The 241,105-nt window shown below is 41.3% G+C and overlaps 3 protein-coding genes across 4 annotated transcripts; 1 reads left to right on the top strand and 2 right to left on the bottom strand.

The window, feature by feature from the left end:
• Positions 1–10,049: 10,049 nt before the first annotated feature.
• Positions 10,050–69,763, bottom strand: LOC132834198 (protein FAM81A-like). Its single transcript, XM_060852864.1, has 9 exons — positions 69,445–69,763; positions 60,952–61,017; positions 47,710–47,936; positions 40,025–40,143; positions 33,658–33,787; positions 23,238–23,344; positions 17,991–18,159; positions 12,966–13,161; positions 10,050–10,192 (listed from the first exon to the last, which is right to left on the bottom strand). Exons 3-9 carry the CDS (start codon positions 47,860–47,862, stop codon positions 10,050–10,052), a joined length of 1,017 nt encoding a protein of 338 aa, XP_060708847.1. The 5' UTR covers positions 47,863–47,936; positions 60,952–61,017; positions 69,445–69,763.
• A 3,751-nt stretch (positions 69,764–73,514) lies between these two features.
• On the top strand, positions 73,515–226,866 carry myo1ea (myosin IEa). 2 transcript variants are annotated; one of them, XM_060852773.1, is made up of 29 exons: positions 73,515–73,929; positions 115,747–115,890; positions 128,746–128,835; positions 133,686–133,780; positions 140,517–140,604; positions 141,248–141,337; positions 157,910–158,041; positions 159,599–159,733; positions 160,228–160,360; positions 167,099–167,295; positions 168,823–168,903; positions 171,066–171,152; positions 173,152–173,238; positions 177,806–177,973; positions 182,651–182,736; positions 182,846–182,927; positions 184,427–184,533; positions 187,484–187,582; positions 195,585–195,729; positions 201,306–201,420; positions 203,172–203,341; positions 211,421–211,566; positions 212,291–212,437; positions 213,592–213,749; positions 215,074–215,166; positions 217,619–217,826; positions 218,895–218,930; positions 220,735–220,904; positions 225,586–226,866. In XM_060852773.1, the coding sequence occupies exons 1-29, from the start codon at positions 73,927–73,929 to the stop codon at positions 225,660–225,662; spliced, it is 3,369 nt and encodes a 1,122-aa protein (XP_060708756.1). In that variant the 5' UTR covers positions 73,515–73,926; the 3' UTR covers positions 225,663–226,866. The 2 variants fall into 2 exon arrangements, with proteins under 2 accessions (XP_060708756.1, XP_060708757.1); XM_060852774.1 differs by lacking the exon at positions 218,895–218,930.
• A 3,285-nt stretch (positions 226,867–230,151) lies between these two features.
• On the bottom strand, positions 230,152–240,698 carry ccnb2 (cyclin B2). The gene is made up of 9 exons (XM_060853301.1): positions 240,499–240,698; positions 237,978–238,094; positions 237,741–237,896; positions 237,460–237,648; positions 235,561–235,719; positions 233,144–233,377; positions 232,867–233,007; positions 231,734–231,844; positions 230,152–231,650 (listed from the first exon to the last, which is right to left on the bottom strand). The coding sequence occupies exons 1-9, from the start codon at positions 240,520–240,522 to the stop codon at positions 231,549–231,551; spliced, it is 1,233 nt and encodes a 410-aa protein (XP_060709284.1). The 5' UTR covers positions 240,523–240,698; the 3' UTR covers positions 230,152–231,548.
• Positions 240,699–241,105: the final 407 nt, after the last annotated feature.

Raw genomic sequence — 241,105 nt, forward strand, 5'->3', positions numbered from 1 at the left:
TTAATTGGCTGAAATGGCATTTTCACCCCTCACTCATGTGGAGGATGAGGCCCTACTGCTGGAAAGGTGCCAGCTGATTTGCTTAGCTGGGAACTCAGTATCCCACCCCCCCCCCCCCCCCCCCCCCTCCCATTTATCTCTCAGCCCACAGACCTACAAGCCTCATTCCTGATAATGGGCTTATGTCCGAAACGTCGATTCTTCTGTTCCTCTGATGCCGCCTGACTTGCTGAGCTTTTCCAGCACCACACTCTTGACTCAGTAATTCACTGGTCAGGACGGGGACTACAAACATTCCCCAAAAACTATGGTCCAGCATCTAGAACTGATTAAGTGCAGTGATCTCATGGGGAGTCAAGGCTCAAGGATTTTGGGATTTTATTGAGTCTATATGTGGGTTTAAGACATTGTAGGGAGTGCAACCTTATCAAAACGTACAAGAATCTTAGCAGATTTGAAGGGGTACGTATTAAGAGGTTGTTTATCTACATGGGAATGTTTAGGACCAGAAAACACAATGTCAGAGTAAGGGGTTGCCGATTTACTATAGAGATGAGAAGAAATTTTAGGGTAATGAATCTGTTGAATTCTTTTAGGCAGAGGGCTGTAGAGGTTGGGTTGTTAAGTATATTCAAGAGACTGATTGATTGATTTTTAAGCAGTCATGGAATTAAGGCTTAATGGGGCAATGGCAGGAAAATGGAGTTGAGGATTTTCTAATGAACTATAATCTCATTGAATGTTGGAGTAGATTCTGTAGCCTGAATGGTCTGCTTCTGCACCTACATCTTATGGTCCCATGGGAACATTGAGCAGAAGTGTTCCACTGTGACACCCTCACCTCCTTTTTCCACCAAGAATTACGTAAGGTGACTCGTTGGGCTTTGTTCCATGTTCCTGGACTCCTGCCAACCAGGAAATTAAGATTGGATGGGAAATAATCTTTTCAAGTAATCATTGTCCACTTCCTGGCCCAACTAAGGCCCATAAAAGATCAGCCCAAAATTTGTCCATCCCACTGCAGACTTGCAGACAGGTGGTGGGATGACTATCTGGAGCATTTTTTGAAGCCTGTGTCCCACAGAGCCACTTAGGACAGCATAAAATGCAATCCTTAATATTTCTGAAATTGGATACCGCATAGTTGTTGCCCCTTCAATTTGCTTCAAGGTCTATTTGTTCTTCTAATTTGTTTAATTTGGTTCTGTAATAGTGTTTTAAACAGAGCAAGGGATTTTTAAATACTTTTTAAATTTGTTTCTATTATAAAACTACTTAAGCAGGTAAGCTCTTTGTGCAACTAGTTTGGGTTTACAAATTTACTTCCTGTTTTTAGGTGCAAAACTGACCTGTATGCTCTTTGCAAGACTTTTACTTCCACAAATCCTTTCAAAATCTACTACTCAAGGACAGATTACTTTGTTTTGTTAATTGCCGTCCCTTATTTACCATGCTAATTAGGTTAACAACTTTGTGGAAGGGTCTTTGTTTTCTATGATCCCTTTAGAGACTGCTAACTTGTCAAAAGAGATGCATTATCATGAGACTGGCAGTCATCAAAGGACGTTAATGTCTGTAAAGTCCTGAATGTAATATCAAATAGAAAAACACTAGATAGCTGTATTCGTTTTTTTGTGTTAATGTGAATCCTAACCTTTTCACTGCAAAACTAACTTTCGTAACAAAAGTATCACAAAATGCCTTCATGTTCCAAACTTGCAGATATATAGCATTACAAGATCATTTCTTTTGTAGCTCCCAGTTCTTCCATAGGTTTGCTATTTACATACAATACGATTTGAGGATTTGACACAGTAAAAATAACAGTATTCCATCTATCCCAGCAGTATCCTTTACAACATTCAAACACCAAAGAGAATTACTTTCTCCATCACATATGTTTGACTTAACTGTTACTTACATTATTTACGGTCTTGACAGTTTGGTTGGTATTTTCCTTGAGTACTGACACAATCGAGCTTAGATTTTCTCAGCTTTCAATGACCCCTTCAGGTTTCAAACAAAACATTTCTGGTTAGAACTTTCAAACTAAAACCTATATGCTGGAACCTATTTTCTAACTTATCTGAACTAATTTGTTTCTCTTTCACACAACAAAAGTTTAACTTAGTCTCTGGCAAACTGAACCCAAAACTTTACAAATTCTGCATTTTTCTTCTAAGCAACAATGAATCCCTGATCTTTCTGACTGAAAGCAAGTAATGCGCTTCCATGTTTACTTTGGCCACAAGTAAAACCGTCCCAATGCAGTCAAATTCCTATTAGCATTCATACTGTTTTTTTTTAAAAAACATCTCCAGCAATATTGATATCATTAAACAACCTCATACAACAACGTTCAAAGACCACCAAGCACTAGCTCAAAATCGTAACTCTAAAATAGATGTTATTAAAACACATTTAATTCGCACTTTGTATCACAAGTGCAAGAACAAATCATGGTCCAATGCACTGATTAGAAATTTAAGCAGGAATATAGCCTCCACAATGACATGGATTGCATTCATTGGCATGCTTGAGTATGAACACAAAGTATAATGATAATTAATAAAACACTTTCAAATGGAGTAACATCAGACATGATCAATCCATAGTCAATACATCCTTGCCTGGAAAAACAGTTTTTAATACTGAAAACCCTCAAATCATGCGATTGGATGAGTACAGAATCTCAACATTTGATGTTGATACAGTACAATACATCCTGCATTACGTGCGTGTAGCTTGTTTCATAGAAAAATAAGAGTGTAAGTTATAAAATTTTAATAGCTGAACACTTGGAAAGCAGTGACAGGATTGGACAGAGTCAGCATGGATTTACAAAATGGAAAATCAAGCTTGACAAATCTACCAGAATATTTTTTAAGAGATTGCAACTAGTAGACTTAGAGTATACAGCATGGAAACTGACCCTTCAGTCCAACTAGTTCATGCCAACCATGTTCCCGAACTAAAATAGACCCACTTGCCTGCATTTGGCCTATATTCCTTCAAGCCTTTCCTATTCATTTACTTATCCAAATATCTTTTAAATGTTGTAACTGTAAACTTCATCCACCACTTCCTCTGGAAGTTCATTCCACACACAAATTAACCTCTGTGTAAAGAAAAAAAAGTTGCCCCTCACATTCTTCTTTTTTAAATCTTTCTCCTCATACCTTAAAAATATGCTCCATAGTTTTGGACTCCCACACCCTAGGAGAAAGACCTTATTCATCCTATCTATGCTCTTCATGATTTTATAAATCTATAAGGTCACTCCTCAACCTCTTAAACTCCAGTGAAAAGAAGCCCCAACTCCTCTCTGTAACTCAAACCCTCTATTCCTGGCAACATCCCAGTAAATCTTTTCTGAACCCTCTTCAATAATATCCTTCTATAATGGGCAACCAGAACTGCACACAGTACTCCAAAAGAGGCCTCACCAACATGCTGTACAACCTTACAATGTCCCAATTCCTATACTCAAAGGTCTGAGCAACGAAGGCTAGAGTGCTAAACACCTTCTTAACCACTCTGTGATGCAAATTTTGAAAAAAATTATCTTCCTAAACCCCCTAGGTCTGTCTGTTCTACGACACTATCCAGGGCCTACCATTAATTGTATAAAGTCCTGTCCTTTTTTATTTTACCAAAATGCAATGCCTCATTTATTCAAATTCAATTCCATCTGCCACTCCTCAGTCCATTGACTCAATTGATCAAGATCACTTTGTCATTTCAATAATCTTCACTGTCCACTATATCTCAATTTTGGTGTCATCTGCAAACTTACTAATCATGCTCTCTATATTCTCATCTACAACGTTTATATAAATCTCAAACAAAAATGGGCCCAGTACTGATCCCTGTGGAACACTGCTGGTCACAAGCCTTAAGTCTGAAAAGCAACTTTGCACCACCACTGTCGATCTACTACCATCAAGCCAATCTTGTATCCGATTGGCAAGCTCACCCTGAATCCCATGTGATCTAATTTTATTAATTAGTCTACCACACAGAACATCATCAAAGGAAACTCCATCTAAACAATATCTACCACTTTGCCCTTACCAACCTCTTTGGTTACTTCCTCAAAAAGTTCAATCAAGTTTGACAGACATAATTGCCCTTGCACAAAGCCATGCTGATTACCCCTAATCAGTCCTTGCGACTCCAAATACATGTAAATCCTATCTTTTAGAATCACCTCCAACAACTTACTCACCACCAAAGTCAGGCTCACAGGAATATAGTTTCCAGGCTTCTCCTTACAACCTTTCTTAAATATAGGCATAATAGTAACCACTGTCTAGTCAAAGAGTCATACAGCATAGAAACAGTAGTCCTCAGACACGTCACCTATGGTTATAGATGATACAACAATTTCTGCCAGGGCTCTGTAATGTCTTGGAGAAAGTGAGCACTGCAGATGCTGGAAATCAAAGTTGAAGTGTGTGGTGCTGGTAAACCACAGCAGGTCAGGCAACGTCTAAGGAGCAGGAGAGTTGACACTTTGGGCATAAGCTCTTGATCAAAATGCCAACTCTTCAGCTCTTTGGATACTGCCTGACCAGCTGTTTTTTTCCAGCACCACACTCTTCAACCCTGCAATTTCTTCCCTGACTTCCCACAATGTTCTGGCAGATTCTTGATCCGATCCCGAAGAGCTATCCACCATTGTTTTCTAAGACCTCCAGCACTTCCTCTTCTGTAGTGTGAACTGTTTTATTAACATTAATATTAATTTCCCCGAGTTCTCTAGCCTTCATTTCTTTTTCCAGTAAAAACAATGCAAAATATTCATTCAGTATCTTCTCCATCTCCTGAGGTCAACATGTTGTAAAACCTGTTGATCTTTAAGGGGCCCTATTCTTTCTCTCATTGCTCTTTTGCTCCCATTGTACTTGTAGAATCACTTGGATTATCCTTAACCTTCTCTGTCAAAGCTATCTCACATCCCTTTTTGCCTTCCTGATTTATTTCCCTCTTTTTATACTCTTCAAGAGATTCATTTGATCCTCATTGTCTTTCTTATTTTTGACTACAATATCAATATCTTTATTCATTCATTGTTTTCAACGTTTACCAACCTCACCCTTCACTCTAACCGTACAGCAGCTGAACTCTTGTTATCATGCTCTTGAAAACCTCCCACTTGTCAGTCGTCCCTTTCTCTGAAGTTGAAAGAAGCCAATAGATGTGATTTACTTGGACTTTCAGAAGGCTTTCTGAGATTAGCATGTAAAATTAATGGATGAGATTGGGTGTAGTGCACCGATGTGGTTAGAGAATTGGTTTGCAAACAGGAAACAAAGAGTAGGAATAAACAGATCTTTTCCTGAGTGGCAGGCAGTAACGAGTGTTACACCACAGGGATCAATGCTTAGATCCTAGCTTTGCACAGTATGTTATTAGTGATATATTATTTCCAAGTTTGCAGATGGGTGGGAGGATGAACTGAGGAGGCTACAGTGATGCTTCAGTGTGACTGGGACAAGTTGAGCGAGTGGGTCAATGCATGGCAGATAAAGTATAATATGGATAAATGTATGGTTATGGTAGCAAAATCAGGCAGATTATTATCTGAATGGTAATAGATTGGGGAAGACTAGATGCAATGAGGCATGGGTGTCCTTTACATTAATTCTCTAAAGTAAGCATGCTGATGCAGCAGGTGGTGAAGAAGGCAAATGGTTTGTAAAACATTGTGGTCTTGATCAAGAGTTTATGCCTAAAACGTCGATCTCCTGCTCCTCGGATGCTGCCTGACCGTCTGTGCTTTTTCAGCACCACACTCTTGACTCTGACGTCCAACATCTGTGGTCGTCACTTTCTCCTTGTTGACCTTTGTAGTGATGACATTAAAATGAGAAATTTCTTCACCCAGAGTGTGATGAACCTGAAGAATTCTCTGCACAGAAAGTGTTTGAGGCCAAAATATTGGATATTTTCAAGAAAGAGTTCGATGTAGTTCTTGGACCTGCATAGATTAAAAGGTATGGGGAGAATGTGGGAACAGGATACAAATGGGGATGGGGAGAGGGAAGGATAATTGTCTTAGGATATGTGGTAGGCCATTTCAAACAATCAGTAAAAATTGCTCCAAGTCACTGAATATATTTAAAAAGATAACAGATTTGTAGAAGCTAAAAGTGTTGCATAGTACGGAGAGTGAGTCAGAATATGTGATTGAGATGGTGGATCAGCCATGATCACATTGAATGGTGAACCAGGCTTAATGTGCCAGTTGACCTATTCTTGTTGTTTTCTACGTTTTCCATATGCCTACGTCATGATGTAGAGGTGGGGAGTCCTCTGGCCAGCCTGAACCATATGGTAGCTAAGGCACAACAACCTCTCCATATTAAAGAACTCCACATGCAAGGAGCAAATGTAATTCTTGTTCTGAGGGACTACTATCATTGTCGCCGTCATGGCTATCCCTTGAGGTCAAGGCTGATGGTCTTCGTTCCAATGATCTATTTATAGGCTCTCATGTGGCTTATGAGTCCAATCTTGGCTTTGAATGAGGAACTACCAAATATCCTATGAAGGCAAAAGCTCTTCAACTGCTAATGATTACATTCTCCAGGGATAAATACAAGGCTTACATATATGACCAGAAAATAGTCAATATTGATTAGCTTCTGTTGGAATTAATTGTTCTTGAGGCACTAAACAATTCACTGGATTGAAAGAAGTAGAGTGGCAAATGTGTCCAATTTAGCAATTCAAAAGTCCGTTTACAACAACTGAAAGGTAACTGGCACTAAACAGAGACATATTACGGAGTCCTCATGATAACCTTAAAATACTTTTAAGTTCGAGATTTATTTAATTTGCATGTACCTCAGGTAGCAATAGATCTTTGTTCAAATTTATCAATCAGTATCCACATATTTGTCCAATGAGTTTCAGACCCTTGCCCACATTCTGGTAAAAAAAATAGGGTTGCCTTAACTTTCCTCTTCTACTTCTGATTAATTTTAATATATTCCATGTGATTATTAACATATTCAATTAGAGATATTGGCCCCATTCATTTTATCTCATTCTCTCATAATTTTATGCACTTTAATTTAAAAATCCCTTTGAAATAACTCCACAGAGGCCAGTATTCCATCACCAAGTCACCCTTTATTTACATGTGGTGAGTCTTTGACACTTTGATCCAGCTCCTTCAAAGCCAACTGTCAGAGTGAACAAAGATGTCTGACACTCCTTTTGTTATCTGTCAGCCAGGGCTTGCTGACCAGATTAATAATCAGGGAAGTCATATTCTCTGAGGTCCACCTGGCTGACCTTGATACAATCACTACATCCTTCAGCTTTTTTGTCACAAAAAAGTCTATCTGAATGTCACTAATCACTAAAATTTTCCCTTCTGGACAACATCCTTGTAAATCTCTTTTGTATTCTTCCTAGTATGATCATATTGGTCTAGTAATGCAATTACTAGAATTGTAAAGAATTCTGTAGCTGTGGCCTAATGTGTTTTGTACAGCTATAGCATAACCATCCTACACTTATAGCCTATACCGCAGATGATAAAGGAAACTCTATTGTCTTTTTAATCATCTTTTATCACCTGTTCTGCAGATCTTCAAGGAACCTATGGGTGATCATTGACAAATGTTTTATCAGGTAATGTTTAGCTCCTAAAAATAAGGACAATAAGTAATCTCTACCCATGAAGTGGTGAATTTTCATTAGAAATTGTTTGGAAACTAATCAAAAATAAAATGTGCTCTTTTTTAAACAATGAAATGGTACAATGGACTTTATCCACAAGCTGTAGCTTATTATATTTGGTTCATTGTACCCTTGTGTTCACTTTATCATGTATCTAATGATTGATTATCTTAGATCCTTGGCTAATTAGCATATTGTAAATCTGCATGAATTGCCTACCGCAGAATCCAAGGAATATTACCAGGACCCACATAACATTTTTTTCCTCTGATTTCCTTTTTCTCATTTTTTAAAAAATTGTACATTAAGTTAAAAATGTTAATTTGTTTTCAAACTGAGATGATGGTGCAGATTTTTAAAAATATTCAATCCTATTTAAACTGGCAAAAAACAACATTATAAAGCAATCTTTCACTACCCCAGAAAATTTCAGATGCCACTGAATACAATTTTCTGTCTGTGAATTTTAATCCATCTTTGCTGGAAGAAAGTACAAATGAAAAAACTTCCAAGCAAACCTGAATTACCGTAGGTGGATTATAAAGGTTGTGGGTAAGGAAGAGAGTGGGTGGAAAATGGGGGAGTTGAAGTGGGAAAGATAAAATGGCATTGGCCTGGGAAACCTAGAGCTCTGATCACAATCCATAAATCCATGACATTTAAATATGGATCAGCTTTGGCTGTCACATTCCCTTATAGCCTAGTCAGTATTATGATCTTAATTGATGTTCTTATTGGATAAGTCAGATCCCATGTGGTAAACCAGCTTGATAGATCAAATTGTAATTTGTTTTGATTTTAGCATAGTGTTTCTTGCTGAAACAGACACACTGCTATAGATTTTGTTTTAATAAAACAAAATGTTATTAAAAGAAATTAAGATAAAATAGAATAAACTATCTACATGCAATTCAATTTTTTTAAAAAACACAGTAAGGTATAATTCCATTAATCCCAAACACTCCTTCATAAATTGAAACAAAATGGATTCTCTATTGCACCCAAAACACCCCTCATACAAACTCACTTAACAGTCCCCGTGTCTAATGCCTTAAACCAAACACTGTGACTTAACTTTTAGATTGAACCACAGATCAATTCTTCCAGGCGCTATCATAAACCTCAGTTTTGATTTCCTCAGCTTTAAGTATCCTCTTAACAGTTTCTAGGTCTAACAAATCCTCATTCTAAGGTAATCTAGTTAACTGTATGTCCTTCTGTTCTCAGGAGCATGGGTCTATACAGCTATCTTATTCCAAGGGCTTCACAGGACTGCTCCACTCAAAGTAAAAAAAAAACTAAAATCCAAAGTCTCCATCCCTAGGGGAACGTTAAAAGTCTTCCCTTATGCTTACAAAATAAATTCCAGAAGTCTTTAACAAACATTGAAATTTCATTATTTACCTGACTGGGCCACAAAACAATCAAAGATAAATAAAAGTCCACTCGTGGTACACATAAACCCACTTACTTTAAAGCCAACTCCCAAAAACTGTTTTAAAATAAGTCACTGTAGCTACAGAAATACTTAGAAAATAATTAACTTCAAGCACACAGAAAATCCACAGGTTAATAACACAAAACTCCAGCTGCTTGTGGTTACATTGCTGTAATTTCTCTCAAAATGTACTGTTCCACTAAAAACTGAGAATGTGATTTCTTCAAAAGCTATTCAGTTCCCCTTCCCAAACCCTGTTCCTGCTGCTTAGAGAAACTTTAAGGTACAATGGAGTCCAAGGCAGAGCTGGGGCTACCCTCTTGGTTACATTATATTCAGGAAAAGAGGGAGTGTACAAATTTTGCATGCTATCCAACTCATTCCCAACAGGTTGCAAATCACAACTCCTCACACCCGAACGTAAGCCAAATGTATTTCTAGCCCCAGTGTTGTTGGAAGTTGCTAAAATTACTTCAAGTACAATTTTCACAATTTGTGTAGTTTTTGGGATGTATAAATGGCTTCTGGGATTAAGTCATAAATATTGTAATTCCATATTATGGCATATAGGAGAAAGGCATGAATGACCCTGTTCGCTATATGACTCTGCTGCTATGGTCTGATTTGAAAAACTCAATCCATCTAATCCCATTAAACACCTTATGCACCAGAAATTTTACAGATAAGACATACAAGTTATTTTATTGAGATAAAGGTGCACACTGATATACAATGCTCAAAGGAATCTAGTTTGTTGACGTACTTGATTAACTTCACACGTGGATATCAGCGTTTACTGATGTCTTCTCAGGTTACATGAAATACCTTTAAGCATCTACCAATAAAAAGTTAAATGTGGTTTCTGATTTTTATTGGGCAATGTCTAGAATGATGTATACTATGGACAGGAATTATGTTATGAACTCTGCTTCAGAGGAATGGGATCCATCATTTGCTTAATCTGTTGAATCTGTTTCAGCAACTTGTCTTTATCCTGCTTCATTTTTGCTTCGAGTATGTGTTTTAAGGATCCAATGCTATCATAAATAGCTGAAAAGCCTTAATAACAAAAAACAAACCATTAGAAGTGTGAAAAAAACCAAATCAACTGCTGTGGATGCAAACCGTATTTGAAAACTTTCTAATATATACATTTGATTTAACAGCATTAAAATTATGTGTGAAATGTAAACATATGATACTTGAAGTACTGGGGAGAGAGAAACAGTCAATATTTCATGATAAATGTTTCTGACCTGAAATACCAACTCTGTTTCTCTTTCCATAAATGCTGAGTTGAGAGAGTGGTGCTGGAAAAGCACAGCAGGTTAGGCAGCATCCGAGGAGCAGGAAAATCAACGTTTCAGGGAAAAGCCATTCATTATGATTCCTGATGAAGGGCTTTTACCCGAAACTTTGATTTTCCTGCTCCTCGGATGCTGCCTGACCTGCTGTGCTTTTCCAGCACCACTCTCTTGACTTTAATCTCCAGCATCTGCAGTCCTCACTTTCGCCTTTTTCTATAAATGCTGCCAAGCCTACTGAGTTTTCAATTTATATTTGTGAGTTGATGCTAATAAACAAAATAACAATAATCTGATTCAGTTATTGTGATGGCAGTTAATATTCTTGTCACAAGACAGATCAGTTTTAATCTGAATAATCTATTCAAAGGCCGAGAGGATTAAGGTATGCCTTATCCTATTGACGTATTCACACTTAGTGATCCCAAATTTGATCCCTTAGGTAGAGCTGTGATTTGGAGATGCCGGTGTTGGACTGGGGTGTACAAAGTTAAAAATCACACAACACCAGGTTATAGTCCAACAGGTTTAATTGGAAGCACACTAGCTTTCGGAGCAACGCTCCTTCATCAGGTGATTGTGGAGGGCTCGATCGTAACACAGAGTTTATAGCAAAAATTTGCAGTGTGATGTAACTGAAATTATACATTGAAAAACTGATTGTCTGTTAAACCTTTCATCTGTTAGAACACAGTGACAGTTTCACTTCTTTCATGTGTAAATCACAAAACCCTTCATTTTAAAGTTGCATTCTTGGGTTAGCTGTTAACAATGATGATAGCTGGACAATATGTTGAAGGTTTTAGCCCCCTGTGTTCTCTGTCTATGACCTGATGTTTAGATTGATTCTAATCTAATAAGTGAGATAACAGTGTTTTACATAAATTCCTGCAGTTTTTGAGCTCAGAGTTCTACATGAATATATGCAGTTTTTGAGCAAAGTGCAATGTAACTCTGCAATACAAATTCACCACACAAAATATATGTGTGAATCTGGGTCTTTGTCTATCTGTGTGTGTGTGTCTGTCTGGGGTGGGGGTTGTGAGTGTGAGAAAGTATTTGTGTGTTTGTGTGTGTGTGTAGTGGGTGCAAGGTGTCTTAAGTCTGCGAGGGGTTGCATATGTGAGCGTGGGAGTGTGTATGTCTATACGGGTGTGTGTGGGTATCTGTTGATTGCTACGACAACGGATGAATGCGCACCGCACAACAATCAACAGACAGGAGGGTTCCCTCCCAGTTGGGGAACACTTCAGTGGTCCAGGACATTCAGCCTCAGACTTTTGGGTGACCATCCTCCAAGGTGGACTTCGGGACACAGCAGAGGAAAGTGGCCGAGCAGAGGCTGATAGCTAAGTTCGGTACCCATAGTGAGGGGCTCAACCGGGACCTTGGGTTCATGTCACATTACAGGTGATCACCATTGCACTACACACACACACACACACACACACACAGACGCGCACACAGACACCCACCCACACACACCCGTACAGACACACACACTCCCACGCTCACACATGCACCCCCTCGCAGACTGAAGACACTCTGCACCCACTACACACACACACTTTCTCACTCACAACCCCCACCACAGACAGGCACACACAGACAGACAAAGACCCATATGCACACATATATTTTGTGGGGTGAATTTGTATTGCAGAGTTACATTGCACTTTGCTCAAAAACTGCATACATTCATGTAGAACTCTGAGCTCAAAAACTGCAGGAATTTATGTAAAACACTGTTATCTCACTTATTAGATTAGAATCAATCTAAACATCAGGTCATAGACAGAGAACACAGGGGGCTAAAACCTTCAACATATTGTCTAGCTATCACCATTGTTAGCAGCTAACCCGAGAATGCAACTTTAAAAAGAAGGGTTTTGTGATTTACACATGAAAGAAGTGAAACTATCACTGTATTCTAACAGATGAAAGGCTTAACAGACAATTAGTTTTTCAATGTATAATTTCAGTTACATCACACTGCAAATTTTTGCTACAAATTCTGTGTTACGATCGAGCCCTCCACAATCACCTGATGAAGGAGTGTCGCTCCAAAAGCTAGTGTGCTTCCAATTAAACCTCTTGGACTGTAACCTGGTGTTGTGTGGTTTTTAACTAGGTTGAGCTGAGTCGTGATCTCCACAGATCACAATTGATATATTATAAATGGCCTTTGTATCTTTGACTAAGGACTGAAAAAAATCACTAATATTTCTCACTCCTCAATATTATTCAGGAGTGTCCCTGCTGGAAGGCATCAGTATATAGATATTTAAGGGCAAGGCTGGTTTCATCTGTGATCAAGACGTTTTTTTACAGCCTTTCAATTGGGTTCACGTGATGAACAAAGTATTAGAAAGGTTGCTAGTGCCTTCAGAAATGTAACCTGATCGTTTCATAACATAAGACTGGAGATAGATGAAGAGAACTTACAATTTTGAAATAAATCCTTATACTGAATGAGAAGTTAAATTGTGTAAATGATGGAACCATTGCAAAAACTGATATTATCTCACCGATCTTAGTTGCAGCTTCAACATCATCTATTTCTTTCCACATTTTCTCTTCTATGCTTAATATGATCATACTCAGTTTCCTCTCAACATGTTTTATGCTGTAATTCTCTGAGTTCATTTTTTGAATTGCCTCTATTCTGTCAAGTTTCACAGATAGCTGGTTAAGCCTCTCTTCTATTGACTTTTCACTGCGTTCCTAGCACAAAGTTACATATCCATTATAGCAAGCAAATTGACAGTCAGTCATGAGAATACATCCACTATTTGAAGGTTTGCTGTACAAGATAGCAACATGTTACATTAACTTATGAACATCAGCCTTTAAGCTAATGGGTAGATTCCTTCATTCAATTAGAAAAGATACAATGGTAGACCTATTGTTAATTAACAAACTTGTTAAACCTAATTCTGAGCTGAAAATGTGTTGCTGGTTAAAGCACAGCAGGTTAGGCAGCATCCAAGGAACAGGAAATTCGACGTTTCGGGCCAGAGCCCTTCATCAGAAAGGGCTCTGGCCCGAAACGTTGAATTTCCTGTTCCTTGGATGCTGCCTAACCTGCTGTGCTTTAACCAGCAACACATTTTCAGCTCTGATCTCCAGCATCTGCAGACCTCACTTTTTACTCAAACCTAATTCTGAGGTAATCCAAATCAGTGCATTGGAAATACAGGTCATGATTTGGAGATGTCGGTGTTGGACTGGGGTATACAAAGTTAAAAATCGCACAACAACAGATTATAGTCCAACAGGTTTAATTGGAAGCACACTAGCCTTCTGAGCGTCGCTCCTTCATCAGGTGAGAGTGGAGGGCTCAATCCTAACACAGAATTTATAGCAAAAATTTACAGTGTGATGGAACTGAAATGATACATTGAAAAATTGATTGTCTGTTAAGTCTTTCATGTGTAAATCACAAAACTTTTTTTTAAAAAAAATTTTATTCTCAGGTTAGCTGTTAACAATGTGTTAGCTAGACAATATGTTGAAGGTGTTAGCCCGCTGTGTTCTCTGTCTATGCCATGATGTTTAGGTTGATTCTAATCTAAAAAGTGAGATAACGGGAGTTTTACATTAATGCATGCAGTTTTTGAGCAAAGTACAATGTAACTCTGCAAGTACAAATTCACCCCACAAAATATGTGTACATGTGGGTCTTTGTCTGTCTGTGTGTGTGTGTCTGGGTTGGGGGTTGTGAGTGTGAGAAAGTGTATGTGTGTGTGTGGTGTGTAGTGTGTCTTAAGTCTGTGAGGGGGTGCGTGTGGGAGTGTGTGTGTCTGTGTGCACGTCTGTGTACATGTGTATCCGTGTGTATAGGAGTGTCTGTGTGTGTGTATAGTGCAATGGTGGTCACCTGTAATGTGACATGGACCCAAGGACCTGGTTGAGGCCCTCCCTATGGGTACCGAACTTAGCTATCAGCCTCTGCTCAGCCACTTTTCGCTGCTGCCTATCCCGAAGTTCCGCCTTGAGGATGGTCACCCGAAGGTCCGAGGTTGAATGTCCTGGACCACTGAAGTGTTCCCCAACTGGGAGGGAACACTCCTGTCTGTTGATTGTTGTGTGGTGCCCATTCATCCGTTGTCGTAGCCTTTACTTGATTTCCCCAATGTACCATGCCTCCGGGCATCCTTGCCTGCAACGTATAAGATAGACAAAGTTGGCTGAGTCACATGAGTACCTGCCATGTACAAGGTGGGAGGTGTCCCCAGGCATAATGGTGGTATCTATGTCCACACTCTGACACGTCTTGCAGCACCCACCGTGACAGGGTTGTATGGAGTTGTCCTGAGAACCGGGCAGTTTGCTACAAACAATGATCTGTTTGAAGTTTGGCGGTTGTTTAAAGGCAACTAGTGGAGGTGTGGGGAAGGTCTTGGTGAGGTGCTCATCCTCATTGATAATGTGTTGCAGGTCACGAAGAACATGGCATAGGTTTTCAGCTCCTGGAAAATATTGAACAACAAAGGGTACCTTGTCGGTTGCAGAACTTGCCTGTCTCCTGAGGAGGTCATTATGGTTCCTTGCTGTGGCACGTCCGAACTGGCGGTCAATGAGTTGGGCATCGTACCCCGTTCTTGTGAGGGCATTCCAGAGTACTTCCAGGTGTCCGTCACGTTCCTCCTCATCCAAGCAGATCCGCTTTATGCGTAGGGCTTGTCCAAAGGGGATGGCTGTTTTCATGTTTTGGATGGAAGCTGGAGAAGTGTAGCATTGTGAGGTTGTCTGTGGGTTTGCGGTAGAGTGTGGTGCTGAGGTGTCCATCCTTGAAGGAGATGCATGTGTCCAAGAATGAGACAGATAGCCAAGAGTAGTCCATGGTGAGTTTGATGGTAGGATGAAACTTGTTGATGTCACTGTGTAGTTTTATCAGTGACTCCTTGCCATGGATCCAGAGGAAGAAAATGTCGTCAATGTGCCTGGTTTATAATGTTGGTTGGAGATCCTGCATAGAGAAGAAGTCTTGTTCGAACCTGTGCATAAAAATGTTGGCATATTGGGGTGCAAATTTGGTCCCCATGGCTGTTCCGTGTGTCTGGATGAAGAACTGGTTGTCAAAGATGAAGACATTATGATCGAGGATAAAGTGGATGAGTTGTAGGATGGTGTTTGGAGATTGGCAGTGGTTGGTGTTGAGTACTGAGGCTGTTGCCGCGATGCCATCATTGTGGGGGATGCTGGTGTAGAGTGTGGAAATGTCCATTGTGACGAGGAATGTTCCCGATTCGACTCGTCCGTGGGTGCTGAGTTTCTGTACAAAATCCTTGGTGCCGCGACAGAAGCTGGGGATCCCCTGTACAATAGGTTTCAAGATGCCTTCAACATAGCCAGAGAGATTCTCACATAGGGTCCCATTGCCCGACACGATGGGTGTGTTGGCTTTGTATACCTTTAGAAGGCAGTAAAAGTTGCCAACACGAGAAGTACGTGGGATGAGGGCGCGTAGGGAACTCTGAAGAACTCTGTCATGGCATAGACAGAGAACACAGGGCTAACACCTTCAACATATTGTCTAGCTATCACCATCGTTAATAGCTAACCTTAGAATGCAACCTTTTAAAAAAAAAAGGTTTTGTGATTTACACATGAAAGAAGTGAAACTATCATGGTATTCAAACAGATGAAAGACTTAACAGACAATCAATTTTTCAATGTATAATTTCATTACATCACACTGTAAATGTTTGCTATAAATTCTGTGTTAGGATTGAGCCCTCCACTATCACCTGATGAAGGAGTGATGCTCCGAAAGCTAGTGTGCTTCCAATTAAACCTGTTGGACTATTACCTGGTGTTGTGTGATTTTTAAACGAGATACAAGTCATTCTGCTATAATGTTGTTTCCTCAACGTGAGTTCGCTGTAACGCAATTGACGAATTGGGGGCACTGTTTATACAGCATGAACTTTTAAAATGTGTGTTGCTTATAACCCAATTACATCACCAACACTTTAAGCACTGTTTCTAATAGATGATTTTTCTATAATGAGGGGTTGCATAAGAACCACAACTATCATGTTATTGAAGAATCGATTGTATAAGATAATCACTAATAAATCCAATAAGGACAACATGGTGGGCCGATTCCTGTGCTGTACTGTCCTATGTTCCATAAAAGACAGAACAAACTTTATTCAGAGATTGGCTAGAATCTGTGTGCATAGCTTGTTTTACCATTGTAGTGATTATGTTCTTGATCAGGGTCATAGAGAATATTAGACAATAGACTGTAGATAAATTTACCTTTGATTAAACATTCTTTTAACTATTTACAAAATAAGGCTTAGCATGAGGTTGAACATAGAACCATCTATCTGTGTAATTGAGTCTGCTATGATGTATTTTGTTACCTCACTGATGAAGTAGACAAAGTATATACATACTTAGTATATTTTCAGCTACCATAGAGATTACCTGCAGCAGACAGACTGGATGCATTTAGGAGTAAGCTGGATAAATAGATAAGGAAGAAAAGGAATGGAAGATCATCCATTTAGGGGCTGAGTTCTTTGTTTAATGTATTGCATACTCTGTGTGATGCTGTCTAATGCACACAGACAGCTACCTTAAGAAAATGAGGACTGCAGATGTTGGAGATCAGAGTCAAAAAGTGTGGTGCTGGAAAAGGCAGGCAGGCAGCATCTGAAGAGCAGGGGAGTCGATGTTTTGGGCATAAGTCCTTCATCAGAAATGTTGAGGGAGAGCCTAAGGTGACTGAGAGATAACTGGGAGGGAGTGGGCTTGGGGCAAGTAGCTTGAAAGGCAATACGTAGATGAAGGTGGTTGATGGTGTTAGGTCGGAGCAGAGGGTGGAGCGGATAGGTGGGAAGGAAGATGGACAGATAGGACAGTTCAAGAGGGTGGTGCTGAGTTGGTGGGTTGGTTCTGGGATAAGGTCGAGTGAGAGGAGATGAGGAAACTGGTGAAATCAACATTGATGCCGTGTGGTTTGGGGTCCCAAGGTGGAAGATGAGGCGTTCTTCCTCCAGTCATCGGGTGGTTTTAATTTGGCAGTGGAGGACGCCCAGGAATTGCATGTCCTTGGCGGAGTGGGAGAGGAAGTTGACAATTTCAAATGTATGATCTCTGGCCCATTTTAACATAATCTCATGATCTTCCTAAATTGTATATAAACTAATAGTTGTTCAGCATCGTCATTGCTAACATAATATACTTAAAAGCTCTGGTGTTATTCTTCATAATGGAAGTCACAAAGTGAATGTGTCTATGTGAATGGTGATTATGTATAACACCTATGATTAATCCTGATAAATCTCTCTCACATCCAGTGCTCTGGTGGAATGTGGTGCTTACTAACTTGACAACTTGGTTTTTATCTCTCCCAATATTCACTTTTTCTAAAATCTATATTTTCTATTACAACTCTTAACACACATTGTCACCACAAATATATCAAGCATGACTCTGGGAATAGTGTTAATATTCCATTGCAACATTATACAGCTCACTTTTGAAACAAATTGAAGCTGAATATCTACATTTTCTGTTCTCAGTGTAATATTTACAGTTTTATCTTTCACGGTTAGGGAGATCAGTTCTATTTGATGTAACAATTCCTGCTCCTTTCTAGCTAGTTTCTGTTCCAAATGGGAGCAAACAGACAAAGCCTGATCCTTAATATCTTCAGTTATGCTCTTCATCCTATCCAAGTTAACTTGTGACATGGTCTGGCCACTAGAAGAAAACAGAAAATAAAAAGGATCAGGTGACACTTTTTGATTGGATCTATTGAGGTTATGGTCAAAACGTATGGTGCTGGAAAAGCACAGCTGGTCAGGCAGCACCTGAGGAGCAGAAGAGTCAACGTTTCGAGCATAAGCTCTTCATCAGGAATGGCAAAAGTGCGGACTGCAGATGCTGGAGATTAGAGTTGAGAGTGTGGTGCTGGAAAAGCACAGCAGGTCAGGCAGCATCCAAGGAGCAGGAGAATTGACATTTCGGACAAAAGCCCTTCATCAGGAACAGTCTTTTGTCTCTAACCTCCAGTAGCTGCAGTCCTCACTTTGTAATTCCTGATGAAGAGCTTATGCTCAAAACATAGACTCTCATGCTCCTCGAATGCTGCCTGACCCACTGTGCTTTTCCAGCACTACACTTTTTGACTCTGATCTGCAGCATTTGCAGTCCTCACTTTCTTGCCTATTGAGGTTATGTCTTAATCGTTCTCACCAATTTACTAGAGGTCATCTAGAGAAGTGCAAGCTAGAGATTGGACTAAAAATCCAGAGAACATAAGTTCAAATCCTGTCATAGCAGATTGAGAATTTAAATGTAGTTTATAAGAATAAGTAAAAAGCCAATATCTGTGAAATCAACCGCAAAGCTGTTGGATCATTGAGAAAACCTAATAGCTCCACCTTTTGCTGCCACAGACACAGTAAATCGAAATAGCTGTATGGTAACGGGTTAATTATATTTTTATTCCAAGAAAAGTTACAGTGCATCTGTTAAAAGGGCTCTGTTATATCAACATCAGACCACATGAAACTGGAGCCTGGGTCTGTAAGGTTTCAACAGGATGTATCTCTTACCATGCCTTTTAAGTAGTTATGTTTAATAAAGCCTTTTAACATTCACTCATAAGACCATAGGCATCACTTTGCTACAAGGTTGCAATGGTGACCAGACCCACAACGCCAGAGACAATTACCTGAAATATATCCTAATCATTCTATAGTGTCATGGGTAAATCATGAGACCAGTTCAGTGATCTGACCTCAGAAGTTGAGGCGATACCTGAAGAGAAGCTCAGAGATGACAGGAAGAACTGAATGATGGATTTCACAGCTCACCTAGGCGCTGAATTGGAGAGCAAAAACAGATGCAAAAGCTGGAAAAGTGCAGGAGAAAGCCCACATCAGTGAATGCAGTAAGCATCAAGTAAAAGTCATTTGGCCACAGTGAATAAACACTACCTTAAATTAGAGGCACATGGAGATGGGAAAATGCACTCTGAAAACTTACTAATGGCAAGTGCATAAAGCAAAAGGGCACAGTCAATGTTATTAAGGCATCCCAACTCAAACCAGCCAGTTTTATAGTGATTGCGAGTGACATAAGAAAGATAATGACACAGATGCAGCAGCCGCACAGAAAATTAAACACAGACCATGTAAGCCTGCTGGTGTATGGGCAGAATGAACTCTATTCTTAGAGTATTATCAGGATCATTGCTGGATTTCCATAGGTGAATTCTGATATGCAGATATATTGGTTAACAGTAAAGAAACTGGTTTTAAATTGGACATGGGGAGGATCTATTGATTCTTTCATAGGCTACACAATATTAATGCCAGAAATTCTCAACATCCACCATTTAATTTAATATTAAAATCAGAATGAATGAGCAAGTGCATGCTATTGCTTGTGACAATGGAACAGATTGTAAAAGTTCTTTATGTCAATCCTAAGCCTTATATCTCTTCTTTACTGCATGTGCAGCTTTAAACATTCTTTGGTTAGCAGAAACTAGAGACACTGAAGTCCATTCAACTTCCAACCACTCTGTTAGAGGACATAAACTTCGCATGAGCTGAATTCTTGTTTCTTGGGAGGGTGAGTGCACGGTTGCAATGAGATGGCAGATTATCTGCAGGCAAGAACACTTCTGAAACTCCTTTAGAAAATAAAAGCACATCAATATTTATAAGGAAATATAGTTGTGGAATATCTCTCTGCTACAGGCACTCCAGATACTTTGTTGACAAAATAGGAATACAGGCTCTTCATTTCTCTGAAAAGAGAAGTTTCAAATGGCCAAACAAAAGGGTGCAGAAGGTTCAGTTGATCAGCCACCAGAGGCAATATTGCAGCTTGATTTGCTCTTTAGGATGCAATAACCGGGAAGGAGCCTACCATTCATGCTGTCCATTTCGTAAGATGTTTCTCTTACCATGCCTTGTAAGTAGTTATGTTGAATAAAGCCTTTTAACATTAACTTATAAGGACGTAGACATCACTTTACTCTTTGATTTGGGTGTCACTATCCCTGGAGTTCCTGCAGAGTCTTTTGTGAAGAGTCATCCTTTTATCGAAGAAGGTAAAACAAGAGGAAAAGTTGTCGAATAATTTCATTGAACCTACTAAGGAGATGTACCAACTGCAAATGTCGTTAGATCAAGAAATTCCTTCCTGTGTAGAAAGCCAAGCAAATTCAGAGAAGCAGAAACAAAACCTCATACCACTTCAATCATTAATGGAAGCAAGTGAAGCTTATAGTAATTTAATGGTTACTACGTCTTATGTATCCTGGTTTATAGAGTTAGTGAAAGATCTTTAACCAATGCAAGAAAGAGGTCTTGAACTCCAAAATAGATTCAGGGATATTGATAGCAGGCTGGTTGGAGAATGTCCACTTGCATGAGTGAAGCTGAAAATGTGTTGCTGGAAAAGCACAGCAGGTCAGGCAGCATCCAAGGAGCAGGAGAGTCGACGTTTCAGGCATGAGCCCTTCTTCAGGAATGAGGAAAGTGTGTCCAGCAGGCTAAGGTAAAAGGTAGGGAGGAGGGACTTGGAGGAGGGGCGTTGGAAATGCGATGGGTCGAAGGAGGTCAAGGTGAGGGTGATAGGCCGGAGTGGGGGCGGAGAGGTCAGGAAGAAGATTGCAGATGAGGAAGGCGGTGCTGAGTTCAAGGGATTTGACTGAGACAAGGTGGGGGGAGGGGAAATGAGGAAACTGGAGAAATCTGAGTTCATCCCTTGTGGTTGGAGGGTTCCTAGGCGGAAGATGAGGCGCTCTTCCTACAGCCGTCATGTTGCTATAATCTGGTGATGGACCAACCAACCCAACCACCCCGTGACTCAACACATCAACTCCCTCTCCCACTCCACCAAGGACATGCAAGGGATGAACTCAGATTTCTCCAGTTTCCTTATTTCCTGTCACCCCACCTTGTGTCAGTCAAATCCCTCGAACTCAGCACCACCTTCCTAACCTGCAATCTTCTTCCTGACCTCTCCACCCCCACCTCCACTCTGGCCTATCAACCTCACCTTGACCTCCTTCGACCTATCGCATTTCCAACGCCCTTCCCCCAAGTCCCTCCTCCCTACTTTTTATCTTAGCCTGCTGGACACACTTGCCTCATTCCTGAAGAAGGGCTCATGCCCGAAACGTCAACCCTCCTGCTCCTTGGATGCTGCCTGACCTGCTGTGCTTTTCCAGCGAAACATTTTCAGCTCTGATCTCCAGCATCTGCAGTCCTCACTTTCTCCTTGCATGAGTAGAAGCCAATTACGTGTAACACAGCTCTGTAACAATGTCCAGAAAACACCAACTTAGACACTTAGAAAAAAAAATCAATCATCAGAAATGCCCATAAAGAGGATGTTTGCTATCTCCAAGCAACAAATAAAAAACTGCCCAGGGAAAAGGATATGCTTAAATTAAAATTTGATTTTACCAACAATTAACTTTCAGAAATGATTGAGCTGAATAGTTGGCAGCTGAAATGTATGAAGCTATCTCATGAATATCAAGCATGACTCTGCAATTAAAAGTGATGATCTGAAATTTAAAAAGACACTCTTGAGAGAGGGTACGAAAATATTCTTTTAAGTGAACAGAATGGAGAAGCAAACACTTGTTAAGCAGGGGGATCACTTGCAAAATTATGATTTGGAGATGCCGGTGTTGGACTGAGGTGGACAAAGTTAAAAATCACACAACACCAGGTTATAGTCCAACAGGTTTTTTTGGAAGCACTAGCTCAGATGGTTGATGAAGAAGCAGTGCTTCGAAAGCTAGTGCTTCCAAATAAATCTGTTGGACTATAACCTGGTGTTGTGTGATTTTTAACTTTGTAAAATATCCTTTGACAAATGAAAATCCTAGAAACACATGAAAAAGCAGCCATCCAACTTGCAGACCACAATGCTGTTCAGGAACTTCTCATCGATGACAGTTCTCAAGTATATTTCCTTACTGACGATGATGCTCTTCTACTTTCTAGTGGAGTTCCAGAAATGTTCTTGTCTGCAGATAATCTGCCATTCCACTGCAACCTTGCACTCACCCTTCCAGAAAACAAGACGTCAGCTCAAGCATCCTATCCACCCTCAAAGAGAACTATTGGAAATTAATGTTTTAAGCCAGAGACTTATTTGGGGTGGGGAGTGGGGAAGGAAAGTGGGAATAAAAGTTTAAAGTTCAAGGTTAAACACTAATTATTGAATAGGGCATCATAAAAAAAGGACTACAAGAAAGATATAAAGTAAAAAGGGTAATTATTATCTCTATTGTAAAAGCAGCTATTGAGTATGTGCAAAACAAGTGATATTATAGTGGTTTAAGATCACGAAGCAGGGACCTGATTGTGTAAGGATCCAGCTCTCTCCATGCCTTCTGAAGAAATACATATAGTAAAGTCTGTTCACTTATAAGAGTGCAGATATTACATTGTTACAATGGTGTCCTTCTGTACTGAATTAATCTCTAATAAAGAAATTCTGTACTCATTTTGTTCTAAACTCAGAAAATGATTCTCGTTTCTGAAACTGGTGGACTGTGCAGCAAGATCTACTGATGCTAGAACAATTAGCTCTGAGAAAAGTGAGAGGGGGCAAGGACAGACCAAATCCTTGAAAGGAATCAAGATTCTTAGGGGTTTTCATGGCAACAGGGGAGATGTAAAAGGTTGCTGTTGAAAGGGGACTCAAGGTGTTTCCTTGTTACCATGTGGCCAAGTGCTTGTAAATCATCCCTGGCTTTTCATAGAAGATGCATTATATTTAAGCATGAGTTGTACACTCACCCAATATCCAGCAGGTGGGGATGTTCACTTTTCTGTCCCCCAGTAAACTTGATCTTTCTTTCTTGCTCTCTAATAGATTCCTCAACTCTCTGTAAAAGTTCTGAAATCTGTTGGAAGATCAATATAATATAAAATAAACATAATGGGGTAGAAAATGTACCATGCTCATTTGTAGGTGTCGATCAAATAGTGGATCTACAGCCTGAGTAGGAATGTGCTATAAAATAGAGAAATTGGTCACTGTGCCTCAGTAACATTGTACATGTGATATGCCAGTTTTACTTGATCACTGGCAACTCACGTAATAAGGACTATAACAATATTTTATTTAAAGGCAACCTTGAACCTCTTAAAGGGACAGTAATATAGGCCGGTGAGTCTTACCTCTGTTGTGGGCAAAGTCTTAGAGAGAATTGTAAGGGATAGGATTTATGAACATCTGGATAGGAATAATGTAATCGAGGATAGTCAGCATGGTTTTGTGAAGGGCAGGACGTGCCTCACAAACCTTATTGAATTCTTTGAGAAGGTGACTAAGGAGGTGGACCAGGGTAAAGTGGTAGATGTGGTGTATATGGATTTTAGTAAGGCATTTGATAAGGTTCCCCATGATAGGCTACTGCAAAAAATACGGAGGTATGGCATTGAGGGTGAGTTGGAGGTTTGGATTAGGAATTGGCTGTCTGGAAGAAGACAGAGGGTAGTAGTTGATGGTAAAGGTTCATCTTGGAGTGCAGTTGCGAGCAGTGTTCTGCAAGGATCTGTTTTGGGACCATTGCTGTTTGTCATTTTTATAAATGACCTGGAGGAGGGGCTAGAAGGTTGGGTGAGCAAGTTTGCGGATGATATGAAAGTTGGTGGAGTTGTTGACAGTGAGGAAGGATGTGGCAGGTTATAGCGGGATATAGATAAGCTGCAGAGCTGGGCAGAAAGGTGGCAAATGGAGTTCAATGTAGCTAAGTGTGACATGATTCACTTTGGTAAGAGTAACAAGAAGATGGAGTACTGGGCTAATGGTCGGATACTTGGTCGAGTGGATGAGTTGAGGGATCTTGGTGTCCATGTACATAGATCTCTGAAAGTTGCCACCCAGGTAAATAGTGCTGTGAAGAAGGCATATGGCGTACTGGCTTTTATTGGTAGAGAAATTGAGTTCCGGAGTCCTGAGGTCATGTTGTAGCTGTATAAGACTCTGGTGCGGCTGCATCTGGAGTATTGTGTGCAGTTTTGGTCGCCATACTATAAGAAGGATGTGGAGGCACTGGAACGGGAGCAAAGGAGGTTTACCAGGATGTTGCCTGGTATGGTATGAAGATCGTATGTGGAAAGGCTGAGGCACTTGGGGCTGTTTTCATTGGAGAAAAGAAGGTTTAGGGGTGACTTGATAGAGGTGTACAAGATGATTAGGGGTTTAGATAGGGTTGACCATGAGAACCTTTTTCCACGTATGGAGTCAGATATTATGAGGGAGCATAGCTTTAAATTAAGGGGTGGTAGGTATAGGACTGATATTAGGAGTAGATTCTTTACTCAGCGAGTCGTGAGTTCATGGAATGCCCTGCCAGTAACAGTGGTGGACTCTCCCTCTATAGGTATTTAAATGGGCATTGGATAGGCATATGGAGGAAAGTGGGCTAGTGTAGGTTAGGTGGGCTTGGATTGGCGCAACATCAAGGGCCGAAGGGCCTGTACTGCGCTGTATTTTTCTATGTTCTATGTTTCTATGTTCTAACTGATAGCTGTACAATGGAATCTGCCACAGACACTGCTCACATGCCTGAAATAGAATAGTGGGCCTGATACCATAGAGGAGTGGATTGTTATTCCATTGTGAGTTACTGAAGAGGGTCTGACAAGTAGCGAGTCAAGAGTTGGCACTTCAGAAGGTTGATGTATACTCGATGGGCTGAATGGCTCTTTCTGCACTGTCGGGAATTTATGACTAACTGGATAAAATCATCTCTGCTGCTCCTTATTGATTGCAATTTTCACTTTCTCATGGCTCTACCGTTATTCCCACTATTCACTTTGATATGTCTACCATCTCATTAGGATACCAGCAACGCATTCCCTTCCATCTTGGAAGACAAATTGGCAACAAAAAAACTGTTGGGCACAGGAGGAGAGTGACCCTACATCCATATCCTATGCCCACTTGAGGAGGACATCCTATATATCATAGGCGGGTGTTGAATTATGATAATGGCCACTTGTGAGATTGTAGGATGGGTCCTACAGATACTTTGTGTGGCTTACACTTTTGCTTCCCTTTCCACTCCCTATCGCAACACATTCAGCATGACCAATGGCAGCAGCTTTTGCCTCTCTCTCTGTCTCTATGTTCATGCTAAGCGTTCCAGCTCTTCCAATTTTAGATTAGAAACTGTTCATGGCCCTCAGAAATCATAGGACGAGAGTAGAATTATGAAAGAGGCCTCAGTTGGTATTTCTTTGGAAAGACCAGAACATACTTATTAGCAGGAGAAAGTGAGGTCTGTAGATGCTGGAGATCAGAGCTGAAAATGTGTGGCTGGAAAAGCTCAGCAGGTCAGGCAGCATCCAAGGAACAGGAGATTCGACGTTTCGGGCATAAGCCCTTCTTCAGGAATGAGGAAAGTGTGTCCAGCAGGCTAAGATAAAAGGTAGGGAGGAGGGACTTGGGAGAGGGGCGATGGAGATGTGATAGGTGGAAGGAGGTCAAGGTGAGGGTGATAGGCCGGAGTGGGGTGGGGGCGGAGAGGTCAGGAAGAAGATTGCAGGTTAGGAAGGCGGTGCTGAGTTTGAGGGATTTGACTGAGACAAGGTGGGGGGAGGGGAAATGAGGAAACTGGAGAAATCTGAGTTCATCCCTTGTGGTTGGAGGGTTCCTAGGCAGAAGATGAGGCGCTCTTCCTCCAACCATCGCGTTGTTATGGTCTGGCAATGGAGGAGTCCAAGTACCTGCATGTCCTTGGTGGAGTGGGAGGGGGAGTTGAAGTGTTGAGCCACGGGGTGGTTGGGTTGGTTGGTCCGGGTGTCCCAGAGGTGTTCTCTGAAACGTTCCGCAAGTAGGCGGCCTGTCTCCCCAATATAGAGGAGGCCACATCGGGTGCAGCGGATGCAATAGATGATGTGTGTGGAGGTGTAGGTGAATTTGTGGCGGATATGGAAGGATCCTTTGGGGCCTTGGAGAGAAGTAAGGGAGGAGGTATGGGCGCAAGTTTTGCATTTCTTGTGATTGCAGGGGAAGGTGCCGGGAGTGGAGGTTGGGTTGGGGGGGGGGTGTGGACCTGACGAGGGAGTCACGGAGGGAGTGGTCTTTTCAGAACGCTGATAGGGGAGGGGAGGGAAATATATCCCTGGTGGTGGGGTCCGTTTGAAGGTGGCGGAAATAACGGCGGATGATAGGCTGTATAAGGAGGTTGGTGAGGTGGTAGGTGAGAACCAGTGGGGTTCTGTGGTAGGTGAGAACCAGTGGGGTAGGTGAGAACTCATAGCTAATGAGTCTGTGTTATACTGAAGGAATACCACACTGTCTTTCAGCTGAGATGATGAGATTGAGGTCCATCTCCTCTCTCAGATGGATGAAAAGATTCAGAGCATTTTTTTCAAATACAGTTCTTTCCAGTATCCGCCCGCCAACATTAGGGCAATTAGATTTTCTGGGCGTTATCATAATTGCTGTTTATGAGAATTTACTATGTGCACATTAACGTTTACTTTATTGGCTGCTTTGTAAAAAATGGTAAATGTGGTTTTTCTTTCTCTTTCCTGTTGAGTTTTCAAAAGACAATCAGGAGAATCCCACTAGAATCACCAGTGGTGCTGTCAGATCCTGACACTTCTCCACAGTCAGTGATTGGGCACTGCCAAGATTATGTCTTTTTGCAGAACCACACAGATCTGCAATTTGCACAGCCATATGTTTTGAAATAAGGACTCAATCTAAAGACTTCCTCTATGTTCACTAAATAAATAGTAATAATAATACATGCCCTTATGTCAAAACTTTTTACAAACAATAATGTAATAATTTCCTTGTGTTAAATATTTATGCAGAGTGGTTGAACAATGCACCATTCACAGGAATTGTAAACCTATACGAGTGTATTCAAAACTGTACACTGTACAAGGTTAAATGGTGCTAAAATTCTCAAAGGGTTAGCAATATGTCAATTGAATCAACTGAGGGCAAGATGAGGGAGACTTCAACACCTAAAAAAGAAGCAGGAAGTCAGTTCCAAGAAAAGCTGTCAAATTGGGTCTATTTTCAGCATATGATTGGAGGTTTTTTAAAAGTATAATTTCCATTGTGAGAAATATTTATGTGGTGACAATGTTTGGTTTTGTTTCAATATTTTGTGAACTATGCCATATTTATATTCATAGGGCATTTCAGAAAATTTATTGTCAATTTTGTTTAATGGCTGAAGCAAGGGTCAAAGTTGTTGCCTTCAGAAAAATGTCTTAAAATGTTAATTTTAAATATAATTCTTATGGGATTACATCACAATCATAAATTCCCTCTTCCATCTTCTTACCCTTGTTGAAGAATTCATCAAAATGTAAACACTTTTCAAGCCATCTACTTAAATCATATCTAGGACTGAATTATGTCTCATTGCACGAAACAGAAATTATTTGTTTACATTTCATGAAGGGAAGTCCAGTTGGAAAGATAGAGATATAGCACACCTCCCATTCCTAGAACTCCTTCACAGTGACTGAATTATTTTGAATTGCAATCACTGTAGTAACATAAGCAGCCATTTTGCATGCAGCAAGTCAACAATAAACAACAATGAAATAAATGGCCAGTTAATCTTTTAGTAGTAAGGGATGGCAAATAACTATTTAACCAGGGCATCGAGAATCACTTCCACGGTCTCCTTCACATATTCCCATGAGAGCTTTTTTAATGGGCACCCAAATTAAAGTACTCACCAGAATGAGGAAAATATTGAAAATCCTGCCCAATAACAGGGTATTATTTGTTTTTTTTTATTGAGACAGATCTGGAATTGATTATGAAATTTGAGTTCAATAAACTCCAGAATTAAAATTGTCTTAATAGCACTCATGTAACAATTGTCATAAAACTTATCTGGTTCACTGGTGTGCTTTAAGGAAGGAAATCTGTTTGGTCTGGGCTACATTTGATTCCAGAATCAGCTTTGCTACCACTCAATTCAAGGGCTTTAGATATTGGCCTAGTCAGCAATGTCCTGCGAACTCATAAAAAAAGATCTAATCTTCAGGGATGTGGGGTAGTTTGGCAGTGATTTAAACTTATCAATACTTCATAAGTTAATGACACCGAAATAGCGAAACATTACCATCTTTTGGTAGCATTAGTGTGAATGTATCATGTAACTTGCCACAGTTCCAAATATTTCAGTGCTAAGTAACTTGGTGAAACATTGGTGTGGTTAAATCTCTGGAGGAAAAGGATAACTCTGATAACAATGCCCCTACTCCCATGTTTATCTAAGTATCTGTGATCTCTAAATGTTACTGTCCAACTTACACTTTGCCAACGTTGAATACAGATTACCTTATCATTCCTTTTGTTGTAAACTCTGGTCCAATGTCTACACAAGAATGTGTTGCATCTCCCTTAAACTAAAGGTTGATACCACACCAATATAAATTTAATGTGCTGTTTTATGAACATGTCGTAAAAGTTATTTGTTCACTTAGGTGCTCATGATTTCAGTTGCCAAAGCAAAAGTCTTGCATTGCCAATGGCAATCCAAATGGCATCTACTTGATTTAATATAGTCAGGCGACTTCAATTTGTAGCCATCATTTTCACTCTAAAGAGAGGACTCTTGTGGTGCAGTGGTAGTGTTTCCTACCTCTGAGGCAGATGGCCCAGTTCAAGTCTCACCAGCTTCAAAGGTGTGTAATAGCATTGTATCTCTGAAAAGGTTGATTCGAAATATCTTCACTCAAAGGGGGACCTTCTTGTGGCACAGTGGTAGAGTCCCTACCTCTGGACTGGGAGGGCCGGGTTCTAGCCCGAACTTGTCGTGCGGAGTGTAATCATATCTCTGAGTAGGCTGATTGGAAAAATGATTAACGCTGGTCCGTTAGCTCAGATGATTAAGGCACTTTGCTACTAATGCCAAGATCATGGTTTCAATCCCCTTTCTGATTAAATCTGCTGGTTTTCAATAGAGACCTTAATGATTCATATTTTCATGGCAGCTCTTGTGGTGCAGTGGTACAACCCATACCCCTGGACCGGGAGTCCCAGGTTCATGTTCCATCTGCTATAGAGGTGTATAATAACATCCCTGAAGAGATTGGTTTAACAAAATCATTCTAAAGAGAAAGGCTTTTGTGGCATAGTGGTAGTGTCCCTGTCCCTGGACCAAGAGGCCCTTCATGTCTGACCTGCTCCATAGGTGTGTAATGGCATGTCTGAACAAGATAATTTGAAAATTTCTTCTCTCTAAAGAGAGGGGGCGTAGAGGCAGCATAGTGGTAATGGCACTGGACTAGCAATTCAGATTCTTCGATTAATATTCTGAGGTTTTAGGATTGTCATAGTGATGTCCATACCTCTAGGCCAGAAGACATGAATTCACGTCTCACATGCTTCACAAGTATATAATAACGTGCCTGGACAGGTTGATTTGCAAAAGTGAGTTTGCATTTGTTGTCACTCCACTGCCCCTGACAAGTTTTGCTTGTAAACAGGAAATCAATTCTGAAACCTGGGTGCTTTAGTGGTGGAGGAGAAAGGAAACAAGTAAGAAAGGTGATTTGGTGATTGAAAAAAAGTTCACTCTAAAGACTGGCACACTAGCAGTGTCCCTACCTCAAGTTCCACTTGCCCAGAGCTGAATACGGTGAAAATACCTATAACTCAGTTCCAACATGACTGTCTGATCTGTTTTGCTTATGTTTGGAATATATAACCATCCCAAAATCGCCTCCACCCCATCCCCCAAATTTCTTATAATACTCTTCTGTGCTGGAGCTGCTACATAAGACAATCTGTGTGGAGTTTGCGCATTCTCCCCGTGTCTGTGTAGGTTTCTTCTGGGTGCTCCAGTTTCCTCCCATAATCCAAAGATGTGCAGGTTTGTGAATTGGCCCTGCTAAATTTCCCATAGTGTTCACGGATGTGTAGGTAAGGTGCATTAGTCAGGGGTAAATAGAGGGTTGGAGGAAATGGGTCTGGGTGGGTTACACTTCAGAGAGTCGGTGTGGACTTGTTGGACCCAATGGCCTGTTTCCACACGGTAGGGATTCTATACATATAGATAAGACAGTATTTGGAAAGGAAGTTATTGTCGCACAATGATAATGTCCCTACTTCTGAGCCAGGAAATCTAGTTCAAGTCCCACCTGCTTCAGATGTGAGCCACAACATGTCGAAGCAGGCATATAGCCTTCTCATCGAATTTTAAAATTGATAAAAGAACAAACAATTGAATTGCAATTCCTCCCACAATCCAAAGATGTGTAGGTCAGGTGAATTGGCCATGCTAAATTGCCCATAATGTTAGGTGCATTAGTCAGGGGTAAATATAGGGTGGCAGAATGGCTCTGGATGGGTTACTCTTCTGAGGGTTGGTGTGGAGTTGTTGGGGCGAAGGGCCTGTTTCCACACTGTAGGGAATCTAATCTAAAATACTTACTGTTACAGTTCCTTCCATCCATTAGTGCAGGTCTTTCCAAGTGTGGGGATTTGGACTGTGGGAGGAAACTCAGACACAGGGAGAATGGGAAAACTCTACCCAGACAATTGCCTGAGGGTGGAATTGATCCCAGGTACCTGGCACTGTGAGGTAGCAGTGCTAACCACTGAGGCACTGTGCCACCCAACTGTGCTTCCCTTTCAATAGTCCCCTAGTATTCATTCCCTCTTCCTGTGCTTTCAGTTCTCACTGAGAGGCCATGACAATTGTTATGCTTCAAAATTGGGACACAGTGGAAAAAGCTGAAAATGTGTTGCTGGAAAAGTGCAGCAGGTCAGGCAGCATCCAAGGAACAGGAAATTCAACGTTTCGAGCATAAGCCCTTCATCAGGATGTGCTTTTCCAGCAACACATTTTCAGCTCTGATCTCCAGCATCTGCAGACCTCACTTTCTCCACACAGTGGAAAAAGGTTTGATAAGCACTGCTACAGATTATGCATGTATATAAGCAGGAGTTTCTTATCAACCCGTGCAGAGATATTATTACACACCCCTAGAAAAGGTGAGACTTGAACCCAGGCTTCCTCAATTGTTTGTTCGTTTATCAACTTTGAATCTAGGCTTCCTTGACTAGTATTGCACCACAATAGTCCCAGCAATACTTCCACTGCCAATAATCATTCCATTTATTATTCCCTGCTTTCCTGAGGATCTGACTTCTGCTGGCAATGGGTTTCAGGATATTCTCTAATCAGTCTTTATCACACACCCCTGGAGTAGGTGGGACTTGAGCCCATGTTTCCTGGTTCTGAGATAAGTACACGACAACTGGGATAGATATTTTTATAATCAAACTTTTCAGAAATGCTCTTACGCACTGGTGAGGCACCTCCTGGTCCAGAGGTAGGGACACTACCATTGTGTCACAAAAGCCTCTAGAACACAACCCCTGCCTTCATCAATTAATAGCCACCACCTGTTTCTTCTCAACCGTAAAGATACTATAAACATAACAATCTGATTAAACAGATTTAACAATAAAGAGCTTGATGTTCGAAAGATTAACTTAACTGTCTCCGAAAAGATCCTGCCTAATGGCCAAGTGCATCCAGCTATTATTTTGTTACAGACTTCCAGCAGCTGTCATAATTTTAGTTCAAAGAAACTAAAGATATTACAAAAAACAAGAATGATGGAACAGCTAGGATCTTGTGAGAAACCCAACAAAGATAAAATGATGAGTTTGAGTTGAACATGAATATAAAAGTATGAAAATGTAACCATAGTGTCTGGTGTGCTTAAAATATGTAGCCTGACCTTAACTAAGTAACATTTAGCATTTATGGTGCAGCAAGTCTAGCTAAGTACCGATTTTAAACTTGAATGTGCAAATTAATTTCCATTCACTAATTAATTAATTAATTCACGAATGAATATGGTGTTTCAGGTTATGTCCCTCTTGAGCTTAACTTATTTTAGATTGCAGATTTGAAACTTGACTGTTTAATACCAACAGCTGATTTTCTTTGAATGCTTCACATGCGTTCCATTTATTTATCATTACTGAATGAGTCAAACGCCAGCTGGTCTGGTTTTTTTATGCTGATTTCATTATTGTGCATATCCACAGTGTCTCATGAATTCCACAGGAACAACTGTCCCATGATCTTTGAGAAAAAGAGGGTAAAGGCCAATGGCTGAGGTTTTACTTTCATGGGTGCCAATGAAAAATAGTTTGCAGGGTGTGTCTTATCTTCAGAGTGTGCTGTGCAGACTGAATTAAGTTCATCTTTTGTCATTGTCAATACGCCAAGAGTGATATTTTCTAATCAGTGAAATGACATTGCTTGTAAATTTAATAAATGGAGAATATACTTGGGAATCAACCTTGTTTTACATTGTAATTACAGTGTTGATTTAAAGCTGTTTCATTTTCCTCTGATAAGTACTTTTAGTACAAGTCCTAAATCAGAGTCAATTCTGGAACAAAGGCGAATTAGATTCGGGGGGTGGGGTGGGGATGGAATCTCTGCCTACTTCACCCTGAGTCTACTTAGACCTTGACTGCAGATTTGTTGATAAAACATTGTCAGTCTCCAGTTTGGATCCTTGGGCCTTATTAAAGAAATTGGGAGCTCTCCCAGGGTTGAAACTTCGCAGGCAACTCAAGCATTTGAAGAAATTAATGTCAGGCTGTTCCCTTGATGGCTTTTTGCATCCATTTTCAACCAGTCCATTCTAGGTCTAATCTCTGTTTCTACCCTATACGCTACAACATTTTAGCATCTGTGCAGACTGCATACCAATGTTGATTGAAACGAGACTTCAAGTATCATATATCAAAATAAGCTACTGTTTTTAAAATTCAGAATGCATTGAGTTTCAGTCTTGATTAATGGTATTTAGCAGATTAGACCAGTAGTTTTTGGAAACAAAATTACTCCAATGGACTTCACATAGAGTGTGATTGCCTAATTTAATAAATCTTTAGATCATTTATTGAAAGGTCTACAGGAACTTTTACCATTTGTGTAAGATTTTGGAAAAATACATCACAATTGCACAATAAGTGTTAAGGAATATTTCTGCAAGCCAAAAATAAATTAACAGAAACAATTCAAATGACCAAGTACACACATTATCCATTTGCAGCTACTTTGCAAAAAATTATCCTGCCATCGATTATTTTATACATTTAGAAAAATATTATTAAGTAACCTTTGACTTAGTGGTGCTTTTCAACTTAGCATATGTTGTACATAAATTTAGGAACTATAGTTTTTTTAACCTGCCCTTCAATATCCTTTATTTTGGCTTCCAAGGTCAGTTTTGCTCTTTGTTGCTCTTGGCTCAGCTTCTGAATTCCTTCATATACTGATATCATGTCAGCTGTCAATTTGGCAATGCTTGCATCACACCTATGGGAGGAAGCAGGCAGAGTCACATGATATCCTTCATTATCTGTTAGACCTTTAAAACAATATCTATAGGGAAATAGTTACTGTACTGTCGAGATCATTTTTCAAGAGTGAGATGGTGGCTGTTTGTAGCTTCATCTGTCTCTAGTGCTCCAGTGATTTTCCAAAACATGCAAAGCACAGGCACAATTCTTCCAGCACATTCAGTATTGGCAGCATCCTGCACTTTCACCTTAGTGCTGAGTCCAAGATGAAAGTTTCCATTCTCAGCTTGATATTAAGCTAAAGTGAGTAGAACAAGCACTAACTAGTTTAGTGTCATTTCCCATCAACAAATGAACCACAGCATAAATATGTCTATAATCATTACTGTCATAACAATAATTTAATGCAAAAGCAATGATATAAATGAAATAATACTCAACTCTTTCGTTACTAAATTTTAAGCATAATTTTTAAATTTTCGAAAGGTCTGAGCATATTTTCTAGGTGGCATGTTGGCTCAGTGTTAGCATTGCTGCCTCAAAATGCCAGGGACCCAGATTCGATTCCAGCCTTAAGTGACTGTTTGTGTGGAGTTTGCATGTTCTCCCAATATATGCAAGGGTTTCCACCAAATGGTTCGGTTTCTTCCTACAGTCCAAAGATGTGCAAGTTGTGGATTGGCTGTATTACCCCATAGTGTCCAAGGACATGCAGGCTAAGTGGGTTAGCTGTAGTAAAAATGGGGTTACAGGGATAGGGTCTGGGTGGGTTGCTCTTTGGAGGGTTAGTGTGGACTTGATGGGTCAAATGGCCTCTTTCCACCCTGTAGGGATTCTATGGTTCTACATTAAGTCAGTAATTAAAAATGTTAACAGCATCCTTTGCTCTATGAAACATCATGGCTACAGAGCAAACTGACCATTTTAGCTGGGGTGTCTTCAGACTGGACCCCTTTGCTAATGCCTTAAGAAGCCGATCCTTGAGATCAAGGTTAAACCCTAATGCCACACATGAAGATACACAATGTCATTGAGGGTTGTTGTTTTCAACATTGTCAAGTTGCTGCAGCTGCTGGTCATTGTGGTGTACATGCCAACCCACCTGAAGTTTGTATTTTCTCTGTCATCAGTTAATGTCTCTCAGGTGCAATAACATACTTATGACATACTTATAAGTCTTTTTGAAGAGGAGCATCCCTCTGGACATCTGGCTCTAGCTACCTTGTCATAAAGAAATTGGGTCACCTTCATGTTATTCCACTCACATTTCTTAAATTGGCTAAAGATGGTAGCTCTGTTTCTGTCAATTCTGCATCAATGGATAAATTATGTACCACCATAGAGCCAAGGTAGCTGAATGTGGTAAACACCAAAGGTGCTTGAAGTGTGATCAAGGGTAGAGATTCAATATCTTGTCCCATGCCCACATGGTTTTCTTGATGCTTGTATTCAGGAAGAACAAGTTATAAATATGAGGGAAAAAACTGTTGAGTTTTTGTATCTGAATTTCCATGAGAGTGACTAACAGTATAATCAGTGTAGAGTTTGTAGAAGCATAGAATTCTCTGAAGTTCTCTAAAATGCATTGTATTTTGTCTTCACTTTCAGTCTTGATAGAGTGTAGGGATTGCTGTCCATCTAATGTAGAAGTAGACTCCCATATGTATAAAGGTCAGGTGCATGGAGAAGAAGATGCTAAACAGAGTGGGGAACGGGATACAGCTCAGCTTCACCCTATTCTTCAATCTGAAACTGTTGGGAATGGAGTCTGAAAGTGTACAGTGCATTGTCTTGTCTTCGAAGGAGCAGTTAAAACTGAGGACTGGTTAATTGTAAGGAGCTTTAATGATAAAGCATTTTTTTCCTAAAATCTTTTCAAAATTGTGATTGAAAATTATATCATGGAATCACAGAATTATGACAGTGCAGAAGGAGACCACTCAGCCCAGCTTTCTTCATAAATTGTAGCATGCTAACATGTTCAACTCTTAATATATTTGGTCCTTGGAGTCTGCTCTGTTATTCAATAATATCATGTCTGATCTATGTGTGGTTTCAACTCCACTTTCTGGTTTGTCCCCTAAAAGCCTGGAAATCTTTGTCTATCAAAGATCTATCAAACTTAGCCTTGTGTAAATTTAATGAGCTAAATCTTACTGGAAATCAGCTGTTTCTTTTTCACAAGTTCCATGGAGGGTTTCTTTCTGCAAGACCTAGTGAGTTTTCTTGCACTATCATCCCAAATCTGCCTCATTAACTATACACCAATACATCACATCCCAGGATCACCGGTGGTGTCACCATCTTTGCACCCCAGCCATGCATCTGGTCAAGTATTGTCAGTCTGGAGTTGCCCTTCACAATGCAAATAGTCCAACAGCCACAAAACCAATGCTTCTCAGGGCACATCAGTGACATGGTTGACACTTAATTGCACATTCAACCGCACAATCCAACATACAGCAATGTCTAAGCACCAAGCTACACTGCTTACCCGTCCTTAGCCACATCCCATCTCAGAGTCTTGTTTAAATCACAGTTACTCTTTCCTCAATGCCCAGTGTAGCCAAGCATCTTATCATCGTTCAATGGGGAAATCATCACAAACAGGAAAGCATTCTTGAACTGACTAATCCAAGCAACTGACCCTCATCTTCAGGAATCTTATAATCTGTTCCAACATGCTGTAGTCAAAGAGTGGGCTCTGTTGTATCTTTGTTCAGCCTCTGTCAAGGGGTTGCATGATAGAATTATCATCCATGTTTGCACAGAGTATCCCTTGACCCTCTGTAGCCATCCATGCAAGATGAGCATGAGAGTTCTCAAGGACCTAGGCATCTTAGTAGCTCCCAGTGAATCTGTGCAGATGTCTGAGATGTGTACGGATGATCACAGATGACTTGCACATTAATGGAATGGAATCCTTTTCTACTGATGAACTCAGCTGTTTAATGATACAGCAATCTCAATTCAATGTGTGTACACCCTGCCCTTTGGTGGAAGACAGCTATGTTGATAAAACCTCCTGTTCGGGCTGTAACACTGATCTTGTGGGGAAACAAGATGAAGTAATGTGAACTGACACAAATTGCATTGGTAATGACCTTGAGAGGTCCCACACAGGTCTCAGTAGGTAACTGGAAGAAGCCAACTGCACAAAAGTTGAACACAGATGTCACCTTGACAGCCATTGATTTAGGATGGCCACCCACTCTCATTATTGATTCACTGACTGGACCAGCATTACTTGCCCGTCCCCAATTGCCCAGAGGACAGTTAAAGATCAACTACATTGCAATGGGTCTTGAGTCACATATGGGTTAGACCAGGTAGGGATAGCAGCTTTCCTTCCCTAAAGGACATGAGTGAACCAAATTAATTTTTGACAATTGGCAACGTTTTCATGGTCATCATTAAACTCTGGCATGGCGGGATTTGAACCTTAGCTCCTAGAGCATTACCTGGGTTAATACTCTAGTGATAATTCCACTACATTCTGTCCAAAGACCCAGCCTTCATTGCTTTCATGGGAGGAGTATATTAGACACAAACAACCCTCCGAGAGAAAGAAATTCTCTTATTATGCTTTTTGCATTTCGAGTTCTAGTTCTGGGCTGGTCCAGGTATTGGAATCACTAAGCAGAAGTCAGACACTTTTGTTTGAGGGAGAATCCAAGGTCCAAAAGGTCTGATGCACTGTGGATATTGGAAATCTAAAATAACAATAAAACAAAATGCTGGTAATACTCAGCATTTGTGGAGAGAGAGAAACAGAGTTAAAATTTCCATTCATAGTGATCTCTCATCACATTAGCTCCATTCAAATGTCTCTACCAATGCTACCTGACCTGCTAAGTATTTCTAGCATATTTTTGCCATCTGTAAAGACCGTATTTTCTTATTTTTCTTTATGTTTGACTGTGGTGGCTCAGTGGTTAGCACTGCTGCCTCGTAGTATCAGGGTCCCAGGTTCGATTCCAGCCTCGAGCAACTGTCTGTGTAGAGTTTGCACATTCTCCCCATGTCTGTGTGGGTTTCCTCTGGGTGCTCCAGTTTCCTCCCACAGTCCAAAGATGTGCAGGTCAGGTGAATTGGCCATGTTAAATTGCCCATAGTGTTAGGTGCATTATTCAGAGGGAAACCATTCCGCCCACCACTGCTACTTTGTTCAATCAGATGGGCTGGCACCAGGACAGGTGTACAAAGTGAGATTTGGCCTGCAATAAGTAACTGATTGGTTTGTGGAATTGTGACCAACTATTGATAACAAAGCTCATCTGCCTGACAACAGCTATATGGGTAGCTAAACAGATTAGGATGTGAATGCTACTGACAGAAGCATTCAGAGTAGGGGAAATGGTGTGACTTTCTGCAATAAGAAAAATCCGTAAAATCTGAAGAAAGCCAGTTTATTTTCCCTCATCAGTTGTTGTAAACTTTTGACTTTCAAGTAGTAACTAAAAGTTGTTGTAGTTAGTGTACCCATTATCTGTGCCTTCTGTGAAAAGTGAGAGAAGAGTGATTTCAGAACAGCAAGTCCTGCCAAGCAAAAGAATCATCTCAGTGTACCCTGTGGACAGGGGCCATTGAACTGCCTTCCCAGATTTCTTTACCTCCACCCATTACATCATTTTGTTTTGTCTGTCAGTGTGTGTGGCTATGTGTGTGTGTATGGGAGTTTTAGAAGGGCTTCAGAGGTATAACTAGTAGATTTATGTGTCGACAGTTCTTAGTTGCTTACCTATGGTTAGAATCTATTTACTTGTAATAAATAATAATTTCTGTTAAGTATAGAAGTCTGGTCCATGTTTTCTGTGGTAGGCAGAAGTGAGGACTGCAGATGCTGGACACCAGAGTTTAGATCAGAGTAGTGCTGGAAAAGCACAGCAGGTCAGGCAGCATCCGAGGAGCAGGAAAATTGATGTTTCGAGCAAAAGCCCTTCATCAAGAATAGAGGCAGGAAGCCTCCAGAGTGGAGAGATACATGGGGGGGGGGGTGGGGGGGGGGTTGCTGGGGAGAAGGTAGCAAAGAGTGCAATAGGTGGATGGGGTTGGGGATGAAGGTGATAGATCAGAGGGGAGGGTGGAGCTGATAGGTGGGAAGGGAGATTGGCAGGCAGGACAGGTCATGAGGACAGTGCTGAGCTGGAAGGTTGGCACTGAGTAAGGTGGGAGGAGGGGAAATGAGGAAACTGGTGAAGTCCACATTGATGCCCTGGGGTTGAAGGGACCGAGGCGGAAGATGAGGTGTTCTTCCTCCAGGTGTCGGGTGGTGAGGGAGCAGTGATGAAGGAGGCCCAGGACCTGCATGTCCTCAGCAGAGTGGGAGGGGGAGTTGAAATGTTGGGCCACGGGGTGGTGTGGTTGATTGGTGCGGGTGTCCCGGAGGTGTTCCCTGAAGCGCTCTGCAAGGAGGTGTCCAATCTCCCCAATGTAGAGGAGACTGCACCAGGAGCAACGGATACAATAAATGACATTAGTGGATGTGTAGGTGAAACTTTGATGGATGTGGAAGGCTCCTTTGGGGCCTTGGATGGTGGTGAGGGAGGAGGTGTGGTCACAGGTTTTGCAATTACTATGGTGACTGGGGAGGGTGCCAGGACGGGAGTACTTTAATCAAATGATACTGCAGGGGTAACAGGGTTTGATTTCCAGTGTGCTACCAAATGGAGCTTGACAGTATTAGAGCAAGTCGTTTCTTTCATGCATTAATCAATGGACTTCAGCAACAAGCATCAAAAGCTAAGAGTGGTTACCTGCTTAAACCTTCATTCCCATACTGAGTCAGTGACATTGAGTTGGGATTGGGTAATTACCTGCCGACTACAGAGAGTCACAACAGTCAGTGGGCCACTAACTGGGCATGTCCTCTTGGATGGAGGAGGAAAATCACAAAGGGATTAGAAAATGTGAGTGATACTGAACATTAACTCGATGCTCTGTACATCTCTTACACTTTGTTTTCAGACTGTATTGAAAAATCAGTGTTCAGCAGTCAAATTTGGAAGTGAGATTTTTGAGCCAGAAGTAATTTCTGGTCAAAATGTCTGCAGTACTGAGCCTCAGTTTATCATTTGTGATATTTGGTAGTGTTTCTAAAAAAAAGGAATGTAAAACATTTCACAGATCCACCCAGCAAATTTCTCTTCACAAAAGACAGAGCACTACCTGATTCATTCCCCACTTATCTGCACACGGTTGGCTGAAAGCAGTCAGACATGTTAAGTCAAGGAACCTGTTTTTCTAGTCTTACCTTGCCACCCTGCCTTGAAGCTCCCCAATGCCATTCGGATGATGCAGTTCAAGACTTTTCATCACTGTATTGCTTCTAGAGATTGCATAATCTTGTGTCCTAATTTGATCTTGCAGCACCTAATGTATATCCAAGGTAATTGTTTAAGTCTGATTATGATGGAGAACAAGCATATTCAAACTGATGTGGGTGAGGGTACATTCTGAGAAATACTGCATGCGGTGTGAATTTTAAAATAGTTGTCTAGATTCCAATGTGAAATGTAATACAGTGGTTCATATTCACCTCTGAACTGTCTATGTTCAAACCTAACTCCAGGATTTAAGAACACAATTTAAGTAATCATCTACTTACTTTAGTGTAGTATTACAGGATTGCTACATTATTGGAGGTACCACCTTATGGCCCATATTTTAAAGCGAGTAGCCTGAGGTGGATATAATAAGTGATATGGGGCATGAGATTGATCTTCACAGTGGGCGATGCACAGCTGCTACTTCATTTTACAACAACCTAATGATCCATGGATATGTAAACTAAACCATGGTGTAAAGCAGCAGGCTGATTCACTTTTCCCATGTCATGGCAAACACCAAGAATAATTTCATCCAACCTTCTGATGAAAAGAGCAAGGAGTTAGTAGTTTGGCCAACATTCGTCCCTTAACCAATATTACAGTAACGCATTTATTTCCAATTCATCTCATTGTATTTTAATAGAATTGTGTTGTGTGAATTGTATATTAGTTCTGCTGATCAAACAATGATTTAAAAAGAATTTGGTGCTTTGAAACACCTTGGAATGTTCAGAGGACATGAAAGAGTGATAAAAATCAAAGTTTCTTAATTCCACCAATTGTCTCTTTTATATTTTGGGGGTTCTAAACTGGTACTGCGAGCAAGCTAATCATGATGCACCAGAGATAGAGGAATGGATATTGCACGCTGATCTCTAACAATAATGCATACCCATGCATTTTGATGGTTCATGCAGAACTTGGTGCGTGCAACAACTCTCACTATAAACATGAGTTAGATTTATCATAATCTCATAATTGCCAGATGAATAACAGCATAAATGAGCCCAACTCATTTCCCAGGTTGGACTCTGACAAACTAGTATTGCTAGTTTCTGTGTGGAAAACATTTAAAGATACACACTGTAGATAGTTTCAATTTCTTTTAGCCTGTGCTTCAAGTGAATCTGTGGAATATTTTACAGGTATTGATTTGGTATCTTAGTAACTTATGTATGTACTGGGCTGATAGGTGGCAAGTAATATTTGTGCCACACAAGTGTCAGGTGACGACCATCTCTAACAGATAAATTACCCACCATTCCTTGAAATTCAATAGCTGAATGATCTTGGGGTTATAATTTACCAAAAAACTTAATTAGACTAACTATATAAATACTATGGTGACAAGAACAAGAGAAATGGGAATTCTATGGCAAGAAACTCACATGGTGATTCTCCAAAGCCGAGCATTTAGAAGGCTCAAGCTAGGACCGAATGGCCGAATGGGCCAAATGGCCTTACTCGATGGGCCGAATGGCCTTACTTCCACTCCTATGTCTTATGGTCTTATGGTCTAAGGACAATTGACAATGTTAGCAGCATGTACCATATACAACATGCATCATAGCAAGCCTCCTTTGACAACAACTTTCAAACCCATTACCTCTACTAGCCTAGAAGGGCAATGGCAGCTAGTGAGTGCAAAAAGCAACACCTGTGTGTTCTCCCCTAAGCAACACTTGGAATTCCCATCACTGTTCCTCTATTATTGCTGGGTCAAAATTCCTGACTATAATGTACCTCCACAATATGAACTGCAGCAGTTCAAGAAAATGGCTCAGCTCCAGCTGGCCAAGGACAATTAGGGATAGGCAACAAATGTTGTCCTTGACAGTGACACCACATGATGTGAAAGAATAAATAAATAAATTGACCGTGAAGCTCTCTCTGACAATACCACTGTTTTTCAAGGAAGAAAAAGAGCAGTAAAAACAGGTGTGGTTCCACTGGAGATGAATGTTGCACACCCATTATCTTCAAGACTAAAATACACCAGGGAGACAGTGATAAGAGTTGTGTCACACTGTGGAATCTGACCATGAACCAAACTCCACCATAATAACAGTACAGACAGTAGCTGTCAAGGTCACTTCTGCTTTAAGACTTTATGCCCCAGGCTCACTCCAGGCTGTTCTTTCATTAAGTACAAGGAATATCAAAACCAATCTATGATTATCAACAATGCTCATGCAGGTTAATGCTTTCTTCCCAAGCAGCCATCATGATATTTTTATTGTAAACCAATCTACCGTGACCTGATTAACTATCCAACAAAGAAATCTCAAAGTGTGGTTGTTTGGGGATTATATCTCTCCCTTCAGTCATAGCTAACACCAGCTCTCTGGGAACTAATTTCACTGACTGTTGGGGGTTGTGTTGGCAAGGCGGACACTGTGGATGTTGGAAATCTAAAATAAAAACAAAAAAAAACCTGAAAATATACAGCAGGTCTGCCAGCATCTACAGAGTTAAAATTTCCATTCAAGGTGACCTTTCGCCATGTCAGCTATATTCACATTTCTCCACAGATGCTACTTGACTGGATAAGAATAAGAAATATTTTTGTCTTTACTGTAAAGATTGTATCTTCTTACTTTTTTATATGTTTGATTGTGGCAGAAGATACTGTTGTTAAACATATTGGGAGAGGATGGTGTCATCACGTATGGAGATTCATTATAGTTCAGGACACAATGGTGGTGGGCACGGATATGAAACCAAACAATATTCTGTGTTGCAGTCATTTTGAGGTCACTGCAGAAAGGAAAAGGATTGAGCACAGGCCTTGCTGGTGCTTCACTGAGGTAAATGTACTAAGGCACAAAATACTGGACGTAAAACCATTAACAGTGGCCAGGCCAGCTAGCATTGTGATGCACAATTAACCAGCAATCCTCCACAGCAATGCGAACAGCAGGCTAAACTTGTGCTGTGTGTTTGTTGCATCAAGCGAGTGCAAGCTGCACTGTTGATTGGATAGACTTATCAGAGTGCCACTCAAGGCTAGCCTGCTCCTCTTAAAGTGATTGATTGATTTATTGTTGTCGCATGTGCGGAGATACAATAAAACGTTTCGTGTGTTATACAAATCATACTGTACAAAGTGCATCAGGTAGCTGAACAGAGTGCAGAATACAGTGTTGCAGCCACAGAGAAGGTGCAGAGAGAAGGATCAGAATTAACATTTGAGAGATCAGTTCAAAAAGTCTGCTAACAGCAAGCAAGAAGCCTGTTCTTGAATCTGTTCGTACATGTATTCAAAGTTTTATATCTTCTGCCTGAAGAAGAGGGTGGAAGTGGGTATAACCAGGGTGCAACGGGTCTTTGACTATGTTACTTGCTTTTCCGAGGCAGCGGCAAGTATAGGTGGAGTCAATGGATGGGAGGCTGGGTTGCGTGATGTACTAGGCTACTTTCACGACTTTCTGCAGCTTCTCACGGTCTTGGGAAGAGCATTTGCTATACCATGCTGTAATGTATCCAGACAGAATGCTTTCTACGATGCACTTATAAAAATTGTTGAGAGTCAAATATACATGCTGAATTTCCTTAGCCTCCTGAGGAGGTACAGACATTGCTGTGCTTTCTTGACTGTCGCGTTGATCTAGGTTGACCAGAACAGATTGTTGATGATCATCACTCCTAGGAACATATCTCTGTCAACCATCTCCACCTCAGTACCATTGATACAGATAGGATGTGCCCTTTAAGCCACTTCCTGAGGTGCATTGATGCTACAAGAGGTGCTGGTAGCCATGCTGCAAGTGAATCTGACTTGGGAAGAATGTACTGCACAATGGCACATTACTGAATGTGCTCCAGCATGTGCATGCTGCACTTGCTGGAGGGAAACAGGTTGCAGGAAACAGATCAGTAGAAACAATCATTGTTTATTCTTGCTGAAGAGACACAGAGTGCAAACTATGGTGCCATCAACCATGTCCAAAGTTCTGTCACATTAATCTGACAATGACCATGAGAAACTAACTGCATTGACTTTGATTCAACAGGGATGGTAGAACTATTGCAATTACTGCCCAAATATTTACAGTTCAGCAGCACTGTTAGTTCAGCACTGCACATGGCCACCACACTTCTTCACTTCATCTCATTTGAGGCACGCAGGGCTTCACTCTTCTGGGAAAGAAGGTTACAAAGAACAAACACTACAATCTTCCTTGCAATGACCTCAAACAGCAGCTTCTCTGTTTCTCCAGCCACTAAAAAGGACTTCATTGCTGCATTGCTTATCCCAAGCCTTTTCCTCTCCACACTTCTATCATACCTACTTTTGCCATTAAAAGGGTAAACCGTCATTTTGGATTTTTAGAGTCTTTGTATTGGCTGACAAAAGCTTTCTTCCCACATGTCGTCATTTACCTCTATGTTTTCTATTTCTTCATTGGTACATGTTGCTAGCAAGAACAGTATCCATTGGCTGTCCCCAGTTGCCCTTGAAAAGGTCTGGAATGGTATTTGCCTGAACCATGGCAGTCCATATGATTTGGATCCACTATAAGGTTAGGGAGGGAGTAACAGGTTTTGCGCCAGTGACAATGAAAGGTGAAATGTTTCCAGTTAGGATGGCATGAAAATTGTGGGGACCTTCCAGGTCGTGTATTCCCGTGACCCTGCTTCTCTTCCAGCTGGTCGAGGTTGCAGGTTTTGAAAAGACTTGAATCTGAAGTTTGCCTCTTCAATCTTCTCAGTGATCCTGCTCAGTAATTTTTTTTTAACAACATGCGATTTCCATAGGTTCTTTGGTGAGTTTTCAGCACCAGACCCTATATGAGATAGGATTTTGTGGTAACTATGCAAGGGAGATAGCACCCATTGGTTCTGGCGAGGTCTGTCTCTAACCTCTTCTCCACCAAGCTTCACCATGTCTGTGTTGTGCTTGTACCTGGCAATAGTCACAAAATTTTGCAAATATGCAAGTTCCTTTTTTAACAAATCAAACTGGATTTACTGAACAAAATATTTTGTAAATGACATTTGACTACTCAGACCCCTTGGCATCATGGTAGCCCACAAACCCACCAACACACTAAAACAGCAGCTAATGAACTTAAAAGACCCTCTACAGCCAACAAGCAAAACTAATGGCATTTACAAAATATCTTACAAGCATTGTAACAAACACTACATTGGACAAACAGGTAGAAAGCTAGCCACCAGGATACATGAACATCAACTAGCCACAAAACAACATGATCATCTCTCACTAGTAACATTACATACAGATAAGGAAGGACACCACTTCTTCTGGGATAACACATCCATCCTAGGACTAGCCAAACAAAGACACGCACGAAAATTCCTAGAAGCACGGCATTCCAACCAGAACTCTATCAACAAACACATCGAGTTAGACCCCATCTACCACCCCTTGAGAAAAAGAACAGGAAATGACATCACCAACCCAAAGAAACCCAAACATATAAATAGAAAGCAGGAATCTGTACAGTGCTTTGTCCTGAGGCCCACAGAAGATGTTACTAGTAGGGTGGCGAAACGTCTGGAAGTGAACCATCCAGCTCAGTGAGCAAAGCTACGTCCTAATTTCTTGGAATCCACTGGAAGTTGTTTGTATTGACCAGTGTCTTCACAAACCAAGCAAGATACAATCCCATGCACCTGTGATATTATCAATTGCAGATTACACTTTAATGAAGTGGCCAAATACATCTCATTGATTTTTCTTTTGCTTTATCCCTTAACTATACCTGTTTGTTTGTCTGTCTTGGTGTGAATAGGGTGAGAATCAAAGAAGACAGGGTTTAAATCATAGACATTAACTTAAACTCTCTCTCTGCTGATTGTGAAGAGCCTTCTTGTTGAACAATTAGCACAATCCACAGGCATCAACTGCATGCACCCCCTTAACCACAGGCACTGGGATCCAGCATTTACCAAACCTTCGTGGTCACCATAGCACCTTTCCAATCCACTTGCAGGCTGCTGAGGAAGCACTCATTTACGTTGCAGGGAACACCAGCAACCAGCGCTAAAAGGCTGCAGCAGGGACACTATGCACAGGGATGGCCACCAACTGGATCAGTCTGCATCTTGAAACTACCCCTTCAAAAGCAAGTTAGGATGGGATATCAATACTGACAAGCCAACAATGTTCATTTCCCTCGAATGAATAAAAAGAGAGAGTTCCTGTAGTTCAAAGAGAAGGCTAATTATCTTAGTCATAGAGTCATTGAGATGTACGCATAGAAACAGACCCTTCGGTCCAACTCATCCATGCTGATCAGATATCCGAACCAAATCTAGTCCCATTTGCCAGCACTTGGCCCATATCCCTCTAAACCCTCCTATTCATATATCCATCCAGATGCCTTTTAAATGCTGCATTTGTACCAGCCTCCACCACTTCCTGTCATAGATAGAAGAAATAGACAAAGTCTTTTCCCTGGGGTGGGGGAGTCCAGAATTAGAGGGCATAGGTTTAGAATGAGAGGGGAAATATACAAACGGGATCTAAGGGGCAACGTTTTCATGCAGAGGGTGGTGTTCTAGAAAACATTTTTAAAGATACATAAGGGATATTTTAAATGTGTAACATACAACTTGTATGTTCACCTAAAACTATATGAATTTGTTCCTGGATTTTTTTTTGAAATATCATTAATGTATTCCTTACACAAAGAAGCACTTAATTGTATTCTTGCTGACAAATGATTAACAGAGTTTCATAATTGCAACATAATAGAGAACTTCCATCACAGGAGTCCATTTGAATAATATGAGGAGTGAAACTGGGACCAAAATAAACTGAAGGAAAAAACAAGGAAATCTAAACTGGGAGAGAGGAACTGACAAATAAAGAACTCTAAAGTATAGCAGAACAGGATTAAAAGGAATAAACTGCACATTAACCACTATTTTACATACTTGTCTGAGGTTTAGTTGAAGGGCTGTTTGCACCAGGCTGTCTATTTGGTTACCTGGAGCTAGCATAATTGGATCATTATATTAAACACATACTATTCTATGATTCTAGAATATAATCTAGAAATCCAAATTGGTTTGTGGTTCTCTGCTAATTAAAGAATGCTAGACTATGTGTCTGTAAACTAACTGCAGTCTACACAAAATTATTTTCTCAGTTTATTACATCTGGCATCTGTTAACCTCATGTTCTGTCTTTATGGATTGGTGCAAAATTAAATAAATGCTAAATACTATACTACAGCTAAGAACAAGATATTGATTTTGCACTGAGAAGTAACTAATTAATATTAAAGCTCATTTATTGGGGAGGAGATATAAGTGACACATTCTCTACTAACAGGAGGAAGCTTTCAGTTAATTGTTCATTGCTTCCTCATACAGTTCCATTAACATTGTTTACAGAAATGACTGGGCCCTGCTTATTTGATGGGGTTGCCAACAACATCAAGAGTGGTGAAGCAAGCCTGGAAGGTAATGCAAATAGCAAACATTTAAATTTAATTCAGACAAAGAATAAAGCATGTGACTTTCCTGCTGTGTTAGTCCCACAGTAGGGAAAGTTAAGTGATCCATCAAGATAGCCCAGCTGCCAAATGTGAAGCCATTTATATTTTAACATGTCAAAACATGGGTTCAACCTTACCTCTATTTCATTGCTTAATTGTTTCACAACAGTTGTGATGTATTTTATATGTCCTTCCAAAAGTTGCCGAGCATAAGTCTCTCCTTCAGCTTTGTTTTGCACAGGCTGTATTTCTGAATCAATGTCATCCTTGATATTCCAGCCTTGATCCATGATAGTTTTGTCATGAAATGGGATGATCTTCTAATTGGCCCCCTCGCTTGATAAGTGTATCGGGAAAATCTGGTCTTTAAATTCATCATAAACAGAAAAGAAAATAAAACATTACTAGCAACCAAAAACACGCATCTGAATAAATGTGACTGATGTGGTCGCAATCTATGTTTGAACACATCATTTGGTATTTGGATCAGTTGAGAGTGTTCTAGCCAATGAGCTCTACAATCTAATGAATATCAGAAAAAAAATTAAGAAGATACTGACCCTAATAATATTTTCTTCTTTTATATTATAATTAGCTTTATTTATAAATATCTTGATGTAAATTCTTTGAATAATTGGATTGCACAGTAGTCATCTTGAAATGAAGAATTTTGGAAGGAGTTGCCAGGCCAAAGGAACTAGAAGTTAGGAATGGCAGAACAGAAAGGGGATTTTTAAAAAAATGAGAATTTCAAATTGGAAGCATTGGGAGCTGGAAGTCAGAGGTAGTCAGCAAGAACATGAATAATTAGTTGGTAAGGAATACAACACAGGTAGAAGGGTTTTGATGAGGCAAGATTTACAGGACATGGAGAAGGGGCAGCAATTTATTCAATGGGATGGCCAAGCCCAGAAGTGACAAAGGCATGCATGAAAGTTTCAGCAGAGTGTGGGCTGAAGAAAAGACGGAGGTGATGCCCCACAGGAAACAGTGTGCACTCTTTGGAATGGACAAACTTTGGAGTAGGAAGCTCAGTTTAACATTCAATAGGATGCAGAAGTTGTTAACAGATGGTTCAGCCAGAGAAAGTGGCTGAAGAGACAGATGAAACCTATGCTAAGAATTAGTAGCAGATGCTGAAGACAGTAGCTTTAATCTTCTCAACATTCTTGAAATTGTAATTTCACCAAGAATGGATGTTGGACAAACAGACTGGCAGAAGCCAAATATGTGGGTATGGAGGAAGCCAAGAAGCAACAGAGATAGCCAAATGTTGATTTAAATATTTGGAACAAAGAAATACATATGCTCCTCATATTTGCTGCAGTGAAGGAGGAGAATTTAAAAGGAATAATCATGAAGGAAAAATGCTTGCGATTAGCTTTGTTCTCTAAGATAATCCTAGAATAGGGGGTGGACCAGCCAGATGTGATAATATACAGCAGTAAACCAGATCTGCAAAGATCTGTACCCCTTTAATCTAGGTGAATAAACGTGAGGACCATAACATGGAGAACAAAAAAGTTGAAACTGAGAATGCTAGGGTTGGGCGCAGTTTGCAGACATTAAAAGTGGAAATAAGGGATTGGCTGAGCAGGTAGGATGCACTGGAAGTGTTGCAATGGATGTCAGGTCAAAAACTAGGAAGCTGGCAGCTTGGAAGAGTGGTTGTAATTGAATTGGAAAAGAGTTTTTTTCAGTACAGCTGCAGAAAGAGGTCAATGGTGCATGGGAATATGGATGAAAAGAGAAAGTTCAGTAAATGAGAAAAACAATCAATGCAATTGGTAAAAAAAAATGCCTCTGAAAAGTGTAGAGAGAAAGAAAATCTGAAACTTTTCACTTGACGCTGTTCCTATATATATGTGATTTGGAGATGCCGGTGTTGGACTGGGGTGTACAAAGTTAAAAATCACACAACACCAGGTTATAGTCCAACAGGTTTAACTGGAAGCACACTAGCTTTCGGAGCGACGCTCCTTCATCAGGTGATTGGGGAGGGCTTGATCGTAACAGAATTTATAGCAAAAATTTGCAGTGTGATGTAACTGAAATTATACATTGAAAAACTGATTGTCTGTTAAGCCTTTCATCTGTTAGAATACAGTGATAGTTTCACTTCTTTCATGTGTAAATCACAAAATCCTTTTTTTTTAAAAAGTTGCATCCTCGGGTTAGCAGTTAACAATGGTGATAGCTAGACAATATGTTGAAGGTGTTAGCCCCCTGTGTTCTCTGTCTATGACCTGATGTTTAGATTGATTCTAATCTAAAAAGTGAGATAACAGAGTTTTACATAAATTCATGCAGTTTTTGAGCTCAGAGTTCTACATGAATGTATGCAGTTTTTGAGCAAAGTGCAATGTAACTCTGCAAGTACACATTCACCCCACACAAAATATATGTGTGCATGTGGGTCTTTGTCTGTGTGTGTGTCTGTCTGTCTGTCTGGGGTGGGGGTTGTGAGTGTGAGAAAGTGTGTGTGTGTGTTTGTGTGTATGTGTGTAGTGAGTGCAGAGTGTCTTAAGTCTGTGAGGGGGTGCATGTGTGAGTGTGGGAGTGTGTGTGTCTATAAGGGTGTGTGTGGGTGTCTGTGTGCGCATCTGTGTGTACCTGTGTCCGTGTGTATATGAGAGTGTGTGTGTGTGTAGGAATATGTGTGTGTGTGTGTGTGTGTGTGTGTAGTGCAATGGTGATCACCTGTAATGTGACATGAACTCAAGGTCCCGGTTGAGGCTCTCCCTATGGGTACCGAACTTAGCTATCAGCCTCTGCTCGGCCTGGTACATTGAGGCATGGTACATTGGGGAAACCGAGCAAAGGCTATGACAACGGATGAATGCGCACCGCACAACAATCAACAGACAGGAGGGTTTCCTCCCAGTTGGGGAACACTTCAGTGGTCTAGGACATTCAGCCTCGGACCTTCGGGTGACCATCCTCCAAGGTGGACTTCGGGACAGGCAGCAGAGGAAAGTGGCCGAGCAGAGGCTGATAGCTAAGTCTGGTACCCATAGGGAGGGCCTCAACCGGGACCTTGGGTTCATGTCACATTACAGGTGATCACCATTGCATTACACACACACACACACACACACACACACACACACACACACACACACACACACACACACACACACACACACTCACATACACACGGACACAGATACACAAAGACGCGCTCACAGACACCCACACACACCCTTATAGACACACACACTCCCGCACTCACAGATGTACCCCCTCACAGACTTAAGACACTCTGCACTCACTATACACACACACTTTCTCACACTCACAACCACCACCCCAGACAGACAGACAGACACACACACAGACTGACAAAGACCCACATGCACACATATTTTGTGTGGGGTGAATGTGTACTTGCAGAGTTACATTGCACTTTGCTCAAAAACTGCATACATTCATGTAGAACTCTGAGCTCAAAAACTGCATGAATTTATGTAAAACTCTGTTATCTCACTTTTTAGATTAGAATCAATCTAAACATCAGGTCATAGACAGAGAACACAGGGGGCTAACACCTTCAACATATTGTCTAGCTATCACCATTGTTAACAGCTAACCCGAGAATGCAACTTTTTTAAAAAAAAGGTTTTGTGATTTACACATGGAAGAAGTGAAACTATCACTGTATTCTAACAGATGAAAGGCTTAACAGACAATCAATTTTTCAATGTATAATTTCAGTTACATCACACTGCAAATTTTTGCTATAAATTCTGTTACGATCAAGCCCTCCCCAATCACCTGATGAAGGAGCGTCGCTCCGAAAGCTAGTGTGCTTCCAATTAAACCTGTTGGACTATAACCTGGTGTTGTGTGATTTTTAATCTATATATAAAAATTGTCAAAATCAGAGAGTAATTTTCAAACCCCTTCGCAAAGATACTTTTGCATAGAGTTTCTGCAAAGGTGAAATACTGTCAAAACATGACTTGCATTGGTTAATGAGTGGAAATTATTTGCTCTATCAAGTGTCCACATAAACCAGCCAGACTAATTCCACTTTCCTTTCAATGCCCAGTACTCTTTGAAAATCTTTATATGTAACTTTTTAATTCCCTTTTGGAAGAATTATGGACTTTGCTTTGACAATGGTTTCCAACAGATTATTGCAAACTCTTTATTTCAAGACCTTTTTTTTAATGTCCCCATTAATTATTTTCATCATCAGCTTCAATCTGTGCTCTTTGATTACAAGCACCTATCGACTTTATTTCAAACTCAAAAGCTATATTGGGTCACCTCTTGGCTGCAGTGAAAAGATGCAATTTGCTTCATCTTTCCGATCATATCAATCCCGGTAACATCCCTGTGAACCTAGGCTGAATCTTTACAACTGATGGCCTTCTCCAGCCCACTGCAGTCTTCACTTTCTCTCTTCTGCAATAGGTTATCTACAAGTGAAAGATATGCAAGGGCAGTCCAGAATGGATTGAATCATGCTGTGGTTCTCCATCCCCATGCAAATAAGGAACCTGACCTTCCATTTCCATTAGTAACTAATCTCATCATGTAGGAGAATTCAAAACCTTTGTGGAACAAGTAAATTGAACCATGTCCAACTAAACTCTAGTGCTCCAAAATGGAAAGGCATTACAATGTATTATTAACAATTGTATTCATTAATAATGAACCCATTGTAATTATGATATAGTTTTAAATTAAATTATGTATTTCCTTGATATATTTACACAACAAAGAATAGTTAATAGTTGCACATTGGAACAATATGCAGAACCAAAACTGATAGGATTGGTTTCAGTACAAGAATAAGTAAGCACCAATAATTAATTATTAACTAAGAATATCTATCAAAAGCTATAGTAACTAAAGCAAAAGCTTACTATTTTTCCAAAAAACCTGAATGCAAACTATTTCACAAGTCTAATTTTTTTTTGTCTGTCTTAAGCAAGAAAGGAGAAACTGAGGACTGCAGATGCTGGAGATCAGAGCTTAAAAATGTGTTGCTGGAAAAGTGCAGCAGGTCAGGCAGCATCAAAGGAGCAGGAGAATCGACGTTTCGGGCATAAGCCCTTCTTCAGGAATGAAGAGGATGTGCCAAGCAGGCTAAGATAAAAGGTAGGGAGGAGGGACTTGGGGGAGGGGCGCTGGGAATACGATTGGTGGAAGGAGGTGAAGGTGAGGGTGATAGGCTGGAGAGGGGGTGGGGGCGGAGAGGTCGGGAAGAAGATTGCAGGTCAAGAAGGCGGTGCTGAGTCTGAGGGTTGGGACTGAGAAAAGGTGGGGGGAGGGGAAATGAGAAAGTGGAGAAATTTGCATTCATCCCTTGTGGTTGGAGGGTTCCCAGGCGGAAGATGAAGTTCTCTTTCTCCAGGCGTCGTGTTGCCATGGTCTGGCGATGGAGGAGGCCAAGGACCTGCGTGTCCTTGGTGGAGTGGGAGGGGGAGTTAAAGTGTTCAGCCACGGGCAGTTGGGTTGGTTGGTGCAGGTGTCCCCTTAGTCCAAGAACTCCCCACCTACGTTCGGCACACCACCCCACGCCCTCCATGATTTTCGCTTCCCTAGCCCCCAACGCCTTATCTTCACCATGGACATCCAGTCCCTGTACACCTCCATCCCCCATCACGAAGGACTCAAAGCCCTCCGATTCTTTCTTTCCTGTCGAACCAACCAGTACCCTTCCACTCACACCCTTCTTCGACTGATTGAACTGGTCCTCACTCTGAACAACTTCTCTTTCCAATCCTCCCACTTCTTCCAAACCAAAGGAGTAGACATGGGCACCCACATGGGCCTAAGCTATGCCTGCCTCTTCGTAGGATATGTGGAACAGTCCACCTTCCACAGCTACACTGGCACCACCCCCCACTTTTTCCTCCGCTACATCGATGCTGTATCGGTGCTGCCTTGTGCTCCCACGAGGAGGTTGAGCAGTTCATCCACTTTACTAACACCTTCCACCCCGACCTCAAATTTACCTGGACCGTCTCAGACTCCTCCCTCCCCTTCCTAGACCTCTCCATTTCTATCTCGGACGACCGACTCAACACGGACATTTACTATAAACCGACTGACTCCCACAGCTACCTAGATTACACCTCCTCCCACCCTGCCCCCTATAAAAACGCCCAATTTCTTCGCCTTCGCTGCATCTGCTCCCAGGTGGACCAATTCCAATACCAAACAACCCAGATGGCCTCCTTCTTCAAAGACCGCAATTTCCCCCCAGACGTGATCGATGATGCTCTCCACCGCATCTCCTCCACTTCCCGCTCCTCCGCCCTTGAACCCCGCCTCTCCAATCACCACCAGGACAGAACCCCACTGGTCCTCACCTACCACCCCACCAACCTCCAGATACATCGTATCATCCTTCGTCATTTCCGCCACCTCCAAACAGACCCCACCACCAAGGATATATTTCCCTCCCCAACCCTATCAGCATCCCGAAAAGACCACTCCCTCGTCAGATTCACACCCCCCCACCAACCCAATCTCCACTCCCGACACCTTCCCGTGCAACTGCAAGAGATGCAAAACTTGTGCCCACACCTCCCCCTCACTTCTCTCCAAGGGATCCTTCCATATCCATCACAAATTCACCTGCACCTCCGCACACATCATTTACTGCATCCGCTGCATTCGATGTGGCCTCCTATACATTGGGGAGACAGACCGCCTACTTGCAGAACGTTTCAGAGAACACCTCTGGGACACCTGCACCAACCAACCCAACTGCCCCGTGGCTGAACACTTTAACTGCCCCTGCCACTCTAGTAAGGACATGCAGGTCCTTGGCCTCCTCCATCGCCAGACCATGGCAACACCATGCCTGGAGGAAGAGCACCTCATCTTCCGCCTAGGAACCCTCCAACTACAAGGGATGAATGCAGATTTCTCCAGTTTCTCAATTCCCTTCCCCCCACCTTTTCTCAGTCCCAACCCTCAGACTCAGCACCACCTTCTTGACCTGCAATCTTCTTCCCGACCTCTCCGCCTCCACCCCCTCTCCTGCCTATCACCCTCACCTTAACCTCCTTCCACCTATTGTATTCTCAGTGCCCCTTCCCCAAGTCCCTCCTCCCTATCTTTTATCTTAGCCTGCTTGGCACATCCTCCTCATTCCTGAAGAAGGGCTTATGCCCGAAACGTCGATTCTCCTGTTTTTTTGATGCTGCCTGACCTGCTGCGCTTTTCCAGCAACACATTTTTAAGCTTAAGCAAGAAATGCAACATTTATTGTATAATTTATCTTGCTTCTTCAAAATTCCAAATTCTATATTGTATGCAAGCCTCTCACAACATAGTTAAAAATCACACAACACCAGGTTATAGTCCAACAGGTTTAATTGGAAGCACTAGCTTTCAGAGCGCTGCTCCATCAGGTGGTTGTGGAGGACACAATTATAAGACACAGAATTTATAGCAAAAGTTTACAGTGTGATGTAACTGAAATTATACATTGAAAAATACCTTGATTATCTGTTGATTCTTTCATCTGCTCCAATGCCATGATAATTTCACTTCTTTCATTAGTAACTTGCAGAGTTTCATTGTACTTTGCATGAATTATCTCACTTTTTAGATTAGAATCAACCTAAACATCATGGCACAGACAGAGAACACAGGGAGCTAACACCTTCAACATATTGTCTAGCTATCACCATTGTTACAGTTAACCTGAGAATACAACTTTTAAAAAAAAGTTTTGTGATTTAACATGAAAGAAGTGAAACTATCATGGTATTGGAACAGATGAAAGACTCAACAGACAATCAAGGTATTTTTCAATGTATAATTTTAGTTACATCACACTGTAAACTTTCGCTATAAATTCTGTGCCTTACAATTGTGTCCTCCACAGTCACCTGATGAAGTGGCGCTCTGAAAGCTAGTGCTTCCAAATAAACCTGTTGGACTATAACCTGGTGTTGTGTGATTTTTAACTTTGTACACCCCAGTCCAACATTGGCATCTCCAAATCAATTCTAACAGCATAGTTAGGTACAAAGACTGCTTAAAATAACTGAATGCGGTTGTTCTTTTTCTCTCAGTTTATAGGATGTGAAGCCAAGTATCAATGAAATCACTAAGGAGTGCATAAAGTTTTTCTCGATTGGTCGATTTAGAGTTCCTGTTGCTGGGTATTACAAAATAGTTTCAGATGAGTTAGTGGATGTGTGAGAATGGTGCAAGACAGATAAACAGTAGAGACCATCTCAGCATCTCAGCTAATCTGTAACAGATTGGGGGCGGGTGGTGTTTCCTGGATGAGGGTTGTGAGAATCAGACATGTGGAAAGCAACATTTCAAACCAAAATAATTGTCTTGGTGAGCCTTGTTTTTGGATTGACAGTGTGTAGTGGCAAACAAAGGCCTCTATTTGTGTTTTCTCACCTAAACTGTAAAAGTGCATGAGATCTGGTCATTTATCCATCCACAAGTGAATACACAAAATGCATTCTACTTGGGAAACGTAACTATACAACCCCCAAAGATCTCTGGTTTTTATTGAGTTGGCTGATCCCAACCAGGTCATCAGATGGTGGTTTGCTAGTGACAAAATGTTACCATATAAGGCAGAAGAAAAGTATCCAACAGGTTACATTTCTCAATCATAAACCAGTGATAGATGTTGGAAACAACAAATGTGGTGGGATTAGATCATCACAAAAAACAAACTTGGGTGCTCTGTACAATAGAAAATCCTGTCAATGCTCAGTGTTCAATATCACAAGTAAAGACTGCAAAAGATATGGAAGAATTGTCAGGACATTTGAGAGAACAGACAGCAACAAATAGTCAGCTGTTTCTGGAGAGAAGCAGTTCAAGACGTTCAACAGAATTTCCTTACCAAACTACAAATATAGTAAATGTATCCCATTGATGTATTTCAACTCTAGTAACATTAAATAAATATTTCTCAAGCAAGGAACAAAGATGCAATTCATAATATGTGGTAACAACAGGAAAAAGACTTTGTCCATATCCTCTGTAAGGTTAATGGAAAGAAGTACAAATCGAAACCCACTATATTTAAATAACAGAATGAAACAGAGCCAGTTAAAAATAATTCACAGATGTTATACTCCTCACACATTTCAGAACATGGATCTCAACAACTCTGCCACATGTTATTGAAGTAAGATATAATACTCTATACCTTTCTGACAAAGGATTAGACAGTTCTAGCTCCTTCTTTCCATCTACAGTCTTAGGCTTGCTATATATTTGCTAGTCATAATGCAACAAGGAATCTCCTATAATCAATATTTAATTGAGCTTACTGAGATAGAAGACCCGATGGAAGTTACCACTTTGGCTTCTGCACTGAATCAAACCTCTTTGAAAGTACTGCTTGCATTCAGAATTGTTGGTTAGAACATGGAACTTGTTACTACAAGAAGTACCGGTAGTTGAGGCAAATAGTATGGAAGCTTTTAAACACAAGTTGGATAAATGCTAGGTAGAGAAAGGAATTGAAAGTTTTTCTGATAGGGTTAGATGAAGAAGGGGAGGTGTATGGAGCATAAACACTGGCATGAGCCTGTTGGCAGAATGGTCTGTTACCATGGTGTAAAGTTCCATGAAATTTTATATAATTTTTACTGCAAACAGTTAGCACCCAAAAAAAAGAGGTACACCTAAACAATCAGCAAGAGATGAAAGTGCTGATGATTAAATCTTCTTTTAAATGTCTGAAAATATATTGCCACAATTGTTAATATTGTGACTCATTATCAATCTTGAATAGAAATATTTTGGTACATCTTTCTCTCTAAGCAACTTTTGTCACCTTCAATGTATTCATATAAAGAGTCAAGTTGAATGAGTGTACTTTCATGGCATTAGATGAGTAGCAACTATTAACAACTGAGCAGCTACAGGGTAAACTTGTAACAATGCAAATCACTATTTAAATGGGCACACCTGAGTAATGCACAATTTAGAAATCCATTTAACTCACAATTGTATCTTGCTCTCTGATTTTAATTCAGGAAGGTGATTTAGATCCTGGATCTTACTCTCAATCACCATAGGAAAATTCCTCTCGCACATTAATGGGAACAGCCAATCAGCACTGGAAGCAAACATTGGGTGGCAAGGAGACTTGATCTGCATTGAAGACAAGGTTCTCAGCTTTGGGTTACCTTGCAGAACAATGTTCAGGAGGGCCTCACAGTCAGGGCACCGGGGATATCTGAGGCAGGAGACTGAATCTTTCTAAAGTCATTATTAAATGAATTCATAAACCAAGGTGCTGAAGGTGTCTTTGGATCTTTGCAAAAATCCTCTCAGAATTCTACCTTCTCTATGCTTGCTTCTTCTTTATATAAAGTTGGAAATGGGTAAAAAGTAATTTTCAAGGGGGAAACATAGTTCAAGCATCAGGTACGTCAACCTTTGGCCTTTTAGTTCTCCTGTTGGGCAATTTAAAAGTTGAAAATTGAATATAAAACTGAATGCACTGCCTGTGAAACTTCCTTTGGTGCATTACAGTTAGATATCATATAATTTGTACCTCTTAAGAACTGAGAGTATTTGTCAGAGTGATCCTTCAATCCAACATCTATTTGTTTGCTTGCTGAAATAGACACAAATTTCACAAAGATCATTAAGTCTGAGGTCTGCAGATCACGGCCATAAGTTGACACAGCAAAAGAACAACACCACTTTTCCCCCAAACTCATATTTCTTGTACTCACATACTCAGCATATAAGTAAACTTCCCTTATCAGTTACAGCATAGTAGTCAACCTCAATTTTTCACCCTACAAATGCACACTTTTCTTCTTGGTATCTTACAACTGGGTACAAGAGATCCAGCTGTACTGGAAAGGTGCACAAGAGTTTAAGATATGTGCACAAAGCAGGACCCATATGGCAAACAGCAAACAAGGTGACCAGCCGTACCTACGATTCACTTTTATGCTCAGTGTATGAGTCAACCTCAGTTTTCAGAGGGATCTTTCAAAGCACCGAAGCTGGTTTTGACAGTCACCTCTGATGCCATATTTAACTGTACTAATATGTCGTTTGAAAGTTCACCATATCATTGAGATAGGATATTTTGTTTTTGACTTTTATGTCAACAATGGCAGATGGATATTTAATATTCATATGATAACTGATGTTGGAAAATTCACTTCAAAGTTCAACCAGTTTAATTTTTAACGTTAAAAACAGTCTAGATAGAAAACTCTTCCACCTCAGTTGCCTCCATACCAAAACTAGGCAAAAGTGAGGACTGCAGCTGCATACCAAAACTAAACTAACCATCATAAATATGAATGTTCCACAGTTTGTGGATGACACAGCAGCATTATTGCCTACTCTGCAGCAGATTTTCAAGCTATTCTTGACATTTTGCAACAAGAAGCTTGGCTCATCCTGCATCACTGCCAGATCAAAACTAATGTTTGAACCCTAAATGGTCAGCCAAGTATTCCACACATCATCTATACTGAAGGAGAAGCTCTGGAATATTTAAACCACTCCCCAAATCTTGGTAACTGTCTCTCTCAAAAAGCCTCCTTTGATAAGGAGATCAAAGACTTGATTAGGCATGCCAGCACCTCCTTTTCAAACTACCACAGTGAGTGCCTCATAGCCAAAGACCTCCACGGTCAATGCAAGTATAAGTGTACAGAGCCACTGTCACCATTGCTCCCAGTACTGCAGTAAGATATGTACAGTAGTTTGGCTATAATGTATATCACTGATGTTATCATCTAAAGGAATATCTGAGACCTAATGGAATGAGGAAACAGGTGATGGACAAAGGATATTTTCTAATCAACTTTTTGTTGATGTTATTACACAATCTGGTGCAGGAAAAATTTGAACCCTGCCTCCTGGCTTAGAAGTATGGATCACGACCAGTATGCCACAAGAGCCCCAGGTGATGTATATATTACTTAGAGTTAATTGGGTTTCAATTAGTCGTACAAATATGGGGAGAAAGATATCAGTGGGGTTATGGAGTGTGGTTAACTAAAAAAAAGCTCTCACATTAAGAGTCTGGACTTAAAAAATCTGTTTACATTAAGGTATCTTTTGAAGTATAACAGCTAATACATAACAGAGCTAAAGAACTTATATCAGCAATGCTTCCGGTCCCTCAGGTTTCAATGGGAGAAGTGGTGAATTGACACTAGTGTCTTTTTTGATACCAGCTCCACAAACATTCAGGAAAAACTCCTGCTAAATCAACTTTGATAGACTAGATGCTTGATGATTGAAAAGCATTTTCCCGCCAGTTTTCTTCGCTCTCAAACAACCGATGTTCCAGGGAAGTTCTGGGCAGGGAGGTCCATGGTTAAAATTTTCCCTGAAGTGCAGCAGCATTAAAATTAATGGCTGCAAAGAACTTGCTACCAATTGTTCAGAATGATGACAACTTGTTCATCAAGTTGCTTTGAGTCACAAAGATGACATATTGCCTGGCAGTGGAGGAAAAATATATATAAGCAAATCTTGCACTCTGGATGCCACCATCTTTTTGGATATCCTGGTTCACGTACCAAAAGATCTGAGTCAGCCCATTCAATGTCTTAAAAACCCATGGATGAAACTCCTGACTTTGAATTGCTGTCATCTTCAAAAGAAGGACCAGCAATCCAGCACAGCAGTTGAAAGGACCTAAATAAAATTGGTATGTAAATTACAGGACAAAAATATGCTATATTATACCAATAATTTAGCATATCTCATATCAATTTTGCCTCCTCTTGATTTTGCTGTTTAGAATTCTGTAAATAATTGACAAAAATTATCTCATTTTAATGATATCATAGTATGTAGATTTATACCTTAACAGCAAGCAATACTGAGGACTAAATGGACTCTTTGTTCCTTCCAAAAAGCTTCATGTTATACTGCCCAAAAAAGAAATACCACATGTATGTGTGTAACTACATTTGGGAATTGAGATTAGTGTTTTTCTATGCTATTATAATAGATTGCATATATACTATATCAATGTTATTATATATATATATATATATACACACACACACAAATTAGAAGAACATTGAAAAGCATGATATATTTTCTTATTTTTAATTTTTCCTCAATTGGTTGCTTATAATAAATAATGTTCTGCTTTATTTTTTAGCTTCTATCCACATTTGACTACATAACCTTTTTAATGACCAAGATTGACCAAGGTGTTCTTGGTTCCTATTCAAATAATTTCAATCAAAATTGCACTTTAATTTAGCATAAACCTCACTATGAGATCTCATTACCGTAATTATCCAATTCCCACACTTTTCAAACTTACCAGTTTATCAGCATCCTCAAATTAGCAGTTAATTATAGTTAAGTAAAGATTACACATTTACCAGGTTCCTTAAGAAATGTTTGTTGACAGTAGGTTCTGTTACCTGTTCAATTACTCAGTAGAATTACGCAAAGAAATGGAAGTTTCGATAATGTTGAAAACAGGCAACCTGAAACACAAAAGCAGCTCTTATATTGTGTTATATTTTTATATAATGGTTCTGATAAAAGTTCATCTCAACCTGAAATGCTAGGCAGGATATTTTACCCTTGCTATTGGCAAGCTTGGACAGAGGAAGGGCAGATTATTTGCTGGAGTGGTATTGTGCCCTGAATTCTACCGTCTTGTTGCCTCCACCACAATTAAGTTCTGGGCAGGGAGGTCCATGGTTAAACTTCCTGACCACCCCCACAAATTTAGGCCCTTAAGTGGTCAATTAAAGACAACTTAAGTGTCTCATCCCGTTGCTACTCAAATTAACCAAGCTGTAAGCAATCCTGTCACCATGTAGCAGATACAACTGGTCAAAATGCTGTGGCTTCACGTCATCTCAGTTTTTGGTAGCAGCTTGATCAAAGGCATTAGTACCTCCTCGAGGGATTGAACATGAGAAAGCAAGACAGTCCACTCCTCCCTTTGCTTCCAATCTCATTGCTTTCTTCTCCTTATGAAACCCACCATGTGAATCACCCACTTTCTCACCACTTTACCCACTTACGGCCTGAGACCCTGTCAATTCATGGACTCTAGTGGGTGATGGGAGCTTGTTTTGTTATGGTGGCAACTTCAACCTCCTTAGTATTTATTATTGCTAAGCATAATCAGCTTGGTGGGACTTCCAGATTTGAAGTTTTGATCCCAGCAGTGACCTTGCTACTGCTTAGTTGGCATGTGATTCGGTGGTCTTCCTAAAGAGGTACCATGAATCTCTCGTCAGCCTTCCAGGTGGTGGGTGAGACACCACAACAAGATTCTTGCTGTAAACTCTGTTCCTCTCCAAAGATGCTGCCTGGCTTGGTGAGCAATCCCAGAATATTTTCTTTGAATTTCAGATTTTTAGTACCTGCAGTATTTTATGTTTACATGTGTCCTATTCCAGCCCCAAATAAAACTCATTTTGCTGGTTCAAACATTTAAAGAAGTCAAAGGGAAGGGCAAGAATGGTAATTTAATATTGGAAGAGATATGATCTTCAGGCAGGACAGGGAATGGGTGTAAAAGAGACAGGTGGTATTTACGTTATTAATTAAGGACTCAGTTACTGCAGAAAGGAGGGCTGGGAATTTGGAAAGGTGCTCAAATGAGGCTTTGTGGGTAGAGTTTAGGAATAAAAATGGGGTTATCACACTGCTTGGAAATTATTGTAGACCTTGTAAAAGTCAGCAGGTTAGGCCATAGATAGAGTACTGTGTGCAGTTCTGGAATTCACATTATCAAACAAAGTCACCATAGTCTTACCAGGCCATAGGGTTACTCGCCTGGCCATAGGGTTACCCTACTCTCCCATAAGGTTACACCACGGGGGTTTATTCTTGTTGCGGTCGGAGGGGTGTGGTTCAAGGACAGAGGTGCGGGAAGTGGAGGAGATGCAATGTAGGGCATTGTTGATCACGTGGAGGGAAAATTGCGGCCCTTGAAATAGGAGGCCATCTGAGATGTCCTGGAGTGGAATTGCTCCTCCTAGGAGCAGATACAGCAGAGACAGCAGAATTAAGAATAAGGGATAGCATTTTTACAGGAGGTAAAGTGAGAGGAGGTGTGAGTTGAAAAATGTGGTGCTGGAAAAACACAGCAGGCCAGGCATTTTCTTTGCAGGTCTGGGAGAGTGTTATCCTGAGCTGGGGTAGGGCTGACTGCAGGGAGTGTAGGTGGCGGCGCATGGCTTGAAGCGTGGAGCGGAGGATCCAGAGGGAGGTCTGTTGTTGGAGGCTTTGGATTTGTTGCAGGTACAGGTTGTCCTGGTTGGGTCCAAATTGTGTTGGTTTGAATGTAGTCCAGATTCCATGCAGGCTCAGTCAGTTCCGTAGGTGGGTGCTGAGGAAAGAGATGTGGCTGTAGTAGCGAGTTTGCCTCAGGACGTGGCTGAAGAGTTTGAGGGCAGAGGAGATGACCTGGGGGATGCAGTGAGAGAGGGACTCACTGAGATCCTTGTAGAGGGAGGAGGAGAGCTTCTTCAAGGAAGGCATCCTTGCAAGAGGATTCGCAATAGTTAAGATCAACTAGGAGAAAGTGAGGATTGCAGATGCTGGAGTACCAGATTTGAAAAATGTGGTGCTGGAAAAACACAGCAGGCCAGGCAAGGAGGTGTGCTCCAGGAATTGGTGGATTTGAAGTAGATGTCCGTGTTGAGTCGGTCACCAGAGTTGGAGACGGAGAGGTCCAGGAAGGGGAGGGAGGTGCCTGAGATAGTCCAGGTAAACTTGAGGTCAAGGTGGAAGGTGTTCATGAAGTTGATGAACTGTTAACCTCCTCGTGGGAACACAAGGTGATGGTAATACAGTAATCAATGTAGAGGAGGAAAAGGTGGGGGATGGTGCCAGTGTAACTGCGGAAGATTGACTGTTTCAAGTATCCAATGAAGAGGCAGACATAGCTGGGGTCCATGCAGGTGCCCATGGCAACCCCTTTTGTGGAAGGATTCAAAGGAGAAGTTGTTGAGGGTAAGGACCAGTTCCGCCAAACGAATGAGTGTGCCAGTGGAGTGATATTGTTTGAAACAGAGGGTTTAGATGCCTTCATCATGGCAGATGGACATGTACAGGGACTGGATGTTCATGGTGAAAATGAGGCATTGGAAGCCGGGGAAATGAAAGTCATATAAGAGGTGGAAGTTGTGGGTGCTGTCCCGAACGTATGTGCTGAGTTCCTGGACCAAAGGGGACAAAACAGTGTCAAGACACGAGGAGATAAGTTTGGTGGGGCAGGAGCAGCAGAGACGATGGGTCAACCAGGGCCATCAGGTTTGTGAATTTTAGGTAGGGGGTGGAACTGGACGGTGTAGGGTTCCAGGACTGAGATTGCAGGCTGTGGATGGGAGATCCCCTGAGGCAGTGAGATTGTGGATGGTCTGGAAGATGATTGTTTGGTGATGGGAGGTGAGGTTGTGGTTGAGAGGGCATTAGGAGGAGGTGTCCATGAGTTGGCACCTAGCTTCAGCAGTGTAGAGGTCATGCGCCAAACCTCTGTGCCTTCCCCCCTTGTCTGCTGGTTTGATGGTGAGGTTGGGGTTGGAGCAGAGGGAGTGGAGCTCTGTGCTTTATGACAGTGAGAGGTTGGATTGGGTGAGAGGCATGGACAGGTTGAGGCAATGTCACGGCGACAGTTGGAGTTAAAGAGGTCAAGGGTGGGTAACAGACCAGCATGAGGTGTCCAGGTGGATGGAGAATGTTGCAGGTGGGAGAAGGAGTACTCGGAGTGTGGGTGGGGGTCCCGATGGAGAAAGTAAGCATGGAGGCAGTGGAAGAAAAGTTTGACGTCACAATGCTTCTGAATTTGTTGACCCGGAAGCATAGCGGGATGAAGGTGAGACCATTACTGAGAACTGACTGTTCATCCTCAGTGAGGGGATGTCCGGGGGGATGGTGTAAACTCAGCAATGCTTGGTGGGGGGGGGGGGGACTAGGACCTGGTGTAAAGCTGCAGTTGGGAGTCTCTTGAGTGGATGTGGTCTAGGTCACCAAAGGAAGCTCCCTAAACTGTGGTGGGTCAGGGGGAGCAGAAGCGATATGGTCCACCCAAAATGACAAAGACTCCAAGCTCTCTGTTTCTTCCTCTCATACCAACCCAACCAGTACCCCACTACCGACACTCATTCGATTGGTGGAACTGGTCCTCATCTGGAAATTATCCTTCAAATCTTCCCACCTCCTTCAGACAAAGGAGGTTGTCATGGGCACCTGTATGGGTCCCCAGCTATGCCAGCCTCTTCATCAGATACTTGGAACAGAGGTAAAAACAATAACTGCAGCTCCTTGGATGCTGCCTGAACTGCTGTGCTCTTCCAGCACCACTAATCCAGGATACTTAGAACAGTCCATCTTCTGCAATTACACTGGCACCATCCCCCACCTTTTCCTCCACTAAATTGATGACTGTATTAGTGCCACCTGGTGCTCCCACGAGGAGGTTGAACAGTTCCTCAACTTTAGGAACATCTTCCACCCTGACCTCAAGTTCACCTGAAAATTTGTTGCTGGTTAAAGCACAGCAGGTTAGGCAGCATCCAAGGAATAGGAAATTCAACGTTTCGGGCATAAGCCCTTCATCAGGAAACCAGCTTTAACCAGCAACGCATTTTCAGCTGTGATCTCCAGCATCTGCAGACCTCATTTTTTACCCTCAAGTTCACCTGGACAGTCTCAGACACCTCCCTCCCCTTCCTGGACCTCTCTGTGTCCATGTCCAGTGACTGACTCAACATGGCCATCTGTTTCAAATCCATCGACTCCCACAGCTACCTGGACTACACCTAGTACATGGAACATTACAGCGCAGTACAGGTTCTTCATCCCTCAATGATGCGCCAACCTGTGAAACCAATCTGAAGCCCATCTAACCTACAATATTCCATTATCATCCATATGTTTATCCAATGACCATTTAAACGCCCTTAAAATTGGCGAATCTACTACTGTTGCAGGCAGGACATTCCACACCCTTACTACTTTAAGTAAAGAACCTACCTCGGACATCTGTCCTTTATCTATCACCCCTCAATTTAAAGCTATGTCCCCTCATGCTAGCCATCACCATCCAGGGAAAAAGGCTCTCACTGTCCACCCTACCTAATCCTCTGATCATCTTGTAGGTTAGATTCCCTACAGTGTGGACACAGGACATTTGGTCCAACAAGTCCACACCAAGTCTTCCTTCTGAATAGTAACCCACCCCCTTACATTTACCCTGAACGAATGCACCTAACACTATAGGCAATTTAGCATGGCCAATTTACCTGACCTGCACATCTTTGGATTGTGGGAGGAGACCCTAGCATCCAGAGAAAACCCATACAGACAAGGGGAGAATGTGTAAACTCCACAAAAACAGTCACCAGAGGTGGGAATCAAACCCAGGTCCCTGATGCTGTGAGGCAGCAGTGCTAACCACTGAGCTACCATGCCGCCCCAATGTCTCTTGTATGTCTCTATAAAGTCACCTCTCAACCTTCTTCTCTCTGAGCTCACTAAGTTTACAGGAAGATAGCTGTTTCTTTACTCATTGAAAGCTAGGGCTTGTCTATGAGACTATTTCCAAGGCTGGCCCATTTTTAGGAGTTATTGCAAAGGTGCCCCTCCACCCTCCCTCCTGTACAAATGCTATCCCTTAGTCCGAATTCCTCCACCTCTACAGTATCTGCTCCCAGGAGGAGCAGTTCTATTCCAGGGCATCCCAGATGGCCTCCTATTTCAAGGACCACAATTTCCCCTCACACATGATCAACAATGCCCTAAAGTGCATCTCCTCCACTTCTCACAACTCTGTCCTGGAACCCCACCTCCCCAACCACAACAAGAATAAAACCCCCGGTCCTCACCTTCCACCCCACTAATCTTCAAATGCAGCGCATTATCCTTTGCCATTTCCACCACCTACATTCAGACTCCACCAACAGAGATATAGTTCCCTCACTAACCCTATCTGCGTTCCGCATAGACCATTCCCTCCAAGGTCCAAGTACCCCCCAAATCCACCCTCCAATCCCGGCACCTTCACTTGCCACTGCAAGAGGTTAAAACCTGCACCCACACCTCCCCCCCTCAGCTCCATCCAAGGCCCCAAAGATCCTTCCACATCCAGCAGAGATTTTCCTGCACATCCAAACACCTCATCTACTGTGTCTGTTTCTCTCGATATGGTCTCCTCTACATTGGGGAGACAGGACAACAACTTAAGGAACATTTCAGGGAACATCTCTGGAACACAAGCACCAAACAACCTCACCACCTGTGGCCGACCACTTCAACTCCCCCTCCACCAAGGACATGAAAGTCCTGGGTCTCCTCCACCGCCAACTTCAAGCCTGGAGGAAGAACACGTCATCTTCCACCTTGTGACCCTCCAGCTACACAGCATCGATGTTGAATTCACAAGATTCCTCATCTCCTCTCCCCCCATCTCATCCCAGATCCAACCATCCAATTTGGCACTGACCTCTTGAACTGTCCCACTTGTCCATCTTCCTTCCCACCTATCCGCTCCTCCCTCCTTTCCGGCCTATCACCATCAACCCCCCCACCCCTCACCCCTAACCACACCCCCACCCTTTTATTTATCCCTCAACTCCCCCCCTCCCCGCCTCCAAATTCCTGAAGAAGGGCTTATGCCCAAAATGTTGATTCTCCTGCTCCTCGGATGATGCCTGACCTACTGTGCTTTTCCAGAGCCACACTTTTCAATTCTAATCTCCAGCATCTGCAGTCCTCACTTTATCCACATGGATTACAAGAACAGGGAAGTTACATTGAAACAGTAAAAAACGTTGGTTAGGCCACAGCTGGAATACTGTATGAGGTTGTGGTCGCCATACTATAGGAAGGATGTATTTACAATGGAGGGTGCAAAGAAGATTCATGAAAATGTTACTGGGATGGAGCAGTTTATTTATGAAGAAAAATCAGATGAGCTCTGGTTGTTTTTTTTGAACAGAGAAGGTTGAGAGGGTACCTGATTGAGCTGTCCAAGATCATGAAAGGCATGACAAAGTGGATAGGAAGCATCCCTTCCTCTAAATTGAAGGGGACATAACTTTAAGGTGTGAAGCAAGAGCTTTGAAGGGGATTTGAGGAAAAACATTTCATCCGGAGGAAGGTGACAATCTGGAATGGAATGCTCAGTAGAATTGTTGAGGTGGGAAATCTCACAACTTTTAAAAATTATTTGGATGAGCACTTGTAAAGTTGTTCTATTCAAGACTATGTGCTGGAAAGTGAGACTAATGTACATTTAGAGTAGTATTATCGGTGCAGACTCAATAGGCTGGAGGGCCTTTTCGGCATTGTATAATTCTATGATTCTGTGAAATGAGAGCTGGCTAGGATATAATTACTTACAATCAATTGGAAAATCTTTAGGTACTATGTAACATCTATAATTGTACAAAGTTGCACTGTTCACATTTAATTTATAATTTTTAAATGTCTGAGAAGAATAATTAAAAGTTTTAGGTTACATACAACATTAGTAAGGCCCCAGTAAAACGACTGACAACTCTTTCACTGTCAAACTAGGTTCCTTTTATAGCAATTATATTGTCAAGAATTTGTTTTCATACCATCATTTTCAGAGTGGTGTGGGTGCACAGTGTGGGGTTCTACAGTCTCGTCTCATTAATCTACAAAGAGAAAATTGAGGTTTAATTACCAATGAAATGTTTCAAATTATAAAATAGATAATTTGGAATATAGCCACAAGGTGTAGGTTGAGGCATATAGAATGGGCAAGTATTTATGAACAAGTTAGACAAAAACAAGTGGGGCGGGGTGGGGCGGTGGTGGTCTGGAATATTTAGATGGCTAGAGTGTGGTGCAGAATATTGCCAACAGTGTGCTTTCAATTCTGCCTTATGTACTTCTTGAGCCCTGCCTCTTAGCCTTGCCCAACAGTGATATCATAACATGAACCATGATTAGCAAACTTTGGACATCATGAAAGGTATGTGGAAAGAGAATTCCCTTTCCCAAGAAGTCATTGAATGTATTCAGGGCAGAGTTTTTAATAGCATAAGGCCGTTATGGGGGTGGCAGGAAAGAAAGTGGGGTTGACACCACTACCAAATCAATCATAAATTTAATAAATTGTAGAGCAGGCTTGGAGAGTCAAATACCCTATTTCTGCTTCCAAATCCTATTTTTCTGTCAGAACACAAGAGAAAGAAATGTGTTGAAATTAGATGAACTAAGATCCAACTTAAGGGTGGATTTCTCATGTGAAATGCTATATTTCTGAAAATATTGATAAAAAATAAAATTGATGACAATATAGTAACTATGAGAAAAAAACAACTTGAAGTTGAGACACACAATGTAGTTTTGTCATCCCTTGTCTTAACACAAAAACTGACCTTAGTAGTGGTTTAAAATTCAGCTGGGAGGAATTTATTACATGAGCAAAAAGGCAGTCCGGAATGCTACATCACAATACAACTTCAAGTTTTCTTCCTGTAGATTTAATCAAATTATGCTGCACCTTGTGCTCGTTTTGTCAAGTTCCATCTGCTAGTGATTGATAATCGTTTTGTACTTGGCCTAACTTGCCTTGCTGCTGAAAATTAAGAGGTTCCACTTACTTAAAGGGGACGATTCTACCTCAATCTTTTGAGAATTTCAATTGCTACCATTTTCCTTCAAACATCTGTTCAGCACTGAAAACGTGGAAGGTTCAAGTGAGACCATTTCTTAACTAAATCAGTGGTTTTCTTGAGTAGTCTCACTGACATCTACTTCACGTGCCTGAGGTCTGCAAAACCGGTTTCTGAGTTGCACAATATTAATGTGTCAATTTAAGCAGTGGGGTCACACTAAGTACATACAGTATTCGTATTTCCAGTTGCAGAAATGGGTGATGACCACTTTTAAGATATAGGTCAGACAGTCCTTACCAGTAAACTGGGATAAACATTGACACAAAGGAGCTCCTTCCTGCAGCAGCCGAGGATGCCAGGCGCCTGATATTAGTCTTCATATGTTTAGGCGGCACCTTAATCCGCCCTTAAATTGAGTTTTGTTTTTCTTTCTCTTTCACCGAAGATGCACCGTGCCCGTTGCCGAGATGAGGGGGTGCAGTCTGATCGCTGCTGCAGGGCTTTGTCTCTGCGAGGACGCTGTTGCCACAGCAACCAGGAATTGTGGCGTTTTTCACCGGCCCCTGGTCTGAGCGGGAAGGTAGTTTCTTGGCTTCCAGCACCTTCACAGCTCTCCACCCCCCACCTCACCAGGAAGGAGCTCGCATGACAGTATGATCCTGGGATGGGGAAAACCAGTCTCTAACAAGAGGGCTCGCTCATGAGGGAGGAAGCAGTGACCAACAGCAAAAGCATGGAAGTCATAGAGAATATTGGAGTCAATGGGGTAGCACGCTCCCTTGAGAGCTCAGCAGGGAATTCGGTGGTTCTTTCTGTCTTTTGTGAATTGCCTGAGGCCCACAGATGAGGATCTCATGAACAGAATTAGGAACCAATGGTAGAACCAGCAAATTTCAGGTCGATGATGATGGAAAAGTTGGAACCTCAGTTAGGTCATATCTGCTTATAGGTAGAGGATCCGTTAGGAAGAGGACGTGAGAAGCTTTCTTTTCTCCCTAGTCTTTTTTTTTGGATGAGTTAGGAAGCTTCTTGATTATTAAGGGATTCAAGATTATTGGTGGTAGTCAGGAAAGTAGAAGTGAGTCCACAATCAGATTGGCCATCATCTTAGCAATAGCAACGCAGGTTCAAGGAGATGAATGTTCTACTCCTGATTCCAACTAATCTTAGTATATTACTCAATGAAAATGGGAGGCTTTTACAAGCAAATGAAGAGAAAAAAGAGGGTTGTGATGCATGAAGAAATGAACAAAGGACAGCCCAAGCTTTTAGTATGTATCCTTTATTGGTCAGAATATTGAGTAAAAGAATTGAGAGGTAATGTTGTGGCTGATCGGGACGTTGGTTCGGTCACTTTTGGAATATTGCGTGCAGTTCTGGTCTCCTTCCTGTTGGAAGGATGCTGTGAAACTTGAAAAGGTTCAGAAAAGATTTACAAGGATGTTGCCAGGGTTGGAGGATTTGAGCTATAGGGAGAGGCTGAATAGGCTGGAGCTGTTTTCACTGGAGCATCAGACGCTGAGGGGTGACTTTACAGAAGTTTATAAAATCATGAACGGCATGGATAGGGTGAAGAGACAAGGCCTTTTCCCTAGGGTTGGGGGAGTCTAGATCTAGAGGGCATAGGTTTAGGGTGAGAGGGGAAAGATATAAAAGGGATCTAAGGGGCAACTTTTTCACACAGAGGGTGGTGCATGTGGAATGAACTGCCAGAGTAAGTGGTGGAGGCTGGTACAATGATAGCATTTAAAAGGCATCTGGATAGGTATTATGAATAGGAAAGGTTTAGAGGGATATGGGGCAAGTGCTGGCAAATGGGACTAAATTAGGTTAGGATATCTGGATGAGTTGGATCAAAGGATCTGTTTCCATGCTGTACATCTCTATGACTTATGTCACCCCACTACAGAGAAAACCAAAAAGCCCAAACCAATTTAGTGTGATTTTGAGGGAAACTTGGGTCTGGGAAAACACACACACACAAAGTGATGAAAAGTTAAATGGACAATACTGGAAATACTCTGTTAATCTGACAGTATGTGCAGAGAGAGAAACACAGAATTGTTTCAGGTGGGAGCCTTTCATCAGATAATTGTAGGTTGATGTTGAAGAGAGAAGAACCATTGTGAATTCTTCAAACCTTGAAGTATTAATACTAATGCAATGCCTAAGTGTGAAAGAGGACACAAGAGAGCATCAAATGGGTTTGATTTACAAAGGATTAAATTTTAAAAAGCTGTTTAGACCCGGATACATTCAACCTGAAATGTTGGCTCAGTTTCTCACTCCACAGATGCTACTAGACCAGTTGAGTATTTCCAGCATATTCTGTTTTTATTTCAGATTTCCATCATCTATAGTATTTTGCTTTTGTAAAAATAAAACAGTTCTGAGGATAAAACATTTGTACAGAATTCAGAACTGAAGGATATATTTGAACCATGCCCTTCTTGGTAGAGGAGAAACTGGGAAAATGTTACCATACCTCAAGTACTTTTAAAATTCCTATTTGATCAAGAATTCAGTAAAATGTAAGCACACATTTATAATCCAACCTCTCCACTCCCCACCATCAAACTCACAGACACACATAAGGTCATCTGTTGTCAATTGTTATTGTGTAGTAAGTAATAAACTGCTGGGAAAATGAGAAAGCTGGAAAGAGAGAAGGCAGATCACATTCCCAGTGTAAACCCATCTCACAATTTCCATTCCCCACACAACAACTAATTAACCCTGGTGAAGAAATGAGTCAAATTCTCTGTTTTATTACCACAGGGATTGCAATGCTCAATTTTGTTTGTTTATAATTAAACCTAATGTCTCTTACCATGATTTGTGCATGGGAACCTAATGTAATATTTCCAAGTTCATTGGTGACAGAAAACTGTGGGAATGTGAATCATGAGAAGAATGCAAAGAGGCTTCAAGGACATTTAGATATGTGGAGTAGTTGAGCAAGAATCTGGCAGATCAATTATAAAATTGGTATTGTGAAGTTATCCACTTTGGTTGGGAAAATGGAAATGGGTGTTTTTTTTATTAGATAGTGACAGATTGCAAGTATTGGTTTCCAGACATGTTCTTGTTGATGAATCGCTGAAAGGTAACATGAGGTTCAATAAGCAACTAAGAAGGCAAATGTCCTTACACTTTTACTCCCGGAGGATTTGAAGACACGAGTAAAGATGCCTTGCCGTAACTACATTGAACTTTGTGTGACTGCACCTGAAGTATTATATAAAATTTTGGTTTCCTTATCCAAGAAAGGATATGTTTGCCACAGAAGGTGTGCAACAAAGGTTCATCAGACCGATTCCCAAGGTGGCAAGACTGTCCTATGAGGCAAGATTGAGGAAACCAGGTCTGTATTCTTTAGAATTTAGAAGAATGAGAGGTGATTTTCTTGAAACAAAGCAAGTTCTTGTATGTCTCAACAGGACAGATGCAGGAAGGATGTTTCCTTTGGTTGGGGTAAGGGTATGGAACCAAGGGATACAGTCTCAGAGTACAGATGAGAACTGTCTTCACTTAAAGCATGGTACACCTTCACCTATAACTCTGTAGATGCTCTGTCACCAGTGTGTTCGAGTAGAGATCAATAAACATTCAGATATTAGACACATTGAGGAATATTGTTTTACCCCACGTAAATGGTGTTGAGGTAAATGATCAGTATAATAAGCTTCAGGATCCGAACGACATCTTCCTGCTCCTATTTCCTCTATCTGTCCAAATCAGCTCCCAGTACTTTCGTGCGATTAGATGATTTTCCGAAGAGATGGGCGGAGTTACAACTATTTTGGGGACTTGCGCTGCGATCCCGCCTAGTGTTACCTCTTGAAAATGGCAGAGGATCGATCATCCCCATTGCAGATGCTGCCCTGATGTCATTCAGACTTGTTTACGTTTATTTTAAGTTCGAGCAGTTCTTTACATATTGTCCAAAGTATACAGTAGCCACGAGGGCTCTTGGGGTGGAATGGTAGCATCCCTGCCTCTGATCCCGGCGGTCTGGTGTGTAATATTACACTAGGTGTGTAATATTGACACTGAATGGGCTGTTTAAAAATATCTACAGCAGCTGTGCCAGTGTCTGCGCCCGAGGCGCCCCGTGGAGATAATAATGAAGATACATCAGCTTCACAACAATTAAGCATAACATCCAATTAAAGTGAAATAAACTGACGGTACAGCGTATAGGTACACTCTGCCTCTTGGCAGTTGGCTTACAGACAGCAGCTTTGTGTGTGTGTTTTGAATGGCATCTTATCAGGGGCAGGGCTGAGGACATTGCTGCCTGTTGCCGCCTGAGACTGGCTCCACCTCGCTCCCTCTCCCTCTCCGCATTCCCAATGGTGTGACGAGCTGCACTGACAAGCCGATTGGTTGCAGCACTCGGCTACATTTCTCCATTTATGGACTGATTGGCAGAATTACCGCATTCACCGGGACGACCATTCACCAGTTCTCCCTCCACTCTCTGCCTGCACAGCGTTTCAGAGACACTCTGGAGCTACAAGGACTGATTCATCCAAAGGAAAACCTGATTATTCCTTTCTGTTTCTCCCCCTCCACCCTCTCTCTCTCTCTCTCTCTTGGAAACATGGATCCAACCTGGATCTCCCTTCATCGTGGGCTCCTGCATCGACAGTAGATGGAGTTCAACTTTGTCTCAGAGGCAGGGGATCGCCGGTGAAGAGCACATCGTAGGGTGGCACCGTTTCGTCTGAGGCAGCAAACTCTTCCCGGAGCCGGTATATATTCCAAGGAAGCGCAATGGTAAGTCTGAGCATTCTAACAGTTGCCTTTAGAAAAGGGCTAAAGGATATCTTCCCCGCTACCCTCCACCCCCCGCCCATTGGGACAGTTGTGCAGAACCACATATCCTCGGTTCGGCAGCACCCACATCAGTTCCAATGCCTCCCTTTAGAACAAAAAGACTGTTTCCAAAACTGACTTTAAAATCTGTAGTAGTCCGGCCTTCTGATTGCGGTGGAAGTGACCGATAGGGAGCGCTCCTTGGACACCGCGGAATATCAACAGCTTGGGGGAAATGCTTCAATGCCGAACCAGTCCAGAGTTCAGTAAATAGAACGCATCAGGAATAAACATTCAAACTCCCAAGGTGCGTTATTTCTCTCTGTACCTCATTTTAAGTGTTTTGAAAACTTGGAACAACGAGGCAGGGAAGTGGCATTCCTAATTTCATCAATCCAAGTGGAGAGTAATCCTAATAAATTTTTTAAAGGATCGCACTAATAGAAAATGAAATGGAACTTGTTCCGATATTGTCTCCAAACTGCAGTGACCACACGTCACGGAAATGTATTACTCCATGTAATTGAATATTGTTGAAAACGGAGACAGTGAGAACTGCAGATGCTGTAGATTAGCGTCAAAAAGTGTGGTGCTGGAAAGGCAGGGCAAGTCAGGCAGCATCTGAAGAGCAGGAGAGACGACGTTTCTTCCTGATGTAGGGCTGATGCCCGAAACGTCGATTCTCCTGCTGCTCGGATGCTGCCTGACCTGCTGAGGTTTTCCAGCACCACTGTCTCGGCTCTATTGCTGAAAAATGCAGACTGTCCAGGCCGTGTGTTTTACTAATCCAGTATTTGGTTTGGGTTGGTAAACCATTGTTTATAGTTGCTACTTCCATTGTAGCAAAAGTAAACTATCGGTCATGAGGATGAACAGTTCATGAATATTAAAGATTCCTGATTTGTCTTTCTCTGCAGACTCTTTTGTAACTGGCAGCAAAGTTTCAATTTGCATTATCTTAATTAGATTTTGGGCTGTTATTAAAAATACAAAGATGAAACTAATGCTTACGTGACGGTGAGTTATTTCTGAAAGAATAAATGAGTTCTGCTCGAAAGCGTCGAAATATGTATTTTTACATATTATTCAAGGAGCATCGTCAAACTTGAGACCGAAGTTGACCAACCCGTCGAATACATATGGTAGATTATCCCTACAATTGTGTCGAATATTATTTAATTTATGCTAGTGTGTAAAACTAGTCAAATACTGGTGTGCAGCTATTGAGTTGGGTATGACTCCCTGATCATTGTTTATGTTCATCAGTGACTGTTGTCTTTGCGATTATCACGTATACGAACAACAATCAATCTATTCATCCAGGCTGTTTCTGGCAGTCATCTGTATAGTAATCTTAGAACAGTTCATCAGTTTTTTTCTTCTCAGTCTCGCTTTAGTATAAGAGTATAAGAGCTTTACAATTTTCTAAGTCTGTCATTAGCTTTACCAGTATTATTTATTTCTGTGTTTCCCATCCAGCACCATGCATATTCAAAGTTTGTGAGAAGATTTGTAGCTCAGGTGTTCGTTGTTGTGGTTCTGTTCCCCGAGCTGGGAATTTGTGTTGCAGACGTTTCGTCCTCTGTCTAGGTGACATCCTCAGTGCTTGGGAGCCTCCTGTGACGCGCTTCTGTGATCTTTCCTCCGGCATTTATAGTGATTTGTATCTGCCGCTTCCAGTTGTCAGTTCCAGCTGTCCGCTGCAGTGGCCAGTATATTGGGTCCAGGTCGATGTGTTTATTGATTGAATCTGTGGATGAATACCATGCCTGTAGGAATTCCCTGGCTGTTCTCTGTTTGGCTTGCCCTATAATAGTAGTGCTGTCCCAGTCAAACACCTGTTGCCTGTCATCTGAGTGTGTGGCTACTAAGGATAGCTGGTTGTGTCGTTTCATGGTATATTTCACCAAAAACATATACCCCCGCAATTTCATCAACAATTGCCTAAGGTAAAGACACCGGAATGAGGACATGCTAGAACCCAAAGGACTAGCCACACTACCATACATCAAAAAACATTTCTGAACTGACAGCCAGACTACTGTGACCACTAGGACTCATAACAGCACACAAACCAACAGCCACTCTCACAACAACTTACCAGGACAAAGGACCCAATAACCAGCATGAGCAAAACCAATGTAGTGTACAAAATCCCATGCAAGGACTGCACAAAACACTACATAGGACAAACAGGAAGACAGCTAACAATCCGCATCCATGAACACCAACTAGCCACAAAACAACATGACCAGCTATCCTTAGTAGCCACACGCTCAGATGACAAGCAACATGAGTTTGACTGGGACAACACTACTATTATAGGACAAGCCAAACAGAGAACAGCCAGGGAATTCCTGGAGGCATGGCATTCATCCACAGATTCTATCAATAAGCAGATCGACCTGGACCCAATATACCGGCCACTGCAGCAGACAGCTGGAACTGACAACCGGAAGTGGCAGGTACAAATCACTATAAATGCCGGAGGAAACATCACAGAAGCACTTCACAGGAGGCTCCCAAGCACTGAGAATGTCACCCAGACAGGGGACGAAACGTCTGCAACACAAATTCCCAGCTCAGCGAACAGAACCACAACAACTATGCATATTTCCTATCTTCAACAATGCAAAAATTTTGAGTGGATAGGTAATGAATTGCACCTGTGTGGAGGCAATGAAATGGACAGCAATGTGCCCTTCCCCAAGTGTGCCTGTGACCCAAATGACAGTGCTTAGGCAATGCTTTGACCTCTTAGTTGTCTGTAAGAGGAGACAGATAGGTACACAAGAGAGAAAGAAATGCAGACATGTTGATTAGATGAAATAGGCAGGCAGGAGACTTGTGTCGAGGGACTCTAGCATGGGCCAGTTGGGCAAAATGGCCTGTTCACATGCTGTAAATTCAATGCAAGTCTTGTGTTTCAGAATGAGAACAACTCATTGTATTTAAACACCTTTAAATTTTGTCTTCAGGAAAACTTTTTAATTTCATTTTTATTGAAATGTTCATGAAGACAAGTGCTTACAATTACATTTAATAATGAACTGACAGACTGCCAGAAAAGCATTATCTGTGATTCAAGTCCATGTATCGACTGCTAATAGTGATTGTTTTGGAGTCTAATTCAACAAGACATAGAAAGTGATCCAGTGAGCCAAGTATAAAACAAAACCTTGTGCCTGTTAATTTATTTTGAAATGAAGCTCTGAAACTCTTGTAGAATTAGTTGTGTACAATACATGTGGTGTCATGGTTAGCTAGAAGCCAAATGACTATGATAATACAGAGCTTTACTGTTGTGTCATGCAGTACCACAGAGCAGCTAGACATGAATGTACAAATAACATAAGAACTAGGAGCAGGAATAAGCAATTCGGCTCTGTCATTTATACAACCATGGCTGATCTCATCTCAGCCTCAACTCCACTTTCCTGCTTGTTTCCCAAAACCCTTTAACCCATTATTAATTTTAAAATCTGTTTATTTTCCCCTTAAATTTATTCAGTGTCCCAGTGTCCACTGCACACTTGGGAAATGAATTCTATGGATTCAGGATCATGTGAGAGATGTAATTCCTCCTCATCTCTGTTTTAAGTCTGCCACCCTTCACTTTAAATTGACTTCTCGTTTTAGATTTCCCCACAAGACAAAACATCCACTCCTTGTCTACTTGCTCAATTGTCTTTAGCATCTTATGTACATCAATTGGATCTTCTCTCATCCTTCTAACTTCTAGTGAATATAATCCTAAACTGCACATTGTCACCTCATAAAGCAAGTCTTTCATTTCCAGAATAAATATAGTGAACCTTCTCTGAACTGCCTCCAATTCAATTACATTCTTCCTTTAATGCATGGTGACCAAAACTATGTGCAGTACTCCAGATATGGACTCATCAATGTCGTGTATAATTGCATCCATAATCTGTACTTTTATATTTCATTCCTTTAGCAATAAATATTAAAACTCAAATGACCTCCTTACTACCTACTGTACCTGCACATTGGGCCTCTGCAACTCATGCCCAAGGATACCAGGATCCCTCGACACTGAAGTTTCTCTCCATTTAGACAATGAGTTGTCTTTTTTATATTCTTCTGGCCAAAATAGGTAACGTCACACTGTATGTCTCGAATCTGTGAATTCCTGACATCAGCTTTTCAACCAGAAAGCACTTTCTTCCAGTAAGGAAAGGAAGTCATACTGTGGAGGAGTCAGTCAAAAGATTTAAATCCATGCTGATAGCTGCAGCATCTGAGAACTGGAAGAAGTGGCCGACCTAGTCTCATTTCCAGGGAATGGTATAAGATGTAGTGTAATCTATGCAATAAAAAAAATGCAGAAAAAATTTGTTTGATGATTTGCTGAACAATACAGATAGGCAAGATTTTGGATACCCATATTTGATCTCCATTTTTTCTGGTGTGCAGGAAGCAGTGCTGCAGGGTGATTTTTGTTCCTTGCTGTGGTAAAGTGACATTGCTAGATGTGGATGTATGAATGTTGGGTGACATCGCTGGAAATGGATGTATGAACGCTGAGTGATGATAGAGTCTGTGACAAATGACAAATAAGTTCCTACAGCTTGCTATTGTTCGTTATAAAGACTTGTATTTGAATAATCGTACAGTACTTGGTTGAGGTACTGGTGAACCTGGTGGCTGTGGAATTATGCCTAAGCAAAAAAAACCGGTTGCTTTCTAATAGCAATGGGAAGAAATGTGACCTCAGTTATGATAATTTTTTTAATGTAACGTAAAACAAATGTGCACTCTTAGACATCTCATCATTTAATCCCTCATGTTTCCTCATAGTCCATAATCTTGTTTTTAAAATTTGAATGGTATTGAAATATAATTCTTGATTATTTCTGCTCTGTCCAACTTTATAATCAGTTTAATGTGGGAGTGATACCTACCTGGTATAATTTGTGGCAGTGAAGATTGTTGGAGTCAGTATCTGATTGTGATTAATCTTAGTCTTTCAGGGATATTACTGTTTATACAGTATATTGCGTGCCTAGTGACAGGGTCCACATGTCTTTATTTCTTCACATTTAAAAATCTGCAAATTTTTTTACCTCACAAACCAATATTTGAAACAAGTGAAATAATAAAGAATAGACAACCTCTAACTAGGTGATGTTTATTACATTTAAAAAAAAATGTTGTCATAGGGCAGCAACAAACTATGCTGTAATTGAAAAACAGATTTAAAGTAACCAATTGCAGTGTTTAACAGATTTCTGTGAATAAATTTCAAAGTTAGTTTCACCAGTTAATCATCACACTTTGCTGTACACAAAAATGCTTTTGCTTTCACCTACATAAAGAACTATCTAGGGCTTTGAGAGGTCTCAGGACATTTCAGATCATTTCATATGTTGTGAAGTAGTTATAAAGATTAGTCACCAAGACAGAGAGACATTACAGCAGAATCATTAACAATGATGAGTGTCCTCCACAGTAATTAATTGTATGTGAACCACTTCAGGACAATTCAGTGATTTACAAGGGAATATAAGTCAGGTTCTCTCACTCTTTTCTGTCTTTTCTGCTTCCTTATATCAGCTGAAATAAAGGAAAGGTTATACTTGCATTTATTTATCATGTCTCATTAAAATTTCTCAAAGCACTTTACAAGGTTTTGAAGTTTACTGACTGTTTTGGTTACAAATGAAGCTACCATTCTTCACCAGCAAGATCCCTGATATGAATGACCTGTTTATATTTTTAATAGTCTTGGATGAAGTAGCAAAATCAGCTAAAACACTGGGCCCAACCCCCAGTTATTCTTCAAGTGTGTTCATGTCAATCTGTATTCAGTGGAGAAGCTTAACAGCTCTTCTGAGAAATCACATCTTTGACAATGTAACAAAGACAGAAATTGCTAGAGAAACTCAGCAGTTATTGCAGCATCTTTAGGAAGAAAGCAGAGCTAACATTTCGAATCCAGTGACTTTTCATCAGACAATATGACACTGCCTCGGTGCTGCACCTGAATTATTTATTTATTTATCGCGAAAATATCCTTTCTTCATATAAATAAATCTTTATGTACATGTACAGTTAATGAAGCCATTCAAATCTATACCGTCTTTACCTACAGAGAACAAATTAAGTCTTGACATACACCATTCTCTACATTTACAATCCACCTCTTGGCATTTAGCTAAGGCATCAGCACAGCCCAATTTCTGAGTGGACCCCCATTATTCTTTAGCAGCAGGACCTTACATGGTGGTCTTTCACTCCTGCACCTTGGTGGTGGCTGCCCCAAACTTTAGCATGTCCCTCAGCACATATTCCTGGACCTTGGAATGTGCCAGTCCGCAACAGTCAGTCAGGGTCAACTCCTTCAACTGGAAGACCAGCAAGTGTCGGGCAGACCAAAGAGCGTCTTTCACCGAGTTGATGGTCCTCCAGGAACAGTTGATATTTGTCTTGGTGTGCTTCCAAGGGAACAGGCCGTAGAGCACGTAGCCCCATGCCACAGAGCTGCTTGGGACAAACCTTGAGAAACACCACTGCATTCGTCTCCAGACTTCCTTTGCAGAGGCACATTCCAGAAGGAGGTGTATGACAGTCTCATACCCTCCACAGCCACTTCAAAGGCAACATGCAGTGGCACAGAGAGTTTGGGCATGCATAAAGAATTTCCCAGGCAGGTCCCTTCTCACCACCAGCCAAGCCATGTCCTGGTGCTTGTTTGAAAGTTCTGGTGATGATGCATTCTGCCAAATGACTTCAGCAGTCTGACCAGGGAACTACTCAACAGGATCTTCCCTCTCTTTTTTCTGAAGGGTCTCAAGGAAACTATGCGCTGACTACTTCCTGATGGACTTGTACTCAAAGGTGTTTTCCTTCACAAATTTCTCTACAAAGGACAGGTGATTCAGAACGGTCCAACTACTTGGAGTGTTCAGCGGCAGAGAGATCAGGCCCATCCTTTGCAAAGCTGGGAACAGGTAGAACTTCAGTATGTACTGAGGGTCTATACTCAGCTTGGTGTAACCACACACAAAGGTGGCCATCAAGGTGAGGGTAGTGTTGGGTGTGGAGTGTCAGCATAGATTATTAGCTCAAGCTCTGATGCGCAATGTTGACTGGCCACCTTCTGACCCAGGGTGATTGAACTATCGGCTAGGTTAAAGTGACACAAATTAATTTAAATTTAAACTCATACTTTTTTGTTCCCCCCAACAACATCAGCCACCAGCACTGAAAATTTAGCTAAATTGATGCTGTTTTTCACTGTCTGGAAATACAGACAATGGGATCAGTCATAGGCTCCATCCAGCAGATCCAAAGTAGTAGGTCAGTACACAAGCATCTGTTTCTCATTAGAACCAGGCCTCTCCAAGGTGCCTGGGAGACAGTCTCACAGTGGAAGAGTGTGCGCCTTATTTTCAGTCTGTGATGTAGGTAGATTGTTGAGGATGAAAATATCAGTTGAAGTAGCAAACTGTAAAATTGTACACTAAGAACAGAGTGGTTTTCTCTGAAGTACCTCAGCAACAGTTAATACAGATGTTTTGTTTGAACTGCTGATTACAGCATTTTGACTGGTTATTCCTGCATATTTGGTTAGGACAGCAATCGGCCTGTGAGCAGAAATACTGTTGAAATACTACATAATGCAGTATTCACTTGAGAATAATTGAACAGGCTGCATCCAGTTTTTGCTATTTTTGAGAATAATGCACTCAAGTAAATGTTAGGTGTGAATATTCAGTATTTTAACTGAAAGTCTGTCTTTTGTTATATTGCCATTATTGTTAACTCTACACTATGTTACTACAATGTTAGTTACGCAAAACTAATACCATTTTGACTTCTGACATTGTAGAAAGCATTTTTTTGGTGCTAACTGAAATTTAAATTGTTTGCTTTTGTTACAAACATACAGTTAAAAAGTGCACCAATGTGTCATCTGGATATTTCAGTTCATTAATTAATAGACACTTACAACTTGGAGGCCAATCAGCCCATTATGTCCATGCCTGTCAACAAATATCTGACTGCACTAATTTTTAAGCTTTTGGTCCATGGTCCTGGAGTTACTTTGGTAACTCAATTCATTATCTGAGCGTTTCGGACAGGGTGTTCCAGACTCATACCATCCTCTGAGTGAAAATTTTCTCCTCAGTCCTCCTCTTTGCCTTCTACCTCTTAATATGAATCTATGCCTCCTGCTTATTGACCCCTCTGCTAATGGAAAATGTGTCATCCTCACTACCCTTTCTATGCCCCATATAATCTTATATGCCTCTATCATGTTCCCTCTCAACATTCGCTGCTTCAAGGTAAACAACTCCAATCTTTCCTCATTTCCCAGACCTTCCAACCCAGCCAGCACCTTGCCAAATCTCCTCTGCACCCATGAAATCACATCTTTCCTGTAATGCGGTGACCAGAACTCTGTGCATTATTCCTGTTGAGGCCTACCCAGTATTCTATACAGTTCCACCATAAGCTCCTTGCTCTTCTATTCTATTTCTCAGCTGAAAAAGGGAAGGATCCATTTCCTTCTTAACCACCTTGTCTACCTGCTCTGCCAAATAGGGTCTATGGATATGCAAAGCTGATAGCACAGGCAATTTTTTTTCATATTTTAGATCTATTTTCTGGGTCACAGAAGAAACTGGAGTGGTAATCTAGAAGGAAATGTTAGGCTCCTGTGGCATGATATGCCCCCTGTATCCCTGATTGCAAGTTCAGTGCCAGGGGCTACCCTTTGATCTCTGGCAGTAGCCTCCTGCCTGCCACCTGACTTTATGTTTCCACTTCCTGCATGTTTTTGGTAGGACACAGATGCTGTACAGATGAGATCCAGGAATTGACATCACCTGAGCCTCACAGTGCCGTAGTTGAACTGGTTTGATGCTTGCTTTGGTGCCCATCCCAATGGTTCCCAAGTTAAAATAGAATCTAGTTTCTTAAAGGACTACACTACACTTTGTACATTTTCATTACTCTGAAATAATGCATAACACAGCTAACATTCCTTATCCTTGTGATTTTATTTAGACTTTTTAAAATCCTGTTTCTAATCATCATGTAAATCTATTTGTAAATATATTAACAAAATTAGCTCCCATTTTAAGCTTATTGCATATGTTACTCACTTTGAATTATACAGTGTGCAGGAATTAAATGTTAGGTTATAAAAGGGATGAATTTTGCAGGTGCCACTGAACAACTTGTTTTATTGATCGTTGCTAGCATTATGTATTACCCAATAATACACAGAGTCTTGTATTTTACAGCAGGACAGAGTTTTGTTCAGCAGGCCCAGCTGCTTGCACAGCATCACCAGAGCAAACACTGTGGATTTCTCCATTAATAGGTAGCCTTTTTTGTATAAGATTTTTATTTATAGCCATTTTCAGTGAGAATTTCCCTTGCTTTGCTTCACACAGGAAAAGAATACAAGCAATAGGAATATAGTTTGGAGAAATACCTAAATGCATCATCAATGAGAGATTTTTAATAGACTTCTAGCAGATATGAATAGAAGTAGCAAAGCAGTGATTTGGGGAGAGAGTTTTAAAGCAGGGTTGAGACTGGTGAAATAGAGACTGGGCTCTGTCAAGTGGTCAGCATGAGAAACAGAAGTAATCCTAGAATAAATGACTAAAGACATACAACTGAAATATGATATCTGAACATAATTCATAGTCAAATTCATACATTTAGTAAACTTTATAATATTGTCTTATTATCAATACATCATTCTAGACTTGGCTTAGTGGGTACACATACATACACAGAATATTTTTTATGTCCTGGTCCAATGTATTCATCACAAAATCTAGACTGACACTCCAATATTCAGGGAGTACTGCATGATTGACAATAGACAATAGGTGCAGGAGTAGGCCATTCTGTCCTTCGAGCCAGCACCACTATTCATTATGATCATGGCTGATCATCCTCAATCAGTATCCTGTTCCTGCCTTATCCCCATAACCCTTGATTCCACTGTCCTTAAGAGCTCTATCCAACTCTTTCTTGAAAGTATCCAGAGACTTGGCCTCCAAAGCCTTCTGGGGCAGAGCATTCCATACACCTACCACTCTCTGGATGAAGAAGTTTCTCCTCAACTCTGTTCTAAGTGGCCCACCCCTTATTTTTAAACTGTGTCCTCTGGTTCAGGACTCGCCCATCAGCAGAAACATGCTTCCTGCCGCCAGAGTGTCCAATCCATTAATAATCTTATACGTCTCAATCAGATCCCCTCTCAGCCTTCTAAACTCAAGCGTATACAAGCCCAGTCACTCCAATCTTTCAGCGAAAGATAGTCCTGCCATTCCAGGAATTAACCTCATGAACCTACGCTGCATTCCCTAAATAGCCAGAATGTCTTTCCTCAAATTTGGAGACTAAAACTGCGCACAATATTCCAGGTGCGGTCTCACCATGGCCCTGTACAGCTGCAGAAGGACCTCTTTGCTTCTATATTCAAATCCTTGGGAGCACATATGACATTAAACTGAGTGCCTAGCTGCCCTATCAATTGGATGTAAAACATCCACTTGCACAATTTGAAGAAAAGCAGGAGGGGCTCCTTTGGTCTATGCTTTGTATTCATCTAACATCGCTAGAACAGGTTATCTTGTCATTATCACATTGCGCACAACGTTTCACAAACAACTGCTGAAGATCATATTTCATGTATTACACCAGTGTCTCTGCTTGAGAAAGTAATTGCTTGGTTGTCAAGTGCTTTGGGACCTCCCACATTTGTAAAAGGAACTATATGTATGCAAATATTTACTTTATTTTCTTTTTTAGTGTCATAGAGATGTATAGCACAGAAACAGACCCTATGGTCCGATTCGTCCATGTCAACCAGATATCCTAAACTAATCTAATTCTATTTGCTAACGCTTGCCCCATATCCCTTTAAACTCTTCCTATTCATTTTCCATCCAGATGTATTTTAAATTGTACCAGCCTCCACCACTTTCTCTGGCGTTCGTTCCATACATGCACCACCCTCTGCGTTGCTTAGGTCTCTTTTAAATTGTTCCCCTCTCTAACCCAAACCTATGCTCTCTAGTTCTGGACTCCCCACTCCAGGGAAAAGACCTTGTCTGTTTACCCTGTTCAGGTCCCTCATGATTTTATAAGGTCACCCCTCAGCCTTCGACACTCCGGTGAAAACAGTACCAGCCTATTCAGTCTCTCCCTGTCGCTCAAATCCTCTAACCCTGGCAACATCCTTGTAAATCTTTTCTCAATCCTTTCACAATATCCTTCTGATAAGAGGGAGATCAGAATTTCACACAATATTCCAAAAGTGGCCTAACCAATGTCCTGTACAGCCGCAACATGACCTCCCAACTCCTATACTCAATACTCTGACCAATAAAGGAAAACATACCAAATGCCTTCTTCACTATCCTATCTACCTGTGACTCCATTTCGAAGGAGCTATGAACCTGCACTTCTTTCTTAAACTATTTGATTATCATATAAGACAAACGTATAAATTTGAGTTCTTACAACTATTAATCTAAGTTGTGATTAGTGAATTTTGCAAATACAGGTACATGTATTAAGATTCTCGCTGAATCTGATGCAGTATATGAGAGAAGCAAAAATTTTAATTTTGTATGTCGATCTTGAGGAATGGAATTTTGTCGAGAGTGTGGTGCTGGAAAACCACAGCAGGTCAGGCAGCATGGGAGGAGCAGGAGAATCGACATTTTAGGCATTAAACCCTTCATCACGAATGTTTGTGCCCGACACATCGATTCTCCAGCTCCTCGGATGCTGCCTGACCTGCTGTGCTTTTCCAGCACCACACTGTCGGCTCTGATCTCCAGCATCTGCAGTCCACACTTTCTCCGAATTGAATTTTGTCTACATTTTGGGCCAAATGTCTGCATCAGATGTTTCAGATAGGAGAAAATCACTGGATGCAAAGTATTGAGTACATTTAACTTACCCAATATGAAGGATTTTATTGTCTGCAAGTATAAGTTTCAGACTTTGTTCAACTTTAGGACAATTTCTTCTTCAGATAGTTGTATGTTCAAACTGATTCAGAAGTCCTGAGCATAATAATTTAGGAAAACACTTTTATTAAATCATGAAGAAATGTTGCACCAACAACTCAGTCATCTTTTAGTTGAAGCAATAAACTATCTTCTCTTTTGAATGAATGCACAAGATTTCATAATCCTATTTGAAACATGTCAGGAGTGCACTTTCTAGAGATGTGGTCAATAATTTCTCCTCCATCCACATTATTACAACAAATTAGCTGGTCATTATAAGTTGCACACAATTGGATTCTGCGTTCTCCATATCACAATATTGACAACATTTTGAAAAGTATTTACTTTGGTGGTTAAATATTTGTGATAGTGTAAGATGCTATGTAAATGTTTCTTGAATTCTTTTTTGAAATTCATGATTTAAATACGAGGTGTCATGTGATTTAGACAGCACCCACTCGAATCAGATAAAGTATCCCAATGCTGGAAGCACTTCTAGGTAGCAGAGAATGTTCTTATCCTACCTTATGGTCTGTATTTAAGCCCTGGGCTCTGAGCTGAGGGTATAGTGCTGTACTTTCCTACATTTCAGTCGCACAAAAATTAGATTTTAATCATTACTTTTGAGACCTGCAAGCTTTAATGAAATACATGGCATGTTGCAAAGTGCACATTTATGTCTGTACTTAATCTCCACTATGCTGCACCAGACTGCATTTCTTTGGGGGGGGAGAAGAGCTGAAATTGCTATTTATGCTCCAGTAATTAGCCACTCACGGTAAGTCATAATTGAAATGTCTCTTTGTGGCTGTTATCTGCTCGATTTAGTGACTCTGCTTGACAGAGATTATAGCCAATATAAAACAAATGTATTTATGGAGGATGTAGAGAAAACATTACAATCAACAGTCGAAATATAGGACGGAACATCTTTGCAAACTTTAGCATTTATATGTCTGGCGCATTGAAAAAAAATCAGTAATTGAAAAGCTGTGATTTAGAAAAACGTGAAGGAATGTGGATAGGTATTTAATAAAATGTTTGACATTTAGGAAAAAAAAGTGCAAGGCATTCGGCCCTTTGAGTGCAGCATTGAGGAATTACTACACTGTTGGAGTGCTATACTTTGGATGCTTAACTGTTCATAAATTCTTCCTCTCTTCTTCACGAACCTTCAATAAAAGAAATCTTTCACAACTCATGACATCCCAAGTTGCTTCACAATCAATTAATTATCAGTCAGGGAAATAAAGGCAAATACTACAGTCTATTTGCACGTGGCAAGGTCCACCAAGTAGTAAGGAGCTCAAAGTTAAATAAATGGATTGCCAGTCTTGATGCCATTAGTAGAAGGGTAGATGTTGACCAATTACTGGAAACATATCTCTGCTTTACTTTGAACAACATCTGCAATGCTCAGCTGAGCATTCATAAAGGGTGCCTGTTAATGTTGCCAACCCATTCATTTGTTTACATGCAGGGTGCGTCTAATCAGGTGTGAAGATCCAGGGTGAGGACTCCTCCCACCTTCCTGCCCGTGCCAGTTTAAATCTCGGGCAGAAAGGCTCACATGGACACTAATTGAAGGCCTTAAAATGGTTAATTGATGCTCATGTAGCAGCAGACAGGGATTTACCATACAGGAAGATTAATGTAGACTTTATTGAGTTCCATTTTGGGAGGAGATCGTTCAAAGCCATTTCCTGTCTGTTTGAGGGATCCAGCATTGGAATGGAGAGCCTGCTGAAAACCAACTCACTCCCCCCTGCCCTTGTCTCCAATCCTGCCTATTCTGTGAGTTCCCCACACTGCAAAACCAACTCTTAGACCTATCTCAAACGTATGACCTGGAGTCCCCTGGTGAACCTGAACTTCTAGTTGGTGCATTGCCAGCAATTTGCCAATGCCCAGAATGATGCTGACAGCAGTGGAAATCTGCTGGCCTGTAATTGGCTGTCAGTTCTTTGAAGATTAGATGTCATCCAAAGAGTTTACACCCATAGGATAGGGTCTTTGATCTAGCAAAGCATCTGCTACTGGCCATTTAACAAGTGATTCTTTACCAAAAGTGGCATTGCATGGCTCCTAATTGTTCTTCAGCCAACAGGCAAGATCTCTATCATAAATATTAATTTCTGTCTAATATTTCATTTGATGAAAAATGCAAGAAGCCCTTCATTCAAATCTCTGTCAGTATGGAGTTAGATACCTCAACCAGTGCAGTAGTAAAATATTACTAAATGTTAAGGAGAAAATATGTAGCCAGGCTTTGCAGTACGTATGGTTATCCAGTGATATTCTTCACGAGAAAAATGTGCTTGCACAGGTTTTGAATGTGGACAGCTTTGGACCTGGGTATAACTCTCCTTTGGTCTTCTGCCCCATAATCAATAGCCATGAACAAAATCTGAACAAGATACAAGTACATTGATGCTGATATGATAAAAATATATAATATAATACTATTTTGGGAATTTAAGATTGTAAAGTAGAGGTAGAATAGGCATGCAGTTTTAGTTCATGATGAGTTTCTTTAAAGTAGTCAGAGAGTCATTTGGATCAGTGAACTCATGACAAAATTTCCAAGAAAGCAGATAAGTGCTTAGCAGGATGCCTAACACCTCTGCTGATCATTGAGGAAGTGTTTACGATTTTGAACTTTTACAACACACAGAGAAACCAGATCCGTGACCAGTAGTCAGGGAAAAAAAATCGCAGTTGGAGGGTTTTTAGTATGTGAAGTCTCCAAACTGTGTGACATTGTGGAGAATTTTTCAGCTGTCGGAATTGAAAATAACTTCTACTCATCAAAACAAGAACGAATCAGTTAAGTGGGGAGTTAAAGAGTTATGATCAGAAGCACACTTCACTGGCATTATGCAAAATATATTGCTGGAAAATTGGTTGAAATTTGCTTTGCTGTTTGTGTTCAGATCTTTCTAAACTGTCAGATCCATGGTGTTTGTTTTTTTTTAAAAGAACTTGCGTTCTTTGTTGAAGAACAGTGGTAACCTCATGACAATAGACAATAGAAAATAGGTGCAGGAGTAGGCCATTCTGCCCTTCAAGCCGGCACCAATATTCAATATGATCATGGCTGATCATCCTTAATCAGTATCCTGTTCCTGCCTTATCTCCATAACCCTTGATTCCACAATCCTTGAGAGCTCCATCCAACTCTTTCTTAAATGAATCCAGAGACTGGGCCTCCATTGCCCTCTGGGGCAGAGCATTCCACACAGCCACCATTCTCTGGGTGAAGAAGTTTCTCCTCATTTCTGACCTAAATGGTCTATCCCTTATTTTAAGATGTGTTCACCGGCTCCAGTAGCTACTTTAGTAGTCAACTGCAAAGGTTAATCTTATGCTGGATTAAGTGACCTGGCATGGTGGCTCAGTGGTTAGCGTTACTGCCTCACAGTGCCAGAGACCTGTGTTCAGTTCCTGCCTCAGGTAATTGTCTACATGGAGTTTGCATATTTTCCCCATGTCTGTGTGGGTTTCCTCAGGGTGCTGTGTTTTCCTCCCATAGTCCAAAGGTGTGCAGGTTAGATGGATTGGCCATTGGAACTGCAGGGATAGGGTCGGGGGCAGGAGAGGTGCGGGTGAGTCTGGGTGGGATGCTCCTCAGAGAGTTGGTGTGGACTTGTTGGGGCAAATAGCCTGTTTCCACACTTTATGGATTCTACAGAATTCAGGAATCTGACCTGTCCAGCATTACAGTCAGCTGTGAATGTAACACTAATCCTGAATGACCTATACTTTTGCGAGGAGTCAACACCTTTTCAAATTAAAAGAGAGGAGAAATTGGCAAAAATAAATATGAATTAAAGGGAGTAAGCAAAAACTGTAAAGTTATTCCCAAAAGCAGATGATTCATAAGTCACTACTTAAGCACATTGTTAACAGACATCAGTGAACATTGTTTCAAACTGTTTTCATTTGTAAAGTATGTATTGAGCAAGGCTTTTTTTTTGCTTCAGTTGCCTGATTATTTTGATAAAACCAATGAGATCATTGCGTTCTGGATGGTGGTGACTGTGCTGTATGAGTAACTGTCTCTGGGAAATACTGTAATTTCTGTCTTTTCTTTTTAACCAATTGGAGTGGGAGGGATTTGGGGTAAACTCACATTGTCAGCAATCCTGAGGGATTGCATGCACTTTATCTTTCATCAACAATGAGGCAGTTCTGACATGTCTACATTGTTTTCTGAAATGTGGTCCTCATATATCCATTTCTAAGTGGTTATTCATGCTGCTTTTGGTCTGGCTGAAAGCATATTGTGCTAACTTGAAGAGCATACGTTATAGATTTAACACCTAACATTTTATAGATGGTCACTGGACAGTGATCAAGAATAGGACTTTTTGATATATCATATATTGGGGACAACTATATCTAGTTGCACTTAATGCAGACTAAAAATTGAACATGACCAGGTTAGTTCTGGGATAATGCATGTTTCAGCAGTACGATTTGGCTAAAACATCGCTGAAGAATTAGGAAATGGTATTTTGGACAATGCTTATCTCTGCTCGCAAGAGCACAACTCCAGCTGGGATCAGTTCGGGCATGTCGTTCTGTGCACGTGCCGATGCCTGTGCTGAAATCTCCGCGCAGTTCTGTGCACGGGTCCATGTTTGTGCTGAAATCTCCGCGCAGTTCTGTGCATGTGCCGATGCCTGTGCTGAAATCTCCGTGCAGCTCTGTGCATGTGCCGATGCCTGTGCTGAAACCTCCGCGCAGTTCTGTGCACGGGCCCATGTCTGTGCTGAAATCTCCGCGCAGTTCTGTGCATGTGCCGATGCCTGTGCTGAAATCTCCGTGCAGTTCTGTGCATGTGCCGATGCCTGTGCTGAAATCTCCGCGCAGTTCTGTGCACGGGCCCATGTCTGTGCTGAAATCTCCGCGCAGTTCTGTGCATGGGCCCAGGTCTGTGCTGAAATCTCCGCGCAGTTCTGTGCATGGGCCCATGTCTGTGCTGAAATCTCCGCGCAGTTCTGTGCATGTGCCCATGCCCGTGCTGAAATCTCCGCGCAGTTCTGTGCATGTGCCGATGCCTGTGCTGAAATCTCCGCGCAGTTCTGTGCACGGGCCCATGTCTGTGCTGAAATCTCCGCGCAGTTCTGTGCATGTGCCAATGCCTGTGCTGAAATCTCCGTGCAGTTCTGTGCATGTGCCGATGCCTGTGCTGAAATCTCCGCGCAGTTCTGTGCACGGGCCCATGTCTGTGCTGAAATCTCCGCGCAGTTCTGTGCATGGGCCCATGTCTGTGCTGAAATCTCCGCGCAGTTCTGTGCATGGGCCCATGTCTGTGCTGAAGTCTGTGCACTGTTCTGCACATGCACCAAAGTCTGAGCCAGTCTTTATGTCATATTGCGCATGTGCTGATGTCAGCTACCAACAGAGCAGCTCTCTGTGAGAGGTACTATAACAGAGAGCAGTTTTCTTGCATTTTTTTTAATGTACTGTGTTAAATATACTTTTGTTTCATTAAAAAGTATGATTTCAACCTTCATTCAGGCTGTGATACACTTTGTGTTAGACTTTTGGGTGATTGTTGAGCGATCATGAGTGATATCTTTTGCTGGTCTGCTCCAACCGCACTTTTCCCATAGATCAATTATTTATATTAAGTAATTTTCTATTAAGTGAGGTTTCACTGGAATGTAACTATGGAATTACAGGAAAATTACCTGTATTGCTTAATGCTACACCACATGGTATCTTTACCCACTAGATCACGAGAGTAGCTGGACTTTCTCTGCCTTTAGTTGACACTGATCAGGATTTCAAAAACTTATTTATAAGCCATTTGGTCATTTCCTTTGAAAATCTTATTAAATGCTTATATCATTAGTTTTTCAAAAAATGCAATATAGTCACAATGTGAAGTTACTGAAAAAATCCCACTTCACATTTTAGCCACCTAAAGAAAGTGATTTACTAATTGGGCCTTGCAGTAAATAATAACAAGTACAAAGACTAAAACATAATCTGGTTGATTCATTGAAAAACATTTAAACTTCTTTATTTTTAAGCTTAATTACAAGGAAAGGGTTCTCTGTACTGTTGTATCTAGCATTTGGACATCTATGAGTAGGGCTTTTCATGTGTATACCTTTGCAAACAAGCAGTTGAAAAACTATATGTGAAACACAAGCATGGAGCGTTATTCATTTAATTAACTAGCAATAAGAAGGTAGCAGCATAACTCAAGTCTTCTAGCCCTTGCAAGCAGAAGCAGTACCAGCAATATAGCAGCACCAATGGACAGTAATTGATGCAGTGTAGCAGCACCAATGAACAGTAATTGATGATCATTTTCTTGCTATCAGAAAAGGAATAATGATGCTGGTGGAATTTCAAAATGTCACTCTGTTTTATGCAGTGGTTGTTATATTATTGAAATTGAATGCAGCAGGCCTGACCAGCTTGTGAATTCAAAGATCAACAAAAAGACTTTGGTTTGGTGTGTAGTTGAATAGCGCATCAGGATCCTAAATTCAGATAAAATACGAAAAGTTGGTGTGGAAAAGTATGGAAGTAGTTGAACCCAAGGCCTTCCAATGCAAAGCTTTGATATATGTATTATCGATCTAGATTAAATAGAGTTTTGTAACGCGTGAATAAAACAAAGCCAATGCAGCAACTTTATAACGACGCAATTTCATTTGTTGTCATCCAGAAAACCATTATAAATTTGAGCTAATATGAACACTTTCTATCATTATAAGAACTGAACAAATCTGTTTTGGAAATATGATTTGGAGACGCCGGTGTTGGACTGGGGTATACAAAGTAAAAAATCACACAACACCAGATTGGCAATACAATTTCTACTGCATGCGTGTCCTTTCACTTCACCATGCCAATCTTCCATGCTGACTGTAAGAGGTTTTCACTTCATAAAGTAGGTAAGAATAGCTGTAATAAGTTTGAAAAGGCAAACTTTCTATGTGGTATGGGAGATGCAAAAGGAATTCTTTTTAGTCTGTTTCATGGCTTCATGTTCTGTGGTTTTCACTGTTTTCAGCCCGTTTGAAAATACAAATGAAATCCTTAAGTAATAGGATTAGGTAAGAGATGAACCAAATGTGTACCTAAACTCAATAGCTGATATTCTTTCTTGGGACCAGAGTATGGTCTGAATGTTTAAAACAGCATGAATTTCAGCTTCCTGCAGTAACTAGCCAAATAAGGAATTGGTTCCATTACTTTAAGTGAAAAAGTGCACTGAGGGGCTAGTCATATTCCTCTGAGGTGAAACAAGTCTGTCTTTCATTATTAGACCGTATGTCCAACATTGTGAGCACTCTTGTGGCTGTATATGTGCTTCGCAAAGCCTTACAAGGAAGAGCTTATTAATTTTTTAGTCATTCAGCAGAGAAGTTCAAGAGAAAGAACAGAACTGCAATGTTTTGTCTAAGTTGTGGAATAAAATCTCTTATTTCCAATAATATAAGCATCCACTACTACGTGTGATCATTTATTCAAAGGGGAGTTTGAAAATACATTTTATAAAATGTAATGAACCTTGCACCAGTCACTGCAAAAGCATAAAGAGAAACCATTCGTTGGAAAAATCACAAATTCTTTAAAAGTACAAAGGAACATTTTCTTGTGTCTGTGCCTGAGGATGTTGAATCACCTGGATGCAATAAATTTGAGGTGCACAGGATTCCTTGTCCTTAGCTAGTTAGACCAATTTTACCCCCGCTTTGGCCCCATTTCTAGTCTCTGTGCCAAGCCAATCCAATTTACCTTGGTACAGATGGAGGAAAATTCGTCCCTTTCGGCTTTAGTGCTTTTCATTTCCACTTGACATTGTTAGATTTCCCACTGTGAATGCTGTACATTTTCTGTCATTTCTCCCAATCCCCGCTCTGTGTGCATTTCCCTTCACATTTTATGCAACACGTGGGAATTTTGCACAAATATTGTTGGATCTAACTCTACTACCAAAGTGGTGAGCACAGGACTTGGGGATAACCCTGACCATTGTCCATTGCCTTCTCCCTCCCAGCTTCAAAATCCAAACCATTTGCAATGCTGGCTATCTAAATTCACAAGGGCAAAGTATGGGGAGGCTGTTTAGTTTGCAGCAATGAAACTACCCTGTGTAAAAGCCAGGAAAGCACTGGAAAATTTGGGAAAGGATGGTATTATAGTTTTTCCATGTATTTTTTAAAATACTTGCATTTATATAGTGGATTCCATGACTGCAGGATGCCCCAAAAGCATTTTACCGCAAATGAAGTACTTTTGAAGTATAGTCACCATTTGTTTTATTCATGTGGATGTCACTGACTAAGCCAGCATTTATTGCACAGATGGCAGTTAAAAGTTGATCACATTGCTGTAGGGTCTGGAGTCACATGTAGGCCAGACCAGTTAAGCAAGCTATCTTTCCTTTGCTAATGACATTAGCTGCAGTTGGTGGTTACATGATTACCATTAGACTTATGGGTACAGACTTTGAATTATTTCCAGTAATCTAATGAAACTTCTATTGCATGCACTATTGTGTTATGAAGTGAACTTGATACTTCAAAAGTAATTTTCTATCAGTAAATCTAACAGTGAACATCAACTTTGTTTTCCCTTTAATTGATAACCGCTACAGTGCTGGTCATTCTTGCAGTGTCCGAGATTAAGGAAGAGCAATATTTGAAACTGCTTCCTAAAGCATGAGCAGCAAACAGCTTTGCTCAGTTCTCTCTGGAATAAAATAAGAAATTAGGTTTTTGTATTTTCATAGTTTATTTCCTAAAATAGCAGATGATACAATAAAAGAGAGTGCTATAGATTTTTGGCATGTTTGGAAAAGAAATGAATCTGCTATTCAAAGAAACATACAGAGACATTGGCCAACTCTGATTGCAGAAAGCTGATGATTTTAGGAAGGACATGTCCTGTGGTATGCCTAGGGCAATGATCTGAAATGTTGGTAAAGTACAAGTAAGAGAGTTCTTCTGCGTCAGTGTATTTAACTCTTGAGTTTGAAGCCCCAGCTGCTCCAAAAATGTATAATAACATCTCTGAGCAGATAGAGTTTTATTGTCAGGGCATATCAAGAAACACACTGACTCAGGAAGGTGAAGTCAGGAGATATGCACCTGTAATATTTCACTATATGAATAAATTTATTCCAAGTAAAGGCTGGATCTGATTTTTAGCTTCATCAATTGACTATCTGGTATGTAGTACCTTGCACATAATCTGCTTTCTGTCCCAGAAAATAATTGATTATTGTCAGACTTCCAGTCAGTCTGTGTTTAGGTCAATACTGCAAGTTTACCTTGTTTCAATGTTAGCAGTGTGGAAGGAGTTCGATCAGATTACTTACAGTGTGGAAACAGGCCCAACAAGTCCACATCGACCCGCAACCCTCCCAGACCCGTTCCCCCACATTTAGCCCTTCACCTAACACTACGGGCAATTTAGCATGGGCAATGCACCTAACCTGCACGTTTTTGGACTGTGGGAGGAAACCGGAGCACCCAGAGGAAACCCACAGGGAGAATGTGCAAACTCCACACAGCCAGTCGCCTGAGGTGGGAATTGAACCCAGATCTCTGGCACTGTGAAGCAGCAATGTTAACCACTGTGCCACCCACAGAGTTGGTAATGGTAAAAGAGAAATAGTACAGAAATAAGCTACCAAATTTTGAAAATCAACCAAAACAAAATCAAATTTTTATTTTCCATTAAATCATTATCCAGTGACCTCAACCTTTTAGAACAACAAAGAACAATACAGCACAGGAACAGGTTTTTTTGGCCCTCCAAGCCTGAACTGACACATTTTGCCCTTCCACAGTAAAACTGTCTTCACATATAGGATCTGTATCCCTCTGTTCCCTTCCTATTCAGGTGCTTCTTGAATACAGCTATTGTGTCTGCTTCCACCCCCTCCTCTGGCAGTGTGTTCCAGGCACTGACCACTCTTTATGTGAAAAACCTGTCTTGCGCATCTCTTTTAAACCTCCCCCACCCCAACATCTTGAACCTGCGTCCCCTGGTAAATGACCCCTTCATCCTGGGAAAAAGGCTTATACTTTCGATTCTGTCCATGCCATTCACAATCTTGTAAACTTCTATCAGGTTTCCCATCAATCTTCTGATTCCATTGAAATCAAACCCAGTCTATTTAACTTTCTTCATAGCTGAAATCCCCCAAGCCAGACAACAGCCTGATAAGCCTTTTCTGTACGCTCTCCAAAGCATCCACATCCTTCTGGTCGTGAGGTGATCAAAATTCCAAAGTTCTATAAAGCTGCAACATAACTTGTCTATCCTTAAACACAATGTTGGGTAACTGCCCTATGCAGGTACTGAGTACTCACTGCTGAAAATGTGTTGCTGGTATAAGCACAGCAGGTCAGGCAGCATCCAAGGAACAGGAAATTCGACGTTTCGGGCCAGAGCCCTTCGTCAGGAAGGCTGATGAAGGGCTCTGGCCCGAAACGTCGAATTTCCTGTTCCTTGGATGCTGCCTGACCTGCTGTGTTTATACCAGCAACACATTTTCAGCTCTGATCTCCAGCATCTGCAGACCTCACTTTTTACACTGAGTACTCACTGACCACTTATTGTGTAAATCATAGAAACCAAATATTTTCTTGAATCATAGTTGACTTTTTTATCATTATGGTACAATTTTAAATTTAAAACACTGTTAAATCCTGACAGAACTGAACAGATATTGTGACTTTTTTTTAACACAGTTGCTATACAGAGACACAGTCACTCAAATGATAAATTCATCATGGAAGGTGTGTCTTCAGGCACAAGGAAATAACAATCAAAGATTCAATAGATTAAAAAAAACTCCATTATAAACTTGTAAATGTGGTTCATATTCATTTGTTTTGGCTGTAGTATATACTAAGGTGTCCTACAGCATTCTTATCAAATCCACAAGTTACGGAAAGGGATGTTAGGGTAGATGACCAAAAGGTTTGTCAAAGTGGAAGGTTTTAAGGATTGAATAAAGGAGGAAAGTAATGGAGAAGTGGAAAGATTTGAGATATCGTTCCAGGGCATGAAACCTAATGTTGATTGATTAAAATCTGTGTTTCCTAAGAGGCTAGAATTGGAGGAGTGCACATTTCTTGGGTGTTGTAGGAGTCTGGAGGAAATGGGAAAATACAAGGATATAGAGGAATTTTAAAGACAGGAAAACATTTAAAAATTGAAGCATAGCATAATTGGGAGCTAAATGAGGTCAGCAAAAAGCACGATTTTGAAAGAATGTTGTACGTCAATACTTGACTGTACCACTTTTGAATGGAGATCCTAACTGGGAGTGTAGTATGATTGAATTTTCCTTGTAATCCAATGATTTGTGATTGTAGTTACATTCTACTTGAACAGTTCTATCAAATATCCTCCTATCTTATGTAAGGAGAAAAAAAATTCCTGCATCTTTCCATGTAATTCCTTGTCCTTCCTAACAAAATGTATAATTCTGCACTTCTCTGTATTAACTCTTATCCTCGCATGTCCACAGATCCCACCAGTCTCTCTATAATTCCTTGGGTGAAGAAAGATGTAAATTAAGCTTTGACTTTAGTTTTAAGGGAACAATCTTCAACCCCTGAAGCTAACACAAGTTGGTAGTAGTTGTAATCTACCGAGATTTTGCAAATAATGAGAATTTTCCTAAAGTGCGGAGGTCAAAAGGTATTATGTCAATAATGGCTCAATTGGTAGTACTTATGAGTCAGGCCGCTGTTGATTCAAGCCACACACCTGAGGTTTGAGTACGTGATCCTAGATGACATTCCATGCAGTTTTGAGGAGTGCTTTGCTTTCAGATTAAGTGTTAAACCACTGCCCTCTTGCCCCCTAAGGTGGGCACAAAGATTCCATAACACTGTTTTGGAGATGTGCTATTGAGTTTCACTTTGTGTCTTAGCTAATATTTTACTGCAATCAACGTCTTTAAAACAGAATATCTGATTGTTATCACATTGCTATTTGTGGGAACTTGTAGTGTGCAAATTGGTTGCACTTTTGCCACACTAATGAGACATTCTGAAGATATGAAAGGTGTTTTATAATGCGAGTTCTTTCTTAATGGCTTGGTAGTATAGAATTTCAATATGGTTAAAAAGAAACACAAAATCAAAAATGTTCATCTTGCGTTCATTAGAACTAGGATGCAAAAAATCAAACTTGGAAAAAGGAACACCAATTTATCTATGTTGCTCATTTTAACAATGTTCACATTTTTAGTTTGTTCTTTAACACAGCTTGTATCTTCTATTAGTATTTGTAAATGCAGAAATGTAATGTATTTCTAATAATGTATAGACAAACATCTGGGAAGTCCATTGCTGTGAATGGTTACTGTATACATTATTGTTTCTCATGCATTTAGGGGACCAGCAACATTCCACCTCAGGATGTTTCTTGATGTGCATTATGCAAGACTTGATTGAAGTATGGTAGTTGTATCGTCAGAATTAGCAATGTACCATTTTGTTTGTACAGTTTGTTGTTGAGCTGAAAATAGAAGATGATGTTGGCAATCCATTTCAAGTAAATGCCTGGGTGGAGTTGGGGTGACACCCAATTATTGCACACTAGCTCTTTAGTTTAATCTATCTGGGTAAAGGCTGAATCAAACAAGCCACTGTTTGACTAGTAGATGAGTTAAAACCCCACTGCTTTTGTATATTAAATCTTTCTACATATTACTTGACTAAAAAAATGCGGTAACCATTCAAAGTGTTAACTCCTTCACTGTAATTTCCTTGTTTAATATTCTCTGCTTTCCCACAGTTTAAATTGTCAACAGCTGGCTGAATTTATGCAGTGGATGTCTTTTTTTGTTTCACAAGCAACATTTTGATATCCACTTCCCTCTGTTTTCTGTTGAACTGTCTGGCAGGTGTTGACTCCTGCTGAAATGCAAATGACAGCAGTTGTCTGGTACGTCACACTGTTGGTTGATTTGATGCACTACTGCAGATTCCAGTGTATCTGCTGTGGAAAGTGACAGAGTCATACAGTCATAGAGATGTACAGCATGGATTCAGACCCTTCGGTCCAACTCGTCCATGCTGACCAGATATCCCAACCTCATCTAGTCCCATTTGCCAGCACTTGGCCCATATCCCTCCAAACCCTTCCTATTCATATACCCAACCAAATGCCTTTTAAATGTTGCAATTGTACCAGCCTCCACCACTTCCTCTGACAGCTCATTCCATACCTGCAGCACCCTCTGCATGAAAAAAGTTGCCCCCTTTAGGTCTCTTTTATATCTTTCCCCTCTCACCCTAAGCGTATGTCCTCTAGTTCTGGACTCCCACACCCCAGGGAAAAGACTTCGTCTATTTATCCTATCCATGCCCCTCACAATTTTATACATCTCTATGAGCTCACCTCTCAGCCTTCGACGGTCCAGGGAAAACAGCCCCAGTCTATTCAACTTCTCCCTATAGCTCAAATCCTCCAACCCTTCTATCCATCGAAAAGACACAGTTGTTGCCCTGGGATACATTCTGATATATTTACGAGGATGTTGTCAAAAGGGGTCTTGCTGACTGCCAGTTTTGGCAAATCTGGCATTTTTGCTCTGATAGATTCTGACTTCAAGAGGCAGATGTGCTAAATTAACATAGCACAGTTACTAACCTGGTTTGTTATTGATGATTACATGATGTTTTGTAATCATCTTATTCTCCTCATTTCACATTTCTATTGCATCTTCCGCATCCTCGAGTTCTCAAGGGACGTTTCCAGACAATTTAAAAAAAAATTCTGAAGTGTTCTTCCTATTTCTATGCAAGCAAATGGGGCAACCAATCTGACCACAGTACCCACGACCAGTTATAAGATGAATGATCCCTTTGTGTTGATTGAGGGATGGCCAGTACACATTGGGAGAGCTATGTTTTTTTAGATTAGATTACTTACAGTGTGGAAACAGACCCTCTGGCCCCACAAGTCCACGCTGAACCTCCGAAGAGTAACCCACCCAGACCCATTCCCCTACATTTACCCCTTCACCTTACACTACGGGCAATTTAGCGTGGCCAATTCACCTAACCTGCACATCTTTTTGGACTGTGGGAGGAAACCGGAACACCCGGAGGAAACCCACGCAGACACGGGGAGAATGTGCAAACTCCACAGACAATTGAACCCGGGTCTCTGGCGCTGTGAGGCAGCAGTGCTAACCACTGTGCCATCGTGGAATGAAATCTTTTGAGTCCACTTGAACAGGCAGATGGTGTCTTGCCATTCAAAGGACATCATCTGTGGCAATGCAGTACTCCAAAGCTTTCCACAATCTTCAGTGACTGAGCCAAGATGACCGTGTGTCATTTGGAATGAGCATCTTGTAGCATTAATTAAGCAGATGTCTAATGGTTGTTGGACGCAGTGAAGATAGTGGCCAGAGGTTTGCAATGGTACCAGATAGGGCTGGAAATGGGGTGTTGTGAAGTGGGCAGGAGAGCTGAGCCCTACACCACGTCAATGCAGATAAAATAATGTTAATCATCACAGGGCCAGTGCTAGAAGAGAAAACCTAGAGAGGAAGTGATTTAGGCTGTGGACACTACCATCCTTGCATGTGGTCCTCTCTTTGTTGCTTAATCGGCTGCTGCAGGAAGATCCTTGCCACTTAGTTGACAAGCTGTAATAGGTATTTTAAACTGGTCCCTAATTGGGACACTGAAAATGTAAAGCAGCTGACAACCCCTTTGGGGTGGACAGCCTGCAATCCCCCTTCCCCCACCAAGGGCTTGTCTTTTTCTAACTTATTCCATCTTGTGAAATGGATTTTGCTCATCCCTCATCCCAAATGAACTTGAAGGGCCATTTGAGAGGACAGTTGAGAGTCAACCACGTTACTGTCCTTCTGGTGTCATGTGTTGACCAGATCAGGTAAAGATGGCTGATCTTCTTCCCTTGAGAGACAACCAGATAGGTTTATATAACAATTGATACATTTCATGGTCACCAAGGTGCTCCAGTTTCTACTCACAGCCCGAAGATGCGCAAGTTAGGTGGATTTACAGGAAAAAAGTGGAAGAATGGGGTTGAGAAACTTAACAGCCATGATTGAATGGTGGAACAGACTCACTGGGCTGAATGGCCTAATCTCTGCTCCTATGTCTTATGGTCCTATGATTGGCCATGGGAAATGCAGGGATACAGGGTGGGTGGGTCTGCTCATTGGAGGGTCGGTGTGGACTCGATGGGCCAAATAGCCTCTTTTATGGACTGTAGGTATTCTTTTGATTATTGAGACTAATTTTTAATTCTTGAATTATTAATTGAATTCAAATACCACCAGTTGCCCCTTATTCCTAGATTACTAGTCTACTAACATTAACTAATTGGTGAGCTTGCCTTCAACAGTATTTAACCATTGCCTGTATTACCATAAGGAAGCAGATGTGGATGTAATAGTATGAAAGGCATGTTGACTCATTTTTTCTTGTGAGGTTGGGAACTTCTGCTATTGCCCTTACCGTCAAGCAGCCTGCCTCTTGTGCAAAGGGACAGTGACTTGCTGCATTCCAAAGATCAATTGAATCAGCCACCAGAAGACTTGGGACTGCGGTTTGATGATGACCCTGAATTATGGGAAAGCACAATGTTTCATAACATTAGCACTGCTATAATCGAGAATCTCTTTGAAGGGAGAGTTGGTATCTCCCTGCTTTGTTACAGTGTGTACTGATATGCTGCTCTAGCCTGACTATCAACTACAGTCTGGTTAAACAATTGTGGTTTTTAATCGGCTGGATCAATAAGTAACATTTCTGGAAAGAATTTTGTCACGCTATCACCAGATGAACAAAGTACTTTTGTGAAGTATCCCTAACCACACTGGGACCTTACAATGAATGTACAACTTTATTTGTAACTTATTGCCATTGCTTTACTTTGTTGCTGAATTAATACAATTCTATCTACTTATCCTTCTTCAGAACACTTTGTCTGAGAGTGCAGACTACTCTGAGTTCCAAGTTCAGTCAATTCTGGCAGCGCTGTGCAATATTAGGGTCCCTCCTTAAACACTGCATTCTAATGTCTCAAAAAAGGCTGTGGTAAAACAATGGCTTCACTGTGCTTCACTCTTGCAAGGCCTCCAATGTCACGTTTATAATTTTATTTTTCTCTTTTTGAGGTACAGTTGCAAATGCCTCAATTTTCCTCAGCTAGACCCATCCAAGTGGATTTTATTCCATGCCATCTTCGTCAAGCCTTGGTGCTTTGTGGTCAGGGTCAAATTAAGCAAGTCACATGTACTCTGCATCCCACAATGCCGTAAAGCTCCCACCAAAGTCAACTCTTGCACCTTGAGCAGGAGTTACTGGATGATGGCTGATAACAAAACCTGAGGCATCAGTACTGATTGTGACACTTGTATTGTGTGTATATAGTGGCATGTTAATAATATCATTGGGCTAGTAATCCAGACTTAGGTTCTTGAGACCCAGTTCAAATCTCATCATGGAGACTGGTGGGAATTTAAATTTAATTAACAAAGCTGGAATTGAAATAAGGTTACATTGTTTTCAGCGTGGGGGCAAGTATGTTAGGTGACAATCAATTTGCCTTTCCCACTATTGAGAAAACACATTGTTACAAAACAATCAGGCCATTAAGAGCTGGACGGTGACATTCAGTGAATTCATCAACGATTCACTGGCTTCCAATTGACATCACTGGTCATTAGAAGCTAGCATCTGGATTAGTGGTGCTGGAAGAGCACAACAGTTCAGGCAGCATCTGAGGAGCAGTAAAATCGACATTTCGGGCCCGAAATGTCAATTTTACTGCTCCTCGGATGCTGCCTGAACTGCTGTGCTCTTCCAGCACTACTAATCCAGAACCTGGTTTCCAGCATCTGCAGTCATTTTTTTACCTATTAGAAGCTAGCAACCAATTAGAGGTGAGTAATATTATGACACGGGTAAACCCTCCTGTTTAATTAAAGCCAGCAATCTAGAAAAGATTTATCCCATGCAGTAATTTGTGAAATCTGAAAGGCCAAGAACTATTTAAAGTAAAAATTAACAAATTTATTTCTTGAAGTATAACATAGAATAATTAACTAACAACTATTTACAACTCCTTCGTCCAACCTACCTATTACTTTCCCTTCTATAATACTAGTCTGATAAACCCCTGATTAAGATTTACTGAAAAATTTCAATTTCAAAACCAGCCAGCTATCGAATCCTCTCTTTGCAGATTTGCTCTCCAGGTCGGTGTCGATTTCTTTCTCTGTGCAAACTGCTTCTCTAGATAGGTACGTCTTAGATACTTCTGACTAGTACCTACATCTGTTGGTCTTGTGGCAGTTCTTTTCCAACTGTTCAATTTTCCCTGGTCTTGTACCCCAAAGCATCGGATTGTTTCATTGGTTTTTAATATTGTCAATATACTAAATTCAAACTTGATTGGAGGTTGGTATTTTGGGGTATAATTTAAACTGATTGGCCGAATTTGAATTTGTTTTTGTTTCTAGGCAACCACCTACACTAACTGCTGGACCAAAGGTTACATTATATCTTGTTCTGAATACTTGGTGCTGTCAGGTAGTTCTGCTAGATTTTAACTTTCTGAAAGGGATATAGACCCACATCTTCATAACAGTAGTCTCTGGGTCCAAAGTATCACTGGCAGAGTCTAGTCCTTGTGGAGGAGATAGGGTTCAGAGGTGAACAAATAAGTTGCTCATATATGCTGTACCCATGGGGTAGGTTTTGCTGAGAGAGATGATGTTAAGGTAATTGGATAAAGGTCTACAAATGGCTTTCAAAAGCCTAACCCTTGCCTGCAGCCTCCACCCACCACCCCTTATTCCCTCCAGTTTCCCCCAGTTTTGAAGATTTGAAAACTCAACAGGAACATCATCCTGATTCTACAATCAGGAAACGAGTGAACTTGCTCATTTGCTGGGAAGGCCAATGATCAGGGAATTACTGAGTTAAGGCCTTAAGTGGCCATCGATGAACCATATGGTTTTAACTGCTGATGGGTTGAGTCATGGACTCAATTAACTAGTGAGATGACAATAAGGGGATGAGTTCCTCCAAGGTCAGAACGCCTCATTATTTCACCTTTTTGCACACCTATTTCTCTACCCCTAGACTCCGTAATGGTGACCATGATTATCATGAATACCTATTTAGTTTACTAATGTTGTTTAAGGAAGGAAATCTGCCATCTACACGTTACTGCAGACTCATAGCAACGAAGTTGATTTGAAAAAGCTATTCAGTAGGACTAAGCTGCTACTAAAAGACCAGATTGGACTGCAGTGATTCAGGAACAGCTCAACAGCAGCTTTTGAAAGCTGTCAGGGATGGGCAGCAAGTGCTGACCTAACCAGCAACATCCACATCCCGCAAAAGAATTAAACAAACACTGCCCTGCCTGAGAACAGTTACTTCAGCCAAGAGCTAGGACAACATTTGGGACAGTCCTAGTCCATATATAGTATTCAGCTAAATGTAGGATAAAATTAATTAACAATGTAATTAGAAACTCTGTAAGTTTGGATCCCTACAGTTTGTAGATTAAGCTGTTAAACAAATCTTAAATGCTGCAATTTTCAGAATTCAATCACAGTTTTGGTAATGAGTTAAATCTGTTGTTTTGTGTTCTCTTGTTCTGAGTCCGCAGTTTTGCACTGTGAATGAGTCATTTAGCACCGTTTACTTTGTGACTGCTGAGTCCAATCTATTTACTCAAGTGGGAATGTATGCTTTTCCAGTAGGGAAGTTTGGGATTGGCACACGCAGCTTTTGCTTTGATCACCATCTATTCCAATCTGATGAACACATCATGTTTCAGAAGCAAATCAAAAGACAGCAGCAGTGTCTCATTCAGCTGAACCCACACACACCCTTTCCTAATCCCATTAGCCGTTCACTTTTGTAATGTTTTCGGTTGATTTCCATGCATTAAGTGCAGTTTTTTCTATTCTTTCGTGTGTGTATGTCACTAGCAAGGACGGCATTCATTATGCATCTCTAATTGTTCTTGAGCTGAACAGACTCTTGGCAATTAGGAGTTGACCACACCTCTGTGGGTCTGGGGTCTGGAGTCACATACTGGATGTTGGATAAGATTGGCACCTTCTTAAACTATTCCTTAGGGGATGTGTGCTTTATTGGTCGAGTAATCATCTGGTACCCATCCCTAGTTACCCTTGAGAAGGAGACAGTGAACTGTCTTCTTGACCTGCTGAAGTCTATTTGGTGTGGGTGCAGGCTCAATGCTATTGAGAAGGAGTCCCAGGATTTTGACACTGGCATCACTGAACAAACAGCAATATAATTACAAGTCAGGATGTTGAATGGATTTGGTAGTAACTTGTAGGTGGCGGTGGTGTTCCTGTGTATCTGCTGTCCTTGTCTTTCTAGATGGCCGTGGTTGTGGGTTTGGATGGTGCTGCTAAGGAGCCTTGGTGAACTTCTGCAGAGCATCTTGTAAATGGTACACACTGCTACTATTGAACATCAGTGATGGAGGGAGTGAATGTTTGTGAATGTGATGTCAGTAAAACAGGCTGCTTTGTCTTCGATGGTGTCAAGCTTTTTGACTGTTGATGGAGCTGTACTTATCTGAGGCAAGGAGGGAATATTCCATTACATTTCTGATTTTTTGCTTTGTAGATGGTAGACAGGCTTTCGGGAGTCAGGAGATGAGTTACCCACCACAGTGTTTACGTGGCAAGTCCAGTTCAGTTTCTGGTCAGTGTAACCCCAGGATATTGATGGTTGGGATTCGGTGATGGTGACGTCATTGAATGCTAAGGGGTGATCGTTAAATGTTTTCTTGTTGGGGGATAATCATCGCCTGGCATTTGTGTGGCCTATTACTTGCCACTTTTCAGCTCAAGCCTGGAGAATGCCCAAGTCTTGCTGCATTGGACATGGACTGCTTCTGTATCTGAGGATTTGAGATGATTGACCTCCAATAACCATAACCATCTTTGTTTATGTTAGCTGTGACGCCAACCCAGCAGAGAGCTTTGCCCTTGATTCCTATTTACTTTAATTTTGCTGGGACTCCCTGATGCGAGACTTAGTCAAATACATGTCAAGGGCTGTCATTCTCAGCTCAGCTCACTTCTAAACTTCAGTTCTTTTGTCCATGTTCAAACCAAGGCTTAATGAGGTCAGGAGATGAGTGGATGTGGTGGAACCCAAACTGAGTGTGAGTGAACACGTTGTTCCAGTATAAATGTTGCTTGTTAACACTGTTAAGACTAGGTGTTAATTGACTGCGCTACTATTTGTGTACAAGTCGTACGTGGGCAACTTTCCACATTGTTGGTAGATGCCAATGTCGTAACTATACTGACGTAGCTTGCCTGGGGCATGACAAATTTTGGAGCACCAGTCTTCAATGTTATTGCTGGAATGTTGACAGGGCCCATCACCTTTCAGTATTCAATGTCTTCAGACATTTCTTAGCATCACATGGAGTGAGTCAAATGGCAGAAATCAATGATGCTGGGTCCTCCAGAGGAAATGGTGATGGGATCATCCATTTGGCACTTCTGGCTGAAGATTGTTGCAAATGCTTCAGCCTTTTTTTGTCCTGATGTGCTGAGATCCCTCATTATTGAGGATGCAGATATTAGTGGACCTTCCACTGAGTTATTAAGTTGTACACCACTATTCATGACTGGATATGGCAAGACTACAGAATTTAGATCTGCAATGGTTGTGAAATTGCTTAGCCCTGTCTATCATTTGCCAAGACACTGTCACCATTTAAGGAGCTTTTAATTCTAGATTTATTCATTTATTTCAAATTTCACCTTCTGCCACGATGGGATTCAAGCCCATCTCACAGCGCATTAGTCTGGGCCACTGAATTAATAATAATCCAGTACCGCTACACGACCATTTGCCCTTGGTTAAGAAATAACTGTTAGCCTTGGACAGCTACCAGGAGAAGTCCCCTGCTCTTTAACACAATGTAACCGAGTTTTTGCATCCCCAAAGGGGGCAAATGGCAACTTTGGCATTGTGCCTGAAGAGAAACAAGTGCTCTTAGAACCTCTACAATGTGGACAGAGGCCATTCAGCCCATCAAGTTGCACTGACCCTCCACCCTCCAAAAAGCATCCCAACCACCCCCCCCCCATACTACTGTGTCTGTAACCCTGCATTTACCATGGCTAATCCACCTAACCTGCACATCTCTGCATACTACAGGGCAAGTTTAGCATGGCCAATCCATATAATGTGCATATTATTGGACTGTGGTAGGAAACCGGATCACCTGGTGGAAACCCATGCAAACCCACGGAGAACTTGCACACTGCACACAGATAGTCACCCAAGGTGAATCTAACCCGGGTCCCTGGTGCTGTGCTAAGCAATGAACCTAGTGTTGCTGCAACAAACTGGCAAATGTGACAAGCTGGACATTGTCCATGGCTTAACATTAAAACATGTGCCCTTTATCTCTGTCACTGATGGGTTTTTTATAGATTTCTCTGCTTTTCAGAAGACTTCCCCATCTTGGACAGTACTTTTGTTGCATTAAGCTCAACATCTGCTGCAGGCTGAACTGTCACAAAGGGCTTTTTCCTTTTAATAGTAGCTAAAATCTGTGGGTTAGGCATAAGTTTGTAAGATTAGTGACTGAAATGTTCAACCTGTATATTGTCACGAGGCACCCCATCTAGAACACAATGCAATGTTATGTTCAATACGTAGTTCATTTTTTTTGCCTCTGCTGTGAAAATTTGCCTTGCCACAGTGAGTGATGCCTCTCTCTTAGTCCCTTAGTATGGATGGCACGGTGGCACAGTGGTTAGCGCTGCTGCCTCACAGCGCTAGAGACCTGGGTTCAATTCCCGACTCAGGCGACTGACTGTGTGGAGTTTGCGCATTCTCCCCATGTCTGTGTGGGTTTCCTCCGGGTGCTCTGGTTTCCTCCCACAGTCCAAAGATGTGCGGGTCAGGTGAATTCGCCATGCTAAATTGCCCGTAGTGTTAGGTAAGGGGTAATGTAAGGGTATGGGTGGGTTGTGCTTCGGCGGGTCGGTGTGGACTTGTTGGGCCGAAGGGCCTGTTTCCACACTGTAAGTAATCTAATCTAATCTTAACTTTATTTCAGTAATGATGATTATTATATTTTTACAACATATGCACATTTTTTATAAGGAAGGCCTGAAGGATATCTTTTAACAAAGTGAACTCTTATGTGATTGAACAAAGGTGCCAGATTTTAATTAAGTTTTATTCTGTGGAGTTTTAAATGTGCCTTCTTCAATTAATTGATTAAGGGGGGATAAGGTCAGTTCATTTAAAGATACATTTTTTATTAGCTCTTAATGGGAGTATTGCTCATGACCTGCTTAGAATATTTGCAGTGCTTGTTGGAGGAATTTTTGTGCCCAGACATCTCTATTTTTTTGCATTGGTTAAAGGAGAAAATGCTAGCTCTGATTAAATCAAAACCATGACTATTTCCTTTGCCACAGCATTAGTTCTCTATTCTCCTTATATGGGAAAGGAATTTTCAAAAGCAGTGGACTGGCTGTGGATCTAAGGTTGTGCTTAAAATTCCTTGGGCTTTGCAAATTTATGGATTGAGAAAAGGGAGTGGAGGGGGGGGTGTTCCAGACAATAGCATTTGTCAGTAAACTGATGCATAAATTTTCAAAATAAGGGATATCTTGATTAAATACTGTAGGAGTATTTAAACTTATACTTTTGTATTTCTCAGGCCTGCATAATTGTTAAAAATAAAAATAAATAACTGTAATCAAATTTCATATGTTATTATAAGAAACTCATTATAATCGAATTCCTCTTTATGATTGTTGCCACATGTTTTTTGGCCTAGGTTTTTTGTAAAGACCTTGGCTGCCTTTGCTTTGAGCTGTTGCTGCTGTTCCGTCTTCAAAGATTTGTGATGTTTCTGGTCTGCTAATACAGTTCATTTGGTTAAGCTGGTGAAGTTCAAGGCTTTGACAGCATGCTACTGAATAAGATAATTTCCTACACTTGTTCATTTGGAAAGGACACAATGTGGAAATTTAGGCACTGACAGCAGCAAGTCGCACTAGGCATCAAGAAGCCATTGCAGTTACCGTATATACTCGAGTAACAATCACATTTTGTGGCTACTTTTTAAGGTTAAAATTATGGGGTCGACTATCACATGGATACTACTTTTGAATGGTTGAAATTCATTCCTGTCAAAATTCATACTGTATCATTAGCAGAAGCCCAATTGATCTCTAGAGTCATGGAAATGTACAGCATGGAAACAGACCCTTCAGTCCAACCCATCCATGCCGACCAGATATCCCAACCCAATCTAGTCACCCCTGTCAGCACCTGACCCATATCCCTCCAAACCCTTCCTATTCATATACCCATCCAAATGTTTCTTAAATGTTGCAATTGTACCAGCCTCCATCACTTCCTCTAGCAGCTCATTCCATACCCGTACCACCCTCTGTGTGAAAAAGGTGCCCCTTAGCTCTCTTTTATATCTTTCCCCTCTCATCCTAAACCTATGCCCTCTAGTTCTGGACTCCCTGACCCTAGGGAAAAGACTTTGTCTATTGATCCTATCCACGCACCTCATAGTTTTGTAAAACTCTACAAGGTCAACCCCTCAGCCTCTGACGCTCCAGGGAAAACAGCCCCAGCCTGTTCACCCTCTCCCTATAGCTCAAATCCTCCAACTCTGGCAACATCCTTGTAAATCTTTTCTGAACGCTTTCAAGTTTCACATCTTTCCGATGGGAAAGAGACCAGATATGCACACAATATTCCAACAGTGGCCTAACCAATGTCCTGTACAGCTGCAACATAATCTCCCAACTCCTGTACTCAATACTCTGACCAATAAAGGAAAGCATACCAAACGCCTACTTCACTATCCTATCCACCTGCAACTCCACTTTCAAGGAGCTATGAACTTGCACTCCAAGGTCTCTTTGTTCAGCAACACTCCCTAGGACCTTACCATTAAGTGTATAAGTCCTGCTAAGATTTGCTTTCCCAAAATGCAGCACCTTGCATTTAAAACAAAGAAAATAAAAAAAACAAATTATGGTAATTCTGAAAACCAAGAGTGGAACACAACAGCCAATGGACTGGAAGACTGGGAGGGGAGCCAAACAACTGGAAAGCTGGAGCAGGAGATGACGGCCGGCATACTGACTCGTAAACGTTGATCTGTGAAGAACGAGAGTCAACTTTAACAGGAGATAAGTGGAAAATTCCAAATCATTTGGCCAAAAATAGGGAGTTGACTTTTCACAAGATCGACTATTACTTGAGTATCTATGATATTCTATTGAGTAGATGTATCTAAATTAATAATACTTGCATTTAGAGAACATTTTATTACTATGCAATATCTCAAAGTGCTTTACATGACGAATTATTTCAAGTGCAGTGACCATTGTAAGAAAATCCTTTGACCTGCACACCAGTTTGATTATATTTGAATGGATAGATGAAAAGGGTCTCCTCCCCACCCAACTTCCTGAGGAATTCATTTAGTACAGGCAGCTCTCTGAGGGGAGGAAAGATGTTCATTGAGTGCATTCATGCAACTTTGTAGACACTAACCTGAGAAAATAAGAGCTATTGTCGATTGCCCTGTGAAATAATCAGGTGGACAAATAATTAAATTTTATAGAGGAAGCTGCACGAATGTCAATAGGAACCTGCAGGTGATTCCATTGAGGTTTTTGTTGGTTTTTGACTAGTTATGAAAAAAACTAACTTGCATTTATATTGTGCCTTTTATGATCTTGGGATGCCCCAGGTTATTTTACAGTGAATGAAGTATACCGAAAAGAGCTGTAATGTAAAAAATGTGGCATTCAATTAGCACACAGCCTGGTCCTACAAACAATAGTATAATAATGAACAGATAATCTTTTGATAGTTGACAGAAACGTATTGTCCTGGACAGCAGAAGAGCTCGAGGTAAAAACAATGACTGCAGATGCTGGAAACCAGATTCTAGATCAGTGGTGCTGGAAGAGCACAGCAGTTCAGGCAGCATCCAACGAGCAGCGAAATCAATCCCTGTTCTTCCATTAAATAGTGCCAGAGGCAATTCAGCTGAAAGCAAATGGGACCTTGATTTTACATCCCAATCAAAGTCAGAACCTCTCATTGTATAGCATCCCTTCAGTACTGCACTGGAGTGTCAGACTGGATTTTAGTCTCAAGGCTCTGCCACTTCAATTCACATCCTTCTAAATCAAAGATAAATAGCTACCACTAAATCAAGGCTGATAGACAAAGGAGTTGAGGATTATTGGGTTAGCCAGGCCACAATCAGATCAGCCACAATCTTATCAAATGGTGAAGTAGGCTTGAAAAGCCAGAAGGCTGACACCTCCTAATTCGTGTTTGTCAAGATTTCAAATTCACTTCAGGCTTCCATTGCAAAACATCAGTTTGCCAAACAGTTACAATTTGCATTTATATAGCACCAATTATCTGGTAAAATACCCCAATGTGTTTCACAATGGCAACATGAACAGAGGGCCGTAAGGGTTCAGGTACATAATTCTTTGAAGTTTGAGTCACAAATAGATAGGGTGTTTGAAAAGGCATTTCGCATGCTTGCCTTCATTGCTTAGACCTTTGAGTCTAGGAGTTGGGAAGTAGTGTTGAGGTTGTACAGGACATTGTTGAAGACTCTTCTGGAGTACTATGTCCAGTTCTGATCGCCCTGTTACAGGAAGGATATCATTAAGTTGGTGAGCATTCAGAAGAAGAAACTTACCATCATTTTGCCAGATCTGAAAGGTTTGAGTTATAGAGGAAGGCTGGATAGACTGGAACTTTATTCTTTGGAGCTGAGGAGGTTGAGGGGTGACATTATAAAGATTTATACAATCATGAAGAGTATAGATAGGTTTAATGGTTCCTTAGAATGGGGGCTTCTAGGACTAGGGAGCATAGTTTTAAAGTGGGAGGAGCGTGATTTTAAAAAAAGACATGGGGGCAATTATTTTACACAGAGGGTGATTCGCATGAGGAATGAACTGCCAGAGGAAGTGGTGAATGCAAGCATAGTTATTACATTTAAAAGACACATAAGTAAATGAGTAGGAAAGGTTTGGAGAAATACAGGCCAGGAGCAGGCAGGTGGGACTAGTTTAGTTTGGGATTATGCTTGGCATGGACTGGATGGAATGAAGTATCTGTTTCCCTGACTCATGAAACAATATTTGATGTTGAATGACATGAAGAGAGCTTCAAGCAGATGATCAAAAGTGTTAAGCAGAGTGTCTGTAAGGAAAAGTTCAGGAAGGCAGTTCTAGAGCTAGGGGGCAAGACACCACCACCACGTGATGAAGAGATTAAAATCAAGAATACAAGAGGCCAGAATTGGAGGAGTGCTGATCTTCAGGGGACTTTGGGTTGGAGGAGGTCATAGAGATGGGAGTGAGGCAATGGAAGGATTTCAAAACAGGATGAGAACAGGTGTAGGAATGTTGAAAAATATGCATGGGTATGTTTTCCATCAGATGTTATTCACATATAAGCATTTCATGTGATTTTGTTGCATTAAATGCTACCTTATTCTCTAGCTATTGTGAAGCATGCATCTGGACATCAGGAATATTTTTGAATGTCAATATTCTTATCAGGTTACTGATTTTGATTATGAGCATCGAAACACTTTTAAGGACAGTTATTGCATTAATGAAGCATTGCTCTGTTTATTTTGGATGGAATAAGATCTGTCTTAACAGCACGGTGGCACAGTGGTTAGCACTGCTGCCTCACAGCGCCTGTAGACCCGGGTTCAATTCCTGACTCAGGCGACTGACTGTGTGGAGTTTGCACGTTCTCCCCGTGTCTGCGTGGGTTTCCTCCGGGTGCTCCGGTTTCCTCCCACAGTCACAAAGATGTGCGGGTCAGGTGAATTGGCCAAGCTAAATTGCCCGTAGTGTTAGGTAAGGGGTAAATGTAGGGGTATGGGTGGGTTGCGCTTCGGCGGGTCGGTGTGGACTTGTTGGGCCGAAGGGCCTGTTTCCACACTGTAAGTCTAATCTAATCTAATCAAACAGAAAAGGTCACATTCTCATTCCTAGGGACAAAAACAGGAATTTCTGGAAACACTCAGCTGGTCTGGCCGCATCAATGAAGAGAAAGCAGAATTCTGAAGAAGCAGCACTTTCTGGGGTTTTTTTCTGATTTCCAGCATCCACAATTCTTTGGAATTTTGTTTATAATTGTGAGGTGTATTTAAATCAACAGCACTTAACATATATTCAGTGATGATCAGCCAAAAAAAAGGCCCACTCACCTCATTCATTTTATAATTTGTTACCATTTCTTAACACAGTATAAAGTGCGGCAACAGAACAACACCATCGACATTTCAGTTAAGCCAGATCTTTTGTGCATCATATGATTCTGAGTGAAAATATTTGAAGTTCAATTTACAATTCCTGAATGGCAGCTAAGTTTTTAACATGATATTTTCTAACCTTTATACTGTCTGTGAGAAAAGGTACATTTTATATAAATAAATTTGAACACATGGTATGGTATGGTTTGGCATAGTTATGGTATTTTTCACCTTCTTGGATACCTTATCTTCCACTGTTTGCAGTGTACAAAACTTTTAACATGTCCTTGGACACACTGGAGAAGATTGTTTTGCTGTATATTTTTAAACCATGTAAATGTCTAGAAACATAGCAGCATGAAATGTTAGACTGTTTCCTTACAGGAAACAAAAGGCCAGGAACCATGACGTTTCAAAACAAAACTCAGTCCTGACCTGGCATTGGTTGATTAGTTATAACGATGCTACAGTTGCTCTTGTGTGTCCCTTGTAGAGAGCAAGGGGCAGGGGTGCAGTGGAAATAAACCAGGGTTTGCACTCTTGACCACTAAGAAATGGAAATATGTCTGAGTGAGTGTTAACAGGCTGGTTAATTAGTATGGTGATGTCTGACTCAAAATCTGTTAATCATGTCTTTCGCCAGGAGTCACTGAATAGCATTGAAGGTTTAGAAGCCTGACTGACTTTCCTTCACCCTAAAAGGAACATTGAAACAAATTGTAAAACCCCTACCACAGCATGCCTGCCGTTTGGCTTACATAGCACAAAGCTAGGATCGAACCAAAGCCCTTCCTGGTCCACTCATGAGCTATTGCAATTGGGTTTGCGTATTATTATTGTGTTTTGTTTAATCCAAATAAGGTCAGTGCATAGTTGCCTCTATTGCAGCTTAGACTTCAAAGCCTTTTAACTCTACTCAGGGAAAAGCTCATTTTTTATGAGCCAGTAGCCTGGGCACCAATACATCTTGTGTTTGGACTTCTAGACTTGCATTACCGCAGGTCAATGGTTGGACTCTTCCGCTGTCTGAATTAAATCTGACCAACTCAACTCAACTCTTGGACTAAATCTCTCCAAACCTTGGGAAAGACTATGCTAACTTTCCATTTTATGCAGGTCCAATGCTAGCAAAATCATAGAAATGCAAATGTAAAATAACTTTTGTAAACAACAGTCATTTATCCTCAACATTATGTTAAAAAGTGATCCCGTACTAGAATAACTTAAGATCCTCTGTTATACTTGCCATTGTGAAATGCATACATATGCTGGACCCTGCTGAATTGAACTAAAGGATAAAGACAGACTTGTTGCATTTATTGCCTGATTCTGGCAACAGAGCTTCAGGCCTTATAAAAATTCTTTGGTTGCTTTTTAGAGTTAATGCTAACACAAGAGGGGGACATTTTGTGCAAAAGGATTTCATGAGAACTGTCACTCAGGAGTTGGAATGAAACTGCATTTCAAGGGTTAGGGTTGGTGATTGGTCATTTGCAAGAACCTCCAACATCTTAAACCAGAGAATCTTAATTCACTTTATATCTGGCCAGCTTTGAAAAATGAAGCTTGTTTTTAATAGTGACACTCTTAATATTAATGTATCGAAAGCGTTCGGCATTTGACAACCAGAAGTGGGTGCTTTTTAGGGCTATTAAAATCTGGTCATAAACAAAACGTACACCTTTTCACCCTAGTGTCATGTAACCTTTGGAAGAGCAGCAAAGATCATTTGACTAATGGCTATCACAGAAGTCGTATGTATATTTTGATAATGCTAGGGATGACTACACATCGCTAAAATATACATAAAGATTCCAGTGATATGAACCAAGATGTATCTTCCATTCCATTCCAGTCCCCCAAAGATAACTGAAGGCTGTATATTCATTGATATGATAGATGAAATTTTGTCTCCTTATGATATCCAGGTTCTATAGGAGACAAGTTTCTGCATTACCAGTCCAAGTTCTATCAGTGTTATGGAGCTCCCCACAAAAGTTATCTTTGTTTCAGGGCTGTTTGTTTTTAGCCTAACTCTCCTGGTGATACTGGTCTGAACTCAAATATCAGTGCCTATGTGGTATGTAAATGGTTTTACTTATTTAATGGAATTTGTGCCCATTGTGATGAGATTAATGGAATGGGGCACTTAATAGGGTGTGGTGCTGACTGGTGGGGACCTGTTGCCCTCTTGCCTCTGACCCATTAAGACTGGGGAGGAAGGTTCATGCACAGACTCTGATAAAAGCAAAATACTGTAGATGCTGGAGAAACTCAGCAGGTGTGGCAGCATCCCTGGAGAGAGGTAAAGAGTTAATGTTTCAAGACCAAAAGTGTCACAGTAACAATAAGTGCATCATTACTGCTGGAAAGTTAAGAGTTAATTACATTTCTGCTCCTTTTGCAGGGGAGTAAAGGTCACTACAGGTATCACTGGCAGAGTCACAATGTCAAACAGAGTGGAGTGGACGATATGGTGCTTCTCACAAAAATCACAGAGGATGGCATTGTCGACAACCTGAAGAAACGATACATGGATGACTATATTTTTGTATCCTTTCAATACTAAATATAAAAATCAAGCAGACAGCAAAGATAAGAAGGGGAACCTAACAGTTTTGGGTAGTCTTGATTGCTTTGCATTCTTGTGCATTCCAGATTTAATTAAAAATGACCCTGGGTATCTCCCAAGTGATTGTTGGCCATTGATGACTATTTGTTAGCTCCAATTATGCAGCACTCCCTTCCTGCCTGTGACTGGCCTCCAAATAAAATGGTTTATGATAATAATTGCATGAATCCAGTTCTTGCACAAATATTTGCCCTTAAATTTTTGCCTAGACTGAATATTTTGCTCAACAACTAAACCACAAGTTCAAAGCTGTAGGCAGGTAAAAGAGTAAGGAGCTTTTTGCAGTTCACTGAACGACTTTGATGTGATTGCCTTGAACCTATTGAATACTCACCTTCGTCCAAATAAAATGACTCTAGGATACAGGGCCGAGTGTCAACATGACAAAACTCTTGCCAAAATGTAATGCCATTCTTCAAAGCAACTCTGTTGTCAAATTGTTTTGGCTCCTGCAGAAATAAACTTTGATACAGAATTGCTCACTAGTTCACTTATCTAGTGGTTATGTTTTTAAAAATGTTGCCTTGATCTTACCAGTTCAGGCCAGTCTTAAAATGTATCCATGTTTCGCTCCAGTGAACAAATTCCACTTGGCGACTTATTTGGTCTTATTTCTCCTTCCCGCCCCATCAACTTTAATGCAGCTCTAATCCTGATTAAAAGACATTATTTCCAGTGTATGTATTGTAAAACGGGAGAAAGCAGTAATTATCTGGCTCATGTGTCTATCTGCTGACTAGCTAGCCTTTAGTTAATCTGCAAGGCTAGCCGTAAGTAAGCTGCATAGAGTCTAGCCTTAGGAGAAAGTGAGGACTGCAGATGCTGGAGATTAAAGTTGAAATGTGCGGTGCTGGAAAAGCACAGCAGGTCAAGCAGCATCCAAGGATTGGCTGATTAAGGACTTATGCCCGAAACATCGATTTTCCTGCTCCTCAGATGCTGCCTGATCTGCTGTGCTTTTCCAGCACTGCACTTTTCAACACAGAGCCTAACTTTCTCAGCGAGAACAGGAATGTTTCAAGTGGCTTCAGTGTGGAGGTGCCAGTGTTGAACTGGGATGGGCAAAGTTGGAAATCACACGACACCAGGTTAAAGGCCAACAATACAAGCTTTCAGAGTTCTGCTCCTTCATCAGGTAACTCCGAAAGCTTGTATTTTAAAATAAACCTGTTGGACTATAACATGGTGTCGTGTGATTTTTAACTCCAATGGCTACAACACTGCCAAATTAGGAGGAGGATATCCACCAGCGTTCCCTATTCCTTCCGATTACCCAGCAACCTGTGCTGGATCTATGTAAATAGAATCAGGTTTCACTGTGATACTCTTTGCGACAAATAGCTTAGTACTGCTGATTGTCCAGGCTGTGAGCACAGTTCCATGAGACATCTTTAGATACTCATTGTTTGAGGAATGGTACTTAAATACTCAGATTCAACATGTTCAACACTGGAAGTTCAAAAGAATCAGTGAGATAGGAAAGGGTATGATCTGTAGCAACTCATCATTCTGTAAGTGCGAGGTAGAGTCACTGTAGCCCCATAGGGCCATCAGAGAGAGATGAGTGTGGTGGTTTAACCTCAGGGTTACCATGTCACAGGTAAGGGGTAAGGTTGAGAAGTGGGAACTTTATAGTGACCTCAGTAGGTATGGGAATTGAACCTGTGCTGTTGGTGTCACTTTGTAATACAATCAGCCGTCCATCCTCCTGAGCTAATCAATTGCGTCTTCATTCTGTAAACCTTGTTGACTTAATGTTCCAGGATATAAATGCTACAGGAAGTACAAAAAGGGAGGCAAGAGAGGAGGGAGGGTGGTGTTTTTGATAAGGGATAGCATTACAGCTGTACTAAGGGAGGATATTCCTGGAAATACATCCAAGGAAGTTATTTGGGTGGAACTGAGAAATAAGAAAGGGATGATCACCTTATTGGAATTTTATTGTGGACCCCCCCCCCCTAATATTCAAATGGAAATTGAGAAACAAATTTGTAAGATCTCAGTTATCTGTAAGAATAATATGGTGGTTATGGTTGGGGATTTTAACTTTCCAAAAATAGACTGGGACTGCCATAGTGTAAAGGAGTTAGATGGAGAAGAATTTGTTAAGTGTGTGTAAAACAATTTCCTGATTCAGTATGTGGGATGTACCTACACAAGACTTGACCTACTCTTGGGAAATAAGGCAGGTCAGGTGACTGAGATTCAGTGGGGGAGCACTTTGGGGCCAGCGACCATAATTCAATTAAATTTAAAATAGTGATGGGAAAGGATAAACCAATCTAAAAGTTGAAGTTCTAAATTGGAGAAAGGCCAATTTTGATGGTATTAGGCAAGAACTTTCAAAAGCTGATTGGAGGCAGATGTTCACAGGGAAAGGGACGGCTGGAAAATGGGAAGCCTTCAGAAATGAGATAATGAGAGTCAGAGACAGTATCTTCCTGCTAGGGTGAAAGGCAAGACTGGTAGGTGTAGAGAATGCTGGATGATGAAAGAAATTGAGGGTTTGGTTAAGAAAAAGAAGGAAGCATATGTCAGATATAGACAGGATAGATCGAGTGAATCCTTAGAAGAGTATAAAGGCAGTAGGAGTGTACTTAAGAGGGAAATCAGGAGAGCAAAAAGGGGACATGAGATAGCTTTGACAAAAAGGGTTAAGGAGAGACCAAAGGGTTTTTACAAATACATAAAAGGCAAAAGGGAGAGAATAGTACCCCTCAAAGACCAGCAAGGCGGCCTTTGTGTGGAGCTGCAGGAGATGGGGGATATACTAACCGAGTATTTTACATCAATGTTTACTGTGGAGAAGGACATGAAATATAGAATGTAGGGAAATAGATGGTGACCTCTTGAAAAATGTCCATATTACACAGGACGAAGTGCTGGATGTCTTGAAACACATAAAAGTGGATAAAATCCCCAGGACCAGATCAGATGTACCTTAGAACTCTGTGGGAAGCTAGGGAAGTGATTGCTGGGCTCCTTGCTGAAATATTTGTATCATTGATAATCACATGTGAGGTGCCAGAAGACTGGAGGTTGGCTGAGGTGGTGCCACTGTTTAAGAAAGGTGATAAGGACAAGCCAGGGAACTATAGACCAGTGAGCCTGACGTTGGTTCTGGGCAAGTTGTTGGAGGGAATCCTGAGGGACAGGATGTACATGTATTTGGAAAGACAAGGACTGATTAGGGATAGTCAACATGGCATTGTGCGTAGGAAATCATGTCTCACAAACATGATTGAGTTTTTTGAAGAAGTAACAAAGAGGATTGATGAGGGCAAAGTGGTAGACTTCAGTCAGGCATTTGACAAGGTTCTCCATGTGTGACTGGTCAGCAAGGTTAGATCTTATGGAATACAGTGAGAACTAGCCATTTGGATACAGAACTGGCTCAAAGGTAGAAGTCAGTGGGTTGTGGTGGAGGGTTGTTTTTCAGACTGGAGACCTGTGACCAGTGGAGTGTGTGATGCTGGAAAAACACAGCAGGCCAGGCAGCATCTGAGGAGCAGGAGAATCGACATTTCGGGCATAAGCCCTTCTCGGGTTATGCCCGAAACATCGATTCTCCTGCTCCTCGGATGTTGCTTGGCCTGCAGTGTTTTTCCAGCATCACATTTTTCAACTCTGGTCTTCAGCATCTGCAGTCCTCACTTTCTCCTACCAGTGAAGTGTCACAAGGATAGGTGCTGAGTCCACTACATTTCATGATTTATATAAGTGATATGGATGTGCGTATAAGAGATATAGTTAGTAAGTTTGCAGATAACACCAAAATTGGAGGTGTAGTGGACAGCGAAGAAGGTTACTTCAGATTACAACAGGATCTTGATCAGATGGGCCAATGGGCTGAGAAGTGGCAGATGGAGTTTAATTTAGATAAATGCGAGGTGCTGCATTTTGGGAAAGCAAATCTTAGCAGGACTGATACACTTAGTGGTAAGGTCCTAGGGAGTGTTGCTGAACAAAGAGACCTTGGAGTGCAGGTTTATAGTTCTTTGAAAGTGGAGTCACGGGTAGATAGATTAGTGAAGAAGGCATTTGTTATGTATTGAGTATAGGAGTTGGGAGGTCATGTAGCAGCTGTACAGGACATTGGTTAGGCCACTGTTAGAATATTGCATGCAATTCTGGTCTCCTTCCTATTGGTAGGATGTTGTGAAACTTGAAAGAGTTCAGAAAAGATTTACAAGGATGTTGCTAGGGTTGGAGGATTTGAGCTATAGGGAGAGATTGAACAGGCTGGGACTGTTTTCCCTGGAGCGTCGGAGGTTGAGGGGTGACGTTATAGAGATTTATAAAATCATAAGGGGCATGGATAGGATAAATAAACAAAGTCTTTTCCCTGGGATGGGGAATCCAGAACTAGAGGGCAAAGGTTTAGGTTGAGAGGGGAAAGATATAAAAGAGACCTAAGGGACAACTTTCTCACACAGAGGGTGGTACATGTATGGAATGAGCTGCCAGAGGAAGTGGTGGAGGCTTTTACAATTGCAACGTTTAAAAGGCATCTGGATGGTTATATGAGTAGGAAGAGTTTGGAGGGATATGGGCCGGTTGCTGGCATGCGGAACTAAGTTGGGATATCTGTTTGGCATGGATGAGTTGGACCGAAGGGTACATTTTTATGACTCTGACCCTAAGTAGAAAATCAGCAATTGTACTTCATTGGCTTAAAGCCTGAAGGCTTGTGAAATGCATTATGTAAATGCAAGTCTTTTATTTGTGGGTATTGAATTACTCTGCCATTTTCCAGTCACTGGTCCACTGTGATCATGATGGCTGCCATTTTGAATTTATTTTGACTTCCCTTAATTTTAAGCCCTACATCACATGCCAATCCCAAGCTTATGTTAAGTTCAGAAAAGGTACAAGGCTTGAACATTTTTTTTTCTTGGCTGTTGTACTATTTCTGTGCAAGTATGCATTCCATTGCTAGAATTATATCTGAAGTTGGTGCAGGGACCCCACCCCCAGGCAAATCACAATGTACCTTCTATCCCATCAACCCCACATCTCCCCAAGGGGTTTCCGGCTTTTCCTTCAATTCTGTGAATGAAGGTCTCTGAGTCTCCCTGCTTTGCTGTGATGATCATCACCACCGTCTTTCTGCCTTAAAACTAAAGTGGGGTAAAAACAAAAGGCTGCATGGTTGTCATACTCACATATTCAGAGGTCACCCTCATCTCGGCTTCTGATTCTTTCCAGTGGCTGGTGGTCCCCGTGTAGGGAGCTGAAAATGTGTTGCTGGAAAAGCGCAGCAGGTCAGGCAGCATCCAAGGAACAGGAAATTCGACGTTTTGGGCATAAGCCCTTCATCAGGCTTATGCCCGAAACGTCGAATTTCCTGTTCCTTGGATGCTGCCTGACCTGCTGCGCTTTTCCAGCAACACATTTTCAGCTCTGATCTCCAGCATCTGCAGACCTCACTTTCTCCCCGTGTAGGGAGCCCCAAATTGCAGTGCCCAGAATAGTAGCCTGGATGTGGTCTATCCAGGGCACAATTCTGGTCACTGCTACCAACAATAAATGCATCATATTACACACATTCATACATAGGACCTGTTCTCTACCTCAAAACGGGATATGTCCAAGTCTTGCACCTTTTTGAATTATCCAGGAGCTTGGGGAGTCTGTGTTCCTCATTGCTTCCTGCATGGCAATGGTGTGGCCAATCAGAGTTGGATTGCAAACCAATCAACACCCTTTCCTGTTTTGGTATAAATTGTGATCATTTGTATTTTTTGGTATTCTTGCATTTATTTTGATGATCATGAGATTGAATATGTCAGCACCTTGTCAACAATATTCTGTGTTCATTTTTATCACTTCCAGCACTACTCATATAAGTTAAAGGTATTTAGGTTAGCTGATAAAAGGCCAATAACAGTTCCTCTTCTGATTAAAAGTTCCCATAATCTTTGGGGAGCACACTGCTGGTGGATAGAACAGGACAACATAAGCTTATGAAAAGATGCCAGTTTGAAAACATTTTGCAGATTGTGAAACTTAAAATGTTTCCATTCAGCAAAATTTAATTGTTCTAATTAGCTTAAAGATTTTAATCCTTTCAAAGACCCAGAGATTAATTAATAGTCATTATTTTGCTGAGTCAAGGTAATGTGCTTTGTCTGAGCTTGTTTCCTCCCTGTCTGTGTTAAATAGCCTCATATTTGATCAGTTTTAAAAAAGTTTTTGTGTGAGCATTCAAAGGATTGCACGTTGAATGGACTGGCAGACTGTGGGAACAAAGCCAAGGACACGTGCAGTGTTGCCAGGCCGTGTCTCTGTTGCCACCAATGACGGCATTGGGCTGTGGAAAGTACGCATTGTTTGTTGGATGGCTGGGGTCTTGCTGCACAAACCAAACACAGTCACATCTGAAAGAAATCGTCAAACTCTATAATCTTTGTTTCAAGACAGATTCTCAGTAAGCATTCTGAGAACTTCACTCAGCTGTCACGCAATTGTATTATTTTACATTACATCATTTCCTGTTCTTTAGGGGGACATTCTGCAACACTCATGTTTGTGTTGATTCTCGATACTCCTTTTCAGCTCATCCCCTCTCTTTTCCTGAAGGTGCTACCCACTTGGATAGTGGGGTCAGCCGTGGCTTAGTTAGTAGCAGACTCGCCTACGAGTTATAAAGTTCCATTTGAAGTCCCACTTCAGTATGTGAGTACAAAAATCAAGGCTGATGCTCCAGGGAAGCACAGAGAGGAGATGAGATGTGAAATCGTCACTCCACCTGCCCACTTAGAGTCTGTTGGAAAACTGGGGTGGGGGGGATGTTCTCCCTACTAATATCTATTGCTCAATCAAACAATAAATTGTCATTATCACAGTGCTGCTCTGCACAAACATGGCTGATGTGCTTCCCGCATTACAATAGTAATGATATTTCAAATGTAATTATTTGACTATAAAGTAGGTTGAGATGTACAGTAGTTGTGAAAGTTGCTTTATCAATGCTAGTCTGCTTCCTAGAAGAAAAGAATTGATGTTGAGCAGGAACAAGGACTTTCTTTCTTCCCCCTTCCCTCATCCAAGGTGTTGCCATAGTCTAAGGTGAACTAACTTATGAAGAACTAGGGTTACACCTGGGAATATTGTGCTTTTGTACCTTCATAGTCATCTGCGGTGCAACTGCACACTTAGCCCATCAAGGGATTTCTTCAATAGATTCTAAACCTTTCCTTTTTTCTGGTATGAATTGGTATTTGCTCCACTGTCTTTTACAGCTCCCACATTGACACAGGGAGAACGTGCAAACTCCACATAGACAATCGCCTGAGGCTGGAATTGAACCCGAGTCCCTGGTGCAGTGAGACAGCTGTGCTAACCATTGAGCCACCATGCTGCCCCAAAGTTAATAGATAATGCGACCCTAAGTTTCACTGAAAATATTTCTTTTAACTTTTCTTTTTACTTTCATCAGGACAATTTGCAAGAATACCAAATTAAAGAGAAAATGACATCTATGCTATATAAAGGGACAGTGTTGATTGGTTGACATGTGAACTTTGATGGTTAGAAGCATTGTTTTTGATATGTACCAGTTAATGATATGTACCAGGATGTTGCCTGGAATGGTAGGAAAATCTTATGAGGAAAGGCTGAGGCACTTGGTGCTGTTCTCATTGGAGAAGAGAAGGTTTAGGGGAGATCTGATAGAAGTGTATAAGATGATTAGGGGTTTAGATAGGGTAGATACTAAGAACCTTTTACCGCTAATGGAGTCAGGTGTTACTAGGGGACATAGCTTTAAATTAAGGGGTGGTAGGTATAGGACAGATGTTAGGGGTAGATTCTTCACACAGCGGGTTGTGAGTTCATGGAATGCCCTGCCCGTATCAGTGGTGAACTCTCCTTCTTTATGGTCATTTAAGCGGGCATTGGATAGGCATTTGCAAGTTATTGGGCTAGTATAGGCTAGGTAGGATTCGGTCGGCGCAACATCGAGGGCCGAAGGGCCTGTACTGCGCTGTATCCTTCTATGTTCTATGTTCTATGTTCTATGATGACTAACAGTTAACTCTCAAGCTTTGTTTAAATTTTAATTTAACAGGTCAAGGCATTGTTCTGAGAATGGCTATCATCTGAAACAAAAACAGAAATTGCTGGAGAAATATAGCAGCTCTGGCAGCATTTTGGAAAGAAAGCAGAGTAAATATCTTAGGTCCAGTAATCCTGCTTTAGAACTGATTGTAGATAGGAAAAGCTGGTATATTTGCTGAAGACAGGGGGTGGAGGGGCAAGGAGTAAACAATAAGCCGAAATGGAGCCCAGAGAGAGAAAACAATAGTTGGACAAAGGGATGATAATGCTGAGTCAAGGAGAAACAAAAGCTGCTATAAGAGTCCATTAGTGCATGAAAATGGATTGGCTGTGAGCCAATGTAATTACAAGCCTGGGGTGCGGGAGTGGGTGAAGGACATGGAAGAAGGTGCTCAGGCTCAATGATTGAACTAAGTATTGGTCCTGAAGGCTGCAGGGTCCCAGAGCAGAAAATGAAATGCTGTTCTTTGAGTTTACACTGACCCTCGCTGCCAGCTGTTTTCTTGCATTGAAACAGGTGCCGTGTGAGTAGATGTTTCCTCTGTCTGCAAAAAACAGGGTCCTGTGTATTAGTATAGTTAGCTTCCAGAGCGTGCAAGTGCAAGTGAACCCAACTGACAGTCCTGAACTGGTTGTCAGTGTAATGCTTTGCAAACTCAGGGTTATCTGGCAAATATTGTCCAATTATGAAATCACATCTGATGTTGTAAGTTTTGCAAACGCTGGTTAGGTATGGTCAGTAAGTTGTTTGTTGTGAACAACTGAAGAATGTTGTTATTTGATAGGATATACCAATTCTTGGGGCATATGACCTACATACATAGCATCACACAAGCACTGAAATTCATATGCCACATTCCTGATTAGTGTGATACACTGAACAACCTTTTGGCTTGATGGCAGCATGCTGTCAGTGATGTTCCCACTAAATTGAAACAGAATAAAACAGCTTTAAACTTCTGCTGCACACTTTGCGATACCTTATCTTGCCAGGGTAATCAAAGATAGTTTTGGCAAAACTTATTCATCAGCTATGGTTACCTGCTCATGATCACATTGTTCTTAATGGTAGCTGCTGTGTGCAAATTAGATGCCTATGTTTCCTATATTGCAACAAAAATTATGCTTCAAAAAGTATTCAAGTGCTGTAGAGGACTTTGGTTTGTCCTTAAGCTGGGAGAGGCCCTGTAAAAATGCAATTCTGTCTGGAGAACATGATGAAAAGGAAAAGCAGAAATCGCCAACCCAATGGGTCATTTCATGAGGCCAGGCTATTGGGTGTGAAGGAAGGTTAATGATGACCACATAACATCTCAAATTACACACCTTGTTAAAAATTCCAACAGCAAAACTTCACAGAAGGAGCCCTATGTTTCTTTCTCTTTCGAGATTAAAACTTAGCCAAGTACTTCATACTAATATTAGCAGTCTGATTTTCACATTGGTCATGCAGTTAGAATGTAGTTATTTAGAGGGGCAGTCAACTTTGGAAAAAATAACATGAAGCCAATTTGTATTGAATTTTTTCTGCTGATGAGTTTTGAAACTATTTATAAAAAGGATAATAAAGGCGGTGTCCTCTAAATTTCAATGCTGTAATTTCAGAGTGTTCTGGCCTGCAGAATGGTTACATTGGAATATGTCTCAACCAGTATTCTTTCACTGGTATAGAAACAAGAGTTTATCTTACTAAATGTGATTTTTAATATTGTTTGATTTCCGTGGTGATATGAATGTCTTTTTTGTCTAAGTGTTGGGCTATGTTTTGATGTCAATTCCCACATGTTTGAGGTCACTGTGAAGTCCTCGCCTGAGGTGTGCAGATTCTCAGGTTAAACTCACCATCAGTTATCTCTCTCTTGAATGAGAGAACAGTCTGTGGTCCATGGGGACTGTAGTAATTTTCATTTTCTGTAGGAGTTAGGGGCTCAATAATTCAGTGATGACTTTGAAGCTCCTCCTGGGTGTTGTACTGAAATTAATGGATAGAATTTAATGTAAGCTCTTGTCTGCCAAATTGACAGCCAGCAGTCAGGACCTGGGATAGCAAGGTACATTTGGGATGAATAACTGGGGTCTGTTCTATATGGGTTAAGGGCAGGGCAGGGGGCCTGGACCAGGTTCAGTGCTGAGGCTTGTGGCTTGCTCCACTGACAAAGCCATGTGTCGCCTCTTTTTCTGGAAAACCCATTGTATTAAATTCCAATCAAGCACCCCACAGGGCAGCAGTGGTGATTGTTCCCCAGGATCAAGAGGATGTGGGCGGGGGAGGGGAATTCCACCCACTGAGAGCATCTGGCTAACTAGAGACTGGCAGCTCATCATTGCTCAGCCAAGCCACTGATCAGTGGTGGTTGCTGTTGGTAATGCAACCACCATGGTCAGGGTTGGTGAGGTCACAGATGAATGATGCTTGGAGACGGATTATGGGGTGGACTTTGAGGAGATGTGGTATTGGCAGCAAGAGCCAGGGTTGTCCCTTACTGGCCCCAATTTCCTCAGTCCTTCTCAATGACAGGCTTCTCAATCAGACACTGAGCAACCGCAAAAAGGTTTACTTCTTGGGTTTCCCACACGACAAGCCCACTGCCCACTATTGTGTAAATCCCAGCAGCATTGAGATGAGGTCCCCAAGTGGGCCTTAGTTACCACTTAATTGCCCCAATTAACAAAGAAGGTCTTCTTGCTACAGACGTAATTGAGGTAAAGGCAGGAAAATATTGCCCCCCCACTTACATGATCAAATGCTCCCATCACCAAACTCAGCAAGGGAGTGGGCATTAAATTCTGCCCTCAACCAGTCAGCCTCATGAGGAGTCAGGAGCATATAACATATAATTTGGATACTGCATTATAACTATTATTGACTCTTGAAGAGGTTAGTTGTAGACTGTGTATAGTATCTGTGAGAACAGCGCAGATTAACAAGGACAGTGGTCTTTTTGGATTCATTCGACTGATGTGGATGTTGCTGTCTGGGCCAGCATTTATTGCCCATCCCAAATTGTTCCTTGAGCTACCTTTCTGAACCTCTGTGGTCCATTTGGTGTGGATGCACCAAAAATGTTTTTGGGGATGAAGTTTCAGGATGCTCTCCCAGCAAAACGGAAAGAATGCTGATATATTTCCATCAGGAGGGTGAGTGGCTTGGCGGGGATCTTGCAGGTTCCCATGTATCTGCCTCTCTCCTTCAGGATGGCAATGACTGTGGGGTTAGAAGGTGCTGTCTAAAGAGCCTTAGTAAATTTCTGCAGTGCATCTTTTACGTGGTGCTGCTGCTATGAGCATAAGATGTGGAGAGAGTGAATGTGGATATGGTGTTTGAAAATATTAAGGATTGGATTGAAATGGGTGGATGAAAGTGGTTGTGACTATTTTTTATTTATTATTGTGGTTTAAATGGTTCATTTGATCAATCAATAGACTCCTGTAGCATTGGCATGTCATCTATTGTCAAGCAACTTCTAACTGATTGATTGCCAAGTAACCTCAACCACATCATTCTTAACCAGGACGGAACCAGCCGATCATCGGTTACAAAGACTCAACTCAAAATGTTAACACTGTTTTTGTCTCCAATGATACAGGTAGACCAGCTGAGATTTTCTGGCAGTTTCTGTTTAGGTAATTAAAGAAATGAAAACACTTTGAGAGATGAAGAGAACTCTGGTTTCTGAAGTTTTGCTGGTTTTGAATTAGCCCCTTGCAATGTGAATATTTGCCTCCCACAACTGTGTCCCTGCCAAAACCAACACACCACCACCTTGCTACCCTCACCAACCCCATGACCTCCAGTCCCTCACTACCACCTACCACCATCACCAGCACAACCTCACCCCACCATCCCTAGGTTCCAACCACTACGTCCACCAACTTCTCACCATCAACTACCGACACAATGCCCACCCCTACCCCCACTACCATCCTTAGCCTCCACAAATCCCCCCACCCTCACCAACACCACCAGCACAATTCTTTAAGGTTTTTGTTTGATTTGTTCAGTGTCTTTAGTTGCTCAATAATCACAACCAGCCCTGGATGCAGGGCACTGGCACCAGTGTATCCTGCAGGGCAATTTAAATCGTTTTGAAAGTAATTGAATAATAATAATTTGGTTTAGGAATGGTATTAAGATCGTAGCAAAGCCTTGGGTTATTGTGCAGATCATAGAATCCCAACAGTGTGGAAATAGGCCACTTGGCCCAATAAGTCCACATCAACCTCCGAAGAGTATCTCACCCAGACCCATCCCCCCACCCTATTACTTTACCTTTCCCCTGACTAATGCACCTAACCTACACATCCCTGAACACTATGGGCAATTTAGAAAGCCAATTCACCTAACCTGCACATCTTTGGATTGTGGGAGGAAACCAATGTAGACAGGCAAAGAATATGCAAACTCCACACAGATAGTCTCTCTGAGGCTAGAATTGAACCTGACCCCCTGGCACTATGAGGAAGCAATGCTAACCACTGAACCACCGTACCAACCTTTATACTGCTTCATCTAATTCAACATATTAAAAATGTACATTTCACCATTTTAATGAGAAATGTTAAAGGAAGCCTGTTGTCCTTGCTGTGAGGCGATTCCTTTTATTACTGCTCTTGGAGGGAAAAGAAAATTTCTTTCTCCTCTACATTATTTCCATGGAGATTTTAATAAATTGTTTGATGCTAATGTGTGGAACCTTAACCAGGATTGTGCAGACATATATTGGGCCTGTGCTTATCTCTGTGAACCCATTCAAACAAATGCCCTACTTTGGAGAAAAGGAAATTGAAATGTATCAAGGAGCGGTGAGTATACTGCACTTGGTGAAAAGTTGGAGATTTTGGAAAAGAATGGAAATAACAGAGGCTGATCTCACCCAGGTACTTATGTGAAAGATATGCTACAAGTTCTGTGATGACCACACTGGCCAATAGGATCCCCAGATTAGGGGCTGGCCAGGACCATGCTACCCCCTTAGAATTGGCATTGGTTCCCCTAAGGCAGCAGAAGAGAGATAAGGCACAGTTCATGCTTCTACTCCTGATGCCTGTGGAGAGACCTGTGTTGAAAGTAGTTAGACATGGTCGTATATTGGGGAGATTTCTGCTGTTCATAGTAAAGATTTTTGCACATACTCTAAACACAGCTAAGACTTGTTCAAAATAATAGGAACTGTCCTGCCATCTGGCTGATGGGACAAAGTGCAAAAAGACAATGCAAGGCAGTCAGGGACGCTGTGAGCATGAAGGTGGGCTCAGAGTGAGTACATGTAATGACAGCAAGCGAAGAGCCTGGAGATGAAGCCTGATCCAGTCTACTATTATGGACCTGGCCAGACCCCCTCAAAATATTTTAAGAAGACAGCCTAGACCCTAACTTTTTCTTATTTTAAGGCAGGTCTGAAGTGAATATTCCAGGTGTGATGCAACTTATCAAACCACTCGATTTTATGCAAAACAGAATTTATTTGAACATTACAGTTGACACAGGAACAAAAGAAAGCAGAATTTAGAATAGCTTACCTATCGGAAAACTTAACCAACTCGATACAGCAACTAAACTAATTAACTATTCCAATACAGTAACATCCCAGAAACACACCCCTTGGCAAAAAGGTAAATTCAAACACAGCTTCTTACTGGCAGGAGGGAACAACATCCAGAAAAAGATTTCAGAAATAGTCAGAGGAATCCTTTACTGAAGTTTGTAACACTTCTTGGATTCAAAACATCTTGTGACTGCTGCAGCAAAAAAAAGACAAAAAACCTGAAATGGGAGAACTGGCCTTTCCCCTTCCATTGTTAAACTGTTTAACCCTAAACACATTGGCACCTCTGCCTTTACAACCTCTCTTCCAAAAATCCAAGGACAAATGAACCTTTTTAAGGTGACAGCATTGTCACACGACAAGCTGGGTGAATAATCCTGTGTGCAAAGTGTGCTTGTTGCAGCCTGACAATGATAGTTGCCTGTGCAGCAGTGAAGTGCAGAAGTCACATGAGGGTTCAGATGGCTCGCACACGTTAAATGCCAGTGTCTGTGGGTACAGGGTGTATGTGGTCAGTGCCCATGGAGTACATCCTGAGATGTTGGGACCCAATGTTGGAAGTTCTTCAGAGCACACGGTGAGGTGAAGCTGCCAAGTATCTGCTGTGGCTTCCATGTTGAGAATTCTTGATGTCCAGCTTGTTTGGCATCTTTGGTCAGATAGGAAGCAAAAATTAATGAGGTTATTTAGATGCTAGTAAAGCATTTAACAAGATATAATCTCCGTTAATTGGCAACTCACTGGGGCTAGTGAGAAACTTGCCTTGCTACTCGACAAATGCCTAAAAGGTGCAGATAGAGTCATAGAGATGTACAGCATGGAAACAGACTCTTCGGTCCAATTTGTCCATGCCGATCAGATATACCAACCTTTTCTAGCCCCATTTGCCAGTATTTGGCACATAACCCTCTAAACCCTTCCTATTCATGTACCCATTCAGATGCCTTTTAAATGTTGCAATTGTACCAGCTTCCACTTTCTCTGGCAGCTCATTCCATACACATACCATTCTCTGTGTGAAAAAGTTGCCCTTTAGGTCCCTTTTATATCTTTCTACTCTCACCCTAAATCTATGCCCTCTAGTTCTGGACTCCCCCAACCCAGGGAAAAGACTTTACTTATTCTGTCCATGCCCTTCATGATTTTATAAACTTCTATAAGGTCACCCCTCAGCCTCCAACGCTCCAGTGAAAACAGCTCCAGCCTATTCAGCCTCTCCTAATAGCTCAATCCCTCAAACCCTGGCAACATCCTTGTAACTCTTTTCTGAACTCTTTCAAGTTTCACAACATTCTTCCAATAGGAGGAAGACCAGAACTGCACGCAATATTTCAAAATGGCCTAACCAATGTCCTGTACACAACCTCCCAACTCCTATACACAATATTCTGACCAATAATGGAAAGCATACCAAATACTTTCTTCACTATCCTTTCTACCTGCAACTGTACTTTCAAGGAGCTATAAACTGCACTCCATGGTATCTTTGTACAGTAATATTCCCTAGAACCTTACCATTAAGTGGATAAGTCCTGCTTTGATTTGCATTTCCAAAATGTAGCACCTCACATTTATCTAAATTAAGCTCCATCTGCCACTCACAATGTTGAGATAGGCTTTGCCAAACTTCTCACCTGATTCTTCCATGAGTTTTACCATATCCCAACTTGCTTAGGTCTCTGTAAGATTCCACCCATGATATTGCCTTGAGTTTATAAGTAGCAGGTCAGTTTTAGTCACCTACATGTACAGTAATTTAAAAGGATCAACTTGTGGTGGCCTTGGAGGCTGCTACTTGGTTGTGCAGCTTCCAGAGATTATTATTGAGCTGTGTCTACCTTGTAATATTACTCTAGCTGCTTTAGGATCTGTTTTTCAAGTGATTATATATACACTATTTTCTTCAAACCTGATCAGGCCCTTTGTAGTTTCCGTCTTGGTGGAAGACTTTTTTAACTGTAATGTGTCATGTTACACTATGGGGTCATCGGAAAGCCTTTTGGGCTCTTCACAGCATAAAGTAAGATGTTGTTGTTTTGAGAATAGAGCCTACCTGACGGGGTAGTAAAGAAAGTGTCTAGCACACTTTCCTTTATTGTCCAGGCTTTTGAGTATAGAAGGTTGTATAGGATGTTGGTGTGGCTAAGTTTGGAGTGCTGTGTACAGTTCTGGTCACTCTGCTCTCGGAAGAATGTTATTAAGTTGGAGAAGATTCAGAATGGACTTACCAGGATGTTGCTGGGACTGGACGGTTTGAGTTATAAGGACAGGCTGAATCGGCTGGGACGTTTTTTACTGGAGCATAGGAGGTTGAGAGGTAACCTTATGGAGATTTATAAAATTATGAGGGGCATAAATGAGGTTAATAGCAAAGGTTTTTTCCCTAGGGTGGGGAGTTCAAAACTAGGAGGCATATTTTTAAGTTGAGAGGAGAAATATTTTAAAAGGAATCCGAGGGGCAACCTTTCACATGAAGGACAGTTCCTATGTGGAATGAACTGCTAGAGGAAGTGGTGGATGCAGATACATTTACAACATTTAAAAGACATTGGATGGATATGTGAATAGGAAGGTTTACAGGATATGGGCCAAGCGCAGGCAAGTGGGACCAGTTTAGTTTGGGAAGCCTGGTCAGCACGGACATGTTGGACCGAAGGGTCTGTCTCCATGCTGTATGACTCCATGACTCTATAACTGAACGTCCAATGTGACAGTATAGTTACTAACATTCTCTGTTTAGCCTCAGATATGAAAGCTCACTGGAGTGTGTAAGAGAGGGCTATTAATATTAATGAAATCATTTTCCAAATAAACGTGGGCAGAAGAAAAAGTAGAATTAATTGCAAAAAATATTTTAAATACTTTTGTGGAATGGGATAAAAGTTGTTCCACTCAAAATATAGTTTACCAATTTGTGACACAAATTGAGATGAGTTTGGTAATGAAAGAACACATCAAAATAAATATATGGGAAAGAAAAGACTTGTGAGTATGTGAGGAAAGAGCAAGGGAGCGGAACAAATTGGATAATTCTTTGAAAGGGATGGTACGGGCACAATGAGCATTTCCTCTGAAATTATCTCTACCCTTTGTGTTGATGATGCACCACTTTTCTAGTTTTACATTTGCATCACTTCCTCTAAATCTTAACCAATCCTACATTTTCATGATCGCATCATTATAACTTCATCATATGCTTAACTTTCCATATCTTCATTCATTCCCCTAACTCTGTCAATTGCTTATTGCTAAATAGTACAATTTCAACATGCTCAAACACTCTTTTTCTGTTTCTTGACATATTTTCCCATCATGCAGCACAAGCATAGACTACTTAAAATTCATTGCTTTAGTTGAATAGGTTGAAATGACTGGATTAATACTTCGTTGGTATAATGGAGACGGAAAGGTAAGTTGCCTTGTTACACTGTTTCAGTAGAGAGAAATTAACTGGTGATGGTTTAACCTGCAGGCCACCACACTTCAGGTGAGGGCAGAGATTGAGAAAGAGAGTCCTTCATGGTAACCTGAGCCAGTGCAGGAAATTGAACCCATGCTGATTGCATACTATGTATTATAAACCAACTGCCCAGCCAACTGAGCTATCCGACTCCCAGTGGAGAGGATATATTGAGAGATTAGGCCTTGATTTTCCACAGTGCGATTACAGGATCAGTGTTCTTGGCCTGGTGGATCTTTTGAAGTGAAGGTCCCCTTGGATTTGAGGCCCCCTCCCACATTAAATTTAGAGGCTGGGGCATATAATTGGATGGGGCTCCATGATCTAGTATCCCACATCTGATCGAGTCTGGAGCAGGCAGGCTTGTGGACAGCCTCTCTGGCAAGATGCTAATTGAGGCCAAATGTGGGTGATTTATGCCAGATTAGGGTCCTCATGCTGCTGCAGCTGAGATTGAGTGGCAGGCAGAAGTGTTACCACTTAGCATGACTTTAAATTCTGCTGTTCTTTCTAGACCTTCGTTTCCTTTAGTGTTTACGCCCACATTCACTTGTTAGTGACTGGGCGCCATGAGAATAGTTGATGTGGATTTGTGTGTTTGGTATCTGTGTACTTCCGTTAACATTACCTCTTTCTCCATCATCTAGGCTCCATATGAAAATCCACCTCACATCTACGCTCTGGCAGATAATATGTATCGGAACATGATTATTGATGGAGAAAATCAATGTGTCATCATCAGGTAATCCAATTTGTATATATACTCTTTTTGCAGCTGAATAAAACACAATGGGAGGAATTTCTCCCTTTCTTGATTTATAACCAACCAAATCACAAAAGTTATTTATTGGGTGATTTTTCTAGCAACCTTTCCTTTTTACATGTCTCATTGTCGTTAGACATAATCAAGCACTTAGCAGCTACAAAAAGCTTGGTTTCTTAACAATCAGGTTTACTGCAGTAAATAATTGCTGTATTTTGTGGGGAATGAGTTTGTTCGTTGCATTATGCAAGAAATCAATGGTAATGTATAATCAATTAAAATGCTTGCACCTTGGATCTTTCCCGGTTACTTTGTTCTCATTCTTGGTGCAAAGCAGCTATTTTGGTCCTTTTATATTTTTCCTTTTCATTGGCTTTGATTAATTATTCAAAGCATTAATTGTTCCCACAGTGCAGTTGAAGAGAAGACTTCCCAAGTTTTCACTCTGCGTGAATCAGGTTCCTTTGACTCCGGAGCTATCCTGGAGATCTGTTCTGTCAGCATTTATGCTACAACATCTGATTTTTTTTTATCACCATGGCAACATTTTGACCCAGTGTGATGAGTGTGCATATCTGCACTCATACATTCAAATTGCTAAATGTTCAGTCATTGAGGGGTGAGGCATGTTCAATTCCAATCCAAGATTTCCTTTTGCTCTCGTTTTACAAAATCAATTGTCAATAATGCAACATATGCTGTGCCCTATTCTGTCCAGCTATGAAAAGTGGCACTGTGTGAGCCTGGAGAAATTGTGTGCTTGTTAATTATAATGACAATGTGTGTATTGTTGTGAAGTTTCAGGGAAGCTGTTCTATTGTAAGGTTTCCTTGAAACAGGAGCCACCAACTTTTATCCCTGTGGGATTTGCTCTTAAACACATTGAATTGCATGCACGTCCATGTGAAATCAGTGCATCTGTATTCTGTATATGTTGTTTGTGTTATCAAGAAAGTGTGCCAAACAATAGTGTAACCAAATAACCTGTAAAAGTTCCATAATGTCACAGGCAGACAAGGTAGTGAAGGTGGTATTCGGTACACTTGCCTTTATTGGTCAATGCATTGGGTATAATTGAGTGTAGGAGTTGGGCTGTCATGTAACAGCTATACAGGACATTGGTGAGGCCAGTTTTGGAATACTGCTTTCAATTCTGGCCTCCCAGCTATAGGAAAGATGTTGTGAAACTTGAAAGGGTGCAGGAAACGTTTAACTACGATGTTGCCATGGTTGGATGGTTTGAGCCATACGGAGAAGTGGATAGGCTGGGGCTATTTTCCCTGGAATAGTGGAGGCTGAGGGATGACCTTATAGAGGTTCATAAAATCATGAGGGGCATGAGCAGGGTGAATAGCCACTGTTGTTTTCTCATGATAGGGGAGTCCAAAGCCAGAGGGCATAGGTTTAAGGTGAGAGGGGAAATATATATAAGGAACTTAAGGGGCAACTTTTGCACACAGAAGGTGGTGCGTGTATGGAATGAACTGCTAGTGGAAGTGGTGGAGGCTGGTACAATTACAGCATTCGAAAGGTATCTGGTTGGGTTACATGAATTTGCCTGAAGAAGGGCTTATGCCCGAAACGTCGATTCTCCTGCTCCTCGGATGCTGCCTGGACTGCTGTGTTTTTCCAGCACCACATTTTTCAACTCTGGTCTCCAGCATCTGCAGTCCTCACTTTCTCCTAGTTGATCCTTACATGAGTAGGAAGGGGTTAGAGGGATATGAGCCAAATGCTGGCAGATGGAACTGGATTGATTTAGACACAACGAACTTGACGAAGGAGCAGTGCTCCAAATAAACCTGTTAGACTATAACCTAGTGTTGTGTGATTTTTAACTTTAGAATATCTGGTCGGCATGGTCTAAGGGATCTGTTTCTGTTCTTTACCACCCTATTTCTCTAATTTTGGCTAGAGATGGAATGGGAAGTTGTGTAATCATGATGACTTCATGAATGGTGCCTTTGAGTAGTAGGTCAAAATAACCTATGAGCTGAGTCATGTGTTTTGTGGCAATGATTTGCATGGACGGTTTCTATCTGAGGCTTAGCAGGATTTCCTGCTGCATCCCTTACCAAACCCACCTCAGTGAATGCATATCCTGCCCCTACGGCATCAATCTTATCCAATTCTAGTCCCATTCTATCGTTTGCCTTTACTCTGACTGCAATGAGCAGTTGACTGACTATGTTCAAGCCCTTGGACTGGGATCAGAGGCTACCCTTAACTTATTGTGCCAAGACTCCCTGAGCGAAGGCTATCTCCCTTGATTAGACTAAGGACTACTGACAGCCATGACAAGCTTCCTGGCTTTGTGCCTGCATTAAATAACATGGCAATATAGCAGTACTGTGAGTCTGGTTAGGAGGCACAGTGGCACAGTAGCTCAGTGCTTAGTAATGCTGCCTCACAGCATAAGAGACCCAGGTTCGATTCTAGCCTCAGGTGACTGTGTGAGGTTTGCACATTCACGCTGTCTCGGTGTGGGTCCCCTCTGGGTGCTCCAGTTTCCTCCCACATACCAAAGATGTGCAGGTCAGGTGGATTGGTTATGTTATTGGTTGCCCATAATATCCTGGGATGTTCAAGCTAAGTGGATTAGTCATGGTAAATACAGGGGTACAGGGACAGGGGACAGGAATGGGTCTGGATGGGATGCTCTTCAGAGGGGCAGTTTGGACTCATTGGGCCAGACTGTCGGTATTCAATGGAGAAGGCAAGGCAAGAATGCTGTGATCATTAGGGTAGGCTGAAAATGAGTGAGTGCTAAGAGAGCAAGCAAACAGCTCAGAGATGCAGCCTGGTCCAGTTCATGAGCTGGATGTGTCCCTGAGTCTAAACTGCAGCCCGGTGTGCAGCTTTGAGGTACAGAGTAAGTGGATTGGAGATGTGCCATGAGGGGTCTTAGAGCCCTGCACATGTCAGGTATCAATGGCTGTAGACATAGGGTGTGTGTGACCAGTGCCAATGGAACGTAGCCTGAGATGTTGGTGCCTGGTGTCCAACATGGAGGTCTCTTAGAGTACATGGCAGTCTGAAGTTGCCCCAGGTATCCACATTGACTTCCACATTGAGCATCTAGTTTGCTCATGGCATGTAGTACATTGGGTAGCTACATATTAATGATGTAAGATCTGCAGTCAATAAGCCATTAACAAGCAATAATTCCCCTTAATGGGCAACTTACTATTGCAGGTGGCAACATAACTTTGATGGCCAGAACTCAGTTAAAAGATGCAGTGAGTTGTTCTCACATTGAAATGGACCTTGTTGGACTTCTTGTATGCTTCTGCCAGATTTTTTGCCATAGCCCACATCATTCCGGCCCTAGAAGATTCCATCTCAAACTTTTATTTAATCCTTTTGCAAATCAGAGTTTTGTTGATGTTCCCTTTGCCTCCCCTTTCATACTTCAATAAAAATAAAGATTGCTGCAGCATTCATTAAATGCGTTTGAGAACATCACATCAGCTTTTTTCTTCAGTGTGCAGTAATCTTATGAATAGTCATTGACCTGAAATATTGGAATAGATTTTCAAAGTGGCGTGGACACCTGAATGAATTCTAGGCCCTGATCCAGCACCAAGGTACATCACTCTTCCAAGACAATTTTCAGATGCAAATGGTATAAATTGGGCTTGGTGGCAAATTACTGGGAGTGAGCAACTCCAGCGGTAGCAATATTGGAGGCTGCTGCTGCATCACCATTGGAGGCAAAAACCCAGGAGGTCAAACATGGTGGACAGTAGCCATGGCAGATGTGTTAGAAGCAGTGCTTGTGCTGGCACTAGTTGGTCCCTACACATTTGAATAATCCTCAACTCTGAAGAGACTTACTTGGTCCCCAATGGGGAACCCAACAGCTGTGCTTGAGCAGACTGTTCTGACCTAACCAACAAAAACATTGAGAATTACAGAGGCTGGTCAACACGCTCAAGAGCAGTTAATTGATGACGATCACAAAAGATCAAAAAAGCCTCAAAAAAAATCCCAAGCCCTTTAAAAATTGAAAAATGTCTTGGAAGCTTTGAAATCTCAAGGAGAAACTCTTTGAACATATTCCACCCCTATTCCCTAATCCTTTCATAATCCGCCTATTATCTAGCTTTTCTCTTCACTGATGCTATATGGTCTGCCGAGTATTTCTAGCATTTTCTAGTTTTATTTCAGAGTTCCAGTGTCTGCAGTATTTCAGTTCAGTTTCGATCCCAGTTTTTGGACTTTTTTTTTGCTGTAGTGCCTATGGATGTTTTTCTAAGAGGCCCTCATGCGGTAGTAATGGACACCAAGGCAGAAAAGGAGACATTGAAAGGGAGTAGGGATGGGGATGGGGCAGAGCCGAGTAGAAGGGAACCACATAGTATCAGCCAGCATGAGGGTGAGGAAGAGAAGTTGGAGATCAGTAATGCAATTATGCATCAGGTTAGGGTGTACATCAGTTTAGAAATGGCAATTCATAGAAACTATTCATAGAATCCTTACAGTGCAAAAAGAGGTTAAACAACTCACCGAGTCTGCACCGACCCACCAAAGAGCATCCTGTCTCTGTAACACTGCAATTTCCATGGCCTGCACATCCCTGGATACTACAAGGCAATTTAGCGTGGCCAGTCCACCTAACCTGCACATATTTGGACTGTGAGAGGAAACCAGAGCACCGAGAGGAAACCCATGCAGGCCCAGGGACAACATGAAAACTCCATGCAGACAGTCACCCAAGTCTGAAATTGAACCGTGGAATTGTTCTCAACTAAAAATGTGATTGATCCCACCATGATGACAGTGCAATTGTGTCTGTGGGTGTCGGATTTCAGTCTTCAATCAGATGCCACATTGTTGATTGACCCAACTGAATAGACTTGGTTGCGACTTTTGAGCTATTTGCTTCTTTTTTCTGACCTTTAAGTAATAGCATTCTGTACTTATCATTTAAATAATATTTCCAAATATTTGCAATTTGTTTCAGCACTGAAATTAAGTTTCTGTCATGCAATTCATTCTTTTTTGTAAAGTCTTAGTAAGTTGATTACCATTTTACAATGGTCCTCCTAGTTTCTGCAGATCCCATAGAAAGTACAAGCATGATTTTTGTTTTGTGTGTAAAATTCAGAACAAAATGAATGAAATGGAAGCCTTTTAGCAGGGTTCTGATTTCTACAGTAGGAAAGTTTTTTTGGGTGTATGGGCAGAGGGAAGGGTGAGAACAGGAAGTCATGCACTGAAGATCAGGATGTGATTAATGGTGTTCAGTCATCTCATTCAGGAACTCTTATTATGCATGAATTTGAAGCAATTTACAGGGAACGAATTTTTTTAAATGGTTTTGTTTTTATGAGAAATTTAAAGTGAAACATGAGAAAAAAGTCACACCCAGCATTCTGAAGACTTACCAAAATCATTAGATACCAACAGAAGAGTTGATAATGTAAAGCATACAACTTACAAACTTGCTGCAAACAGGAATTGCATGCATCTAATCACAGCGTCCTGTTTGAGGTTACTAAGCGATCAAAGAGCTTGGGTTAATACAGGGCTTTATCGTATTAGTGTGCAGCAAATTATTTTTTAGGGGAATACCTCAATATGCAAACATGGAGCTGGTTAGCTCAGTTAGCTACACAACTAAAGTGTCTTTTAGAATTGTGGCAACAATATGGGTTCAGTTCCCGTACTGGCTGTGGTAGACCTGTTACATCCTGCCCAGGGAAGGGGAAGCCATCAACAAAAACTACCAAGGAAAATGGTTCAGGATAAAGCATCAGCAGACAGTGAGGTAACGACCCACCTTTAGGTCAGAAGCTCAAGGACACACAATTCAAAGGTCCATTTTAAGGACACTAACATGGCCCATTTGCATAACACCAGGGATGTCAGTAGAATGAAGTGAAAAAATCCATATTGAAAGGTAATAAGCTAGATCATTTCTGGGCTTTTGTTCCTACAGTTACTTATCCTAATAAGGAAGGGTGGAGTTAATCGTGTGATAGCTCAGAAGCAGCACCTTCCTTCCCAATCAACACCTATTGATGCTACCTTATGAATTGGCTGACTGGTGGACTTCCCCTCAATTATCTCTGATCACGTGACCTCATCATCAAAAAGAATGCACAGTTTACTGTACTGGCAGGGAGAAAGTGAGGAATGCAGATGGCTGGAGATCAGAATCGAGAGTGTGGTGCTGGATAAGCACAGCAAAGCAGGAGAATCGACGTTTCGGGCATAAGCCCTTTATCAGAAACCTGGGCTTATGCCCAAAACATCAGTTCTCCTGCTCCTCGGATGCTGCCTGACCTGTTGTGCTTTTATTACACTGGCATATTGTATTGGTCTCTATCTCTCTTCCCTGCCCTAGTCTTGGTGTGTCAAATGGCATGTGGCCATGGGACACAAACTCGACGTTTCATTTCTCTTCGGAGCCAGCCTGCACAGTCTGTCTGACAGCAGTCCCAGGCGCCACAATGGTCACTAAGAATAATCAGTGATTGTTTCTGTAGTAGAACAACTGATGGATTCTGTTGCAAGCACAGAGAATGCTGGAAAACTCAGCAGATTGGGCAGCATCCATGGAGACAGAAACAGAGTTAACATTTTGAGACTGGTATGACTCTTCTTCAGAATTGGATTCCGTTGTTCAAAACAGACTGAGACCAGCACATGTTGCAGTGCACAGCGCAAACACTAAGATTGATCTTTCTTTCATTTTTTTTCTCCTCAGTGGTGAAAGTGGGGCTGGAAAGACAGTGGCTGCAAAATACATCATGAGTTATGTCTCTAGAGTCTCTGGTGGTGGGCCCAAAGTACAGGTAAAGCGACATCATTTTACAGCAAGATCTACATTATATCATATTCTCTTTTAATTTTTTTATGCCAATATGCCTCTGCCTTGAAGTTTGCATTTTCACAGAAATTTGAGTTCACGTAGATTTCCTCCTGCATCATTAAAACAACTTTATCTAGAGGCCAGAAAATGGTAACTTTACAGAATTGCTAACGCACTGAAGGGGGCCATTCACCTCATCATGTCCTCACTGTCTCTTCAATGAGCATTTATGACCATCCCACTGCCATTTCCCTGTATCCTTACATATTGTTTCCAATTAAATAACCTTCTAATGCCATCTAGAAGTTCATGATGTTTGAATCCATCAAAGACTTTGTCGATTATGAATGCTGTGATTGGTAATTCCAAAATGTTCAAGAAGATGAGTTCTTGAGTACTATCTCTCAAGACTGCTCAGCTGCCTGGTTGGGTTGTGTAGTTCCTACACCTCCTATGATATCAAAAAGATAAAGTTCACTTCAAGATAAAGAAATAGTACTTCAGACAGAATTTTTTGTGTGTAGTGAAATATTTTGTTATTGACCAGTGCAGCAGATTTTCATATAACCCGAGTGCAGTAATTTATCATTTCTTTTTAAGGAGGGTTTCTTTTTCCTCTGTTGCAGCATATAAAAGACATCATTCTTCAATCAAATCCACTCCTAGAAGCATTTGGGAATGCTAAAACAGTGAGAAACAATAACTCCAGCAGATTTGTGAGTTCCAGAGGTCGTGTCCTGTTTTGACTGTTAATATCCTGTGGGTTTGGCTGGGGAACTCTGATGGAAAGTCTTCATCTTCAGTAATGTTTGGTGGTTATTTCTGGTTTGATCCTTTTCCTCCGAGTGCTAAATTTCCTTTATAGCGCAAATAAGCATGGTTCTCGTTATACTTCATCTCCCAAACATTACTCACTGTGAATTCTTGGCCAAACCAATTTTTCTGTCTACAATGCAGTCTGTTTCTGTGGCCTTTACCCTCTAACCAAGTGAACTTTACCTAATGGCTGGCAGCATTTTTATTCCAAGGTGTATTTAACTGTGTTTCCAAAAAAGAAATAAGGATAGAAGTAACTATTAATATGATATGATAATATTGTTGTTCACAATTTCTAACAAGCAAAACATCATTTTAAATCGTAGCATGCACTGATAATAAGTTATTTATTTTTATAATTCTGATATTTTCCTCTGAATAGGAAAAAAAATTGCCTCTTTTGTTCTCGAAGAGCATTGGAAACTAATGTGATGTTTGAAAATTAACTATGCTTCAATTAAACATTGAGTCATAGCAGTTTACAGCAAGGGAGTGGGCCTTTGCCCCAACTTGTCCTTGCCGCCCAAGTAAATTTCACAAGTAAATTAGTCCCATTTGTTTGCTTTTGGTCGATATCCCTTTATACTTATCCCATCCGTGTACCTGTCTAAATGTTTCTTAAATGACAAAATTAGACTTGCCTCCACCACCACCTTTGGCAGTCCATATACAGACAAGCACCACCCTGTATGTGAAAATATTGTCCATCCAGACTCTTTTGTATTTCTCCTCTCTCCCCTTAAAACTCTGCTCTTTAGTTTCAATTTATCCCCATGGTAGTGGAGTCTATCTACCTTATCTATGCCTCTTATGATTTTATAAACCTCTATAAAGTCTCCTACTTTATTATGCTTAGTCTTTATCATACTTAGTCTCCTACACTCCAGGGAAAGAGGTCCCAGCCTATCCAACCTCTCCTTACAACTCAAACCTTCCAGTCCAGGTAGCATCCTAGTAAATCTTTTCTGTGCTCTTTCAAGTTTAATAATATCCTTTCTATAGTAGGGCGACCAGACTTGCATGCAGTACTCCAAATGGCTTCACCAATGTCTTGTAAAGCTGCACCAAGATGTCCCAACTCCCTGTACTCAATGCTGTGACACGCTGTAGTCACTTAAAAAATGGGAGAAAGTGAGGACTGCAGATGCTGGAGATTAGAGCTGAAAAATGTGTTGCTGGAAAAGCGCAGCAGGTCGAGCAGCATCCAAGGAAGGTGTCCTCATTCCTGAAGAGGAGCTTATGCCCGAAATGTCGATTCTCCTGCTCCTTGGATGCTGCCTGACCTGCTGCGCTTTTCCAGCAACACAGTTTTCACTTAAAAAATGGTTGAGACTGTACAGTCTCTGCTTTTGACCATCAGCATTGAAGCTATATCAATTCTAGGTGGTGTTTCTATTTTCTGTGCATTTTCTTACCAATGCTGTGATAGTAGGCTAATCCCACATGTAAGTAATGCAGCACAAATCAACTTTGAGGTAATCAAAATAAAATGAAAATGATACAACTCCAATCCTGTCAGGATGTCTACCTAACTTTGTTTACATCAGTACCTAATAATTATCCAATTCGAATGCTGAGTCTTATTCAAATGAAAGTTCCCAGCTGTTAGCTAAGCAATGTCTTCTGAGCAGATCTTTTCTATGGCTGAGAGAATTTGTATTCATATGAATAAATAACCTCCTGGCCCTTGCTGAAGGTTTGAAGGTATAAGCTATACAAACACGGGTAGGTGAGGAGAGGATAACTGCTTGTGCACTTGAACCTGATGAGCAAGAGAAGTCACCAAGCTTGTGCTTACCAGCTGGATTGAGTTGCTTTCCTCCCGAGTAGCCCCTTCTTCCCACAAGCCTGGGTGTGTGGAGTCACCTCAACTATTGCATCAACTAATGCAAGTGAATAGCACAGCTCAAAAACTCGAAACTGGGACATTTCATGTCTGTACAACAGCGGTTTACTCATTTATATTAAGCAATCAGAAGGGTTGAAACAAGTACTGCCTCAAATTACACACTAGGTTTGTTTTTCTCTCTGTTTTGCTTTTGAGGGAGCATTTAAAATCATCTTTCAGCAACATCTGCCGAACTCAATTCTTTACAAGTATTGTAGTAAAAAAGAAATTTTACCAGTCCTGAGTTACACTCTTTTCAGAAGTGACTCTCAATAGCCTTGTGCAGAAAAGAGCAGACTGTAGTGTCAGTCTCATTATCATCTTGTGCTGTCTTCCCTGAACTGGAATCTGATCCATGTCTGAGGTGGGGATGTTTGGTTCCTCTCTGATGAACATTGGTAAACCAGTTGGGTTTATGCAACTGTTGTCAACATTCATCTTAGCTTCTCTGGTATTAGCCCACAAATTACTGATCTATTCAATTCAGGTTTCACAACTAGTAGGAACAGTTATGACGCTGGATTAACAACTCGGAATTTAGTATGAAACTCTGATTCCACACTTGTGGTTGACCACTTGGTGCCTTTAGGGCAACAGGGATGGGTTAAGAAATGTTGCCTCACTTGCATCGCCCACATCCAAATAAAACATTAAACAAAAGGTACAGGATAAGCAAGCACAAAGAACCTGCAGTTTAGCAATTGTATTCATCACAAGTTGAGAGGCTATGCTAGGAATGAAATAAAAAGGCATTGAGCAGAGACACTCTTGCATTCAGCAGCCTTTGTGTTATAACCTGCATCTTGTTGCATTTTGGTTTCAGCTAGCTCTCCAATACCTAGCTAAAATAAACTGTTTATTGTACAATGAATACAGGCAAAACAATGATAGCACCAGCATGATGGCTCAGTGGTTAGCATTGTTGCCTCACAGCACCAGGGCTCCGGGTTCGATCCTAGCCTCAGGCGACTGTTTGTGTGGAGTTTGCACATTCTCCCTGGATCCATGTGGGTTTCCTCTGGGTGTTCTGGTTTCCACCCATAGTCCAAAGATGTGCAGATCAGGTGGATTGGTCATGCTTAAAAAGTGTCCATAATGTTCAGGGGAAATGTAGAGTAATAGGATAGGGGAATGGGTCTTGGTGGGATACTCTTCAGTGGGTCGGTGTGGACTTGTTGGGCTGAATGGCCTGTTTTTTGCATTATAGGGATTCTATAAAAAAAATACAGAATATTTTAAAAAGGGATAAAGTTGAAATCTAAGTGAGGTTTTTAGCAGACCTCTCTACATGATTGAACGTAGAGAAAAAAGAATGTTAAGTAAACAGTCAAAGGTCGGGTGCATACTAAACATGTTTTCAGCAACTCAGAACCCTATACGATGAATTGGAAAATAGTAGGCTTGCTGGTGTTATCAGAGATCTCACCCAACTTTTTAAAGATCAGAAACTGAATCGAGAAAATTAAAAATAATATGTTTCAGTGTGTAGGTGATTGATGAGTCTCTTATAGGACCTCTATAATTTTATTACACAGTGCTATGCCTTTAATTATTAGAAGCCTAAGTAAAAAGAAGGAAAATGACAACCAAAAAAATGGAATGAAATGTAGGAATAGAAAATGTTTTAAAATACGAGATTGATTGAAAAAGTGCAAATTGTGCATTTGGAGAAAAGTAATCAACTCAATTGTAGGTTCTCTACAGAAAGAAGAGATGTAATGTCTGCCTGTAAAAAGATTGCTTGTAATAAAACATCATTTGGAGGTTGTATAATCACTTTTGCAAGTTTTACTTGCCATAATGTTGATAATGCAGTTACTGAACCATTTTGAACTTTGGGTTTTCAAAAGGTTCCAAAGGTGATGCTACGCTGACTTTTACAAGTTATAAATTAACGTAACATTTTGGGAAGAAGTTAGCAATGATACACTTTGTAAGTTCTGAGAAAGTTCCAATAGGGAACAAGAATCTCAATGTTCATTTAGTGTAGAAGGTTATTTCATTATTTATTCCTCCATATCCTATTTCTCTAATTTCTCTGAGGCATGGAGATGCTGAGGCAAGTTGATAGTATGTGGTCCTTGCTTCTCCATATGGATGGACAATTATTCCAGGTCACTTTTGTACTTATTCTTATAGCCAGATTTAGAGCAACTGAGAGCAGTTCTTCACTGAGATCATTTCTATTCTTAATATGAGCTGATGCTGATGGGACCCACAAGTTGCTTTTTCATCTTGTATGACTTCCCACTTTAGAGGATAGTTTGTTTCGAGTCAGACAGCTGGTGAGATTACAGATCGGAGCTGGATCACGAAGCTCTTGCTTTATTCCTGATGACTCAATCTGCTGCCCCATCATTCCCTATGTGAATCCAGCAATGTATTAATAGTTCTTTACCACTCCCAAGTTGCCTTTTTAATGCCAACAGCGAACTCAACTTCCTAATTTTTCCAGCAATCTGTTTCACATCTGATCCAATGCCTTAAAGGAAATTTAAAAATATTCTCATTTTTAATCTAGCCCAAATAAGTTATACTGCTAACATCTGTGCTCACTGTTGAAAATAAAATTTATGCTGACCTCAACTTCATCTATACATTTTCATCATTCTAAACATTTTGTGGTCAGCAGCGAAAAAGCAGAATGGTGTGTTGCTTTCCTGGTGCCAGGATCAAGGATGTCTCAGAGAGGGTGCAGAATGTTCTCAAAGGGGAGAGGGGCCAGCAAGAGGTCATTCTCCACATTGAAACCAATGACATAGGAACGGAAAAGGTTGAGATTCTGAAGGATGATTACAGAGAATTAGGCTGGAATTTAAAAAGGAGGTCCTCGAGAGTAGTAATATCTGGATTACTCCCAGTGCTACGAGCTAGGGAGGGCAGGAATAGGAGTAAAGAGCAAATTAATGCGTGGTTGAGGAGCTGGTGTATGGAAGAAGGATTCACATTTTTGGACCATTGGAATCTCTTTTGGGGTAGCTTTAGGGTGAGAGGGGAAAGATGTAAAAGGGACCTAAGGGGCAACTTTTTCACGCAGAGGGTGGTACGTGTATGGAATGAGCTGCCAGAGGCAGTGGTGGTGGCTGGTACAATTGCAACATTTAAAAGGCATTTGGCTGGGTATATGAATAGGAAGAGCTTGGAGGGATATGGGCCGGGTGTTGGCAGGTGGGACTAAATTGGGCTGGGATATCTGGTCGGCATGGACGGGTTGGTCCAAAGAGTCTGTTTCATGCTGTACATCCCTACGACTCTATGATTCCATGTGCAGGTTAGGTGGATTGGACATACTAAATTGCCCATAGTCAGGGGTAAATATAGGTTAGGGGAATGGTGTGGGTGGGTTATTCTTCGGAGGGTCGGTGTGGACTTGTTGGGCCGAAGGGCCTGTTTGCACACAGTAGGGAATCAAAGAAAAAAAATCAGTCTGATCCCTCATTGCAATAATCTTTTTAGTCCTGAAAGGAAATTTCTGTTTGCCTTTACACGCTACAACTGTTACCCAGCACAGACTGGGCAACAGGAATTTTACATAAATCAGTATAAGACCAGATGCATCTGAGCTTCTTGCTTGGTCTCAAGGTTGTCTTTCATTGGAATGCTCCTGATCATATCAAATTAGGTCGAGGGAAGGAACCACTTTTCTTTAATTAGCTGCCTTAAAGTAAATTGCAGGAAGAAAAGGAAAGCTTTGTACAAATTAATAAAGGATGAAGAAGGTACAAAGTCTGATCCAGCTTGAGTTTGAGACGAGAAAACTGCAAATGCTGGAATCCAAAGTAGATTAGCATGAGGCTGGAAGAACACAGCAAGCCAGGTAGCATCAGGAGGTGGAGAAGTCGACATTTCAGGTGTAACCCTTCTTCAGGACTTGGGTGGGTGTGGGGAACTGCAGATAAAGAGGATGGTGGAGGCAGGGTGGTGAAGTGGGGATAGGTGAAGACAGGCAGAGGGTACGACCTGGTTAGACAGTGGAACTGTAAGTAAACAGTATTTCAACTCCATCTCAAACATCAAAAACTGTGTGTACAACAAACTTTTATCTACCCACCTCCATAACCAGCACTCCTCAAACATTCCAGAAGATTCCCCCGGCCTCTGGAACTGCTCGGACACCATTAGCCATGCGGCTGGTGCAGCTGCCACCACCACGCTGATTGATTATGTCATTTCTGCACCCATCATGGCCACTCCCACAACTACTTCCGCCCCTCACAATTCCTCATGCATCACACGTGACATCACTTCCGCCCCTCACATCATCGATGATGTCACACGCTCAGTAACCTCTGCCACCCCTACTGCCATGTCTGCCACCACTTCAGCCCCCACCAATACCACTCACCTGCATTCTGCTGACACGCCCCCCACAGATCCCACTGTCACCATTCCCGGCCCCCAGAACCCTGAGGGGAACACCACCCCTGCTCATGACTCTACCCCAATTCCCCCCACCATCACACCCACTCCAGTTACCGGCTCCACCCCCCACTCCCAGCTCCATACCCACACCAGATCCCGGCTCCCAGCCCTGCCGAGTTTTCACCATCCCTCCAGATCTTCCCCTCACTGAGGACGAACGATCAGTCCTCAGCAAAGGGCTCACCTTCATCCCCCTCTGTCCACGCATCAATGAATTTAATACACGCCGTGACATCGAACACTTCTTCCGCAGCCTCCGCCTCTGAGCTTACTTTCACAATCAGGATTCCCACCCACCTTCCGAGGACCTCTTCACCCACCTCCAACACACTGCATCCCCGTTCTGGCCTATTACCACGCCCCAACCTCTTCATTTCCAACTGCCACCGGGACATTAACCGCGTCAACCTGTCTACCCCCCTCCCCACTCCATCCTCTCACCATCATAACGCGCAGCCCTCCAATCCCTCTGCTCCAATCCCGACCTCACCATCAAGCCAGCAGATAAAGGGGGCGCAGTAGTAGTCTGGCGCACTGACCTCTACACCGCTGAAGCCAAACGCCAACTCGAGGATACCTCTTCCTACCGCCCCCTCGACCATGACCCCACCCCCCATCACCAAACCATCATCTCCCAGACCATACAGAACCTCATCACCTCAGGTGATCTCCCACCCACAGCTTCCAACCTCGTAGACCGGGAACTCCACACTGCCCGGTTCTACCTCCTTCCCAAGGTCCACAAGCCTAACCACCCTGGCCAACCCATTGTCTCAGCATGCTCCTGCCCTACTGAACTCATCTCTACCTACCTCGACACTGTCCTATACCCCCCCAGCCCAGGAACTCCCCACATACGTTCGAGACACCACCCACGCCCTCCACCTCCTCCAAGACCTCCGTTTCCCAGGCCTCCAACGCCGCATCTTCACCATGGATATCCAATCCCTCCACACCTCCATCCGCCATGACTAGGGCCTCCTAGCCCTCCGTTTTTCCCTCTCCCGACGTCTCCAACAGTACCCTTCCACTGACACTCTCATTCGTTTTGGCCGAACTGGTCCTCACCCTTAACAATTTCTCCTTCGAATCCTCCCACTTCCTCCAGACCAAAAGGGTAGCCATGGGCATACGTATGGGCCCCAGCTATGCCTGTCTCTTTGTTGGTACGTAGAATCAATCTTCCATAAGTACAACGGCACCACTCCCCACCTCTTCCTCCGCTACATTGATGACTGCATTGGCGCCACCTCGTGCTCCCGCGAGGAGGTGGAGCAATTCATCAACTTCACCAACATATTCCACCCTGACCTTAAATTAACCTGGACCATCTCTGACACCTCCATCCCCTTCCTGGACCTCTCCATCTCCATTAATGACGACCGACTTGACACTGACATTTTTTACAAACCCACCGACTCCCACAGCTACCTGGATTACACGTCGTCTCACCCTAGCTCTTGCAAAAATGCCATCCCATATTCCCAATTCCTCCGCCTCCGCCATATCTGCTCCCAGGAGGACCAGTTCCACCACAGAATACACCAGATGGCCTCCTTCTTTAGAGACCACAATTTCCCTTCCCACGTGGTTAAAGGTGCCCTCCAACACGTCTCGTCCACATCCCGCACCTCCGCCATCAGACCCCACCCCTCCAATCATAACAAGTTCAGAACGTCCATCCTTCCAATCTTCGCATAAACCAAATCATCTGCCGACATTTCCACCACCTCCAAAAAGACCCCACCACCAGTGATATGTTTCCCTCCTCACCCCTTTCCGCCTTCCCCAAAGCCCGTTCCCTCCGTGACTACCTGGTCAGGTTCACGCCCCCCTACGACCCATCCACCCATCCTAGCACCTTCCCCTGCCACCGCAGGAATTGCAAAACCTGCACCCACACCTCCTCCCTCACCTCCATCCAAGGCCCTAAAGGAGCCTCCACATCCACCAAAGTTTTACCTGCGCCTCCACTAATATCATTTATTGTATCCGTTGCTCCCGATGCGGTCTCCTCTACATTGGGGAGACTGGACGCCTCCTAGCAAAGCGCTTTAGGAAGCATATCCGGGACACCCGCACCAATCAACCACACCGCCCCGTGGCCCAACATTTCAACTCCCCCTTCCACTCTGCCAAGGACATGGAGGTCCTGGGCCTCCTTCACCACCGCTCCCTCACCACCAAACGCCTGGAGGAAGAATGCTTCACCTTCCGCTTCGGAACACTTCAACCCCAGGGCATCAATGTGGACTTCAACAGTTTCCTCATTTCCCCTTCCCCCACCTCACCCTAGTTCCAAACTTCCAGCTCAGCACTGTCCCCATGACTTGTCCTACCTGCCTACCTTCTTTTCCACCTGTCCACTTCACCCCCCCCGCCCCCGACCTATCACCTTCATCCCCTCCCCCACTCACCTATTGTACTCCATACTACTTTCTCCCCAACCCCTCCCTTCTCTAGCTTATCTCTCCCACACTTCAGGCTCTCTGCCTTTATTCCTGATGAAGGGCTATTGCCCGAAATGTCGATTTTACTGCTTCTTGGATGCTGCCTGAACTGCTGTGCTCTTCCAGCACCACTAATCCAGAATCTGGTTTCCAGCATCCGCAGTCATTATTTTAACCTGGTTAGTCAGTGACCAGCTTGGGTTTGCCAATTGTAAAAGGAAAAGAGGATTTCAATGCTATTTCTGACACTTTTGTTTTCTCTTGTCTAACAGCTGATTTTTATAATCAGGCCAAACATAGCGCACAAGCCTGTCATTTGAGGCAGCATTCTCTGATATACAGATGATTGGTAAAATTTTAACTGGGATGGTAAATAATGCAGAAGCTTACTCACCCCTTTCCTGCCTCTGGTCGACTGACTGCAAATTTAACTTGGAAACAAGGATGCCAACATAAGGCTCATGTTTAGTTAGACAGGTCAGGTTTCAATTACTTTTTGGGGCCCAACATGCTAGTGTAGCTTGAAACCTGAGTCGGAGAGCAATACTTGATGGCCCACTTGGGCCTACATTGCCTTAGGCTCTCTGTCAAGGCAACAGAAAAAGCCTTTACTAAAGCTTCACCTTTTACTGTTTCTTTCAGTGATCGGAGGCAGCCCTAAGCTAGTTTTAAAGGTGAGGATGCCATTTTTAATGAGAAAGTTGTGAGATGATGTTAAAGTCGAGCCTGGCTGTTAAAATCAGTCAAGCCTTCCTACACCTGCTCCCAATAGATGAACATTCCACCTGGGAGGTAAAGTTCATCCCTTTGCCACTGGATTACACTCCAACACTTTCCTATAATATTTCAAAAGTCAATTAATGTATCACCACATACCAATTAGAACCGGCACAACACAGATGTATTCAAACACTGTCATTTATACCAGGAAGCAGTACATGGCTGATCAAAAGTGACAGCTTTGAAATGATCCATGAATATTGACAGTCTGTCTGTCAATCTCTGTGAATGGTTGTAATAGTAGCTATACAGATGCATCTTGGAATAACTGCTAAAGGAATAAGAGCCTTACATGCACTTTTGTAACAGTATTGTCTAATGTATAAATGTCATTGTCACTGTCTTGTCATATGGAACTGGGATTTGAGGTTTGTTCTCATCTCCCTGTAAAATGGTTGAACAGTAGGGTTTGGGGCCTAGCTTTGCTGCTCTCTCCCTTGTAAAATTGCTGTCTCTTGTGTACGGCTGTAAATGTTTTTTGTAAACTGTTTTGTAATTTGTTTAATAAAATATAAGAGCCTTACATTCTTCCTCAGAATTCCGCCCTTCCCATGGAACTGCATCTTAGCATCTGTAGTGGCTTTGTCAAAATTCTAACTATAACTGGGTAGTCTGCATGTGGAATGAATAGCCAGAGGAAGTGACAGATGCAGTTACAATCCTTAAAAAACATTTAGACAGGTATATAAATATGAACGGTTTAGAGGGATAAGGACCAAGTACAGGCACATGGGACCAGTTTAGTTTGGGAAACCCAGTTGGCATGGATAAGTTGGACCGAAGAATCTGTTTCCGTGCTTATGACTCTGAGTGAAGGAAAGTGAAGCAGGATATATGACTAGCATCTGATCATTAGTGTTTGGAATGACCCTTTCTCTTTAGCCCTCTGTCACATTGCCCCATTTCCCAAATACTTTCTGACTTTGATTGGATTATTCAGTCATGTTTTGGCGATGTATGTTGTTGGTGATGTAAAGTTTTTAGTATTAATGAGTCTACCAACCCACTTCTGGGGCAGCGATTAATTTGTTTGCTGATTGCTTTCCTGATTTGCTTGTGGCATAGTCCAATCAGTTCAATGTTTTGGACTTTCATCAGCCGGAAAACTTTAGAATTATTTTGTGGAACCCCTTCTAATCTAAAGTTTACAATGGCCGGAGTCAAAACAGGGAATAAACAAAAGAAGCACATTGTTAAGAAATTAAGATATCAAAACTATTATTCAGAAACTCATGTTTAAAAAGAATTAAAGTTGATGAGAAAATGAATCACAAAGGAGAATGTGCAGAAGAGGTATGAGAGGTAAAGTGCATATGTTCATATTTCATTTTTAATTTGAAGTATACACTGAGAGCTGTTGGAATTATCTAGGGTATGTAATTGGAAGAGCTTTACCATTGCGCTATTAGCGTTTATTGTCAGTGTTTTTGTTTATTATAAAAGGAGGTCTAACAAGGCAGTGATTAATCTTGGATAATCTTGATGGTAAACTAAAGGGTTGATTCCATGATCAAGTTCTATCGGTAACAAGCTTCACATAGAGGGCTTTGGACAAGGAATTGCCAAACTGGAAATCTTGATTTTTGGCATTTTTGAAAGAAATTCAGAGTTGGTGTTTCCCAAGCAGGGCTCCCTGTGATTGTCCAAGCGATGAATTGGCCATAAAAATCTATTGTGCCCTTTGATTGAATTTTGAAAGCTGCAAGTCGTTTAGGGAGGAGGTGGAGCTATGAAAATGGTGGAAGATTGGCTCTGTTTATTAATGATAGTATTAGAACAAATGGGAATGTGCAGTTTGGGCAGAGATGAGAAATGAAACAGGCAATAAGTTATTTGGATGTGCGTGTGCATGTGTGTGTGTTGAACAGGTTTCCCAACAGAAACCACACAGAAGAATGGAGATTGAAGGACAACATAATGGGATCTTGTCTGAAAGATATGGCAATCATCTTGCAGGATCTTAACCAGTATATAGATTGAGGAATAGACTAGTATTTTCAACTTAACTAAGAGTGATTAAGAGGACATGAAAGCATAGCTAGCTAAACAGAGCAGGCAAATTACGTTAAGGAATAGGTCGATAGAGATGGAGTAGCAGACATTTAATGAAATATTTCAACATATGAGAACAGATGTATTTTGATGAGGAAGAAAATTCTAAGGGAAGAATGTACCATCTGTGATTAACTAAAAAAGTTAAAGTCAGCATCAGGCTTAAAGATGGCATATAACTTTGCCAAGACTGATGACAGGTCAAAAGATTGGACAGGATATAAAAAGCAGTAAAGATCAAAGAGTTTAAAAGGATGAAAAATTAAAGTATGAGGGAAAGCTAGCTAGAATTATAAAATGTGAAAGTAGAAGTTTTTAAGATAGTTAGGAAAGAAAAGTGTTAACAAAGTAGATGCTGGTCCTATAGAAAGTGCATCTGGGGAATTAATGAAAAATAAGGAGGTGGCAGATGAATTGAACTAGTGTTTTGCATCAGTGTTCACTCTGAGGGATACAAGTAACATCCCCAAAATAGTTGAAAATCAGGAAATGAAAGAGAAAGAGGAAGTCAAGAAAATTAGAATCAGGAGGCAAGTAGCAGGAAGCAAATTGTTGGAGCTGTGCACTGTGCACCTGTCCTGATAGAGTTCACCCGAGTCTCATAAAAGAAATGCTTAGTGAGATAGTTGGTTATAATTTTCCAAAATTCCCTAGATTGAGAGAAGGTTCCATCAATTGTAAAATTACAAATGTAACTCCTTTATTCAAAAAGAGAGGGAGGCTTGCAACAGGAAAACTATTGGCCAGTTGCCTGAATAATTATCAAAATGAAGACGTTGGAAATTATTATAAAGATGTGATATCAGGGCACTTATAAGTTCAAGGGAATCAAGCATGGTTCTGTGAACAGAAAATCATGTTTAACCAGTTTATTGGAGTTGTTGTGAATAAAGGGGAATTGCTGAATATACTATAATTATATTTAAAGAAGGCATTTGATAAAAGTGCCACATCAAATATTATTGAGGAAAGTAAAAGTTCGTAGTGTAATGAGGAGGTATCACACTGGCAAGAGCAGGAGACAGAGAAAAGGAATAAATAAATCATTTTCTGTTTGCAAGATGTAATGTCTTAAGTGCCACAGAGTTCATTTCTGGGGCCTCAATTTTATTTACAAATTATGTACATAAATTGGCTGAAGAAACCAAAGATATGGTTGCTAATTTTGATGATGACACAAAGATAGGTCAGAAAGTAAGTTGAGTAGAGCATATCAAGAGGTTCAAAAAGGATGTAGATAGAGTAAATGAGTGGACAAAGATCTGGCAAATGGAGTGTAATGTGGGAAAATGTCTAATTGACCATTTTGGGAGGAGTAACAAAAAAGAAGCCTGTTATCTAAATGGAGGGAGATTGCAGCGCTCTGAGATGTAGAAGAATCTGAATGTCCCAGTGCATGAAGTACAAAAGGTTAGTACACACCTGTCAAATAAGAATGAAAACTATAGAATATTACCATTTAGTGCAAGAGGAATTGAGTACAAAGGTAGAGAGGTTTTGCTTCAGTTATATACAGCATTGGTGAGACCACATCTGGAGTACTGTGTGCAATATTTCAACTTACAAAATTATCAGTCATGGGATATGAGTGTCGCTAGCTGGCCAGCATTTATTGCCTGTCCCTAACTGCCCTTGAAAGGCAGTGGTGAGCTGCTTTCTTGAACTGTTACAGTCCATATCTGGTAGGTAGACCCATAATGACCTTAGTCAGATGTCACATGACACCAGGTTACAGTCCAACAGCTTTATTTAAAATCACAAGCTTTCAGAGAGCTGCTCCTTCTTCAGGTGAAGTGATGTCCTTAGAGAAGGAGTTCCAGGATTTTGACCCTGCAACAGTGAAGGAATTGTGATATATTTCTCAGTAAGGATGGTGGTGGGTTGAAGGGGACCTTGCAGGTGGTAGTATTTCCATGTATCTGCTGCCCTTGCCCTTTTAGATGGAAGTAGCCATGAGTTTGGAAGGGATTTTTTAAAGATCTTTGGTGATCTTCAGCAGTGCATCTTGCAGATGGTACACACTTCTTCTACTGCTGAGTGTCAGTGGTGATTGGACTTTGTGGATGTAGTGCCACTCAAGTTGTTTTGTCCTGGATGGTGTCAGTTCACCCAGTAGAGGGTGGACGGGCTTTGGGAAATCGGGAATTACGTTACTCAACACAACCTCTGACCTGTCCTTCTAGCCACTGTACTTATATGGCTAGTCCAGGTGAGTTTCTGGTCAATGATAATCCCCAGGTTGTTGATAATGGGGAATTCAGTGAATGTCAAGGGGTGGTGGTTAGATTGTTTCATATTGGAGATGGTCATTGCCTGGCATTTGCGTTGCATGAGTGTTATTTGCTAGTTTCTCAGCCCAAGACTGAATGTTGTCTTGGCCTTGTTGCATTTGAACCTGAACTGCTTCAGTATCTGAGGAGTCGCAAATGGTATTGAACATTGTCCAATCATGGGCAAACATCCCTCTTCTGAACTTAGGTTGGTGGGAAGATCATTAATGAAGCAACTGAAGATGGTTGGGCTGAGGACAATATCCCAAGAACTCCTGTATGGATGTGCTGGAGCTGAGATGACTGACCTCCAATTACCACAACCATCTTTCTCTGTGCGAGGTACAACCTCAAACTGCAAACAGAGAGTTTGCCCCTGATTTCCATTGATTCCAGTTTTACTAGGGTTCCTTGATGTCAAGGGCTGTCACTCTCACCTCTGGAATTCAGCTCTTTTGTCCATGTTTAAACCAAGGCTGCAGAGAGATCAGGAGCTGTGTGACCCTGGCGGAACCCAAACTGAACATCACTGAGCAGGTTATTGACGCTGCTGATGACACCTTCCATTACTTTACTGATTAAGAGTAGACTGACAGGGCAGTAATTGGCCAGGTTGAATTTGTGTTGCTTTTGTATACATGGCATATTTAGGCAATATTCCACATTGTCAGGTGGATGCCAGTATTATAGTTTGGCTATGGTTGTGTCACGTTCTGGAACACAAGTCCTTAGTGCTAATGCAGCAGAGTTGTCAAGGCCAATACCCTTTGCAGTATTCAGTGCCTCCAACTGTTTCTTGATATTACATGTGAGGTGATGCATTTAGGCAAGACTAATTCTAGAGCAAATTATACAATGAACGGAAGAGCCTTGGGAAAAGTTGATGGGTAGAGAGATCTGGGCATGCAGGTCCATTGTACCCTGAAAGTTGCTGCACTGGTGGATAGAGTGGTCAAGAAGGCATATAGTATGCTTGCCTTCATTGGACAGGGTATTGAGTATAAGAGCTAGCAAGTCGTCTTAACATTGTACAAGACATTGGTTCGGCCACATTTAGAATACTGTGTACAGTTCTGGTCGCCACATTACCAAAATGATGTGGACACTTTGGAGAGGGTGCAGAGAAGGTTTACAAGGATGTTGCCTGGTATGGAAGGTGCTAGCTATGAAGAGAGCTTGAGTAGGTTAGGTTTATTTTCATTAGAAAAAAGGAGATTGGGGGGGGGGGCCTGATTGAAGCTTACAATATCATGAAGGGTATAGACAAGGTGGATAGAGACAAGCTTTTTCCCAAGGTGAAGGATTCACACTTTCAAGGTGAGAGGTGGAAAGTTTAAGGGGGATACATGTGGCAAGTACGTCACACAGAGGGTGGTGGGCGTTTGGAACGCGTTGCCAGCAGGGGTGGACAAGGCAGGCATGGTAGATTAATTGAAGATGCATCTGGATAAATGCATGAGTAGGTGGGGAGTAGAGGGATACAGATGCTTAGGAATTGACCGACAGATTTAGACAGTACATTTGGATCGGCTCAGGCTTGGAGGGCCGAAGGGCCTGCTCTGGGGCTGTAAATTTTCTTTGTTCTTTGTTCACACGGTGTGAACTGTATTGGCTGAAAGCTGGTAACTGTGATGCTGGAGACCACTAGAGGACTAATAATTCAAAAGCATTGTCAGCAATTCAACATAAGTTTATTAGACTAATATCTAGAATGAGCAAGTTGGCTTACAAGGAAATTTTGGACAGGCTGGACTCGGAATTTAGAACGGTAAGAAATAACCTGATTGAAACGTATTAGATGTTGAGGAGTCCTGATCACGCAAGTGTGGAAAGGATGATTCCTTTCATAGGAGAGTTTGAAATTAAAGAATTGCTGTTTCAAATTAGGGGAAATGTCCATTGAAATCAGGTTTTTTTCCTCTTAGAAGATCAACAGTCTTTGGAATTCTTGCCCTTAAATGGCAGTGGAAGCAGAATATTTTTAAGGCAAAGCTGGATAGATTCTGATAAATAAGGGGGTGCAAGGTTCCCAGGGGTGGGCAGGAATGTGGAGCTATCAGAGCAGCCAAAGTCTCACTATATATTGAAGCAGACGTGATAATTCAAGCACCTGCTCCTGCTCCTGATGTGTATGTCTATATGTAACTCCATTCCATTCCTTTCTGAATGGCTAAATCATTGTAATTTGCAAACACTTGTCTGAACTGTAAACTATAAACTTGAATGCTAGATCCAACTTAAGAACAAATAAAAGCACCAATTCTTAAGATGATGAGTTTGGAGCATTCCAGAAAAATTGTTGCTGATTAAACTTAGTGATATTCATTAACCTACTCACTCTTCAGACTTGCAGACATTTCTATACCCTGTAGCTAAGGAGGGAACTTTAAGTGAGCTATTTAAATTTGACTTTCTATATTAAGCAATTCCAATGAAAGGTTAAAAATACATGTGATGATTGTTTGTGACCACACCATGATGTAAAGTAGCCAAACTAAGTTCTATAGTTCTGATGCATCATTAGTTTTTTTTGCTGTGTAATTCATGGCTGCTGCTTATTTTGGGCCTGTGGTTTTTGTCTGTTATTAAAAGTATGACTAATCTGTGCAGGGGAAATACTTTGAAATCCAGTTTAGCCCAGGTGGGGAGCCAGATGGTGGAAAAATCTCCAACTTCCTACTGGAAAAATCCCGGGTTGTTACACGGAATCCTGGAGAACGAAGCTTCCATATTTTCTACCAGGTTAGTAGTCAGGCTGTTTCTTCTTTCACAATAACGAAAGCATTTGACTGAAATGGTGGGTGTTCTGGGTACGGTGAGGGGCTGACATCTCATACATATCTACAGTATTAGTGGGTGAAATTGCCAGAATTCAGCTAGCTACGTTTAAGGGTACTTATTGACAATACTAAAGACCCCACAACTAGTTAATGGTGTGATTCAAAGTCACTCATTTATAGGTATTAACATCATAGAAATGTAGCTGGAATGTTTTAAAAATAAATATACTTGATCCACTTTTGCTGCTCATTAAATATATCTTTGCATTCTGAAAATTCTGAACTTGCTGTAGGTAGAGTACAATGTGAAGAACTGTGAGGTTACTCACTTTGAAACTAAGAATAGGGGCAGGATTGGGCTTTTTAGGCCATCAGGCCTATGCACCATTCAATATAATCATGGCCGATTGAACACTTCAATACTTTATCCAGTGTGTCACCGTTATTATGAGTAAAGAAGCAGATTTTTTGTAAGCCTATGAAATTTGTAACTCTTGATGTTAAAGAATCCTTGGATGTACTCCAGCAATGAACACAGAAAAGTAGCCTGCAGGTACAGGAAGCAATTATAAAGACAAATAATGTGCTGCTCTTTATTGGACAATTAGAAGAATGCTATACGCAGTCTTGGTCTCCATATTTAAGGAAGATGTGCTTGCATTGGAGACAGCATATCAGAGGTTCACTGCATTGGTTCCTGGATGGTAAAGGTTTTCCGATAATGAGAGGTCAAATGACTTGTGGTTATGCTCACTGGAGTTTAGAAGAATGGAAGGTGATCTCATTGGAATATATAATATTCTGAAGGGGCTTAATTAGTTTCCCCTGGGTTGGAAATCTGGAACACGGCTGCACAGTCAAGACAAGAGGTTGATTATTTAAGGCAGAGATTAGGAGAAACTCCTTTATTCAAATGATTATTCCTGGAGGTAGTGAATACACCATTGTTGAGTGTATTTACGGCTGATACAGTTGGTTCTGATATAATGCAATCATTCTCCTCTCATGTGATCTTGCGTTGTAAGAAAATTGTGCAATAGCTGTGCCATTTAAACTAATAGGGCTGGAATTGTGTTATAACCAATGCAATTAAGAAAAGTTGGTGTTCTATAAATAACAGTCTAAATTCTTCAATCGCATTAAAGCCAATTTGCACTGAAGAAACACGTGTTATAGCAGAACCTACTACACAAACAGATTGTATTGTCTTTCGAGAGATATTGGGAGTGGGCATGAAATTGGAGTTGAAACTCAAGATCAGCTATGATAGTATTAAATGACAGGACCTATACTCTTACTTTTGTTACTTAATTATAATCATTTATAAATGTGGAACTGGATGCTAAAAGAAAAAGTGCTCTTTGTCCCATATATCTCATTTAAACAATTTTATTTGTTTCATTCCAAATGGAGTTTGTTCTGTTAATATTCCAATTGCAGACATGTCTGTAATCATGCAGCTAGAATTAACACATTTTAACTTGCTTTAAAAATAAGACCAATTTTATGTCTCTTCCAGCTCATTGAAGGTGCATCTGCAGACCAAAAGTCTAATCTGGGAATCACTAGTCTGGACTATTATTTTTACCTCAATCAATCTGGTTCCTACAAAGTGGATGACATTAATGATCGGAAGGATTTTCAAGAAACATTGGTGAGGTTTTATTCTTGCTTCACAGAATTAACATCTCACATTTTATTGATTGAAAGCAGTTGTCTGTGTGGACATGGCCTTGATGGCTAAATGCACTACATCGTGCTTCCTGATGGCCTGAAGACTGATATCGATCAGGCTCTGTCTGAGTTGATTTCTTTCTTTTGTTGGCAAAACGTTTCCCTTTTTTGTTATTGAAGGGTCTGTTAGGCAAAGCAGGTAATGCTGTTCCAGGCTTGTTAAAGCCAACTGTTGAATCTCTTGATCCTTCTACAAGATACTTATACTATGCAGTCTTTTTTTTCCAAAATAGAAGCGTTATTCACTTGCTAGCTGTCCTGTAAATAAATTTAACATAAATTATAAACCAGCTGCGAGACCAATGATTCTCCAAATCACATGCCTCATCAGATAAGCTTCATCAGCAACTTCAGGAGCCAATCTGTTTTGTATGTTTGGACGTCACTAAATTTTAAATGATTATTCATTTCCAGCACGCTATGAACGTGATTGGAATCTTTGCTGATGAACAGGCGATGGTTTTACAGATTGTGGCTGGCGTGCTTCACATGGGCAATCTGAGTTTTAAAGAGGTTGGCAACTATGCTGCTGTAGAAAGTGAAGAATGTAAGTACTTTGTTTTTTGGAGTCTCAGCATGTTACAAGTCAAGATGCGATTGTACGTTTGTATTAGACCAGAGCTGGTGAACTGTGTACAGTTTTGGGCTCCTTCCTAGAGCAAGAATATTAAAACAAAGGTGAGAAGACAGAGCAGATTCACCTAGATGCTGCCAGTATGAAGGAAAACCTGGACATATTGGTTCAAATCAGGTTGACGAGTAGTTGATAGTTAGAACAACCTTTGATGGGGAAAAGAAGAATGGCTAGGACAAGATGGGCGGCACGGTGGCACAGTGGTTAGCACTGCTGCCTCACAGCGCCAGAGGCCTGGGTTCAATTCCCGACTCAGGCGATAGTGTGGAGTTTGCATGTTCTCCCTGTGTCTGTGTCGGTTTCCTCTGGTTTCCTCCCACAGTCACAAAGATGTGCGGGTTAGATGAATTGGCCATGCTAAATTACCCATTGTGTTAGCTAAGGGGTAAATGTATGGGTGGGTTGTGCTTCGGCGGGTTGGTGTGGACTTGTTGGGCCGAAGGGCCTGTTTCCACAATGTAAGTAATCTAATCTAATCTAAAAGATAGATAGAAGCAGACTATTTCCACTATCAATTCTGGGACCTTTCTATAGACCAGAGGAAAGCTTTTTATCCACTGGGTTACGAGGAGTGTATCTACCGAGTTAACAATTGAACTAGAAAGTACAGGGACATTTAAGACTATTTTGATAGTTAATTCAAGGTAATGGGATAGAAGCCTGGCACATGGGATGAGTCTCACTGCTTATGTGCGGTTAACTGCCAACATGGAAGTGGTAAGGCCAAAAAACCCAATCCTGCAAAATCTCTGCAAACATTAGCATAGTCATCAAACTTTTCCAGATTTAACTCTGTTGCACCTACATCCTTGCAAATGTTCATAAATATTTATCCTGCTACTTGTGCACTTTTAGTTGCCATGTTTGTGCTAGTCAGCATCTGACCTGTGACACATTGCTCAGCGTGTCATTGGCTATCTCAGCACACCATGACAGTGATGCAATATTGTTCTCATCTCCATGCCAAGTGCTGGGCAGATTTTGACTTTGGCTGGTGGCAAGTCAGCAGTGCTTTTTATACATCTTTTCCGACTGTCATTTTCAATTATCCCAATGAGGAGAGATGAGAGACAGCTGCTAATTTATTACAACCAGAGTTACATTCTTGTGCAATGTCAGGAATGATCCAACAAAGTGAAAGACAGGTATTAGGATTGTGATTTCAATAGTACACTAGTGAACAAGTTTTCAATTGAAAAACGAGCAGGTTTGTTGGATCTAGTTGGCTTTTTGGTTCCTAAATCAATCTTTGCGCTTTGCAGGCGGTGATTTGAAACAGTTCTCTCTGTTAAAGTTTTGTAATCTCTGTTCAATCTGTTTCTAAACTGTGAGGTAAAATGTTGTCTCACTGGAATGAAAATCAGATGGGTTTTATAAATGCTGATTGACACCTCATGGTCATTGCCTAAGTGCAATATGTTTAAACAATTTACACCATTGTATCAAAATTAGAATTGGGAGTTCCTTCTAAAAATGTGGAATGGCTAGTGTTTTATTTTACTGTTTCATTTACCTCACAATGCAGCACTAAAAATAAATATATCCTTTGTAACAATAAACACAAGTTCAGATGGCTACTGTCAGATTTTTGCACTGAACTTTCTTTCCTCAGGAATTGTTTGATTTCCTGTTTCTTTCTCTTGTGCACCGTTTTCCCTTGATCCTGCACATAGTTGTATTCTGTTCCATCTTGGACAATTTTGCAACATTCCCTAATTATGGATGGTTTATTTTACCCTGGGATTGTAGCGCCTGCCTGTAGCAGTCTGCATCCTGTTCTCAAACATCTGTGCCTGTTGCAGCTGCCAAAACCCACCAACTGCATTTTAATTTGAAACAGAGCTCGTTCAATTGACTGCAGCCTTCTCGTGACCGTTCTGTGACCAGAATTCACCATCTACGAGAATGTCTATTTGAATTTCCAATGGTGTGAATTCCCAGAGCTTCTGACAGATTCCCAGAAACTGGGTGCATCAGTAATGATTAATTTCAGGAAGATTGAAGGATGGTTTTGAATGCTGTCTAAGGCTACAAGAAGGATTGCTTTAGTGGTTATGTGCCTCAGGTTTACATCCACCTCTCTTGAAACCATTGACTCAGAGTTATAGCCCCACAAGGGTTAGCAAGCCTCCCCAGAATGTTTGTTTCCTCAAAGCTTCCTGAAGTATGGCGAATGCATTCTACGGTAATTCATGTACTACTTAAACAGCACTTGTGTTTGTTTTAATGCATTTTGGTGTTCCCCTCACATTTCCGTACCTCTCAGGATGACCTAGACAACATTGGCAACACATGCTCTGGCACAGCAGAAACACAAGTCTCCCTGCATGCTCATGGACATTGTGGTACAGCTGATTGTCAGCCATTTGGAGGAACTGTCCTGTTTACATCCTATTAACTTTAACAGGGTGTACGGCATGGTGGCTCAGTGGTTAGCACTGCTGTCTCACAGCACTAGGGTCCCAGGTTTGATTCCAGCCTTGGGTGACTTGGTATGGAGTTTGCATATTCTCCCTGTGTCTGTGTGAGTTTCCTCTGGGTGATCCGGTTTCTTCCCACAGCCCAAAGATGTGCAGTTCAGGTGAATTGGCCATGCTAGTCAGAGGGAAATGGGTCAGTGTGGACTTGTTGGGCCAAAGGGCCTGTTTCTATGCTGTAGGGAATCTAATCTAAACTAACATGAATCCATTTCTACAACTGGCCAGCCATCTGACCGAGTAGGAAAGATAAAAATGGTGCCCAGTGTGTTCAGCATCATCACACGTTGTTCCCAGAACCTTGCAGTGCATTTATTGTGTCACTGTGATGCACTGGGAACTCTGCTTTATTTCTGAAATGGAAAGTTCAAGTCCTTCTTCAGAAACCTGAGTGCAAAGTCCAGGTTTGCAGCAGGACAGAACTGGGGAGTTGTCCACAGTGTTATCGTCAATAATTCTCCATCGACTGTCATCACTAAGACAGAATAACCAGTCATTATCTGCTTGCTGTTTATGGGACCTTACAGTGTAGAAGTTGCTTGATATCATTCATATTTTTCAGCAGTGGCTACATTTCAGAGGTACTTAACTGGCTTCCAAATAGTCTGGAATGTGCTGAGGTCATATATGAAATGAACTGTATAAATGCACGTTCTTTCTCTTGCTGTTAATGAAATGTTTTCTTTATTACAGCGTACAATTACAGACTCTCTGCACACCTGGATTTTCAATATAATACAACTGCATTTAATTCCCAAGTGGCTTCAATCAAGGCCAAATTGAACTCTGACAATTCATTTAATGAACAGTTTGTGAAGTGCTGCTGTAAAAGGCAGAGTGCTGGGACCCAGCAGTGTGTGAATACTAGTCACTCCTCAGTAATTAGGTTCACCTGTGATTGAAAGTCAGGAACTTCAAAATATTGCAGTAATTGTTCTAATCATACAGGGAGGTACTTCCAAAAGTTGATGACCCTCAACATTCTCCAGATAAGAATTGTAGCGCTGGCAAGGTGGCACCAGTGTGATTGTGATTTTTGGACAGATAGAGACTTAGCAGTTCCAACAACATTGAGTCCAATATGTCTTCTTCAGAACATAACAGGCCTGGAAAAGTGATGCATTTTAAAACATGTTCACACAGAACGAGCAATATGATTTAGTGCCATTTCCCTGCTTTTTCCTGTCATCCTGTATTTTGTTCCTACTTAAATATTTGTCAAATGCTGTCTTGAATTTCCTCCAACTATTTGCTTGCTTTGCTGGATGGCACTAGCTCAAAGAGAGAACAGAAGTCCCCTAGAGTAGCAGGCCCTCCAGGATTGACTTGCAGTCTCCAGGAATTGGAGATATTGTTGTGTGCAACTTTGGAGAAAAATTATGCAGACTTTCAAAAATATATTTTTTTTTGGATGTTTCCCTTTACCAGATAAAGTATTGTTGAAAAAAGGGAAATAAAGGCTCTTTAGCTGACATCATCCAATTGGGTAATAGGTTATTCTGTTTTCCAGTTGGTGAAGGAAAGCAGTGTGTCACACGGATGGATGTGTGGTTGAACTAATTGAGAGAGGGTGGGTCATGTGATGAAACCTGCAAATTAATCACTGTGTAGAGCCCTATAGCCCTCTAGTGTCTCATCCACATTATGTTTGTCATGTATGAGCCTATGTATGAGTATAAGCCTCACCAAAAGCCCATACATAGCTAATGACTAGATTGGAGCAATGAGCTTTGAGGCCGAATGTATGTTCTCTACCCCAATCTCAGCAAGATATTTCAAGCTCATTCAGATTAAGCATTAACTTCCGCACCAACCACTGCATATACAGGCACTGGACCATCATGGAGCTGTGCTCTTGTCGCTCACATTACATTTTAGTTCTTACTTTCTTTATATTCTTTCCGAATAACTGTTCAGGACCCAGCTGGATTATTGTGTCCAAGATTGTGCACCACTACTTAGGATAGATGTCAAGACTTTTGACAGGGTGCGCAAGAGATTTACTGGAATGGTTCCAGGGATGATGCACTTCTGCTATGTAAAGAGACCACTAAAGCTGGGATTGTTTTCCTCAGAGCAGAGAAGGATAGTTGAACTTTAATACAGATATACAGAACTAAGAAGGGTTTTGATAAAATCAATAAGAAACTGTTTCCATTGGCAGAATGGCCAGTAACCAGAATGTTCAGATTTAAGGTAATTGGCAAAAGAGTAACCAGAAAATTTTTTCATGCATTGAGTTAGGGTGGTGGGAATTTATTGCCTGATATAGTACAGTGTGTTCTGGAATAACACGACCTGGTTCCACTGCAACCTCGCACTATAGAAAATCACGCTGTGGAGAAACACAATAGAAAATGCTACACACATTCAGTAGAAAGTTTGCATTATCCAAACAGTGTCCACTATTCATCAATCATGTTATAACCAATTTGCGTTGATGAAACGCGCGTTATACCAGAACAATCTGTTTGGGAAGCAGATTTAATAGTAATTTTCAAAAGGAAAAATGTGCACAGCTATATTGAAAGTCAGAGGAGTGCAACAAATTCAATAATTCATTTCACAGATTTAGAACAGGTACAGTGGGCTGAAAGGTCTGCTTCTGTGCTGAATTCTATGATTTCCAGAGATATTTAACACAATGTGTTATTAAGAAAAAGTCTCCCAATTTGCCTGAACCCATCATTTGGCCTGCAAAACTACTCTGAAGGATGTAAACTTTCAAGAGCCTAAATTGCTTATCTTTAATTCCTCTCACTATTCCAGTAGAAGTGTTATAATAAACACTTTAAACAAGCTAATATCCCCAATAAAATAATGTATCGTGTAATGATTAGATTCAGAGATTAGATTCCCTACAGTGTGGAACAGGCCCTTTGGCCCAACAAGTCCACACCGACCCTCCGAAGAGTGACCCACTCAGACCCATTCCCCTATATTTACCCCTGACTAATGCACCTAACACTATGGGCAATTTAACATGGCCAATTCACCTAACCTGCACATCTTTGGATTGTGGGAGGAAACCAGAGCACCTGGAGGAAACCCACGCAGACACGAAGAGAATGTGAAAACTCCACACAGACAGTTGCCTGAGGCGGGAATCGTAATGTTAAAGTTGCATTAATTCCACCCAATGTGACAGACTTTAGTTGGAGACAGGGAGTTCTGTGCCAGTCTTTATGGAGAGCAAGCGTAATCTGTACAATTTACGAGTGTCCTTGGTAATTATGACTAGTAAAGTAAACTGTAGTTATTGCAATTATGCACTAAATTATCTTGTTAGCTAAGACAAGTGCCTCTACTATTTAGACTCACCAGTGAAACTATTGGACAGGCCGTAGACACAGTATAGTCAAAGGAGGATTGGCAGACAATCAGGAGACTGGAAGAACACAGCAAACCAGGCAACGTCAGGTGGTGGAGAAGTCGATGTTTCAGGTGGCCTTCTCCAGCTCTTGATGCTGCCTGGCTTGCTGTGTTCTCCCAGCCTCCTGCCTGTCTACCTTGGATTCCAGCATCTGCAGTTATTCTTTGTCTCTAAAGGCACAACCATTGTCTTGTGCCACCCTCTAGCAGAGATGGTAGATACCATAAAGCGCGGGATGGTATTTTAGGCAAACACTTTGGCAGCATACTAATGTCATTTTAGGCTGAATTTATCTTGTCAATAGTCTAGCTTGTTTTGTAAAAAAACTATCTAAATCATAGTTAAAAATCACACAACACCAGGTTATAGTCCAACAGGTTTATATGGAAGCAATAGCTTTTGGAGCACTGCTTCTTAATCAGGTGGTTGATGAAGCCTGGTAAAGAAGCAACGCTCCGAAAGCTTGTGCTTCCAAATAAACCTATTGGACTATAACCTGGTGTTGTGTGATTTTTAACTTTATCCACCCCAGTCCAACATTGGCTCCTCCACATCATGGCTAAACCATGTTATTGTAAATGAAAGCACAGTAAAATATCTTTGTGTAGAGGATATTGTAAGCCTTATCAATTAAGGCTTCAGAATAAATCAGATATTTGCCTTTTTTCTAATCATTGCTGAATTTTTGTAAATCCATAAATTAAGACTTGTGAATGCAAAGGAGCCAAGACTTCTCTATACATAAGATGAGCAAAATTCCTTTATTGAGCAAATAAGTAACTCTGATTATTTATACCACAGTCCTAGCATTCCCAGCTTTCCTACTTGGTATTGATCAAGAACGATTAAAGGAAAAATTGACCAGCCGGAAAATGGACAGCAAATGGGGAGGAAGGTCTGAAAGCATTAATGTGACGTTAAATGTGGAGCAGGCATGTTACACAAGGGATGCACTTTCCAAGGCTCTTCACGCACGCATTTTTGACTATTTAGTAGATGTAAGTACAGCTGGGGACTTTGTCTCTGCACAGAGATTAATGTGGTTTCTAACAATGGTAAAGTGAGATCATGCTGTTAAATATTTAAAGGAGCAGTATCCAGACGTTGCCTATTGTCGTGGAGCTACATTGTTTTTCATGGGGACTCAGGGAGCTGTTTTAGAACATTATTTCGAATCTAATCAGCAGATAGGTTGTGAAAACGGTGCTTGAAATGTTGGATGAACATTGAGCGATAAACACAGTGGGACAGTTTCTCATTATAATGTAATTGTTACTAAAGCATTTGTGACAGCATTTATTTCACACAGACCCCGAGGAAGTCTTCTAAACAAAAGGATTGTCCTAAACTGTCCTTCCTCTTGAATTGAATCCCATAGATTGATCGAAGTGCTTTTTACTGAACAGCATTGTTCTGTATTATCTTTGCCTCCATCGCAGATGTTTTTTGGCACATGTGTTACTGTCACAGGCAGTCAGATTGTTTGACTAAACAAACGATTCTCCCTTCAGTAAATTATCTCATGTACCAGGTTTCTCATTGTTACAGCATTAAAGAAATACTCAATAGAAGCAACATAGAAGATGCAATTAACTCTTAGGTTGCTCCAATTAAATATTTTAGATCCAAACTTGAATCTAACATATTAAGCCATTAAACCAGTAGTTTTGGAGCACGAGTTATTGATAAAAACAAATTAAGTACAGAGTATTGCTTGAAATTAAGCTTTCTGTAAACAAGGAGTTAACTATTTGATTAAAAGCATTCAAATCCAATTCTCTACAGTATGTGAGATTTTCCACTTGTCAAGGTGAGGACTAGGGTCAGTCAGAAAAATGGCTCCTGACTGCTGTACTGTGGGCCCCACTCCAGCAGAAATATGTTTTTCTCTCAGGAGAAAACAAGATTGTGATTGGTTGTCATGTCCCTTACAGTTCATTGGTCTAATGATGATGTCTGAATTTGCTGAGATCCACATGTGCTAGCTAACTTGGGTTTATGGTTTCTTGCACCTTTAGATCTGTACAGCACCAAGAAGGAAGAGTGTCTGAGGGAAAGGGAAAGCTTTTTTTTGTACTGATTCCTCATGAGTATTTCTTATTTCACACTTTTAATAGTGGTTCTGCTGATAACTTAGCTCCTTGTTATGATTTCAGGGTTGCTTTTGGATAGCTTCAGTGTTGACTGTTTCAAACCAAAAACATTTTAATCGCAAGATGACTGACAAAAAGATGTCAGTTATTTTGTTAACATTTTTCTTGATTTTACTACATTATTAATAAGATTTTATTATTAAGTTGGCAGAGGGTCTATTGCAGATAAGCTTTTATTATAATTACAACCAGGCTGATGTAACGTCTGAGCATTGAAATTCCATTCTATGCTGTAATATTGAAGATGTCTTTATTAATACGAAACATGAGGAATTTCACATCAGCATGGTAACTAAATTGTGCAGCTATATTTCAACACCAAAATATTTTTCCACAACATGTGTAATCACCAATATTTTGTATTTTTTCCAGTCCATTAACAAAGCCATGGAGAAAGACCATGAGGAGTACAACATTGGTGTTCTAGATATTTATGGCTTCGAGATTTTTCAAGTATGACTTTAGTTTACTTGTTTCAGTGCAGTTAATTTTCACACTATTGTTCAAGTAAATTTAAGCATCAAATACAGTATTTATGAACAAAATCACCACAAGTAACTTTAAATTCTCCTTGGCATGTCTCAAAATATTTCAGTTCCCTGTGTTCAGTAAGTATTTTTATCCAGCTAGTAATTTTGAATGTCAAATAAGTTGGTATTTTCTCTTGAGTCGAAACAATTAATCTTATTAATAGGTGGCCACTGCAGCCCAGATGGTCACCATGTCAGAGAGCCTCATGTGACCCTGCAAAACTAGGAAGTGCCATATTTACGAGCGGGACTTCCAATTTCCAGCCACTTCTGAAATTTTCACCATACCAGAGCATCCTGTAAGCAATTGTAGGATTTGTGCTGCATGTCTAATTTTCCAATCTATTTTCAAAGTGGGGTGCCTGTGAAGTGAATGGTTTGATGACCAATTCGCATTCTTACAGAATAGACATGTTTGTTTTCATACAACATTAGTGAGAGAAATTTCAAAATGTTTTGAATTTTTTTGTATCAATCAGTTTTGCAATAACTGTCATTACTCAGCTAACTTTATTTTATATCAGCATGGTTCCTGAAGTCTGCCTATTTTGGATCTATGGGAGAATGAAGAGCAAAGGGTGATGGGTGGGGCACGGGTTAACATGAGTTGACATTAAGTTGGCATAATAGCTATAAAGGGTCTTTGCAGGTAAGTGGCTCACATGAGTTAGCATAATGAGGGTGGGTACAGGAGCAAAAGAGCATTAGGTGGAATTGAGATTATGAGGCTAGGACATGTGTTGGTAAAAAGTGTATGAGACATAATGGAGGTGTATACAGAGGCATAGAATGGCATGGAAGATGAGGGAACATTGGGGGTGTGTGCATAGTGTTAGGTGAGTTATGGTGAGACTGTGGAGGAGTAATGGGCTATGAAAGCTGAAGGGCTGTTTTTGCCTTTATTAGTTTTATATTCATCTTCAACAGTGATGGTGTCATGAGGGTCTGGCCCACATCTAGAGCCTACACCCTCCACTCTCATTCCAGGGTCACCCAACCCATCCCTCGAGGAACCCCACCATTCTGCAATGAAAATCCAACCTCCCAGACCAGTTTTTCCCACTTTAGGGTTGGAAATGTCCCAAACCATGCTTGAAAATCAGAATCTTAATATATTTGTAAGATCCCTTTATTCTCCAGTTTTAAAATCTTGGATATTTGATTTTAAAACTGCAAGATTATTGCAAATGGAGTTTAATATACACGTGAGGTCTTGCATTTTGGAAAGTTGAATTGAGGTAGGCGTTTCATGGTGAATGGTAGGGCCTTAAGGAGTTTGTGGAACAGAGGGGCCTTGGAGTTCAGGAACACAATTCTCTGAAAGTGGAATCACAGGTAGACAGGGCAGTGAAGGCAGCTTTTGGCACACTGGCCTTCATCAGTCAGAGCACTGAGTATAGAAGTTGGGAATGATGGTGCAGTTATACAGAATGTTGGTGAGGCCACATTTGGAGTATCGTGTTCAGTTCTGGTCACCTTGCTACAAGAAGGATATTATTAAACTGGAAAGAGTGCCGAAGAAATTTACAAGGATGTTTCCAGACTCAAGGGTCTGAGTTATAGGGCTAGGATTTTTTTTCTTTAGAGCATAGGAGATTAGGTGGGGACGTAATAGAGGTGTGTAAGATCATAAGAGGCATGGATAGGGTGAATGCACTCAGTCCTTTTCCCAGGGTTGGGGAATCAAAGACCAAAGAGCATCAGTTTAAGGTTAGAGGAGAAAGAATAAAAGTGAACCTGAGGGGCATCTGTTTTACATAGAGGGTAGTATGCATATGGAATGAGCTGCCAGCCTTTGAGGTGGGTACATTAACAACATTGCAAAGGCATTTGGACAAATACATGGATAGAAGGAGATGGGCATAGTGCAAGGAAACGGGTTTGAAGTGGAAGGCCATCTTGGTTGACATGGAGCAATTTGGGTGAAAAGGCCTGTCTGCTCGCTGGAGGACTAAGAGAAATGCTGGACTCGAAATCTGCTGTTTGACCAGTCTTTATACCTAATACTAATTTCTAAGTTTTACTGAAAGTGTTTATGTGCTGCTAATGTCTTCATTTTCAAGATGTTCCCCTGTGTATTTGTAGAAAAATGGCTTTGAGCAGTTTTGCATCAACTTTGTGAATGAAAAGCTCCAGCAGATATTTATTGAGCTCACTCTGAAAGCTGAGCAGGTATGGCTAACATTTCAAAATTATTTATGCTGTTGTAGTAGCCCATCCACTTAGATAACCCCCTTATTTAAATGAACTGGTTGCAGCATCAAGCAATAGCTCCATCTAATTCTTTCTGCAACCTTCCAGAAATATATCCAACGTATTTGCATTTATATTATAATTCAAGGTCTTATCCCCAAAGTTTACTGCACTAAGTGGTATCATTACAAGATTAGATTAGATTACTTACAGTGTGGAAGCAGGCCCTTCGGCCTAACAAGTCCACACCGACCCGCCAAAGCACAACCCACCCATACATCTACCCCTTTAGCGAACACTACGGGCAATTTATCCTGGCCAATTCACCTAACCTGCACATCTTTGGACTGTGGGAGGAAACCGGAGCACCCGGAGAAAACCCACACAGACACGGGGAGAATGTGCAAACTCCACACAGTCAACTGAGTCGGGAATTGAACCCGGGTCTCCGGCACTGTGAGGCAGCAGTGCTGACCACTGTGCCACCGTGCCGCCATGAGATCATGAGACTAAATGGCCAGCTTTTTTTCTGCACTTCGGTTATCTTCTCTTTAATCATATTTATTGTAAGGATCGTATCACTGAATATATTTTTGTTTTGCTTGGGAGCATTGCTATTGGAAACTTGGCAAATGAAAGTTTGATATATTTATGAAGCTGAACTGACAAATAGATTATATTACAGCCATTAACTGCTTTGCAGAGGATGTTTATGTTCCACAAATTTTGGGACACAGTGCTAATGTCTGTGCCTCTGGACTGATAGACCCTAGGTTAAGTCCTGCCATCCTTGAAGGTGTGTCATAAGAGGTCCAAACAGGTTGATTAAAAATAATCTATCCATAAATCCAGCATTTTAAACTGTTTGCACATCAGTAAACTGCCACTTTAAAGAAAATCTAGACCTTTCACCATTTCAATTCATTTTCTGTCCCTGTTTCAATTTAATTTTGATCCATTTTCCATGCAAGGAAGGTTGACATGAATCTTTATCCCCTCCATTCCCCCTGTCAACCATACAGTCTTAAATCATATTGACCTTGAGCATAGGTCAGATCTAAAAATAGTTAAAATTCCAGAATCACATACTTGAGGATTGGAAATAATTCATCTGTTTGCATGTTATTTTTACAGACATATAAATGCATTAAGCTGTCATCCATTGTTATTGCTGGTCTGATAAATATAACAAAGATTGGTCTTGGACTTTATAATGTGGCCACAAGACACTCTTCAAAATGTTATTAGTTCAGTACACATTCTGGTTTTAAAGTGAACTGTAACAGGTCTTTTTTGGAACTAGTGTTCAATATCAACCTTTTAATTCGTCACACTTCAACGTTTTCATTTCCAGAAAATATATTAACTTTGTCGTCATAATTTCTCAATTAAACAAAGACAATTTTCATCATTTAAGGAATAACTTGTTGCCCAGTGTTATATCTGCCTTTGACACCTATCAACAATAACTTGCTGTATATTAATTATAAATGATGAATTTTCTCTGTTTTAATTCACTTTACAAAGACCAATTAATTTTGAATACAGCCAACAATATTGGTGAAAAGGGCTTCCATTCAAATTATAAGTATTCTCTGGACTGTTTCACTGTATTGGCAAGTCAAAAACTTCTCTTCAAGATGTAATTAACAAAAACCAACTTTTAGTTTGCATTATGTTGCAAAAGAAAATCATATGTAGTACAGAATTTTTGACTGTTTGGCCAAAGAAACAGTTAGATTGTAATTGTATTAGAATCAGCACCAGTGTGCTTCACCTTGATGAGCAGAAAATGTGCAAATGTACTTTTGAAATTGAAACTTAGCAGAGGCTGTTAGCCAGCAATTATAAGTTGTAGTACTACTGTGTTTTAGTGAGTACTGTTACTATTCAATGTCCTTTATTTCAGTTCATCTGCAACCATTTCTCTTCAGCCTGAATGAGCTCATCAGTTAATATGTAATTTTCATTCCCCCAGGAAGAATATGTGCAGGAGGGAATCAAGTGGACTGCAATCGACTATTTCAATAATAAAGTAGTCTGTGACCTTATAGAGAACAAAGTTGTAAGTATCAGAACTGGTTCTTCTATATACTTAGAACAAAGTTCAAATATATGAAATTGTATCTTGTTTCATATTTCATTATTCATCAGCAAAGACCATAATGCTGTTCATTGAAAAAGAATTAATGCTTCTCCCCTCAATTAATCATTGGTTTTACTTAGAAGTATTCTCATAAAAATATTTCCTTTAATCTATTATAAATCTCTTGGCCTTTTTTAAATTATTTAAACTTTCTGATTTGTTTTTGGCATCTGTTGGCTAATATTGGACTCCAGTAACTATATGGCCATTGCTGTGATCACCCGTGTTCTTCAGTGTTCTCTGCTGTGATTCTTCTGTTGAAATTTGCAATCAGTCTGTGATAGCCACTTGTCTACAGCATAGGAGGAATATTTATTTATTCACTCGTAGGATGTGGAGATCACTGACTGGGTAACAATTATTGCCCGTCCCTAGTAATGCTTGGGTAGGTAATGCTGAGCTACCTTCTCAAACCAATGCAGTAGGTTGACCCACAATCCCCAGAGGGAAGGAATTCTAGGATTTTGACCCAGTGACAGTGAAGGGATGGCTATGTATTTCCAAGCCAGGATGTTGAGTGGCTTGCTGGTGATAGTGTTCACATTTATGTCCTGCCCCATCCTTCTGGATGGAACTGGTTGTAGCTTGGAAGGTGCTATGTAAGGATATTTAGTGAATTTATGCATTGCATTTTGCAGATCGTACAAACTTGTGCTCCTTTGCATCAGTGATGGAGAGAGTGGGTGGTGCTGGAGAGAGTGGGTATTTGTGGATGTGAAGCCACTTTAAGGGGGTTGCTTTGGCCTAGAGCTGCTTGAGAATTGTTGGAGCTGCACCCATCCAAAAGGTGGGGAGTATTCCATCACACGCCTGACTTGTGTTTTGTAGATGGTGGGCAGGCTTTGGAAAGTTATTCACATCAGTATTCCTAGGCTTTGATCTGCTTTCGTAGCCACTGTGTTTACACAGCAAGTCCAGTTGAGTTTCTGATAGCCCCCATGATGTTGATAGTCGGGGATTCAGTGATGGTAACACTATTGAATGTCAAGGTGTTTGATAGTCTCTAATTGAAGATGGTCATTGCCCGGCATTTGTGCGGCACAAATATACTTGCCACTTGTCAGCCTAAGCCCGGATATTGTTCAAATCTTGTTTGACCACATCTGCTTCAGTGCTTGAGGAGTCACAAATCAATTGACACCTCATTTTTAGTATGCTTTCCTGCACTCTCCTTTGAACCATGGTTGATCCCTTGGCTTGAAGCTAATGGCTGAGTGGGTAATCTGCTGGCCATGAGGTTGCAGTTCATGGTGGCCCACAGTGTCTCATAGATGCCCAGTCTTGAGTTGCTAGATCTTTTCAAAGTCTGTCCTGTTTTTCATAGTGTTGGTGCCATTCTGCATGGTGGAGGGTGTTCTCAGTGTGAAGGGAAAACTTCATGTCTACAAGGACTGTGCAGTGGTCACTCTTACTGATACTGTCATGGACAGGTGCATCTGCAGCTGACAGGTTAAATAAAGTCAAGTATATTTTTCCCTCTTGTTGGTTCCCTCAGTGCCTGATGCAGACCCGGGCTAGCAGTGATGTCCTTTAGGACCTGACCAGTTCCATCAGTAGTACTGCTACTGAATCACTCTTGGTGGTCAATGATAAATGTGTTGAAGCATTTCTGATTTATTATTTTCTTCTTGGACTACAGATTAAATCTTTCAAAAATAAATTACAAAGATTTAAACAGAATAGGGTGTCTTATGAATGACATTTGCCTATATATGTATTAACAGCAGGTAAGCAAGGGAATTGTAGATACTGTATGTATGAATTTACAAAGTCATGTGTAATATCTTTCTCTAATCAACAAAGATCAATTATTTAATCTGAATCTTCAGCATACGACATGATATATTAAATATATATTTCCTTTCTAATTACTATTTACCCGGCAGAAATCCTTACTCGAACCAGTCAATAAAGTGGTAGTAATTATGGGCTTTAATATTTTCCATCCTTCCTTTTGGATAGTTAAAACGTACAAACTCTTTCATGGAGATGATCATTTGTTATGCAAGCTGTTGTTAATAGTTTCATAGATTTCTTGATAATCTTAGTGTTGGTTTGAGTTTTAGGAAGACAAGGTATTCTTTGAGAAGGGTCAGTTAACTAAGTTTGCTGATAGTTTGCTTTTTAGAATGATGGTAACAGCATGAAGTTTGACTCCTGTTTAGCTTGAGCCAGTCTTGAAGCTTGGCTCAAAGAGAGAAAATGCTGGAAAATCTCAGCAGTTCTGGCAGCATCTGTAAGGAGAGAAAAGAGCTGACGTTTCGAGTCTAACTGACCCTTTGTCAAAGCATCCGCAGTAATTTACATTTATTGAAGCTTAGCTCCTTGCCCTGCCTGTAGTAAACTTGCAGCACAAATTGTAATTAGCAACCCTCAGACCATCAAGGTTGCTATCCGAAGCAACCTTGTGGGCCAATTATTAGCATGTTGAATGGATTAAAATATATTCATATGAAGAGCATATCATATAAAATGATGAGTTCAGAGTGATGACAAATAGGAAAGTAACAAACTTTACAATACATTATGAAACCTGGCTTAGGAAGAGAATAAGTGGAGATCAAATCTGCAAGGTGCTGGGTGCTTGAGGAAGTGAACAGAAAGTGGTGAGGTGGCATGGTTTATCACTGCAGATTGGCACAAAGCCCATTTTAATGAATGTGACAGATAGAAATATGTTCAAAGGTCATCACCATAACAACAGAGGTGGATTACTGCTATCAGATGTCAAAACAATTCATATTAAGGCCTCTGTTTTATCATGGAATAGGGACCAAATAAGGAAAGCCAGGAAAATCAAATGAAGGTCAAGAAGCTTCTGTTAGAAGTAAAGATAAATATTATGCAAATTTAAAAACTGATAAAGGGTTGTGTATCAGGAAACAGAGCAATGCTGAAAGAATGGCAATACATTTCCAAATCAGGACAGTGAGTGGGAGGGGAATTTGCAATAATGGTATTCCCATGTTTTGCTGCCCTGGTCCTTCGAGATGGTGGTGATCATGGGTATGGAAGGTGCTGTCTAAGGATCTAAGGATTTCTGAATGTATCCTATAGATGGTACACACTGTTACGACTGAACATCAGTATTGGAATGATTGAATGTTTATGGATGTGGTTCGAATCAAACAGTCTGTATTTTCTTGGATGGTGTTAAGCACCTTGTCTGTTATTGGAGCGGCACCCATCCAGGCAAGTGTGGAGCATTCTACCACATTCCTGACTTGTACCTTGTAGATGATGGAAAGAATTTGGGCTATCTGGAGATGAGTTACTCACTGCAATATTCCTCACCTCTGACCTGCTTTTGTAGCCACCATATTTATATGACTCGTCCAGTTGAGGATCTGGACAATGGTAACTCTCAGGATGTTGATAGTGGGGGATCAGTGATGATAACACTATTGAATATCAAGGAGTATTGATTAGATTGTCTCTTATTGGACATGTCATTGTCCAGCGTTTATGTAGTGCAAATGTTACTTGCCACTTGTCAGCCCAAGCCTGGATATTATCCAGATCTAGTTGCCCTTGAACATGGACTGTTTCAGGGTCTAAGGAGTCACGAATATGCTGAGCATTGTTAAATGGTCACGAATGGTGGTTAACGTCCCCATTTCTGACTTTATGATGGAGCAAAGGATGTTGAAGCAGCAGATGATGGTTGGGCTCAGGACATTACCCTGAGATGTCTTATGGCTGAGATAAATGACCTCCAATAACCACAGCTGTCTTCCTATGTGCCAGATATGTCTCCAACCAGCTGACAGTTATTTCTTCTGATTCTCATTAATTCCAATTTTGCTAGGGTTTCTTGATGCCACTTGAATCAAGTGCAGTCTTCATATCAAGGACATTTACTCTCACCTCCCCTCTCCATTTCAGCTCTTTTGTCCATGTTTGAAACACGGCTGTGATGAGGTCAGGAGCTGAGTGGCCCATATGTCAACTGTCTTTAGAGATGAAGCCCATTCTAGTCCTTACATTATAGACCTGTGTTTCCTCTCAAATGTGGTGAAGTACTCGAGTTTCTGATGAGGAATAGCATAAGGGATCATCTGGAAGGCCAGGTACAGATCAGAGAGAGCCAGACTACTCTTGGAACGTAATGAATTTGGAGAGATTTAATGTGCTGTTGGGTACATGGTTCAAAATCTACAGGGCACCATGCACACCATAACATCAAATGAAAGTAAGACATTTTGGCAATCTTTTTAGTATAAAGGTGGTGGAATTATGAAGCACACACAAATAAAAATGCTTTGGCAGGTTTTGAAAAAAGACTGTGTTAATCTCTGCTAGGAACAATAATAAAATTCAAGTTCTTTTGGAATAATGGCTTTCTTATTCCCTAAAACAGTGGTATAACATTACAAGCCATATTGTTCAACCTGTGCCATTTTTAATAGTAATGCTGACGACCAGACAGTGTCATCATTCTGTGATGTATATCCTACAGTCTGTGATTGTATGTATTTATTTACAGAATCCACCAGGAATTTTGAGTATTTTGGATGACGTATGTGCGACGATGCATGCAACAGGAGAGGGGGCAGATCAGACACTGTTACAGAAGTTGCAGATGCAAATTGGAACCCACGAACACTTCAATAGCTGGAATCAGGGCTTTATCATTCATCACTATGCAGGCAAGGTAACCAGACATGATATCATTGGCATTACTGTCCAAATTTACTTTAGTTCTATGTTGCTGTGTCTTGAATTATTAACATCATACTGGTGTCAAGACATTGTGAATCCTAGTGAAGGCCAAAGACCATCGGATCAGGGCCCTCCATAAAAAAGAAAACTGAGGTGAAACAAGAAGTAGTGGTTAGGTGAAAGTAGAAACTGTAGCCTAATCCTCAATGATATATCATTAAAACTAGGTTGAGACAGTCCAAACGCTGCTCCAGTGTCCATGACAGACATTATCCTGGTTTACAAACTCATTCCCATCATTGTTCTTTTATATGCAGTGGATCGTATCCATGTGCAGGCATCTTCTCTCTCTTTCTCCAAACTAGAATACTCTGAAGGGGAGCAGACCTATCACTGAAGAAGTCGACAGTGGTACATCGATAAAACCTTGCATGATCATCAATATGCAAACTACACAAAAGCTGACATTTACAAGGAAGTTTCAGACACTCGCATTCTTCAGAGAAGTTCCAGTCTATAGCAGCATGAATGGCTAAGCAATTGTGCAGGTTACTGTAAAATTCTGTTTTCCTAACAACCCGCTGTTCTCAGAATCCAAAACTGCTGAACTCTCTACCTCCCAGAGTAGTCATCACCTCCCACCCACAGGTTTTTAAAACCCCAGTTTGTTGTGATTTAGTGATTATTATCTTCTTTACTTCTTGCTCTGAATATTTTATTCCTTACCTTTCCTGCCTTGCTTTGCAAACAGGCCTTACTACTTCTACATATTTTCTTAATCAACCCATTGTAGAAATGTAATTATACACCTCTGTGGGTGGGACTTGAATCCAATCCTTCTGAATCAGAGGTAGGGACACTAACATGGTTCGTGGTTGGGGAACATTCAGACTTCATCAGCACACAGTCTTCTACTAATGAAGTCAGTATCGGTAGTGACACACCCATTTAGGTTGGCCACTGAATATGGACCAGTTCACACCGACTCTAAGCAGTCCTGTAGAAGCCCTTCCATTGCCCTCTTCCAGTACTGGGTCCCTCACGCTTCAAGTTCTGCTTGTAAGCCAGGAGGAGGAGCACAGCGTTTTGATCTGATTTTCTGAATCGCAGATGGGGAATGGAGTGGTAGGCATCTTTGATGGTTATATGGCAATGGTCAAGGATGTTTGGACTTCTGGTGGGATATAATTTTGAAGTGCTTTGAGAGGTTAGTCATGGCTCACATCAACTCCACCCTCCTAGAATGCCTTGGTCCTTTGCAATTTGCCTATCATTGCAACAGCAAACACCATCTCCCTGGCCCTACGCTCATCCCTGTAACATCTGGATGACAGTGATACCCTATGTCAGGCTTCTACTTGTTGACTACAGCTGTGCTTTTAGCACCATAATTCCAAACAAACTAATTTCTAAACTCTGAGTTCTAGGCCTCAGCTTCCCCCTTTGTAACTGGATCTTCAACTTCCTGACCCGTAGACCGCAATCAGTAAGGATAGGTGATAACCCCTCCTCCACAATCATCCTCAACACCAGTACCTTGCAAGGCTGTGTACTCAGCCCCCTACCGTACTCCTTAAACACTCACGACTGTGTGGCCAAATTCTGCCCCAACTTCATTTACAAGTTTGCTGACAACATTATCATTGTAGGTCGGATCTCAAACAACGATGAGACAGAGTACAGGAAAGAGATTGAGTGCTTAACGGCATGGTGGAAAGACACCAGTCTCTCCATCAATATCAGCAACATGGAGGAGCTGGTCATTGACTTAGAAGCAGAGTGGATGGCATGCCCTGTCTGCATCAATAATGCAGAGGTAGAAATGGTTGACAGCACCCAAGTTCCTGGAAGTGATGATCACCAAACATCTGTGCTAGTCCACCCACATTGGCGTGATGGTCAAAAAAGGACAATGCTTCTGCTTCCTTAGGAGGCTACAGAAATTCAGCATATCCACAAAGTCTGTTACACCATTTTTTATAGATATATTGTAGAAGCATCTATCTGGATGCAAAACAGCGTGGATTTGACAATGCTCTTCCCAAAACCACAAAAACCTATGGAGAGTCATGAACACACTCTATTCCATCATGCAAACCAGTTTCCCATTTATTGACTCCATCTACACTTCCTGTTGCCTCAGGAAAGCAACCAACATTATCACAGCCCCCTCCCAGCCCAGTTACACTCTCTTCAACCCTCTTCCTTGGACAGAAGATATAAAAGTTTGAATTTGCTTACGAACAGAATCAAGAACAGTTTCTTCCCTGCTGTCATCTGACTTTTGAACACACCTCTTAAATATTAATGTTGATTTCTCTCTCTGCACCTTCTCTGTAGCTGTAACACTGTTTTCTGCACTCAGTTCTGCTATCCTGATGCATTTCGTATGGTATAACCTGTCTGTAGAGCACGCAAAAAAAACCACTTTTCACTCTATCTCAGTGCATGTGACGATAAATCAAAGTCAGACTCAAACTAACACTGTGCCACAGCAGCCCTGATCCATTCCAACATGCAGATATTATCTTAATGAATCCATAATAGAGATGTTATTACACACCTCTTACCTTCTGCTCCAGAGGTAGGGACACTACCATTGCACTACAAGACCCCTTGTCTTACCACTTGCGTTGTAAATTATAAAACAAAATGTACCTGAAATTGTTATTCCTGACTGTCTCTTATATTGCATCTTATTTATTAGAAGCTTTCCGATCAGTGGTTTATGCAGTAAGTGGTTATTGACCTGTAGGGATGTAGTCAATGTGAATGTATAAACACAGTCAATAAATACCAAGGGAAATTCTTAAAATTGTTGAAGGAGAATTATGAATTCTTTGGGGGATTTCCAGACCATTGTGTATCAGCAGACAGACAAATGGAAAGGCTGCTTGTTAATGCAGCCCGATCCTGATAATCATCAAACCCTCTTTGTGAAGAAATTTCCATTTGGATCACGCAGATTAGAAGCAGCCAATCTCATCTCTCATTTAGTCAGCAGTTCCTGTCTAAACAAAAACAGGAAACTGTTTCTAGCTAAAGCTCAACAGTTCAGTGTTTAGTGCGCAGTCCATAGGCAGAAAAGAGCTTCATTTGAATGGGCTGGACACTGTGTACTGATGGACGAAAAGAGTTTTCTCTCCAGGTCCTGTTTTCTCAACTTTCAAATGGTCAGCGTTCCAGGGGAGGGCAAAGAAAACACTTCAAAGACACTCTTATCCTTTCCTTTAAATGCAGCTCCTTTAAATGCAGCAACATTAATATTAATGACTGGAAGGAGCTTACTCCCAATTGTTCAAAATAGCGATAATTTGTCCATCTCACTTTGAGCCCATTTTGTCATAATGTTGAGACATTATCAGACAAGGAAAGGACAGGAACCAAATGTACATCATGAATCCCTGTACCTAATGGACTTCGTGTCCCATAACCCGAAGACATCCATGGATTAGGAACAGGCCTGTTCAGTTACATGAAACTCACACCCCTCAGTTAATGTAATCCTTGATTTGAGGGACACCTGATGACAGCTGGCAGATTTTTTAAGATCGCCAAACATTTTCAGACTTCACTGTCTATAGAAACAATCCAGATCCTCAGCCCTAGTTCATTGGCATCTTCATCTAGCCCCCTTTAATTTTCCTTTCACCATTTGACTATCAGTGTGTTCAGTGGGACAACTTAATGCTGCAAGTATAATTTATAGACCACTGCATTAAACCTGTTTTAGATATTGGTTTTTGTTTACCAACGAAGTGGGTGTTGCTGACCAGGCTAGTATTTATTGCCGATCCCAAAATACGTTTGAAAAGATGATGGTGACCTGCTTTGTTGAACTATTGCAGTCCATATGGTGCAGGTATAGTGCTTTTAAGAAGGGAGGTCCAGGATTTTGACCCCATGACAGCAAAAGAATGTCTGTATAATGCTAAGTCAGGATGGAGTGTGATGGAATACTCAGCACTTGCCTGGATGAGCGAGTTCCAACATCATCAAGAAGTTTGACAGCATCCAGAACAAAGCAACCCGCTTGACTGGAACCACTCCTAGAAATATTCACTCCCTCCACCACTGATGTCCAGTGGCAGCAGTGTATATCATCTACAAGATGCACTGCAGAAATTCACTGAGGTTTCTTTGACAGCACCTTCCAAATCCACAAGTGCTTCCATCTAGAAGGACAAGGGCAGCAGATGCATGAAAACCATCACTACCTGTAAGTTCCCCTCCAAGCCACTCACCATCCTGACTTTGAAATATGTCACTGTTCTTTCAGTGTCTCTGGGTCAAAATCCTGGAATGGTCTCCCTAATGGCATTGTGGGCTTACCTAAAACCACTGCGATTCAAGAAGGCAGCACCTCCTTTGCAAGGGCACGTACTTAGTGGCAATTACCTTTTCAATCTCACAGATCCATGTAAAGTATGCACCCCAGGTACTTTCTTTGTATCTGGCTTAGGATTCCATACCAGTACAAGTCAAGGAAGCTGGCTATGAAGGTGTCATCCGCACAAGTGTGGAAACTGAGGCAGAATTCTCAGATAATATTGCTGAGCAGAGCGCAAGATGTTAACGATCAATGGAGAGCTTTTTGAAAAAAGATTTGTTATAAAACCTGTAGGCTAGAAAATATGGCTCAAACCTTTCCAATTTCCTTTCTGTCTAGGTGTCCTACAACGTGGAGGGTTTCTGTGAACGGAATCGAGATGTACTTTTCACCGATCTGATTGAACTCATGCAGAGCAGTGAGCTGTAAGTGGAAGGAAAGCTCCTTATATGTGTGCATGAGCTGTTATAGAGCTGACTGTGTAAATCATTCGCTTTGCTCGCATGTTTAATTATGTTTGTTGCTGCTTCACAGCCCTTTCATTCGTGCACTTTTTCCTGAAAGTCTACAAGCAGAAAAGAAGGGTCGACCCACAACTGCAGGCAGCAAAATTAAGGTACTTCCGATGTGTTTCCCTGCTCTTTCCATGAGAATCCCAACCACTGCCTGTCTTCAGCGATACATGCTCCACGGAGTAATGGGATGTTATTCTAGATAGACATTAATGTTGTGGTAGTATTAATGGGCTAGTAACATAAATGTCCTTGGATATACATTCAATTCACACTCCGGGAAATTTAAATTTATGAGTAAACTCTAAAATAAAATGCTTGTCTCACTAATGATAATTATGTAGACTCTCACAAAAATCTGTTTGGTTCGTTGAAGTCTTTCAGATGAAAATATGTGCTGTCCATTCCCTGATCTGGCCTGCATGTAACTCCAGATCCATAGTGATGTGAGTGCCTATCAAATGGCCTAGCGAGCCAGTCAATTCAACAATAATTAGAGATTAGCAATACCTCCCAAGAGATGTAAATAAAATCTTGTAATTCCCAATTACTTCGTTGTTGGCAATTGGCAGGTGAAAGCTGTTTCTTCAGGAAGGCAAAATACCCAAAGGAACAATGGTTCCATTTTAAAAGGTTCTTCAGTTGCTGTATGGAAGTTGAGATAACCTCCAAATATTTCGATGCTCTCTTTCAGGGAAAAAGTGACCACAGGTTTCCTTGTTCAATCATCCTACAAGTGAGTAGGTTGTGCAAGCAAATTGTGCATCAAGAGACAATGATGCTAGAAAGACTGGCCACAGATTTCTCTTGGGTTATGTCATGGTCCCATCAGCTAACCACAACAAAAACCACAGCAACACCTAAAAGTGGAATGGTGCATTCATGGAAAATGTAACCAGTCCAATACTAGTCCCATGACGCAATTTAACTCACTGAAGCTATAGAAAACACAGCTTGTTTCATTCCACCTGGTTTCACTACAGTGGCATCAGTTTCATTTTGTTGTCAGTTTTGTGAATAATTTTTCAAGAATTACTCAACTTGCCCACAATCTGTGTGTCATCATATTGTATAGCACAAAGAAATGCACCCATTAATCTGTTTCTCGACATATAATGGTTGTGGCGTTCTTCATGGGCAGTCTGACATGCAGTTATAGTGTTTACTTACTCAGAGCTAGTGTGTCTATCTTGAAGATTAATATTCAGTGTAACAATTAAATGTTTTAAACAGGTAGATCCAGACGGATATTGAGTCCTGTTGGTTTTATAGTCTGCCATGTAAGTCCCTGGCAGAAGTCAAATACTTGACAGGAAAGGGGTAGAAAATTATGAATTTCCTTTCTTGTGCACTTCAGAATGTTGAAGTGTGATGTTTAATTGGTGATTAGCCTGTGTTAGCTGCATGTATGATTAGTTACAGGTAAATCCCTGGGCTGGATTCACCTGGTGCCAGTACTGATCCCATGCATCAATCATGAAGATCAATAGCACCAACATACTCCTCTCATTTAGCTGGATAGACCTCTTAATTCGAAGGTACAGCCTTAATCTGTTGCAATGTTTCCGATCAATTTTTAATTTAAATTTTGCTTTTTTTTCAGAAACAAGCCAATGATCTTGTGGGCACTCTGATGAAATGTACACCACATTATATCCGCTGTATCAAACCTAATGAAACCAAGAAACCCAGAGATTGGGAAGAGAGCAGGTAACAGTCTGCAAAGGGAAGTTAAAATGACGGACCAGATCACCCCATCAGACTCAAAATCAGTGACCCCCTCAATATATATTTATTCCTCCTGCTTCTCTAAATCTCTTTAGACAATATATTTTGCAAACTGCTTGCTCATTTATCCTACTGATGTCTGAGTGTCAGCAGATTTAGTTGACTGTTTGATCTCCCCATCTTCTCCTGATCCTGTCCAGACACTTACATTCATGCATATCGCTGTACAAGCCTCTGGATAATGATCAGGATCTGAAAGCTTGGCTAATTATGACATTTTGTGTTTTGAGACCAATTATAACATCTGTGACTATCTCATTGGAGATCGAAAAACCTGAGCTCAGATTGTGGCTTAGATTGGAGCAATTTGCCCTTGATTTAAAATTTACTTGTTGTCTGCTGTCACTTTTAACACTGTATGGTCCCCTTTTATTTTGTATGACACGCGCCTAGTATGCGCAACGACTGCGCAATACCTTTTAGGTTGCAGTGACTGCACACCGACACAGCTTCAGAGGAATGGTGGGCCTTTGTCCTACCTGCACGTTGAATGGTACAAATACTCTTGCTTTCTCCGTCAACATGAGCAGTAGCAGGACTCAACAAAGACAAATGAAATCTCCTCAGTTATCCAGAGTGTTGTAATGTGGCCAAAGTATTTTCCCCAAAACAATTCATTCCTGATGAAGAGCTTATGCTCAAAACGTCAACTCTCCTGCTCCTTGAATGCTGCCTGACCAGCTGTGCTTTTCCAGCACCACACTTTTTGACTGCGATCTCCAGCATCTGTAGTCATCACTTTCTCCAAGAGAACTCTCCTGTCTAACTACAGCCTTTTAAAGCATGGACTTTCCTGCAAGACCTGCCTTTACTAATTGTGAGTAGCTTCATATCCAAAATATACACCTAACCCTTGAACTCTGAAGTCTATTCCAGTCCTGAATTCCAAATTGCTGGTCATCCATTTACCAAAGCAGGAAGCGGAAGTCAATCTGCTTTCCACAACTATTTATTTGCATGTCATAATTCAATACAAACTTAAGTCTGTTCTCTCCCCTTCCTGACCAGACTGGGGAAATCCAGCCCTTAAGTGAGAGCATCAGTTGCTCTGTCTTGAAAGCATGGCCTGGTTCATTCTTAAAGGGACCCTCATTTACAACTTTGCCACTAATTCCATTAATCCCCTTAGTGGAGCTTCTAGCACCAATACACTCCAAGACAGCACATCCACAGCCCTCCTGAGCAAAGAGTTTCAAAGATTCATGATCCTTTGACAAAATTTCTCCTTGACTCGGCCCTAAATGGCTGATCTATATTCTGATGCTATAACCCCACATTCTGGATTCTCCAGCCAAAGGAAACATTTTCTCAGTACCAACCCCGTCAAGCATCCTAACAATTTATATGCTCTGATTAGATCACCTCTCATTCTTCTACACTCAAGGGACCCTAGGCCTGGTCTACTTAATCTCTCCTCACAGGACAATCTTCTCATCCAAGGGTCCAAATGAATGAATTTTTGCTGCATTCCCTCTAGCGCAAACACATCTATCACTAGGTAAGGAAGTTAGAACTCTTCAGAGTAATTTGGGTATGGCCTCACTATGCTCCATATAATTGTAGGTGTGCACCTCATTGTCATGTGACAAAGCAGAAGTGGATCAACCTAGATGGCAAAGCAGACGGTGGTGGGCAGGTGGATGGTCAGTGATGGGGGGAGCCTGACTAATTATAGAAGGCATTGTTTAAAAAGAAGCTAATTTCAAATATAGTTTTTTTAAAAAATCACACTTTGTTCATGGTGTTGTACAGATTGATGGCACCTTTTTAAAGGTGCACATTGAAATGGTTTGTATTTGTCACCAGAAATTGGGTAGCGGCCTATTCTTGGCCTTTGATTCTACTGCTGTCATTTGAGCCTCGGAGAGATGCTGTAGAGAAGCACTCAGTGTGTTTGAGATTTTGACTATTATTTTAAACAAGTTAACACCGCCTCAGTAGTGCCAGAGTCAGGACTTCAGGTAAACTCTTCATTTTTATGTAAAAAAAGAGCTTGTTTTATAAAGCACCATTCATATTCTCAGGGAATCTAAAAGCATGACATCTACAGTGAAGTACTTTTGAATTGTGGTCATGATTATAATTACAATGTAGTAAACATTTCGTACCTGGCAGCTTCCCTCAAAGAGCAGAGTAGATAATCAGATTTCATTTTAGTCATTGAATAATGAATATTGGTGCAGACAACTCCAATACTGTTTTTCAAATAGCATGATTTGATTTCTTGGCTCCACCTAAATAGACATACCAAAATTGAACTCACAAACCTTTGACTCAAAAGTAAGATTTCTACAAAACATCTGAGGCTGCGTTGACTTGATGTAATTTCATAGTCCTGGAGTGTACTCAGTGGGGGGCGCGGAGGTAAGTTATATATTTGGATTTATAGAAAGAGTACATTTAAAGATATTCGAGTAAAAAGTGAGGTCTGCAGATGCTGGAGATCAGAGGTGAAAACGTGTTGCTGGTTAAAGCACAGCAGGTCAGGCAGCATCCAAGGAACAGGAATTTCGACGTTTCGGGCCAGAGCCCTTCATCAGGAATGATGAAGGGCTCTGGCCCGAACCGTCGAATTTCCTGTTCCTTGGATGCTGCCTGACCTGCTGTGCTTTAACCAGCAACACGTTTTCAGCTACATTTAAAGATAGGCAGCAAAACATTTAATTCCAACTACAGCGGGCTACATCCTATGTACATGCAGTCTCTGGGTTGCAAATAGGTTCTGCAAATTGCACCCCTGTGTGGAATCAAGTTGATAAAGTACAGCCTTCACAGGTTAGATGTTCATACCTTGATTTTTTTTCTAAAACATTCTAAAAAGTCATCTTTCTAAACCCTGTTATATACTTAATGTTTGTTGTTTTCTTTTCAGGGTGAAGCATCAAGTGGAGTATCTAGGTTTAAAGGAAAATATCCGAGTGAGGCGAGCAGGCTACGCTTACAGACGAGTTTTTAAGAAATTCTTGCAGAGGTGAGACTTGCGAAGGGAGTTTGTTTTGCTTGTCGCTCCCCTGTTACTAGCAGTGCTTCAAAAAATCTCTTTTTTTCTCTATGTCTGTAGGAAGCACCAGTTGTTTATTTGTTCATGAGATGTGGGTGTCCCTGGCAAGGTATTACCTATCCATAATTGCCCTAGAGAAGTAGTAGAGAGCTGCTCTGCTGAACCTCTGCAGTCCTTAGGCGTAAATACATTCACAGTGGTTTAGAAAGAGAGTTCCAGGTTTTTGATCCAGTAACGCTGAAAGATCATTGACATAATTCCAAGTCAGGATGATGTGTGGCTTGGAGGGAAATTTGCAAATGTCTTTGTGGATGGTAGAGGCCACTGGTTTGGAAGGTGCTGTCAAAGCAGCCTTGTTGAGTTACTGGAAGAATGGTTCCACAAGCAGTTGTTTTGGGTACCTCTTCGAGTCAATGGTCACTTGAGTCAAAACAGTGAGTCCACTATGGGTGGAAATCATGGCTAAGCACACTTCTATTCCTGTCTTGTCAGTGATCATGAGGCAAAAAAGCCTTGCTTCATGTAGCACCTTTCACATCTTTGAGATGCCTTAAAGTGCTTTTAACCAAATGGATTATTTCAGATTAAGAATTGCTGCTGTTTTGCTGACAAATGTTAATGGATAAATGGATGCCCAAACAATCTGCACTTGCTGGTGTTGTTTGAGAAAGGCATGTTGACCTGGGTAATACTAAGAGAGCCATTTCCTCCTTTTCATGCCTTCTACTAGCAGAATTGGCTTTGTTTGACTATCTGAAAGATGGCACCATCTCACTACTGCACTGAATATATATTTTGAAGTTGATAGCATAAGTTGAGCATGGAGCCCTGGAACTCAGAGCTGACAGCTATACCAATGAAGCGAAATTTACAAGAGGCACCAACACAAAGGTTACTGAGGCTAGTAGTAATGTTGTTCATTTTGACTGCAGCTGACTAAAGCCTAGCTCATCAAAACCAAGATTTCTTGGTCTGTTTGACTCTGTGTACTGTGTACTGGATCCTCCGCTCTACACTTGCAGTAATGCGCCGGCACCTAACCTCTCTACAGTCAGCCCTGCCTCAGCTGAGGGCCACACACTCTCAGAATTGCAATGGACTCACTCTGTACTACATCCTCAGGAGAATTCATACTCTCAACAAACAGTATTTCAACTCCATCTCAAACATCAAAAACTGTAAGGACAACAAACTTTTATCTACCCACCTCCATAACCAACACTCCTCAAACATTCCAGAAGATTCCCCCCACCTCTGGGACTGCTTGGACTCCATTAGCCATGTGGCTAGTGCAGCTGCCACCCCCACACTGATTGAAGATATCACTCCCACCCCCACCCCCATCATGGCCACTCCCACATCCACATTTACCCCTCACAATTCCTCATATATCACACGTGACATCGCTTCCGCCCCTCACATCATCGCTGATGTCACACGCTCAGTGACTTCAGCCACCCCCGCTGCGTGTCTGCCACCACTTTCGCCCCCACCAACTCCACTCAACTGCATTCTGCTGACATGCCCCCCACAGATCCCACTGTCACCATTCCTGGCCATAACCCTGAGGGGAATACCATCCCTGCTCATGACTCCACCCCCATTCCCCCCACCACCACACCCACTCCGCCCACACTCCCAGCTCCACACCCACACCAAATCCCAGTTCCCAGCCCTGCCGAGTTTTCACCATCCCTCCAGATCTTCCCCTCACTGAGGATGAATGATCAGTCTTCAGCAAAGGACTCACCTTCATCTCCCTCTGTTCACACATCAATGAATTTAATACACGACGTGACGTCGAACACTTCTTCTGCCGCCTCCGCCTCCGAGCTTACTTTCACAATCAGGATTCCCGCCCACCTTCCGAGGACCCCTTCGCCCACCTCCAACACACTGCATCCACCTGGACACCCTGCGCTGACCTAATACGCGCCCTCGACCTCTTCATTTCCAACTGCCGCCGGGACATTAACCACCTCAACCTGTCTACCCCCCTCCCCCACTCCAACCTCTCACCCTCACAACGCGCAGCCCTCCAATCCCTCTGCTCCAATCCTGACCTCACCATCAAGCCAGCAGATAAAGGGGGCGCAGTGGTAGTCTGGCACACTGACCTCTACACCGCTGAAGCCAAACGCCAGCTCGAGGACACCTCTTCCTACTGCCCTCTCGACCATGACCCCACCCCCATCACCAAACCATCATCTCCCAGACCATACAGAACCTCATTACCTCAGGAGATCTCCCACCCACAGCTTCCAACCTCATAGTCCGGGAACCCCGCACTGCCCGGTTCTACCTCCTTCCCAAGATCCACAAGCCTGACCACCCTGGCCGACCCATTGTCGCAGCATGGTCCTGCCCCATTGAACTCATTTTTACCTACCTTGACACTGTCCAACCCCCCAGTCCAGGAACTCCCCATATATGTTCGAGACACCACCCACACCCTCCACTTCCTCCAAGACTTCCATTTCCCCGGACGCAACGCTGCATCTTCACCATGGATATCCAATCCCTCTACACCTCCATCCGCCATGACCAGGGCCTCCAAGCTCTCCGTTTATCCTCTCCAGACGTCTCCAACAGTACCCTTCCACCGACACTCTCATTCGTTTGGCCGAACTGGTCCTCACCCTTAACAATTTCCCCTTCGAATCCTCCCACTTCCTCCAGACCAAAGGGGTAGCCATGGGCACACGTATGGGCCCCAGCTATGCCTGTCTCTTTGTTGGTACGTTGAACAGTCGATCTTCTGTAATTACACCGGCACCACTCCCCACCTCTTCTTCCGTTACGTTGATGACTGCATCGGCGCCACCTCATGCTCCCACGAGGAGGTTGAGCAATTCATCAATTCACCAACACATTTCACCCTGACCTTAAATTAACCTGGACCATCTCTGACACCTTCATCCCCTTCCTGGACCTCTTCATCTCCATTAATGACGACCGACTTGACACTGACATTTTTTACAAACCCACTGACTCCCACAGCTACCAGGATTACACCTCTTCCCATCCTACCTCTTGCAAAAATGCCATCCCATATTCCCAATTCCTCCACCTCCGCCATATCTGCTCCCAGGAGGACCAGTTCCACCACAGAACACACCAGATGGCCTCCTTCTTTAGAGACTGCAATTTCCCTTCCTACATGGTTAAAGATGCCCTCCAACACGTCTCGTCCACATCCCGCACCTCCGCCCTCAGACCCCACCCCTCCAACCATAACAAGGACAGAACGCCCCTGGTGCTCACCTTCCACCCTACAAACCTTCGCATAAACCAAATCATCCACTGACATTTCCGCCATCTCCAAAAAGACCCCACCACCAGGTATATATTTCCCTCCTCACCCCTTTCCGCCTTCCGCAAAGACCGTTCCCTCTGTGACTACCTGGTCAGGTCCATGCCCCCCTACAACCCACCCTCCCATCCTGGCACCTTCCCCTGCCACCTGCAAAACCTGCGCCGACACCTCCTCCCTCACCTCCATCCAAGGCCCTAAAGGAGCCTTCCACATCCATCAAAGTTTTACCTGCACATCCACTAATATTATTTATTTTATCCGTTGCTCCCGATGCGGTCTCCTCTACATTGTGGAGACTGGGCGCCTCCTAGCAGAGCGCTTTAGGGAACATCTCAAGGACACCCGCACCAATCAACCACACCACCCTGTGGCCCAATATTTCAACTCCCCCTCCCACTCTGCCGAGGATATGGAGGCCCTGGGCCTCCTTCACCGCCTCTCCCTCACCACCAGGCGCCTGAAGGAAGAATGCCTCATCTTCCGCCTCGGAACACTTCAACTCCAGGGCATCAATGTGGACTTCAACAGTTTCCTCATTTCCCCTTCCCCCACTTCACCCTAGTTCCAAGCTTCCAGCTCAGCACTGTCCCCATGACTTGCCCTACCTGCCTATCTTCTTTTCCACCTATCCACTCCACCCTCCTCCCTGACCTATCACCTTCATCCCCTCCTCCACTCACCCACTGTACTCTATGCTACTTTCTCCCCACCCCCACCCTCCTCTAGCTTATCTCTCCCAAGCTTCAGGCACTCTGCCTTTATTCCTGATGAAGGGCTTTTGCCTGAAATGTCGATATTGCTGCTCCTCAGATGCTGCCTGAACTGCTGTGCTTTTCCAGCACCACGAATCCAGAATCTGGTTTCCAGCATCTGCAGTCATTGTTTTTACCTCTGTGTACTGCATGGCCAAAAGAACCATGTTAAGACTATCACCTAAAGAATGGCTGTCTAAACAGATATGAGCTGGTTCTAATTAAATATATTTTTCTTTACTCGTGAATGCACAACAAGAAGGATTTAATGACACAGCTATCCCATCCGGCTCACCCATGTCTGCTATATTTAATGGACATTCGGTTATCCTGTGTAGTGTTACTGCCCTGAGATGGGCACAATGCCAACACTATTTATTATTGTTCTTTCAAGTGTTCCACATTTACATCATTTTGCCTTGAATAAACCTATTTTAAAAAGTAACTGGAAATCTGAAGGTCTGCCTGAAATTCTGAAAGATAATGGACTTTGCTTGAGTAAAAATTAGGTCCTGGCATTCTTGTTCTGAAAAAATCATTGCAAATGCCCTTTGTCTTTACTGCTCAAACTCTATTAAATCAATACGGCCATATGTTGGCAGTTCATTGAGAGTTGCTAATGGTAGACAAGGCACTATGTTATTGACCCAAATTAGGAGCAGGACGAAGCCATTAGGCTCTTCAAGCCTGCTTTTCTACATAATAAAATTATGGCTGTTCTAATTGTGATCTCAACTCCACCTTCCTACATACTCCTAATACTCTTTGACACCTTGTTAATTGAGAATGTGAGAAAATTGCAGTTCATTTAAGTGGAAGTTTAAATTTTGCACTTCAAAATCTCCAGCGAATGTCACCTAAATTCCTTTCTTAACTTCCCTTTTCAGTTTGTTTTAATAGCCATCACATTATATTGCAGCATTCTGAATACATTTTAATTCCTTTCAGTTAGCATAAAGATGCAGTATATTATTAGAATTTGAATAATAATCTTTTGAGTCCATTGCCACAGATGTTGCATTGACAGACATGTCAGTCTGTCACAGAGAGAAATCCTGTAATGTGACATTTATGCTCTTGTGTTTAATATAAATCAAAATCACCATCATAACTTTTTGCAAGTAAAATCTAGAAAGATCGCTCTTTTATTGACTTTGAATGAGATCAAGTTGCATTTGTTCTTGTGATTTGAATGACCCATATTAAAATGCTTAACATCAATATTAGGCGTTGTATTCTGCCAGTCTAATCGAGAAACTGTCTCTACATTGGTCGCAGTAGCTCAATCCACAGTAGTGACTGTTGTTAATTTCATCATTGTGTAGTATCACAAACAAATCTCGATATTCTAGTTGCTTGACAAAACTGAAATGCACAGGAATGGTTGCCAACAAAATGAAAGCTTAATTTGTTATTCCAATGTGCTTTTGATCATTATATCCTTGTTTAAGTTGAGCAAACACTGTTTGTTCTTTTATTTCTTGCTGGTTTTCAAATAGTTCTACACTCATATAGTCCTTGTATTTCTTGTGCCATGTATTGAAAATAGTGTTCTGCTGTTAAAAAGCAAGGGAAGCCTTGACTATTGCCATTCTCTTTACACAGGTGTTTATTCTAATTAAAACCCATGATGTTGAAGAGACGGACGTTAGCATTCATTTAATTCTAACTCATTCTAAATTATTTGTTTTAAGAAACTGAATGAACTACAGAAGTTAAAACTACTGGTGCATTATAAATTGAAAATTCCTTTTGCCTTGTAGTTCACTGTAAGTCTCAATGACTCTGTTTTTGAGCCATCTGGTTTTTCAAATAAGTTTGGCTAATTGTTTCAGCTTATTGAAAGTAGACTGCCTATATTTTTCACCAGTTGAATCTTTGACTTGAGTTAATTTTAAGTTCTCATTGAGTGTAGGAGTATAGCATGTTTCTACATTGAATTTAATAGTGATATCCCAAATCGAATCAGCATGCTCATGAATTCTAAATTTGCAGAAAACAAAAAAGATGCAGATGGCAACAACAGTGTTGAACTGGAGAATTATGTGAAAGAGCAGAATCTGTGGCTGATACAAAATACACAGTACAAGTGATTGTAACCATCAAATCAAGCATAAAAATTCCTGAGAAATGAACTAAACCACATTATGAATGGACTGTTTTGATTTTATCGTGTAGTTTTCTTATTGGTTAGCTGTTTGTTTGAATATTTTGCTTTTTTTTAGATTAACTACATGTGGGATTCCCTCTTTGCTTTCTTTGTTGAATGAATTACAATGGTAAAAGCTAAGTCAAAAAATGAGACAATGCAGAAGACTTCCATTCAGCCCATTGGCTTCTCGATTTTTTTCGAATGGTTTTGCTAGTTTCAGTTCATTATTATGTACATTCCAGAACTCCTTTTAAATCACATTCTCAAGATAACTTAAACTTTTCTAACAAAATGTGTCATCTCAACTCAGACAATGCATTAAATGTGTGAGTTTAAAGTCTCTCTGTGTCCCAGACCATTCTAAAAGATAAAAGACTTAATCTAAGTTTGTTTAATATATTTCAGCCACATGACACTGTAACCTTTTGCTATAAATTCTGTGTCTTATGGTCCTGCTCCACAACTACCTGATGAAGGAGCAGCGCTTTGAAAGCTAGTGCGTCCAAGTAAATCCATTGGACTACAACCTGGTGGTGTGTGATTTTTAACTTTGTCCACCCCAGTCCAACACCAGCTCCTCCAAATCATTTACGCATAGTTTAACGTAAAATCTTTGCTTTCTGCACTGTTCCTCTAATAACAAAGTCAAGGATCCCATATTTACTTTCAATCTTTTCAGTTTATCTGACTACTTTCAAAAATGTATATTCATGCATTCTTTCTTTTCCTGCACTCAATCATTGAACATCTCTCTATTTTCCCTACAAAAATGTACATAACTATACTGTACAGCATTTAATAGAAACCAGTTTTGTACATGACCAAAAGTTCTGCAACATGATATGTTTATCCCCAGGCTAAAATGATAATGACGTCGTCCATAAATTCATGATAATCATGGACCAAAATTGAGTCAATTACATTCAGAAAGGCCATCAGGAAATAAGTAGCAAGGATGATGTGTGATGTATCAAATTTCCAGAGAGAGAGAAAAGTTGTAAGAGTGAGATGTGGAAAGGAACCAGACTTTGGTATGAGGGGAATGTATGGGGCTGTTGGATTTTGACATAGTACGAAGGGGTGAAAAGTGAAGCCAGGTTTGATATAAAAGGTGAGTGGCAGGAGATCCCTGGACTAGTTGGAGAGGAATGCAGGACAAGTAGACATTGGTTTGAGAGAAGGGGGAGAGGAAAGAGCAGTTGTATGCTTGTTTGTGGAGCTGTGGATATAGAGATCACAGTCTGAATTACTCACTATTTATGGTTTTGAATCTTGACTGGAATCTATAACAGATGGCTTCAGAACATGTGTCTGAGTTTTCAAACTAGACAAAATTACTGCTGTCATGTTACTTCAAATATGATTATTTGGTAGTAAAATGACCAATGAATAGAACAGTGAAAATTGCAACTAAATTGATTGTTGGTGAAGCATGCATGGGTGCTAGGTGCTATTTACATGTAGCTGTTATAATGGGATTAATGTTTTTATCATTGAATCAATCATTTCCAACATGTACCATAAAAAAAATTTTCATATATCACTGAATTTTCAAACAATTTAGTCGTAAGTTGGACATGGTATAAAACATCTATTGCTATTTATTTAATTGTTTAACAATAACTGTTCAGTTCCAGAGCTGAGTTAAATGACATGAAATTTGGCAGCTGTATAAATCCTTCACATTGTCTTTTCTACATTAATACCATTCTGTGAGGAACCTGGTTATCTAACATCCCTTTCTGATTGCAGGTACGCTATTCTGACTAAAGAGACATGGCCTTCATGGAGAGGAGATCTGAAACAAGGAGTTGTCCACCTCCTCCGATCAGTCAACATGGATCCAGATCAGCACCAGCTGGGCAAAACTAAAGTCTTTATCAAAGCGCCTGAGTCTGTACGTGAGCTTGTTGTTCTCTATCTGATCTTGATCCACTGTCTCTGATCAGTGATTTGGCTGCTGTGCACAAAGAATTCATTTCAAAGATCAGCACCAGCCATGTTACAGTTGTGTTTCCAATGAACTTTCAAATTGGCTTCTGCCTTGTTTCAAGCAAACAAGTGCACTGTTATATTCTCTCAGTTTGGGCTTCTGGACTCCATGATGTTGATTCACTGGACTTGTCTTTTTCTTTCAAGGTAGTATCAATTAAATTGGACTGTTCATTCCTTCTTTGCTATTAGTTTATCTTTTTTAACTGGAGTAAATCATTGTGATTGTTACAAATGGGATGTTGTGGAAAGCATTCTGAAAGGGAAACACCAAATTGACATAAGTTTGTTTCTAAAAATTCTTTCATCAAATGTCAGTATCTCTTAGAGTCATTGATATAGAGATGTACAGCATGGAAACAGACCCTTCGGTCCAATTAGTCCATGCCGACCGGATATCTTAACCTAATCTAGTCTTATTTTCCAGCACTTGGCCCATATCCCTCTAAACCCTCCCTATTCATATACCCATCCAAATACCTTTTAAACATTGTAATTGCACTAGCCTCCACCATTTCTTCTGGCAGCACATTCCAGACATGCACCAACCTCTGCGTGAAAAGATTGCCCCTTAGGTCCCTTTTAAATTTTTCCCTAAACCTATGCCCCCTAGTTCTGGACTCCTTACCCCAGGGAAAAGACTATATCCATTTACCCTGTTCATGCCCCTCATGATTTTATAAACCTCTGTAGGTCGCCCCTCAGCTTTCGATGCTCCAGAGAAAACAGACCCAACTCAATGGTTAGCACTGCTGTCTCACAGCGCCAGGGACTGGGTTTGATTCCAGCCTTGGGTGACTGTGGAGTTTGCACATTCTCCTCGTGTTTGCATGGGTTTCCTCCGGGTGCTCCGGATTCCTCCCACAATCCAAAGATGTGCAGATAAGGTGAATTGGCCATGCTAAAATTACCCATACTTTAGGTTAAGTGCATTAGTCAGGGGTAAATATAGGATAGGGGTATGGGTCTGGGTGGGGTTACTCTTCGGAGGGTCAGTGTGGACTTTTTGGGCCAAAGGGCCTGTTTCTAAACTGTTAGAATTCTAATTCTATTCAGCCTTTCCCTGTAGCTCAAATCCTCCAACCCTGGCAACATCCTTGTAAATCTTTTCTGAACCCTTTCAAGTGTCACAACATTTTTCTGATAGGAAGGAGACCAGAATTACACGCAATATTCCAAAAGTAGCCTAACCAATGTCCTGTGCAGCTGCAACATGACTTCCCAACTCCTGTACTCAATACTCTGTCCAATAAAGGAACGCACACCAAATGCCTTCTTCACTATCCTATCTACCTGCGACTCTACTTTCAAGGATCTAGGAACCTGCACACCAAGGTCTCTTCGTTCAGCAACTTTCCTCAGGACCTTACCATTAAGTGTCCTGTACCTGTCCATCCATAATTGCCCTTGGACTGAGTAACTTGCTTAACCATTCCCAAGAGCAGTAAGCATCAACCACATTGCTGTGGGTCTGGAGCCACATGTAGGCCAGACCAGGTAAGGATGACATTTCTTTTTCTATTCTTTCATGGAAGGTGGGCAGAGTTGGCTTTTGACCAACTTACATTGCCTTCCCGAATGCGATTACAGAGACAGACAGGTCTTTTTTTAATTGGATGACTATTGCTTGGACTGTTACTGAGACCTGCTTTTATCATTGCAGATATATTAACTGAACTAGGTCTGTTGCGACGGTAGGATCTGAACCATGTCTGCAGAGTATTAATCTGGGCCTATGGATTGCCACTTCACCAGTATCTCCCCATACTGCAAAGGTGCCTTCAGCTTACAATGTTCAGGGAAGAGAAAACTGTGCTCTGATAGTGACTGACCATTTTTGGTTTGTCTGTAATGTGGGTGGACTTTGCCATCCGGAATAATTGAGGTGGGCAAACTGAAACACTCTGCAGCTGCAATTTTAGCTTGGAGGAAGTTGTTCTTGGCTCCAGACTCAAAATCAAGGATTGTCAAATTGACCAAAAGGCAGTACACTTTTGCTGCTAAATGCCTGCAGTTTCCCAATGGTCTACTACTGATCTTGTTGGCAGCACACCCTCCCAGGATCCAGAAAAAAAAAAGTGTTACAGGAGCCATTCTATGAGATGTAATCCTCTAAGTCCTATGTTATGAACATTTAGTGTCTTAATTTGAAAGATTGGCTTCTACATGATCCCAGTTAGTTGTTTGTCAGCAGGCTCTGTCTGTACTGATGGTGTGAATGTGTAGATACTTTTTTTAACAAGTATTTTGTTGACTTTTGGAGGACGTTGTTGCATATGTGTGCTACATCTTGGGGGCATGTGTTTTTCTATTGGCAGTAAACTCTATGAAGGTCTCTGCCAGAGTATTTTGCCTATGAAAGAAGCTGAAGAAATGTTCTTAGATTCAAGTTTAACAAGTTATTTTTGTGAATCAATTTACCCATTCCAATATTTATTTAATGGCAGTATTGTGACTGTATTAAAACAGCTTTTCTAGGGGCAAGGCTAGTTGTACATCAGTCTTCAGTGCTAGTGTTGAAATGTTATTCAGACCCAAAACCTTTGCAATACCCTGAACTTTCAACCATTTCTTGCTATCACATGGAGTGGATTGAATTGGATGAAAACGGGCATCCATGATGCTAGAGAATTCAGGAGGAGTCTGGGTTGGATCATTTACTGTGCACATCTAGATGAAGATGGTTGGAAACGCTTCAATCTTTTGCATTGATTTTCTGGGCTCCCCCATCACTGAGGACTGGCATATCACTAGGCCTCCTTTTTCCTGTTACTTGTTTAATTGTTCCCCACTGCACGTGGCAAGATTCCAGAGCCTAGATCTGATCTGTTGGTTTTGGGATCACTTATCCCTGTCTATTGGAAAGAGGTATACATCCAAGAGGTATTTTGATCATACCATTTCTGCAACCATTTCTCTCATTCACAACCAAATATCAATGATTCATTCATGCTATGAGGAAACCTGGAGGGGATGGGTTCAGATTTGGAGGTCAATCAGATTGGCACCTCCTTTAAAAATAATTTCAGTAAGATTTACTTAAAAGTTGGCCGTAATCGCAATGCACATGAAACAGGTTAATGTTGGGGAAATTTTAAAATAAGCCTTCCTGTATTCGATTAAATTCAACTTTTTTTAATGACATCATTGCGCTTAACAGGCTTTGCTTCTTAGTTTTCATTTGGCCACATGGGTGTTTTCCTGGCTGTAAAATAATGAATAATAAAGTATATACACAATGGTGTCTTTTTACTATGCCACTCTTAAAGAAAAACATTATACACAGTCATGGCAGATTTGGGAAAATATAAGCATTACTGTGGAGCCCTCTTGAGTGCAATGGTAATGTCGGGGGTTGGGAGGGTGTTTAAAAAAAAAGATAAAGTTATTTCACTCTAGTGTCTGTGGCTTAGGTCTCAAACCACCTACTGCTGGAAGTTCAACCTTCACAGATGCAGGTCATTTTGATTTGACCTTGAGGCTCTTTGTAAACACTTGTTAATGGCCACTTTTCTGTGATATAACATATTTATTCTTGGTTTTATTCCTTATTCTGTTTTACATGATGCTAATTGACCATTCATTAATTGACTGTAATTGAGTTGAATTATTCTGTTGGATTAGGGATCTGCAGCTTGTACCTTTAGTCACCCATGTGACTCACAACAAATCCAAATTTTCACCAGTTGGATCACATTACTATCCAGGATAGTGAAGTCTTATTGAAGAATGTTTCAATGTTGCATGTTCTATTCACCAATTAGACACAACTGAGTTTTTGTGAGTTTTCAAAGGAGTGCCAAGAATCGGACAGGATGTTTAGTCTCTTTAAAACAACAAATAAAACTGGTCACAATTTGACGTAGGAAATGGCAGGATGCTGAGAAATGCCAGCATATACCAGCACTGAAAGCTCAAGGGTAAACTTTGTGGCGAAACAAGTCTGGGCAATGGACCAAAACTGTCTGGGCTGATGGTTGTAAAATAGTTTTCTGGGGCATCATTCATTACTGAAATCCACTTTGTTGACTCTTAACATTCTCTGTCTTTTTTCATAAAATGAAAATCGCATTTCAGGCTATCAGTACATCAAAGAGAAAATCAGAACACTTAAGTTCTGTTAATTTGAAGTTCAGGTTTTAGAGGCAGAATGCACTCCTCCTATGAGGGTCAATACAAAGTGTCTCTTGTGCCCTAAGCGATAATGAGCCCAGTGCACATAAAGAATGGTTTCCAAGTCTGCACTGATTTTAGTCAGTGTAAGGGAAAGTAACAACTAGCTTCACCTCCCAAATTTAGGAAGGGAAATGCCACGAGGATATAACACTAATGATTATTGTATCTTTGATGAGGAAGAGATTACGACGACTGTGATGCAGCAAATAACACTCTAATTTTTTTATCGGTGCACTGACGTCCCACATCTATGTGTGGGGTCATGTTCTGAAACCAAAAGTCAGTGTGTTGGCACACGGATTGGCATGTGCAGAACCATGCAACAGCCTAGAGGGAACATTGGCAGCAGCTGTTATCATAAACATGTCTACATTTACATGTAAAAAATGATCATGGGAACCATCAGAATCCATGAAATTGTATTCCATTTATTTTGGCGAAAAAAGGTTTTGTTAAGTTATGCTCAATGGTTTCTCCTGCCAATTTAAATGCTGTGGTGACTAGGAAATTCATGCTTTCCTTGTGTGTTGTGACTTTAAGTTTAATGAAGGGATTATTGGTGATGAGAATGAATTATAGTTCTGTATGAACCCAAGAATTCCACATGTCAACTCAGGAGGTAATGTTTCCACATGACTGCGTCATCTTGTAAAGAAGTTGGTGAGAATGAGAAAGGAGCCCTGAAAGCCGAAGAAGAGTAGTCCTTGAAAATCAAGAAGTAGCCCTCAAGAAAAGCTGTAGAAAAATAATGATTTGACCCTTGAACCCAAACAGAAAGCAGTACCTTCACATTGGAAAACATATTACATATACTGAATCAAGAAATGCACCTATTTAGCAGGAGCTTTTCAAATGAAGTGAAATCACTTCAAACGTCAATTCCGGGAAACAGATTTAAAAGTCGCATATTAGCCCCTTTTAACAACAGACACTTAATAAAGAGCCAATTGTATCTCCACATTGCATGATAACTTGCTGTAAACACACTGCCAAACTTTTCCTAAGAGTGTTCATTGTTCCAGTGCTTTGTGTGTTCACATTCAAATGGCCGAAGGAATGCTGTCCCTTCGTGCTGGGGTCACTGTCAGTTGGAGTTTGAGCCTTGCTCCCAGTGAGAGGTGGCCAGGGCAGATTGAGAATGTGTTTGAGCAAAGGCACCAGGGAACCATCTACTTCATTCATCACCAAAGACTGTTTTCCTCTCCAGTTTTTGCCATGGTCTCACCTGTTGCAAAACTTGATTGGATAAAGTAGAGAATTCTAACTGAGCTGATCAACTAACCAAACTTTCTTTTTTTTCTGCAGTTGTTTTTGCTTGAGGAGATGAGGGAAAGAAAATATGATGCATATGCTCGAGCGATTCAGAAGGCATGGCGGAGATATGCTGCAAGGAAGAAATATGTAAAAATGAGAGAGGAAGGTAGAGCATCTTGTCTGCTTTGAACAGTCTTGATTACTCAGTAACTTGTCTGACCTAACTAGAACAGTGTGTTTTATACAATGAGTTGCAGAACAATTCAAGCTGTGTTACACATTGTTACATACAAGAACCTTAACCCTCACCAGTTTGTATCAATGTTAATATTCCACATAAGCGTCCTGCCACCATCTCTCATCTATTCCTTTCTCACACTGAAAAACTAGAAGCCCCTTGAACCTGCTCTGCCACTTGGTACTATAGCAGCTCATTAATTTGTGTCCTCAACTCCACTGTCTGGATTACCTACTCACGTTATTAGTGATGATTCTACATTGGTAGAGACAAAGCAAAACCACTGTTATGGAACAATATATTTATTGGAAGAGTGGAGCAGGACAGCTGGACTTGGTCAATGGTTAGTCTGTGGTTCAGACGCTGCAGAACCAATTTCCATTCTGGTTCAGGTAGACAACTGACCCCAGGACTGAGTGTGTGGTGCAATGGCAAGCCATTATGGCTAAAAACAGCTGAAGAAACTGCTCAGAGTGAAGCATCCACAGGCAATGAGCAGAAGGGCCTGCCTTCAGGATGATATGTAACAGTATTTCTTTAAATCTCATCTCAGTACCATTCCAACCCCCTTCCCACCATTTCTTCCTTCATCATGTCAATCCTCCATTCCATACCTCCCTCTCCCTTCCATATTGCTTTCCCTACTTCTGCACCACCGTCACCAATTGCTTTAACCAGAGGACTTTGGTGAGAGAGAAATAGGGTTAACCTTTTGAGTTGAATACATTACTTCTTCAGAAGGATTTGTTTTGTTTCTCTCTCCACAGGAGCTTTCTTTTAATTTCAAAACTATACTTTATTCATAAAAATTATCTTTGTGTATATGCATTGTCACAAATGAAGTTTGGTTCTGTAAGCACATCAAGGAAACAAACAAATGGAGGAGTTTGCCTCTATCTAGACAAACCAAATACATTTCTTGCACATCCAAGACTACGTTTACTTGCATTTGAGTCAGCCTGTACTTGTGGGGCCGACTGCAGGGAATCTAATCTAATCTAGTCCACAGAATCTTGCTTTTACTTTAGTGTAGCTGGGACTTTAGCATGCTCCTGAACACTCTGTTTCTTTTCTTTCACAAGCCCCTCCCCCTCCCAATGCCACATCAGCCAAGGAACATATTTTACATTTGCCATCACACCAAATGTATGCCAGGTTCTGCTTACCAATTCAATCCACCAGCCAATCAGAGCACTGTGAGCAAATAGAATACTATTGTAATTGTCATGGCACTAATCCTGCTTCATCTACATTGAAACCATCTCTAAATCCTATCAAACCTCAGGTCATTGAGTGATCGTAACCAGAATAGCAATAGGATTACTAATTTGGCCTCTGTGCCCCAGCATTCAGGGAAGTAGTGGAAATCAGCCAGGATTCCTATATCTGATAGTGACACAATCTTGGATAAGTGTGAGGACAACAGATGTGGCCTAAAATCAGCTTATCTCCGCTGTCCCTGTGGTTAAGTTCAATTCTCACTATTAACACTCAAGCAGAGTGGGCCATTTAGGGAAACAATACTTAAAGCATAGATCAGAGCAGAAAACTGGCTGCACTATTAACCTGTTATAGTCCCCATCATTCCATTCCATTGGAGAGCAATAAGAACTTAAGAAATTATTAGTACATTTCCAAAAGACAAATCTGAGGTTCTAATTTAACTCTTTTCTGCTCAGCTTCGGATCTGCTACTTAATAAAAAGGAGAGACGCAGAAACAGCATCAACAGGAACTTTGTTGGTGACTACATTGGAATGGAAGATCTTCCTGAACTGCGACAGTTCATTGGGAAAAGAGAGAAGGTTGAATTTGCAGACACTGTCACGAAATATGACCGAAGGTTCAAGGTATGTCTGATCTCAACTAGCCCTGTCCAGTCTGCACTTCTGTATTAAACCATCAGCTGTTTTATCAATTAACTTACTAATTTTAAGTTGATCCCTTATTGATAGTGAGAGGGAAGGCTGCCATGATGCTTGATTGTTGTGCTGAATAATCAATGCTTAATTCTGATATTGAAAATGGATGTACCGAATGAATTGTTCGAGAGTACAAATCGACACACAGAGGTTTTAAAGCTGGTCTGTGCGTATGAAAACAGTAAAGATATACTGACTGGAAGGTTCAGTTACAGTATTGAAGGACCCACATTGACACATATATTTTGTGGGGTGAATTTATACTTGCAGAGTTACATTGTACTTTGCTCAAAAACTGCATCATTCATGTAGAACTCTGAGCTCAAAAACTGCATGAATTTATGTAAAACTCTGTTATCTCACTTTTTAGATTAATATCCATCTAAACATCAGACAACACAGGGGACCAACACCTTGAACATATTGTCTAGCTATCACCATCATTAACAGCTAACCCGAGAATGCAACTTTTTAATTAAAAAAAGGTTTTGTGATTTACACATGAAAGGAGTGAAACTATCACTGTGTTCTAACAGGTGAAAGGCTTAACAGATAATCAATTTTTCAATGTATAATTTCAGTTACATCACACTGTAAATTTTTGCTGTAAATTCTGTGTTAGGATTGAGCCCTCCGCTATCACCTGATAAAGGAGCGTCGCTCCGAAAGCTACTGTGCTTCCAATTAAACCTGTTAGTCTATAACCTGGTGTTGTGTGATTTTTAACTTTGTACACCTCAGTCCAACACCAGTATCTCCAAATCATCAGTATTGAAGGAGTAACTCACTAAAGCACTCCCTGTTGTTCAGTCAAGGCACTGCAGTGTATTCTATATTGAAATGTTTTAACCAGGGGGTTATTGTGTGTTTTTTAATCACATGAGGTGGATTAGTAATATTTTACATGTTTCTGGTCATTAAAACCTTATTCCAAAGAGTGTGCACAATTGTGTTGACCATACAGAATGAATTATTGAAGCCTTCTTGTTTTGTGCTCCCCACCCCCTTCAATATGAGTCCTATCTCCTCAAATAGCTGTGTACCTGGTTTCTGGTACCTTAGTGAAGTGGGTAATATTCTCATGGTAAGTTGGAGAGTGGTGTCATTAGTCTGCTCAATTGAAGATTTGACTTCAACTTGACCCCATCCTTGCCTGCAGTGCACAAGTGGACTTTTAACAAAGGATCAGTGGCCAGAAAGGCAAGATTCTCCTTCTTAACCTAGGCTTACTGAGGCTAATTGTGGCACAGACTGGGCATTGAACCGATGATCAGCATGGGTTATTGGAAAGATCCAGTCATCAATCCGAAGAATTTCGCATCTCAGATTTTTTTCTAAATACCTAATTTGTCGCTTCATACAGAACATAAGGATGGATGATAAATGACATATGTGTCAAAGCATTTTGTCTTGCACTCATCAGACGATTTACAAGAATACCAATGTAAAGAGGAAAAATATTATACTGTATGAGAGGAGAGTGAGCATTGGTTGCCAAGTGAACACTCATTGGTAGAGGTGTCGTCATTGGGAAATGTACAAATTGATGATAATTGACAGCTAACTGCCAAGAGTTGTTTAAATATTAAACCAGGCAGTTTGACTGATTAGTCAGTGCACTGCCCCTGAAAACTGCAACAGTGAATGGCTGTCACTTATTTTGTTGAATTGAAACTAGCACAATGTATGTACAGGTTCTTTGTCTGTTTAAAAAAATCTGTACACTGCACATTGATATATGTAGTGTGATAATGCTGCTCTTTTAACAAGGTTATGTTGTCCTTAGTGTTTTTTTCAGGGAGGTCGTAAAAGACACAGACTCCGAAAAGTCTAAGTCTTGGGGCCAATTTGATTATAGCTAGCAGATACTACCTCAGGCAAAAGGCTTTTAAGTTTAAAAAAAACACCTGTACAATAAATGGGGAGTGGCCAATTCTCCCAGTTCAGCTTTTCTCTGGTTTGGTTTGGTCTGGTTATTCACTGAAAGCAGTCAGGCAGTTGTGAAGCTGCTGGACTCAAAGAAGCAGGTCCATTCTGAACCTCTCACATCACAAAATGAGCATGTGGGTACTGCATTGCTGTCAATACCGAAGTCCTTTATGGAGGAATCCTTCAATAGGGGAAAATTTGTTTAAAAGCTTATTGTAGCAGGGTATTCACACAGTTAGCTAGCTCATGTTGTGCAGAACTGATCATAGATAAGATAGGGATAAAGGAGCATCACTCTTGAGAAATGCATGAACACAAGAGGGGCTGTGATGACAAAACTTAATGTACATATGCATTTCTAGCAGCTTGTTGTTTTACACATTCCAAAAAAAGTTGCTTGCTTTTGAACAAGGCTGTCCAATTATTCTGAATGGCAGGTTCAATGGATCCACTTTCAGGCCTGTCATTAAGAAAGGTGTGCATTTTACTGAAACAGACATATTTGTTAATGCTGAGAGCCCTTGCCAGGTTTATTGATAACAATGCCCAGCTTGACCTTGAAGTCTGGCAGCATTGCCAGACATTCATGTTGCATGTGAAATCTGGACATGTTAGACCATAAAATAAAGGAGCAGAATTAGGACATATGGTCCATCAAGCCTGTTCCACCATTCAGTCATGTCTGATATTGTCTTGACCCATTCTCTTGCCTTCTCCCTGTAACCCTTGATCGCCATAGAAAATCAAGAATCTATCTAGTTCTGTCTTTAAAACACTCAAAGATGTGGCCTCCACAGCCTTCTGAGGCAGTGAGTTCCCAGATTCACCAGCCTCTGATTGACGGAATTCCTCCTCATCTCAGCTGTAAGGGCTGCCCCTTCACCCTGAGGTTCTTCTTAATTCATCCCTGGGGGTGTTACTGACTGGATCAGCATTTATTGCCCAACCCTAATTGCCCAGAGGGCAGTTATAAGTCAACCACATTGCTGTGGTCTGGAGTCACGTGTAGGCCAGACCAAAAGGATGGCGGATTTCCTTCCCTAACAGGCAGTAGTGAACCAGGTGGATTTTCCTGACAATTGGCAACAGTTTCATGGCCATCATTAGACTTTTATTTCAACATTATTACTGAATTCAAATTCCACCATCTGCGATGGTAGTTTCTATTCCAGGTACCCAGAACATTACCTGGTTCTCTGGATTAATAGCTGAAAATGTGTTGCTGAAAAAGCGCACCAGGTCAGGGAGCAGGAGAATCGATGTTTCGGGCATGAGCCCTTCTTCAGAAATTAATAGTCTGGATCCCTCAAACATTAGCACACCCTACCTTAGATACAGGGCCCAAACTACTCATAATATTTTAAATTCAGTCTGACCAGAGCCTTACACAGCCTACATCTCTGCTGGTGTATTCTGGTCCTCTTGAAATGAATGTTAACATTGTATTTGCCTTCCTAACTGCCAACTGAACTTGTATGCTAACCCTAAGAGAATACTGAACTCTGATTCCTAAGCCTCTGTGCTTCAGATTTCCAAAGCCTTTCCCCATTTAGAAAATAATTATGGCTCTATTCTTCCCACCAAAGTGCATAACCTCACAATGTACCACATTGTATTCCATTTGACGCTTCTTTGCTCACTATCTTAGCCTGTCCAAGCCCTCTGCAACATCCCTGCTCCCTCTTCACCCTGTCTTTGTGCCTCTCTTTGACCTTTTATATTAAAAATCTCTTACAATCTTCTTTTATTTGTTTGGAATCCCACAATTGTGCATCCCACAATCCCACAGATGTGCACTAGATCAGCTAGGTATGCCTTCAAGGATTCACTGACTTCAGTAGACACTGGTGTGTGGCATGATTGCTGGAAGTACAGGTGTTGAAACTCAAAATGACTCTTCCTATTTGATGTAGAATAAAGGGGCATCAAAATTGAAACTCCTTGAACTGCTTGCATTCAGACATTGTCAGAGAGATTTACTATGCATTTAGTGACACTGTTAACTGTGCTGCCAGATTGCTTCTGTTTAAGTGATTTTCAGTGTAGGCTTGTTTTAAACAGATAACATTTACGTCTATGGATGCAATGTCGTGACCTAAACACATCAAATTGAAAAATAAAAGAAATTTGCTCACTTCAGACCAAGTGCAGTGAGAACAAAGTGTAAATTAGTAACATTATTACCAATCTGTACAATCTCACCCAACAGAATACAGGCTTGAAGAATTTCATGATGTGGTGGAGCTGGTGTTGGACTTGGGTGGACAAAGTTAAAGATCACATAGCACCAGGCTAGAGCTTTCAAATAAAACTGTTGGACTATAACCTGGTGTTGTGTGATTTTTAACTTTGAAGAATCTCAGTAAACAGCTTACCCGTTCATAATGAACTTGTTTATTGATAACCCAGTGTTGGTCTCAGTTATGTTGATGTTTCAGCTGAGCAAATAATGCAGAACTTGAGTTTTGCTGAAAACAGATTCATTTTGTCAAAGTTTTGCACTGATCAGGACAATTTGCTACTTTTTTCATCTTTGACCATATAAAAATCAGTAGGAAACTGACCAGCCTTTAACAGTGCTTTATTTCATGATGATTGCAAAGTAATGGGTCTGGGTGGGTTACTCTTCAGAAGGTCAGTGTGGACTTGTTCAGCTGAAGGGCCTGTTTCCACACTGTAGGGAATCTAATCTAAATGGGGTGATTCCCATTGATCCAGAGGTTTTACCTCAATCCCTGTTGGAATGGCTGGTGTCAGTTGGGAAGACTCTTAACATGACAATTGGCCTGAACAACCACAGGTTTATTGGGGATGGGGGAGGAGTGTAGGAAATTGTAATATACTGAGAATGTATAATATATATCATAATGTTGTGTATAGTGATAGACTGAGAATGTATAATATCTAGAATGTAATATACAGTATAGTGACAACACTGAGAATGGGTAATATATAAAATAACATGATGTAAGACATAGAAATATACTGAGAATGTATAATATGAAACAGATGCAGTGATTTACTGAGAAGCCCTATGTAAATGCTCTGAAGGTGTATATGATAATGTCACTCTAATATCAACACTCACATGCAGTTGAGACTCTTGAGTGGAGAGAATGGAATAACAGCCAGCTGTGATATGGAGAATCAGTATCCTATATCATAATTTGGAGATGTCGGTGTTGGACTGGGGTGTACAAAGTTAAAAATCACGCAACACCAGGTTATAGTCCAACAGGTTTATTTGAAAACTCTAGCTTTCGGAGTGACGTTCCTTCATCAGGTGGTTGTGGAGCAGCATTCTGAAAGCTAGAGCTTTCAAATAAATCTGTTGGACTATAACCTGGTGTTGTGTGATTTTTAACTTTGTTTCATAATGGAAGAGTTTATTAGAACTCCAGAGACATAAACAGAGACAAAGATACAGCAAACTCAGAGCTGGAACTGATATCAGCCTGTACAGTGCAGGACAGCACCCTGTCACCCACACCCACATCCATGAGGACGGTGAAACACAGGGTCATATCCATGGAGCTTGATCAATCCATCCATAATAATCAATCCAGAAAACAGATCTTGATCGCCACCTAGTGCCTGCTGCCAGAAAGAGCATTGGGATGATTCTGCTTTGGGTTCAGAGAAAAATTTCATTCCCAAGTGTTCAACAGAGGAAAAGGATGGAAAGCCTCTGATGCTTTATCTTAGTTATCTTTTCATTTCATGTGCACGACCAGGAGTTGCCCATATACAAAGAAAAAACAAAGAAAATTTACAAGGCGCAAGTGAGGAAACAGGTGGAAATGAGGAAACTGGTGAAGTCCACACTGATGCCTTGGAGTTGAAGGGTTCAGAGGCATATACCTACTCCTCTTCTTGTACAGGGGGACAACATTAGCAACTCTCTGGTCCTCCGGCACTTCACCTGTGTTTAAGGATGCTACAAAGATACCTGTCAGGGCCCCAGCTATTTCCTCTCTCGCCTCCCTCAGCAACCTGGGATAGATCCCATCTGGTCCTGGGGATTTGTCCACCTTAATATCTGTTAGCCTACTCAAAACATCCTTTCTTCTTACGTCAACGTGATCCAGAGTAAACAAACTTCTATCTCTAATCTCAAAATTCATCATCTCCTGTTCCTCAGTGAACACTGATGCAAAGCAATCCTTGAGAATCTCACCCATTTTCTCAGGTTCAACACAAAACCTTCCTTTCTTACCCTTTAGTGGACCAACTCTTTCTCTAGTTACCCTCTTGTCTCTTATAGAAGAATAAAAGGCCTTAGCATTCTGCTTAATTCTGCTCGTGAAAGTTATTTCATGACCCCTTTTAGCCTGCTTGATTATTTGTTTAAGATTGGTCTTACTCTCCCTATATTCCCCCAAAGCCTGTTCTGTTCTGGATCTTATGTACGCTTCCCTTTTCCTCTTGGCTAGTCGCACAATTTCTCCTGCCATCCGCTGTTTGCAAATCTTGCCTTTCCTATCCCTTGTTTTTTAAAGGGACATGCCTATCCTGCACTATCTTTGAAAGCCTCCCACATATCAAATTGGACTTCCCTTCAAGTAGCTGCCCCCAATCCACATTTCCCAGCTCCTGCCTAATTTTGATATAATTGGCCTTGGCCCAGTTTAGTACTCGTCCCTTAGGACCACGCTCATCTTTGTCTGCGATTATTCTAAAACTTACAGAATTGTGGTCACTATTCCCAAAGAAATCTCCCACTGCAACTTCTACCACCTGGCCTGGCTCATTCCCCAACACCAGGTCCAATATGGCCCCTGTCCTAGTTGGATTATTGACATACTACTCTAGAAAACTTTTAAGATGCTCCTTACAAATTCTGCCCCATACAGACCTCCGACACTAAGTATATCCCAGTCAATGTTGGGAAAATTAAAATCTCCTATCACCACCACCCTGTTGTCTCCAAATCTTTCCATAATCTATTTACCTATTTGTTCTTCTACCTCACGATCACTGTTGGGAGGCCTATAATTCTGCTCCAACAATGTAACTGCACCCTTCTTATTTCTCAGCTCTGTCCATAATGCCTCACTGCTCAAGCCTTGCATAGTGTCCTCCTTTAGCACAGCCGTGATATCATCCCTGACCAGCAATGCAACTCCCCCCCCCACACACACACACACACACGCACACACACACACACACTTTTACTCCCCTCCCTGTCCTGTCTGAAGCATCTATATCTTGGAACATTTAGTTGCCAAACATGCCCTTCCCTCAACCAAATCTCTGTGATCGCAATAACGTCATACTCCCAGGCACCAATCCAAGCCTTAGGTTTGTCTACCTTACCCACTATACTCCTTACATTAAAGCATATGTACTTCAGACCACCAGTTCATTTGCATTCATCTGCTCTCTGCCTACTCTTCCCCTTGGTAATGCTAACTTCATGATCCTGTTCTTTACAGTCTCTAGTTTCTACTTCACTATCTACTAGTCTTCTCTTCGGGTTCCCAGCCCCCTGCCACAGTAGTTTAAACCCTCCCCAACAGCAGTAGCAAAAATTCCCCCAAGGACATTAGTTCCAGACTGGTTCAGGTGTAGACCATCCAATTTATAATAGTCCCACCTTCCCCAGAACCAGTCCCTTGAGAAGATGATTGACACACTGCAGTCCATGTAACATAGGCATACCCACAGTGCTGTGAGAAAGGTAGTTCCAGGATTTTGACCCAGCAGCAGTGAAGAATCAGTGATTAGATCATAGTCAGGACTCTTGCACTTCGTGGTGTTCCCGTTGCTAGGTGCTGGAGGACACTGGTTTAGAAGATGTTGTTGATGGAGCTTTGGTCTTGTGACCCAGGAAGGTCAAGAGAAACATCAAAGAAAACTCTGCTATTCATCAAATCAACTTATCAGGTTGTCGTTCACAATGGGGTCAATTAAATTCAAAAAGCTTTTTCACCTCAGCTCGTGACCTGATAGCTTCACTCCAACTCAGTAAGGCTCATATCCCATGCACTTGGGAAAGCTGCTCAGTATCTGTCGAGTATTACTTCAATTGTCTGGCTCTCTATGACAGAAGATTAAAACGATGTATTCTGCTTCCAGAGTGTGAAACGTGACCTTGTGCTCACCCCTAAGTTTGTGTACCTCATTGGACGAGAGAAGGTAAAGGACGGTCCTATGAAAGGCCAGGTGAAAGAAGTGCTAAAGAGAAAGATCGAGTTGGAGCGGATTTTAACCGTTTCGTTGAGGTAAGGCAGAGTGATCAAACAAGCAGCAGCCATGACTGTTAGGCATTCACAAAGCTGTCATATAGTGTTATCTTGGAGTTCTCCACTGACTCGTGTTATTCAGAATGTTGCTTCATTGTGACCGTCACTGAATTGTATGAAGTGATGTATTTGCAGTTGGGCTGAGTTAGCAACACCCTTTTTTTCGAGTCAATGGTGTTTGGAGGGTCAGTGGGAATGTGGAGTTGAGGCCACTGTCATATTGGGCATTACCTGGTGCAGCAGGCTCGAGGGGCCGAATGGCCTACTGGTGTTCCTAATTTGTATGCTTGTGCTTTGAATGATATGTATTTGTATCCTCCTCTGTGGCTTAGTGCACTACTTCTATTAAATGGGATACAAAGGCATGAATCTTTGTTGATCTATTTAGATCCCAAACATTATTCCAAGAAGGAATCAAAGTTAATGTTTTGAGTTCAGTATTATTTCTTCACAACTGAGTTCCAAAGAAGAATAATTCTGGATTTGAAACTTTAAATCTGTTTCTGTCTCCACCCACGCTGCCAGACCTTCTAAGTATTTCAGCTTTCTGTATTTGGTTCAGATTTCCAGCATCTTGAGTATTTTGCTTTTCTTATGTTCAAAGACGACTGTTTCTGTTTCACTGACTTTCACTTGATGTCACTGAAAGTGGGATCAAACTGATAGATTCACGAGTAAATCCCAGCTTCTGTTCATTCCACAGCACCCTGCAAGATGACTTCTTCATCCTACATGAGCAGGAGTATGACAGTCTGCTGGAGTCCGTCTTTAAAACGGAGTTCATCAGCCTCTTATCAAAACGCTATGAAGAACGAATGCAAAGGAAGCTACCTCTGAGGTTTAGTAACACGTGAGTACCTCTGCTGCTATTGCCTGCCCACACATGGTGTTCCAAAACCTTGCAAATTATTTATCAACCCATCAGTGCAAGATGCAGAAACTGCTTCATTCAGAAGCATTTCCACATTTTTAAATCATTGTCCTGGTCACTCTCACTACAGAGTACATGATCCAGGCTGGCACTCCAGTCACTGGAGCACATGATCCAGACTGGCACTCCAGTCCCTGGAGCACATGAACCAGGCTGGCACTCCAGTCGCTGGAGCACATGAACCAGGCTGGCATTCCAGTCCCTGGAGACCCTGATCCAGGCTGGCACTCCAGTCACTGGAGCCCCTGATCCAGACTGGCACTCCAGTCACTGGAGCACATGATCCAGGCTGGCACTCCAGTCGCTGGAGCACATAATCCAGGCTGGCACTCCAGTCACTGGAGCACATGATCCAGGCTGGCACTCCAGTCGCTGGAGCCCCTGATCCAGGCTGGCACTCCAGTCACTGGAGCACATGATCTAGGGCTGGCACTCCAGTCGCTGGAGCCCCTGATCCAGACTGGCACTCCAGTCACTGGAGCCCCTGATCCAGACTGGCACTCCAGTCACTGGAGCACATGATCCAGGCTGGCATTCCAGTCCCTGGAGACCCTGATCCAGGCTGGCACTCCAGTCACTGGAGCACATGATCCAGGCTGGCATTCCAGTCACTGGAGCCCCTGATCCAGACTGGCACTCCAGTCGCTGGAGCCCCAGATCCAGGCTGGCACTCCAGTCACTGGAGCACATGATGCAGGCTGGCACTCAGTGCCATCCTCTTTTACAGGAGACATTAAGGTAAGGGCCCATCAACCCATACAGATGGAGGTAGGTCTTGTGGCTCTATTGTGAAAAAGAGCAGGGGAACGTCCTCTAGTTTTTGTGGCCAGCGATTAACCCCCATGTCACTGCTGAAACCACTAAATTGGCTCTTTATTACCATTGCTGGGTGTGGGAGCTTTCTGTGTGGAAACTAGTTGCAGTGTTTCCCAAAATTACAAAAGTGGTCAGGCTTCCTAAATCATGGGTCATAAACACTCTTGGACATCCTGAGGTCATCAGAGGCCATGGGAGATGCTACATAAATGCATGTGTCTTCTTTCAGTTTAACACTTGTTTTTACTGTTACTCAGACTTGAAATGAAAGTGCGGAAGGATAACTGGGGTCCTTGGAGTGCTGGTAACTCTCGCCAAGTCCAGTTTGTCCAAGGCAACGGGCATGTGGCTGTGCTCAAACCCAGCACTAAAACCTTGCAGGTCAGCATTGGCCCAGGGTTACCGAAGAACTCACGTAAGTGACACATTCACCACCGCACTTAGCATTACAGGAGCACCAATATAGCACCAATAAATGCTGGTATCAGTGACTAAATGGCAGTGGGAGACAGTAAAAGTCAAATTGACTTTCTCCACTAATTTGATCCCTGTGAATTAACCCAAGAAACGTTTAGCTTGTGCCACAGAACAGAATGCTTCATTTCAATCCCCAGTTTGCGGTGAGTCTGTCAGGTAGAGTTGTTAGTGAAAGGGATGGGTGCACATCCTAATAATGTAAGTAATAAGAGCCGAGTAGACCATTCGGACTCTCGAGCCTGCTCCACCGTTCAGCACAGTCATGGTTATCTTTGAATTCAACTTCACTTTGCTGCCCTCTTTCCCATCCAATGATTCCCTGAAAGATGAAAATCCAACTTTAAATATATCCAACGATCAGCATCCACAGCCCTCAGAGGTAGGGCATTCCACAAACTTTTGAGTGAAGAGATTTTTCCTTAGCTCAGCCTTAAACGATCAATCCTAGACTGTGGTCGTGTGCTAATGTTTTGCTAAATCATTATTTTTATAAAATTGTCCAAGTTCACTACCTGATATGCTCAGTGTCCACTCCTGAGAGTGTATAGTCCTGTAAAGTTTGATAGGGAACAAAACATTGTTCACACCTGGATTAAAGGCATTGATTTCCTTTCTATTTATCAGAATGGGCATAAAGTTATATCAAGAATAAAGTAACTGAGACCCAAATCACAATATACAGAACAAATAATATTCCATTAATGTAAATAACTCATGGAATGTTTGATTTATACTAAAGTGCAGAAAAACAAAAGAGTCCTGTGCCATGATAGTGCAAAAAATGGGTCTTTTTGTGTGTGTGTGTGTGTCTGTGTGTGTCTGTGTGTGTGTATGTGAATGTTTTGCAACTAACTTTGTCAGGCCAGGTATAGATATGAGTTTGGAGGAAGGGTCACTGGACCCGAAACGTTAACTCTGATTTCTCTTCACGGGTGCTGCCAGACCTGCTGAGTTTTTATAGCAGCTTCTGTTTTTGTATCAGTTATGAGGATTGGTAACAGTGGGTCATTCATCCACCTTGTGCACTAATGGTGGGATTAAGTTGCACATTTTTATGCTGCGTGTGTTTAGATATTTTCTGCTACATATATGAGAGAATAAAATCTTTTGTTGTAGCACATTGTTTCTAAGAAACTTTTAATTGCATATTTATGGACAGCTAAATAATCTTCATCTGCACTCCTTCTCAAGTGTGGATTAGGTGGTAATAGCCATGAATGTTTCTTTGATATATTTCCGTTATTTGAACTTTTTCATTCTAGGGCCCACAAGGAGGGACTTAACACAAGGGAGACAACAAGCAACTAGGCCCCAAATGACATCTGTCCCAACCCGAACAGCACCCCCTCCTCCTGGTAAATTGTTTTAAAATGACTATTCTATTAAGATTAAGATTACAATTCTGTCATGTGATCATTATCTTGCGAAAACCTAAGAAAAGAAATGGAAGCCAAGAAGTTCCAGAAATATCCATTTCATCTCTAGGGCACTGCTGTGAGCAACCCTGGAGTAAAATCTAGAGTTGCTATTTTTTTAAAAATAATTGGGAATGTGTGGGAAAGAAAATTGTTGGACTGAGTTACTAATGGGGGTTAGAGTGAGAAGTGATGTCAGGAGATTGAAGACAGAATTACAGGGGGACGGGTGATGGGGTGGCTGGGGCTAAGAGGTCATGTGATGAATCCTCCAGGAATAAGTCCAACCAGAATTAGCAACACAAAGGCAGGTTCTGTGTTCCTATTTTGTCCATTGTGTTAATACAAAGAGTGAACTCTGCCTGATCTGTTCATTAGTCAACAAGCCTTATGGAAGTCAACAATTATTCACGTAAGGGAAGGACTGGGCCTTCATATTTCCTGGCTAAATTTACTGTCTAAGGGGATCAAGTGTAATTGGAGCCCACAAAGCTGTTCTCTGTTGTAATTTAGTGTCTTTGTGAGAGAAATAGGTAAGATTATTTGGGGTTGGGAGTGGTGGGGATAGTGAATGGAAAAAAAGAATCAAATTCCAGGAAATTTATGAGGTGGGGCTGTGTTTATGTTTATTAGTTAGGGCTCTTCTTAAATTGCAGTTATGAAAAACTGTCTTGCAATAGATTTTAAAAGCAAATGTCAGGGCTTCTACACATCAGATTCCCAGAAGTACTCTCTCTGATTGCCACATTGGCCAAGGAGGAGGATCCAATAGTGCCAACGTCTGGAAAAGACTATTGAGTTTTACCTGCTTTAAAGCAGACCTGGCCATGGTGGGAAGTAAGATTTGATCCGGGGAAACAGCAAGAACACTGACATCAACACTGGTGATGTAATAAAAACCTTTTTCACACAGCTAGCTGTTAGTGCATGGAATGCACTTCCTGGACGTGTTGTCGTGTAGATTAGATTCCCTACAGTATGGAAACAGGTCCTTTGGCCCAACTAGTTCACACCGACGCTCCTAAGAGTAACCCACCCAGACCCATTCCCCTAGCCTATGTTTACCTCAACTAACATACCTATCACGACGGGCAATTTAGCTTGGCCAGTTCACCTAACCTGCACATCTTTAGATTGTGGGAGGAAACCGGAGCAAACCCACCCAGACACTGGGAGAATGTGCAAACTCCACACAGACAGACGCCCGAGGCTGGAATTGAACCCGGGTACCTGGTGCTGTGAGGCAGCAGCGCTAACCGTGCCGCCCCTGTCGGCAGGTTCAATTGCGGCATAGTTTTTTGGATAGTAATAATAGTGTGCAGGAATATGGTGTAAAGGCAGGAGATTTGTACTCTGTAATAGAACCAGACTGGATAACAGGGCCAGTAAGAGCATGATGAGCCAAATGGCCTCCTTCTGCACCGCCATAATTCTGTGAGTCTGTGAGTTCTGCCCCCCACTTCGGTCTGGAAGACTGAGGCACTTGTGTTGTCCTTCCCTCTGATTATTTCAGCCAGGACAGACTGGGAATAGAGTAGGGACCTTCCAGCGCTGGATGGGCAAGTTGAGCTGTCGTTAAGGCCATATTCACAAAAACAGGCTGAGCTTGATTGCAGGGTCGACTTGAAATTAATGTGAGGCTGGAATCGCTCTGATCTCTGTGTGCATTAACAACATAGAAAGAATGTGCTTGTGATTTATTACACAAAGTAGATGAAGTTCCTCCAGTTCTACTTCCCCACCCCAGCCCAGTCTCCCAACACCAATCCAAACTCAGGGAGAAGGTCACAGGGCAGGGATACAGAGAGAGTAATAACTTGAATGAATTAAGGGACAAAGTCATCACGTTTAAGAAATATATAGATGCGCACTTGCGATACTGAGGCATTCAACGATGTGAGGAGAAAGTGAGGCCTGCAGATGCTGGAGATCAGAGCTGAAAATGTGTTGCTGGAAAAGCGCAGCAGGTCAGGCAGTATCCAAGGAGCAGGAGATTCGACGTTTCGGCCATAAGCCCTTCTTCAGGAATGTGAGCCAAGTGCTGGAAAATGGTTCCTGAAGATTCCTGAAGAAGGGCTTATGCCCGAAATGTCGAATCTCCTGTTCCTTGGATGCTGACTGACCTGCTGCACTTTTCCAGCAACACATTTTCAGCGCTGGAAAATGGTGCTTGTTTTTGACCAGTGCAGATTCAATGGGCTGTAGACATCTGTGACTGTGAAAGTGTGACTCTAAAATTAAGTTGCATATATGTCAATATCAGTTGAGTGATGCTTTGATAAGTTTGATTCAAAAGGACGAATATTTATCCCACTAATAACTACAATCATTGGACCTAAACGCTTTCTCTGGAATAACTAAAATGGATTTCCTCTCAATTTTTCATTCAAAGGTCCCCATCAGAATGGAGTTGTAAAAGGCTTCCACAACACCTCACAATGGCCACCTTTAAATTCTCAACCCAGTCAGAGAATACCCTACCAGGGCACCAAGTCAGACCGACCATCACTGCCAAGGCAAGGCACCAACTTCACAGAGCAACACGCCCGCATTCAACATAATCTGGATTTCCTGAAAGTGCCCGAGCAAGGTGCTGCAGGGTAAGAGGAGCTCCAAGGTTTGGCTATTTTAGGTTTCTGTTGTTTCATTATATCTCTGAGGACACTCACTGGTGTTTGTTTGGTTGAGGAACTATAATTCCATTCCTTAGAAAAGTACAGGATTTCCACTAGGAGACTTGGAAATGGCCGTGCGCGTCCCAGGTGCAGGGATATTGTATATCATTGAGAAATAGAAGATTATCGAACAGTTGTGACTGGCTGTGTTAATGGCATTGAAGCATTACTTCCCAGGAAATCTCTACCTTGAGATGCAGATTATTTCACTTTGTTGAGAAGTGGAGGTACATTTGTGCTGAGATCCTGTTTACCAGGGAAGTGGGAAAGGATACTCAAGTGGAGAACTTCTATTGTGTACACACACACACACACACACACACACACACACACACACACACACCATAAAACTTCTCTTCTAGAAGAAATATCCCAGCCATCAGTATTGAGGTATTTCTCTGAGGTCTTCATGACCAGGCCTAATCCTGACCTTCCATTGACACCTACGCATAAGTTGCAGCAAACTCTCAAGATAAATATAAAATGAGGAAATGAAAGCTAATTTACCTCTTTAAATATTATTCTGTTGACTCTAAAACATAGTTTCACGAATATTGTCATAATTGAGATCAGCTACCTTAGCGCAGGTCAGGGAACTAAAAACTGAAATACGTTTGCCAGTGGTGTAGCTGAACAGTAATCAAACTGTTGAACATTGAGTCACAGGGAATAACTTTCCTCAGTCATGAAACTTCAGCGTGGCTTTAGCTGGACATTGAGTGGGTGGCACGTTCCAAGGGATCTCTTGTATGCCAAATTATGTGAAACATGTGCCCTCTGCTGGCCAGTCATGGAGCAGCAATCCAACCTGATGGAGATTGAGAAGCCAAATTCTCCTACAAATGACATTGTAGAAACGCCTGTATTAAATTAATCCAAAGAGTAAATATGATGTGACGAAAAGAAACTTTGCCTCACCTATTTTGCTGTATTACTTATAGTATTTATATTAGGTGCATATAAGTCATTGTAAAAATCTCTTCCTTTTTATAGTAAACGTACTGGAATGACACGACCAAATGGAGGAAAGTGAGTCAAGAGTAATGTTTTTTGGTGGTGGTTTCCATGATATTGCTTCTATATTTAGTACAGATGGTTTATTTTAATTTAGTATTTAGAGGCGTGTAGTAGCTTATCACTAGTTTTAGTTTGAATCAGGATATAGGAAACCATCATGCTAACCTAGTTGTAGACAGTCATGGCCATGGTGGTGGGCAAATGGTATTTCTTGCTGTTAATGCAATGTCATTATTTACTGAAACCTGCATAAAATAATCCTCATCAATATCCTTGCAGTTGTTAAAATGGAGAAAGCGTGTGTGTTGAAGGAATGAACTATGCTCAGATCTGATTGTAAAACTGTGCTGCACCATTTTCTGTTCTGCATTGCTATTGCAAAGTCTTTTCTTCGAAAATAAAATAAAAAATATTTAAAAGGTTGGGTGCATTAGGCACATAGGCATTGGGCTGCATAGTGCCAGCCAGATGGATTTCTCAGTAGACAGCCTGAGTACTGAGATCTATTGATGGGGTAGAAGCCAAGCAACTGTCTCTACAGGAGGGTTGGCTTAAAAAAAAGAGGCGAGGGGAGTTTCTTTCTGCAATAGGTTGTTACGATCAGGAATGGAATGCCTGAGAGAAGTTGGAGCAGATTTAAGAGTAGCTTTCAAAAGGGAATATATATTCTTGAAAAGGACAATACGCAGAAAAAGAGTGGAAGCTCCTTCGAAAAGTCTGCACCAACACAATGAACTGAATTCACTCCGTCTAAGTAGCAGGATTCTAAAGAAGTCATATTCCCATTTGGGTTTCCTTGCACTTTGGGAGTTTGGATGGGGTGGAAGAGTTCCTGTATTTCTTTTAGATTATTAGAGGAAGGAAGCTTTTTAACCAGATAAAGGGTTTGTTTAACATGTGGTCATTAAGAGGACTTGCTCCAAGTCAATGACTTAGATATAACTGGCTGAAACTCGTGGTAGAACAATAAAACTATGGATGCTGTTAGCAAATTGCAGGAAATATCTAGGCAATGGGTTACCCAAACTAGTCAATTTGATTTACTTTAGTTGAAATCTATAAGGTTATAAAGGGGTTTAAGAAAGATTGATCTAAACAAATACCAGGGCAAAAAATTAATAATTAGGATGTTAAAAGTAATGAAATTGAAGTTGTGGCGGGGGTGGAGCATTTAAAATGAAGATACAGTTAAAGGTGCATTAGAATTCAAAGCCACTTTGGGAAGCAAACTGTAGAGTATAAATCAAATTGTCGGGAGAGGATTCAACATCTAGAGAGATGACGAGTACTTAAGCTCGAGATCAACTGAACAGTCCCAAGAATATTTGGAATCAGCTGTTCACTATTCCTAATATCTTTTTTGTTGTAACATTCTACAATGCTATTCACTCATTGTGCGTTGATGCTGATCCACAAAGGTGTGCAAACTACCTGTTATATCCATACCTTAGCCATGAGCCCTGGCGATCAACTCTCCCCTATCTATGATTTGCTGGCTTACTTGCTGACTCATCCTGATGAAAAATTGTATATCAAGGAGGCCTCAAGTAACGTTCTGCCTCAGAGCAGTAGCTGGGCATATTTGCAGCTAACAGAGAAGTCGTTCTTGACTCTACCAGCAACCCATAAAGTTCCATGCCCATAAGGTTGGGTGCTCCCCAAAGTGAAAGAGTATGGACGCCTGTGATGGATAATTTCTCACTTTCTGATCTTTTCTGAGCGCTGAATCTTTTGATTCAGTAAAACCCATGTGCAATATAAACTGGCAGCAGAGGCTCAAGGTGTAGTCACGGTAACTGTCTCTCTTTTTCTTTAGTGCACACAGACAGATGACAAATCGCCCACCCCCAGCAGGAGGTCGGCCAAAGCCACAACCCAAACCCAAGCCTCAGGTACCACAGTGCAAAGCACTCTATGCATACGATGCTCAGGACACAGATGAACTTAGCTTTAATGCTGAAGATGTTATAGAAATCGTTAGGGAAGGTAAATAGTGGTTTTATTTAAATACATCCAAAAGTTACCTTTCTCTTTGCTTGTTCCATTGGACTAAATATATTCTCTATTCCCCGGTTAATTGCATTTAGGCTGGATTTTGTGATTTTATGAAATTGTGAGGCCAAGATAGTAAATGAGCAGCAACCTCTGTTTTTCACACATGTAATAAAATATATAAATCTGAAAGTTTGCATTGGATATCTCACCGAGGGTGTGCTTATATATTCCTCATCTGTGGATTCAGCCTGGAAGTGAATTCAGTTGTGAGAACTCACTGTACCTGCCCATGAATTCCATCTAAAACTAGCTGAGAACATTAGGACTGGTACGTTCAGGTCTAAGCTAATTTTTATATTAGTTATTAAGTGATAATGAGTGATACACAACCTCGCTGATCCTGAAAAGCTCATTTCGGCATTGTGGAGTCTCATTCCTGCAAAAGAAATTCAATATTCAGGATTTTTACAAAAAAGCTAAGATTATAAATTTATCTTTCTGCCTTAATCACTTCTGGGTTTTTCAATCTTCATTTTATGTTCCTTATCCTGTTTAAATCAAATTTGTCTTTCCTGCTTTATTCCTCCTGGTTTTGAATGTAAATCTCAGTGAAGATTCTTCAATATTATTGGTTGTGAGCTTTCCTATTTCTGGTCCTGCTCAGAGCTCCTCTGTAGAGAGTGTCACACTGGAACAGGAGTCAAGCTAGAAACAAGGGATGCACATTAAAACTCTGCGAGCAGCTTTCAACACTAACTGCAAAATCCAGGCCTATACATCGGCATAATTCCTCTGCTGCAATAAAGGCTTACTGTGCTACCTGCCACTCTGATTTCTTAAAGTAGCGAACTTCAAAGTGGAACTTATCAGCATTCTCTCCAGGTTTTAAAAATCCAAGCTCAACTTCAACCAAGCATTAACTTTTTGAATTATCTCTGGTTTCTCCTGCTCTTTTCAATCTTACTGGTACCTTGCATTTGTTAGCCCTTCCCTTTGGGTATCTCAGTTTAAAAGAAAATAAATTGTATAAAGAAAATTGCAGAATGTATTAGGATGTTGTAGCTGCAAGCACATTAACAGAAACCTGGAGGGGTTGGCAACTTGGCCTGTTTGAGTCTACTTTGCCATTCAGTATGATCGTAACTGATGCACTATCTCAATACCGTATTCCTGTTATTTCCCATTACTTCTTGGTGCCTTTAAAATCCAAAAAATATATATTTCTTTCTTGAATATATTGACTGGCTTGGTCTTCACAGCCTTCTGTTGTAGAGAATTTCACAGGTTCACCATGATGAGATGCTGCATTTCGGAAAGGCAAATCAGGGCAGGTCTTTTACACTTAATGGTAAGATCCTTAGGAGTGTTGTTGAACAAAGAGACCTTGGAGTGCAGGTTCATAGTTCCTTGAAAGTGGAGTCTCAGGTAGATAAGGTAGTGAAGAAGGCATTTCGTATGCTTACCTTTATTGTGTTATGACACAGCAGTTAAACTGAACACCCAGAAAAGCTCACCTCACCTGGTAATATGTTAAAAAAATGAGTGACTGAGAATTCCCAAATTCCACTATTCGAAGAAAACAATATCAATTTATTCTTTAACTCTAAAAGTGAACATTAAACAACAACTATTCCCATCTCTAAGACCCATTTCACTTTCTTATCTACTTATTACCTGCCTCTAACTTCATAACAACATGCTTTTCCAACAAGCTACTTACTAAAATTACATAAACTTAATTTCAAAACTGTAGAGCAGCTTTTGTCTTCAGTGTCTTTCTTCTTCCGATGAAGATCTCCCTGGGTTGTGTTCTTTCTTTTTGCTGTAAAGATGTTTCATATGAAAAGGTCCCTTTGATAGAGCGTGTTTCACTGCCTTGGGTCTCTCTTGATGGCAGTTACTCTGTCTGATTTTCAAAATGCCTGTGTTTTTATATCCCCAACATCGGATTGTTTCATTGGTTCAATGTTGGCAAAACAATAAATTCAAACTTGATTGTGTTTTAATATCCTGGGGCATAATTTAAACTGATTGGTTAAATTTGAATTGTCAAAACAGCAACCAACTCAGGTATCCATTTCATAGCCAAATGTTACATATTTTCAAATTTCCCCTACATTCTAAGACTGTTATCTACTCACATACACAGGTGCTTGTAAGCTCTCAGTGCAGAACAGCATTCACTTTCTCTTAAAGGTACAGTCTATGCCTTGAACTCCAAAACAATTGGTCAGAGCATTGAGTATAGGAGTCGGGAGGCCATGTTGCGGCTGTACAGGACATTGGTTAGGCCACTTTTGGAATATTGTGTGCAATTCTGGTCACCCTCCAGGATGTTCTGAAACTTGGAATGGTTCAGAAAAAATTTACAAGGATGGTGCCAGGATTGGAGGGATTGAGCTACAGGGAGAGGCTGAATAGGCTGGGGTGTTTTTCCTGGATTGTCAGAGGCTGAGGGGTAACATTATAGAGGTTTATAAGATAATGAGGGGCATGGATAGGGTAAATAGACAAGGTCTTTTCCCTGCGTTGGGGGAGTGCAGAACTAGAGGGCATATGTTTAGGGTGAGAGAGGAAAGATTTAAAAGGGACCTAAGGGGGAATGTTTTCACACAAAGCGTGGTGCGTGTATGGAATGATCTGCTAGAGGAGGTGGTACAATTACAACATTTAAATGTCATCTGGATGGGTATATGAATAGGAAGGGTTTAGAAGGATATGGGCCAAGCGCTGGCAAATGTGACTAGATTAATTTAGATTATCTGGCCGGCATGGACGAGTTGAACCAAAGGGTCTGTTTCTGTGATGTATGTCTCTCTGACCATCCTTTGAGTGAACAAATCTTTCCTCATCAAAGTTCTAAATGTTCTACCTTGATTCCTGAGATGTTGCTGAAAATGTGTTGTTGGAAAAGCACAGCAGGTCAGGCAGCATCCAAGGAGCAGGAGAATCGACGTTTCGGGCATGAGCCCTTCTTCAGGAATGAGGAGAGTGTGCCAAGCAGGCTAAGATAAAAGGTAGGGAGGAGGGACTTGGGGGAGGGGCGTTGGAAATGTGATAGGTGGAAGGAGGTTAAGGTGAGGGTGATAGGCCGGAGTGGGAATGGGGGCGGAGAGGTCAGGAAGAAGATTGCAAGTTAGGAAGGTGGTGCTGAGTTCGAGGGTTGGGACTGAGACAAGGTGGGGGGAGGGGAAATGATGAAACTGGTGAAATCTGAGTTCATCCCTTGTGGTTGGAGGGTTCCTAGGCGGAAGATGAGGCGCTCTTCCTCCAACCGTCGTGTTGCTATGGTCTGGTGATGGAGGAGTCCAAGGACCTGCATGTCCTTGGTGGAGTGGGAGGGGGAGTTGAAGTGTTGAGCCACGGGGTGGTTGGGTTGGTTGGTCCGGGTGTCTCAGAGGTGTTCTCTGAAATGTTCCGCAAGTAGGCGGCCTGTCTCCCCAATATAGAGGAGGTCACATCGGGTGCAGCGGATGCAGTAAGTGATGTGTGTGGAGGTGCTGGATGCTGCCTGACCTGCTGCGCTTTTCCAGCAACACATTTTCAGCTCTGATCTCCAGCATCTGCAGTCCTCACTTTCTCCTGAAATGGTGACTCATTGTTCTAGACTCCTCAACCAGGAAAAATATTCCGTCTTACCGCACCTAGTCTGTGATCCCTTAAGTGTGAAAAGTTATAATCCTGGTTATTTATGTGCAGGGTATCCCATTTAGAATATATTTCACACATTTGATTAACTGCCAGACTCTGCTGTAAGCTTTACCTTCCATCAGGAGAGCTTCCCTGCTCTTTGAATTCTGCCACAGAATAATTTCTGCCCACTCGAGAGAATGGACAATACACAGTTTAATGTTTGATTCAACATTAACTAAGTTCCATGGATCAAATCATTTGACATTCAAGGGGTGAAAACTCTTGAGTTGTATAACGTGTTTCTGTTCCTCCATTTTCAGTGTCCCTCACTGTAACACTTACCACTTTTTCCTGAGGATTGTAGATATGAGCCACACTCCGTAACATAATCATCAGAGCAGTGTCTGGGGAATTCTGCACTGTCAAAAATGCTACCTTTCAAATGAGGAATTAAAATGAGGCTCCATCTGTCTTCTCAGACAAATATAAATCAGCCTTTGGCACTTTTCAAGGAGGAGCAGTGCTCCAACCAACATTTATCCCTCAACCAACACAAAAAGAAAGATTAATTTGCTTATTCAACTCAGTGCGGTTCGTGAGACCTTGAATTATACAAATTAGCTTCCTCTCTTGTTCACAGTGACTTGTATAGTAAAACATATTCTGAAAACAGTTATCTAGTTTTGCTGCACTTGGCAACCTGTTTTTTTGCTGAATGCAGGTGTGGCTCCATTCACATTACAAGGAGTATGGCTTGATTTAAGATTCTCCAATTCCAATCTCGTTGACAGTAGTTGTGGTTGAGTATGGTACTAAATCTCACACTCAACAAAAGGTTGAGTGATTCCTTGTTGGACTCAGGTGAATCACTCCATGAGTTTTTCTAACATACACAATCCCCATTTAACAGATCATAATTTCATTGATTGTGTTCATTTTAATTTAATTAATGTTGCGCCATTTTAATTGACTTCTCAATCTTAAAGGGAATGTTATGTCAAAATTCCTGACGATCTAAATGCCTCGTTTCTATTTATAGATCCCTCAGGCTGGTGGATAGGAAGACTGCGAGGAAAACAGGGATTGTTCCCCAACAACTATGTTGCCAAGATATAATCCTCAGTTACTATCAAGATCTATCGTAAAACCAAATTGAAATATTGTGATTCTGCAGGTGATGTTTTGATGACTGGAGGGCATACTGTATAGAAATCTTTCCAAATGTATAATTCTACAAATATTGGTAGTCTGGAGCTACACAACAGCTGGGATCGTGCTGAAGGAACTGTAATTTATTGTATTTATATTTTTGTTTCCTCACAAATAAAGGTGTATAACTGGTAGTTTAGAGAGAATGTTGCATTTATCTTTGATGATAGGTTCTGTGTATAGGTTTTATCGTTCTTGCCTGAAGTGCCCTTTGTCATTTAATGCTTAGCAGACCCTCATATTTCTTAGTGATCTGCTCTTTCTTCAGGAATAATAGTGATGAAAAGTGAAACTTCCTTATGCAGTGCATTCCAATTTGGGAAAACACTAAACTTTGCTGCTGAGTCATGAAGGATGTTTGCATGTGACACCCAAAGAAAATAGTTTCAGCTTTCTACAAATCGCTATCGAGGTCCTGTAGACTTCATTGGTGGTCAGTGTAAAGGTTAAAGGAGAAAGCGATCTTCTCAGTACTGTACAAATGTAACATTTGCATTTTAAAGTGCCTTTTAATTAAACGCATAATGTGGCTGGTCCATATTAGTGCTGTATCTGATGTAAAGTTGAGGTAATAAGAGAAAATGTTCTAGTCCTTTTCCTTTACTGTACATTATGAAACTCTGAATAATCCTACAAACTGATGTCTAACAATTACATATTGTCATATTCTACTGCACTTACTCTGTAAGCTATAGGCCAGTGCTTACCAAATGTTTTTCCATTTTGAGGATTGAAAATTGCCATGACCTCGCAGCGAGACCTGTGAGGAGCTTGGTGAGGGAGTCTGTAAGATTGGCCAGAGAGAGCAGGGGCCCATCAGACTTGGGACACCACTGTTCTAGCTCAGTCAGAGCACCATGACAGTCAATACTGTTTGGAGCATGTGAGCCCTAAGTTTTAGCTCACAATCCCAGTTGGGGATCCTGATCCCCCACTTTGGGAAACCTTTCTTTAGGCTATTCAGTTAGAATATAGAAGCACTGTCAAATGCTTACTGCTGCATTCTCTGTTTGGCCAGTGTATTAAATTTTATAAATTTACATATGGACAAAATTTTAAATGTACTAGGATTACTAGATTGTCATTAATAAATGTATTCAATAATACAGTATCTGGAACAATTGTGCTTTTTTTTTCTCAATCTATAATGGAGAGTTGCTCAAACATGCTAATGATTTAAACAAATCTAAAAAAAGACTTGAGCTGTGAAACCTGTTCCTGCACCATTTCTCCCATCTGCTGTATGAATAATGCAAATTAGAAAACCACTCTAGGGCAGACAAACACTCAATGTTTGCAGTCTTTACTTTTAGCTCATAACAGAAGCAACAAGCCATAGCATCACAGATGGTCCAGCTGTATAAGAGAGCAAGAAAGCGAGTGGAAGAGCAGTGGTGATAGGATTGTCCTTGGTTAAGTGAAGTCACCTGATGAAGGGGCTATGCTCAGAGAGCTTGTGATTTCAAATAATCCAGTTGGTCAGTAACCTGGTGTCACGTGACTTCTGACTTTGTTCACCCAGTCCAACACCTCCACATCACGACTTAGCACTGTGCTAGTAAATCTCAATCTCCATCTTAATGTTCTGAGGACATGGTTTTGAATCCCACCATGGCAACTGGAGGGATGGAAGTCAGAACAATCTGGAATTGAAAGCTGGCACTATTGGCAATTGTTTCAACATTAATCCCTTTTAGGGAGGAAAATTGGTCATCCTCATCTGGTCTGCATCTACCTGCAGCAAGATGGTTAGCTCTGAGCTGCCCTAGCAAGTACAATTAGGAATGGATAATAACTTGTACATGGGATGTGGGTATCACTGGCCAACTGTTAAAAATCTCATGCTACTGACTCCAGAAGGAGTGGGCTGTGAAAATGACTTTGTACAGCAAGATGTCCCAGAGGAATGGCTTCAGAGTCAGCCCCAATAGCCCAGGAATTAGATTAGACTTAGTGTGGAAACAGGCCCTTCGGCCCAACAAGTCCACACCGACCCGCCGAAGCGAAACCCACCCATACCCCTACATTACCCCTTACCTAACACTACGGGCAATTTAGCATGGCCAATTCACCTGACCCGCACATCTTTGGACTGTGGGAGGAAATCGGAGCACCCGGAGGAAACCCACGCAGACACGGGGAGAACGTGCAAACTCCACACAGTCAGTCGCCTGAGTCGGGAATTGAACCCGGGTCTCAGGCGCTGTGAGGCAGCAGTGCTAACCACTGTGCCACCGATGACAGCATCTGTCCAAGCTGGATCAGTTATACCTGAACAGAACCAGTTCATTATGGAATGTTTTGCTAGTACTGTTGGGGAAAGATTTGAACTCATTATAGAGGCTTCTGGTTCCTTCATAAAGGCCATAACACCAGGATGCACAAAATACTAGGGGAAAAGGAAGATAATACTAGAGTAGAGCAATAAGAGAATTAACAGTAAGCTAACAAGGGGAGTCTAATGAAGGAAGAAACCAAAACATTCTAAATTGAGGTTACCTTGTGTATGTGAACAGAATGAAGTAAATAAAAAAATTGAGTTGTGTACAGATTTCCTTGTGCTTTTATTGTGGTGCAATAGTAACAGACCCAAGTCAAGGGAGTACTGAATTGACTTAAATATTCCTCAATGGGCAATATGGATAGGAAAAGGAACAAAACATGTTCAGTGTAAAAACTGTTTTACAATACCATATGCCAGTGAAGGAAGTGAATCTTGAAGCTGGTGAGGATGTGGTGCCAATTGAGTGGGTTACATTGTCCTGGATGGTGTTAAGCTCTAGTGTTGTTGGAACTGCACCCATACAAGTAAGTGGGAGCATTGCATCACACTGACTTGAAACTTGAACAAAAAAAAAAGTTAAAAATCACAACACTAGGTTTATTTAAAAGCACTAGCTTTGAGTGCTGCTCCTTCAAATCAGGTGGTTGTGGAGTAAAAAGATCTAAGACAATGTCTGCATCCCAATCTTGGGTCATACTGGTTCACTTCAAAGTGGAATTTACAAAAATATAACAACTGCCTACAGATGCATTTTTTTGAGCAGAATAGAATGGATCCGCAAGCAGTTGATGTAATATTTTGTAAATTTCACTTTAGAAATTTAACCAGTCTGACTCAAGGTTGGGACACCTTTAAATGCATTATCTGAGCTGAGATATCACCTTTTGTTATAAAACCTTACATTAGAGAATTGACTTAAGTAATTCTGGAATTTACACATGAACTAAAGCCTACAATCCAATATTAAAAAAAACTTAAGGTTTGTTCATCATTCCAGTTACGTGACACTAAAATCTTTTGCTACAAGTTGTGTTTTATGATTTATCCTCTAACCAAAACAGCATCACAAAGCTGGTGCTTCCAAATGAAGCACTTTGGGTGATAAAAATCTCAACCCCAGGTTAAACTGTCTACTTCAGTCCAACACCAGCTCCTCCACATTGTGGCTTCTAGAGATTTTAACAAGGGATAGCTCAACTCCTGTTACATTGTAGTTCATTTTCTGGTCCCAGGTCCTCTAGCCTACAGGAGTCTACCATTGTACTACAAAAGCCCTTAGTTGGATGGTGTGCGAAAAAAAATCCAAACAATTGGTATGTGCTTGAACACAAAAGGTAGAGAATATTTACCACTCTGCAGATAAAAGATCTGAGTGAAAGCTCTACAAAATCCCACTCAGTTTACAGCTGGAAGCAAATGTAACTTCATAATTCACCATTAAAAATAAACTCATCTTTACCTGCAGTAAGATAAAACAGGTCAGATGCCTCATCCTTCTTAAAGTATCCATTGGAGAATCTACCACTAAAAATAGCTAACTTCTAGTCAAATCACCCTGCAAACCTAATTTTAGTTAGATGCAGGTCTACAGCACAAGCACCTCTAGGCAGTGGTCTATACCAGTCAAAACAACTCTCCTAATCCTATTTTCCAGGACTTGTCACAGCCTTTTATGCCAGAGCATCACAAATGCTAAACACACTTGCCTCTACACTTAAGACAGCATGTAGTAGATCCCCATTAGTTTCTGGGTGAGAAAACCCAGTCAGTCAGTCAGTCATTGAACTTCCAAAAATAAAAAGCATTCCTGTGTCTACCCTAAGACTCAAATTTAAGTAGACCATATCAGGTCACTGCTCAACTCCAAGGAGGACCCTTGTTGGATTTAAACAACAAGTTGCGATATTTGGTTTCAGAAGATATGCTGTCCAAACAAGTGGGTTTAGCACAGCAACAGTATACCACAGGCACATCTTGAGTTTAACACTGGCCTCTTACTGTTGTAGTTGGTTTATGTTCATACATTTGAATTCTACTTATAGAAGGACATTCCTTTTAAAGGATTATGGAATTTGCTCCTTACACCAACTGGTAAAGTAAAATGCAAGACTATTTAAGTGGTAATTACAGTAATTTTATTTAAATTTTGCATCAAGTTTGTCAGGTAAACCTGGTTGAAGTGTTGATACTTCAGATTATGCCCATTGCATTGTAGTACAAGATCTCAAACCATATCAAGCAATATTACAGCAGTTTGGATGAAATATCTAGTACAAAAGAAAAACACTAGGCAGTGATTGCTAATGTTGTAACCCTAACAAAACTACATGTCGGTTACAGGGGTTTAAAGAGCTTTTGTTCTAAAGCAACTTTCTTAAAGATGAAGCAGTAAAAACAAAAAACCTTCAAATAAAATCCTGAATAGTTTAAAAATTTGTACAAGTTTACTTGACTGCACTAGCCCCTCCCACCCACACCTCTATATTGATCTTCACCTACACTCTAGTACATCCAGTGTTTCTTGGATATTTTACATGGAATTTAGTTAAGCAAATTGACATTAAAGCTTTTTCCAGAGATTGCACACATTAGTGTAGAATTTAAATTGGATCTTTTAATGCACCGAAGGGTCTGTTATGCTTCCATTGTTACGCCACAAAATGTTTGCCTACGCATCAAATCACTTGCATTCAAAAAGTAACCAATGTTTTACTTACATTGTACATTTGTGAACCCCAACTTTGCAGGAGCCTTGACCAAATGTTTCTCTTCCCTTTGTCCTATTGCTCCCACCCCAATGTTGTCACCCCTCCCAAATAACTAGCATCAAATGCTAACAGAATTCAATACATTAGGCCCACATGACTCCATTTCAGTCACCCAGTAACAAATCTGGGCATAAACTGAACAAAAAGCCTTTCTTTACTATCCACTCCAGTAGCAAAATTGGGATTAGATCCATAGCTTCATTAAACCCTGGACTTAAATGACACGCTCACTTTCACAAATGTTCCTTACACTTATTCTGAACAACTGGAGTGTGTGCCAAAAGCAAGTCTTGAAGATAGAAAGCCAGTCTCAAGAATAAGATCAGTGGATTTTTAATGAGAAAAACCGACAGAAGCCATTTGCAGTGACAAAGTGGCATAATTTTAAGATTAGCAAAAAAAAAGTTAAAAATATACATGAAAATCTAAAAAGACAAGGTTTGCAACTGGTCTGTGGAAGTACGACAAAACGGTCAGCTTCAGAGGAGAGATGAGCTAGGACTTTACTCCCTCCAAACACAAGTTGGAATCAGAAGCATGCTGGAGTGAAACTCAGTTACTGCATCCTAACCTGGCGATTTAAAAAAAAAAATCACAAGGTTTTAAGTATGGATGTTTGCCCATTGGTGCAGTGCCATAGTTAATTGACAAACTGTCCAAAGGCTGGGCTAAGTGTATTAGCAGCAATTCTTCCATTTAAAACTGGAAAGTGCAATTATGTCCATATTACTTTTTGGAAGGTTACAGCAGTGAGGAGGCCAATCCTTTGATTAAGGCAGACTTCAATTGAGGAATGGTGCTTATTTTCAATAATTTGGGACTTGCATACTTGTTCTTTATAGCCTAGAAAAAAAACATACATGAAGTTTCATTAAACAGATGCCAACAAGATGCTCAAACCAGATGTACACTAGATATTTACTTACAACATGCTTTGTCAGGCCTTCATTCATTTTCACAACATTCTTTGCCATGTGCTTCATAGTCAAGTGCAAGGCATCTTCTGTGTAGCCAGTGTAGTATTTTTGAACTGCTGTCTAAAGTAGAAAACAGATTTCAGGACAAGCCAGATGGTCACAGGTTACGGTAGTTTAGAGTTTTGTTCAAATAAAATATATTGTTAATGCAAAGACCTGGAGTGCAGGTGCATAGCCCCTTGAAGGTGGAGACAGCTAGATTAGTGAAAGCTTGCCTTTAATTTGTCAGGGCATTGAATACAAGAGTTCAGGGGATATGTTCCAGCTGTACAGGACATTGGTTAGGCCACTTTTGGAATACTACATGCAACTTGTCTCCCTCCTATAGGAAGGATGCTGTGAAGCTTGAAAGGGTTCAAGAAAAGATTGATAAAAGGATAGTGCAAACCTTCCAACCCTGGCAACTCTATTCAGTAGAGGCTGAATAGGCTACATTCTCTGGAGCATCAGGAGCTGAGGGGTGACTTGTACAGGTTTGTAAAATCATGGGGGAAATTGGATAGAGTAAACAGTCTTTTTCTTGGAGTGGAGAGTCCCAAAATAGAAGGCATAGGTTTAGATGGGAAAACATTTAAATAAGGATCTAAGGAGCAACTTTTTTTGATGTAGGGGGTGATGTATATGGAATGAGCTGCCACAGGAAGTGGTGGAGGCTAGTACAAATTACAAAGTTTAAAAAAGGCATCTGGATGAGTTTATGAATAGGAAGGGTTGAGGGATATGGGTCAAGTGAGAAGAGATTTATCCAGGATTGTTTATATATTAAAATATACCCTGATCAGCATGGACAAGTTGGGTTGAAGGGTATGTTTCCATACTATAGATCTAGGAATTGATAATCCAGGGACCGAGTCTTCAGGCAAGAGGGAATGAAAGGAAAATTGTAGCACTATTTAGTTGTAGAAAAACCATGCTTGGCAGGTGGATTTAAACAGAAGTAGTCAGTCATACCACCATGAGCATGTAGGTGGTTGCACCAAAAACATCACATTTTAGCAATCAGTTCAATTCAACTGTTTGAAAATAAAAACAGCATGTTGTACAAAAATGCTCAAGAAAATAGGACTTATAGTTTTACCTACCCATTTACTTTGGTCCAAGACTTGAAAAGACAGGCAAAGTGCAGCTGCTGCAATTTCAGAAGGAGGTATGTGCACCATATTGTAGTCTATGACAGTCAATTCCATTAGGTATTTTGCAAGAGTGTATTTCTCAGCATCAACCTGTCAAGATGAAGATCACTAACTCAGTGGTGTTTAAAAAGTAGTGAGGCAAAGTCAAGATTATAGATTTAGGCCACTCATCAACATGAACCTCAAGCGCCAAATACCCTGCTATGGTGACAGAAACTGTACTTACATCAGTTTTAGAAGCTCGCCTCAGAAAATGCAGTGGTAGTGGGCGGCCCAATTTGAAGTCAAGTTCTTTAAGAATAAGAATTTCCATTTGACGGATCTGACTCTTGGTATAAGCATTGTCCGTGATGTAAACAAAGTCTCCGATAGCTGGTGGATACATTTCTTCATATTTAGAAGCTAGCAGCATAGCAGTCACAGCGACCAACTGGAGCTTTTTGCGGGAAACTGGCTGGCTCTGAAGTGAGGAACAGTTGCAATCTTATCATTTGGTAAAGAGGACTTAGTGGAACAAAGCAATTTGCTTTAAATGTTACCATTAAATACAAAATTTATCACCACAACTTAAGACAGAATCACAAGGAGGCAGTTATCTGGCCAGCTGTTTGACTCCCAAAATCAAGTGCATTACTCACTGCCATTCTCTCCTTCTCCATACCCTGACATCTGGATAGATATTATCCAATGCCTCAATTGAACTGGCCTCCACCACACTTTCAGGCATAGCATACTACTTTGCACATGCTTCTTTATCAAGGCTTTGTTTAAAACTGAAAAACCTTTTCTTAGCAAGTTTTCTACTCTTATATAGTCCCCATCATCCTCAGTTTGCAATTCCCCATGTCTTGTCTGCCTCAGTTCTATACCAGAGGCCTGCTGAAAGGCCATGTACACTACAACCACAGCTTAATACCAGCCCTTGTGACCTTGAACTCCAGCAAGTTACTTAACACTTTCCTTTTAGAAATCCATGCTAGCTTCCTAATCTACCACAATTTGATAGTGGGTAATGTATCAGGAGCTTTCCCTACCGATTTGCAATTGCTGAGCTTATTTTTTTTTTAAAAACAACTTTTAAAAGACTATAAAAGTTTACAATTCTCCAGCCTTTTGGCACCCCACAAGTCTTAGGAAACAATTATGTCTAATGTTCATGCAATCCCCTTTCAATTCTAATATCTCAGATTCTAGTACCTTGACAATTTTATGTGGACAGGTCATTTAAAACACATGAGCCCTTCAGTCATAGTCTAGGAAGCATTTTGGAGGGGGTGGTAAGGAGAATGGGGGGGGGGGGAAAGAAGTGGTGGGCGCAGAAGGAAGAGAGAAAAAAAAAAAGGTAGATAAAGCACTTTTTAGTACCTTAGTTAAGCACACTACTCCTCCATTTGGGGGAAAAACCAACCTGCCTGGTTCCCCTCATATTAGAGATCACATTAGGCCGCAGGCATTTTACTTCTGTCTGAATTCTCTGCATACCTCTTAAACTGCCTGCCTGAAACTGATCATAAAGCAAGTCTTCATTTCTATCATCCAGCAAACTCTGGGTTGACTGGTCATACATTTCCCATCCAACAATACACCTGAACCATTGTCTTTGAAGGTAACCGGTTTAATTAGCATCTCCTCCAGATGGAGTCCCAGACATTTAAAGCCCTCCTTCTAGCACCATCTTTCCAGCCATGCTTACAGTTCCGAGTTGTGGAATGCAGTCCAGAGATTACTGCAATGGATGTGCTGTTTGCTGTCTTGCTTGAAAGCACTTCTTGTGCATGGTCATCTCCAGCTTTGCTAACTTCCCATATGTTTGAGATTCTACTTGACCAACCTATACCATGTGTTGAAAACTTTGTCCTAAACTACAGTGGCATTAAGGTCACTGATTAGTAGCATTCCTGACATTAGCAGAGTTTCACTTATTCCTATTTAATCCCCTTCTTTCAAAAATTGAAAGCCTATAAGTCAAGCTCACTTCCCTTAACACCCCAAAAAAGTGAAGCCATAAGTCAGTCTGTCTGAGGCTGTATATAAGGCAAAGGTTGAAGCTGACAAACTCAAGGGAAGAACTTTGCAAATGGAAGACTTTCATGTAATAATCTATTATGGGAAACTCTTCCATACAAAAGAAAGATGACGACTTTATGGTGGCTCATGGGTTGGCACTACTGACTCAGCACCAGGCACGATTCCAGCCTCAGGCAACTTTGTGGAGTTTGCACATTCATGCAGCATCTGTGGGGATTTCCTCTGGTTACCTCCCACAAAATGTGCAGGTTAGGTGGATGGGCCACACTAAAGTTGTCCATAATGTAGGTTAGGTCCATTAAATCAGGGGTAGAAACTGATTAAGAGGGTTGGGAAGATGGGCCAAATGGCCTGTTTCCACATTAGTGATTTTGATTATTTGATTTGAGACTAATTACTCAAAAATATCAATTGCACCTTCAGAGTTAAGGGGCATGAAGAGACCCACTTCGAGGGAGTTGCTCTCAACTTACCCAGGACATTATAGATTTGTGGCTGACATCAATTTTCTTGATTGAGGAGTTAAGTTTGAAGTGGAAAATACAACAAACCTCCACATGATTACAGTTTAGGTTACAGATACTAAAGACTTCTGGCATGGTCACAAGTACTTGCCTGCAGGAAACGATCCATGATAGCTAGTGTCATGTAGAGAGTTTCTTGCAGTAGGCGGAATTTGGAGTGAACTTGAATTAGCCAGTCAACCAGAATCGCACGCATACGTTCATTTATCTCTTGCCCTTCAAGGTAATGTGGTCTGATTGCTTGTTCCATCTGTTGGAAAACAAAAAACCAAAATGTTATCCATTTTCATGGCTAAAGGTCACCAATTTTAGCTCAATTCTGAATGCAATGTACTGCAACAAGCAACAAATCATACTTTCCTGACCAGAGGAAAGGCAATGCTGAAAATATTAAGATTATGGCCAGTGAATCAAGCAGCATTGAATAGATTTGTCCCTTGTTCAGTGTTCCATATGAATGCAGTTTTAAGTAAACTGCAGTGGCTGCACAGTCAATTGCTCAAGGTTGACCTTTCTACAGGCAAATTTAAAGCCACTATCTGAAGAACAAACTCCATTAAAAAGGTTCCAGGAATTCATTCAATCACACTAAAGGTGGCAGAAGATGATCCTTTGGATTCAGGGATTGAGTGAGAGGGCAGGAAGATTGAGCATGATTAAAAAAAACCAAGAAATGGATCAGTCAGAAGTTCTGTCCAGTGGGTGGAGGAAATCAGAGAAACCTCTGCATTTGTAATGAGAGTAGTCCTGTGGATGTTGTCTATTGGATGGAGAAAGCATTTAAAATGGTCATATGGAAGCTTGGTTATCAAGGTATATGGGTGATGGGTCTTGACAGCATTGTTTAGAGGCTGGCTAGAGATGGATTAGAGGCCAAGTATAAAATGGGCATTTCTCAGATTGGAGAAGTGTCAAAAATCACCATTCTCCAGGGATTGGTATGTCATACATATCAGAAAAAGCAATTTGGAAATGGGAGTGGAGGGCAAAAATCTAAGTTGTCAGATGAAGCCAAGCTAGGGAGAAATCAGGAATTGCAAGGATGATAGAAGGACATTGACAAGTCAGCCAAACAGGCAGATAAATAAATGCATCCGTTCTTTTCTCTGCATTACTGATAGAAGAAACAGACAATACTGGCTCTAAATGACAACTTGAGGGGTTACAGGAGCAGAAGGTCCATGTGCATAATTCTCATGAGGTGCCCAGAGAGACAAATTTTAGTTATGGGCTTTCAGGACCCTTGGGTTTAAGGAAGTATAAACAGCCAAAAAAAAGTAGAGAAATACTTTTACACAAACACTGGTCAGACCACATTTGGAATATGGCATTCAGTTCTGGACACTTCATTTTAAGTATGTACGTTAATAAAACCCTGGACAAAAATGAATAAAAAGGAGACTGCTAGAGTGCAACCAGTCGTGAGGAATTTTAGATATAGAAAAACGAACCCTTGGAGAGAAGGTAAAGAGGTCATGTGAAAGTGAACAATTGACTGGGTAAAGGAGGAGACTATCCTATTTCCAACTAGTTGGTTGGGTGAACAGCAGGGGTCCAGTTTCAAGATAGTTATTAAAGGAGAACAGAGTTAAAATGAGAGAGATGCAAGACCTGGATATTTTGAAATTTGAATTTAGAGGGTAGAAACATGCAGCTAGTCCTACTCTCCAGCTGTAGCATATAACCTAACAGTTTCACAAAAGGACTTATACTGAACATTTAAAAAACCACTCCCCCACCCCCCCCTCTCCTCCCCCCCCCCCCCCCCACAGCTGCCAAGTTTCTCTAGCACTCTTCAGATAAAAACCAACATGTGTAGCATTTTACCTCAGTTCAGAGCAACTCCTAGATGACAAGTACCTGAAAGTCCTTTCAGAACATTCCGATTTAGGATCAATATTCTTTTAGATCAAAGAATCGATAAAGTTAAACCAAGAGCAACTACATTGAAACTAGCTTCAGTACCACAGCTTGATCAGAGTTCACTTGCCTCCAGCTGCCGCAGATATTTGTAGATGTCTTTTATATACTGGCTACACATTTGAGGATTATCACTATCTTGTGCATCAATATCTTCCACCTTCAATATGGCTTCAGAGAAAGCTTGACAAAGGTCTTCCTCTTTCGTAGAAGAATCTTCTGTCATTGAGACATCCATTGGAGTTGGAGACACAGGGGTCTTTTAACAAAGAAAAGCCATTGAAAATAAATTTGAAGTTGAAGAAAAATTTTATTTTTTTTTAAAATATAGAATGAGTGTTGAATGCATACCCGTGGAACAGGCTCCTCAACCACTGGCTTCATATTCTGAGCTGCTTGCTTTAACCCACGAGTCACTGGCTTCACTTCTTTAGCCACTGGTTTTGGCAAAGCCTTTTTTGGCTTGGATACCACTGGTTTAGAAACCATATTTGTCATTTGTTTTTTCTGCAGTAGAGCGTAAACATAATTAGTGTCTCAGCAAAATTGGTCAAGATAATCTTCAGTCTTTAAGAGGAGTGCCTTTACCTGCTCTGCACGAGTCATAACACGATTTGCCAAGTCTCCCAAAGCTGGCCTTCGGACAGCTGCAGTCACCTTTGCTGTTGGCTTGACTGGTTCAATATTTTCCAAGTTTCGATGAGCCTAGATAAGGGGAAAGGTAATTTAAATATCAGCTTAAAAAGAAAAAGCCAAGTTAGAATCTGCATCCCTCAGACTAAACAAATTCAGCTCAGTCTTAAGTATAGACCTTTGCACATTTCCCCCATCACACTGATCTGAATAGGTGCACTGCAATGGGTGGAAAGGAATACTTCAGCTGTTTTTAGTTGCACTCTTACTCACAGCTGTTGGTTGTATTCACAATATTTCTGTTATTTCCCCCCCTCAGCCACTGCCTCACCTTTGCCCCCAGCAAGAATCCCACTCATCTTGATTTGATCAGTTGTCAAATGTACTGTGACAGCAAAAAAGCCTTGTTTTGCATACTATCTAGTCAAATCATAACCTTACACCAGGTACTAGACCAGTGCAGAATATAGGGTTACAGCTAGAAGAGAAAGATCAACTAATAAATGAGCTATAAAAATTTCTGGGGATTTTAAGGGTTAAGGCTTCAATCTCATTTTGAATTGATTTAGTCAATTCATCTGGTGGGACCATCAGATACCTCTCAAGAGGTCAGTGCACCAGAAGCAACCTGGCAATTCAGTTACCCATGTCACCTTAAACTATGCTGTTCAGAGATAGAGAACCATCTACTTCAGCTGCTCTTAATACTTCATCCAGACCCAGAGTCAAGGATGAAACAAAGCAAAGGGAGGCCTTCTGGAAGGGAGTACATTGCTAACAGGGATTGGAAGAGAATACAGACACTTTCACTGTGCATATCCAAGTGCTGGTTAGGGCAATCAAGGGCAAAACCTCGAGAATTCAAACAGGGGATCTGGCAAAGACATTAATAGGTAGAGATAAAAGGGCAGTGACTCAAGGACAAGAATGAATCTTCCACAGCCATTTGTTAGCAGAGCAACCAGGTTTTTTGCTTTTCCTAAGCAAAGTGAGGGGGGCTTGGGTCTCAACATGGACAGCACAGTGACTCAGTGATGAGCATTACTCAGTCACAGCACTAACCACTGTTTGTGCAAACTCCAGTCTCCTGAAGCTGGCATCATTCTCCCCATTTGTATAGATTTCTTCTCAGTGCTCCAGTAACCTCCCACAATCCAAAGAGGTACAGGTTAGGTGAATTGCCCATGCTAAATTACAGTATTCAAAGATGTATAGGTTTGGTGTTTTAGTCAGGGATAAACATAAAAGCAATAGAACAGGGGAATGAGTCTGGGTGGATTACTCGTCAGGATTGGTGTGGACTTGTTGGGCTGAATGGCCTATTTCTACACCATAGGGATTCTATGATTGCAGCCCAAGAACATTTGGTATCAGCCAGCCAGAGACAAAAAACTGCAGGTGATGAAATCCAAAGTAGATAAGCAAGAGGAACACAGCAAGCTAGGCATCATCAGGAAGGGTTAAAGCAGAAACATTGGCTTCTCCACCTCCTGATGTTGCCTGACTTGCTGTGTTCCTTCAGCCTCCTGCAGATCTACAGGCACAGCATCATACTGCAGTTATGAAAGCGTAGGAGGCCTACTGAGGGCAAGAATACTCAAATGAAGGAAAGGTCCAGCTACCTAATAGGTGAACATATGAAAGCAGACATGGCGATTCTGGTAGACTACTACCCTCATATTAGGGATCGATTGAAGATTTCGTCTCTTACGAGGTGGTATTGTAGTAAGTGAGACTAAGAATAGGGACATAATTTTAGAACATGTCTTGTGGGGAGTGTGTGTAGGAAGCAAGAACAGCCCAGAAAGATTAAATTCAAGGAGTCAAGGCGGAAGTTAAACAGGGGAAAAACCTTCACTAAAATGAGAGAGGAGAGAACGTTTAGTTTTAATAGGGAAGAGACGAGTTGTATTACAGCTGCAAATGTGTTGCTGGTCAAAGCACAGCAGGTTAGGCAGCATCTCAGGAATAGAGAATTCGACGTTTCGAGCATAAGCCCTTCATCAGGAATGGACAGTATAACAAGACCCGTTTGATCAAGGATCGGAGGAGATATTTTAATCCAGTATTTAGAAACGGCAACACCAGCAGATCACAGCATAACTGAAATGGTTGGGAGCGGAACAGAGAAGTGGGTCAACTCAATTAAGGCTTGGGTTTGAAAATGAAACAAAAAAAAGGGAAGAACGGCAAGTTTGGCTCATGGGGATACAGTTTTTTTTAAAAACCCTTCAGGTGTGCTAATGCAAGCCTGGAGAAAACAAGCTAATTAGAACTTTTAAAACAGGTCAACTCACCCAAGATTTTTCTTTGAGCAAATTGGCTACAATAAGAAGTTTTCCCCACAAAGGAGGAAATAAAGAGAGACACAAATGGTCAGGAGAAAAATTCAACGTTAAATATTCAGGTTTGGGAAATTGAACAACGTGCTGTTTTCTCCCACAGCGAGAGTGAAACTGCACTGACTGTAACTTACAACATTGCGGCGGCTGAGAGCCATCGTCGTCAAAACTGGAGACCTCTCCGGGCTTCGGCAGGGCGAGGGAAAGGGTGCTCCGGGGAAGGAAAAGCGCTACTCGGCCCCTGAATCTGCACGGGAACCCCCTCTAAAGCGAGAGCCTTCCTGGCGGCTGGTACCGGGGCTCAGCGCTGCTCTAGTTCCGGGATTTCTCAAAAGGATACACTACACTCCCCGCGAATCTTTCAAATATTGTTTCTCCCCCTCTGATTGGCCACAACCGGGCAGGGTGCTCTCCGCTCATTGGCTACCCGCCTCACTTCTGGAATGCGTTCCTATGGAGATGCCTCGTTTAGAATCAGAGCCTTTAAATAATTTGCATAAACGTCACTCAATTTCACAAAAGGCATATGTCTGGACTAGATTCATAGAATGGAAACAGACCCCTTCGGTCCAATCCGTCCCCGCCGACCAGATATCCCAAACTAACCTAGTCCCACCTGCCAGCATCCGGCCCATATCTCTCCAAACCCTTTCCATTCATATACCCATCCAGATGCCTTTTAAATGTTGCAATTGTGTCAGCCTCTGCAACTTCCTCTGGCAGCTCATTCCATATCACCTT

This window comes from Hemiscyllium ocellatum, chromosome 39 (assembly GCF_020745735.1).
Source record: "Hemiscyllium ocellatum isolate sHemOce1 chromosome 39, sHemOce1.pat.X.cur, whole genome shotgun sequence".
Lineage (NCBI taxonomy): Eukaryota > Metazoa > Chordata > Chondrichthyes > Orectolobiformes > Hemiscylliidae > Hemiscyllium > Hemiscyllium ocellatum.

Excerpts from the sequence above, each read along its gene's own strand:
- LOC132834198 (XM_060852864.1), bottom strand. The coding sequence starts at position 47,862 with ATGGATCAAGGCTGGAATATCAAGGATGACATTGATTCAGAAATACAG. Across the intron at positions 40,144-47,709 it reads AATTAAGCAATGAAATAGAG|GTGCTGCAAGATCAAATTAG; the intron begins GTAAGGTTGAAC and ends GATATACATTAG. Across the intron at positions 13,162-17,990 it reads TAACCGTGAAAGATAAAACT|GAACGCAGTGAAAAGTCAAT; the intron begins GTAAATATTACA and ends ACTTTGTGCTAG.
- myo1ea (XM_060852773.1), top strand. Across the intron at positions 128,836-133,685 it reads TTGAAATGTATCAAGGAGCG|GCTCCATATGAAAATCCACC; the intron begins GTGAGTATACTG and ends TCCATCATCTAG. Across the intron at positions 158,042-159,598 it reads GCTTCCATATTTTCTACCAG|CTCATTGAAGGTGCATCTGC; the intron begins GTTAGTAGTCAG and ends TGTCTCTTCCAG.
- ccnb2 (XM_060853301.1), bottom strand. The coding sequence starts at position 240,522 with ATGGCTCTCAGCCGCCGCAATGTT. Across the intron at positions 237,897-237,977 it reads TTATGACTCGTGCAGAGCAG|AAAAAACAAATGACAAATAT; the intron begins GTAAAGGCACTC and ends GCTCTACTGCAG. Across the intron at positions 235,720-237,459 it reads AATATCTGCGGCAGCTGGAG|ATGGAACAAGCAATCAGACC; the intron begins GCAAGTGAACTC and ends GTTTTCCAACAG.